This window comes from Hyaena hyaena, unplaced genomic scaffold (assembly GCF_003009895.1).
Source record: "Hyaena hyaena isolate Hyena2069 unplaced genomic scaffold, ASM300989v1 scaffold_286, whole genome shotgun sequence".
NCBI lineage: Eukaryota > Metazoa > Chordata > Mammalia > Carnivora > Hyaenidae > Hyaena > Hyaena hyaena.
In genome coordinates, this window is record NW_024080918.1 from 429,770 (window position 1) to 718,127 (window position 288,358).

Below are 288,358 nucleotides of genomic sequence, written 5' to 3' on the forward strand. Positions count from 1 at the left end.
GTCAGGTGGGCAGCACTGTTTTCCTGTAGCACGTAGAAGACACACATTTCCATGTCCTTTGTGGCCATATTTGTTAATCACTTTCCTGGGTCATTTAACCAGAAGGCGTCCTGACTTTTGGAATCTGTGGCAAAAGTTTCAGCTACCAGCTCTCAAACAGAGAAACCCACCTAGAGAAATCCTAGGTCATCCTCTAAAAATACCCCTTCGTGGGTTCTTGAGAGCAGGAAATAAAGCACAGATAGCAAGTTCACACTGACTTGTTGAAGTCACTATGGAGCGTTTACAAGGATCCCACAGATGACTAAAATTAGTTTATTCTGCACAGCATTATCCACTGCTGACTCAAGATGGTGACACAAGAAGTGTTAAGCTGTGAGCTCACCAGGAAGCTCATTCCCTAAAATTATTCCCTGGCTGGGAAAGACCCCTAGGTCACATCAGTGGTTGGAAGATGGGACATTAGTAGCAACTTGTTCTGCCATCACTCAGAAGCTGTGTTTTCCTGTTGTCTCCAGTTCTCTGCTTCGCGCAGATGTAGAAGCCTCCTGATCAGCCTGTTTCTCTCAGTGCTCAAGGGTATGGGGTGTGCGTGCGTGTGTGAATATCATTCTTTTAGTTGTGTAATACAATAATTAGAAAACATGGAGGCTAAGTGATCTGGGAAGGACCATCCAGCAACTCACCAACACTCAAAACTGAGTGTCCTATAATTTCGGTCCTATAATTTTCAAAGACTTTCAGACATACTGAATCTCTGCTGTTTCTCCTTTAAGGCAAAATGCAGGCCCTAAGAGTTGCCTTAATATAGATGGTCAACCGATTAGAAACATGTTCAGGTAGGTGTAGGCAGAAAATATGCAGACACATGTGCTGGTGGGGTGGCTTTTCTGTTGTGAGAAAAGGTTTTCTGTTTAAGGGCAAATTTCTTAGAATGAAGCTGCATCCACACTCTACTAAAAGTTACTGCCTTGGTTGATTCACTCAAGAAGTCAGTTCAATGAAAAAAAAAAGTCCTGCAAATCAACTCTTTGACTGAATTATTTGATCAATCTTATTTTAAAAAAATAGTAGCTCCAGCATTTCTATACCTGTCCATACCCTGTTATGTTCTCTCTTCATGGCTGGTTTTATATTCCTTTTCATACACATTTTTTATCACATTCATTTCAGGACCCAAATAGATATTCTTTAGTGTGTACCAGAGTCATTTTGGTTCTAAATCATTCTGTTTCTCTGAAGGTGCCCATTCGCTGCCACTGATAACGTTGCCCCATCTGTTTAATCCAATTTCTGGTTTATTAAATACTGGGATTATTTCTTTGGTGACAAAGCCCTCAAACTATGCATCACTGATTTTCTATTTTTGAAGCCCTGGAATTTTCCTTGTTGGGACATTGAGTGCTTCATTTCTAATTAGGCTTTCCTTCTTACTCATATTTGGCTTTGCTTTATCAATAAATTACACAACCAATAATTGGGAACAGGATTTCAGAGTGTGCTGCAAACATGAGTCCCAGTGATTTGTGGGAAAGAAGGAGCATTCAGGGAGAAATGGGCCTGGATTGCATTGTAGGCAACAAGGCTCTCATGCTTGAGAATGTGATGGGAAGTTGTTAATTTTTTAAGCAACAGCTAGACCCTTACTCAGGTTGGTAGTAGTTGTATTTTGTAGCCAGATGAAAGTTTTTAGTAGAAACTATTCCATTTTGTTGGCTATTTCCTTTAAAATAGCCTTTGTACAAGGAAACGTCTTTAGAAAAAGCCATTGGACCCATTCAGTTGTAAAACCAGGGTTAAGCATGACACTCTAGAGGTATTTTCAAAGAATCTGTTCTTTTTTTTTTTTTTTTTAGAGAGAGAAAAAGAGAGAGAGTCTCAATCAGCCTCCACATACATGCAACCCAACATGATCTTACGACCCGGAGATCATGACCTGAGCCAAAATCAAGAGTCAGACGCTTAACTGACTGAGCCACCCAGCCGCCCCCAAGATCCTGTTCTAACGCTTCCACCTCCACGAAGTTTTTCCTGATCTCCCCAGCTCAGAGCCATCTCTCTCCCAGCTCCCAGGCACTCAGAGATAATCCAGGTAAGACATTTAGCACAGAGCATGGTGTAAAGAAAGCATTCAGCAAGTTTTCATTATTACCGTCTCTACTTCTTTGTAGGATATGTCACCTTCTGCTAGAGGGTCCAAATCATCATTTTATCCTCAACGTGATTTTCACTTTCTGGATACTTGCTAAGCATGTGTTGAATGAATAACAGATTTTCAGACCTACTCAGGTATCTTTGTATGCCCAGGCCTGATATTCACTAGACACATTGCACTAAGTGTGGAGATAATGAACGTTCAATGAATGGTTATAAACAGAAACTTCCATTGTAACTTTTGAAAGGCAGCCAAGGTTCAGTCTTTGTGTTCACAGGGTTAACTTTTCTAATCTCCTTTTAGTGCCAAAGACATTAAACAACAGCAGCTTTACTTCTGGGCCCAGTCCAGAAGTCAGCTGGTTATGAGAGACATGCTGGTTATTTAAATAACTGGCTAACTGGCTTCATTGGCACTTCCTATGTATAGAGTACAATCATTATGGCTAATACTTACTGGACATTTGTTTTGTGCCAAGCTCTGTTCTGAATACCTTATATACAGTCACTTATTTCCTTCTGCAAATTGTTCTAAAGGTGAGGTCCTGGGGCACAGTGAGGTGAAATCCCTTGCCCCGGGGTCATGATCTTGTCAAATACGGAATTATAGCCAGAGAGCTGGGCCAGTTACAAAGTTATGGCTTGATGGCATATATCACCCTTTTTCATGCAAAATGCTAAAATAAAAGCAAATGCCAGAAACAGTCCAGCCAAGACACTGCTGCACAGAAATTTAATGTCTCTCTCAAATATATTTGAACTCTCAACTGTCTTCTTTCTGGTAGGTGTCCCAAGGAAAAAGGGAAGGAGGGCCACAGAAGCAGTGGCTTTTAGAGTCTCAGGCCCCATATCTTTGCAAGTGTTTGCTGTCCTCCATCCATAAGCACCGTCCTGCCTTATCTTCTCCCACATCCCCTTGTAATCTCATCTCTCCCAGCTCTTCCCTAGACTGTGAATTTTCCACTTCTCTACCCTCCTTCAACTTTCTGGTCCCTGTAAGTCATCTGAGATGCAACTTAGAAGGCACTTCTTCCTGGAAGCGCTCCCTAGCCATCCCAGGCAGGTATCAGAGCCACAACAACTCTCTGAGTACCCCCCTGTCGTGGCTTCCTGTTCTGTATTATAAAATTGTTTTAAAGTCTATTTTTGAGAGATAGGGAGACAGAGAGAGAGTGCATGCTAATGGGGGAGGGGCAGGGAGAGAAGAGCAGGCTTCAGGTTCTGAGCTATCAGCACAGAGCCTGATGTGGGGCTCACGAACCATGAGATCATGACCTAAGCCGAAGTCAGACACTTAACGGACTGAGCCACCCAGGCACCCCTTGTTGTATGTTATAATTGTTAGCTTAATGGCCTCTGCTACTAGACTGTGAGCTCCTCAAGGTTGGGGACCTGTCTTGTTCACTGGTGTCTTGAGAGCCTGGCACATACACGTTTGATGAATGAACAAATACATGAGTAAATGAAAGCGTTCCCTTGCATGTCCACTCCACTCTGAAGTGGTCCATAAAACAGCTACAGGGACCATGCATTTCCACATTCAGATGCCCATGATTAGCTGGAAGGACACAGCCAAGAATACCAAGTTAGAAATGTTATTTCCCTGGGGCTCCTGGGTGGCTTAGTCGGTTAAGCGTCTGACTTTCGCTTACGTCATGATCTCGCGGTTCGTGGGTTCGAGCCCCGCGTCGGGTTCTGTGCTTACTGCCAGCTCAGAGCCTGGAGCCTGTTTCAGTCTGTGACTCCCTCTCTCTCTGACCCTCCCCTGCTCACGCTGTCTCTCTCTCTCTCTCCTAGAAATAAATAAAACATTAAAAAAAAAAAAAGAAATGTTATTTCTCTGTCCATACATATCAGAGAAAAAATATCCCACTGCCATCCAACCTAAGGCCATAGGAGTAAGTGATCTTTCATGAGGGGGAGAAGAGATGCCTGAAAAATTTGTGGCTGGAAAAAAATGTTTCAAACAGCATTTTTATTAATCCCCACTGTGGGCTTATTGTGTAAATTATGTGCGATACAAATATGTGATAGAGAGATTCAGTGGTAATTACTTGTTCTCAAATGTTCGGTTAACCACGCCTCTTAATCCTACATACAGTAGTTTAAATTCTGCCCTTTAGGCAGGATTACCATTTGGAATTTCTTGTTTCTGTAGTTTAAATGTTTTTATCCCAATATTTGTACTTTTCCATTTAGAATAAATGCACCGAGTGTGTGGGGGGAAATATAAATAGCATGGAATTTTTATGATTCAACTCATCATCCTTATTGGTTTGCGGTTGATTTTTATGGATACTAATTTTTTTAAATTACTCATCTGTAATTAGTTACAGAGACAGAAAGAATTGCTAGACCACTCTACTTCTAATGAATCTAGTGTCCTTTCTTTGCCAATTATCAAGATCTTTAATTTTAATACAGGAAAAAAGATGTCTTTCATCCTTTGCTCTCAAAATGCAGACACTTTATGGGACAGTGTTATATAACATAATTAGGGAGAAGGGTTTTTCCCTGTTGCCATCTATAGCAGGAATGGGGGTGGGGGGAATGTTGATCTAGTTAACGGGGGAATCTGTACTCCATATCAATGGTAGTACTAATTTATTCATTCAATCGCCATTAATGTTCACTGTGTGCCTAGAATGTACTAGAAGCTGCTGTTTACTAAAATTAAAAAAACTAAGACATGGTCTCTGTCTTCAAGGAGCTTAATAAACCATTGCAATCAAACAAGACAGGTCTTATGTGGAAGTCTACACAAAGCATAGCAAGGCTTTAGGAGAAGAATGTGAGCCAGCTGGGAAGTAAAGACTGTGGATTCCCATCTGAGCTGAGACCTGCGCCTGCCAGACGTCAGAGCCAGTGCCTGAGCAATGGGGGAAGGTATTCTAGACACAGGGCTAAGACAAACGCCTCATTGGAGTCTTTGGGGCGTTATTATCAGTTATATGTGGCCTATGACCCACCTCACAACTCTGAGACATCAGCGTGAGGCAGCCCCACTTTGAGTCCAACTTTAAACATAGCCGGGATCTGTTCAGATTGTCAGAGAGAGAGAGAGAGTTCACTGTGGCCACAGTATGGTGGGGAGAGCAGCGGAAAGCCACCACAGTATTTGGGCAAACTGGGGTGAGGCCAGATCTGGAAAACCAGCAGTGGGATTCAGGGTGTGAGTGGTGATGAGGAGGCAGAGGTAGCAGGACGTGCGGATTAACCAGACGGGTCATGGACGCCTTCTGTATACATCGGACTGACTCAAATTTTCTGTTACAATCAGAGCCATCTACATCCCCCCTCCCGCAAAAAAAAAAAAAAAATTAAGTTCTGCCTTTCATTCAAATTAATTTGAAGGCAGAAAACTGAATTTAACCCCACACTACAATATTTTGATGGCATTAAACAGGTATTTTCAAAATAGATGGTCCCTTCGGGGGAAGGATCTTTGTCCATGTTAACCTATTAAGTAATTATATCTAATCCTAGAGAGAGAATTCCACGTCCACTACCACTTCCAACAAAGAAGGAAGGGAGGCTCACTTCTGGTCTCCATCAGCATTCCCTTTTTCTCTTTCAAAGCACTGCATAAGTACTGGCTTCCCATTTTACATTTTTACCAAGCCTCCACTGGAGTCAGCAAATATAGGGAAGAAGGTGATCAGCAGTCAATGTAAATCTGTGACCTCAAATCTGTTTTCCTGGTGGCCTAAGCCTTCTATTTCATTGCATATTGCCATTTTTTTTTTTTTTTTTTTGCATTTGTTCATGTAAATACTGGCATCCGTTTTCCTAGCTCTTCAGAATTTGGAGAAGGAACTTGTGCTCCAACCACCTTATTCTACCACTGTTCCCCACATTCTGCTGACAAGGGCCTATATGTGGCTCATCACATAGGCCATTTCCTTATTTGAATTGTTCCTTAATAGAAATTTATGAACATCTCCTCGTTCAGAATCTGTCTCAAAATTAAATTTCTCTCTGAAATGTAATCACTATTCTAATTACTTCTTTGTTTCCTGACAACATTTATGGACTGTATTAAATTTGCATACATGTTTCTGCTTAAGTCTTCTTAAACATTTCCATTCATATTTTGGGCATCTTCTTTTTTTTTCTTTATTAAGTTTTATTTATTTTGAGAGTGAGAGAGAGAGCACACTAGTGGGAGAGGGGCAGAGAGAGAAGGAAAGAATCCCAAGCAGACTCCACACTGTCTGGACAGAGCCCAGTGTGGGGCCTGAACTCATGAACTGAAAGATTATGACCTGAGGTGAGGTGGGATGCTTAACCTACTGAACCACCCTGGGCATTTTCAAACAATATCATCCTTAGCTTATTATGAGTGTTCAATAGGTGTTAACTGATGGACAGAAAGTAGAAATACATTGTCATCTGTCTGCCCTAATTCTATGTTTACCTGTAAAACCTTCCATTTTTTTCTTGAACCCAAAATACATGTACCATCAGGAAAGCATCCCCATTTCTGACTTCTCCATGAAGTTCTTTAAAAAGTTTTTTTAAACATTTTACATACACAGAGAAGTACAGAATATAAACAAACCAGAACTTTAAAAGACACATATCTTGGAGTGCCTGGCTGGCTCAGTCAGTGGAGTATGCAACTCTTGATCTTGAGGTCATGAGTTCAAGCCCCATGTTGGGCATAGAGATTACTTTAAAAAAAAAAAAAAAAAAAAAGAAGGCATATATCCTGTCATATACATCTCAGATATTTATTTTTAAGAGATAAAGTATTACAGATAAAGTGAGTATCCCTTTATAACCCTCTTTTGGTATCCATCCATCTTTCCCTTTGCAGGTACAAATAACAAGTATTTATCTTTTTTTTACTTTTTTCCTTTTAAAAAAATGGTTATACTTTACACACTTTTCTATAGCTGACTTTTCTCAAACATATCTTTCGAACATCTTTCTATGTCAGTAATATGGCTCCATTTCTTTTTTACTGGCTACATAGCAGCGGTGTAACTATAGCTAACATTTGCTGAGTGATTACTTTGTGTCAAGAGTCTGTCACATCTGTAGTTTACAAGAACCACCTGTGGAAGCAGCTCCATTTTGGAGATGAGGAAGCTGAGGCTTAGAGAGGGACGACAGGCAAAACAGTGGCCCCTAAAGATGTCTTCTATCTAAATCCCCAGAAACTGTAACGTATTACCTTACATGGCAAAATGGACTTTGCAGATGGGATTAAGGTTAAGACCTTGAGATGGGGAGATTGGTCTGAGGACTGTCTGGGCGGGCCCAGTTAATCTCTTGGCTCCCTAAAAGTGGAACCTTTCTTGGTTGAGTCAGAGTGAGATATGATGACAGTAGAAGCAGGGTCATAGAGATGACAGCAGCAGAGATTCCATGGTCTGTTGCTGTTTTTGAGATGTAGAGGTCTATGTGCAAGGACCAGCAAGACTGTAGGAGCTAAGGGCTGGCCTCCACTAACCGCAAGCAAGGAAACAGAGACCTCAGTCCTACAGCATGGGACTGAATTCTGCTAATACCTGAATGAGCAAGGAAAGGGATTCTCTCTGAGACTCTGTAAGAAGGACCCCAGCACTGTCAACACTCAGCTTTTAGCCCAGTGAGACCCATATAGGAATTCTAACCTGTCAAACTGTAAGATAATAAGTTTGTGTTGTTTTACACCTCTAAAACTGTGGTAACTTGTTATAGCAGCAATAGAAAATAAATATAAATGGCCACAACTAATAAGTTGTAGTGAAATGGGAACTCAGGTGATCTGACTCCAGGGTGTGTGTGTATATAGCTAAATCAGTATTTATTTATTTAACCAGCTCACATTAATGGGCATTTAGATTGCTTTCAATTTACAGTATTTCAGACAGCGAGATAGTAGATTTCCTCATATCTACGTAAGCTCTACTCCCAACGTGGGGCTTGAACTCATGACCCCAAGGTCAAGAGTTGCGTGCTCTACTGACTGAGCCAACCAGGCACCCAAAAGATTTTTTTTTTAAGTAAGCTCTAGGCTCAGTGTTGGGCTTGAACTCATATCCCTGAGATCAAGAGTCACATGCTCTGTTGAGCCAGCCAGGCACCCCAGTTTGCTCATATCTATATTTTCAAACACTTCAGTTAGAATTTCTATAGGAAATTTTCCTACAAGTGAAATTATTGGGTCAAAAGATAATCATATTAAATATTGTTATAAACCCTGACAAATTGCAGAATGTTCCCAGTTCAGCTCTTGGACAAGAACTGAAATCAGCAAGAAAAGAATGAACAAAAAATAGGAACGGATCTGGCTTATTGGTAACTATTTCAGCCAACCAAAGAACTGATGAAGTGACCACGTAACTGAAAGTGCCTTTCTCCTTCATTTTAAGCAGACAGCCTATAGACATCAATTCCAGAAGAGTCCCTCTGGCTCTTTCTTTTTCATGGGTACTGTGGATAAATTCATTTTGTGCTTTTATTCCTGGGTCTTGCTTTGGCCTTTGAGGCCAGTAAAGACTGACAAAAATAGACTTTGTAGTAAGTATCTTTTTTGCTAGTGATCTATTTTAAAATGCTCTATTAGCACTGGGTGTTCTATGGAAACCAACTTGACAATAAACTATTTAAGAAAGAAAAAAAGAAAATGCTCTATTACTTCAGTTGAGGCTAGAGTTTCCCTTGTGCACAATTAGATACTTGAAAACAGTAATAGCATTTCATTAATTTTGAATGATAAGCTTCCCAGCAGAGTCCTGGAACCCAGCTTTTGGATAAAATTACTGATTAAAGAAAATTAACATAGCAACTTGTTCAAGTGTGTGGGCTCTGTGATTAGCTGATATGTTATGGGAGCCACTGCAGCAGGGCCCCATCAGGATTTAATGGTCAGTCCCTGTGTGACTCTTCATGAGAACAAATCTCTTCACATTGTTTACATTAAAGGATCCTGGACTCTGAAAAACGAGAACTCTTTCTTGCTGGAGATAACTTTTACTTTCTTGGGCATCTCAATTCCATTCTTTTATCTGGAAAGTGGTCTCTGTCACTCTTGGCTGTACCAGTGCTTTTGTGGAGATTATAGGTGGGATCACACCCTTTCTTTTCCTTCCCATTCCCCCCCCCCTTTTCTTTTATCCCAGCACTTCCTTTTCTCTTAGAGATTTTGGTTTTCTCCTTACGCTGTGATTTTTTATCTTCAAAGTTGTAAAACAGTTTGGCTGCTAGATCCTGGGGCATTGTAATAAACATCTTCTTGGCTGTGAAATGGAAAGATGTCTAACTAATGATGTTCATTTATTTACTCATTTAGTTTTGATTCAGTTTTGCCTAGGAAACCAGAAAGGAAAACCCGAATTCTGATAAATGTTAGGGTATTATAATGAATAACACCTCTTATTTGTTCATCACTTTCCATACCATGGGCCTAACACTACTGATTTTTTTTTTTTTTTTGGTAAATATGTTAAAGTCCTCAGGACCATTCTGTGAGGTAGGTGCTATTATTACCCCCATTCCATTGTTAAGGAAATTAAGGCTTTAAGCAGTTAGACAACCTGCTGAAGGCTATCTAGTAGTGGATGATAAAGCTGAGATTCAAACACAGGTTTGTTTGACCAGTCTGGATTCTTAACCACTATACCAGAATGTTCTTTGGCATTTCAAGTCATTTGTAACCAATACTTCCAAGAATGTTTTAAAACAGAAAAAAACTAAACCATAGCTAAAGAGCTACTTACTTTGTGGTAAAGTAGAAAGAACACTGGGATGGGAGTCAAAAGACTGTGTCCTTAGTAGCTGCTCAAGTCCTCGGGGGCAAGTCATCAAGTCTTTCCCTAGCTCCTCCTTTGACCTTTGTTTTTCCCATCTATAAAAGTGCCAATCTTCTAGCATCTTAAAAAAAATTGACTTCCTCTTTAATTTTCCCTATTCTAAGATAGATGAAACCTACCTCTCCCATATCATTTGTGACAGTTAAGGCTGGTATCGGATGAGTCATTTGGAACCGGGCTACTTGTCCTGAAAAAGAAGGAAAAAGCAATGATTAAATGCCCTCCCCTCCACCTCAGCAGAGAGCAAAGCTAAGCATCATGACTCAAGTTCAAAGCCTAGAAAATCTTGGTGGAAACAGGGTGGATATATTCTGTCTCCAATTTTCTCTGTATATTCATCATTGACCAGAGAAATGTGGATGAATGTGTGGCTCATCATGTAATCATCATCTCAAACTTGCTCAAGCTGTTGTGGAGTAATAATGCTACCAAGCTGTCTTTGTCTAGTCAGAAATGAGAGATAGCCATAGAGAAGACTTGCTAACTTTCTCAAACATGTATCATTATCACATAGCTTTTTTTCTACCCTGTGTATTAAGGGCTGAGTTGTGTCCTCTTAAAATTCATATTTTGATGTCCTAATCCCCAGTACCCCAAAATGTGATTGCCTTGGGAAATAGGGCCTTTAAAGAGAAAATTAGGTAAAATGAGGTCCTATGGGCTCTACTGCAGTGTAACCAGTGTCCTTATAAGAAGAGATTAGGACAGTTCATAGCAGCACTCTCAACAATAGCTAAAACATGGAAAGAGCCTAAGTGTCTATCCACGGACGAATGGATCAAGAAGATGTGGTTTATCTATACCATGGAATACTACGTGGCAATGAGAAAGAATGAAATCTGGCCATGTGTAGCAACATGGATGGAACTTGAGGGTGTTATGCTGAGCGAAATAAGTCAGGCAGAGAAGGACAAATATCATATGTTTGCACGATAGGAGGATTAGGAGGAACTTAACTGAGGAACAAGGGGGAGAAGAAGGGAGGAAATGGTGGGGGAAAGGGAGAGAGGCAAACCATGAGAGACTCTTGAATGCTGACAAAAACTGAGGACTGATGGATGTGGGGGGATGGGGGATGGACATGGAGGAGGGCACTTGTGGGGATGAGCACTGAGTGTTATGTGGAAACTAATTTGACAATAAACTATTTGTAAAAAAAAAAAAAAAAAAAGAAGAGATTAGGACACACAGATAGAGACAAAGGAATGAAAGACCAGGTGAGGGCACAGGGAGAAAGTGGCCATCAGCAAGCCAAGGAGAAAGGACTCAGAAGAAAACAAACCTGTTAACACCTTGCTTTTGGACTACTAACCTCCAGACTGTGACACGATAACATTCTGTTGTGGAAGCCACCCAGTCTGGGGTATTTTGTTATGTTAGCCCTGGCAAACTTATACAGCATGTTTTAAATCCAGGGCTGTTTTTAGTGTTTCTCCTTTACTTCTCAGAATATCTTGACCTTAATGTTTTTCTTTCTTTCCTCCTTTGCTTGAGCTCAGTTTTCTTACCCTAATTAAGCCATACTTGGGTATCAGGCTTCATCCATGAACTGGGGTACAGAGATTTGGCAGATGTTAAAAATGTGTGAAGAATACTCAATGTTAGATTACTCTTGGCTGGTACTTTGAATATAGCTTACATTTCTACTCCTATGTAAAATCCTTGATGCTGACTCACCCGTGTGTGTCACTTCTTAAATAGATTATTTAATTTTACAACTAATATAATGAAACAATGAGCTATATATAGTTGAGTTCTCATCCCTCACCCATACACCAGGAATTTTTCTATTTCTTCTTACTTCCTTATTTTTTTAGTTTTTTAATGTTTTATTATTTATGAGAGAGAGAGAGACCACAGGGGAGCAGGGGAGGGTCAGAGAGAGAGGGAGACACAGAATCTGAAACAGACTCCAGGCTCTGAACTGGCTATCAGCACAGAGCCCAACACAGAGCTCAAACCCATGAACCGTGAGATCATGACCTGAGCCAAAGTCAGACGCTTAACCGAATGAGCCACCCAGGCGCCCCTATTTCTTCTTACTTCCTATCTCAGTAATATGGCAGCAACAGTGCCATCCATCCAGACTCAGATTCTCAATCGAAGAATTTAGGGAGTCTTTCTTGTCCTTTCTATTCCTTACCTCACATGTACAACTCCTTACCCACTTCTGTACATCCATCCATAGGAAAATACTTGTAATATTAAACTATAATATTAAATTTGAATGAAACATATCAATATGGATTCATGAATTTAAAATATATATGTGCATACTCACAACTGTCTATCCATCCTAGCTTTGTCTACTAGAAGCGTATAGAATCAATGATATCCCTTCAGCAATAAACACATCTAGATCCATATTTTCGTTTCTAGTCATCATTTGACCTACTGAAGAAAACTATGACCTTTGGAGAAATAGCTCATTCTAGTTGTTGAGCTGGGAAACTACAAGGTGAGCTTAGGATGTCTTGTGATGATAAAAACCAAGGAAGTGCTCAAGGATTTATGGGGTCACGTTAAAGGGATGTGAGAGCTAGTTTTAAAGGGCTTCCACTATACAGATTTGGACAATTTGAAGATAACTGTAACTGACTACAAAACATTGAAAATATAAAAGTCATGAATCTATAGTGATATCCAAAAAATAATAGAAGGAAAAAAAAAACATTTACATCATTAGAGGTAACAAATCCTTACTCTGAAATTGTTACCGTTCAAAGTAACAAATCCTTTTACTATACTGATAGTAAAAGGAAAAGAACTAAACATTTACTTTGTCTTTTTAGGTGGAATTGTGTATATCATCCTAGTTGATGAGGGAAAACTCATCTTTAGAAAAGAATACCAACGAAGGAGGGATTGTATTTGAAAGTCACTATTTTGCAACCCCCAATGAAATAATTGATTCAAGCAAGGATCATCAATGGTGAAAGAGTATTTCAGAACATATTCACACAGTGACAAAGTGTCATCACACAGGTGACTTGCAAGGAAGCAATCTGGTAAGTTACTAGGTTGACTACACCAATAATATGGGATAACCTTCAATCATATTCCTTCTGACATGATGCAGATGAAATTCACAAAGTCATTTATGAACTATTCTTGCCAAAAGTGTTAAACTCAATCTAATTAAGCCTTTAGACCTAACTTCAAATATATAGGAAATATAGGAAATCAAAGAACAACCAAATTACTCAGTAACTACAGAGGAATTCCTAAAGTGAGAGATTCTACATGACAACTTTTTTTAAAAAAAATAATTTATTGTCAACTTGGCTAACATACAGCATGTAAAGTGTGCTCTTGGTTTTTGGGGTAGATTCTCATGGTTCATCATTTACACACAACACCACAAGTGCCCTCCTCTATGCCCATCACCCATTTTCCCCTCTCTCCTATCCTACCCCATCAACCCTCAGTTTGTTCTCTGTATTTAAGAGTCTCTTATTGTTTCCCTCCCTCCCTCTCTGTAACTTTTTTTTCACCTTCCCTTTCCCGATGGTCTTCTATTAGGTTTCTCAAGGTCCACATATGAGTGAAAACATATGATATCTGTCTTTCTCTGACTGCCTTAATTCACTCAGCATAATACCTTCCAGTTGCATCCACGTTGCTGCAAATGGCCAGGTTTTATTCTTTCTCATTGCCAAGTCATATTCTGTTGTATAGATAAACCACATCTTCTTGGTCCAGTCATCTGTTGATGTACATTTAGGCTTTTTCCATAATTTGGCTATTGTTGAAAGTGCTGCTAGGAGACGCCTGGGTGGCTCAGTCAGTTAAGCGTCCGACTTCAGCTCAGGTCATGATCTCACGGTTCGTGGGTTCGAGCTCCATGTCGGGCTCTGTGCTGACAGCTGGCTCAGAGCCTGGAGCCTGTTTCAGATTCTGTATCTCCCTCTCTGTTGCTGCAAATGGCCAGGTTTTATTCTTTCTCATTGCCAAGTCATATTCTGTTGTATAGATAAACCACATCTTCTTGGTCCATTCATCTGTTGATGTACATTTAGGCTTTTTCCATAATTTGGCTATTGTTGAAAGTGCTGCTAGGAGACGCCTGGGTGGCTCAGTCAGTTAAGCGTCTGACTTCAGCTCAGGTCATGATCTCACGGTTCGTGGGTTCGAGCCCCATGTCGGGCTCTGTGCTGACAGCTGGCTCAGAGCCTGGAGCCTGTTTCAGATTCTGTATCTCCCTCTCTCTCTGACCCTCCCCTGCTCATGCTGTCCCTCTCTCTCTCTCAGAAATAAATAAAAACATTAAAAAAAAAAAAAAAAGAAAGTGATGCTATGAACAGTAGGGTACATGTGCCTCTATACATCAGCACTCCTGTATCCCTTAGGTAAATTCCTAGTAGCACTGTTGCTGGGTTGTAAGGTAGTTCTATTTTTATTTTTTAATTAATTTTTTTAATGTTTTATTTATTTTTGAGAGAGAGAGAGAGACAGCATGAGCAGGGGAGGGTCAGAGAGAGAGGGAGACACAGAATCCAAACACAGGCTCCACGCTCTGAGCTAGCTGTCAGCACAGAGCCCAACGGACTTGAACCCATGAACCGTCAGATTGTGACCTGAGCTGAAGCCAAATGCTTAACCGACTGAGCCACCCAGGTGTCCCTATTTTTAATTTTTAGAGAAACCTCCACACTGTGAAGCAGTGCACCAGTTTGCATTCCCACCAACAGTGCAAAGGGTTCCCATTTTTCCACATCCTCTCCAGCATCTGTGATTTCCTGATTTGTTCATTTTAGCCACTCTGACCTGCGTGAGGTGGTATCTCAGTGTGGCTTTGATTTATATTTCCCTGATGATGAGTGAAGCTGAGCATCATTTCATGTGTCTGTTAGCCATCTGGATGTCTTCTTTGGAGAAGTGTCTGTTCATGTCTTCTGGCCATTTCTTCAATGGACTATTTGTTTTTCAGATGTTGAGTTTGGGAAGTTCTTTATAGATTTTGGATACTATATTGGATACCTTTATCCAATATGTCATTTGCAAATATCTTTTCCCATTCTGTCAGTTGCCTTTTAGTTTTTTTGATTGTTTCCTTTGCAGTGCAGAAGCTTTTTATCTTGATGAGGTCCCAATAGTTCATTTTTGCTTTTAATTCCCTTGCCTTTGGAGATGTGTCAAGCAAGAAATTGCTGCGGCTGAGGTCAAAGAGGCTGCCTGCTTTTTCCTCCAGGGTTTTGATGGTTTCCTGTCTCACATTCAGGTCTATCATCCATTTTGAGTTTATTTTTGTGTAGGGTATAAGAAAGTCATCTAGTTTCATTCTTCTGCATGTTGCTGTCCAGTTCTCCCAGCACCGTTTGTTAAAGAGGCTTTTTTCCATCAGATACTCTTTCCTGCTTTGTCAAAGATTCGTTGGCCATACATTTGTGGGTCCAATTCTTGGTTCTCTATTCTGTTCCATTAGCCTATGTGTCTGTTTTTGTTTAACTGACTGAGCCACCCAGGTGCCCCAATGTGTCTGTTTTTGTGCCAATACCATACTGTCTTGATGATTACAGCTTTGTAGTAGAGGCTAAAGTATGGGACTATGATGCTTCCCAATTTGGTTTTCTTTTTCAATATTACTTTGGCTATTCAGGGTCGTTTGTGACTCCATACAAATTTTAGGATTGTTTGTTCTAGCTTTGAGAAGAATGCTAGTGCAATTTTTATTAAGATTGTATTGAATGTGTAGATTGCACTGGGTAGTATTGACATTTTAACAATATTTATTCTTCCAATTCATGGAATGTTTTTCCATTTCTTTGTGTCTTCTTCAATTCCTTTCATAAATATTCTATAGTTTTCAGCATACAGATCTTTTATATCTTTGGTTAGATTTATTCCTAGATATTTTATGGTTCTTGTTGCAATTGTAAATGGGATAATTTCTTGATTTCTCTTTCTGTTGCTTCATTATTGGTGTATAGAAAAGCAAGTGATTTCTGTACATTGATTTTGAACCCTGTGACTTTGCTGGATTCATGTATCAGCTCTCGCAGCCTTTTGGTGGGGTCTTTCGGGTTTTCCATGTAGAGTATCATGTGGTCTGCAGAAAGTGAAAGTTTGACTTCTTCTCTGCCAATTTTGATGCCGTTTATTTCATTTTGTTGTCTGATTGCTGATTCTGTGACTTCCAGCACTATGTTAAATAACAGTGGTGAGAGGGGACATCCCTGTCGTGTTCCTGATCTTAGGCAGAAAGCTCTGTTTCTCCCCATTGAAGATGATATTAGCTGTGGGCTTTTCATATATGGGTTTTATGATGTTTAGGTATGTTCTTCTATCCCGACTTTCTTGAGGGTTTTTATTAAGAAAGGATTCTGTATTTTGTCAAATGCTTTTTCCGCATCTATTGACAGGATCAGATGGTTCTTTTCCTTTCTTTTACTAATGTGATGTATTTGTGAATATTGAACCAGCTCTGCAGCCCAGGAATGAATCCCATTTGATCCTGGTGAATAATTCTTTTCATATTTGATTTGCTATTTTCTTGTTGAGAATTTTTGCATCCATGTTCTTCAAGAATATTGGCCTGTAGTTCTCCTTTTTAGTGGGGTCTCTGTCTGGTTTGGGAATCAAGGTAATGCTGGATTCATAGAATGAGTCCAGAAGTTTTCCTCACATTTCTATTTTTTGGAACAGTTTGAGAAGGATAGGTATTAACTCTGCTTTATATGTCTGGTAGAATTCCCCTGGGGAGCCATCTGGTCCAGGATTCTTTTTAGGAGATTTTTGATAACTGATTCAATTTTTTCACTAGTTATAGGTCTGTTCAGATTTTCTATTTCTTCTCATTTGGATTTTAGTAGCATGTGTGTGTCTAGGAATTTATTCATTTCTTCCAGGCTGTCCAGTTTTGTTGGCATATAATTTTTCATAGTATTCTCTAATAATTGTTTCTGTGGTATTGGTTGTGATCTCTCCTCTTTCACTTGTGATTTTATCTATTTGGGTTCCTTCTCTTTTCTTTTTGAGAAGTCTGGCTAGGGGTTTATCAATTTTGTTTATTTTTTCAAAAAACCAGCTCTTAGATTCATTGATTTGTTTTGTTTTGTTTGGATTCTTTATTGTTTATCTCTGCTCTGATCTTTATTATTTCTCTTCTTCTGCTGGCATTGGGGTTTCTTAGTTGTTCTGCTTCTAGTTTCTTTAGGTGTGCTGTCATATTTTGCATTTGGGATGTTTCTTGTTTCTTGAGATAGGCCTGGATTGCAGTGCATTTTCCTCTTAGGACTGCCTTCGTGCATCCCAAGGGGTTTGGACTGTTGTGTTTTCATTTTCATTTGTTTCCATATATTTTTAAATTTCTTCTTTAATTGCCTGGTTGACCCATTCATTCTTTAGTAGGATGTTCCTTAACCTCCATGCATTTGGAGGCTTTCCATACTTTTTCCTGTGGTTGATTTCAAGATTCATAGCATTGTGGTCTGAAAATGTGCATGGTGTGATCTCATTTCTTTTGTATTTATTGAGGGCTGTTTTGTGACCCAGCGTGTGGTCTATCTTGGAGAATGTTCTGTGTGTACTCGAGAAGAAGGTGTATTCTGCTGCTTTAGGATGAAAAGTTCTGAATATATCTGTCGAGTCCATCTGGTCCAATGTATCATTCAGGACCATTGTTTCTTTATTGATTTTCTGTCTAGACAATCTGTCCATTGCTGTAAGTGGAGTATTAAAGTCTTCTGCAATTACCATATTCTTACCAATAAGATTGCTTACGTTTGTGATTAATTGTTTTATATGTTTGGGTGCCCTTGAATTGGGTGCATAAACATTTGTAATTGTTAGCTCTTCTTGATGGATAGACCCCATAATTATTACATAATGCCCTTCTTAATCTCCTGTTACAGCCTTTAGTTTAAAATCTAGTTTGTCTGATATAAGTATGGATACACCACCTTTCTTTTGATGTCCAGTAGCATGATAGAAAGTTTTCCATCTACTCACTTTCAATCTGAAGGTGTCCTCAGGTTTAAAATAGGTCTCTCTTTTTTATCCATTCTGATGCCCTATGTAAGACAACTTTTTCGGATTCTTCCAAAAGTCATTATCATCAGGGGAGAAAGAGTAAGAACTATTCTAGATTAAAAGAAAATAAGAAGACATAACAACCAAATACAATACATGAACCTTGATTTACTCCTGGCTTGATAAAAACAGCTAAACATTTTGGAGATGATTGGAGAAAATTTCCATATGAGCTATATATTACATGACATGATATGTGATATTAAGAAACTAGTATTAATTTTATTAGATGTGATCATGAGATTGTGGCAACATGTAAGAAAATTCTCATTTTTAAACAATACGTATTTGAGTGACTAGGTGTGAAGTGTCATGATATCTACAACTTTCTTTCAAAATACACACACATATGTGTGTGTGTGTGCGTGTGTAAATAAAGCAAATATGGCAAAATGATAACAGTTGTTGAGTTGATATTGAATCTGGGTAGAGGTTGGTATTCATCGTACTATTCTTTCAGCTTTTCTAGATGTTTAAACATTTTTGTAAAAACATTTGGGAACATGTTTATGCCTCTGCTCCCTTGCCTCAATCTTCATCACCATTCTTCCTACTACAAGTCTTCATCATCTCTTTCCAGAACTATTGTGGTGGCCTCCTAAATATGCCATAATTCCGTCTAAATGCTCCAAGTTATCTGCCAAAGACAATTCTCCTAAAAATCAGCTCTCACTATTTTCCTACCTTGCTTCACTTGCTTCACCCTCCCCCATTACCCACATGGAAAAGTCTGAAACCACTTGGCAAGCAAGGCTCCAGACTTCTCCTACCACATTCTCTTTCAAGGCATTCTCCTGCAACCCCATAGCCTGTGCTCTGCCAGGGGTCACAACCACACATGCCCATGGGGAGGGCTGGAAATAAAACAGTAGTGGGTGTGGGGTCTGGGATGGGCTAGGGAGAAGGATCTCACTCTAAAGGGGGTAGATATTACTCAAGATCAGTTGAATGTGGGCCCAGTATTGCTAAATCTTTGCATTTCCAGTAAGTCAGAAATAAAGGTTTGTACACGAATTCATTTTAAACATGGACAAGTAATGTTTTAAAAAACATTCTGCAGACTGAAAAAATAAATATTGTGGGCTGCAGGGTGTGACTCGTGCATGACTGAATGCTCACTTTTTTTTGTATTGACCTGTGTGTTATTCTTTCCTCTCCTTTGTCCAGACTACTTTTTCTATCCTTTGTCATCAAAATCCTGTGTGTCTTCCAAAACCCAGCAAGCAAGGCCATTCACCTTCCCTCACTCTGCCAGGCAAGAGCCGCTGCTCCTTCTTTAGAGTGACTGACGTTTTGTACAAACCTCCATTCTAGGACTTGTAATGGAATTACATATTTGGTTGTCTGTCTTCTCCTACTGGGGTCTGAACCCTCATGATTAAAAGCCACATTTTACATATTGTCTCCCTAGTGCTGCTCATGGAATCCAATATATTTCAGCAACTGATGAGCAACTGTTGATTGAGTTGCCTGTTAAAAGTAACACTGTAGAAGAATTTAGGACATGGTTTCTACAGCATCCAGTTGGAAATGTACTTAAGAATGTCCATGAATCAAAAGGAAAATTATTATTATATTGCAAGTCAGGCTGCCTTCTGAGATCATTTGTCTATTGCAGGAAATCAGATGAACATTTAGTTTTTTAAAAAAAATTCTGAGAACAGGATTCTTTCTGACTTTTTAACCCAAGAGAATGATAATAAGGTTTTGTTTCAAGGATTGCCTTTCTAGGGCAACCTTGGCTAAGATCAGGACAAAGATGTAGGCAGCTTTGGTAACCTACAAATGATCCAAACCTGCTCGGATTCTTGTAAGAACTGAGTGGTGAAGTGTGTGCCAAATCAAGTCACCTCCTCTTCTCGGGACCTCAATATTTATCAGTGCCCTACATACCCTCTCCTTCTCATCTCTTTCAGGGTGTCCTTTCCTGCAATGCTTGCTTGCTTGCTTGCTTTTATTCAGCATTCCTTTCAAACTCCAGCTGAAAACTTAATTCTTCCAAGGAGTCTCTGATAAATGCCCCAGCCTTAATTGTTCCTTTGTATTATATTCTCCATTTATTCTTTATGTTGAATATGGCCTATTCCATTGTAGTATATATAATTAAAATAATTATAATATTAAGAATAAGATAGAGTCATTTGAAGGCCATTATTAAAAATAATAGCTTCCTAGACTTCTCCCTGGAGATTCTGATTTGGGGAACCTGGCATGGAGTGGGGGATAGGAACGAGTAATTTGTATTTTTAACAATGGCTACACCTAATTCTTAACCTCAGGTAACATTGGGAAACATTAGCCTCATCTTTGTAAGGTTGGATTTGGAGTCAGACTGTTTAGGATTTCAGGCTGAGCTCTTAGTCTTGTAGCTCTGTGCAGCGTTAGGCAAGTTACCATGTCCAACAGCCATGCATTTTTAATCCAGAAAATGGGAATGATAATCATTATTATAGTCCTGTTCTGGGGGAATCAAATGATTCATGCAGAACATTAGCACAGTGCCTGGAACTTTCTAGGAGCTCAGTAAATATTTGGCAATTATGGTTATATTTGCTTGTAATTTGCTTGGTTATGTAAATAGGATTCAAGGTTTGGATGATGGTTTCTTTGGCTCTTCTGTAGTGCTGTGGTGATTTAGGGTAGGGTGACCTAGATGTTTTTACCCTAGCCAAAGACTATCGTCAAGAGTCTGCTAACCTCTGCCCATTTTTATTGCCCCAACAAGGTATCACCCTTTGTTCTCTAATTTTACCTGTCATCTCCATTAAATTATAGAAAGGTCTTTGAGGCCATTGACCTTGTCATCTATTTTTATCACATAGTAGATCCAGTATCCTGCATGATGGGCTATCAATTATCTAATTGAGCTATCTAATTCAAAAGGAATTATCTAATAAAACACACATAAAAACACATTAAAAAAAGTATCTAATAGAACACACACTTATCTCATGGAATTATAGAACCATCTCTTCTTACATTACAACAGCTCCTGTGTGTTTTGGGGTCTTACACTCTTGCTCCTTTCCAATCAGTCCCTACACAAAGCCAAAGTGATCACAGAATGTTATTCCCTTTTGAAATTTCCCAGTACTTCTCACTGTATTTATTTTTTTATTTAAAAAAAATTCTTTTTTTCATGTTTTTATTTATTTTTGAGAGAGAGAGAGACAGTGTGAGCAGGGGAGGGTCAGAGAGAGAGGGAGATACAGAATCCAGAGACAGGCTCCAGGCTCTGAGCTGTCAGCACAGAGCCTGACACGGGGCTTGAACCCACAAACCGTGAGATCATGACCTGAGCCAAAGCTGGGCGCTCAACTGACTGAGCCACCCAGGTGCCCCCTTCGCACTGTATTTAGAATAAAATCCAAACTCCTTACTGTAGCTTTGAAAACACTACCTGACCTGGGCTGGGTTTTCTATCTGGCCTCATTTCTGATCACTCACTGCCTGGGTTATTACATCCCTATAAATTTGCTGTCCCCCTGCTTGGATTGTCTTTTTCCCTAGAACTTCATGTCAGTCAGCTGAGATGTCACTTTCTCGGACACCTTTCTTCACCTTCCCATCCAATATTTTTCCTCTCATTAGTTTCTATCCTATTATTCTGCTTTATTTTCTTCAGATCACTGACCACTATCTGATATAGTACTTACTAATAACTGCTATTATTTGTTTATTGTAGCCTCTGTGAGATCAGGCATCTTGTCTATCATATATTTAGCACTGGGGATAGAACCTGGTACATTTCACGTTCTCTATATTTGTCAAATCAATTTGTGAAACCTACAGATAGACTAAAGAACATCTATAGAGTTCAGTAGATCTCAACTTTTTAAAGCAGAGGACTCTTACCAAAGCATAATATTTGGTTTTAAATTATTAATCTGTGTATTTATTTAGTTCTTTCCTGACGAGCAATAGGATTCTCTACACATAGCAAGTTCTTAGCAAATACTTAGCAGTTTAATGCATCTTTGTTCAACAAGAGCTACCACCAGGGGGAAATCAATCCTCTGGCCAGTAGCTGTGGATGGTGAGAAAATCTGGCTGGAGGAGAAACAGACCCAACCTCAGGGGACAAAGGTAGGCAGGAGGCCCTGCGTGTTCTGGTAGCCCATTTCCTCCATGGCTTCCCCTCAACTCTGCAGAGAGAAGCAGTAGGAAGCAAGAGAGGTAGGGCCATCGTTTGGGACACCCAGAGGAGAAACAACAAGGGCTCTTTAATGCCAGCCTGGACTGCAGAGAGAAGCTGCCTGGCCTGGAGCAGCCCTGGGCCAGTGGCGGCAGCACTGAAGGAAAGATTGCAGCGGTGGTGGTAGCAATGGTGGTACCAAAAGGACAATATCTCAGAGAGGCACTGACCCGTGAAGCTGCTCCCGCCAGGATTAAGCCATAAAGGATTGAGAAGGAGGCAATGAATGCAAGTGGCAATGAGGAGGGCATTTGACCCCTCACCCATCTTTCCAGGTGACAGGAAGAGGTTAGGGTACTTGGCATTCTAATCGTTGAGCATGTGTGATCTCTGACAAAACTATTGGTTTTTCTGTTTGAGTTTTAGTTATCTTTCAGTATCATCTTCAGGGATTAAACATATCCAGAGATGACAGAAATGTTGGAGTTAACAAGCAAGGACTTTAAAATAGTTCTTATAAATATGTTTAAGGATTTAAAAGAAAATAAAGACTCAGTTGAATAGAGGAGCAGTCTCACTAGAGAAATGAAAACAATAAAAGATAACTAGAAATTCTAGAACTGAAAACTCTCTGAAATGAAAAAAAATATCCCTAGATGGGCTTAATAGTAAATTGCATTATACAGAAGGAAAAAAAAATGTGAACTTAAAAATGGCAATATAAACTATACAAACTGAAGCACATATAGAGAAAAAAGGCTAGAAATAAATGAACAGAGTCTCATGGACTTGTAGGGTAGTAGAAGATGGCCTGACATCTATGAAACTGGAGTCCCAGGAAGGAGAGGGGAGGGTTACTGGGATAAAATATATATATATATATATTTTTTTTTTTCAGTGAAAAGAGCTGGGAAAAAATCCAAATTTGATGAAAAATATTAACCTATGAGTTTTATAAACTCAATGAACTGTTAGGAGGATAGAAATAAAGAGAACCACTTCTAAGCACAACATAGTCAAATATCTAAAAGCAAGGACCAAAGAGAAACAATAACAGCCGAAGGGGGGAAAACTCATTCTGCACAAGATCTAGGGGAACAATAATCTGACTTTTCCACAAGCCAGAAGACAATGCAATAACATCTTTAAAGTGTTGAAAGGAAAAAAAAACCTGTTAACATGGAATTAGAAACATATTCCCTTCAAAAATGAAGGGAATAAAAAGATAGAGAGCAAGAGCAAGAAAGAAAACAGGAAGTAAAGGGAAAGAAAGAGGGAAGAAGAAAGAAAGAATGAAAAAGGAAAACATTGACAAATAAAAGCTGAGGGAATTTGTCAACTGTAGACATGTACTTTAAGAAATGTTAGTGTCTTCAGGGTGAAGGAGGCAATACCAGATGGAAACTCAGATCAACATGAAAAATGAAGAATGTTGAAAATGGTAAATATGTGAATCAATAGAAATTTCTTTTTTCCTTGTTATTGAATTAATGTCACTATTAATTATAGTGCTAAGTTCTTAGTGGACACTATAGTTGTCCGGGAATCGAAATCTGGGGCCTGGTTCATTTCTATGACCTTAAATAAATTGCTTAATAACTTACCTTGCTTGGATCATGGACCAAGTAGAATTCTAATACTCGATATTTTTCTCTTTTTGATATGCATTCCATAAATATTCCTATTATCACTGCCAAACACCTCCAAAGGGCTGTCTATCCATTACTTCTCAAATTTAGTGTGCATATGAATCACCTGGGAATCTTATGAAATTCAACTGCAATTAATAAACTCATTGCAGTATTGGTAAAAGGACAGAAAAATAGGTCAATGCTATGGAATAGAAATATATCTTTTTTCCCCTTTTACTTCTAACCTGTTATTCTTTATACTTATGCCTTATATTTAAAGCTTTTATCTTATAAACTGTACATCTCTATGTAAACGGAGTTTTTTACCTACATCTGTCTTATAAACTCATTTTTGTCTTTTTACATGGTTCTATAATCTCTGTCTTTTAACTAGAGTCGTTTGTCTAATTACATTTAATATCATTGTTGATGTTGAGCTTACATCTACCATCTTGCTATTTGTTTCCTTCCATCTATTTGTTTTGTCCCTCTGTTTTTATATTCCTTTGTTTCTCCTTTCCTTCCTCCTTTTGGATTTCCTGAGAATTTTTAAGTATTCTACTCTGTCTCCTCTATTGGCTTACAAGCTGTACGTCTTTGTTTTCTTTTTTGGTGGCCGATATAGGAATTGTCACATGTATCTTAACAGAGTCTACCATGATTTCACATGATATCACTACACACGTAGTATAACAAACTCACAAAAGTAGACATCTTGCTACCCAGCTTGTCCTTTGCACTATTGGTGTCATATGTCCTACTCCTTCATAAGTGAAAGCCCCACAGTTGTTACTGTTTTTGCTTTACGTAGTCAACCATCTTTTAAAGCAATTAAACGAAGTCAGTATTAGAGCAGTCCTGGGAAACTTTCTAAGCTTCTCTGCTTGCTGTGTTTTCCAAATGCAGGTTTTCCAAATGCAGCAAGCGCGTCAAGTCCTCTACCTGCTGGGTTCAGGTGAAGCAACCCTCAGTAAAGTCACCTCTGCTGTCCCAGGGTCTATTTCTCAGAATCTCTTCAAAATTCACACTAGGAAAAGAGGAGAGCAGGATGCTTAAAGAAGAGGATGAATACTGACCAGGAGATGGGGAGGATAAAACCCCATTAAGTCTGTATTTTAAAATCTCATTAATCTTCACTTTTTATGAAGTATAATTTGAAGAGATATAGTTCTTTTCAGAAAGCAAGTTGTGAGGCACTTGGAGGTTAGTTCACCCAAGGGGATGCTGAAAATCATACTTGAATTGTCAGTCATTCCAGAAAGCAAAATTCAAGTACTAAAGAGTGAGTCTGTAATAGAAGTCCCCGGGCAAAGAAAGATCGTTGCTTCCTCCCAAGGTCATCTGGTATGGGAGTAAGGGGGTTCGAAGAAAATGTGTCATTGATGGTTTAATAATATTTGACCTGAGAGATTTTTCTAATTTTAATTTTTTTTACATAGAAAACCCAGACTGTCTTAAACCTGCTAAGTGATATATGTGGGTTAAAACTGCATGGAACAACATTCCATACACTTTCTAATCACCTCAATGTTTGCAAGTACTGTGTATCTCCATTAAAATATATGTTTACGTTATACTTTAGATCTCCTTTGGTTACTCTCATGTTTTGTAAGAACAGAAAGCTTATCTAAGTCTTCTCTGTAATGGGAATAGAAACCGTGCTAATATCTGAATCATGCTGGGCATAAAAAAGAAAATTAGGGCCCTCTCCACACTCAGTACCCCTTCCTGGCATAGAATGACAGAATATTAATATAAAAAGGACTGCTTTTTTTTTTTTTTTTTTAAATATTCAGAGTGTTGCTAAGTGCCATGGTCCTTCATCTTTGGAAATCCTGTGGCTTTCAGGGTCACTGGCTATGTGTTATATTCCAGCAGAGAGCACAATTCATCAGCTGTGGATATTCTTTGTATTCTCAGTGTTGTTCATGGCTGTTTACTTAATGGGCTGTCTGACACCTTTCATTTTAAAAAAGCCCTCATGTTTGTGATTACCGTGTGTCAAGGTATCGGGTCTCTGGCTAGCCTTGCACAGTCCACTGGCCTGTGCTCATGGGAAAGTGGACATAGTTGTAAGTGTCATGATGCTTTTCTGTTAGGTTAAATAAAATGTAGAAACTGGTGGTATTCACAAAACTTCTGGTAAAAGAATTATCTTGGCATCAGGGAGCGCCCGGGTGGCTCAGTCAGTTAAGCAACCAACTCTTGGTTTCGGCTGAGGTCATGATCTCATGGTTTGTGGGATCAAGCCCCGTGTCGGGCTGACAGCATGGGACTGCCTTGGGATTCTCTCTCTCTTTCTCTCTTTGCTTCTCCATGCTCTCAAAATAAATAAAGATTAATTTTTTTTTGTTTTGAATTAATGAAAAAGGAAATATGTGCTATGAATAATGTCTGTAAGTAGCCTTGGTTTTTCTATAAGGAATGTCCTCCATGTTAGCACCTGCAGTATGATAGCCTGTGTCATATTAGTTTTGTAATATTAGTATTTGTACGGAATGACGGCAGGCAGACAAACTGGGTTTTATTCCTTACAGGTTATTATTGGCTGATGGTATTCCTGTGAAGGCGTACGGTATTAAGTGAAGCCATGTGAAATCACTGTTTATGTAGGCAATTTTATATGGCTCTAGGAAATAAGAAATAGTTTAATTGGTTTTCTCTATATCATTGTGATTCTGCCACAAATATTTTAAATTAATACATATATTTAAAACTGAAAAAACTGAAACTTGAAGGCAAGATTTGTTTCTTCTCGCTCTTGCTGTGTTTTTGCTCTTTGTCATTGCCTTCTTGCTCTCCAGAAAATGGAGATTCTCTTTACAGAAAATCTGACATTTGCCATTCTGTAGCCCCTTGAGAGGTAAATAAGTAAAAATACGAATATTACCTACTCAGCTGTGGGTTAAAGCCGTCTTTAGATCCTTCAAGCAATAATTTAAACTTCTAGCAGTTCCTTTATGCATTCTTTTTTCTATAGAGAAGACAATTTCATCACAGGAATATATGACAAGTGTTGAGATATCTTTCCACTCCCCCTACTCCCATATTTTCCATTTTCAGTTTCATCTGTACAAAAAAAGGAGTTCTGGTAGCCTCTGCTGAGACTTTTCAGTAGAAAATGCTCTGAAAAAAAGAAAAGAAAGAAGCAGCTATTTTGAAGACCAACTTTCTAAAATTATATGTAGGGAGGCTAAATTTTAGATGCCCTCCCTTATAGCTGAAAGTACACATATTTGGTTTAATCATATTAATCAAAATGTATTTGCATTCAGGCGCTCCTACATATCAGTGCTTCTAGATGGATTTAAATTATATTGACAGAAAACATCCATTTCCTCACGTTTTCAAATACCAAGCAGGTTTTAGAACCTTGGTCTACAGCATGGTTGTTTTTGGGAAAAAATGTAATTCAGCCAAGGCTGATCTTGTTTTTCCTTTATTCTTTAAGCCAGAAGCAATTACTTTTCATTTCGGGATTAAGCGGCTATAACATTGCCATTCGTCGCCGAGGCTCCTGGTTTCAGCATGTCTCCTTGGTCCCCAGCCAGTCCTGGGTGTTCAGGTAGCAGCTGTGGCTGGGAGTGCCTCTCCAGCCCGCATTCCTTGGCTATGAATTTTGCAGCCCTGTTTATCTGATGAAGACCTCCCCAGAGCAAGTTGCTCATGACACTGTGACACAGGCCTTAATGAATGATATGGAAAGATACGGAATATTTTTCCTCCAGGAATGCCAACCAGGCCTGAATGCCAACCAGGCCCTTCACTTTGGTTGATCACTGCAGAGGCCTGGTGCTGAGATCTGATGAGACCTGTTCCACATAAACCAAATTCTAACAGGATGCCTGCAAGTCCTCTCTACGAGGCTGTCACCCAAGTCTCTTCAGAGAATTTTCAGCAATTACATTTGCCCACTTCTCTGCACTAATTATTTACTTCAATTTGTACTTTTAGTCTGTAAATGTTAGCACCATCAGCAGTCAAAGACCTGTCTTCTTTCTGTTGGAACCACGACTTTACTTGGGATAGATTTGGGATGGCTTTAGAGCGTGACTTTCTCACTATTTCATGTGTCTTCATTTTGCCTTCCCAAACCAGACTGTAAATTCCCTGAGAGAGGAGACCCAGAACACTGGCAGTATCTTACATAGACAGATACACAGCAGACAACAACATGAACAACATTTGGACAAAAAGACTGTTGTTGGTGTTAGTAATTGAGAAAATTTGCCTTAACATGTTCAGAAGACTCTCCATCATCTGCTCTAACATATGCCTCTTCTTTCCCCTGCCTGCCCTCTGCTGGAACTGCTAATGAGCAATAAGAGGGCCAAAGCAGGACATCGTGTGGGAAACATGGGAAAACAGGGGCTTGTCTGACTGAACGGCAAGTTGAATTGCTGTGATTTGTGGGTTCACAACCCAGATCTTTGAAGCTCCTCGTTATTTGCCTTGGGTACCTAGCAGTCTCATTACAAGACCCTTATTGGTTCAGCTGGGCATGGGAATGTGATTCTACCTACCGGCAGGAGATGGACCAAATGACCTTGTATGTCTTCCACTCTTTGCTTGTTTCATCTCTCTCTCTTGCAATAATCCAATAGATGGCAGATAGCTGAGCCAGATAGTGCCCCGTCCCAAACATAAATGCCCTCCTGTTTACTGATCCATCAAAACCTTCACCACCTCCATATATAACAGGCTTTTACAAGGATCAGGCGGGACTGCCACTTGGGTAATGCAATGCAGAAGGTAAGTGTGAAACTCTAGACTGGTTTCCTCTTTCGAAGGGCTGCAGGATGTGACAGCTGCTGAGGCAGCCCATTTGCCCTTGGAGAGGAGAAGCAGGAGTGTCTGATCACTAGATGACCTCTCCCTCCTGCGGGCTCAGGGATGGTGTGAGCAAGTCCCGCTCTCCCTCCTGCCCTTAGATGGTGAGATGTTATGTCAGATGGCGAGATGTTATGAAAATAGGGAGGAAAATGTGTTTTTTTTGCTTTTGTTTTATTATTAAAAGAGGCACTCTCTGAAGAGGCAGAATCCATTAGCTGAATCCATTTTAGTATCTATGGTTAATTAATTTAAGCAGCTTTAATGCCCTTGTATTATGTAGCCTTTAAGAGCAATTCTGGTAAATGTCCATCCCATAGATACTAGCACTACTTTGTATGTATGATACTGTTTTTTTTGGAACGGTGAATCTGAATTATTATCCAGATATTAAATTTGCATACAACTCTGTCTAGACAGTGCAAACATGCTTCCTCATAGTTTGAGCATTGTTCAGTACATTTTGAAGTGGGGAAAACTGCTCAGATATGATACTCCAAGTTTTAAGTCAGTGAATGAGTCAGTCTGGTTGCTTCCCGAAACATAACTTTGAAAATCAGTTTTATCATACTAGGAACTGAATGATTGATTTCCACATTTCATTCTGTAAATTAAACACTAGACTTTGAATTACTAGAAGAAATGGCACAGTTAGCCAGTAAGGCTTTCTTATAAAATGACAGCATTTTAATTTAGTGTATGCATTAGCATTTACTCATGGGTAAGATTTCATCAATCAATTTCCCATTTAAAAAAGATGTCTTTGAAAACAACAGTAGAGAAATGCTGAGTTCCAAAAGCAGTGTCATGAAAGGCAGCAGGTCTAGCATTTTGGGCACGTGTTTAACTTAATTGTAGTCAATAATTATGCAGCTTCAAGCATAAACCCACATTTTAAAAATTTATTTTATTTTGAGAGGGAAAGAGGGAATCCCAAGGAGGCTCTGCTTTCTCAGCACAGAGCCCGATATGAGACTCTATCTTATGAGATCATGTCCTGAGCTGAAATCAAGAGTCAGACACTCAACCAACTGAGCCACCCAGGTGCCCCTAAACCTACATTTTTTTCTCCCCTCCCCCCCGACCCTAAACCTACATTTTTTTAAGTTTATTTATTTTGAGAGGGAGAAGGAGAGTACAAGCAGGGGAGGGGCAGTGAGGGAGGGAATCCCAAGCAGGCTTTGTGCTGGCAGCGTGGAGCCTGACACAGTGCTTGATCTCATAAACCGCAAGATCCTGAACTGAGCCCAAACCAAGAGTCAGAGGCTTACCTGACCGAGCCACTCAGGTGGCCCTAAACCCCCATTTTTTAAGCATCTACCTTATTAACTGACTTTCTTGGAATGTTAGAGTTTATAAAAGAAAATAGTTAAAGTTTATTAAGAGGTGTGTTGTATTTATTCAAAATTATAACAATGTGTGATATTATTTTAAAATATGTATTTTGCTACTTTGATGAGTTTTTTCTGTACTACTTTTGGTTTTTAAATTTGTTTACAGTAGCACATCAGTAGTTGGCTTCAGATGAAATGTATATTAGTACTATTTGCTAATTTTATAAATTAATTGTTTCCTTTTTGAAAATAAGCTGAAAGTTACTCCAAAATAGAAGCTTTAAGAATTCCTACCACCCATTAAATATTAATCTTAAATCATTTATTCATTTCATTCATTCAACCAAATGGTATTTAACACATAACAGGATTGACTTATCCATATGCAAGACAGGCATAGCACCTGGAGCCCATAGTACTTTTAGGGGCCTGTGCAAATGTTTTAACTTCTTTTAAAATCAGAAGGAAAAAAAAAAGAAATTTTAGGTCAAAGAAAATGTTTAAATATATAGGACTAATATATTCATCTTTTTACCAATATGGTCACAAAATACAATTTTTAATATTTTTTATAGTGGAAGAGGTCCATGCTGGCTAAAGTTCTGAGGACCCACAAAAGTACTAATGCAGCCTGTGCCAAATTCCACCTATACTACATGCTAGAGATAAAAAGATGAGTAAGACATAATTTCTATGCCCAAAGTACCCACAGTCTAAGGAAGAAAATGGACATTTAACAGACAGTTCATAATGTGGTTTCCTTGAATTTGTTTGAAATTTCCTTAAATTTGCTTGAGGAACACAGCCGTTTTACTACAAAGTGTCATTTAACATGTAGCCCTGGTGTTAACCTTCTATCAGTTAAACTTATACAAAAATGGGATTTGCGTACTTTAATGGTACATAGACACCATGACTATATGTTTTTTTTTTTAAATAGTTTATTGTCATGTTTGTTTCCATATAACTGGGACTATATGTTTGTTTGTTTTAAACACCAGTGATATTGCCATCCAGATCTGTAAGTGAAAGTGTTCATATTTTACAAGCAACTTCATTAATGGGGCCGTGAAGGAAATGACACGTCCTCCATATTGATGGTTCAATGAGGAGACTTAGAAATGTCTCCCTAGCTTAGCGAAGCTAACTTAACTTTTATCTTTTGGAGTTTTATTGAGGCTTCAGAAATGGAGCAGAAACTTGGCTACACTTTGTCTCTTCATAAAAATTTCTTATTTATATAAGATTCAGCTGTTATTTTTTCAATTACTCTTTCTAACGCCATAATTGGGGTAGTCAGAATGTCCTAAGCCTAAATCTTCCTTGCTAATGTTTGGGCCCAGTTCCACATTTTTTGTTGCCAACTGGAGAACAATTTTTGATCGCTTTTTATTTTTAGAGCAATTTTACCTGCATTATCTTATTACACACATGCAAATGCTTTTTGAATAAGTAGGGCATCATAGGACATTGAAAAGAGAACAGGCTCAGACAGACCTGGCTATGGATCAGAATTCTGTCACTCAAGCTATATGACCTTGGTCAGTTCACTTCACCTCATTGAATCCCAGCTTCCCCCTCTATAAAATGGGGATCGTTATGCATGTGTTACAAAGTTCCATTAGGAACTAGAATAATGTATGTTAAGCATTAGGCCAGTACTTGAAATATAGTAGATGCTATATAAATAGCTGCTATTTTTTTTTAATGTTTGTTTATTTTTGAGACAGAGACAGAGTGTGAACAAGAGAGGGGCAGAGAGAGAGAGAGGGAGACACAGAATCTGAAATGGCTCCAGGCTCTGATCTGTCTGCACAGAACCCGATGCAGGGCTTGAACCCACAAACCACGAGATCATGACCTGAGCTGAAGCTGGGTACTTAACCGACTGAGCCACCCAGGTGCCCCAAGTGGCTGCTATTATTATTTGTCATGTTTTGCAGATTAGGAAACTGAAACAGACAAATTAAATGGCCTTGGCCATTTTTGGAGGCCTAGGGCTACCAGTTATTATCAGAAAATTGCGACCTTACTTTTGATCAAGCCTCACTGAGAATGAGGTTGGAGATCACACAAACAAGTGCAGAAGCAAAAGGTATAGAAAAATCAGTAAAACTGAAGCAAGTAAATAATCAATATATATTTATTAAGCACCTTGTATGCATAAGGTATTCTGTGCATAAGTTGTGGTACTTTGGGTTGCAAATGGCAAAATCCAAACTTGCACACACAAAAAGGAGAATTTGTTGGCTGGTGTAACCCAAACACAGGATGTAGGGAACTGGTCCTAGAGATGTCTGGATTCAATGTCAGAAACACTTGGCATACACAATCATTTCTGATGAGTGTTTCTGGTTCTCTTTTCAGATCTCTTTCTCCATGCTAGGGAACATGGTTTCTAGTAACTGTGGTCACTAGAAGCTCGTCTACCAGCAAACAAAGAGGATTTCTTCCCCTTTGGCTCCAGCCTGGAAACAATCCCAAGAATGACTTGTATTCGATCAGTAGAGCTTGTATACTCATTCCCAAACCATACACTAAGCAGGAAGATGGGGCAATATGATTGGTCCAATCAAGAGTGCATGTCCACCCTTATCATTAGAAGGTGTTGGGTTTCCTTTCCCCTTCATGGAAGGAAGTTTATTGGAGCAAGCAAAGATAGTAACCTTTATCTTCTATGGGATGTAATAAAGAAATTAATATTTAATGGTAGAGTTGGCTTAAAGAGCCAAAAGACTAGAATCTCAGGATATCTGGCTAAGATAAGGGCCCAAGTGGACAGGTCATGCAGATATTTCAACCTAAAAGGGAAACTTAACAAATTTTTGCCTCCCAGTGTATTAGCTCAGAGAGTACAGACTTAAATTTATTTCTTATCATGCATGTCTTTTAATGGAGAAAGTTGCAGACACTTGGGTATTATCTTAGAAAAAGCAGAACTCTTAGGGGCGCCTGAGTGGCTCAGTCGTTTAAGCAACTGACTCTTAATTGATTTTGGCTCTTATTGATTTTGGCTCATGATCTCACAGTTTTGAGATGGAGGCCTGCTTTGGGCTCTGCAATAAGCATGGAGCCTGCTTGGGTCTCTCTCCCTCTCCCTCTTCCTCTCTCCCTCCCTCTTCCTCAAATAAATAAATAAATGTTAAAAAAAATAGGAAAGAAAAAGCAGAACTCTCTAAAGGGTGGCTGGAGGCTGGACCACAGACTGACATCCTGTTGTTTGAAAAAGTCCTGGGGGAACACATTATTCTAACAGCTTGCTTAATGCTGTTGCTTCCTGTGGAGGGGATTGGCGGTGGGAACTCAAAGCAGACTTGTAAATTGAGTTCCATAGTGGAAGAACTTCTCCAAAAATCTCAGCTGGGTTTATTTAAGACACTGAATTGTTTGCTCTTGGCTCCAGTACTTCAGTGTCCACTCACCCTTTCGTTCATGGAAGAAGGTGGTGTTATGTTAGGGATCTGAGGAGCTTGTGACTGGGGAGGAGACAGTGTTTTGACTTTTTATGCCAACATCAGTATTTCCCCACTTGTGTCACAATTCTCCTGTCATTTGGGCTCTCCATTCAGGGTTACCTTGACTTTCAAGTCTTTAGTCGTGAATCTTTCTTAAATATTTTTACCTCAAAGTGGTATCTTTAACAACTCACTGTTGCTTTTTCTATCTTAGAAGTCTCCCAACTCTTTTCCAGTACCGAAATCTTTACTCTTTCACTTCCCTGGGAAACTAACTCCATCCATTACACTGACTTCTATTTACATCTTCGATTATCCCTTTGCTGCATCTTTCTCCACGCATCTACCTACAGGACTGTCCCCTTGAGATTTCATCAGAAGAGATAATGAATGTGGAAGTACTCTATGACTGTAAAGTGTAATATAATTAGTGTAATTATCCTGTCTTTTCTCTTAACAGTCATCGCAAAAAATTATCAATGTAATGTATTTCCTGACTTTACTTTCTCACTACTCAACTCATTACTTAATGTCTTAAAATCTGATGTGTCCTAATGTATTCTGGGTGCGGGGTGTCCATATCTTTGTTGACCCTTCTTCCAGCATGTGGCCCATTTGACTTTGCCCTTCTCTTTCAGTGTCTGTAACTCACTGCTTTGGTTTACCTCTCTCTCTCTGAGTACTCTTCTCTCTCCTTTAATGCCCATCTTTTTCCTTCTAACTCTGAACGGGAGTGGTCGCCACCATTCTGTTCTTTCTCCTTCTGGCCCCGCCCTTCTCTTTTGTTCTCATAAATACTTGTTAAAACAAATAGCATATCTCTCTCTTCCCTTCAACCTGTTAAATGCCCACTGATAATTATAACCTGGATTATCTCACTAGCCCCCAAACATGAAGTATATAAAATAAATTCTTACCCCATCCTAAAAATCTTCCGCTCTCTCTCAGCCAACAGTGTTCCTTTTTAGTCACCTAGGTTTGAAACCTTGGTTCCCTCTTTGATTCCTTGTTCTCTTCTCTCTGAACCCAATTTAAGCTATATTTTAAGAACACATTGTTCTGTTCACCTGTCTTCTCTCTGTCTCTGCCTTCTGCCTTCTCTTTCTTCACGCGGGGATAGTTCAGGCTGCTGGAATAGCACACGGTCTTATTATTTTGCTTTTGGTAAGGTTGTCCAGAAGTATTTTGTGGCTCTACTTTTTTTCTCTTCCTCATTCTGGATTCTTTCCCTTTTCCTAACTGAATAACCATTTGAACTTTATTCATAAAGATCACTAAATCTTTTTCTACACAGATACCTTTCTTAAAACCTAAGTATATACTAACATATTTAGAATGGCCTGTATAACAGTTAAGTAACAGGTATAAGCTGACCATTGTTCATAAACACTGACATGAAAAAAATACACTTCATAGCTATGTGTTTTATTAGTATAATTTACATCTTCAATATAGCCAGTAACTTCATATTAGGGTATAGTTTCAACCATGTTTGATTTAGAAAGCTAAAGTTTTGAAGATCTAATAATGGGCTAATGTACATTAAACATACCGCTTAAGTTTTTATACATTTCTAGCAATCATCAGCATATAATTCCAATTTATGTGTAAACTCATCAGAAACATCACTTCAATCACTAGGGACTCATGTCCTCTTTATTTCTACATATCCTATTAAGAATGATTAAGAGCAGCTTTAGTTTTCTCAGTTGCAACCTTAACGATGTATGTGGTAACAATAGCATACTGTGTAGCTGTAAAAAAAAAAAAAAAATCGAGAAGCTACTTATGTGTTTATTTGGAAAGATTTCTGTTATAAACTGAATGTGTCCCCCTCCCCTCCCCATTGATATGTTGAAGACTTAACCCTGAAAGTCATGGTGTTTGGGGAGTAATTAGGGTTAGATGAAGTCATAAAGATGGGATCACGTGAGGGTGGGATCGCTGCCTTTATAACAGACACTGGAAGACATGCTGTCTCTCTCTGCCTAGTGAGGACACAGTGAGAAGGCGGCTGTCTGCAAGCCAGCAAGAGAGCTCTCACCAAGACCCAATCACACTGCCACCCTGACCTCAGATTTCCGGTCTCCAGAACTGTGAGAAAATAAACTTCTGTTATTTAAGGCACCTCATCTGAGGGGTTTTGTTATGGCCACCCAAGCGTAGTAATACAATCTTCAAGATTTATTTGTAGGTAGGGAAAAAAGGGTGCCAAAAGAGTGTACTTTTGGGGTGAAAGAACAGAAAAGAATCTATACTTGTCCTGGTTTGTATTTACATTCTAAAAGTCTTGGGAATAAATGAGAAACTAATAAAGTCAGTTACTTTTTCGGGGGGTATAGGAGCTTGACAGAGGATGGGGTGGAAAGGAGACGTTGCTCTATATCCTTCTATATTTGTTGATGCTTGAACTATGTGAATGTGCCACCACTTCAAAAAATTAAATAAGATTTACTTAAAAATAATAACAAAAAAATTTGGAAAAACAAATATATTGAAATGAGGAAAATAGTGATTATATTGGAAGAAAATCGCTGATTAGCAGAATAATTACGGCAGAAGTTGACATTTAAAGATGAAGGAATATGAGCAGTTGTATTAAATTGCTTTCTCAGGCAGTTATTTAAGAATTGCTGTGATGATGGAGACAGTTCCAACTGTCTACTGCCCTTTTCTGGGATCTGCATTGCTTGCTGATAGCAGCAGAGCTTGAAGTGCCCCAGGTAATGTGCATTTGACTGTCCACATGTCCGTCATGTCCACATCCATAATGTCCAAATGTTTACTCTCTGGGAGGAAAGCCTTCTTCAGCTTCCCTTAGTTGGTGGTCCTGTATTCAAGGACCCTCCTTAGAAAAGGACCAAGTGATTCATTTGAAAGAGGCCAGTGTGTCTTCTGTGGACAAAGATGTAACTTCTCTCACAACTTACCTTGGCCAATTAAATATCCAGTTCTAGGGACATTACATCATGCTACCCCAAAGTGTTGTCCTTACATGTAATGTAATTCTGGTCATTTCATTGCTTTTAACTTCCACCAAAGAATTCTTCTTCATTGGTCAACTGGCCTATCTCTTTATCCCCATTGACTCTGTTTTTTAAGTAAGCTCTGTGCCCAAAGTAAAGCTTGAACTCATGACCCTGAGATTAAGAGTCACATGCTCTACTGCCTGAGCCAGCCAGGCCCATTCCCCCTCCCCCTTTGACTCTTTTGAGCTGTTCTGTCATGACCCCAAAGTCCCTTTATTTCTGTCCCCACACCTTCATAAATGTCATTTCAATTGCCTGGACTACCCTTCTATTTGTTCCTGTTGATGAAGTTCCTCTAAATGGAGTTAACTGTTTTTCTTGACATCACCCTAAATTTTTGAACAGCAATAATATTCTCTATGTGCTTTTGACTTCTTGTCAGATTCAAGAAGTTAGAGAGCCATAGCATATTCATTTACATCCCCAATGCTGGCATCAAGTAGGTATGTGATCACTGAATGAATGAATAAATATACACTGTGACTGAAAAGTTAAAGACAAAAATATGATAGTAGCCTATAATAAAATCCTAACCAATGCTTAGGGAAAATGCCTTACAGGAGGATTCTAACTCTCTGCACTGCAATTGTGTTATTCGGGTTCTGATTGACTTTTAAGAGATGAATTCTGTCAGGACCATTTTTCCATGAACCTTTTGCAGGAGAGTGGGGGGCTTTCAATTTTGTGGATATTTTGTGTGTTTTTGAAAACTCTGCTGGACATCCCCCTACTAAGGCATCTCTTTGAGGATTTCCTCTGTTTAAGAACATTTTATTTCTAACATTTTAAAGTATAGATGACAGCTCTCAATCCAGTGGATTTTCATCCTTATCTCCAGAAAACCACATTTTGTATGTTTTGTGGCAAAGTAAGTTATGCATCTGTAGAAGTCACCCCGTGGAAGTGAGCCTTTAGATAGAAGGCTCAGCTCCACATTTGTTTGCCAGAGAGTAAGAGTGACAGAGAGGTAATCTCTGTCACTTTGTAGTAGGTGTCTTTCTCATGCAACTTTCTCAAAGGTGCTCTTTTAAAATATTGTGAAATTTGCAGAAAACAAATCATTAATATTTTCTAGCTGCAAGAATTCACTTGCTACATTTTGGAGCGTTTCAGCTGTGTCAATAGGCACCAGGGAGACAGATATTAGAATTAGGCCCATTATCTTTTGTTAAGTCAGTTTACCCTGAACAAAGTAAATTAAATGCTTGAACTCCAGCTATTCAGAGATAATTGTATAAACATGGCCTCATAATAATTTGTTTTCAAAGTTCATTGACTTTTAAGTGTCTTGCTGATGCTGCTAAAGTGTCATTATATATCTAATGTATTAGCATTTGTTTTCTATAGTATCTTGAGATATAATGCATAGCATGATGAGTGCAGTTAATAAAACTGTATTGTATACTGGAAATTTGCTAAGAGAGTAGATTTCAGGTGTTCTTGCCAAACACACACACAAGAGAAAATGTGTTTGGGGTGCCTGGGTGACTCAGTCGGTTGAGTGTCTGACTTCGGCTCAGGTCATGATCTCACTGTTTGTGAGTCTGAGCCCCGCATTAGGCTCTGTGCTGAAAGCTTGGAGCCTGGAGCCTGCTTTGGTTCTGTGTCTCCCTCTCTCTCTGCCCTTCCCCCACTTGCACCTTCTCTCTCTCTCTCAAAAATAAACATTAAAAAATTATTAAAAGAAAATGTGTTTGGAGATGAACATGCTAATCAGCTTGACTATAATAATTATTTCATTGTGTACATTTATAGCAAACATCATGTTGTACTCTTTAAATATATACAATCATTATTATTATTATTATTATTATTATTTTGGGAGAGGGAGAGAGAGAAAGAAAGTTTGAGCAGGACAGAAGAGCAGAGGAGGGGAGAGAGAGAATCTTAAGCAGGTTCCACTCTCCATTCAGAGCTCAACACAGGACTTGATCCCACAACGCTGGGATCATGACCTGAGCTGAAATCAAGAGACTGACACTCAGCCCACTCAGCCACCCACGCACCCCTATACAGTCATAATTTTTTAAAAAACAAGATTTGCAATATTGAATACAGAAAATAGGAGAATCCAGCTGTCCTCCATTTTCCAAAGATGTACAACTATTCCACTCAGTATATATTTTTTGTTTAGGATATTACAGTTATTTTTTCATAAAAATACATTACTTTGTTAACTTAAAAGACTCCAAAACATTTTTGGGGCACCTGGGTGGCTCAGTCGGTTAAGCATCCGACTTCGGCTCAGGTCATGATCTCATGGTTCTTGGGTTTGAGCCCCACATCGGGCTCTGTGCTGACAGCTAGCTCAGAGCCTGGAGTCTGTTTCAGATTCTGAGTCTCCCTCTCTCTCTGACTCTCCCCTGCTCACGCTGTTTCTCTGTCTCAGAAATAAATTAAAAAAAAAAAAAAAGAAAGAAAACATTAAATTTTTTTTTAAAAAAGAATCCAAAACATTTTCTATAGTAATGAGCACCATTGAAGTCTGAGTTCTATATAATTTGAGCACAATCCTTACACTTTTCTTAATATAAATAGCACATTTGTTCTTAGTGACATGTGGCTGAAGGCAAAACTTAAATCCAACAGAATTTGCTGGACCTTAGTTCTGATGCCGTTTCTTGCAACCTTTGGATATAAAAATGACAGGAGTCTTGGAATATTTCTCCCACTCCAGAATTTTAGTTATTTTGCAGTCACCAAATCTACAAAATCTCCAAATTTTCCCTCCTCCAGGAAAGAGAGTCTTAATTAAATAATTAATTAAGCCTTTTAAAAAACCAGCCATTCCCTGTGGGTTGCTTTTATAATTGCCTCTACACTCATCAACTAAAGGTCTACCTATGCAAACTGCCTTATTTGTTCTCAATATAACATTTTACCTCTTTAATTCATGCAGTTGTTTACTATATAGCTCATGTGTCTCTGTTTGTTGTCATCATCTCTTCAAAGCCATAGGTCCCAGAAGAACCAGGTATCCTTAATTTCTTTTCTATGAGGCCTAAACAGCATTATATGATATTAAACAGGTAATAATTATGTTTAATGTGTTGATGATGAAGACAGGAATCTATAGTAGGCTTATAAAATATGCATTGAACATGAAAACAGAAACTTATTGAAGCTCTAATGCTTTTAATAACACACAGTAGTCTATCAACTGTTCAGAGCAATTTAGTTTTTTGTGAAAACATTGATGAAAATTTTCAAAATAGCCAACTCCCAATGACTCATAGGGCTTGTGCCCCCTAAAGTTGCCTACCTGCCTTTGCCCTTCAGCCATGTTTCCATTTTTATGATTCCAACCAGAGGCAGAGAAGGCGTACAGGAGGTCAAAACAATGAATTCTCTAAATAGTGATGTTCTGGTAATAATGTTACTCAAAGAGGGGCACCTGGGTGACTCAGTCAGATAAGCATCCGACTTTGGTTCAGGTCATGATCTTACAGTTTATGAGTTTGAGCCCTATTTTAGGCTCTGTGCTGATAGCTCGAAGTCGAGCCTGCTTCAGATTCTGTGTTTCCCTCTCTCTCTGCCCCTCTGCCACTCAAGCTCTATCTCTCTTTCTCTCTCAAAAATAAACATTAATAAAATAATGTTACTCAAAGAGAAGGTGGTAATGATTGCTAAATCATTATTTGGAAGGATTATTATAGAATTTAGATCTTGATGGTTAACTGGCTTTAATAAATCAACATTCATTGAATGCATGGTTGGTAGAAACAGAGAAATTCCTTTTTCTGTCAGAGGTTCTGAATGGCAAGTATGACTGTGAAAGATCTTGTATCCACAGGAGAAAATCAAATGGTTCATCTTGACAAACGAGCTGAGCTTGGAGGAGCAAGCCTTAAAGACAAAACAGTATCCTAAAACAGAAGGTTTTAACCTTTGTTCTAGTCCTTTTTGTTAGCAAGAAAACTGTCAAGGTTGATTTCAAATGAATCATCATCCTCGGCATTTTTCCCCCCAAAACTGCTTAACTGTCATTTCATAGAAACCTCTACTTGTCCTCAGTGGTATGCAGTATTAGCTCAGATATTGCACACAATTCATTATATCACGAAGTTGAAAACAAAATTATATATAATATAATATGAAATAATATAATATGATTAATATAATACAATATGATTAATATAATATATTTCCCCTAAACTGGCTATGTATCAATAAACTCAGCAGTGTTAGAGTTAAGGTCTGAAACCACAGCCATTTTGTTACTTAGCTGCCATTGTTCTTCCAAGAGAGATTAGGAAATGTTTGGCTTAGAGACAACCTTTAAAAATTACTGAGAAATGCATTTTTGCCAGCTCTATTAATATTACTTCTACTTAGAACATCATACTTCTTCACATTTTTTAGATGTTTATAAAGTATGCTTATGATAACATTTCTTTCACCTTTAAAACAGCCTCAGACCTCTTAAGCACATGTGTCTTCAAGACCCAGAATTAGAGTATTTTCACTCCTGGCGTGCATGTATCTATGATCAGATACGATCATATGCTCTAATGATGAATCGAAATCAGTTTTATGCCTCCTACAATCAGAGCAAGTGCTGGGCCTAATGAACTCAGGGCAGTGAAGTAACCAACACCACTGTGCACAGGCTGTAGGGCTGACCCCGCACATCTCCCATTCAGGTCCACAATCTGCAATTCAGAAATCCAAATGGCTCTGGAAAGCAGGACTTTTTAGTTACAAATTTGGTGACCTAGACTGATGAGAAGCCTTAGAGTCCTTATTCTAATAATCCCATCTCACTAAACGGGAATATCAATATGTTAGATTATGGAGTGCTGGCCCAGGCCTATTAGGGGTGTTATGTAAATGCATATACTCACATTACCTTTCTAACCCCTCCCCCCAAAAAAAACAAAAAGTCTGAGTTTTGAAACACACCTGGCACCAAAGATTTGTATAAGGGATTGTGATCTGTACCTTTCCTTACAGCGCTAAAGACTGTAACACAAAATCCTTGTGGGCAGTAGCTGTTAAGCCTTCCCTCACCTGGATATATGAGCGGTTAGTTGTTCTCATAACATCTTATAAAAACTATAACACTTATAACATACTAATAGTTTGGTTTCAATTTAGTATTTTCTGGACTAGATCAACAACTCTTTCAGAGAGAAACTGCCTTTAAAAAATGTTTATTGTTTATTTTCTGATAATAACACAAGTGTGTGCTCCTTGATGAAAATTTTGGAAGTACATAAACATGTACAGAAAATAAAAATAACATATAATCCCACATATTAAGGACAACCAAAGTTCCTATCATATTTCATTAGGGTTTTTTTCCTATGCACATTTTAAAAAATAAAACTGGGATCATACTAAAGCATTTTCTTTTTTCCCCCAGTTTTATTGATATAACTAACATACAGCTCTGTGTGATTTAAGATATATGGCATAATGGCATATGTACAGATTGTGAAGTGATTGATTACCCACAATAAGTTTTGTTAATGTCCATAATGGATGGAAGCATTATTTTCAAAAGCTTTATTTCTAGTGGCTGCAAGGTATCCCATAGGTATAGAGAACCATGACTTACTTAACTACTGCCTTATTGGAGGGCTTCCTACTCATTCCCAGTTTTTTAAATGAATAGAGCAACTGTTCATTTCTTTTTTTAATTCTTTTTAACATTTATTTATTATTTCTGAGAGACAGAGTGTAAGCCGGGGAGAAGCAGACACACACACACACACACACACACACACACACACACACACACACAGAATCTGAAGCAGGCTCCAGGCTCTGAGCTGTCAGCACAGAGCCCAACGTGGGGCTCCAGCCCACGAGCTGTGAGATCCTGACCTGAGGTCAGTTGCCTAACTGACTGAGCTACCCAGATGCCCTTAGAGAAGCTGTTTCTTAAACAGATTATTAGGCACAGTACCTAGCACTCCATCACTCAGTAAAAAAAGTATTGAATTGATTAAAGCTATATTTATCTACTAAGATCCTAGCACAAATAGGCTTATTGGGTTTAAATAGACACTTAGGAGGAATCTGAAAGGATGAACGCCAGAGCAAATGTATCTTGATTATGAAGGGGGCAGTTTAAGCCTGACTGAGAGAGGCAGTGCAGGGATAGGAGTTACTAACAGTGTGTGGGGTGGGGAATGGGAGCTTTGAAGAACTTCTAAGATGAATTTTGACGATGTCACAGTTTGACCTACTGAGGAAAGTGTTGACCCATCTGCAATGGTTTCATTCTCCCATGCTTTCAACAAGTAGCTGTTTTATCACGTGTTTGTTTTCTAATTGCTTGCAGTCATTCCTTTGAGGGGAGACATGTACTCTTTGAATTTAATTGAATGTCTGCTTTAGAATAATGTGACAAGGAAAATATCTTCTTACATTCTAGTATGTGTTAAGATGGGTATAGTCATTTCTGGAAACTCCCAAATCAGATCTATGTGATGTCTTCCAGGAAATGTAATTAGGCCAGCCCAACAGGACTCTTCCCCAAGCAAAGTCAAGCAGATGGAAGCTGGAAGCACCATTTTCACTGTAACGTGATTGAGACAAGACCCAGCAAACTGAACTAGCAACGTTTAATTGTATGGTGGTGTTTTGATGATATTCACATGGGCCCCTCCAGAATGCCTGTTACCATACCATGTAGAACGAACACTGCCTGTTTTGATTTGGGGCCAAACTCACTCTACTTTCAGACTATGTGAAAATTGTCAAAATACTCAGTAAGCAATTAATGGTGCAAATACTGGGGCATCTGGGTTGTTTAGTTAGTTAAGCATCCAACTCTTGGTTTTGGCTTAGGTTATGATTTCACAGTTCATGAGTTTGAGCCCAGCATCAGGCTCCATGCTGACAGTGCAGAGCCTGCTTGGGATTCTCTGCCTCCCTCTGCCCATTCTCTGCTCACCCTCTCTGTCTCTCTCAAATAAATAAATAAACTTTTAAAAAAATGGTGCAAATACTAGGTATGGTAATACTAGTGTTCAGCAAATTTGTTTAATTAAGCATTTAATTTCCTTCCAATGTTTTTTATAAAAGAAAAACAAGAGGGAGGAAAAATAATCTCAGTTATTAACTACTTAAAGCTTTTCAGTTACTGCTGCTTGGGCTATATAGCAAACCATGAATCTTTGAAAAGCAAAATGCTGGGGTGCCTAGGTGGCTCCATTCGTTAAGCATCTAGCTCTTAGTTTTAGCTCATATAATGATCTTGAGGTTTGTGAGATCGAGCCCCACATAGGATTCTGTGCTGAGCCTGCTTGAGAGTGTCTCTCTCTTTCCTTCTCTCTCTGACCCTCCCCTCCTCGTGCTCTCAAGCTCATGCACTTTCTCACTCAAAGTAAATAAACTTGAAAAAAAGCAAAGCACAAATTAAAGTAAAAAAAAATTGTATTTAAACTTTCAAAACACAATGGAAATATAATTCCTTTTAAAGGGTGCTTTCACCATATTTCTTAGAATAAATATTATAAAATAATATAAAACTATATAGAATATAATATAGAGTGATATAAATCCTGAGGACTATTCCCCAAAATGTTAGCCCATTTGTCATCAGTTGACATTGATCAGTCTCTCCTGACAATGCCCAGCCTCTTCCCCTGATCTCCTTCTCCAGTCATTGACCATTTCTGATGAGGATCAGAATATTACAGTGAGGTAGTCAGTATTATAAGGCTCAAGAAACATTAAGTCAAAAGGAAGGATAGAACTGAAAGGATAATCCCTAACATTAATTAGGATGTCAGAAAGAGTTCTTGGCAAGAGTAAATTAGAGTTGAAAACTTTCTTTGCTTCTTACAGGTGCATAAAATATTATTCTGGTTTTTCTGTATAATGTGTTTGTCCCCTTCCCCCCTAAAATGATACAGCTATCACATGATGTATGCCCGCTGGGGGGGGGGGCAGGGAGGGTTTTCCAAGGTATTTTTCTTGCTTTTGTTTTTCATTCTGTATTTTTGAAAAAAAATCTTTCTTTAGAAGCCCAATTTTTTCTACTTCTAAGTTGGCAGATGACATAGTTAATTAATTTTTTCTCAGTTATAATAAGTACATTAAAAGTAATTTAAGAACTGAACAGAGAATTGAAGCCCACATGTTAGGATATAAAAGCATAAAATATCCTAGACTATCAAATTATTGATGATCTGTGCAGTACTTTATAGTGGCTCATATATTGATTTACTGGAATGTTTAAATAAATTCCTAGGAAAATTGAAAAATAGCTACATGTATGACCTGTATGAACACAAATTTTCATTTTTCTCTAGCTTTCACATAGAAATTGAAATATATACATATATAATGGAGATAGTAGTGTGAATCATGAATCACATTTAGAGTTAGATAATCTTGGCATGAGTTAGTCTTGATTTACATTTAAACTATACTTATATCTGTGATACCACCAGGATGTATTATATTTCCTGCAGATAATGTTTCCTTAGGGTGATTTTTCATGCTGATTTCTCTGAGTCTGGGTGACTTTCATGTAAGACATCATTAGGTTTGTAGGGAATGCTTTTCTAGTTGTAAAAGGCTATATAAAAGAAGCCAGAAGGTAGGTTGCAAATCACTGGCAAACTCCCTATTTTGGGGGAAACATATGTGGTGGAGCCCTTACCTTGTATGAGCCTCTCAGCTGGGTCCTGACATTCAGTTTCCTCACTTTTTTTTTTTTTTTTTTTTTTGTTTTTTCAGCCATTTCTTTTTATTTACAGTTTGTGTTCAATGCAAATCAATTCCATAACATGAGAAGTTACTATGAATCAAAGCATAAATACACAAACACAATATACAATCCAAAATAGATGTACAGCATTCAGGTATGAAACAAAATGGAATGTTCATTCACACACACAGTAGCTTGAGATCTGTTGGATACGATTGTTCTGGTGTGGGTTCCTAAAGATGGGAAAAAAGGACTTTGGTTATCAAGACTACTGTGGCCATATTAGATAGTGGAACATCTAAGCATCAGTGTGTGACCATGCGAACAAAAGACCTTCAAGTGTCTATTTTTAAAAAGCTTTCTGTGCATCGAGGCAGTTGTGAAAAGATTTACTTTCCAGACTCAAGCCCACTTTAGGCTTAGGACCAGGTTCTAACTATCTAAAAATATTGACTAACAGAAAGTGTTCCAAATGTGGCTATTCTGATTCAGAGTTTAAAAAAAAAGTATTTACAGAAAGAGTATAAAAGTTTTTTTCCAAATTTAATGTAAGCAAGTTTCCAATATTCCAACTTCCCAAATACTTGATTTACAGTTTTGGCTCCCGCACATATTTTGCCTTTTCAATGTCAAGATTTGTCAATTTTACCTTCAAAACAGATCGTTTTTTAAGCTGTAAAAAGCATTCAACATATGCAGAAATACAAAGCGTTCTTAAATTAGTTGAAGTCAATGTACTTCTACTCTTTGGAATCAGTTTAGCTAAATGAATCTGGCACTGTTGAACAGGGATAAGTGATAGTATACAAGCAAAATTTACTCATTATGCTTCAATCCGGGGTAGATTCCAATCCATCATTGCCCTGGCACATGTCAATTACTATATAAAAAAATCAAATGCAATGTCAAATCCAAAGCCTCAGAGGAAAGAGTTCAGTTCCCAAGAAACAGTGATAGCTTAACAATGTAAAACTTTATCTAGAGTACATAGGCATTAAATTAGTACTGCTGAAACAACGCATTGAGGATTTACAGTGACACCTGGAAGTTCCTTCTAATGTACATATAAATAGAATCATGGACTTAAAGATTTAATGAGCCAAATGAAAACGGAATCTGTTCACATCCCATCCTTTATATCTAGGTAAGATAAAATCTATGCTCATTTTCAAGGTGAAATTTTAGGTGTCCATACTTCTTAAGCCACATTTAAAGAAATCACCTCTTAACTACTCTTGGATGTTGTCTCTTCATCTTGTACATGAAACTCCAGTAGATTTAACAGACATTCATCATCTAGTCAAACCCTTCACATGTTCTTCAAACCAATCGAATTTGGGATCCTCAACATTTTCTGGGTCAATAAAATAAGGTGTGGAATCAGCAGATTCACTGAAGACCTGTTTTTTCCTCGTCACACCAGATGTCTAGACGCCATTTGGATTAGGTTTAGAAGATGGGGAAGTATAGATGTTTCTTGGCCTGAGTCTCTTAACAGTAGAGGTGTAGAAGGGAGAGCGAGATCGCGAAGAGACTGGCTGTTGACTGGAGAGCACCGCCATTTGGTGTGGTGGTGGCATTAGCTGGATTTGGGGCGGTCGAGGTATTCTGGGAGGGGTTACTCGAAAGCGTTACAACAGTTGTTTGATTTGAATAAATCTGCGTGGGTAGGAGCAGCGCCAGAAGCAGCAGCCCCAGTCCGAGCCTGGCCACCATCGCTCTGCCCATGTCCGCTGCGTCGGCGTCGGTGCGCGGCGCGTCTCACTGGATGCGGGGTGAGTGGAGAACCACTGGCTCGGGGCGGGCGCAGGCAAGGTGGGCAGTTTCCTCACTTTTAAAGTGAGTTAACACTTTAAAATATCAGCGACATTCCAGCTGTAGTACATGGATTTCTTTTCAATTCCCTCAAACACATTAAGCTCCCTCTCACTTTCTGCCTTTGCTAATACGATCCCTTAGTTTGGAATGTTCTTTCCAATCTTAGTTCATACTTACCCATCCTTCAAGTCTCAACTCAAAAGTCACCTCCTCAGAGGAATCTTTCTTGATCCCCCAGATATATGGGATTTCTGTCATTATATGTTCAGGGTACCCAGTCCTTTGCCTGTATAGCACTTAGTTTATAAGTATATGATTGATTAATAGTTATCGTCCCTGCTGGACAGTAGTGGTGCCCAGCACTAGTCAGTAAATAGTGGTAGGTGCATAAATAAATCTATATATATGGACCCTGATTTTAATTCAGAAAGTGAGCAAAACTTCAGGAAATTGAAGGCAAATTCTCTGAAAAGGTTACATAAAACTGGAATAACAGAACTTGGAGAATAAAAGTGTGACTAATTAATGATGGACACTCCTTCTATCAAGAGTTAGTGTCTGTTTCTTTTCTGTTTGATCTGGACAGGCCTTTGACAGTTTTGACTACTACAGGATGACAGAAATTATGCCATGCTAGTCTCATGTGTAGCCCTTAAATGGACTAGCAGCCTCCGTTTCTCACCTCTAGGAAGCCAATTATCAATTAAGAAGTGAGACTACTCTGAGACCACCATTCTGTGAGAAGACCAGGCCACCTGGAGAGTCCCAGAGGAAGAGACTCACAAGAGAGAGGCCAAACAAAACTGAGGCATTGGAGATGTGAGTGAGGAAGCCATCCTGGAAGTACATCCTCCAGCTTCAGCTGCCCCAACCAATTCCACATGGATCAGACATGAACCACCTAGACAAGCCCTTCCCAAGTTCTTGACTTCCAAATCATTGGCAAAATAAAATGATTGTTTTAAGCCACTAAGTTTCAGGATAGGTTGTTATGCAGCAAAAGATAACTGTAACAAAGAATAAGAAAAGTAAATCCATGATGATGAGGAACTGAGGAAAGATGATTCAGAGGAGAAAATATGTAAAGAGTAGAATAAGGACATGTGTAACAAGCACCTCAGAGGTAAGAGTTCAGGTAATGGAGATGGTGGGGCTCTCTCCATAAAAACCACTAGAAGTTTGCAAGCTACTGATTTATGCATAATGCAGGTCCCAATTTAAAGGACCTTCTGCTATAATTTTATAATGGTGCTGCCAAGTAAAAAGTATGGGGAAATAATCTGACACCATTTTTTACATGACTTTATAAGATTGTCACTGTACATCATCAAGCATATGGAATATAGACTAGTTTATTTGAAATGCAGTAAATTTTCACCCAGTATTCAATATAAGACGTTTCCCATTTGTCAGGGAAGTCGGGCAACGATTTTGTTGTAATGAGATTTGGCCCTAGAATGGGTATATAAAGCTTTGCCCAACCATGAATAGAATGAGGAAAATGAAAAGGAGTAACTTTCATTGAAAGCTAATTATTGTCAGGTTTTGCATATTTTCTTTTTCCTCTTCTCCTTCCCCTTCTTGTTCATCATCATTATCATTATCACAGAAGCTGATAATATTTGTTTATCAGTGCTTACTCTAACTATATGCTATAAAGCTTTATTTTCATGGATTGTCTCAGTCTTTTAACACCATAAGGTAGGTGTCCATATTCATTTTATAAATTAAAAACTCAAAGCTCTGTGTGTTAAGTTGGTTGATCAGGAATGTACAGAAGCCAGGATTTGAACAAAGAGCTATCTGAATACTGACTAAACCAGTGAGGAAGACAGGGATCGTATGTGTCATATTTGTTTGAGATAGTTTTTTTTTTTAATGTTTATTTATTTATTTTGAGAGAGGGTGGGAGCAGGGAAGGGTCAGAGAGGGAAAAGGAGAGAGAGAATCCCAAGCAGGTTCCATGCTTCCAGCGCAGAGCCCCGATGTGGGGGCTCAACCCCATGAACCATGGGAACATGACCTGAACTGAGATCAAGAGTCAGATGCTTAACTGACTGAGTGACCCAGGCGCCCCTAAGATAATTTTACTTAATCCTCCTAATACCCGTCTAAGATGAGTATTACCATTCCTGTTTTGCATACAAGAGTCTGAGGGTCAGAAAGTTTATTAAGCAAACTGTGCAAGATCACACAGCTGTAACAGAGCCAGATTCAAACTCAGACCAGGAACTCTACGACTGCATTTGGAGCAAAAGAATTATAGATTCTTAGAGCTGAAACAGGGCCTGGTATAATCCTCTTATTTTATAAGAACTGAAACCCATTTTTATGAAGGTGGGCTGATGAGAATACTGATAGGTGCATGCTCTCCATTGCTTTAATTAAGCCATTCTCTAAACACCTGAATTGAGGACTCAGCAATAAAGAGATGTGTCTGTCTGCCAAGAGTTTCTCAACTAGCAAGTGATACAGCATTGTGATGGGAGTGAAAATGGATATAGATGTACCTATATCCATCCAGCCTAGAGGGTTTGAGGAAGTCTTCTTACTGGGGGGTGATGCCTCCACTGAGTCTTAAAGGAGGAGTAGGAGCTACCTAAGCAGGGGTGGGATCAAACACATTCCAGGTGTTAGAACACCATGTACAGAGGCCCATGTAAGACAAAGGATAGGGAAGTGACAGGAATGAGGATGTGGAGGGGTGTCTTGCAGGCCATGAAAAAACATTTGGACTGAATTCTGAGAGTAGGAGTGGACACTGGAGGATTTAAGCAAGAGAGTGTCTTGGTCAGATTTGCAGTTTAGAAATACCACTCTGGATAGGACTGTTGGAGTAGTCTAGTAGACCAATAATTCTATTCTGGACTAGGTGGTGGCAGAGTAATTGGAGAGACATGGGTAGATTTTGAGCCATTTTAGGAAGACTGGTCTGTCAGAATATGATGATTGATTAACAATGGAAAGAAAGGAAAAAGTTAACCTAAGGATAATGTTCAGATTACTGGCTTGAGCAGCTCTCTGAGTGAATGAAAGGGGAGAAGGATCCTGGGAAGAACATGATGAATTCAGGGGTGGGCATGTTGACTTTGGACTTCCTGTGGGACAGCCAAACAGTGGTGTCTTCTAGGCAGTTCTCATGCTCAGTGGAGATCGCAGGACCAAAAATGAAGGTTTGGACATTGCTGGCATTGAGAAGATATTTGAGCCAGGGGCGTAGATTAGTTCTCCCACAGGAGGGAGCATGTGAAGTTGGAGGAAAATAGAGTGAGGCTAGACAACTCTGGGAAACACTAACACTTAAAAGCAGTAGAACAGAAAAAGAAGAAGGAGGAGAAGGGGGTGGAAGAGGAGAAGAGGAAGAGCAGCAGCAGCAGCAGCAGCCGCAGGGAGATTGCAGTACCACTGATGCAAAAGAGGAAGCAGGAAGGAGGACTCCTAGGACATGTGTGTTCTGATGCAATGCAAAAACAAGTGTGGATGGATACCGCAAGAGCAAATGTGACAATTCCCTGGAATCACAGCACTAGAAGTTCATTGTTCTTCATAAGGAAATGAAGCAACTTCATTTCATAAGGAAATGAAGGGGGTTATCAAAGCCCTGGAGTGTGTGTGTGTGTGTGTGTGTGTGCGTATAACAATTTCAGCTAGAGAAATGTTTTTCTTTCCTTGAACACTTAGATTGCCTAAAATTTGAAAAGGCTTTTCTTGCAATCTTTGTCTGCCCCCACAAACATACATTTAAGTATGAAATAACCATACAAAATAGTTCTGGAAAGACCATGTTGCAGAAGGCTCTGAGAAACTGAAAATAAAAGGAATTATACAAGTTCAAGGCCACAGTAACCTTTGCAAATCATCATAATACATCACAACTTGTTCAGACTCAATACATTTATGTAGTATTCTGTACTGTTTAGGATACTTCGATTATTTCATTAGCTCCTAATGTGGTTGTAATGAAGTAGATGATTCTGGCATCAATGGTTTATTGCACTGCTAAGAGAAAATAATAAGCAGCATAAGAGGAACAGAAACGGTTACAGAGGTTAAGAAAGGGGAAACGTTGCTTGTATGGGAGGAGGTAGGGAGAAGAAAAAGTAGAGCTTTGAAGAGCCAAGAGCACCTATTGGATCCTTACAGTGTTCTGGTTACTGAGGTAAGCACTTTATATGTTATCTCATTTTAAGGACTTGAGTATTCATCTTAGTGCCTGGCACGAGAGCCGAAGAGCTATTAATATTAGTGGTTATCATTAATTGAATACTTCCTGGTGCTGGTCCCACTAAGACCCTTTGTACGTGCTATCACATTTCAGCTTCAAAACAACCAAGAGATTAAGGTATTATAACTCCCACTTTACATATAACCCCCATTTACATATAAGTTTAAGTGAGTCACCCAAGAAAGCTCCCTAGTTAAAAAAAAAAATGGCATACTCAACTAAGAATTTTGAAGAGAATGTTTAATAAAGAAAATGTTTTTAGAGGTGTAGGCAGGTTAAGGACAACCAATAAGGGGTGTTGAGTTACCCAGGGACTAGCGAAAATGGGAAGTCATTACCACCTCCAGATGTAGATAATTTGAGGAACACCATTAAGCAGTTCAGCTGACCTGCAGCAAATTAGCTGCTTCTTTCTAGAACATGGGAGTTAGGAATTCTAACCTTGCTGCTTTCATTGACATCCTTACATTAAACACATGTGATAGTTGTTATGTTGGATGGTTATGTTATGCTGGATCGCTTCTGCAGCTACTCCGATCAACATTCGCAATGCCAGGAAAGAAACACTCTGAAAGGCTGGAGAAAGTGGATGGCCCCAAACACAGCCTCCTTATACACTGAATATTGCCGAATGCTCTTTCTGAAAATGCTGAATTGACCTTTTTTTTCTATATTGTTTTTAAAAAGTATTCAATGTTGTGTGCTTAAAAGTGGGTTTTGAAATGTGTGCTGTCTACTACTTCCATGTAAGTAGTTATCAGAACCCAGCCAGGAGCTGGAAACACTCAGAAGGGGCCACCAGACAGAAGCTATGATTATAGACATGTGTGGATGGTACAGGACCATGAAAAATTAGGAAGATAGTGGGAGGAATCAATATGTTGACCTCTCTCCTCTTTCTGTCCATTCTCCTCTAAGTGTCACCCATTGGCCAAAGCCAAAAATAATGGGATCCCAGGTGGTGCAGTCCATGAAGGTCAGTCCTCCAGGACTTAGAGCAAGATAGAACATGATGGAGCATGGGTCTAGGGCACACCAAGTTTACACAACTAGAATGCAGGAAGGCCAGGAGCCAAAGTCCGGTTGATCATGCCTTAGTCACTGCTTATATATCTTCCTCTATTATACATTGCAGGTGCTTGGTAAATATTTGTTTAGTGAATGGATTCCCATATGAAAGTTGAAGAAACTGAAGTTAGGAGGCTACATATCTTTTTTTTTTTTTTTTTTTTTTTAATTTCTGAGAGAGACAGAGACAGCGTGAGCAGGGGAGAGTCAGAATGAGAGGGAGGTACAGAATCTGAAACAGCCTCCAGGCTCTGAACTAGCTGTCAGCACAGAGCCCAATGCAGGGCTCAAACCCACGAACCGTGAGATCATGACATGGGCCGAAGTCGGATGCTTAACCGACTGAGCCACCCAGGTGCCCCAGGAGGCTACACATCTTGACTTGAAAAACCAGAGCCCTGACTACCCTGGAACCATCTCCTAGTCTATAACTTACTGCCTGCCTACTTGAGCAAACCTCATTTGCTCCCTGGATGTCAAGGAAACTGTAACAATGGGTGCCTTCCACAGTAAACCTTTTCACATCAAATTTAGTGATTGTTATGTGGAAATACTCGGGAATTATTCTCAAGATGCAGACTTATGGTACTTACTTGATCCAGTATTTCCAGCACTGGAATGGACAAGGACACCCTTGAGCCCACATTCTCTTTTAGAATTCCCAAACACCCATCCCTAATGAAAGTAAATCTTGACTCTTCTAAAAATAAAGAAAGGACTAAGTCAGGGATGTCTGTTTTAATCCTGAAATAATTGCTATCTAAGACGGACTTCAAATGTAGGTACCAGCAATATTATCAATGGGAAAGAAAAGTTGCCTTTGTCAGTGTCCACCCAGAGAATAGAAACAACTCTAGGTATTTCAAAGGAAGAAATTTAAACAGGGAATTGGTTATATAAATCTTAAAATGTGTAGAAGAGGAAAAAGAACAGTTCGACTATAATAAATCCTATATTCTCATTCACAATTACATCCCCAGTGCCTAGCAGTGTTCCTAGCATGTAGCAAGGGTTCAAAAAATATATACTGAATCTATGACTATACTTGTGGGTGAGACTTGGTCTGTCAACCTAGGAAAGCCATGGATTCTATTGGAAAGCATTAGGATACCTGTGTGACTCTGATAATTCAGTGAATGTTGGATATGTGGTTTTGCCTCTGGTAGGAAAACACATGCAAATCCTTCTGTTCACAACCTTTCAATGGACAATATTTATTAAACATCTACTAGGTGCCAGGTACTATTCTGGGCACTTTTCTAATCACCTTGCATTATTAATTTAACCTTCATTATTACCCTGTGATAATGGATTCATTGTCTCCCATTTTACAGATGAGAATGAAACTGACACAAAGAGGTGGGTTTTTTTTTTTAATGTTTATTTATTTATTTTGAGAGAAACAGAGAACGAGGGAGGGGAAGAGAGAGGGAGATAGATAGAAAATCCCATGTAGGGTCTATGCAGCCAGCACAGAGCTCGATGCAGGACTTGATCTCACAATTGAGATCATGACCTGAGTGGAAATCGAGAGTCAGACGCTTAACCTACCGAGACACCCAGGCGCCCCAGACAAAGAGGTTTTAAGTAACATATTTAAGCTCATACAGGAAAATAGCAAAGCCATGCTTACACCCACAAAGTTTGGCTCTGGAAGCTACACTCAATCTCCACACCATTTGGCTCTTCGTTGCTCGAATGAGGAAAGCTTAGCCTAACATTCTACTTTTATTTCCCATTTTTCCCATTGTGCTCTGAGGCAAAGGTGTTTCTGCAACCTGTTTCCTCTTCTTTCTGGGCCCACAGAAGATTATATTTCATAGTCTTTTCCTGTGATTATGGTACCTGTGTGACTGAGTTCCCACCAGAGGAATGTGAGTAGAGAGAGGTGATATGCATCACTTCCTGGCCTGGCCCATTAACCCTCTCACATATGATGCTATATGTTCTTTCCCTTTCCTTCAGCTTAAGGAAGGTAAGCATGGTGAGCTTGGATGCCATATTTTGAAGTGTTGGAGCCACAAAATGGAAGAAGGCTGGATCCCTGCATGTTTTGGGGAGAAGAGTCAGGAACCAACCAGGAACATCTGTGTTAGACTATAAGGGAACAATAGCTTCAATTTTGGATGTCTTGATTTCCCAGTGAGGTTGTAAGCTCTTCAAGGTCAAGGATCATGTTTTTATGCTTCTTGTATGTCTCTGAAGTATGTAACAGTGTTGTGCCTTGGGAATTTTCAATAAATATATGTGGGGGAGAATGAATTTATAGATGTATTAGGCTCAATAAAATCTGCTTTCCTAAAAACAGCCTTTCATTACTTCAAGCAGGAAGGCATGTAAACTATAATTTACTGGAGCTGGTGTTTTTATTCTTTTCACTGACATATACATTCTAACACTTTTTGACAACTGCTTAGAGAAGACAGAGGCACGCTTATCAAATTTCAGATGACACAAAACTAAAGGTAATAAATAATGCAGAAGATGACAGAATCAAAACTAGGCAAGTGGGAATGAAGCAGATAGCATTTAATAAGGATAACTACAAGATTAAAGTTTTAAAAACCAGCAGCCCAGGGGCACTTGGGTGGCTCAGTCGATTAAGTGACCGACTTTGGCTCAGGTCATGGTCTCACGGTTTGTGAGCCCGAGCCCCGTGCCGGGCTCTGTGCTGACAGCTCAGAGCCTGGAGCCTGCTTTGGATTCTGTCTCTCTCTCTGCCCCTCCCCAACTCACGCTCTGTCTCTCTCTCTCTCAAAAATAAACATTAAAAACAAACAAAAAAAAGCCAACAGCCCAATTTCAGTATGGAAAGACATGACTAACAGAAAAAAACTTTTAACTTTTAATTGGCTGCTGAGCTGATATGAACCCAGAATGGTATACAAGACCCCATGCAAAGTTAGGCTCAAGGCACCGAGTGGCAAAGTATTCAGGTTCTGACAGGGGACTGGCATGAATTAAGGTCACTAGATGGAGGCCAATTAGAAGTGGATGGAGCCTGAATGTTGGATCAAGGCAGGAACAAAGTCCCATATTTTAACCTGGGCAACCTCAGCACATGGCTTAGCTTTCAGCTATAGCTTCAGTGGGAGTCTCCTAAAGCCCCCATTAAGTGATTTCTGACACTAAGCTAGTACCGACAAGCAGCATGGAGCCCCTAAGAGTTTTGCCTCAGAAGTAGAACCAAGTAGGTCTTAAAGGTTTGTTAGTTTACTTTTGGCCACACTCTCCTGTGTCAGGGTCAGAGCAGCCCGCACTTAAGACCCTTCACTTTTGAAGCCGAGAAATGCCATATCATCTGGGCAAATTCAACTCAGCTTGGAGACAGGTGAGAGAAGACAGATCGTATCTTCTCCAGCCTCAGTTGGGACAATCATTCCAGGAACCTCTAATAGATCTGCTCCTAGACACCCACATTTCCTGAAAACTGAGATCAGAATTCTGGCGAGAAGGCTATGGCCTAGGCCTTAGCACTGGATCATTAAAAAAGTGAATGCAATCTTAGTGCTAATAGAAGCCTAGCATCTGGAACAAGGGTCCTGCTGTCATCTGTGCCAGTCACAACACACAGGGAAGAACTGTTTCTATTCCGGATACTATGATTTAAAGGGATACAGGCAAACTGGTATGTGTCACAAAGAAGATGACCTGAATGTTAGAAACCAAGTCACTAGTTACTTTTTGGTGGTTCAGGCTCAAGGCCTAGAAGGGGTCAAGATAGCGTGTGGAAGAGTGGTGTCAGGCAGCCTAGATATTAGAACTGTCTTCAAATAACGTGAATGCTGTCTTGTGAAAGAATACTAGCCTATTCAGTATGGCCAGAAGACAGAACAGGGACCAATGGGTTTTAGGCCCAAAATGAAGACTTTAAGCATTACAGCTCTTCAAAAGTAGAATACATTTTGTAAGTAAATGTTTTAAGATCCAGGGCACCTGGGTGGCTCAGTTGGTTGAATGCCTGACTTTAGCTCACAGCTCACAGCTGTGAGTTTGAGTGCCACGTGGTCGGGCTCTGTGCTGACAGCTCAAAGCCTGGAGCCTGCTTCAGATTCTGAAAGTCCGTCTCTCTGCCCCTCTCCCACTTGCGCTCTCTCCCTCAAATATAAACAAAAACATTTTTTTAATAAAATGTTTTGAGATCTGATGACTTTCATAGATGTTCTAGCTAGAATTCAGGACCATTGGGTGGGAAGTTAGAGGATTTCTAAGGTCTCATTCAAATCTATTGTTCTATGATCTAATCAATCTTTAAATGAGAAAGGTGCTACAGAATATTAGGAAACAAGATTATTACCTGAGATTATTTTGGAGTTATGCTCTCGTTTTTTGAAGTGGATCTTCCCCTCAAAAGAAACAGAACTGATGGATGTTTTAATCTCCAAAATTTCTTGTAAGAGGAGAAAAATACACATTAAGTGCCATTAAGAAGAGAAAGACACTCCCTAAAGTGTATGGAAAAAGAAACATTCAACAAATATCATGAGAAATTGCACGGAGTCTGTACAGGCGTTAAGGGGAAGGCCAGGGAGAAGCCTGGAAACCTTTTCCAGTGATGAGAAGTTGTGATGCTAAATAGTGTGACATTGCCAAAGTGAGCAGTTGTCTATAGTGAGGAAAGCATGCTGGGGCCAATCTCTGCCCCCCCTAGTCTGAGGGCCCTGGAGACAAACACGCCAGAATCACATTGTTTGTGACCACAGACTGTTCTTGCAATACTGTGAGTTTCTAGATGTCTATTTTTCTGTTTTTGGACCCTTCTTCTTTCTCACAGACGGGAAGAAACACATTCCTTTTATAAACTCGAGTCCCACCTGGGGTGAGGGAGTCATTGGCGGACGTGGGTGAGAAGAGAGGTTCTCACGCTAGGAACTGGGGGTGGTAGGTACCACGTGCTGGGCAACCTGGGACCAAGAGAGTAGGGGAGAGGGCAAAGTATTTAACCATAAAGGAATCATTCTGTCCTTTGCCTCTTGACCGCTAAGAAGCCTTCCGGTCACTCTGCCCAGAGCATTGCACGCTCTCCACGTGCGCCTTGGGGTTGATGTGAGCTGTGCACCTGCGGCTGAATACAGGTAACGTCAGGTCTGGGCCCACCCAGGTCACCCACGTGCTCACAGCTCTCTCGCTCCCCGCTCCCTCCGCGAGCCCACTCCTCGCGCGGCGCTCGCCGCTACAACTCCCACCTAGGCTGCCGCAAAGCCAGAGAGCGCCGGGGTGGGCGCGCGGGCTGCGCGCGGGCCGGCGCCGGGAGCTCTGGGCATGCTCAGTCGCGCGGGCAGGGCTCCGGGCGCGAGCGGGGCTCTTTCTGCACCACATTCATCTGCTGCCAAGGGGAGCCGCCGGGCGCTCGCAGGCTCTGCGCGCGCTGTCCGCGGGAGGACCCGGCCGCCGCGCCCCCACCGCCGCCCCGCAGCCTCCTGGAGCCATGGCAGCGCTCGGCCACCCCGCCGCCTTCGGCCGGGCCACCCATGCCGTGGTGCGGGCGCTGCCCGAGTCCCTCTGCCAGCACGCGCTGAGGCGCGCCAAGGGCGACGAGGTGGATTTCGCCCGCGCCGAGCGGCAGCATGAGCTCTACGTGGGCGTGCTGGGCAGTAAGCTGGGGCTGCAGGTGGTGAAGCTGCCGGCCGACGAGAGCCTCCCCGACTGCGTGTTCGTAGAAGACGTGGCCGTGGTGTGCGAGGAGACAGCCCTCATCACCCGACCCGGGGCGCCGAGCCGGAGGAAGGAGGTAAGTGCCCGCCCGGCGACGCGAGGGGCGCGGCCGGGGACGCGCACCGGGCCCTCCCCCGCCGCCCGCGCCCGCGCCCGGGTTGCAGGCGGAATCGCGGAATGGGCCCCCGGGCTAGTTTAAAACTTCTCATTTGGGGGAGAGGGTGTGTCAGAGAGAGAGAAAGAGAGAGAAGTTCATTGTTCACGCCTCCTGGCTGTGGGCACAGCTTGGGTGCCTCCTAGACGCCCCGACTGAGTGTGGTTGTGCGGACTCCGGCAGGTGGGTGGGGTGGGGAATCCACCTCACAGACGGTTTTATTTGTGAAGATTAAACAGTGGCAAAGACAATACAACTCGGAGCGTTTCCCAGGGAGCAGGGGCAGGGAGGGTGGCCGCTCCAGGAGGGCGGGCGGAGGCCGGGCGCGGCCGGGGATGGGGGTGGGGGAGGAGCGCCAGTTGGTGACACTGAAGCCCCCGGCCTTGCCTAGGGTTTTCCGAGCAGCGCGGGGCAGATGAACCCAGCGGGTGTCGGCGCCCACAGCCCTAGGGCGTCCCGAGTTACTTTTTAGTGGTGGCGAGTGAGTCCGGCAGGAAGGAGCGAATGTAAGGAGAACGGTCTGCTGGTGAACTGTGAATAATGTGTCCGTGAATAGGCTAGGTGTGAAAAGCTGCACTCAGTGTACGGTGTTGGGGGCGTGTGTCTGTATGTTTCATCAGAAATGATGGTTTCACAGATTCTATGATGTTTATTCTCTGTGTTTTTAAACTTCTAACAATTAGAGCTTTTTGTGTTCTTAAGGGAAAGTGACTCCTTTAAAATATTGCAGCTTGTGAAAATGGCTGTGATTGCTTTAAACCCGAGGTAGGTTGGTGGGGAGAGACAGAGTGAGAATGGATTTTAAAAAGCCATCTGGCCTGGGATTCCCCTTGCTGCTCAGCTAAAAGCCCAGGCTCAAGACTCTCCGTGGCTATTGGCATCGAGTGGCATTGCAAGGAGCTGGTGGTTTCTTTCATATCTGGACTGTTAGGGATTTTTACTCCTATTTTGTCCTTATTCAAGCCACACTGGAAATGCCTCATAGAGCTTATGGTTAAAATATGCTTATCCTAGGGGCGCCCGGGTGGCTCAGTCGGTTAAGCATCAGACTTTGGCTCAGGTCATGATCTCAAACCTCCTGAGTTCCAGCCCAGCATTGGACTCTGTGCTAACAGCTCAGAACCTGGAACCTGTTCCGAATTCTGTGTCTGCCTCTCTCTGTGCCCCTCCCTGGCTTGCACTCTGTCTCTCCCTCTCTCTCAAAAATAAGTAAACATTAAAACAATTTAAAAAAAAAATGCTTATTCTACACATGCCTCACTACTTCGTTGATAGAACCATACATGGGCTGAGAGAATAAGAATATTCCATTTAATTCTTACTGAGACAGTTTAGCCTTTTTTTCACCTTGCCTTAGTAGAAAACAAAGAGTAATGAGTCTTATTCTCTTTACCTTTTTATTTCCTTTGCCACACTTTTTTTTTTTTTTTTACAAATAGTTTATTGTCAAATTAGTTTCTACATAACACTCAGTGCTCATCCCCAAAGTGCCCTCCTCCATGCCCATCCCCCCTCCCCCCCACATCCATCAGTCCTCAGTTTTTGTCAGCATTCAAGAGTCTCTCATGGTTTGCCTCTCTCCCTTTCCCCCACCATTTCCACCCTTCTTCTCCCCCTTGTTCCTCCGTCAAGTTCCTCCTAATCCTCCTATACGTGCAAACATATGATATTTATCCTTCTCTGCCTGACTTATTTCGCTCAGCGTAACACCCTCAAGGTCCATCCATGTTGCTACACATGGCCAGATTTCATTGTTTCTCATTGCCATGTAGTATTCCATGGTATAGATAAACCAAATCTTCTTGATCCATTCATCTGTTGATGGACACTTAGGCTCTTTCCATGTTTTAGCTATTGTGGAGAGGGCTGCTATGAACATTGGGGTACATGTGCTCCTGTGCATCAGCATTTCTGTATCCCTTGGGTAAATTCCTAGCAGTGCTATTGCTGGGTCATAAGGGAGTTCTATTGTTAGTTTCCTGAGGAACCTCCACACTGTTTTCCAGAGGGCCTTTGCCACACTTTTGACTCTGTGGGGTGACCCACTCTATTTTAAACTGATAAGCATGTAACCCCATTTGTATACTTTCTAGTGTGTCCTAGGCCATGTGGCACAACTGTGGTTTGTGCTTAAAAGAGTAAAAGATTTCAGAAACCCTTTCAAAATGGTACTCATTTGATGAAGGTAGTCCAGTTTCCTGTCAACAGACTGTCACATATTTAATCATCCATTTCATTTTATTCCTATACTAAAACCTGAATTTTGACCTTCCCAATGCTAACGTGGGCAGTGATCCTTCCCCTCTGTCAGTTTTTGAGGCATACATTTTGAATTGACTTCAGTCTCTTTATCAGTCTGGTGGCCCTCTGCCAGAGGCCACATAGTGTCGTGGGTAGGAACATCACACTGCATCCAGTTCTGTGACCTTGTTGCCGGGGGCAGGGGGGGAGGGTCTCTTGCCTCATTTATCTCACCTGAAAAGTGGACATAATAATACCTGTTTTATAGAGTGGTTGTAATAAATTTATTAATCTATCTGAAATTTATAGGATAGGACAGTTTGTGAGCACTGGTTATTATTTACTTAATAAATGGAAGATTTGCTTCTTCTTGGGCAGTAAGAAGTCTACTATATAATGATGTGACATTCAGTGACATTTCCCCTTCCCACGGTGAAGGGGAGTCATCTTCACACGTTAGGATCCAGCCTAACCTGCTCTGTAGCACTTCCTCCCAGCTTGAATTGTGTTGTTTCCCCAAAACGCCTTTGCCATTGCACATGATCTGAATCAGCAGAGTAGCAGACCTTCCAGCCAGAGAGAGAAATATGGGCAGTCATGTTGGATGGGGTGCTTCTGGAAAGCAGGGCTATGAAAGGTAACTAACACTCTTTGAAATCTCTCACAATACCAGTTGACTGCCTTAGTTGAGTGAATAAGTGAATGAATGAAGTGCTAACTAGCTGATATTAACAAGCTGATAATAATTACTTTAAGGCCTTCTTTGGTCTGTTATATATATTTTTCATGACACTTGACTCTTAACTGAAATTCCACAAGAGCTAAAGCATTATTTTAAGATTATTGCCCCTGCTTTCCTTGCCTTCTTTCTCCTTATTCTCCATTTCATTCTTCACACCGTAGCTAAGCTGGTCTTTCTAAAACTCGAATCTGATCCTGTCCCTGCTGTGATGAAACTTCTTGAGGGACCTCTATTAAGCTTTATAAACCCATTGGATTGGAATCTTATTGCTTTTCCAGCTTCAGTTGCATCTCGGACCTTACCCCAGGTGCCTGCCAACCCATTGGCTCAAACCAGCTTCTTTCATTAAAGCTCACCATGCTATTGCTTTTCTAGGCATACATTTCTCCTTTTTCTGGGACATTCTTCCTCTTCCCTCTTCTCCATTTTACCTGGCTGTTCCTATTCATGCATCACTTCTCAGTTTACTGTTATCATTAATATTAGGAGCTACTCTCTCAGGCGCTTGCCATTTGCCAAACCTGTCAGCATCCAATGACACGGATCTCTCTGAATGCCCACATCAACTTTTAGGGCTTAGATCTTTATTCTTATTTTAAAGCTGATGGAACTGAGGGATTAAGTACATTGGCCAGGATTACAGAGTGGAACCAGTGAAATCTGGATTTGAACTCAGGTTTGTAGGACTCTAAAGCTCTAGTCACAACCAGTATGATACTAGACAACGAAGCCTAGGATTGGCTGTCCCTTTATGAGCACCTATAACTCTCTGCACTCCTTCCTATGGTATTTATCATACTTTATGATAATGGCCTGTTTTACCTTTCTGTATCCCTCTACTGTTATGAAAACTGTCAGGGCACAGATCACATCTACATTCTTCAACATTTTATAACCAGGACCTTGCACACAAGAGTCATGCAGCAAATATTTTTTTTTAACAAGTGTGTCCATGACTCTAGGTCAATCTTAGATTTCCCTTCTTATGATATATTTGATCTTTTGCAAGCATTCTCAATTAATAGAGTCTCAAAAGTTTCATTGTAAGTGCAGGTGATTTATAGCTATTTTACTCTTCCTCTCCTTTTCCCTGACTTTGTCTCTTATTATTTTGCTTGTTTTTATAAAAATCCTGAGAAATTCCTTCTTCATCAAAACATCATGTTATATTTAATGACTTTTCTTCCTTGGAAGAAGGGACTGAGAACTGAACTCAAGAAAATAATTCTTCTGTGAAAGCAGCGTTTGCCACAGTGGGGGCTCCCAAGATTGCTAAAAACACAGACACTATTTACAGGAAGCTTAAGTTTTAGTGAAGAAAACTATGTACAGAGTCAGCAAATAATGTTAAGTTTCTTATAACTCTGACTTCATTAAACATTTTAATGTTTAATACTTTAAAGACAAGTAAATTAGCTTTGAGAACCAGTCATATTTTATTTTTATTTTCTTTTATTTTTTGAGAGAGAGTATGTACATGCTCACGTGTAAATCAGGGAGGGGGAGGGGGAGAGGGAAAGAGAGAATCTTTTTCCATGCCCACCGTGGAGCCCAGCCAGCACAGGCCTCCATCTCATGACTGTGAGATCATGACCTGAGCTGAGATTAAGAATTGGACGTCTAACAAACTGAGCCATCCAGGCACCCAGAGGAACCAGTCATATTTTAAATGAATCCAGCATAATTTTTGAAGGAAAAAAAGGTCAACTTACAAATGTCAACATCCTATAAGCAAATACCTAAGAGCTAAAGTAAGACAAGTGACAGGGTGTGAGAATCGTATTTTTAAAAAATTAAAATTTTTGGATAAATTATACATTTCTGCAATACCAAATAGAAAAGGTTTAAGAGGATAGATGTGCAGTGAAGTTAAGTCTCCCTGCTCTTGTTCCTCCTGACTACCCAGTTCCCTTCCTTAGAGGCAACTTGTAATACCATTTTTAAAAATTTTTCCTTCTAGAACGTTTTTAGTACCTAATAAATGATTAACAGATAAAGGCTACTCAGGCAAAATTGTAAAGTATATCCTGTGCCTTTTTACCCCTCTTTCAGAGTTATTTCATCCTTTTCCAGATATCAAGGATTAATATGTGGAATATTTTGTCTAGGAGTAAAAACACACAAACCCATTCTCACAATGTGATAATGGCTTTAATTATCCTTTCCTGGACCATTTGCATTTTTAGGGACCTCTTTAGGAAGAAGGCAATGCATATAGCACAGTATAAATCCCAAAAGTGGAATTAGACAACAAGGTAGGGCAGAGAGGTATAAGGGGAAAGAGCGAGCAATACATATTTATATAGAAATTCTGCTTTTATTAGGCCACTTAACTATTTGGATCTACATATTTTGGCCCTGGGTTTATTCTTTGGTTAGACTAAAAGCATAACCTATTGATCCCAGAGGCAAAGTGGATATCAAGACCATGTCTAATGACTAGCTAACATGTGCCAAATTATGTATGTGTGTGTGAGTTGCAAAACATGGTATTATTATTAGCTTCATTCAAAAGAAGGAAACTGAGGCTCAGGTAACCAGAGTTAAGTAACTTGTCCAAAGACACACAACTAGTAAGTGACAGAACTGAGGTTTTCATGAAAACGTGAAGGTCACTTTTGTTTGAAGTGCTTGTAGCCAGTTGTGGTTAATCATAACAGAACATTTAAATCAATGCAAAATAACTACCTGAATCCCATTTTATATAGCTAACAATATGTAATCTCAGGTGGATATTAATGAAGTGAATGCTTTACTTCCCTCCTCTCATAAATGAGAGTAGATTATTTCCATTTTAGTTAAAAAATAATAATCTGATCATTTACATGAAACCCCAGAATTGCCTATGCACAATTTGTGCAGAATTGTATTGTTTACCAGCAGGCTGGACGACTGCTTTTTTTTAAATGCACACATTTCCTCAAACTTCTTTTTAATATCAGGTGAGAAAACTACCCTAAGCCATAATTAGAAATTACTCTGACTCTCCCTAAGATGGAAAGTGAATGTGCTGGAGGCTCTTTCAACGGGAGCAGATTAATAGTTCTTGATAAATTGTCACCTCCAACTGGTTAGAACAACTGCTCCTTTTCAGGATGTTTCTCTTTTGACTCTACTTGGCCTTGGCAATGAATGTTTGGAAACTGATATCTCTTGGAAACTGGAATACATCTCTTATATAATGCCGTCTATTCCCATGAAGTTGATCTTGAAAGCCTTGAAAATAAAGAACATAATGATAAGTAGGGAGTGACTTCTTTTAGATACTATTAGCTGAAAATGAGCTTTCTGCAGAGCTTCCTAGAATCATTAGAGAATCGTTATAAGACTAAGAAGGCAGAGGTGGATCCCTTATAATTCAGATATGCTGGAAAATTGCTTTTGCATGTATTTAAATTCTTGTTGAGCTCAGATTTCTTCAAAATTAGTTTTATTATAGTAATGGTAGGTATCTATCCATTACTATAAACCACAACACAGAAAAATGTACTTAAGACTTTTGAACAAATAGATTTACCTTCTAGTGCTTTTGCCTCATAAATAAATTATTCATGGCCTCTTATGAATCTCACTATAAATTTAGAGATGCATGTTTAAAAAATGAGTGCTGGTTATTATTTATTTTATAGGCATTTGCTATGAAACTCTGTAACCACTTCAGAAAACCTCATTTTCTAACTGGACATGTGGTAGAGTTCATTCTACTCAAGGAGTATCATAATGAGGGTAAAAATAACTGAAATCTTAATGAGAGGAAGAGAAGTTTCGTTCATTTCTTATGTGTTGTTCATCCCACATAGTCAATAAATATTTATTTACCATAAATAAATCTCTAGTGTTCCATCAAAATGTTCCCCTCACCTTTGAAGTTAGCTATTTTTCCTTTCCCTAAACTGATATTAGGTATTAAATCTGTTAGAATCCTCTGCCCATTTCATAAGCAGGCACTTTTCATCCAAATGGACAAGCAGGAGTAATCTCAAACAACAAATCCCATTTAAAAATGTGTGCATGTAATGCCATCCTAGTTCACTTCATCATTGTCAAACAATTTAATAATGTACGTTGTCTTCCTGAAGCTGAGTGCTGAAGGAGCAGTAACATCACATGGAAAGAATAAATAATCAGACTTTAGACTCCTCTTTCTAAATGTTTAGGTCATCCAAGCAAGTATGACCAGAGGAAGCAGCACAGCAGAGCAAAAAGATGAAAGTGTATGTTATTACAGGGTTGGTTTAAATCAATGTGGGCAAACTTGACTTAGTTTATGTTAGCAAATTAAAGAGAATACAACTTCTAAGCTGCCTTTGCAACTAGATGGGCTCATAGGGGTAAATTGTCATTTTAGTGAAAATGAATACATCACTATTTTGCTTTATTTGAATATGTGTAATTAAATAAACCTTTGCCTTAGTTTAAAATATTTATTTAATTTCTTTGTTCTTATTTTGTTTAAGAAGTATTAAAGTTTTCTAATTTGCTGATATGTCATATTGAAATGGGACATGGAGGGTGAGAGAAGGATAAGACGTGGAAAAATTGATGGGGGAGTATTGATAATTTACATTTGTGAGATGAGATTAGGTTTTGATGAATAAAAAATACTGGTTTTTATTCAGCCTGAGATATTATACTGTCCTACTTAATTAACCAAGGATATAAACTCATGCCTTGCTAATAATAATCCATTATGAGATGAAGCTGAATTATGAGCGGTATGATTGCATTAAAAATGACGGTGCTTTTGAAGGTAAAGGAATAATAGTTGCATGACACCTGTATGTTTGTGCATTCAACAACTGTCTCGTACATGCCATACCCAGTGGAAGGAAGATAGAGATGAACTAGATACCACTCTTGCCCTCACAGTTCACTAAGGATGCAGACTGGTGGCAGACACTTGCAGAACAAGGGGAGAGGTTTCATGACAGAGTTCTCTCTGGTGCTATGGAAATTCCAGGAGGTATGTCTGACCCACATCAGGACTTCTCAGAAGAGATTATTGAGCTAGAACTAACTGGAAAATTCGGAGAGGACAGCCTTCCAGAGATAGAGAGCACTATGAAATAGGATGAGGGTGATAATCCAGTAAAAATTAATTTCATTAATGTTGAAAAGGATGCAGGATTGAAAAAAGCACATCTATGCCCTCTCAGAACTTTGAGATTTTGGATCTGTAGTTCCAGGCTTACCAAGAAAACCATGCCTGTAACTGTATTTACTGTTTGGGGCCTAAAGGGGTTTGGTTCCCTAGCACAGCCTCTTCCTAATTGTCCACTTATTCTTGAGGTTGCTAGAATGCCATTTGGCAGAGGCAGTAATTTTTCCTCTTTGGCCCCAAATTTGTCACATTAGGATGTATCAGGCAACTAGGACACCCCATAGTATGTAGATATGTATACCATTATCCAGCCAAGAGATAAAACTATTTCCTCTTTGCTGTCAAAATGTGTTTTTATTTACAAATCTCTCCATCTTGGCAGAGTTGAATTTTGTACATGCTGTGAAAGGCAACATGGTAGGGAATATAACCCTACCCTTGGTGTTAGGGGATGCTGGTTTTGACTTTGTGCAGTGATATGAATATCTAATATTTTTTCCAGTTTGGAGATCTGTGCTTTCTTTCTGGATCCCCGGTCATGTTGAGATGGGACATGGAAGGTGAGAGAAGGATAAGAGATGTGGAAAAACTGATGGGGGAGTATTTATAGTTTACATTTGTGAGATATGATTAGGGTTTGATAAATAAAAAATACTGGTTTTTATTCAACCTGAGACATTATACTTGTGCTGCTTAATTAGCCAATCATATAACTCATGCCTTGCTAATGATAATCCATTATGAGATGAAGCTGAATTTACTGTTTCACAAGCTCAGGTTACTCAACCATTTATAGCATACTTGATAAGTAATTTTTTTGTATAGAAAGCTTTAGATAAAAGCAAGTAGAAGAGTATAATATCCTCAGACCCACATAATTTCTATCATCCCATGACCTTCATCAGTGTCTGCCAGTTGATGTGTCTGTGGTAAATGTGAATCAATGGCCTGAAGAAATGAAGAGCAAGTGGATATGAATTATGTTCTGGAATTTGTGTTTTTTGCTAGACATGCCCATGGCTGTTCTTTCTTATAAACTCTTCATACAATACTCTTGATTTCCATTCCCGGTGTTAAATTTTGAGTTTTGTTTTCTAAATTTTGACTTTTGTCTTCCAATACTGCATGTTATTTTTCTTAATAAAGAAAAAAATTAAAGATACCCATCTAAATGTAGCTTTTCTTCAGTTAGTTATGTAGAATTTAAGATTGTTAACAGTAAGGGATTAATGTAATTATCTTTAGAACTTGGAGATATGCTTGTATACGTAGACTGTCTTTGTCTGAAATCATTCAAAGAGCTGAAATTAATAATCTTGGTGCAGTTAAAGGATTATAATGGAATAAAAACACATTTATTCTCTTAATTGTTGTCAATTTTTTGAGTCCCAGGGAACCATAATTTTACAAAGAAAGAACTATAGTCTGGGTCATATTTTAGGCCACTTGTGATATAAGCATATTTTCCAATTCAAGAATTTTGGGTGGAGAAATTAAATCTTGTGCTTTATTTTGAGGTACTGAAACCATTTTGCTCTTGATTTTGGTATTCTTCTGACTTTTCTTATGCTATCTTAGTCCTCTATCAGGGACCCAGGTTTTCCAGCTCCCTTTTCTGCGCAAAATAGATTGTTGAGAGAGAGAAGACCCTAGTCACAAAGGGTGCTGATTTTTAGGTTATTCTCAAACTAAACTTCTCTAAAGCTTTCAGCCTCCCCTAGTCTCCAAGCTTCTCTAGGCCACCCCATGTGAGTAGTTTAACAATGAATAGAGCACAGCTTCAAGACAAGGCTCCTTGTACAGTGTGTGCATGTGTATTTTCAAGTGCTGCTCTCCACCAACCACAGAGGGGTCATAAAATCAATTCAGTGGGTCATGACCTGCCCTTTTATTTTTACTGTAACAGAATCAATAGAAAATGTCAGAGTGCACCCCAACATGGTAAGATAAATACCATGTCATGAAACTTTTTTCGATACATTTGTGTTTGTATGTATACTAATTACATATATAAAGTACAATCTTTGCTGTAGGTAATTGGCAAAAAAAAAAAAAAGTGTGAAATTCCACTCTATCTCCTTTCAACCAGATTGCACGTCTCAGCCTCCTCATAGAAATTCTGAAGGACCATGCCTGTGGTCCAGTTGGGATCTGGGTATCATGGCCCAAATCCCAAATGTTTATGTATATCAAGTCATGTTTGATTTCCATTTACGTAGGCTGGAAATGGAACCTTCTGGCTATTTGGGCCCCTGTCCATTCAGGGGAGGAAAAAAAAAGAGCTTAACTGAAGAACACGAGGAGGAGAAAGACTGTCAACTCCACTATTTGCTAGAAGCTGATTCTGCCTCTCCTTTGGTGACATTCTAAGCCAGTTAAGGGAAGGTTACATTGATTCAAACAGGCAAGCAGAGTTTCCGTTTGAACGGTCATCTCTTTCATGTTTTTCAGAGTGGATTCTGTGGTGGCAGCACAGACTTGAACCACGGAGCTCCTTGCATCAAGAGGTGTGCCTCCTGACACTTTTCTGTCAGTCCCCTGCATTGACCCCAGGAAGCCTTAGTGTTCAATGTCAGTATTTCCATTCCACTGGTGATAGAAACTCAGAACACTTTCTTTGTTGTTCAAAGAACCCCAGAATGTGTCAAAACATAGAATATCCTAAAACATAATTATAATGTTCACATCATTTTCAGACCACTGAGTAAAGGCCTAGAAGGGACCTTGAAAATCATTGTTTGACCATTTTTCTTTTATACTTGTGCAACACTAAATAGGTGTAAACCCAGCCTTTACAGAAGAATGTCCAAAAGAAATTTAATTTTCTTCCTCAAGTAACCCATTTCAGCAATATATGCTAGTGTTGGTGCTCATTAAGTATGAGTCATTTGAACTGCCATATAGGTTTGGGTTCATTCTGACAAAGTGTATTTGGTTAGTAACAAGTTAGTCTGTGATTACAGGGAAACAGAGCATCTGATTTTCAATGGTAAACCACCCCCCCCCCTTTTCACAGCTGAGCAGCCTAGTACTAAGAGGGGAGTGTACTCTCACACCTGCTCTTTTGTTCCCCTCAAAAGGAGTGCTTTGAAGATTTCAGTAAAGGAATAATAATAGAGGCAGACAGTGTGTGGCTGTGACTGGAGGAATTGTGTGTTTGTAGGGAAAGGGCTTGGAATTGTGCATCTTGGAGCTATATTTACTTGAGAAAAAATGGGTAGTGCAATTGTCATGTCTATGACAACATTTTTCTTTGTGAGCACTGAACTGGATTGAAGCCCCTGAGTGGTTTGCAAGAGAACTGAGGAAGAATATTGCTTTTAAACTGGTCCCCAGAGAGAAGCTTCTTGGTGAGGGAGAGAATGAATGGGAATTTAGGCTAACACACTTTTTTTGAAAGTAAATGACAAAAAACATACAGGATATAGCCCAGTGGCCTCAACGTGGCTGAGGGCTCAATTATGATTCGATCCACGCTCCCTGAAACACCCGCCTGCCCTGAGGTCAGCCTAATGACTGGAAATTCTGCAAATGTCCCTTGGACTCTTTTAAACACACAACATATGCACACACAGTTTATACACATTCAGTATCAAGTTTGGATAAAATCAGTTTTCCAACAATGCGTTCCTTGTGAATAATGCTTGGTAGTAATGCAGGTCATCAAAACCAATTAGAGAGATTCTTGACTTACATTATTTTGGTGGACCACTAACCAGAAGAAATATTTTATTAAATGAATTCTGCTTTTTCACTGGGCTCTTTCAGTCCATGATCACCTCTATATTATCCTTCCTTCTTGATGTCACCCCTTTTTAGAGCTGTCAATGGAGGAGAAAGAGTGTATGCAGTTCCTGGAACATCCCCCCCCCCCCACCTTACCCACCTCTTGTTAGGGAGTTTCTTTAACAACATGAATTTATCTTCGTATTCTAGGTCTGGATAGTGATTTTCAAGTTACAAGTTTCAACTCATAGGTGGATCATAAAGTCCACCTAGTGGATCATTCTACCTTTTGTTTGCTTTCTTGTAAATGAACTAGAACTAAAATATCAGAGCTTGTTCATTACTTATAACACAGCCAGGTATTTAAAATATATACATGTTCTCTAGTGTGTTGTGAATTGTGATATAAGATGTATTTCTTGCTGTGGGTCATTGCCATTGAAATCTGCTTATCTAGGAGACCAAGATAAAACTTTAAAAAGTACTAAAATTAACTTTTATTGATAGTCTTTACTGTTTGCAACAATAATAGAATTTTGACATGTGTCAGAGGCATTCACTTTCATTGAGCAAGTAGGCTGTTTGTCTCCTTTTATTATCTAGCAGGAAGGTAAAGCCACTTGTCTAAATGCAGCAAGATGCAGGAGATGGAAAGGAAGAGAAGAAAAGTAAACAGTGTAGGTGGTGGTTTTGAGTTCTTCTCAGTCAGTAGGCATTTTCAAATATTAAGGACTCCTTCACATAAATGCTATTAGAATATTTCCATACTCTTAGATATATCTTCATTTATAAATCAAATTATGATGATGTGTTATTATAAGCCAGGATGACAGGTGTTCAGAAAGCACAACTGTTATTAAAAGGTGTGCCTGAGTGGCTCAGTCAGTTAAGTGACAGACTCTGGATTTCAGCTCAGGTCATGATAACATTGTTTGTGACTTTGAGCACCCATGCCGGGCTCCTTGCTTAACAGTGTGGAGCCTGCTTGGGATTCTCTCTCTCCTCCTCTCTTTCTGCTCCTCCCCTGCTCACAATCTCTCTCTCTCTCTCAAGAATAAATAAACATTTTTTAAAAATAAATAAAAGGGCCACATTAGAACCCAGTGCAGTTTTATGTTTTGTTGACCCCAGCCTCACTTCCACTGATTCTACTTTCCCCTTCTCCCCACTGATCTGCCCACCTTTATCTTTAGTGTGCTCCACTCCCTAAATCCATCATCACTTGAGGTGCCAGATCATCTCAAGTGCCTCAGTCATTGTCATTCCCAGCATGCACACATCTCACACAAAGTCTGGTACCTAGAGACATGTACTTTTAAACTGCCTCAGGAGACAGACTGATTCCTGTGACATTCCTAGAGCTGTGTTTTCTCCTCCTTTCCTTTGCCTTCAAGGGTGGAAAAGGACAGCTATAAATTTAAATTATGGTTCCACTGCTTATTCGCTGTATAGCCTTGAGCAAATTGAGCTGCAGTTTCATTATCTGTAAAAATTTGAGGTGGTTTTGACCATCCGTAGCTTTGTTAGTATGCCTACATGCATTAACATGCTAAAGTGCCTAGCAGTACTGTGCACAGAGTAGCTCTTCTGTCAGTGTTTAGTCCCTCCTCTTCTGTTGTTATCTGCTTTTTATATTCCTAGAAAGCCATCAGTCATTTAACCCCCAAATGTGGAGACTGTGCTTTAACCCTGCTACTTCCCATGCTGAAACTAAAGATCTCATCCTTTTGGATTTAGCCTTGCTGCTTGTGACCTGCCTAGACATTAAGACTCTGCCTATTAATTGGGATTTGTGGCTCTTTTTGCATGCCCTATGCGGACTTCACCTGAAACATGCCAGAAGGTTGGGAAGCCCATTAGAACATCTGCTTGAGCCTCAGTGGGCAGCTGGGTCAAACCCTCAATACCTATGTGGCTGCTATACAGGCAGGTCTAATGAGGACACTCACTTTCTCTCCATTTCACTTTTGTAGGAGTAAGTCATCCTTAACTGAATCAAAAGATACTGCTCTTTCCATACAACTTCTTCATCCTCTGATCTTCTAAGTAAATGAATACTTAGAGAATCTCCTCCTTAAATTTACCATTTGATCTTGAGCTAGTCATTTATGGGTGTTTAGACAAATCCACATTTCTAGTATCTATACATTTAACATGTTTTCCATTTTTAAGAACTTTAAATTTTTTATTTTATTTAATTTTTTTATCATTACCATTTTAATTGAAGTATAGCTAACATATTATATTTTAGGTAATACAACTTGGTGACTCAACAATTCTATAGATTGCACAGTGAGAGTAGTCACCATACAACATTATAACAATATTTTTATTATTTTTATTTTAGAATAGTTGACACACAATGTTACTTTAGTTTCAGGTATACAACATAGTGAATCAACAAGTCTATATGTATGCAATGCTCACTACAAGTGTAGCTACCATTTGTCACCATACAGTGTGATTATCGACTATATTACCTATACTGTACCTTTTATCCCTGTGAATTATTCATTCCTTGAGTGGAAGCCTGTATCTTCTACTCCCTTTTACACATTTTGCCCTTCCTTCTACTCTCCTCCCCTCTGGCAAACATCAGTTGTTCACTGTACTTATGGGTCTTTTTCTGCTTTCGGGTTTTGTTTTTGTCGTTGTTGTTATTCATTTGTTTGGTTTTTTTTTTAGATTCCATGTATAAATGAAAGAATGTGGTATTTGTCTTTGTCTTACTTCATTTAGCATAATGCCCTCCAAGTCCATCTGTGTTCTCACAAATGGCAAGATCTTTTTATGGCAGAATAATATTCCATTATATATATATATATGTGAATATATATATATATACACATACATATATACATTATATACACATACACACACACACACATTTTCTTCATTCATCTGTTGGTGGTCACTTGGGTTGCTTTTATATCTTGGCTATTGGAAAGCTGCAGTAAACAGGAGTGTATAAATATTTTTGAATTAGCATTTTCATTTTCTTTGAGTAAATAGCCAGTAGTGGAATTACTAGATTATATAGTAGTTCTATTTTTAATTTTTAAAATATTTATTTATTTTTGAGAAAGAGAGAGAGAGAGACAAAGCATGAGCAAGGGAGGCACAGAGAGAGGGGGAGACACAGAATTCAAGGCAGGCTCCAGGCTTTGAGCTGTCAGCACAGAGCCTGCCACAGAGCTGGAACCCAAGAACCTTGAGGTCATGACCTGAGATGAAGTCAGATGCTGTTTAATGACTGAGCCGCTCAGGTGCTCCACTATTTTTAATTTTTTGAGGAATACAACTGTTTTCACAGTTGCTTCACCATTTTACATTCCTATCAACTGTGCAACAAGGGTTCCTTTTTCTCCACATCCCTGTCAATACTTGTTATTTCTTGTCTTTTTTAGTCTAGCCATTCTGATATCTTATTGTGGTTTTGATTTGCATTTCCCTGATGATTAGTGATGTTGAGCATCTTTTCATATATCAGTTGGTCATCTGTACGTCTTCTTTGGAAAACTAAGTCCTCTGCCCACTTTTTTGATCAGAGTATTTGTGTTTTGGTGTTGAGTTGTATGAGTGTATATTTTGGATATTAACCCCATATCAGATATGTAATTAGCAAATATCTTTTCCCACTCAGTAGGTTGCCTTTTTGTTGTTGATGGTTTTCTTTGCTTTGCAAAAGCTTTTTATTTTGATGTAGTCTCGATAGTTTGTTTTTGTTTTTGTTTCTTTTATCTCAGGAGACATAACTATAAAAATGTCTTTCAAGTCTGATATTAAAGAAATTACTCCTTACCTTTTCTTCTAGTTTTATGGTTGCAGGTCTCACATTTAGGTCTTTAATCCATTTTGTGTTTATTTTATGGTATAAGAAAGTGGTCCAGTTTTATTATTTTGCATGTAGCTATCCAGTTCTCTCAGCACTATTTGTTGAAGAGACTGTCTTTTCAGCATTGAATGTTCTTGCCTCTTTTGTCATAGATTAATTGACTGTATAATCATACGAATTATTATAATAGAATTCTGGGCTCTCTGTTCTATTCCTTTGATCTATGTGCTTATTTTTTTTAAGTTTATTTATTTTTGAGAGAGCATGAGCGGGGGAGACATGGAGGGGAAGGGGCGGAGGATCGGAAATGGGCTCTGTGCTGACAACAGATAGTGTGATGCAGGGCTTGAACTCGTGAACTATGAGATCGTGACCAGAGTGGAAGTCAGACACTCAGCCAACTAAGGCACCCAGGTGCCCCAGCTATGTGTCTGTTTTTGTGCCAGTACCATACTGTTTTGAATACAACAGCTTTATATTAGATCTTGAAATCTGGGATTGTGAAGCCTGCAGCTTTGTTCTTCTTTCTCAAGGTTGCCTTGGCTATTTTGTGTCTTTTGTGGTTCCATCAAATTCTAGGATTATTTATTCTAGTTCTGTGAAAAATGCCGTTAGTATTTTGAGAGGGATTTCATTGAATGAGTAGACTGCTTTGGGTAGCATGGACATTTTCACAGAATTAATTCTTCCAATCCATGAACACAGAATATCTTTCTATTTGATTGTGTCATCTGCAATGTCTTTCATTGGTGTTTTATAGTTTTCAGAAACACAGGTCTTTTACCTCCTTGCTTGAGTTTATTCCTAGGTGTTTTATTCTTTTTGGTACAATTGTAAATGGAATTGTTTTCGTAATTTCTCCTTCTGCTACTTTGTTATTGGTGTATAGAAATGCAATCAATTTCTGTGTATTAATTTTGTCTCCTTCAACTTTACTCCATTTTTTACTTCTGATAGTTTTTCTTGTGAAGTCTTCAGGGTTTGCTATGTATATTATCACGTATTCTACAAATAGTGACAGTTTAACTTCTTCCTTACCAATTTGGATGCCTTTAACTTCTTTTTCTTGTCTAATTGATGTGGCTAGGTTGAATAAAAGTAGTGAGAGTGGGCATCCTTTTCTTGTTCCTAATCTTAGAGGAAAAGCCCTATTTTTCACAATTGAGCATGATGTTAGCTGTGGGTTTTTCATATGTGGCCTTAATTATGTTGAAGTATGTTTTCTCTAAACCCACCACTTTTTTGAGAGTTTTTATCATGAATAGTTGTTGAATTTTGTCAGATGCTTTTTCAGCATGCATTGAGATGATCATGTGATGATTATCCTTTATTTTATTGATGTGGTGTGCTACACTGATTGATTTCCAAACATTGAACCATCCTTGCATCCCTGGAAAAAAACCAACTTGATCGTGGTGAATGATTTTTTTAATGAATTGTTGAGTGTTGTTTCTTAATATTTTGTTGAGGGTTTTTTTTTTTAATATTTTTATTTATTTCTAGGAGAGAGAGAGAGAGACAGCATGAGCAGGGGAGGGTCAGAGAGAGAGGGAGATATAGACTCCGAAATAGGCTTCGGGCTCTGAGCTGGCAGTCAGCACAGAGCCCGATGCAGGGCTCGAACCCACGAACCGTGAGACCATGACCTAAGCGAAAGTCAGACGCTTAACCGACTAAGCCACCCAGGCGCCCCTGTTCAGGGTTTTTACATATATTTTCTTCATGGATACCAGCCTGTAGATTTTTTTTGATTTTTGATTTTTTTTTGTAGCATCTTTGGTTTTGGTATCAGGGTAATATTGACCTTATAGAATGTATTTATAAACTTTCCTTCCTCTTCTGTTTTTTGGAATAGTTTGAAGAAAATTGGTATTAACTCTTCTTTAAATGTTTGATAAAATTCGCTTGTGAATCCATCTTATCCTAGACTTATGTTTGTTGGCAGTTTTTTTTTTTAATTACTGATTGATAGGTTCACATTTTCTATTTTTGATTCAGTTTTGGAAAATTGTTTCTAGAAATTTATGCATTTCTGCCAGCTTGTCTCATTTATTGGTATATTGTTTTTTGCAACAGTCTCGTATAATCCTTTGTATTTCTGTGGTGTCAATTGTTACTTCTGTCCTATTTCTGATTTTATTTGAGTCCTCTCTTTTTTTCTTTAAGAACTTTAAAAATTCTTCTTTCATTGCAAGGTGAAATTACACCTGGAAATGAGTCTTGGTTTCACTTCTCAGTTATATCCTCTTTGGCGATTCAAAAGTTTTAGTTTCCAGTAAAGTATGTTTCTTGTTCCTTCCCAAGGACGTTGAAGATCAATGTATACCGAATACTATGATGCCTTATACAAATGTGATTACACTGGTGACATTGTTATGGTAAATGATAGACTGTACATAATTATTATAATAACTTTATTACTTATGGACTAGAGATGACTAGCTTATTCTTGATGTCTCTGACTAGATCTGACCAGTGTCACTTGCATTGTGACCACTAAGCCCTGTCTCCCTTTGAGGAGGAGCCCTGACAGAGGCACTCTTAAAAAGCTTTAGTCAACTCTAAAGACCCAGTTCTACTACTTATTAGCAAGGTGAACTCCCGTAAATAAACTCTGGGTACCATTTTGTCGTTCCGTAAAAAAAAAAAGATAACATGCCTTTTATTCATTTAGTTGTTGTTGAGTTCCTGCTGTATGTAAAACTGATAAAATAAGCAAATATGATGCCCTTATCAGTGGAACCTAACTGGGGAGATAACCATAAAGTAAACAATCACAAATATATACATTTAAAAAAAACAGTAAATGCTGCAAAGGAAAAGGATGTTTTACTTCATAAAATTGTAAAAATAAGAGACCTTTGCTGGAAAAGGCCTGCGTATCAGTTTTTAGATACACCTCTTATTAAATAGTAGGTAGTAAATGTTGATTGATCAAATGATAAATAACTGGTCTAATATAATGTTACCAGAGATACTCCTGCAGGCAATAAAGCGGTAGATTGGCAACTGAGGAGAGGCTCTATGACTTCCTTAAGGTCAACTAATTACTAAGTAGTGAAACTGAGATGGACAGCCTGGTGTTTCTGACTCCAGGGCCCGAGCATTTGGCCACTATACCACAGTGAAGGCACAAGTAACCATGCCAACCACTAGAGGATTTGGGTGAGACCCTCCCTGTTTATACAAACACCAAAGTCACAGGCTTGATATCCCCAAAGGGCAGCTGTCCAATCCATCATTGAGGGCACTGAGAAAAATAAGAGACAAGGACTTCTTTTGCTAAAGACAAGGTCTCAGCTCAACAACTACCTATCCTTCTATCCCCCTCCCCTAATCCATGAGGCTAGCCCAGAAACCTTCCCCACCTAGAAGAATCACAGAGAAGCTGGCCAGCATCTCCAGCCATGCACTAGTTTGGGCTTGATATTTGTTGGCAGCGTTCCTCGCCAAATAATTAAGCAACCCATGGAGAACCTTGCTCTTAACTTCCAAACACAGAAGGGCATGCTGAGTAAGTCTGAATAGAAATCCTAAGATGGCCCCAGCTCAAGGAATGAAACTCCCCTGGCCCTTGGAGCAAAAATCAAGGGTTAATTCTATCCATACACCCACACCGACTCTTGCTCAGTCTTCCCCATGAGCCAAATCAAAGAAAAAATTATGTGAGTTATACGTGAAAGAAACAGATTATCACTGTTCTTGATATAGATGTTACTCTAACTCTGTGTGTGTCTCAGCTGACCCCAGGTCAACAATACAGACAATAATCTAAGCCATAACACAAGAAAGCTGCAAACCTGTCTAATTCCTGTGCACCTGAGTTTTAGTTGAAGGAGCAGGGATGCATATAGAAGCATGCCTGGATCTAATGTCTTAGTATATTAGAAGAAGGAGGGTAGGATGACATACCTGGCTTTAGGTTCCAGCATCCCTTACCCCATTAACTAAGACACTTAACTTCTGTGATGTCTTAGTTAAGCCATTGGCTCCTTAGCTTTCCTCTCTCTCCAGTCTTCCTCTTGGAAATAGCATAATCTATATTTAAGGAAATGAATACATTACCCACACTGTACAGCTCTGATTTTGTTCTTATGAATATTCCTTCTCCCCTCTATAGAGGACTTGAGTCCTGGCCTTGGACTCCATTCCTCTGGGGACTTGCCTCTGGACTGCTCTGACTTCTGGATCCCTCAATGTCCATCTCTCCATGACCACCACACATTTTGCCTAACTCTCAACCTCACCTCCCACTTGTTCCTGCCACCATGCTTTCTGGATATTTATTCTTTCCACCTGCTTAGATTTCTACCTACCAAATGTGTGTCTCTGTGTACCTGGAACTAGTTTTCAGGTTGATTGATAGGGCCCTTCCAGTGCCCTTCTCCTGGTTAATCCTTTCCCCCACAACAAACAAGAGCATAATAGCATTTATCATGTATTTATTGTGTATCAGCACTTTAAATCCATCCTTCTCATCGGCAGCCTTGGTCTTGTTCCTAGCTCTTAGAGCAAACTGGCTCTTAGCTGAGGAATTTAGAAGCCCCCTTAGTCAATAGGTCGATAGTCAGTAGTGAGTCAGTCTGTTGACTGACTGTTGGCCTTGTTCTGACATGACCCTGTTGACTGCTTTTGGCCTTGTTCTGACATGACCCTTGCTTAAGTTGTGCCCCCGTTCTGTTAACTGCATTTATATCTTGATACCCTTTGCTGATTTCCTGCCTGGATCCCCAGTGAAAAACTTCAAGACTGACCTATAGTCCTGTATGGGAGACTTCCTTAAGCTTACTGCCAAACCCTTTGGTGCCATGTTGTGCCAGCCTTCTCATATATCTGCCTGGTAAATGTCAGGCCAAACACCAGCCTGCCTTATGCTGGGGTAAACGCTTTTGCTGGAGTCTCTGATGCCACTACAGTTAGAACCATCCCTCATCACTGGTCTTGCCCTGGAGGACTATTCTGCTGGCTGGACCTCAGATGCAACACATGCTTTTATATTTTAAAGTATCTTTAGGTCCAACCTATTAGGATGTTTGGGGTAACATGAATTGACTAGGGCACACTCTTAGTTTCCCTTCTCCCTTCCCACCTCCTATGGTAATTAGCTATCAATTAAATGCTACTTTCTGACTCAATTTAATAAATCCATCTGTTCTTGAAATTCTCACTAAACTGACTTTAGTATGATTTAGTAAAATGGCATTTGCTGGTAGGAAAGTAATCTTACAGTGTTTAATTAAGCAGATTAAAATGTGATTATCTCAATTGTCAAAACTGTTTTCATAGACTTCCTGTGTTTTGTGTTGTTTTCTGTAGAAGAAAAATTATTCACATTATTGTAATTCCATACTGTGCAAAACTAGAACAAAGGAAGTGATGCAAATCCTTTAGCAGAAAGGTCATTTGAGTCACTGCAGTGTCCTGAACCATAGAGGGAACTTGGAGCCACTGTTGATGCACAGCACATTTCTTCAGATTATGACACCACTCATTTGTGTAGAGGTTTTTCATGTGAATATTGGCACTCAAGACATACGCTTATAAACAAAGGCAGGTGGTGTGAGGAGGAAGTGAATCCTTTGTAAAACTCTGAAATAAACCAGATCCTCTGAACATCTCACTCTTAATAATTCCTGACATTCTTTATCTTTTAGAACAGAGGGGATGGGAGAATTAGAAAGTAGGATTAGCAGTGCTAGAAACATGAATTCTGATTGATGATCCAGGATCACAAGTTCAGACTAATAGATCCTATGTTCTCACCAGAAAGGATGATGAAGATTCTGGCTCCCAATCATAATTGGTTGATATTTGCTGCTGAACACAGCATTACACAAGCTCTCCATGTCTTCCTTGGGTTAGAGAAAGTGATGAATTCAGGGGCACAGCTGGCTTGTTTCGATGATTGACTGTGAAGGAAGAGGGTAATTTTGCAAAAGAGAAATCTTTCCAAAGTTTCCATTGAGGATTAGCCTGTTGAAATTCAGAGAACAAAGGCCAGTGTAACTTTTGGTTAGCATTTTGCATAACTCAGATTGACTAAATCTACAATTCCTGGTAACTCAATTTGAATCTTTGGCAAGCTTTGGAACTAGATAGGGAGCTATCAGATCTACCTCCAGGCTAAGACTAGTAATCATATTACTGGCTCAACGATTTTGCATTCTAGTCAGATTATTTTAGGTTGTTAAAAAACAAACATGTCTGATGCATGATAAAGGAGGAAATTGTAAGAATATACTCAAACTGAAATCTCAAAATCATTTGAGCATGGAATCTCTCTTTTCCTCATGCTCTCTCGTCTCTTTGTGGATCTGCTTTATCCTATCATGTTTTCTAATAACTTTAGCTTCCTTGTGGTCCAGAATTTATGTTATATCCATATCAAGTTAGCTGCCATATCAGTGTAACTCAAAATCTAGTTTCTCAGTTTCCACCTCCCAAAGGGGGAATCTCATGGACCCATATTAAGTTTTTTTGAGCTGGGCAGCCAAGTAAGTAGTTGGCCAGCCTGTGAATAGACTAGTTTTGTGTCAGGTGCCCATTATTGGTTCATTCAGCTATGTTTTAAGGTCAAAGACCTTTTGAGGTTTGCTCAGAGCTGCAGAGTCTAATAGGACAGGGCAGATTCAGGCATATACATAGACAGGCAATGGTTGGTGTCTCACATATGACTAGCTACCTCCTGCTTTAAGTGACTCCGAACACTGAACTGTAGTGAAAGAAAAGGGCTCTGGGTGAGGAGACCCCAGTCTGGTCTTTTTCCTTTTGAATTTTTAAATTCAATGAAGATGACCTACTTTTTTTCTCCTGGTGAAAGGTGGCCTGTCCTATATCCCTTCTTTCCTGCCACCAGGTAAAAATTAAAACAAAATATAAAAAGCTATTGCTGCAAAGAGAGTGGCAACTGAGAAGGAAGAGAGCAAATGAGAAGGGAGAAGGAGAAAGAGAGTGGGGGGAGAACTGGCTAGAAATGAGATCTTCACTTTCCACCCAGAAACATAATACATCTCCAAGACACTAAGCCATAAACTAGATGATTAGGGCTTGTGTTGGGAGATTTGAAAGAAATGAAGAGGAAAGGAGATAGAGTTTAAATAAGGTGGGAAGACTATGAAGGAGACAGTTTTGGATATGGGGCCTTAGTAGCTGGGAATTCCACCTTGGTGTCTTTGAAGTGCTATTGCCAAAGGATAGGACAAAAGGGGAACTAAAAATGAAGATGAACCACTGAGCAGGGCTGGCTTTCATCTTTCCCTCTTTCTGAAAGCACTCCAGGAGGCAAGTTCAAGAGCAATCTCTGGGGCCTAGGGCTCAGCATGGGTGTCTCAATTTCTAACCAGCTCCAATTAGAGATGTACCAGACAACAAGTATGTGGATATTCCAGAAATCTTTACTGGGCTGTAATATTTTGGTTTGCCATTGTAACAGATGGTCAGAGTTGCAGATGACATTTAACTGTTGGGAAAGCTTTATTTGGCTTTAAAATGTAACCTGATCTTTTTGATTAGCATATCCCCTTTGGGAAGGAGAGAAGAACCTCTTTATCCTTTTGTTATCTTCACTTGCTTTTTAAAAAAAATTTTTTTTAATGTTTGTTTTTGAGAGACAGAGGGAGAGAGAGCATGAGCAGGGAAGGGGCAGAGAGAGGGAGACACAGAATCCCAAGCAGGCTCCAGTCTCTGAGCTGTCAGCGCAGAGCCCGACATGAGGCTCAAACCCACAAAACCTGAGCTGAGGTCAGACACTTAAGTGACTGAACCACTCAGGCACGCCTTCACTTGCTTCTAACATTAACAGTGTCTCCTAATTTGATGTCCTATGGTCTGGCCTGCAAAACCACATATATCAAGCTTCCTAAATATTTGGTCTTGAGTACAGTGCTTATATTGCACAAATCAGTAATCTTTTACCTTTCTTTCTTGATGACTAAAAAACAGTGTCTGCTGAACTCCCGAACTCATTCTACTAACCTAGCTCAGATGCCTTCTTCTTTGAAGCTTTCATAGTCTTAAAGTTACTGTGTCCCCTGTACTTTGGTCAGCACAGACACTATTACTTTAGTTACCTATTTGCATGATGTTCTCCCTCAGTAATCTATGAACTCCTTTCCTGTATCACCACTTCTCATTTTTTTCACTTCTGAGCTTCCAGCACTGAGCACAGTAAGTGATACACAGTAGGTGCTCAATAAATGTTCATTGAATTGAGGAGACTGTGGTCAGTACAGTTTACCATGCATAATCTTGGGACCCATTCTGTAGGGCCGTATAATAAATAGGTGCAACTTTGGTGTAGTTGGAAGAACAAAGGAGTTGGAATCAAGACACCTGTGTTCAAGCTCTCACCTTGTTCTTTATGGATATGTGGTTTTGGTCACAGTCTCCCTGAACTTTGTATGTAAAATACAGATAATAGTTCCTGCTCCTCAAGGCTTTTGTGAAGATGAAATTTTAAAAAATATGAAAAGTCTCTGTAATGTTAAAATGCTATATATAAACACTATATCATCAAAAACATCCTTCTGAGAATTCAGAAAATAATCCCCCTTAGATGTGTGATTCAAGACAGACCTTTCTTCTTCCCGCTGTGTAGCGAACATGTCATAGAGTTAAAACTTACACTGTTGTGAGAATAATAAATAACGAAGCATCTAGTATAGTGCCTAGCATATAGTAGTCACTCAGTGAATGATAACTGTCATTACTGTTTTTACTTCTACTATTATTAAGATAATGTAGCATTTCCTCAGCTGGCTGGCTCAGAGGAAAGCAGTTGGGTGATCCAAGAAGGGTAATGAATTTTCAGTCCTTGTATAGTTCTGTAACACTATTCCTGAACAAGCATCTGATTTCTTGTCTTCTTTCTTTAAACTTTAATCTTCACTTGTGTACTGTAGGATGACTTTGAGCTCAGAGAAGAAGAGCTCAAAAAATTCAGGTGAGCATAGCTATCCTCTTGAGCATGCACTTTAATTCTCTCATTATCTGTTTGTCAGATAGCAGAACCTTTACTGAGAATGGTGAGGCTATAAAAATGTCTGCATTTATCTACAAAGCCAATATTCTACTTTATTTGGAACTTGAGGTGGAGATGGAAGCCTTTCAAGTACTTGATGCCATTGAGCCTTGTTAATTTGTGAAAGGGTTTTGTACTTGCCCTCTTTTTTTTTTTAACCATTCTTAATTTTCCAATCCTGCTCTTTTGTTGGCTTCGAATGTGCTCACCAGAGTCCTGCCAGCTTTAGTTGGAAGGAATATATTTCCGAGCTTAGTTGGACATCAGTTTTTTTTGGGCCCTGCCCAGACTTTTGACAGAGAAGGTAGTGTTAAGGGGGTTGGTGGTGTCTAGACAGTAAAATCAGAAACTGTGTAATTTATGTTCTATTACAGACATCCACTTCCCGGATTGGAAAAAGGAAACTGGTTTTTATCTAAGGAAGTTACATTAAAAACCAAGGCCCCTGGGTATTTCTGACCTATGAAAAGTTGAAGCTTGAATAGTTTTATATAACATTCTTTAGCCCCTTGAAAGACAAGAGTTATTGAAAGTATTACTGTGTAGGGCCAGAGATGAGAAATAAATCTTCCAAGTTCCAGGAGATAGTTTGTAGAACTATATAGTGATCCTTTGCTGCTGCGTACCACTGGTTGAACCCCTGTAAGCTCACAATGCAATTTAGGTATTGCACATCAGTTTTAGAGGGATATGGGAAAGTTAGAGAAGAGAAGGCTAATAGCCAAAGAGGATGGAGTTGTTTGGAGCTGTAAGGAAGATTGCGGATCTGACTCAGGGATTTAAAAAAAAAAATCAAACTTCACTTTAAAGAAAAAGCATGGTGTTGATTAGGAAAAAGGATAATAGAAATTTTAAATGCCTCAAATCCACTATATTTTGTGTTTCTTTTTCGGTTACTTAATGCTCCTAAACATCAGGTACTCAATATTCAGTAATGTCAAGAGTGATGGGAAGGCAAAACTCTTAATAAGCGGGGAAAGATCTATGTGGAATTAAAGGATTTTAATGCCCATGATAGCTTTTGTTTTATTTAATCTGAATAATTATCCAGTTCTTTAATGAAAACTCCATTTTTTTTCAGAAAAATATAAACTCCTCTATGTAGCACTATGAAACATTATATCAAATTCTGCTTTCTGAACTATTTATAACACATGCATTTAAAATGCTGTAGTCTTATTAGTATTATGAATTAATCCTAGAATTTGCTTTTCTGTAATCCTTTAAGTTATTAATATTAAATGTTTTTAATTTAAGTAGTCTCTACATGCAGTGTGGGGCTCAAACTCATGACCCAAAGATGAAGAGTCACATGCCCATCTGACCAAGCTAGCCAGGTGCCCTTAAAATTTCTTAAAATAGGAAGATTAATTATTGAACTCCATTAACAAAGAAGTATCTCACCTTATCAGATTCTATATTATTCCACTAGATTTAAATTGCAGTTTAATCAATTTTGGTAAAAATCCAAATTGTACCAAATCTTAATAGTCATTCAGCAAGTGTTAGTTGAACTATATGTTGAATTATTTCTTTTTCAAGTTTTTTAAATGTTTATTTTTGAGAGAGACAGAACACAAGCAGGGGAGGGCACAGAGAGAGGGGGGACCCAGAATCTAAAGTAGGTTCCAGGCTCTGAGCTGTCCACACAGAGCCTGACGTAGGGCCCAAACTCAAAACCCACAATCATGACCTGAGCCAAAGTCAAACACTTATACCAACTGAGCCACCCAGGTGCCCCTGAATTACTTCTAAATTTTACATAGGAAGCACTTTTTAGTGTGTAGTAATTAGGTAATTAAAACTTGTTTTAAAGAGCAGATCATTTCAGAAATTATATATTAGTATTAGATATTAAAAATTAGGTATCAAAAAATACAGAAGAGTATCAAATGTATAATGTATTGATTGCTACATATTCATGATATGTATGATATGAAGAAATCTCTGTAGCAGCCAGAGATTGTGATAAAAGCCTTTTCCACAGCACTGTAGCCCTTTGGCAGGAAGACTTGAACGGGTCATAACTGCATCAGATACTTCAGAAGCTCAAGTCAGTTGTGCAACATGCCACTTCAGTCTGGGATGTTTAGATTGTTGGCTTCCCAGGGTGAGAGTCTACACCTTCTGTGGTTTCCATGGTTCTGGCACAGTGGTGAGAATATAGAGGACACAGTGGGAAATTCTCAATTAATTGGTATAGTTGTGTAGAATGTGTTGGTAACCAGCATATACCGGAACATTGTATTCCACCTCTGCTAATTATGGTCGAATGCAATTATTGGAAAACTGCATAAGTAATTATAACAGTGACTGTTTAATGGTAATAACAGTCACCATTAATTAAGCACTTGCTGTCAGCTCATTGAATTTTTCCAACAACTCTATGAATTTGATTTTATTTTCACAGTTTTCCAGATGGGCAAGTTGAAGTTAAGTAACTTGACTAAGATCACAAACTTAGTAAAAATTAGAATTATTTAGATTCAGATTTATCTCTCTTGAGTCCAAAACCTATCCTTTTCATTATCATCCCATTCTAGAACTTTTTATCATCTTTACCACTAGCTTCTCATAAGTTATAATGGCCTACTCTAGGGTGTTCAACAGAGCTCTCCAGATATCCATGTATCATACCTCATAGGAAAATCTTCCACCATCATCCTGATCCTTGTTCTGATTATTTCATGCTGCAAAACAAACTCTTCCAAAACTGAGTGGCTTAAAGCAATAACAAAATTTAATTTGCTCATGAATCTGCAGTTTGTGTAGGACTTAGAGGGGATAGCTTGTCACTGCTTTGCTTGGTGTCAGCTGGGGTGGCTCAAAAAGGAACAAATAATTATTTACAGTTCTGGCAGTTAGTACTGGAAAGACTCAATAGCTTTTGGCTGCCACAGCTGAGGCTCCACAGGCCTCTCTTCCAGGTCTATATGGATTTTCTGTGTCTAGTATGGTGGTATCAGATTTGCTGGGGTTTCTATAGGTCGGCTCAGGACACCTAAGAGACAGGGCCAGAGATAGAGAGAGAAAGAGAGAGAGAGAAAGCCAGATGGAAGCCATACTGCCTTTTTTAACCAAGTCTCAGAAATCATGCAATATCATGGTTTATTCATTAGAAGTAATGAATAAACTTCTTGTAAGTGGCTGTAAGTAAGGGAAGGAAAATTAGATTTACCTACTGTTAGAGGAGTATCAAAGAATTGATGAACTCGTTCATCATGGTACCCTGTGCCTTTCCTGAGTAGGTTTACTCCTGTCTCAACTCAAGGCAACAGTGATAGCCCTGGGCTCAAGTGTGCGAGAAGTGCAAGTTGTCAGCAGCATTCATTGCCTGACCTCTTTTAGAGCCCCTTTTCCCACAAGTAATAGCCCTGTAAGGCAGTAGAGCTTCTCTGCTCTCCCAAGCTCAGAACTTTCCAGCTCTCCCACTCCATACCCCGAATAATACTTATCCAGATGAACCATTCACCGAGGATAGTGAAGCCCAGAGAGGTGCTCGGCACCATTACTAACACAGCCAACAGAACTTGTACAGTGTCAGTACCCCACATGCCTGAGCCAGCTCTGACCAAGGTTCACAGCATGCCAGTATTGTCATAGCACATATTTACACATCACCAATCATGCATTATTACTTTCTCATCATTTGTATTAATGATCTTTCCCAAAGTGTTTCTGCCCAAACTTTCATTAGTCACATTATACCACACTTTTGTGTTTTCTGAAATACTGAATCAACATGAATGGCATTAATAGAAGACAGTAGCTCTTGTATAGCAAACACCTGTTTGATGGCATAGGAAAGAGTGGGTTCTTCCTAGGAAGCATGCAGTGGTTGTAGAGACAAAGCAGGATTTTTCTTTGGCTGTCTTAGTGATTTTTGTGTGCTAGAAAATAAAATATAGTATCTCAGTATTTTCATAAATCTTGCTGCATATTTTTCTCAAGTTTATGAAAATGCACTTATAAAAAATAAAATTTAAATACTAAAAGCTTCTTATACCTTTGAGAGATAATAGGGAATATTATTTTAAGTACTAGTAAAATAAATTATTGTAGTTTTGTCTGGGATGTCCTCTGCCTTATTTACAAAATATATTTTCATTGTGTTCTTGAAGCTAAAATAATCTGCAGGATTTATAGTGTGAAGACCAAGGATTCTGTACCTTGTTTCTAATCATCTTATCAACTGCATAGCAGTCTATGAAGGCACCAGCAAAGTACATTTTCTGATTTTAAAATATGGTACTTCATTTGGTGGATGCAGATATGGCCCCTAACTCCTTATTCTGAGTTTACTTCATTATACATGAGCAGTAGGGCCTTAGGCTGCTTAATCTTACTTCCATAAGTAGCTGTCTCCAGTCTTTGCTCTCCAGGAAGATACAGTAACCTGCACCAGGGATCCTGGTACTTACCGCATGCTAGGTTATAGGGCTAAATTCAGACACAGTTGACTCTGACAATCACTAGTGGTCATTTAGGGAGTGTTTACTGTGTGCCAGTGACTTGAGAGTTCTTATCTCGCTTAATCCTTGGAAACAGTTGTTAATATCTGCATTTTACAAGCATCAAAACCAAGACTTCAAGAGATTAAGTAATTTGCCCAAGACTGCACACTAAAACATGGTGAAAACTTGATTCTATACTGGGCTTTTTTTGTAAAGTTTATTTTATTTATTTTGAGAAAGAGAGAATGCAAGTGGGGAAGGGCAGCAAGAGAGAATCTCAAGGAGGCTCTGCACCACGAATGTGGAGCCCGATGTGGAGCTCAAACTCACAAACCATGGGATCATGACCTGAGCCAAAGTCAGACATTGAACTGACTGAGCCACGCAGGCGCCTCTAAACTTTTTTTTTTACTTCCCAGATCTTGCTTTTAGCCTAATTACAAGCATTGTTTGCCATTCTTTTACCCCCTCCCATTACCTTATTGAAATTCAGAAAAGTCTGAGTTGCCAGAGGATGCTTTTTCTTTCCAGTGGTATTGCTGTGATATGAAATCCGTTTCTCTCGTGCACTGGGAAGTACTGTGTGTAGTAAGAAGAGAATGCATATAGACATCTGAGAGCTTGCTGAGTTTCTGTTTGCATGTGGGTCAAATAAGCCTCGTAGGGCTCAGTGACATTGTATTGCCACATAATGTGTATCTTTATATAATTGAATTGAACTCACAGGAAGCATTGGAATTGATGGCCAGTTCTAAACTGAGACTGTGCAGCAAGGAGAAGGACCCAGGCTGCCTCCCATTTTCCTGTGTTTATTTGTCTATTTTATGAGCAAGCTTGTGGAAGGATTGTGTAGAACTCAATGAGATGATATACTATGAAATACGGGAAGATCAACCCTCATAAATGGAGTAACACTAAGCAAGAAATGCCTATAAAATTGGGAACCTAGAGGGTTAAGGGCACTGCTTCCATCTCACACAAAAGCTACTGAAGAAAGGAGCAAGGAGAGACTCCCAGATTGGTACCTATGTAGAAACAGTGACAATCAGAATTCAAAGCCTTGTCCACTGACTCTAAAATCATTGGTAGTGATGGGGTGCCTGGGTGACGCAGTTGGTTAAGCAAGTCTGACTTTGGCTCAGATCATGATCTCCCAGTCCATGCATTCAAGCCCTAAGTTGGGCTCTGTGTTGACAGCTCAGAGCCTGGAGCCTGCTTTGGATTCTGTGTCTCCCTTTCTCTTTGTTCCTCCCCTGCTCACGCTCTCTCTATCTATCAAAAATAAATAAAGATTAAAAAAATTTTAAATCAGTGGCAATGAGATGAATTTACTCCACAAAAGTTCACAGTAGTTGAGGTTCTGATGACAGTTCCCTTTTGACTTCAAATTGTGTTGTTATCCAGCCAACTCTTATGATAAAAGTTCTACTTACATGAGGTCAACATGCTAGACACTACACCATAGTCTACTGGGATTAGGGTAGGAAAAAAATAAACAGACAAATGTAGCCGTGATAAGAATTGTGACTGAGAGAAACACTGAGTACAGTGGAATGGAGTCCTCTGTCTAAAATAGGTCCAGGAAGACTTACCAGAAGTGGTGACATCTGAGACAAGATGAACATTTATTTGCTTTTAAGATAACTTTATTGCTTTTAGAAGTGTGTGTATGTGTTATGTATGTTTGTATGCATTAATCCCAGATAAGTGAAAAACTTAAAAATCTTATGTAGTGCTATGTTAAGTAAGAGTGTGTGGTAACAGTGAATATCTTTGCTTTGTTCCTGATCTAAGAAAGAAAAGCATTGTTTACCATTGCTTTAGCTGTATCTCACAGTGCTTGATATTTTGTATTTTCATTTTTGTTCATTTCAGTGAGGTATTCTAACTTTCTCCTGAGACGTCCTCTTTGACCTTTTGACTATTTAAAAGTGTGTCATTTGGTTTCCACAAGTCTGAATCTTTTACTCTTATCTTTGTTATTTATTTTTTGTTTGATTCCATTGTAGTCACAGAATACACTGCATATGTTCAGTTCTTTTAAATTTGATGAGGTTCATTTCATGGCCCAGGATATACTAGGTTAAACATATCTTAGTATATGTTCTATGGGCACTTGAAAAGAATGGATATTCTTCTGTAGTTAGATGTTCTATAAGTGTCGATTATATGCTGTTGGTTGATGGTGGTGTGTTCTTCTCTACCTCTGCTGTTTTATGTCTAATTGTTCTATTAGTTGTTGAGAGTGGGATGTTGAGTCTCCAACTCTAATTGTTGATTTGTCAATTTCCCTTTTCAATTCTGTATCAGTTTTTGCTTCATATACTTTGCCACTCTAGTTTGGTGCACAGGCACTTAGGATTGCTGTGTCTCCTGGATGAATTGACCCTTATAACATATTGTGATGTCTCTCTCTGTGTCTCTGGTAGTTTTCTCTACTTTAGAGTCTACTTTATCTGACATTAATACAGCTACTCCTGTTTCCTTTTAACACAGGTTTACAGGATATATCTTTTTTTTTCACTTTTATCTTGAACCTACCTATATCATTATGTTTGAAGTGAGTTTTTACCAGACAGCATATAGTTGTGTTACATTTTTTAATTTATTTATTTTTCAAATTTACATCCAAGTTAGTTAGCATATAGTGCAATAGTGATTTCAGGAGTAGATTCCTTAATGTCCCTCACCCATTTAGCCCATCCTCTCACAACCCCTCCAGCAACCTCTGTTTGTTCTCTATATTTAAAAGTCTCTTATGTTTTGTCCCCCTCCATATTTGTATATTCTTTTTGCTTCCCTGCTGTTATGTTCATCTGTTTTGTATCTTAAAGTCCTCATATGAGTGAAGTCATATGATACTTGTCTTTCTCTAATTTTGCTTAGCATAGTACCCTCTGGTTCTATCTACATAGTTGCAAATGGCAAGATTTCATTCTTTTTGATTGTCGAGTAATACTCCAGTGTGTGTGTGTGTGTGTGTGTGTGTGTGTGTATACACTACATCTTCTTTATCCATTCATTGATGGACATTTGGGCTCATTCCATACTTTGGCTATTGTTGATAGTACTGCTATAAACATTGGGGTGCATGTACCCCTTCAAAACAACATACCTATATCTCTTGGATAGATACCTAGCAGTGCAATTGCTGGGTTGTAGGGTAGGTCTATTTTTAATTTTTTGAGGAACCTCCGTACTGTTTTCCAGAGTGGTTGCATCAGTTTGCATTCCCACCAGCAGTGCAAAAGAGATCCTCTTTCTCCGCATCCTCGCCAACATCTGTCGTTGCCTGAGTTGTTAACGTTAAGCAATTCTGATGGGTGTGAGGTGGTATCTTATTGTGGTTTTGATTTCTATTTCCCTGATGATGAGTGGTGTTGAGCATTGTTTCATGTGTCGGTTGGCCATCTGGATGTCTTTGGAGAAGTGTCTATTCATGTCTTTTGCCCATTTCTTCACTGGAGTTTGATAAGTTCTTTGTAAATTTTAGATACTAACCCTTTCTCTGACAGGTCATTTGCAAATATCTTCTCCCATTCCGTTGGTTGCCTTTTGGTTTTGCTGATTGTTTCCTTCACTGCGCAGAAGCTTTTTATTTTGGTAAGGTCCCTATAGTTCATTTTGCTTTTGTTTCCTTTGCCTCCAGAGATGTGTTGAGTAAGAAGTTGCTGTGGCAGAGGTCAGAGAGGTTTTTGCCTGCTTTCTTCTCTAGGATTTTGATGGCTTCCTTTCTTAAATTTAGATCTTTCATCCATTTTGAGATCGTTTTTGTGTATGGCATAAGAAAGTGGTCCAGGTTCATTTTTCTGCATGTCGCTGTCCAATTTTCCCAGCACTGTTTGCTGAAGAGACTCTATTCCATTGGATATTCTCTCCTGCTTTGTCAAAGATGAGTTGGCCATATATCTGTGGGTCCATTTCTGGGTTCTATATTTTGTTCTATTGATCTGAGTGGGGTTTTTTGTGCCAGTACCATACTGTCTTGATGATTACAGCTTTGTAATACAGCTTGAAGTCTGGGATTGTGATGCCTTCAGCTTTGGTTTTCTTTTTCAAGATTGCTTTGGCTATTTGAGGGTCTTTTCTGGTTCCATGCAAATTTTAGAGTTGTTTGTTCTAGCTCTGTGAAGAATGCTTGTGTTATTTTGATAGGGATTGCTAGTTCTTCTTTCCAAAGGTTTCAAGATTCCTTTTATTATTTATTATCTTTTTACCTAGAGAATGTGGTTTAGCCATTTTTTAGGGTAGGCCTGCTGGTGACAAATAATCTTAGTTTTCATTCATTTGGAAATGTCTTGATTTTCCCTTTATTCCTGTAGGACATTTTCATGGATATGGGATTCTGGATTGACAATTATTTTTTTCATATTTGAAAAATGTGTCATTTCCTTCCAGCCTACATAGTTTCTGATTTAAAAAATCCACTGTCATTTGAACTGTTTTCCCTCTATAGATAAGTTGTTATTTCTCTGTAGCTGCTTCCAAGACTTTTTTCTCTTTACTTTTCAGAAGCTTGACAATGAAGTATCATTGTGTGGATTTTTTAAAAATTTATCTTGTTTGGAATTCATTCAGCTGCTTGAATCGTAGGTTTATGATTTTGCCACCTTTGGGAAGTTTTCAGCCATTATTTCTGAGTGCTTTTTCAGCCATACCTTCTTTCTTCTCTCCATCTGGAATTCTAATGACAAGAATATTATAACTTTTCTTATAGTCCCACAGGCTCATTTGGTTCTTCTTTGTATCTTCAGTTTCTTTGATGCAACTTTCTATTTTTTCACTTGTTTCCAGCATGTTTGTAATTGCTCATTGAAGTATTTGGTGATGATGTATTGGGATGATGGGTGATTTTGAATTAAAACCTGAACATTTTAGGTATTACATTATGAGACTCTGGATTTTATTAAACCTCCTATTTTAGCTGGCTTCCTCTGACATTCCTTTGGCAAGGGAAAGGTGAGTGCACTGCTTAATTACTGCTGGGTAGGAGGTTTTGTATTGGCTTATTTTGCTCAGCATAACCTTTTGAAATTCCTTCATGTTGTTGCCAGCATTAGGCTGTTCATTTTTATTTCTGAATAATATTCTATTATATGCATCATATGTCTCAGTACCTTTGAAACATTTTCACAATTTTTTTCTCATTTACCTTTTATACATTGTGTTTATTATTTTGAATCTGTACATCAATTTTGGGAGAAATGACATCTTAACAATATTGAATCATACAATGAAGACCCAAATGTATATTTAGGTCTTATTTAATGCCTCTCTACAATATGTTGTAGTTTTATAGTCTCCTTAACTGGTTGATTTTTGGGGGTTCTACTATAAATGGTATTGTTTTTTAAAAATTATTTTCCAGTTATTTATTGCCAGTGCAATAGTTCCCCCTTTATCTGTGGCTCTGCTTTGCGTGGTTTCAGTTACCCAATAGTCAGTCATGGTTCTGAAGCAGGTGATCTCATTTCTGACATATTATCAGAAAGTCAATAGTAACCTAACGCTATGTCATACTACCTGCATCATTTACGTCACTTCATCTCATCATATAGGTGTTTTATCATCTCACATCATCACAAGAAGAAGAGTAAATACAGCATCATATTTTGAGAGATAGAGGAGTATTTTGAGATTTTTGAGAGGCAGAGATCACATTCACGTAACTTTTATTATAGTATATTGCTATAATTGTTATTTATTACTGTCCCTTACTGTGCCTAATTTATAAATTAAACTTTATTATAGGTATGTGTCTATAGGGGGAAAAAACACAACATATATAGGGTTTGGTATATTCAAGGTTTCTGTCATCCACTAGGGATCTTGGAACATACCCTAGTGGATATGTGGGAGGCTACTATATATAAAAATACAGTTGATCAGTTGTGTCTGCTGTCTTGCATCCTGTATCTGCAGCCTTGCTAAATTCACTTATTCTAGTATTGTTTTTGTGGGCTTTCTACACACATGATCATGTCATCTGAAAAAATAAGTTTTACTTCTTCCTCTCTGAATAATATACTTTCTTTCTTCTTTCTTTCTTTCTTTCTTTCTTTCTTTCTTTCTTTCTTTCTTTTTTTGTTTTTATGAAAGAACATGGATGATTTTAATGATATTGTTATGAAATAATAGTATAAAATAGAGAAGAAATGTTTTTTTTAATTTGCAGTTTTTTTCCTCTAGCTTAAGAATTTGGTACAAGTTTTATATATGTTATTTGTTTGCCTAGTTGCCGAATTGATGATACCTGTGAATCTTTTTATAATTCCATGTATTAATTAGATTTCTCCATAACATTCTATTTATGTTCTGTGTGTATACTAGATGTATACTATTGCAGTTATCCTTGTTGTTTGGCATTAAGGACAGGAATCTCTATAAATGTAAACCAAATATTTAATGCACTTTCCAGAAATCATTGCAGGGAGGTAGATTTCATATGCAGAGGTCAGGAAAAAAGCCCTCTCTTCATCCATTCAGTCAAGCTCAAACCCACACTGTTCCTCTGTGAGCCCAGGTTCCCACCCAGGCCTTTGGTGTTTTACTTCCTAATTGCAACTTTTCTTGGTACCTCAGCCATTCCATGAAAATCCCGAAGTGGCACATACAGGAACTGAAAAACAAAAACAAAATTGAATACTGTATACACACACACACACACACATCCTGGCTCCAGACCAGTTTTGTTACAAAGATTTGTATCACAGTGTAAATATCAGTGTCCCAGGGTGGATCCCATAGTTTGGAGTCATCTTCTATGAACCAATAAGTTTAAGCCAAAACTGAATGGGGCATTATAAGGTATAGAGTATTGTTTGTTTTACTGGTTTTGGTTTGTAGGAATCAGTCCAGGTCTTGATCAGTTCAGGCCCCTGATTTGCTTTCACCACACTGTACCTTCTAGATGCTAAAATACGAGAATGAAAAGTTAAAAACCCTCTTGGTTTTATAGATGCCTTAAATACTGAACATTTGAATTAACTAATAGAAGGTGGAATAGGTAAACCAAATCATCATGTAAACTATAATTCATTTGTATTTGCTTCTGGAGTGTGTCATGTGATATTTTCCTGGGAAGATTCATATTCTTAATTATGTTTGGTTTACAATAATATTAAAATAACCACATTTCCTGACTACAATTCAATTGTGCCATTAAGGGATATGGTGTTCCTTTATCATTCGAGTCAGGGTTGAATTTACTGGAAGTAAGAACTGGCCATGAATAATCCATACAAAACTAAAATAGATTTGACTGTATCAAGAAGCCTCTTTTCCAACAGAATTTACATTATCTCTGTGTTCCAGTGTTTCTTAGAATCCTAGCTTTGGGAGGGATTTTGGGGTGTCTTCTCACTGGCTTAGCATAGGTTAGCTGAGGGTGGGCTTTATTTCATGTACTGTGTTAGCCTGTGGGGAAAGGGAAATGGGAGATGGAGGAGAGGTCATGCCCTCAAATAGATCCCTGTTTGGTGGTGCTCAGTCTGGCTATCTTGAGTCTTTGCTTGATCATCCTGAATAAAGCACTGTTTTCTTTGCTGTCCAGGCAAGTAGGAGTAAACAGGCAAGTTGGTGGCTGTTTGTATTGTCTGGGGTTACTTGTCTTGAGTGTGCTGCTACAGGAAGCTGGTAGGGAACAGACCATTCCCACTGCCTTCTCAGATATCCGTCCACTGATCCAGCAACAACCTTACCCTTCTTGAATAGTGTTTGCATCTGAGAAAACGTCTACATAGGCAATAATATCCCTCTCCTGAGCCTTGACTCTAAGAAGTCTGGAAAGGCAGATGGATAACTTAAAGGGTCTTGGGTGACACAAACTACTTGGTTCTTAATATGGGTAGACAAGGTAGTGGCAGTTAGCTAGAACTCAACTAGTTAACACCAGACTGCCAAGCAGTTTATAACCTTCCCTAACCAATAAGCCTGGGATATGGGTTGGTGCCAAGAATGTTGTAAGGGCTGGGCCTCAGTACCTTGGTTTACACTTCTTTCATTCGTGTTTGGATCTTGGTGTTGGGGGAGACATATGACAGCTGAAGGAAAGTCTTTCCTACCCCCTCCCTCATCTAGGGTTTTTGGGAGGGCAATTCATTAGGAAATACATACATGTTTATGAGGTGGGAAGAGTGCAAAAAGAGAAAAAAATATATATGCCCAAATATCAAGGACCCACCCCTGTTATGAACTTTTCTAACCCATAACTTTCTCACTTTCACTTCCATAACATCCTTAGAGAGAAACAAGGTATTCCACCGTGTTTACTTGTTTGTTTTCCAAGAGCAGTTGACAACAGACAGTCATGTAAACACACCCAGTTTAACGATCATGCAAGGAAATAGATGACTATTTCTGTCCGTCCCTTTGAGCTGGCCCTGCATGGACTGGCAGGACACAAGCATTTTGCACATGCCATTTCTATATAGAGGTCTTACAGCTGTAAAATTCTTTGAATCCAGGTTACCATATGAACCAATTGGAATAAAAACCCTAAACAAAGTTCCATAACTAGCTTGTTTGTTCTGAGAAGGCTCCTTGATGGCTAGAAGTCTGAAGCTTCATGTAAAAAAATTTCAAAAAATCATCAGATTTTCCAGTACGCCAGAAATATAGAATGCCCTCTTCCTCTAACTTGCTTTCCATTGTTGCTTCCCCCTAAAAAATCAAAACCAAAAACAAAACCAGAAACACAAGAATGGTAAGCTCTTTACACACTGCAGAACCAAGTAGGTTTAAATATGAATTGGAGACCTGTATTCTGTTTTATGTGTGAACACACGTGGCATGTACTTCTCTTTGATTAAATGTGAAATGGAAACTGGCACCCACACTAACTAGTTATGATCCTGAGAAATTTACTTAGCTTCTCTGAGCCTTTTTTGCCTCTGCTATAAGATAAGGAAATTGAACTAAGATCATCCATAAGATAATAGGAAGGTTTCAATATTTTATCCCAAATGGGTGTGCAGAGAAAATACAATGTTTTTTCAGCACCTTTAAGATATCAGGTAGTTTATTGATAGCCAATATTAAAATAGCAGAACTAGTTTGAGTAAACCAGTACCGAGTTACCAAGTAAGTGTTTAGTATTTTGTGTCTCAAGCATTTCTGAATAATTTGAATGAATGAATCTGTTTTTCCAATAGAGAAACTGAGGCTTGGGGTAATTGGGTAACTCGTCTTGACTAAGATCACTCAGCTTAAAAAGGTGGATGGAAGATTTTAATTTAGCTAATCCAGAATTCTTTTATATATATATATGTCTTATTTATTTCTGAGAGAGAGAGAGAGAGAGAGAGAGAGAAGAGAGAGAGACTGCGTGAGCAGGGTCAGAGAGAGAGAGATACAGAATCTGAAACAGGATCCAGGTTCTGAGCCAGCTGTCAGCACAGAGCCCGACATGGGGCTTGAACCCATGAACTGCGAGATCATGACCTGAGCCGAAGTCAGACACTGGTGACTGAGCCACCCAAGTGCCCCCAGAATTCTTTAAGACCACAAGCTATCCTTGTATTGAAACATCCCACCAACTGTACTAACTGTATGTGCTTTGGGGGGAAGTTTTAAACTTCAAAAATTTTAACTTTTCTTATCCTTGGATTTAGGTTCTTGCAAAGATACATTTACTTGATGTAAAATTCTAGATTTGATATATAACCCTTATGTATCGAGGCTGATCAGGCTTGGAAAACAGTTGTTTAACTGAGTACTTTGATACTTCTGCTTAAGAATGCATTCTCTAATTAAATGTGTGATGTTTTGTTTGTGTTGCCTGAAGCACTCATTACAAACTAGGAAAGTATAGTTCTGGTTTATCCATCATAGAAATATAAATGTCTGAGAGATGGTGTGACTAGCCATAGAAGCTTGAAGTGGGAGGTTGGTGGGGGGTGGGGGGATGGGCATGGTTGCAAATTCAGGTTAGTTAGAATAAAATACTTACGAAAAATTGAATTACTAGAAGGCTGCCAGCTTGCAAAGATGAACCTGTGAAAATCTAGAAAGGAAAATAAGACAAGAAGTGATGCAGTACCTTTGAAAAGTCCAAACGTAAAACATACAATCCCAATGTGAGATTTTGGCTTCACAGTGAAAGAATTGCAATGTGAAATGCAATGCTAAACTTAATTTAAAAATTATATTGTATGATTTCCATAATTGAAATGTTAAAAGCTTTTTAGCAGAGCATACATAAATGTTTAGTAAAAAATGTATACTCTTTCCTTAAAAATAGCATGTGAAAATAGACTGAATGACTGTGATCATTTTCATTATTGTTTGTGTATAACTAATGCAATTCTTACCTCTTTCTTGTGTAATTATACTTGCCTCTTGTTTTACTTTGATAAACTAGAAAGGAAAGCCAAAGATGGATCTATCTTTATTTTGCAATTTTTTCTAATTATAAAACTAATACATATTCATTGGAGAAAATTTGGGAAATATAGAAAAATTTAAATTTTTTAACATCAGAGTTTAGAAATTTCCTTTAGAGAGGTAGTATATATGCCTGTGTTCAGTCCTTTAGGAACTCAAAAAAAAATTGGTATTTTCTAACTATACACCCATGTGAACTAAAGAGGAGAGAGATAAGGATACTCATTTTTATATTTGAGAAAATGGAGATGCTGGTGAAAGAAAGAAAGAAAAACATGTGGATTTTTAAAAACTATGTTAGGGGCGCCTGGGTGGCTCAGTTGGTTAAGTGTCCGACTCTGGATTTCAGCTCAGGTCATGATCTCACAGATTGTGAGTTCGAGCCCCACATCAGGCTCTGCACTGACAGTGAGGAGCCTGCTTGAGATTCTGTCTCCCTCTTTTTCTGTCCCTCCTCCTCCTCTCTATCTCTCTCTCAAAACAAATACACATTTTTAAAAAAATAATGAGTTAAGTACAATATTTAACACATGTTCACTTTATATTGGTGAGTCATGATAAAAAATATAATAAAAATAAATTAAAAATTATGCTCACTAGACTATATCTGCATGCATAAAGAGCTTCTTTTCTGTACTTATATCTATATTATGTTGTTGACAAATATCACTTTAGTTCATATGTGTGGAGTAAAACATGGTTGTATCAGTTTGCATCATCTATACTATACCCTAATCTCATTAGTCTCATAGTCTCTTTTCCATCTTGAGTTCAGTGTGGTTATTAACCTTCAAAAACAAAATAAGGGGTGCCTGAGTGGCTTAGTCCATTGAGTGTCAGACTCTTGATTTCAGTTTAGGGCATGATCCTAGGATCGTGGGATTAAGCCCTGCTTTGGGCTCTTTGCTGAGTGTGGAGCCTGCTTGGGATTCTCCCTCTCTCTCTCTGTCTCTGTCTCTCTCTCTCTTCTCTCCTCTCTCTCCCCCTCTGCCCCTACCTCTTTAAATAAATAAATAAATAAATAAATAAATAATAAATAAATAGACATTTAAAAAAAACCAAAATGAAATAAAAGCATTGTACCAGCCCCAGTTAGCTTAATTGGTGAATTCTGTTCTATTCAACATTTAAAGAAAAAAATGACACCAATTCTCCATAATCGCTTCCAGAAAATAGAAGCAGAGGAAACACTTTATAACTCATTTTGTGAGGCCAGCATTATCTTAATACCAAAACCAGGTAAAGCCATTACAAGAAAGGAAATCTATAGACCAATATATTTCATAGGCATAGATATAAAAATTCTCAATAAAATATTAGCAAATTGAATCCAACAATGTAGAAAAAGAATTATACAGCATAATCAAGTGGCATTTATTTCAGGTATGCAAGGATGATTCAGTATTTGAAAATCACTCAGTATAGTGGGGCACCTGAGTGGCTCAGTTGGTTAAGTGTCCAAATTTGGCTCAGGTCATGATCTCACGGTTCAAGGGTTCGAACCCTGCATTGGGCTTTGTGCTGACAGCCCAGAGCCTAGAGTCTGCTTCGGATTCTGTCTCCCTCTCTGCCCCTCCCCAGCGCTTGCTCTCTCTCTCTCACTCTCTCTTGCTCGCTCTTTCTCAAAAATAAACAAACATTAAAAAAGAAAAAAGAAAATCACTCAATATAATCTATCACATGAAAACGTTGAAGAAAAAAAATCATATGATCATATCAATACATGGAGAAAAAGCATTTGACAAAATCCAACAGTCATTCATGATAAAAACTCTGAACAAAAACTAGGAATAGAGAGCAACTTCCTCAACTTAATAAAGAACATCTGCAAAACAAAACAAACAATGGTAACAGCCTACGTGTTTCCCCCCTAAGATCAGGAACAAGGCAAAGATGTTCTTTCTCACCACTGTTATTCATCATTACAAAAAGCCCTAGCTAGTGCAGTTAAGACAAGAAAAGGAAATAAAAGATATATAGATTGAGAATTAAGAATTAACAGTGTTTTTATTTGCAGATGATATAATTATAATTATCTACATAGGAAAATCCCAGGGAAACCAAAAAATAAAAACAAAGCTCCTAAACTAATAAAGTATAGCATACTTGGGCACAGTGTTAATGCACAAAAGTTAATTAATTGCCTGTATACCAGCAATGAACAATTTGAATTTGAAATTTAAAAAAATATTTACAATAGTAAAGAAAGAAAAGGAAGGAAGGAAGGAAAATAAACCTATATATAAATCTAACAAAATATCTATAGGATCTATATGTGGAAAACTACAAGATTCTGAAGAAAGAAGTGAAAGAAGACCTAAATGAGAGATTCCATGTCCATGGATTGGAAGATTCAATATTGTTAAGATATTAATTATTCTCTACTTTACCTAAATATTGATGCATTCCCAATCAAAATCCCAGCAAACTATTTTATAGATTACAAGAAACTGATTCTAAAGGATATATGGAAAAGCAAGAAACCTAGAATAATCAACACAATACTGAATAAGAAGAACAAAGTTGGAGGACTCACAATACTTGATCTCCAGACTTACTACAAAGCTGTAGTAATCAGTACAGCATTGTATGCATGACAGAATAGACAAATAGATCATAGAACCCAGTAAGAAGCCTAGAAATAGACCCGCACAGATATAGTCAACTGATCTTTGACAAAAGAGTAAATGTTACTTGTCTTAGTGGGTCACCATGACAAAATACCATAGATTTGGTGGCTTAAACAGCAGTCATCTATTTTCCCACAGTTCTGAAACTGTAAGTCAGGATGCAAGATTTGGTTCTGTTCTGGTGAACTGTGCTCACATAGCCTGTCTTTCCTCAGAGTGTGTGTGTAGAGAGAGAGAGAGAGTGCAGGGTCTCTGGTGTCTCTTCTTGTAAGGGCAGTAATCCCATCATGAGAATCTTCTCTCCCAATAATCTTGTTAAACCTACATAAGACCACCCCCCTCCAGATGCTACCACATTGGGAGTTAGAACTTCAATGTATGAATTTTAGGGAAATGTAATTCAGTACATAGCACTATTCAGTGGAGAAAGGATCATTTTTTCAGTAAACACGATGGGAACAGTTGGATGTTGACAAGCAAAAACTTAGACATAGACTTTACATTTTTCATAAATATTAACTCAAAATGTAAAACTATAAAACTTCTTGAAGAAAATATAGGAGCAAATGTAAGTGACCTCAGTTTGGCAACAAGTTTTTAAATACAGTACCACAACCATGATTCCTGAAAGAAAATGGGATAAATATACTTTCTTAAAATTAAAAAATTTTTGTGAAGGAAACTGTTAAGAGAATGAAAAATAAGCCACAGATGGGAGAAAATGCTTGCAAAACATGTCCGATAAAGCACTTGTGTCCAAAGTGTACAAAGAACTCTTAAAACTCAACAATAAGGAAATAGACAATCCAGCTAAAAAGTGGGCAAAAGGTCTGAAAAGACTCCTCACCGAAGAAGATATACAGATGGCAAATAAACATATGAAAAGATGCTTAATATAATTTGTTATTAGGAAATACAAATTGAAACGAGATACCACTACCCACCTATTAAAATGGCTAAAATCCAAAACACTGACAATTCTAATTACTGACAAGGATATAGAACAACATAAACATTTATTTATTGCTAATAGGAGTGTAAAATAGCAGAGCCATTTGGGCAGTTTCCTTCAAAGCTAAATGTAATTTTACCATATAATCCAGCAGTCATGGCCTAGGTATTTACCCAGCCGGCTTGAAAACTTATGTCCACACAAACACCTGCACGTAAACGTTTATAGCAGCTTTATTCATAATCACCCCAAAGAAGCCACCAAGATGTCCTCCTTATTGGGCCCTTTTTATGATATATTCATATAAAGTAATGTTAATCCTCAATATGAAGACATCAACTATCAAGCCATAAAAAGACTTGGATGAATCTTGAATACATACTGGTAAGTGAAAGAAGCTGGTCTGAAAGGGCTACATACTGTATTACTCCAATTATATGGCATTATGGAAAAGGTAAAGCCATGACAGTGAAAAGATATGGTTGTCAGGGATTTCAGGAGACAGCAGGAGGATTGAATACATGAATCACAGGAGGATTTTATAGGGCAGAGAAACCATTCTGTACGACACTGTAATTATGGGCACATATACTATGCATTTGTCAAAACCCAAAGAACATTGCAGCACAAAGTAAACCTGCATGTATGCAGACTTAAAAAATCATTTAGGAGATTGTGAGTCCCAGGATGGAAAACAGAGTATGATTTTTAAAAAATCTAACTATTACAAGGTATGAAACAACCTCACTGAAGGAGGTGGGAGAGAGAGCTGCTGACCTATATAATTTAGGAAATGTGTGGAATCTGTAAGATTATAAGCAAAAGAAACAGTACATAGGCACTGAACTATAGTGGACAAAATTGTTTCCCTTGGAAATGCAGGTTAACAATTCTGATATTTCTATACTGTAACTGAGCAATTAAGTAAATGGATGGCAGATGGTAGTAGCTGGGTTTCTCATTGGAGTGAGAGTTTATTGGTAAGCAAGAAAAGCTAGAATGATCTCTATGCTAATAGATCAGAGTTAGAGACATCAGTATGAATTCACGTTTAGCTTAATATAAATACAGATGGTTACATGTAGAAATATTTATAGATATGTGTATATACAAGAGCTAATATATGCAAATACAATTTTTGCTCCTTAGCTAAAAGGGCCTGGATATAATAACACCTCAGCAGTAAAACGCATACTTAGCACCCAGATCTTGGTTTCTTATACTGTTCTTCTATAAAAGGAACCAGGACTCTTTGGGGAACTACCTGATTTTAGCACTACATCAGGAAATATATAAGATGAACCTGGAGTATCTTATAGTGCCAGAAAGTAAGGAAGTACTTTTAAAAAGGCATACAATGGGGACACCTGGGTGGTTCAGTCTGTAAAGCATCCCACCTGAGCTCAGATTATGATCTACAGTTTGTGGGTTTGAGCCTGGGTCGGGCTTTCTGCGGTCAGTGAGAAACCCGCTTCAGATCCTCTGTCTCCTCTCTCTGCCCTTCCCCAGCGTGCGTGTGTGTGTGTGTGTGTGTGTGTGTGTGTGTGTGTGTGTTGTGCATGTGCACATAGTCTCTCAAAAATGAACACTAAAAAAAATACAATGATAGACTGTATCAAAGGGATATAGAAAGCAGTTGAAAGAGCTCCCAGTGGCTAAAGATGGGGCAGTTTGAGCAACAAAGTAAATAAAACACTATGGGATTATAACCCAAAGTATAAAATAAATATCGTTGAGTCTGTACTTATATAAATAAATGATTGAATAAATACTTGTGAGAGAAAAGACAAATCTCCCATGCAGAAGAATAAAAATTCCAAATAATTTATGCAGATACTCTGCCCTCAAAGAGATAGCACAAAACTCCCCATACCTTAAGTGTGACTGTACAAACTGACTGTCTTCCAAAGAAAGGGGAGAAGAAAGTAACTTTACAAGGGGGAGGCCTGACAAACACTGAGCCAATCGATCAAGGTCAACACCAACAGTGATAAGTCATGTTGATAGTATGTACACTTGATAAAATGTAGCACTTTGCCTCAGCAGTCTAGCTCCCTCAGACCCATAAACCTAGTCTAATCATGATAAAAACATCAGACAAATCCAAGTTGAGGGACATTCTACAAATACCTGACCAGCCCTCTTCAAAAACACCAAGGTCATCAAAAATAAGGAAAGTCTAAAATATTGTCATGGCCAAAAGGAGCCTAGGTAGACAGGGTGACTGAATACAGTGCAGTATCCTGGTTGGGATCCTAAAACAGAAAAATAGGGATTTTAATTATTAAAACTCTGCCAGTATTGGTTCATTAACAGTGTACCAATATATGGTAAGATGTTAATCATAAGGGGAACTGATTGCAGACATATATGGGAAATGTGTGTATTAGCTTCACAATTTTTACTGTAAACCTAAAGTTAAACTAAAAACAAAGTTTATGGTTTTTTTAATGTTTCCAAAACTTTCTTACTGCTGCTGCTGTTCTCAGGGTCACTATGTTGCACAACTCCAGGAAACACCATTCATATAAAATTCACTGTGAATGGTTTCCCCTGGTGTTGGGCTAGGCTGCAACTTTAATGGTTTTTTCCTAAGAAAATTGATCACGTTTGCCATGTGTCCACTTACGTCTTCCCAATGAAACTTTCCATCAGTTGATTATAGATTCTGCCTCACTGGTTTCCTCAGAAGGGGAAGGTTAGACTGAATCAGTGACCAACCTTTTTCACACGGAGGTAGGAAAGGCACTTTCCCTATTGTGTAAGCAGTCATCAACCCAACTACAGGTGAGAAGACAGGGAAGGCGTAGCCAACTTGGGGCGATCTGGTTGGCTTCCCCTATCCTGGCCTATGATCTATACTCCACACTTTGACCCACCTCTGACCTTGGCTATGGGGTAAGAAGCACAGCATGGCAAAAATGACAGTCCTGGTGCTTCAACTTCCTGAACCAGGAGTCAACCTAAATGGGCCAGGAAAGCTCAGGGAATGTAGGAATTGTGTCCAAAGTGCCCGCAGAAGCATTTTTGAATAGAGAAGAGCTTTTCCCACATCCCGAAGAAATGCTACATTTTCTAGCTTGCTTGGGTAAGAACCTGAAATATAAAAATTTTTGTTGACTACTCTGAAGACTCAGGCATTTAACTGAAATATGTAAATGAAATAGTAAATCCCTATGAAATGTGAGGCCTTCCCCTGTTACTTAGTACATAAGTTGTGTTCCACCAGATTTTACAGTATCAAGTTCCCTCATGCTAAACCAAACTTTCTTTTTCTTTCCTTTTCTTTCATTTTCTTTCCTTTAAATTATAAACCAAATTATGTCATGAAAACCATATAAAAAGAAATTTGTTTTTTTTTAAAGAATCCATAAATTTCTTATTTTACTGAGGTTTATTGATCCTATTAATGGGACAGAAGAAAAATTAACCTTTCATGTTTTTACTTTTTTACACAGTGAAAGGAGACCTTGAACTGTTAGGGCAAAAAGGCAAAATACTTTACATGGGCCAACATTTTTAACAGGGTAGGTCGTATTGCTGAGATAAGCCTCTTGCTAAATCAAATGTATGTTTTTGTGTTTGGTCTTGGATCTTATCTGCCTGCAGCAGCAGCAAGCTTAATAACAAATGAAGTTCAAAGAGGTGAAGCTGCTGTCTAAGCCTCTTACACCAGTGTTTTCAAAGAGTTCTGTAGATTTGGTCATTATGCTCATCCTAATCAAACTCTTTGAAAGCTTATCTTCTGCCACCATTTCCTACAGTCTTTCCGCAAAGCAACCATTATTTGCAATCATTAGTAGAATGGTATGTGGTACATAAATATACTTAATGGTTAAATGTCTAAGACATTGTTTAAGACTATCTTTTAAAGAATCTTTTTGACATGATTTTTTTTGAGTTTTAGTATTCAAATTGGAATCTTTTGCAATTATTTTGTGCACATCTCTGTCGATTTCCTGAATTTGCTCTTCAGTGCATGAGAGATACGGCTTTTATCGTACAAATAAGTTAAATAGATGTCATTTGGGTATATAGATGACAGAGACTGTTTTTTTCTCTCTGTGCCGGATAATTCTATTGATTAATGAAAGAGTTATGTATACAAAGGCTGATAAAGAGGAGCATCTTTGCAGCTGTAAGATCTCCCCAGAACAAGGTGGGATTCAGTCTAACCTTGGTTTTCCTCAAGGGACCCTATTGGCTTAAACTCTCAGAAAATATGATTGTACTCTTCAGTCAGCTAAACTGTGAAAGAGATCAGAAGCCCTATCCTGAGGAGATCCTGTCTACATTTGGAGTATCTGAGGTGGGAATGTTGGGAATCAGACTGGCATGACTTAAGGATGGGGACCAAAATTCCTAGAACGCAAGCGGATTGAGCCCACTTGCCTCTCTGTGAATGGGGCTCTTGACCACAGGCCTGGCTCCCCTGTCTTCTCCTCCCAGGCACCCAGCAGAGGACTGACCCATCCCTGCCAGAAGGCAGCTGTCCTTGGCTAGAGGCAGCTCTTGGCTGCACGCTGTGCTCCACACAGCCTTCCAGACCAGCCAGCTTGGCTACAGAGGTCTCAGATTTCATCTTCAAGTGCAGACAATTCATACACTAAAATCAGATTTTCTCACCTGGTAATTTGATCATTTCTCAGTTGGTAGATTTCATCCATAAAAATTGTCTTCTAGACAATAAAATAAAATCCAATGGTATCTAGCATGGAACACTACTACCCAGTGAAAGCTCCTGAGAGAACCTGCATTAAAAACAGGAGTTTAGGGGCACCAGGCTGGCTCTGTCAGTAGAGCATGCAACTCTTGATCTTGGGGTTATGAGTTTGAGCTCTATGTTGGGCATAGAGTTTACTTAAAAAAAAGAAAAAATTTGTGGCACCTGACGGCCCCATTGGCTAAGTGTCTGACTCTTGATTTCAGCTCAAGTCATGATCTCACGGGTTTGTGAGATTGAGCCCCACGTCAAGCTCTGTGCTAACAGTGTGGAGCCTGCTTGGGATTCTCTCTCCCTCTCCTTCTGCTCCCCCCCACCCTGTTGTCTCTCAAAATAAATAAATAAACATTAAAATAAAAAGAAATCAAAACTTAGAAGACCCCTACATATCCCTCCTCATCACAGTCCTCCCCACAGAGGTAACTATTCATCTGAATTTTATCTTAACTTAGTCCCTTGTTTTTCTTTGTAATTTAATCACCTGTGTATTTTTCTTCAAAACAATAGTGTTTGCTTTTGTCCTTTTTGAACTTTACACAAATAGAATCACAATTCTATATTTTGTGTGTGACTTTTTTTGCTTAACACTACTGTGTACTGTATTCTGATATGTCAGTATGTCAATCCTTTTTACTACTGATTTACATTTGAGTTATTTCTAGTTTCTTGGTATTATAATGAGCAATCATGCAGCTAGTAGTTTTAAACAAGCCACCTGGGCCACATGTGCAAAAGATTCTCTCAGGTAGATACCTAGCAGTAGAAGTGGATTGTACGGTATATATATTTTCACCTATAAGAAGTACTGCCAAAATGTTTCCCAAAGTCATCATTCCTATTTATGTTCCTCTGAGCAATGGATGAAAGTGCTTATTGCATTACATGTCCTCTAACATTTGATATTATTTTATTTTAATTTTTTCTAGTGCTAATGAGTATGAAATAGTATCCTATTGTGATTTTCATTTTTATTTCCCTCATCACCAGTGGAGTTGGATATCTTTTCATATGTTTATGGGCTGTTTGAGTATCTCTCATGTGCCAGACACTGTTAGGGTCTCCCACTTCTTTGAAATTTCTGTACCTATTGATTGCCCATATTTTCATTGGGTTTTCTTTTTACTTTTTTTTTTCTTTTTTTTAAATATTTTTATTTATTTCTAGGAGAGAGAGAGAGACAGCGTGAGCAGGGGAGGATCAGAGAGAGAGGGAGACACAGACTGAAACAGGCTCCACGCTCTGAGCTGGCAGTCAGCACAGAGCCCGACGTGGGGCTCGAACCCACAAACCACGAGATCATGACCCAAGCGAAAGTCGGCCGCTTAACCGACTAAGCCACCCAGGCGCCCTGGGTTTTCTTTTTTCAAAAGAATTCTTTATATGCTGTGGAAACATCCTTTGTTAGATACATGTTTTGCAAATATTGCTTCTAAGTTTATGGCTTGCCTTTTTAGTCTCTAGTACTTTTTGATGAACAGAAGCTCTTAACTTTAATACAGTCAGATCATTTTTCTTACATTGTTTTTAAAAGCTTTAGAGTTTTTTTTTGAAATTTAAGACCTTAATTCCATTTGAGATGTATTCTTATACATTATATGAGGAAGGAATCCAGTTTCTATTTTTTTCCCCATATGGAGAACTAACTCATTGTGACATTATTGAGTGGTCTCTCCTTTACCTACTAATCTACAATGTCCTCTTTGTTATGAGTCATGTCTTTATGTATATGTGTAGGTCTGTTTCTGAGTTCTCACTTCTATTTCATTGTTCTATTTGTCTTTCCCAGTTCCACTGTATCACTGTGTTCATTACTTAACATTAAAAAAAAAAAAGGATAATACAGTTGATCCTTTAACAACATAAGTTTAGACTGTGCATGTCCACTTATACGTGGATCATTTACATTATAGTACTGTAAATTTATTTTATTTTCCTTATGATTTTCTTAATAACATTTTCTGTTCTCTAGCTTACTGTATTGCAAGAATACAGTATACATATAATATACAAAATATGTGTTAATAAACTGTTTATATCATTGGTAAGGCTTCTGGTCAACAGTAAGCAATTAGTAGTTAAGTTATAGGGAAGTCACAGATTTTCAACTGTGCAGTGGGTCAGCACCCCTAACCCTCACATTGTTCAAACGTCCACTGTAATTATTTTGAAAGTTAAATGCACAGTACATGACACATATGAAGCACTCAATAGATGTCATCTGTTATTATTTTAGTAGCAAACATATTTTGGAGGAGAATACATTTTAATATGTTTTTTAAACAATATCTAAAAATCTGTAGAAAATTAGTGAATGTTCAGTAGAAATAACCACCTTTTTTTGCATTTAATCCAGGTTACCTGGCTTTTCAGAGACTTAAGAAATACACATGCTCTGGGCCACTTGTGTGTCTCAGTCAGTTAAGCATCCAACGCCTGATTTCGGCGCAGGTTATAATCTCACGGTTTGTGAGATTAAGTGCCATATCGGGCTCTGTGCTGACAGCAAGGAGCCTACTTGGGATTCTCTCCCTCTCTCTCTGTCCCTCCCCTGTGTGTGGGCACCCTTTTTCTCTCAAAATAAATAAACATTAAAAAAAAAATACATAATCAGTCATTGTCTTTGCCTTTTTCTAAAGCATGTAGGAAAAGGTGAAAGGTGAACTCTCTAGATTCTCTATCCTCTCTCGGAGTCTCTTAGGAAGTCTAAATGAAGGAGGGTTTACTTTAGTAGTTTGTTTCTTTTTCAGAATTGAGTTTTGGACGAGAAAATGATATGAAAGAATATAGAAGCGTATGCAGGAAAATCTTCCAGTGATAAATATCTAGAGCACCCAGTTTTCTACACCTTGCTTCTATTCCATACTTGGCTTGCTATAAACCACCTCAAAATCTTTATAAAATAAACCCATTTATTTGATGAAGAAGAGGGAAGTGCCCCATTTTAACTGTTACTGAAAGAAATGTTCTTTGCTCTGTTGGTCTTGGACTTCCACAAAATACTTGATTCCAGATGTTAAATTGTTTTTTCAGAAGCCTTGTTAAAGTGCCAGAGCATTAGATTTTTGAAGGCATTTCCAAACCCCAGCTGATTATCACAACACACAGGAATCCAAACTTTCAAAGCTCAGCTTTGGCTCTGAAGTATATCAGCAGCTGCAAAAAATATGTGCAAAGGCACAGGTTCACAGGACTGAGTTCCAGTGTCCTTATATGGTAAAATTATAAGTAAATTTCCTTTACTTCCTGATTATCAGAGATTCAGGTCAGTTTTAAAAGGCTCTAAATTTCCTTGATGCTTCAAAAAATAATTGTAGCTAGATAATGGTAATAGTCATGCAGCAAGGTGATAATGTCAATTCATTCTACTAGGTAATTTATATGGGTTTCGCAAAAATTCTTTAATTTTATTTTCCTACCAAAGCATTCACAGTGATGAACTTATTTTACATCTTACTCCAGCTATATATTTCAGAATACATTAACAAAGTCACCTTTCCTCCCATTGTTTTATACATACTCACTATTTGTGTTCTTCTTAAGAGGCTTGCTTCATCATTCCCTAGGGAACCAACCCAAGAATGAAGAGAAGGTCCTCTCCATTCATCTGATCTCCTTCCAGCTGATGGCAGAGAGATCATCAATTGAGGCTGGAACCTGAGGAAGGTGGGGAGGGGAGTTTAAGAGAAAACCTAAGGGAGATGTTTGAGCTACATCTCTTAATTGTGTTCCAACAGCAGATGATGATTTTTGTATTCAAATCATTTAACAAATAGCATTAGAGCATCAAGCACAGTAGAGTAGACTCCACACTGAATAAATTGTTATCATCGAATAGAGTAGAATTATAAAGACAATCTATAATAAATGAGTGACCATCATAGGCCCTAAAACAAAATGTTTTAAATTAATTTAAAAATATATGTATTCTATTTCCTACCACTGGCACTATGCCTGGAATTTGGTACTAGTAGGAATTAAAAAATAAGTCCAATGCCTTTCTCTCCCAAATTCCACAAGTACATTCTACATTGGCCTGATAATTTAGAAGGAAGTCCTGATGCTATCAGTGTGGAACATTCCTCCAGGCCTGGGTGGGGTAGAAGTTCTGCTTTCATCCTTTTCTAATTCCTTTTCCAGCTATTGATTGGCTTCTGCAGGCTAAGGGCAGAGGTGTCAGCTGATCTTTCTCTGATTTCTTAAGATTCCTCCCTTTCAGAGCAGAAGCCAGCAGGACCAGAGTACTTCTAAGGAATCCTCAGCAGCCATCTCCATGGGGAGCCTCAAAATGAGAGTGAAACACAGCATTTACCCTCAAATGGCTCAGCCGTTGTCATCATGGCAGCTATCAGGAGCTGCAGATGTCTCTTTCACAGTCTTTATATTTAGGGCCCAGTAGAATTAATCGTCTGGTGTCTTGGCATCTGGATATAGACGGATGTACACCGAGCAGCCATTTTGCTAAAGGCTAGGATCCTGAAATGAAAGACACAGTGATAGCACAATGTGATAATGAACACCACATCAATCCCCCATTCCCCTCCCCGATCAGGGTCCACATTTACTTTGTCAGGCAAGGGAGCATTTTCCTTCAGGTAGGTCCATTACCTTTCTAATTGCTTTTCCAGTGATGTGCAGTCTTTTCTTTGTCCTATTTGACCTCAATACTTGTAGTTTGTTTTTAAAATCTTAATTCTAAGCTACTTATTGCAATTGTGCCAAATGTTTAATTCATAATTCTTTGTTCCAGCTCCTCTCCTTTGTGAAGATTAACTGTTTTTAAAACCATACCAAAATAACAACAAAAACTCAAGCCTACCTTTCTTTAAGCAATAATTCTATTCTAAAAAACCCATGTGAAAATTTAATTCAGGTAATCCATAACAATTTATTGCTGTTTCTTAGACTCTTCCTCTCTGTTAACCTGCTATTGGTCTGTTTCTTGGATGATGGTGGCTGAATATTTTCACATGCACTGCAGTGGTTTTTGTGATGTTGTAATAACTTGTGGGCTAGACCAAGACTGGCTGGTCAGGGGCCTGGCCAGACACACCTAGTAGAGGACCTATGAAAAATATAGTTAAGATAGAGTTGGATCTCAAGACATCATTTCAGCCCCATAAGTGATATCTACAACAGCCTAACCCCACTTTGATGGTGACTGTACACTTATAATATCTCCTCACACATCAGAGTGTCTGCTCCTCGCTTTGGTCCACATTCCCAAAGGTTGTTATACCAGAAGCAAGGGGATATTTCTCATTGGTTTGCTTGCTTTGGTGTTCCATCAGAGAAGTAAAGACTTAATTATTTATGAGATAAAGTTAATTAGAATCGAGAATCAAAATATTATTGGAACTAAGCCATGCCTACACTGCAAAATTATCTTTTAAAATGAATTATCTTTTAAAATGACTTACGCATTCTAAACTAAATCATATTCAGCACCTAAACCTAAAAATATTCATATTAATCTCACTTTCCCTTTTTTCAAAAGGAGATAAATATTAATTTTAAGGAAATTTTTTCAGATCTATCTTTTTGTAATCTCTGCTGGTATATACATAAAGAGAATTGTTATGATTAAATAGGCATTGAACCTGCCTACTTAGCTTTTAGCACAACATTTCTAGTAGGGAATGAAGACTAATGAAGCAATGAGTTTTGACGGATAACTTGGGTTTTGGTAAAAACTTTAGCATAGGACCCTCAAAATTGGTTTTAACCAATAGCATTTGCAATACACAGAGTTGAAAGCTCATCTATGCATTTCAATAATGCTGTTACAGCATGAAATGCCATTATAGAAGTGAATGCAAACTGCTCTGGAAGCACAGAGCTAAATACCTGCTGTGGAGTTAAGTAGCCCTTCACAAAAGGAGCAGTGTTTGAGCTGGGTCTAGAATGATGAGTCGGAGTTCCAGATGGAGAAAGGTGAGGATATTTTAGGCAGTATGTGAAAAAGCATAGGGGTGTGACAGAAGATCTCTGCAGACCAGTAGGAAGTTTGATGTGACTAGAAATTTAAGTGACAGGAGACAAACTGGGAGGTCACACTATGAATGCCAACCTGAGATGGTTATGCTTCATCCAGTATTATAGTTTAATGGAAAATAATGAAGAAGGCATTTCATTAGGGCAATCATGTATCAGATCTTGCTGTTTGGGGTATTTCTATTTAGATTAGAAGTTCAAAACACTGGACTCAAGGAAACCACTTAGGGCTTATGCAGTAGTTGATGCCAGACATGTTGAGAGTCTGGACTCACAGTGACCATGGGAATGTAGAACAGGAGATGAGGTTGGAAGATATTTAGAGTTAGGTTATTAGCTCTGTGAGTGCAGGAATCGTGTGTGTTTTATTGGAGTTTGCCCCATAAAGTTCTCTATACCTGTTGTGTGATCCCCAAATTGACAAGGCCCCTTTCTTGCAAGATGCCCACTCATTGTTTCTGCTGCTGTCAGAGATATAGACTTGTCATCAGTGAATTAAGTAAAAAATTAAACTAAATATCCTCACTCATTTGCACTTTTTCATATACTTCTGTTTCATTCTGTTTGTCCACCTAGCCTATGCTGGAAGAACAGCTACATTTTTAGTGGATGTGTGTAATTAGCCCCATTCAGAAAGGAAGGTACATACTATGAAATACTTTTTAGCAATTTTTTAAATGAAGTAGATATACAAATATGGGAACATTTCTAAGTGTTTTTTTTAAAAAGTAATTTATAGAATAATGTGATAATACATTAAACAGAGAAACCACAATCAAAATTATAGATCTTGTTCTATATGTATTATATAATTATTCATATACCTAGATAACAGTATGAAAAAGAATACTCCAAATTGATAACAGTGGTTACCTCTGAGGGAAAGACCAGAAGTAGGAGGAAAGGTAGATTTTTCAGTTAATCTTTATTGTTTGAATATTTTCTCCCTTCCTCCAAAACAAATGCAAGAAAGAGAGGGAGAAAGAGACAAAGAAGAGGAGGAAGAGAAAGAGGATGATGGGGGCACCTGGGTGGCTTAGTTTGTTAAGTGCCCAACTCTTGATTTTGGCCCACATCATGATCTCAAGGTTCCTGAGATTGAGCCCTGCGTCAGACTCTGCCCAGCAGAGTAGAGCCTGCTTGGGATTCTCTCTCTGTCTCCCTCTCTCTGCCCCTATCCCATTCCTGGCTTTCTCTCTGTCTTTCTGTCAAAATATATAAATGCTTAAAAAAGGGGGTGTGTGGAGGAAGATAAAATGAAGTAGCCAAAAACAGAACCCTTTCAAAGCAGAAAACTCCTTGTTCCATACTTGTGTTTGTCAAGAGAAAAAAAAAAAAAAAACTGGGAAGTATGTCTTTTTCCAACATAAAGAGGAAAAAAAGAGTTTGACTTCATGAATTATTTTCATTATTGCTGAATCTGTGATTGGTGAAGTAGTGCAATGAATCTAATACCCAATTTTAAGCAGAAAAATCCATATTGTAAACTGGGACTTGCCTTTGCATAGCTATGAACTCAAGCAATTTAAATTCCATGTACATTGTCTTCTAACTCTAAAGCAGGAGAAATAATACTTATTCCTAAAATGGGTGTTGGAAGAGACAAATGACAAATGTAAGCAAAAGAATTTAACTCTTTTGAATTTCATGTAAGTCTAAAATAGAATGTTCTGGTATAATCTCTACCTAGATACATATATGGACAGACACTGGGTATCTGTTGCATACTGTTTACCAATTTTAAATGTACAATTTATTGTTTAAAATAATCTGGCATAATCCTTGGGTCAATATTACCAAAAACTAACAATCAGTTCTTTCAGTTTCAGATTTCAAAAAGCCTCCTTTCAGATTTAAATTGAATGGGCAATCATTATTTTTAGTGCTTAAAAACACAGTGGCATCCCCTTGGAAATCCCTAATTAGTAATAGCTATGGTCTAATTAGGTGAAAATGATAATCTAAGAAAGTCCATTGATTGTTATAAAAGCAAGATATTGTAATTCAAGCATATTTCCAGATGCCAGTGAATTGCTGGAAAGCTGCAAGTTTAACTTTCCGCTCTGATAGAGTTTTAAAAGAGGTCAGAGTACGTTTTACCATAGTGTCTAGCAATGTGAGTTTGTGCAGACCTTTTGGCAGACATTCCTGCACACTCAAGCTAAATCAATGAATCATCCATTGTTGGCCTGCCCCGCTCTCAGTTGCTAAGAGATTTTTCAAGCATACTGAGGCTTCATTCTACATGGTCTGTAAAAAGGACAAAATGTATTAAATTTGTAAATACCTCCTCTTTCCTAAATCAGTAATTAAAACTTTGCCCAGGACTTTAATATTTGGGGCAAAGAGAAAGTCAGTGTGTAGTTGGAGTTTCTACTGAGGAAAATACAGGAGAAAACTTCCTGTTAATAGCTCCTCAGAACTATGTGTGTGGAGGAAATGGAAATATTTAAAAAGTGGACACAGATACCAAAAACAAAAACTCAACTAGGAAGATCTAAACTCTTTTAATGAAAAATTGTGTGTGTGTGTGTTGTTATGTTTCAAATGAAGGAGGTTTTCTTCCAGTTTTATTAAATATACTTTAGTTTTCATCATTTCTCTGAATTATATAGAATTTACTTATAAATTAGCCTATAATTTTAAAACTTTGATATAGTAGTTTTTAAATGTAGAAATTAAAAAATACCATAAGAGTAAAACGTAGTTTTCTTTAACTTACTATTTATGAATGTATAATGTTTATTATGCTTTATATATATCCTACTGATATTTCAAGTTTTTAAAAATATATTAGTTGTTTTATTTATGATCTTTTTGGACTCAGTGATAATTTCACATTATTGAGAATCCCATAACTTATCATAGAGGGTAATGATTCATTTGAAAAGGTTATTTGGACTACAGATTTAAAAAGAGAAAGAGAGCAAACCAAATCTTAACTTAAAAACAAGGTATTTTTAAAGTTACTGGATTTGAGTATGTTCTTTAGTTTCCCAGGATAAAATGCTGTTCTATAAATCTCTCATAAAGATGAAGCTTTTGAGATAAGAATGTGGGCTTTGAAGTTGAACAGGCCTGAATTATGATCCTGGCTGTTCCATGTTCTAGATGGTGTAACTTTGGGCAAGTTACCTTCTTCGGACTTCCACTTCCACATCTGTAAAATAACCTAACAAAATTCACCACACTGGGTTGTTATAGGATTCAGGTGAGGAAACATCAGAGCCCTGTCTCATAGTGGGTACTCAGTTCTCAGCTCCTCTAGAACTGTTGGAGACTGCTATCAATATGCTCTTAAAAGCTCACAACCAAACCTTGTTTGTTTTAAGTTGGCAACATTACTATTTGTTTTACTTCTAATTTCAACAGAGATGTATTCAGATGAGTGGATGAGAACACTGATCTCATGTTGGGGAGCTTGGGATAAGAGCACATGAAAAGTCTTATGCCTTGGCCTTCTTTCTTGAAGAGAAACAAAACATTCGTGATTCATGGCTTCTTGTCTCCCCTCTCTCTATGAGGTCCTCTTTTTGTGGACCCCACCATCTTTCAAGACCTCTATTCCAACATGCCATCTCCAGTTTACTATTCATTGCTATAAAGCAGGACTTCAATGAGGGCACTTTCATTTTAGCCAAAGACTGAGTATTTCCCCAGCCAAATACAGAGGAAGCAATGAACTGCACCTTAGGACTACCAGCCGTGTTCTGTTGATCCAGAACATTAGTTTTTAAGACTTCAAAGCAAGCTTACAGAAAAATAAAGACTGACCCTATTTATATACTTAAGCTTCCTAACACCTGTGTTTGTTTAGAGGAAATAACTCAGCATCTGTACTAACAACTTATGACATATACCCTTTATAGAACTAAGTACATTATTTTTGCAGTAAATTTTTTAATGTGAGGGAAAAACAGTTTCTTTTTCTCAGGTATATGAGTGTTTCCCTCTGCAGTCTTAGATATAGTTTTAACGGTATTTCTTTTAGGTAATCTTTGTTATGCTTGATTGTAGATCAATTGGATACGAACCCATTTGGCCTATCATTGAATTAAACTGAAGAGAATTGCTAGCATCTCTGCTCTCAGAATAATATGAAGTGGCAGCTGTATAGGATTGATAGAGAATCTGGTAGACCCTGCATAAAAAGAGAAAGCCTAATGCAGCTTAACACTATCAGCAAAAGGACATATCTGTCCCTGCCAAGAAAGGATAAAACAGAGGTAAATGACAGAGTGAGGATGTAATGCTCAGGCTGTCCTAGGGCAAGTGGTAGAGCTGGTCATTCCGTGGCAAAAATGAAGCAAAACAAAACCCAAAGATTTAATGCATAAAGAAATTATGGTCCCCCAAAATAAAGAAAATCAGCATAGCTGACTTAAATTGCAGTGGTGGTGTTCAGTAAGCACTACAGGGAACATCTCTGTTGGAGTTTCACTTTACAAATAATTTTCATACAATTCAACTTGAGAGGGTGGTGGGGTGTTAAGGAGGGAGAAGGAGAATTTCCCTCACTTTCTAAATCATGGCTCAGTAGTGTGTTATAAAACACCAAGAACGGAAAAGCCATTACGTAGAATATAAAGAAATACTTGAGTCTACAATATCATTGAACTCTTGGATTCAGTTTCAGCAGACATGTTCTGTATTCCCACAAGAGTCTGGAAAATTAACTTCAATTTTTTTCTGTCTGGAGTTGCAGTTAGTGTTATTATTTGCTCCATGGCTCAATCCGGGTCAGACTGTTCTGCAGTAACACAGGTGGATGTTAAAACAGGGAATCTGTTGAAAAGATTGTGGAGGAACTGCTTCCCTAAAGCAGTTTTGGATGGCAGTTTGATGACAGTCAGCTATGGTAAGGACAAATGAAGCCTAGCAGTGCCTTCTAGAATGTGGTCTTGCAAGGTTTGTCACCTGCAATCTTTAGGCAGAAGTTTCATGTAAAATGGGTCTTTAGGACCAGGTGGCATCCTCTAAGAAGTGGATCCTAGAAGTAGAAGTTGTTGAATTTTCTTAATATTTGTGAATTGTAATGTTGCTCTGCATGTCTCTAATTAGCTTTATTTGTTAAATACAATATGCAGTTCTTAAAGGAAGATTCTATAAATCTTTTGTGTGGGATTTAAAATATTCTAGAAATTTACTGTTAAAAACTAGTTATAGAAACATTTCTTATCCTGTTAAAGGTAGCGGGAAGAATATAGTTATGATTTAAGGTATAGAAATTGTTTTGTATTACATAAAGTGTTTTATTGTCAGCAATTACATTGTTAAAATTTTGCCAAGGGTACATATATCCACTTGTAAGGGATCACACAAGGAAAACTATATTTTGTGTTCAGCCCATTAAATTATTTTTCTAGTAAACAACCTAACATAAAATAGACTGAAACATCCATTTATTTTAGCAACTATGTTAAATTACAGATTAATGGTCTGAAATAAAATTTGAACTGATTTAATATATAATTCAGCATTAGGAGAGAAAACAGATCTTTTTCCAACTGAGAATAGACATTTTTTTCTTTTGTGAATAACTTATTTTCCCCTTAATAAGTTTAGGACATGCTTGAACCAAAGCCAGCCTTAAGAATCCCTTTGTTCAGAAATGTTCAGTGTTATATTGACTAAGGAGAAACTTGGGGGTTGAAAAATAGATCAGTATTTCAATTTCTGACTTCAGACTATTTTTAAAGTGCTGAGAGTTCCAACTGAAAAATTGCAAATGCTCCAGGACACTGTGCCTGGAAATAAGATTCCTGAATAGTAGAGCTTGGGGATGTTTAGGCGGCCCTTACAGAAATGAGCCTTCAAGTACATTTTAAGTACAGTGTGTCTTGCACGTTTTGAATGGTTCTTCTCAGATTTTTCTTGGATATAATGATTTCATTTTGTTTTGCTTCTTTTATTTAATTCTATTTGGTAAACCCAGGAGTTTCCATGCCCAAGGGAAAGTTTTCCTCAAACTTGCTATCATTCCTCTCCAGATTAAACCCCAGCAAGCCCTAGGGAGGGTCCCAGCCCACTGCCAGCTTACAGATTCCCTTCTTATCACTTGGCACAGACACTCCTCTCTGGGCGCACACACTGCTGTCTTGAGAGAGCAGATATCTGTTGAGGTTAAACTAATATTTTTGGAGCAAAAACAAGAATCCTGAGATTTTTATTGGTTAATTGTGTTTTCTAGAAATGAAACTTTCAGTCAGCTGTATTTATCAGAAAATCCAGAAAAGCATTTGATATCTTGGTATTTGTAAGAAATTACAGATTTCAGAAGAAAATATCAAATTAATCTGAGTCTGAAACAGTGTGGGAAATTCATATATACTATCTTTTAAAAATATTTTGTTAATAAAAAATGTGGATGGCAGTTTCATTTGTTATTAGGTGAAAGATGGGATTGAGGAGGGAAAAAGTTCATACTTAGACCCTAGCTGGAAAAGAGAAAACAGGAGGTGATTTTTTTTTTTTAAACCACACTTTCGGGGCACATTATAAAAGAACTAGGTGCAGAACAGTTTATGAAAATGTTTTCTTTTGAATAAGGTAATAATAGTGTTTCTTTTTAAAAATGTATATGTAGTAATATCTGATTCTGTAGCTAAATGAAAGGAATTTTAAAATTGCTTAAAAGCTGCTTCTCTTAAAATTCAAAGTAAAATTATATTTCAGCCTCATTGCAACCTTTTTTCTTTAAGGTAGATATGAACCATGCCCTTCTTTAATACACTTTAAAACTGTCATTAGTATTTTGGATGTATTTAGTTGTTCTTTTCTGCCCCCTGGAAGGTGAATAAATACAAACAAAAAGAATGCAACAGTATTGGAAGATTTCACTTTTAATGAATTTCAAGTTTTCCCAGTAGTCTCCCTTCTCTCTTAGGAGCTCTAGGTTTGTGGAAAAAGGAACATTTCTGTCATTTTATTGTCAGATGGTGTCGACATGGTATATTATCATAGGTACTTTTGAATACCCAAAGGCAGTGTCTACACAGCATCAGAATTTCCTGATGAAAGAGTATCAAGTTAATGTTCTCAAAAGTATTCACTTTTCAGCCCATTTTTCTAGAGTTGTAGAGAGAGAAAGCTTTAGAAACCTCAGATGTTTGCTTGCTGTGTCTTTGAAGAATGTAATCACATTGTGGGTGTGGATGATGTCTCTGCTTACATTTTTATGTTTTCCATTTTTGCATCATCATGCTGCTGAAGGGATAGAAGACAGCTTAGTAGGACATATAAAATACAAGGTGGAATCAATCAAAATATGGGTAAAGGAAGAAAACAAGAATAATTGCCATCGGGAAGAGCCAGGAATGCAGTTAATGATACGCAGGATCTAGACACTGTTACCGATATGTTACAAATTTTACTTTAAGCTTTCTACTGCCAGCAGTAAGAGGTAGATGGGGTAGGTGCTTCATTCTGAGGACACAAAGATACAGGCAAATCAGCTAATGAGAAGTGATCACATTCTTACTGCAAAGCTCAGAATTTCCTCTTGGGGCCCCACGTGGCCAGTGTGTGATGATGTAAATAGCATCATCTTTCACATTTTACAGTAGGTGCAACTCACTGAATTCAGTATGACAGTAGGTAAACTCTCTTAATTCGAGTGTACATTTTAGTATTTCTGGAAGAGAAATGTGTTCTTCATCCAGTCCTCCCTGATTGTTTTTAATAAATTGTGCCAATGAGCATATGATTTTATTGTGAAAAAGTAGCAAAGATACAGCAAAACAAAACCAAGATTTTCCTGAGCAAAAATTTTTGGGTTTACTCAGCCATATGGACCAAAAAACAAGAACAAAAAACAAAAGTAAGCCTTTACAACTTCACAGTTCTGTTCCATTAACAGGGCTGACATAATAAATGCCCTCTCAAAAAAATGTGAGGTCCTATATCTGCACCCCTTATGACCAAAATAAAATCTCAACAAAACATGTATTAAACATGTCTTGAAGTTGGGTGATACTGTTTCCTTGCACAGTCTTCAAGATGAACTATTTGAAAACGGCACCCCCAGGCAACTAACGGATTTAATTTCTCCTAAATTGTTACTTATAAGACATATAAACACTAGAATAACTTTGGTTTTAGCATATTTTAGTTACAAATATTTGAGTCCTTTTCTTTCTTTTTTCTGTTTTGGTAATAATAGGCTATAAGCTGTCTTATCAGGCCATTCCTAGTTAGAGATAAACCAAATCTGGAAGCTTGGCTTTCTGCTCTCTATAGCACAAGAACAAATATCTGTTTCATCCAAAATACAGTATAGCATCCTCTCTTTCCTAAGTAAAAAGTTGCATGTAGAGTATGAACTGCAGGCACTCCTTATTTCTTTTCCTCGTGTTTCCTTAAAGGAGCCCATTGCTCAGAACCATTCTGGCCCTCCTATCCTTGGCAGCAAGTTGCTAATCTTGTTGGTCAGCCACATTTTTTAGTGGATTTGCAGGTCACTTTACTCAAAGTAGGAAGCAGATTGTTCCTTTCTCTCTTTGCTCAGCAGAGCACGCCCTTGTGCTTCCTCTTTGCTTGTGAAGTGTCTTGGGACAGGTTGGTGTGGTAAAGAATGATGCCTTGGGTTTTCAAATGACACTGGCCCAGCCCACAGAGCAGGTTGTGCTCAGTTCTGACTGAGGGCAGGAGACCTTGCCAGTTCTCCAGTTAGATCTTACCTGGGGACCCCACATAAAGCTAATATCTGATCTCTGTTTTTCCTTTGTCTCTTCCTAATTAGCCATAGGGTGGAGAAGAGGATAGGGTAGTAATTGGTACCCCTAATCACTGTGAATAAGGCAAAGGACACTGAGGCAGGATTAGGTTTGACCAGATGTAGAAATCTATGTGACAGTATATTCTTTTCTGTCCTTTGACTTCAGATGTAAAGTTAGCCAGAGTTTCTTTTTTCTATCCTAAGTAATAAAGGTATTTCTGGGTTTTCGTTGTTGTTGTTGTTGGAAGTTAAAAGGTCTAGAAGTGTCAAGTTCGGGGCATCTGGGTGGTTCAGTTGGTTAAGCGTCTGACTTCAACTCAGGTCATGATCTCACGGTTGGTGGGTTCGAGCCCCGCGTCCGGCTCTGTGCTGACAGCTCAGAGCCTGGAGCCTGTTTCAGATTCTGTATCTCCCTCTCGCTCTGACCCTCCCCTGCTCACGCTGTCTCTCTCTCTCTCTCTCTTTCTCTCTCTCTCAGAAATAAATAAAACATTTAAAAAATTTTGGAAGTATCAAGTTCAGTTACACATTCTTTTGTCATTATTGCTGAACTATATTAGCATAACTGTAATAGAAATTTTAGGTATTTTAATCTTGGTGATCCTGCTACCTGAAATATCCTCCTTAAGCCCTCCCTGCCTAATAAGTGCCTGATTCCAGTGTCCATGGACTCAGTTACTCTCCTAGCCCACCCTTGAGAAGCTAACGTGACTACTGACTGATTAAACTGCCATCAGGTAAGGCCTTGCAGTCCAAACAGGAGTTTCCCAGGGCAATGTGATCTGAAGAAGAGAATGACACATTTTCCAACTTGATAAAAATTCTTGTAAAGTGTTTTTTAAAATGAGATAGTCCACCTAAAAGCAGATTAGTAAGGAACACCCATCACTGAAATTATATTCAATACCTATTTACTATTTATTTTCTTCTAAGATGTTCCTGGTTGTCTTCACCAGGCCTAAATTGAATGTTTGTTTGTTTGTTTTCCCAAGCCATTCTGAATTTGTTTTTGCTTCAGGTTAGAAAAGCTCCCTGGGTATAGCTGTGGTTCAGGGTTTTCGGCTGCTTTGCTCTGTGCCGATGGTTTTGACTCCTTCAGCAAAGGTACTCTGGCCTACCATGACTCTCTTATACAGGAGCTCAAATAGATACTGCAGGGGAGGAGAATCACAGCAGTTATGAATTGTGTTTCTGGGTCTCTGTAAATTTTAATATAATGGTTAAATTTTCTCAATCATTTTGCTACAAGTTCATCATCTCCTAACACACTGCTGCGTAGTTTCAGATGGCCTTCTTAATTAGCTTCCAGGCTCCATTGGAGTTAATAGCTGTATCAAAGCATAGCATTTAACCAAAAAATTTTAAGTTATTTTATTTATTGTAAGAAAGAGAGAGCACAAGCAGAGGAGGGGCAGAGGGAAAGAGAGACAGAAACCCAATCAGGCTCTGCACCATCCGTGCCAAGCCCAGGGCAGGTCTCCAACTCATGAACCATGAGATCATGACCTAAGCTGAGATCAAGAGTCGGCCACCTAGCCAACTGAGCCACACAGGTGCCCCCAGAGCATAGTATTTTTAAAAACATTTAAATAAATCCCAAAGGAGTTTTAAAACACTTAACAGTCTGCTCCCTTTCATGCTATTGTCACCAAAATCATCAAGAATCATTATACTTATTCTTAGAGAAGTATTTTCTAGACCATCCATTTATTTGTTAAAGGGGAGGATGTTGGTCCTCACTGTTTCAATGAGAAAATCAATCACTTGAGTTAGGAGAAATTACAGAATGTTGTCACAGAGGTTGTCAGGCAAGTGAAGTTATAACGTTTTAGTGTCCAGGCTTGAGCCTTTTATGTCTAGCCATGAAAACCTCCAGGAATTTCTCTTTTGCTGTGAACAGTTAGAAAACTGAACCAATGATGTGAAACACTGGTTTTCAGACAACGTACAAGAAGAAGCTGTAGGACTGTAATCCCTGAGGGGATGGAAACAAATGAAGTGAGATCTACAGTTGCCCCAGCTCACTGTCTGGTGTCAGTTTTCTGGCCACATAGGAGAGAGGATGAACAGGTCAGAGCCCGAGAGTCTTGCTGAGTTCAGAGGACAAAGATCTGAGTATGGGGAGATCCTGATGGTAGCATTTGCTGGACAAAGTACTGGAAGTGAGGGAGCTTCATGAAGAGAGCATTCTAGCCATTTGCAGAATTGCTCCTTCAGTCTTGGACTGCAAATTTATTTGTGTCTTCATACCAGAGAGCAACTACTTAAGACTGGAGAGAGAACCACTAGAAAATAGGCCAAAAAATTCTGAGCTTACAGTAGATAAGAATAGTTCGTATTCATACCAGCCAGAATGGAAAGATCTCAAAACATGTATATGATTGAGAGAGACAGACAAAGGAGAGAGTTAATAGTGCAAAGAAATCTTATGGTCAGATTTGGAATATATGACCAGAGAAGTCAACATGCACAATGTAACCAGTGACCAGTGACCAGTAGGAGTATGACTGTTTCAGCTATGGTAGTGCCAACAACCAAGAATCTAGGACCATGGTGAGATGATTGTATATCCTAGAATATTCCAGCACAAGATTCTCTATAAATGCTCAGTGTGAATGTTGCCTAGAAAGAAAGAGGTGGCAGGGTATCTGAGTAGCCCAGTCAGTTAAGCGTCCAACTCTTGATCTTGGCTCAGGTCATGATTTCATAATTTGTGAGTTTGAGCCCTGCATCGGGCTCTGTGCTGCCAGTGCAGAGCCTGCTTGGGATTCTCTCTCCCTCCTTCTCTCTCTGCCCCTCCCATGCTCTTATTAACTCTCTCTCAAATAAATAAATTAAAAAAATTTTTAAAAATAGAAAGAAAGAGGTAGAGAAGAAAAGGAAAGATCTAAATTTAACTTAGTTTAAATTTTAAATGATTGAGAAGTTACTGGATTTGACTACATTTATCTTAATCGCTTCCTTCTCTAGAAAATGTGTTCAATTATAGGAAAATAAAATCATTTGTGTATAACAATTTGTAATTTTTTAAATTGTCTACTGCATATTACTTAATGTCATGGGACCTGATTTATCATCTTTGAAATAGGGAAAATAATATCAATTTCACAAAACTGAATAAGATTTCAAGGGGTATTTTATGGGGGGGGGGGATCCTTTATACATTTAGAAGAAATTTTCCAATGTGAATGTTAGGTAAGCTTAGGTTTTCTTCGGTTATTTTGTTTTTTTATGTGAGCTCTACACCCAGCATGGAGCCCAGATTCATGACCCCAAGATCAAGAAAGAGTCTTATGTTCCATGAGCCAGCCAGGTGCCCCGAAGCTTAGATTTTTAAACCAATGTGATTTCCATTGTTTCGGGAGGCTTGCTCTGGATACCGTGTATATGATAACTTGAAGAAAGGAAGGCCATTAGGAGGAAACCAGTTAGGAGGCTTTGATCAGACAACAGGGAATGAGGCCATATTTAGGAAATTGCCATGTGTTGGATTCAAGAGCCTTTCCAATGGCACAAATGTGGTGAGGGGTAAGGAATAAGGGAGGAGTCGGAGATGACCCTAAGGTTCCAGGTTTGATGACTAAGAGGACATGGATGATATTAATTGACTTGGAAAGTAAGACTGTCAGCAAGTTTGGGAGAAAGATGAGTTTAAAGCACGTTGAACATAGAGTACAAAGATGCCCTCCAACAAAGAAAAGTCAACAGTATTATAATGGTTAAGAGCGAGGGTGTGGTGTGGTTCATTGCCCTCGTTTCCTTTTGTGGAGAATGATGGTGAAAATAATGCACACTTCATAGATTTGTTAGAAAGCTCGAACATAAAGGCATCCAGGAGGAACACTTAGAAAGGCACCATCTTTGAATGTAGCTACTTCAGCCACTGCTGGTGGGAGAATGGTAGGTACAACGGGCATGAAGAAAGAGCACTTCCCACTGCTCTGGGTGACAGGAGATACAGCTCTGGACACTTAACTAGCTTGTGGCTTTGAACAAGGGATTCAGCCAGACCTCAGTTAATTCATCTGTGAAAATAAGGGATTAGGTAATTTTCTACAAGGCCTCTTAGAGCTCTTACCATTGTGTGATTTTGTTGAGGCTGAAAGTAAAATTTGTCACAGATAAGCTATAATGGAAATAATTTATTCACAGATAATGGAGCAGTCAATGGTGTTCATCACAGTTTTGAGTACCTGTGTGTACCTAAGTCATATTTTTGCATTTAGAGCACATTAGAAACTTAGACATGGTAAAGGCAAAAAGCTTTTTGAAATTTGCCTCTGGAGATTTTTTTTTTTTAATTTAGAATTTCAGCTGTGCATTATTCTAGTGGCTTTTCTATTTATGCGTCACTGTAAACTTTCTGCAGGGTTTCTGGTAAATGTGTGGAGCCTTCTCCTGTTATGCTTGGCTTAGTGATGTCACAAAATGGCTGTCTGGACACTTACTTCATCCACAAGAATAGGGTATTTCATTTGCCAGGATTTTCACTTGTTAAAAAGAGTCTCAGTCTCCATAGACAGATTAATTTGCCGTTTTTAGATAAGCCTTCTAGAGCAGAATGCAATCCCCTTCCCATTAGGTTACTAGAAATTTTTATTAATAGAAACATGCTAAGCACATAAACAAAGTTAAGATTTACATGTGGCATATACAGGGGAAAGTTTATGAAGGAGGAGCTATCAGGAGAAGATACCAAAGGACTCCATCTTACTAGCTTATTACCCCCCCCATCATTTGCCTTTTAATAGGGAAGATTTTCTTCACCCTAATTATCTTCTTTTATCCCTTTCTGGTTTTCAAAATTTGATACCCACCCATATGTATTGAACAAAATCATTTTTCACTTATGTCCTTTGTGAATTGTGATATGCAGATTATGGTTGAAATAATAGGATGAAGTCCATTTAAGTCACCTGTAAAAATCACCCTAAATTACTTTATTATCTCCTATTCATGCTGAAAACTTTCTTCATATGAATACTAAATACTAAATACACATGTTTAGTATTCACTTTAGATATATTTTCAAAATGTTCAGCTATTAGAATGAGAAATCAAATTCAAAAACTGTGTCACAGTTTATACTACATATTTTCCAATTTTTCATGTGAGTAGGCTTCAAATATTAATGAAGAAGAGAGGTTGTCAACTTCTTTGGGAAGCCAAATCTTCAATTCTCAGATTACTCTGAAGTCTTTTTTTTTTTTTTAATGTTTTATTTAGTTCTGAGAGACAGCATGAGCAAGGGAAGGTCAGAAAGAGAGGAAGATACAGAATCTGAAGCAGGCTCTAGGCTCTGAGCTAGCTGCCAGCACAGAGCCCGACAAGGAGCTCGAACCCACAAACCATGAGATCATACCTGAGCCAGTCGGACGCCCAACCGACTGAGCCACCCAGATGTTCCTCAGAGTACTCTAAAGTCTTATTGTACATGGGTGTGTATGTATCCTGTATGTATGTTGGCGAGGAAGGAGTTATGTTTTGCTTTGGGAAAGAAACATTTAGGGAAAATCTGGCAGACATTGTAAATAGCTTTGATTTAAAATTTTTTCTTATTGGTTGAAAAACAGTTGAAAAATACCTGGGCCACTAACTGTGCATTGTATGAAAACTTGTAAAAATGTGTTCCCCTGGACAATGTCACAGAGGGCTGTGGTCCCCACTCTTGTCTTCCAATGCCAATCCACATGTAATATGTAATCTTTGGTTTTGTCAGATGGCAGATGCTTCCTCCTTTCATGCATTAAAAAGTGAAATTCCAGCTAATATGAAAACTTTATAAATTAAATCTGGTAATTTGTACTTGAGTCTAAAAAGAAGATTTAAATTTATATGTATATATGGTTATACATTAATTATTTTCAAGCTGTTTAAGTAGAAACTATTTTATATTAGTAGTCTTAACATTGACTTTTTGTCTTAAAAATTTTTTACTGAGTCAGGAATCTCATTATAGTGTAAACATGGGCGTTGAGTCCTAAGTCCTACTTTTGCCCCTGTGACTGAGAGAAGTTATTTACCCCTAATGGGACTTGATTCCCTGATCTGTATGACTGCTAAGATCTCTTCTGATTTTAGTATTCCATGATTCTGTAAGCTTATCATGTGCTAGTTAATTTTCATTTAATTCTCCAGATCAGAAATTTATCACATGTCTATCTGCATTTAGCTTTGACATCTATTAGGTAATCAATAAATATTTGTTAAAGTAATGGTGTGTGTGTTTTGCTGTTTCTAATGGGTTGTGAAATTACTGTAATTTCACAGCTTTTTATATTTAGTGGTTACTCATCTTTATTTTTGTTGAATGATATTATTGCTGCTTTAACATGTACTTCCTGTCTACCATAACTTTGTGCTTGAGGTCAAGTTGTTTTTTATGTGTTTCAGAGAGGAATCTGGAGAAAAAATTCTTTTACTACACCTAATCTTAGTCACCCTAAAAAGATAGATACAAATACTATCATAATCATAAAATAATCCAGAAAGTAAATTTTACTTTTATTCAGCTTGACTTTATTAGTGAAGGGGAAAAAAAAAAAACAACACTAAAAACACCATTCTGATACTGGCCAGTTGCCCTATGGAAAGAAATTGGAGATACCTATCTTTCTTCTAAGGTTCTTAGATGGATATACTGAATAGAAAAAAAAATATTATAGGAAACAAATTATTTCCTGTTTAATATAAGAGTTTTAAAATTAAAACATTTGTTCCCTTAACTTTGATTTTTTTCCATCATATTTTCAATCAATCTTTAAATAAGGGATAAACTATTTAACTCAGTCATCAGATAGTATACATAGTGTATTAGTTCTTTTAAAATGCCTAATTCTATAGGTTATATATTCAGCTTCGTATATTTTCAATATTTAACACTAACATTAAGTGGCTTTATATCCCATTTGCAATGGAGAGAAAGTTAATTAGTTATGCTAGTAAAAAGCAAACTTTAAAGCATTTAATACATTTTATATTATTATTTGTTCTGAGAGACTAACTCCAGATTTATAGGGTTCAATTTTGAACCTCAGAATAAGTAAAGAGAAGGGAAGCCAAAACTTCCCTGGTGTTGAGGAAAAACCCTTGCTTTCTAACTTCCTATGAATGGCAGTATTGTTCCCCACAGTACAGGGAAACCGGGACCTTGCCATTCCATACTAAGGCTTGTTTTTATTTTTAAGGAATGTCGGAAAATTGTGGAAATGAATGTTTTTTCTTTTTCTTCTTTCCTTAATACCTCATGGATCCTGACCTTTTCCTTTAAACTGGTTTAGTATGTGTTTCCTTTAAAGTTGGTCACTGACCCAAAAATAAGTTTTTCTTTTTCCATGATCTTCTCTAAAGAATTCTGTTAATAGCACACTAAACTGGATTACAAACTTACTGAATAAGTGCTTTGAATTCTGGGCAACCTTGAAATAAAGGGCACAGAAAGAGTAATACTGCATAAAACAAAATTGAGCAAGTTGGTATAAAGGAAAGGAATGCAACTGTATGGTTGATGTGATCAACATCTTCTAGTAGGTTTATTAGCAATTTAATAGAATATGGTTATTCAAGCACAATAATAGCCTCAGTTGAAATGTCTGCTCTGCTCTTTTTCCCATACACTTTGGAATGAGTCGAATGTGACAGTTGAGCTTTCAACAAGCTTCATGAATTTTAAATCCTTTTGAGTCATAAAATGGGTTACATGGCATGTAAGCAGTATGGACAAGGAGCTGGCAGCCTCACTGGGTATTATGGGATATCAGGTGTCTTCAACATACTGAGGACCTGGATTCACTAGGTGCATTCAGAGGTCTGCTCCGCATATCCACAAAGAACAGAGTACCTCTTTCTGTCCAACATTTAATAATTAATTATTTTGCAATTGTAAGGTTACTTTCCTGGAGGTTGGTTCAAGACTTAAACTTCATGTCATCACAGAAGAAAATCTTTACTACTATCTCAGAACAAATTATTTGGGGGCAGCTAAATATTTCTGGTTTTTTTCTTTCTCCTATCTGATTCATGCATATTTAAAGAAGAAAACGTCTGTGAATTGTGACTTAGATTTGTATCCTTAAATTGTAATACATATCCTAATTGGTCCTGAAGTATTTCTTTAAATATTTAAATGTCTTATAAAGCTGTTCTCAAATTCTGTTACCACTGTAAAAATCTGATTCTTTGCTTAGGGATAAAATTATTGAAATATTCTGAAATTCAATACAAGGAGCTTTACTAATTGTATCTGGAACTACCTTACAACAAACGTCTGTTTTCAGAAGATAAGTTTTCAGGAAGTCCATTTTAAAGCACTCTCAATTTGAAGTGTGAGTTCATTTTTAAACCACCTTGTAACAGTGCTACATATTTTATTTAAATGTGGCTTGTGGATTCTTATAGTGTAATTTTATAATAGCATGAGGAAAAAAGTAATTTCCTTAATAATTTCCAAAAGGAAATTTTAGAAGTTTATGTGACAGACTGTTAGTAGTGGTATCTATACATGGTGTTGGGATTACATGAATTTTTAATGATTTTATTTTTACTGATCTGTAATTTCTAATTTTTCTGCATAGAATGTGTGGGGTAGGATGTGCAACCTTTTTTATCTTGAGTCTAGGGAGAGTGGGTTTTACAAAGACATCTCAGAGCTGATAGATATCCCCTGCAGTTGGCAAATGCCCTAGGCACTCGCTGGTCTGGAGATCTGAAGAGCAAGAAACTCAGTGACTAATGGCTTAGATACAGAGCCAAGAGAGTGCTGCTGTTTTGGGCACAGATATACTGCCAGAGTTTGTGGAAGGGTTTGCATGGACTAGAAATGTAGGAGCTAAGGCTAGGCTGGGGCTATTTCAAGTCCAGTCCAAGGGTATAAACTCACAGAAGCAGGTATCCCCACAGAGCCTGAATGGAGTGAACCACCAGTGAACTAGGGGCTGGTAACTCAAGTGAAAAAGACTCCTAAAAAGTGCCTACAAGTGGTTTGCTCTTCCTTACCCAGAGTCATGTTAGTATTTGAATGTTTAGAATAGGAGAAAGCATGCATTGACAAGCCATGTCCTCGATGCACAGAGCTGCCTTGGGGTCTGCCTCGGGAGTGATTACTACAGTTGTAGGTAGTAGAGAAAGTTTTAAATGTTCAGGTATTCCTCAACTTTTTCCACCAGTGACAACAGTCATTATCCACTGACCTGGCAGGGCTTTAATCATTTGTGCACATTTCCTTTTAGCCTTTGCTAACAATCATACTTATATAAAGAAAAAAATGTTGCAGTCTAGTTTTTTGCATAGTCTTTTAACTGCTAAATTTATCCATGTTCTTATTCTTAGATTCTCCCTGAGTATTTACAAGGATATGCTTCAGTTCATTGCATAAATTCTAAATGACATTAATAACTAAAGAGACAGTGTGTGAAACTGGACTCTGAAGAGCTGAAAGAGTTAATCTACTTTTCAGAGTTCCTGAGGTACTATCTGAGAGAAGCTGAAGCAACAAGAAAATCTGGCTAACTACATAATGTCAACAAGAAATACTTACGGATTATATTTGCATAATACTAAAATGCATTTAGCTTCATGTTTTGCATAAACATTACTGTGTTCACTTGGTATTTATTTCAAGATTTGAGTGTCAACTTATGTGATACTAAATTTAGTTCAGATACATTCGAAAACTTTACAAACTATACCCACTATTAGAGTTGTTTTTGCCAGCAGATTGTGTGCTTTGTTAGACTATAAGCTTTGTACATTTTATAATAAGCACATTCCTGTTGTGAAATGGAATGCGTCTGATCCATAATAAATCTAGTTGAGAGACAATGGAACTTAGCCAGCTCAGCCCTGGTTCAAGGAAAAAGACAATAAATAGGGGTAATGACATTTATGAGAATCTAATTTCATCATGCACTGCCTCATAAGAAGAGAATCTAGATGGCATTAAGGTTATTGTACTTTGAGAATTATTCAAAACCAGATACACAGTGCCTTCCATGTTATAGAAGGGACTAGTAACTATTCTTCAGATAAATGTTTTATTTAAAAGCTAGTTAATACTCAGTGATAAATTGGAAACAAAAATAAATGTTTTCTTAAAGAGAAAACTGTAAGGATATGAATGTTACCATATTTTTCTGAAACAATTTGGGAAAGGCAAAACTCTCCAGCTAGACAATAATTAGTTTTCCTTGGTAAAACGTTGACTGGAATGTTTCTATTAGGAAAATATTATCAAACTGTCCCAGTCTCAGTCCAGCCAAGGATACCCAGATTTGATAACAGAGAAGAAAAACTACTCACTATTTTTGTTACCACTATGTTAGAATTTGGACAGCTGTCAAAAACAAGAACAGTTTCTTGAAACTAGCCATTTTGTACAACGGTGGTTGGAAATAAGCCTTTACTTAATATTCATAAGCATACGAATATTCAGCTGGTGGTTTTTGACTAACACATTTTAAATAAACTCTAGGAGAAGCAAATGTTTGAACATATGACAAAGGGTGAATATTTACAAAATCACTTGCCATGCTGCCGCCAGGAATCAGAAGGCAACTTCCCAGAATGAGCATCTACATCCTCTACTAATACTGACTGGAGCTTGTCACAGCCATTGCTAAGTAAGGCTTCAGTCACAACACATAAAAAAGTCTCGGACTAGGAAGGAAAAAACAAAAGCAGAATTCCCCCCAAAAATCATCCCAGCATTCCAAAAGCCATCCTGAATACTGTGTTCAAATACTGGGCAATGTGGTACAGTTAAAAAAAAAAAAACACGCCAGCTTTGTACCAGTCATGAAGGAAATTAGTTTCAATTGGTAAAAAATTAGTAAGTACAATACTTTTAAAAGATATTAAGCCTTATTCATTTTTAGCACATACAACAGTCATTTAGAATATACTAATGAAGTGTTTCTAAATTGGGATCTTTAGCAAACCCACTTGAATAATTGAATAGGAATGTTTTAATTAGCACAGCAAGCATCTGTTTAGTTCTATGGTTGCTTTGGTGTGAATTATTTTGGACTAATTGATCTAAAATGTGTTTGAAAGTTGTTCTTCCTATAGCCTTGCTAACTCTATTTGCTTAATGAACTTTGCCCTGTCTCTTGTTCAAAGTGATCACAATTCTAAAATTCATGGTTTCTGAAAGAATGAAATCTTATACCACTGCTATGTTTTATAGCTTCCACAAAACTGAATCTAACAAGAAAATGTACTGGTATTTGACAACAAGTATAGTACTTGAAGCCTTAACATACCTATTACATCTAGAAAGTTCATTACAATCCACATGTGTTCCAGACCCTTTATCCTGGTAGTATCTGTGCAGTCGTAATGTATGTGCATTAAATAGTCTTTCCCTGCCAAAGCGGGATTATTCCTTCCTTTGCTACAAACATCTACCATATTGTGCAATAGCAATGGCTCGAAAATATCTCCTGGAGTCTGTTTCTTGGAATACAGTTGTTAAGAGGAATTGTCAAGGCCAGATTTCTCACATCCCTTCCTGTAGAACATAGTTTGAGATACTTCTAATTTCCTTTGGTTTAAATACTGTTTTTATCTCTTACTTCCAGTTCTGACTACACCCCCGAAGTCTAGATTAATAGAGTCAAATGTGTTGATCTCTCTATATCTAGAATATCTAGAAGATATTTCAGATTCAACTTGGCCAAAACAGAGCTCTTAAATTTTCTCCCCAGATTTGTTCCTTTCCTCTGACTTTACTGTATCAGAAATTAGTACCATCATCCACCCAATTGCTCAAGACAGAAATCTAAGTAATTGTTGATTTTGTTTTTTGTTTTGTTTGTTTGTTTGTTTGCTTCACTCCCACATCTAATCTACCAACAAGTCCTGTTACCTCTCCTTCAAAACACATCTTGCCCCGACGTTGATGGCTACTGACTGATCAGGGTAGTGGTTGCGGAACGTTGGAGTGGCTGTGGTAGTTTCTTAAAATAAGACAGAAATGAAGTTTGCAGCATTGATTGACTCTTCCTTTCACCAACAATTTCTCTGAGCATGTGATGCTGTTTGATAGCATTTTACCCACAGTAGAATTTCTTTAAAAATCGGAGTCAATTCTCTCAAACCCTGCGGCTGCCTTATCAACTAAGTATATGTAATATTCTAAATCCTCAGTTGTCATTTCAACAGTCTTCATGGCATCTTCACCAGGAGTAGATTCTATCTCAAGAAACCACTTTCTTTGCCCATCCTTAACAAGCAATTCCTCATCCTTCAGGTTTTGTCATGAGATTGCAGCTATTCAGTCACATCTTCTGGCTCCACTTCTAATTCTAGTTCTCTCACTGTTTCCACCATATCCACCACCATTACTGAAATCTTGAGCCCCTCAAAGTTATCAATGAGAGTTGAAACCAGCATCTTCCAAATTCCTGTTAATGTTGATATTTTTACCCTTTTTCCATGAATCACAAATGCTCTTAATGTCATTTACAGTAGTTAATCCTTTCCAGAAGGTTTTCAATATATTCTGCCCAGAACCATCAGAAGAATCACTATCTTTGGCAGCTATAGCCTTACAAAATGCATTTTTTAAATAATAAGACTTGAAAGTCAAAGTTACTCGTGGATCCATGAGCTGCAGAATGGATGTTGTGTTTAGCAGGCATGAAAACCATATTAATCTCATTGTCCGCCTCCATCAGAAATCCTGGGTGACCAGGTGCATTGTAAATAAGCAATCATTTTTTAAAAGAATCTTTTTTCTGAGCAATAGGTCTTAGTAGTGGGTTTTAAATATTCAGTAAATCATGTTTTAAATAGATGTGCCATCATCCAGCCTTTATTGTTCCATTTATAGAGCATGGGCAGAATATATTTAGCATAATTCTCAGGCACCCTAGGATCTTGACAATGGTACATGAACACTGGCTTCACCTTCAAATCATCAGCTGCATTGGCCCCTAACTAGATAGTCAGTCTGTCCTTTGATGCCAGGTATTGCCTTCTCCTCTCTAAGAAAGTCCTAGATGGCATCTTCTTCCAGTAGTAGGCTACTTCATCTACACTGAAAATCTGTTGTTGAGCGTAGTCACCTTCATTAATTGTCTTAGCTGGATCTTCTGGATAACTTACTGCAGCTTCTACATCAGCACTTGCTGCTTCATCTTGCACTTTTATGTTATGGAAAAGCCTCCTTTCCATAAACCCCACACCTGCTAGTTCAGACTTTTCTCCTACAGCTTTCTCTCCTCTCCCAGCCTTCATAGAATTGAAGAGAATTGGGATCTTGCTCTGGATTAGGCTTTGGCTTAAGAGAATGTTGTGGCTGGTTTGATCTTCCACCCAGACCACTGAAACTGTCCATATCAGCAATAAGGCTGTTTTGCTTTCCTTTCACTTGTGTTCACTGGAGTAGCACTTTTAATTTCCTTCAAGAACTTTTTCTTTGCATTCACAACTTGGCTAACTGGGTGGTACAAGACACCTAGCTTTCTGCCTATCTTGACTTTAGACATGCCTTCCTCACTAAGTTTAATCATTTCTAGCTTTCGATTTAACGTGAGGTGTGTGACTCTGCCTTTCATTTGAACACTTAGAGACCTTTCTAGGGTTATTAATTGGTCTAACTTCAATATCATTGTGTCTCAGGGAATAGGGAGGCATGAGGAGAAGAAGAGAAATGGAGAAATAGCTGGTCAGTGGATAGTCAGAACACACAGAATGTTTATTGATTAAGTTTACCATCTTATATGATGCTTTCATGACTCCCCAAAGCAATTTCAGTAGTGACATCAAAGATCACGGATCATAGATCACAATAACAAATATAATAATAATGAAAAATGTTGATGTGAGAATTAGAGAAATGTGACACAGAGACACAAAATGCACAAACATTCATGGTAAAATGGCACTGATAGACTTGCTCAGTGCAGGGTTGCCACAAGCATTCGATTTATTAAAAAAAAAAAATGGAATAAATATGAAGTGCAATAAACTACCGTAAAACGAAGTATGCCTGTGTATCACATCCCCTGAGTTAACTCCCTCCATAGTACCTACTACTACCTAATATTTTTTCCTATTTATTATTTATGGTCTATCTTCATATCCCCACCAGAATATAGACAAGCATCTTCTCTCTTTACTGATGTGTTTCTAGGGCCTAGAATAGTGACAGCTGTGTGAAAAATGTTGTATACATATTTACCAAATGACTGGATAAATGAATGAAATTATTAGAGAAGGTAAAGAGAAGACTGTCAGTTCAGTCAGTGATTATTGTGACAAATAGACCAAGGATGGCTTTCTCACTTGGAGGTCTTTAGAAATAAGATGAATCTGCTTACCCTTGAAATGTTGTTACAGCTGTCTAGAAGAGGTCACCTCACCTTGCGACTATGCCTTGGCTAGGCAAAGTGGATTTTTTTTAAAACACAACTCAATCTTTTTTTTTTTTAATGTTTATTTATTTATGGGAGAGAAGGAGCATGAGTGGGGGAGGAGCAGAGAGAGAGGGAGATACAGAATCCTAAATAGGCTCCAGACTCCGAGCTGTCAGCACAGAGCCTGACGCGGGGCTCAAACTCAGAACTGCAAGATCATGACCTGAGCCAAAGTTGGTGCTCAACTAACTGAGCCACCCAGGTACCCCTAAAGTGGATATTTTTAAGGGAAGCATAAGTTCATTATAACATCTCTAGAAATTACGTGTCACTTGCAGACTTTTTCACCTATTCATTCACTAAATATATGGAGAGTCTATTGTGACCCAGATCTTTTGTTAATAGAGTGCCCTGGGAAATTTGGGAGCACACAGAAGGCATATCTAGCCCAGCCAGGGCCTGCAGTTGGGGTGGACCCAACTGGAAGGCTTCTAAGGCAGCTTAATGCCTTCAAGGTATTAATTGTGTTCTGGGCATAGAAAATGTTTGTCATACTTTACCCCTGTTTGCCTTTATAAATGGCAGCTTGCAACTTCTCTGGGTTTACAGAAAAGTATGGGCCCTTCAAGCTCTATGTCTGGTACTTATTTTGAATGGTGTGTGCAGCAAATTTTTATGGTTCTTGACTTTTGGGAAAATTCCTTTAAAATTTTAGAATCTTGTCAGTTCCCTAGTTTTTAACATATTAGACTTTGCAAACCTTTTGGCAGCTGACACTTATTTTTCTTTGGTATTTGGTGATAAATCATAGTTCTGTTTGTTCTCTGCAGATAGAATGTCAGTGGGTCTTAGACACTCAGTACATTATTGTCAACAAGGAAATGGGCCACTTGAATTAGTACATTATATGTCAGGAGAGTGACAAGACCAGCAGAGCGTCTGCCTTGTTTTTCATTTTAAAAGTTAAATGTTGCTTCCAGGCTGCTTCTGGGAAACTGTCATAACTGTCATGCTTCATCTTTATGGAGGGACCTCTGTTGTGTGTGTGTTTGTGTGTGTTTGGGTTCTGAGGGTTTTTTTTTTTTCTTTTAACAGAGTTGACACACGTTATATTAATTTCAGATGTACAACTTTGTGATTTGGCAAGTTCATACATTATGCCATGTTCCCCATAAGTATAACTACCATCTGACCCATTACATCCCTGTTACAGTGTCACTGACTGTTTGTTATACTCTGCTTTTTATTCCCGTGACACACTCATTCTATAACTGGAGGTCTGTATCTCTCTCTTCCTTTCACCCATTTTGCTTCATCCTGCCACCTCTCTCCCCTCTGGCAACTATCAATTTGTTCTCCATATTTATAATTCTGATTCTGCTTTTTGTTTATTCATTTTTTTAGATCTTGTGTATGAGTGGAATCATGATATTTGTCTTTTTCAGTCTGACCTTTTTCATGTAGCATAATTCTCTCTAGGTCTATCCATCCTGTTCCAAATGGCACAGTCTCATCCTTTTTGATGGCATGTAATGTTCTGTTTTGTGTTTGTGCCCGCACACATGCATACCACATTTTCCTTATCCATTCGTTGGATACTTAGGTGGCTTCCGTATCTTGGCTATTATAAATAATGCTGCAATAAATGTAGAGGTGCTTATATCTTTTTGAGTTAGTGTTTTGATTTCCCTAGGTAGATACCCAATAATGAAATTGTTGGATCATATGGTTTTCTATTTTTAATTTTTCAGGGAACCTCTATACTGTTTTCCACAGTGGCTTTACCATTTTACATTTCCACCAATAGTGTACAGGGTTCCTTTTTCTCCACATCCTCACCAACACTTGTTTCTTGTCTTCTTGATTTTAGCTTTCTAACAGGTGTAAGGTGATATCTCATTGTGGTTTGACTTGTATATCACTGATAATTAATGATGTGGAACATCTTTCTAGGTGTCTGTTGGCCATCTGTATGTCTTCCTTAGAAAAATACCTATTCAGGTCCTCTGCCCATTTTTTATTTTTTTTAATTTAAGTTTTTATTTAAATTCCAGTTAGTTAACATACAGTGTAATATTAGTTTCAAATGTATTACATCATGATTCAGCACTTTCATACATCCTCTGGTGCTCCTCACAAGTGCACTCCTTAATCCCCATCACCTATTGAACCCAACTCCCCTCTGGTAACCATCAGTTTGTTCTCTATAGTTAAGAGTCTTTTTCTTGGTTTGCTTCTCCCTCTTTCTCTCTCTCACTCTTTTCCTTTGTTCATTTGTTTCTTAAAATCCACATATGATTGAAATCATATGGTTTTTGTCTTTCTCTGACTGACTGACTTTGCTTAGCATAATATTCTCTAGCTCCATCCACGTTGCTACAAATGGCAAGATTTCATTTTTTATGGCTGAGTAATATTCCAGTGTGTGTGTGTGTGTGTGTGTGTGTGTGTGTGTGTGTGTGTACATACCACATCTTTTTTTTTTTTCAAATATTCAGGAACTTTATCAGAGATCACATTAGCCCTGTTGTGTAAATAGATGATATTCATGAATAGTGTTATTAATTGTTTTTACAGTGATTGCTCTTGAACTCTTGCATTTTAATATTTTTTAACATGTTCTTTTTTTTTTCATAGTTTATTGTCAAGTTGGTTTCCATATAACACCCAGTGCTCATCCCAACAAGTGCCCTCCTCCATGCCCTTCACCCCCCTTAGTATCTTAGTGTCACCAATGGCATTTGATCAATGTTTTTATCAGCTACAATAGCAGTTATTATCAATTAAAATAATACCTTTCATACTGTATAATTTGTTGAATGGCAAGTCAGGTATATTTCTAGAGAAAAAAAACCCTCCATTTGACAGCTATTTATACATCAGAACTTAATGAGTTTTAGTACTGTGGCCTATGAACTCTTTGGATACTGCTTGTCAGTTTTGTTTTATAAGTAAATGAATTGTTTTTAGCTGCAACTAACAGAAACTCCATTCAAATTGGTTAAGGAAATGAAGAATCTCATATACCAAGAATTCCTGTACTCCAGAGTTGGTTGATTCATCCCCTCAATAATGTCATCAAGGACCCAGTTCTTTCCATCTTTCTGTCCTGCATCCTCGATAATGGTTGTGTCCTCAGACCAGCACCACTTCCACGTACCATATCTAGACAGTGTCCAAAGGAAGAAACGAGATTATGTTCTTTCTTTACCTTCAGGAAACTCTCAGCAGACTTCCTCCCAGAGGCCCAAATTAGGTCATGTGCACCAGTCCCCAGCAAGAGGGATGGAATTGCCATGACTGATGCAGACTAGGAGGTTACCTGAAGGGATATGGTATTGTTAATATGAGATAATCCATGTTAAATCAGTTAGATTTAGCACTTAGCACTTAGAAAGAGCTTAATAAATTTTATATATTATTAATGATGATAAGTCTGTGGCATTAATATTGTAAAAGAGGGCCCTCTAGAGTTATAAGTGGTTGAGAGGTAGATTCCTCAGCTCTTGGGGTTACTGATTCTGTGTTGAGGAAATGGAGAGAGGTGGGTATACCTGGAAAGCCCATCTACAGTGCAGGGTTGTAGTTTAAGGCTCAGATCCTTAGAGAGGGCATAGACAAGGTCCCTACTCATAGGAAGAGATTGGGATAAGTTACTGCCACAGGACTCCAGGGAAAAAGACCAAAGTCACACCTGGGTATATAGTCTAACATGGGACAGAGTATAAAGAATGACTTAATGCTGAGTCTCAGGGGATTGGCCTGGAGTGTGTTAGATCCTCCTTTTTTAGATGACAGTTGATCCTGGAAACTGGTAGGGATGAACCCAGAGTTGAAGTTTCCTATCCTCCAAATGAATATAAGAAAGTATGCAGAGGTTAGCAGCTAAGCAGGCCCTGATATCTTTTTTCTCATAAGAAAGGCATTATTGACACTGTACATAGTGTAATTATTATCACTGTTGGTAAGTAATTAGCAGCACTTTGGGTTACTGAAAAAACAAACAAAAACCACGAAGTATCATAAGTTAGTGTTGACACTCACACACTTTGCTTTTTAGATACAGTTTTTCCCCCTACAGCAGAATCCGTCTGTTGGCCTCTGAGGGTTTACATCCTTCTCATATTTTTTCATCTACTTTTGGGTTTGCCATGTCTTCCCCCCGCCCCATCCATAGACTCAGCTTCTTGCTTCTGATTGAATTTGGTTTAAATCCAGAATACATTATTCATGAATAACCATCTGGAATGTTTTCAGTAAACTCTCTTGGAGGGAAATAAAATTATAGTTAAAGTTACATTTATGAGTGCCAAAAACTGTTTTGAGACTACAACTCTTTGAAATCTAGAGCTAGAAATGGCTTCATTTTTAAGCTATAACCCCTCCTCTTATAAGTATAGGAACCAAGATGCTAAATATCCTGGTTAATTTTTAGAACTTGTCACTAGAGATAAGCCAATAAGTTTAGAAGTCCAAGAAATCAACGGTAAAAATACAATGGGTATTAATAGTCTTTGGGAAATGTTTTAAGAGATCTTATTCATGTAACAGTTATTATTATCAAAGCTCAAAAAAAGGAAAATGAACTAGGTAGTTATAAAACTTTCACACATGTTGACCATCGTGAATATCATGAGTTCCCAGAATAATCACAGGATTAATGACATTCACTTGACTCTTTCTGATAACTTCTGAAGATTTTAATGCAGTAAATAATTTCCAGTTCTATTGACCATTTTCTTAGTATAATAAGGCCTTAATTAATTTTTCATATATTAAGGTAAGCTGTTTGTGATCTGAGAATCATCCAGAAACCTGTTTTATTTCTACGGGAGAATTCCACATGACCCACCAGCAGGAATAGATAACCGTTATAAACATTTTTATTTCTTAGCTTAAATGTTACCTCCTCAAAGTGACCTTTCTTGACCACTGAATTATGTACCCTTCTTATTTCTCAAAGCACACTATTGTTTTTCTCCATAACCCTTATCATAATATAGAAACTATATGTTGATTTGGGTGAATCTTTAATGTCTGTTACCCTAAGGGCACTATATAGCAAGGGTCATGTCTATTTTTTGATGACCACTGATTACTGTCTGTTGTGGTATCGAGCTCAGAACAGATACTCAATATTTACTGAATGAACGAAACTGAGAATAAGATTGGGGTGTCTCAGGCACAGTTTTGTTCTGCATTACTACTTAGGTATATACTTCTGTCGCTTTCATTTCTATGAGCATGTATTAGATTTGTAACTTTAAAAAAACAGTATTGCAACTTGCTTTCTACATTTTAAAATCTAACTGTACAGCCTTTTAGTAAATATTGGATTAAGGAAGTCGGTGGATCTGGAACTTCAAACTCAGTTAAAACATTTTTCTTTTCTTGGGAATTTCTTAGGAACATCTTAAGAACTTTTGCGCCATATTCTAAATAAACAACTTAGAAATAAGCTCAACATTTTGCTTCTGACCAAAGTCCTTTATAGATAAATTTTTAAAATAAACTATGTTTAAATTGGGAACTTTCTGTATTAATTTTCCATTGCTGTGTAACAGCTTGCAATAAACATAACACTTAAAAGAACACCCACTGGGGTGCCTGGGTGGCTCAATTGGTTAATCATCTGACTCTAGATTTCAGCTCAGGTCATGATCTCACAGTTTGTGAGTTTGAGCCCCACATCAGGATCTGTGCTGATGGCATGAACCTGCTTGAGATTCTCTCTCTCTCTCTCTCTCTCTCTCTCTCTCTCTCTCTCTCTCTCTCTCTCTCCCCCCCCTCTCTCTCTCTCCCCCCATCCCTCCCTCACTCTCACTCTCTCGAAATAAATAAACATTAAAAAAATTAAATAAAAATTAAAGAACACCCATTTATTATCTCCCATATTTTGCAGATTGGAAGTCTGGGCATGGCATACCCGGTTGTTGGCTGGGCTGTGTTCTCACCTGGAGCTTAGATCTTCTTCCAAGCTCATTCAGGTTGTAGTTAGAATTCATTTCCTGTGGCTGTAGGATTAAGGTCCCTGTTTTTTTTTTTTTTCTGGCTGTTGACTAGGAGTTGCTCTTAGTTCTTAGAGGTGGCTCTGCAGACATCCCTCCATAGGCAGTTCCCAACATGGCTGTTTGCTTTTTTTTCTAGACTAGTAGGACAACATCTCTCTGACTTCTTCCATCTCTGACCTTTAAAACCTTTTCAGGACTCACCAGATTAGATCAGGCTCACCCAAGATGAACTCAAGCCAACTGATTAGAGACTCAGCTACATCTGCAAAATATCTTTACCTGTGCTATAAAATGTGCCTAATCATAGGAGTGATATCTCATCACATTTATAGGTTCTTTTAACACCCAAAGGGAGAGATTTGCACATGATATATACATCAGGCAGTGGCTGTCTTGGGTATTGTAGAATTCTTCCTCCATACTTCCCAATGTGGTAGATTATCAGAATCTTTCCCAGTTGGTTTGAAATGTGTATATATGTATATAGTGACTTGGTTTGGAGTGTGTCTCCATGTCTGTGTGCTTTTGTAATCTCATTGTAATTAAAATGCATTTGTTGACTGTCTAAAGATTTCTCCACAAATAACTTCTTGCAATTAGATCTAGAAATTGGAAGGACGAAGTAGTGGTTCCCAGAATTTATTAGTTTATATATATGCTTTGGAAAACAAAATTTAGGATCTTTAGAAACCAAATATAACTTTACATTACTGCAATTTGTAGCCTCTCCAACCTACCCCCATTCCTCTAGAATGTCTGAGTTCACATTTTTGTTCATACAAATAAAGTGAACATAATCTGGTTTTTTAATGTTTATTTATTTATTTCGAGAGAGAGAAAGAGAAAGAGACCAGGAGAGTGAGGAGAGTGAGGGAGACAGAGAATCCCAAGCAGGCTCCACAATGTGGAGCTCAAACCCATGAGCTGTGAGATCATGACCTGAGCCAAAACCAGGAGTTGGACGCTTAACCAACTGGGCCGCCCAGAGGCCCTGAACGTAATCTGTTCGTAAGAGTATTATAGATGCTCACAATCTTTTCTAATATTTATTTTCATCTGAATGCATAGTATATATATAAATTATCTTGTTAGTGACAAGTTTTGTAGGAAAGAAGAACACAAACTGCACAGTAAAGTTCTCTAGGTTCAAATCTCAGCTCTGCTGCTCTAAGACCTTGGGCAAGTTCACAGCCATGTTTCTGCTTCCTCATCTCTAAAACAGAAATAATTCTTGTACTGGTTTTATTGGATTATGAGGGTTAGATTATTAAATATGAGTTCTTAAGAGTGTGTCTGGCACATAGAAAGACTATATAAATGTTTGCTTTTATCATTGCTAAATAAATTCCTCCTAAGAGTTTTGTCCTAAAATTATAGCAGAGGATTCCAATGTGTTTTTATTTAGGAATTTTTAAGACTCGGTCATTTAGTTTGTTAAGCCTCTCTTTGATTTTTTTTTTTTTTTTTTTTAGTAGTTCTGGTTTGTTTTAGTAATTTAATTAGCGCATGTGGGAAAGTTAAGGAGTAAACCACTGAACAAACCTCAGGCATCCAAAAAGTTGAAGGGTGGTAATTAATAGGCAGGCTGTCATTGGTGAACATTCCTTATATGGTTTATACATTCTATTCATAATATTTAGCATTTTAATTATACTGCAACTTGGCATCCTAAGACACTAGTATACAGAAATGTCACCCATCTCTGAAATGAAGAGATCATAGAATCTGGAGTCATCTTGGATAGGATCTTGTAATACCAAGTGAATGTACAAAATTGGAAAACAGAAGGCATGAGCTTCATTTCTGATGTGGGCTGTGCTCTGTGAGGAGACTTTGGGAAAATCATAATCACACAGTGCAGTGAATACGAACATGAACAGATGCATGGCCTCATAAGGCTTGACTCAACAAATCAGTCAACTTCCTTCAGCCTCAGTTTACTCATATGTAAAATGAGTAGTAAAATGCCTACCCTTACTGCCTTTTCAAGTTATTGTGAGCATCACAACAAATACTTCATTTTATTATCAGTATATGTTCATAAGGTATATCTGCCCTACTGGCTTGTAGCTTCCCAGGAATAGGGACTGTGGTTTGGTGTTTAAATATATGTAGCCTGGTTTACAAAAAAAAAAAAAGTTGGCATTTACTAAATGTTTGCTGAACTGAAAGGTTGATTAACTGAGAAGAGATGTATGAAAGCATGATAGAGACATTAACTATTGTTATAAAATCAGCCAAATGTACACTAGTCCAAGTGGCCACAGGATCAAAGATGTGCTGATTGACAAGGAACATTAAAGTGACACAAATGAATGAAATGTACCCTTTTGAGTGTGACCAGGGACAACACAGTGTAACTTCGATATAGCAACAGTTTCAGGCCAGCTGTGCCTTGGCATGATAGAGGCATCACATCAGCTTCTTGAGTGGCTTCCTCAGCATTATCTAGGACTAGCAACAAAGCTATGCTGCTGTTCTTTGGCTCTTAAGAGCTAGACAAGAGTGTGAATAGGATGACAGTGTAATTTTAAAGCTCTGATAATATGATGAGTACTTGGAACGTTGAAATGAGCACTGAAAACCTAGTGGTGATAGTGTTGATAGCACAGCTCTTAGCACAGGGCAGATCTGTGGGGAACAGAGACATGTTGGCCACAGACAAGCCAATGCCCGTGTCCTCATTTGTAGTCATAACATCTGCCACCCCACTGAGCAGAGCAGCGAAAGGAAACCAGCTTGGCAAACAGATTGATATAGACCCTTAATGGGACTGCAGCACAAAACTGTTCCTCAGGCCTTGTGAGCACATTCGCCACATGCAAACAGAAGATATGAAACATTCAAAACGGTCATTTGTTGAAAATAGGCAACAAAGGCATCTTTGGATAGGGCCAACTGGAAAATAAAGAATAAAGAATATTGAACTAATGACAGTGCTTTTGCAAGCTACTGTGAATATTAGTTCCCAATAAAAATGTGTAAGGTTTTATATTTGTTTTAGTATTTTGTGTTTGGGGGAAATTTTGCAAGAAGAAAAAAAGTTGGGACCAAATGGTATATTTTTATCTTTTATTTCTTTTTGAAAGATAGCCAGAATCCAAGCCAAGCACTAGTTATTTTATGGCAAAACAATAACATCAGCAGCTACTTGTTTTGACCATAATATGCCAGGCACTATATATTAGCTTATTTGTTATGTAATTCCTGTTAGAGAGAAAGCACTATACAATTTGCATATTAGAAAACCGAGGCTCAGGAAGTATAATTCATCCAAGTCACATAACTAATAAGTGGTCGAGCCTGAGTTAAAATCCCTAGTTCTTTGCATTCACTGTGAAAACCCAAAAGGAGTGAAATGAGAAGACAGGATGATTATGTAAACATGAAGGACACATGAGGAAACAGAAATGAGGGCCATGCAAGAAGGTAAGAAGAGTAGAACAGAAAGTGTAAGAAAAGGGACCAGGCATTGAGAAAGAGTGGGAGTTCTTTAGATTGAGTCCTTTAGAGTGGTCATGTCTTCAGGAACTATAATCACTTTGTATCATCTTGGCTGATGCCCCTTTGAGTCCTGTGGGACAGCTTACCAGACAGACCCACTTCCCACGTTATCTAGTACCTCCGGGGGGGGGGGTGCGTTTTAAAACAGAGATTAGACAAAAAATCTACCATAGAGCCTGACAGCTTCCAGGAGCTGGAAGGAAATCAAACTGGAATGATTTAAAATTTAAATATGTCTTCAGTGTATGTGCTGTAACTTTATTGGCTTTGCAGAAAAGACTGTCATTTTAATGCACTAGAAACCAGATGGAATCTGTCACAAGGATGAAACATAAGAAATCTGTCCAAATGTAAGAAAAAAAAACAGCAGCTTTCTTTTGTGGGTCAGTTTCATAGGACAAGTATTTGTCACTGGGTCCACATAAGCTGATATTCACCAAAATAATAAAAGTCCGGAGTGCGTGGGTGGCTCAGGTTAAGCGTCTGACTTCAGCTCAGGCCATGATCTCGCAGTTCGTGGGTTTGGACCCCGCATGGGACTCTGTGCTGACAGCTAGCTCAGAGCCCGGAGCCTGCTTTCAGATTCTGTATCTCCCTCTCTCTCTGATCCTCCCTTGCTCATGCTGTCTCTCTCTCTCTCAGAAATGAATAAAAATATTTAAAAAAATTTTTTAAATAATAAAAGTTCTATCTAATGTTTATTCAGCAATTACAAAGTGCCAAGTGCTTTACATGTATTTAATCATCAGGAGGAGCCTAGGATATTGGTACTATTATGACCAATGACCCATTTTAAAGATGAGAAAACTGAGGCTCAAAAGTTAAACAAGCTGTCACTGACTAATAAGTAGCCAAGCTGGGATTTGAATCCCAGGCCCTTGGTCATAACACTACACTATGGAGTGCCAGTGATTTGTGTCACCCCATGATGACATTAGTACTCCAGGACCAAAAAAGAGAGAGAGAGAAGGAAAGGGAGGTAGAGAGGGCAGGAAGATCAAAAGGAAAAGATAATGACTTCAAAACTAGTACCAGCTTTGAGGAAGACATGTGGGTTGGATGGTTGGAAGCAGCAGAAGTGGTCTAAACCCATTGTGGTCAGAAAAGGAATCTGTAGGGGCGCCTGGGTGGCTCAGTTGGTTAAGCGTCTGACTTCAGCTCAGGTCATGATCTCACGGTTTGTGGGTTCAAGCCCCGCATCGGGCTCTGTGCTGACAGCTCAGAGCCTGGAGCCTGTTTCAGATTCTGTGTCTCCCTCTCAGTCTGCCCCTCCCCTGCTCATGCTCTCTCTCTCTCTGACCCTCCCCTGCTCATGCTGCTTCTGTCTCTCTCAGAAATAAATAAAACATTAAAAAGAAAAGAAAAGGAATCTAGCAAAGGGGAGGAGGAGCAGAGATGGGGCAAGAAGAAATGGGAGTACAAAGTAAAGGAATGAAACGAAGTGCATGCAGAGTGAAAAGGGGAGGAAGAAAGATCTTGTAAATCTTTGGAGTATGAAAATAATGTAGTTAAGTTTTAAATTAATTAAGGTTGTTTCTCTGATTTACCCTTTTATTTCCAATTTCATGGGATAAAATGACCTATTCAACTCAACCTTTAGAATTAATACTGTTTGTCTGACGGTTTTTCTGCACCCTGAGTAATGCTAAGTTCCACCCTGCAAGGTTAGTGTCTCAGTAAAAGGTGGGTGTGCTGTTTAGTTTGGGGTTTTTATCCCCTTGAAAGTTAATTAAGTCAACATTAACCATGGCTGTGTAACCACAGAATGGGCAGTTTCTTTGAAGGCTCATGGTTTGGATCTTTTCCTGTAAAAATTCCCGCTTCTATAGCTATATTTAGTGTGCTAACTACCTGAATAACTGGCTTGCTCTGGGTCCCTGTGTCACGGCAATACTGGGCCTTGTTTGCCTCCGAGTTTGCTTGGTAGAAACACTGTGCCAAGAGTTTGCAGTTCTCAGTGGACAGCCTCTCTCGTTTCTTCTCCAGAAGTTTCCCTGGAGTTAGCATTGTCAATTTGATGCCATATAGTTCTATGATTCTCAGAACTATTTACTTTGATATTTAATTAGTTTTTAAACCTGTTCATACCCTTAACTCTGAAAGTAATATGGGGTCATCAATGTTTGTATCCTGATGACTTTGTGTATATAGATGTGACTGAATAAGGAGGAAAAAAAGAAAAAGGTCTGGCCTTGCACAAAAGCCAGTTTTTTCATGCTGGTGCAGCTGTTTTAACTTTTAAGAAACCACAAGCATTTTATCCTCTAAAACTTTAATTTGAAAGACACGGGATTTTAAAGAAATACAGTGTTTCTGAAACTAGTATATATTAGCCTCCCTACTTCTGTTCTTTTTAAATTCTTAAGAATTGAATAAAGTTCCTGAGGTGGTATTACATATACAAAATACATGTTATTGCTGTGTTCCTAGTAATCTTTGAAATGTTAGGTTATAGTAGAAGCAATAGCATGAGACAGAAGATAACAATAGCTGCATTCTCATGATCTCTCTCCAAGCTCAGTGAATTTTCCATAGACCCAGAGGCAGATGCCAGAAGGAAACAGTTGTGTGTTTTCTTGGATTCGCTGTAGCCCAGCAAGCCCTGGTAATTGTTATTCCGCATTTTTTACACTACAGCAATGAGTCCCCTTCCTGTTAAATAGAAAAACCTATTCTCCTGTTAAATGAGAACACTAGATGTGTTTATTACAACATTAAGACCATTTTGTCCATGGAAATAATTTTTTATTGTTCTGAGTCACTCTGGTTTGTGGAATTTTTACATGAGTTCCAGCACAAGGATGAGATGATATATTTATTTTAATTTGTATCCTCTTTTTTTCTTGACTGCATGAACGTCATGCTTGTTGTCAGAGTATTGCCATATTTTTATTACTTAAGAAGGTACTCTGCTGTAGTTGTGTCTCCTAAACTCTTCACTGACAATTCACTCTGTGTCCTGGGCATGCTGTATTTTGGCAGAACTACCTGCTTCTCTCCATGTCATGGGATCTCTTGTTTTTCTGTTAGCCCCATTCATGTTTTCTCGATGTATATCTTTACCATCTCAAAAGTTGTACATATCTTCAGAAATACTTAAATTGTTTTGTTAAGGGGTACCTGGGGTGGCTCAGTTGGTTAAGCATCTGACTCTTGATTTCAGCTCAAGCCATCATCTCACCGTTCATGGATTCGAGACCCAGGTCAGGCTCTGTGCCAACAGCAGGGAGCCTGTTTGGGATTCTGTGTCTCCCTCTCTCTCTGCCCCTCCCCAGTTCATGCTCTCTCTCTGTCTCTCTCAAAATGAATAAATAAACATTTTTTAAAAATTGTTGAGCAGCTGGAAGGACTTGTATTAAACTGAACTTCAAAGGGCATTTGTTATACCTTAATTTTTTTTTCTTGCATTAAAATAAACCTCACTAAGAAGTATTCCCTAACTCAGCCCAGAATATCTCTGTGCTTTAAACTATACCCCGGAATCATAGAAAGCCCCTGAAATTCATTTTCAAGTATTCTTTTATTTGATTGCAATTATTATATTTGTTAATCACCTCTAGGGACCTAGGTTAAATTTAACTAGCAGTTCAGATTTACAGAGTAGCCTTAGATGTTCTGACATTTTAGAAAATATTTGAATGGAAAATAATGACTATCTTGTAGGCTGAGATTTCAAGTTACTGGTTATTGTCATTGATATTTCTTCCCTATATTACTCTGTGTGTATGCAATTCTGACTGACTGACTGACTGACTGACTTAAGGTTTAAAATTAAATCTTGTACTTTCTGGCAAGAATTGGAGGATTGGGTGTTCTGCCCTCTACCTTTTGTGACTCATATGTCCTAACTAGTCAGCCTCCAACAGAAAAAGGCCATATTACTGACTTGAGCATAGACTAGACAAACTAGACAATTTCTGATAGATAATTTCTTCTCTTACAAATGGTCGTGGATGGTCCAAATTATACTACCTATATTCATATATTCACCAGGCTTTATCTGTGTGCATGTGTGCACATGGGAGCATGATTCAGTGCTCAGAAGTTTTAGGTGATTGGTTTTCTTGTCAGAAAATGGTAGGATATTAATCTGAATCACTTTATTTTCAACAGGTTGACATGATGAAAGAAGCGTTAGAAAAACTTCAGCTCAATCTAGTAGAGATGAAAGATGAAAACGCAACCTTAGATGGTGGAGATGTCTTATTCACAGGTATCCTCGTCCTTACTTCCTCCTCTCAAAAACTATTTCTGATACCTGGCTTGTATTCACTTGTTTAACTCTAGGTTTTTTTAATTACCAAAGTAAAAATGCAAAATGCGGGGAAGCTGGAAAATATAGGAAAGCACAAAAGAGAAGCAAACAAAAATGACCTTTCATTCAAAGATAATCATTTCAATACTTGGGTGTATGTCCTTTTAGGACCTTTATAGGCATTAGTATTTCCTTATTTTTTACAAAAATGTTATCAGGGTGTACCTATCACTTTGTAGTTTGCATCTACTACATTCTACGGGGTAAGTTTCTGGGCTCATTGTTTTGCATTGTGATATCGTATGTGGTTTGTATTTAAAAGATTCTTTTTTTTTTTTAATGTTTTTATTCATTTCTAGGAGAGAGAGAGAGAGAGACAGCGTGAGCAGGGGAGGGTCAGAGAGAGAGGGAGTCACAGACTGAAACAGGCTCCAGGCTCTGAGCTGGCAGTCAGCACAGATCCCGACGCGGGGCTCGAACCCACGAACCGCGAAATCATGACCTAAGCGAAAGTCGGACGCTTAACCGACTAAGCCACCCAGGCGCCCCTAAAAGATTCTTAATTCAAGATGTGTCATTTACAAATAATTTTCTTCCTATACAGCAAGATAAATTTAAGTAATTTTCAATGTAAATTGATTTGGCTTCAGTGCCAGATGAATAATAGCAGAACTCATCCAAGTATAAACAGCTAATACTATTATTGATCTAACTAGAATCAGATTTTATAGTGGGCATAATATTGCTGCTAAAGAAACAGTAATTGTAGCATTTAATCTTTCCAACTCTTTTATGATCGTATGCTTATTTTGCAAAAGTCATGTGCAAAAATCTGGATCCCCAGGTTAAGTCTAGTTATACTGATAATTTGTAATTTATAGTGAGAGTTTACTTTCCCCTGAACATCAGAGAATGAATACCTGTTTCACAGATGGAGCCCTCCCATCAAGGACTGGTTCCCAGGGATTTGGGAAGGTAGCCCAGGTGCCTTACTAAAAGCATGAAGTTTCTCAGAAGTCTAAGGTTTTAGCTGATGTGAATTTTATATTGAATCCCTTGTATATAGGCAAAATATAGCCATCTTCATTTTAATACAAAAATAATATTTTGTGTTACTTACATTTTGATATAATTAATATTCTTGGAGAAGAAGAGGTTTTTATCCTCTTTGCTCAGTGTCACATACCTGTAGGTGGGGCCACTGTGTTGCTGACCTCCAGGAGGCGCCTTTCTTATCACAGGCTTAGGAATAGAACCCCCTGGAGTTGTGTCCTGCACAACCTGTGCTACCACTGCCATAGGCAATGGCCCTGCCTGTGGGGCGTGGTATGCACACCTACTGACCCATAAGAATACCGAACCAGGGGTCAAGGGGGCCTACGCCACATTCTCAGCTCTGGCCATGCCCAAGCAGACTCAGACATTCTTTCGAATCTGCCTAGTAAGTTTCCCTTAGAATATTCTTTGTGTCTCCCATTGATGGCACTTCATTCTTTTTGGCAGCACAGAACAACAGCCTGTTTCTCTTAGAAAATAGGCTTTTGTGAAAAGCTAGATGTGTAAATCCCACTTCTTACAATAAAACCCTTCTTTACCGGAACATAGCTGTATAATAAATACCTTGTAAGCAGGTACTGATAATATTTGAAACGTGGTTTAAAGCAAGCTGTGTTCACAGCCATTTAGTTATCTTACCAGCTGAGCTGAACAGATTCCCTGAAATTTTCTCCGTGTATCAGCACAGCGTATTCCCAGAACCTCTTCCTCTGCTCACAGGTCTTTCCATGGCATTTCAACCTTCATGTTTGTGCCCCAGCTTCTAATTAAATACTTAAGCATCGAGCTTGCCTTTGTCACCATCTAAAAGCATTTTTTTGGTAATATTCAATCCTTAATATCTTGAAAGTTATTTTACTCAAAACTGAGATCCTGTTGGGATATTAGATCTCTGTCTGCTTGGCATCTCTGATGCCACCTGACGTCTGGTCCTGCCTTCTGTTTCCTACTGCTCAATTTTTTTTTCCTTTTTTAAAATTGTGCCAAAATATATATAACATGAATTTGGCATTTCAACCATTTTTTTAAAGTTTATTTATTTTGAGAGCATGAGCAGGGGAGGAACAGAGAGACAAGGAGGAGGAGGAGGAGGAGGAGAGGGAGAAAGAATCCCAAACGGGCTCCACACTGCCAGCTCCCCACCTCATGAACCATGAGATCATGACCTGAGCTGAAAGCAAGAATAGGGCACTTAACTAACTGACTGCAGCACTCAGGTGCTCCTTCCATCACCACTCTTTGGATTCAGCAGAGTCAGGTAACCCTTTCCACATTTTCTGGGTCCTCTTTCTTCTGTAACTCAGAGCTTCAGGGTACCTGGGGGACACTTGATTTGTGTTCAGGTCATGATCCCAGGGTTGTGGGATCAAGCCCTGTGTCAGTCTCCATGCTGGCATGGAGCCTGCTAGGCATTCCCTTTCTCTCTCTCTCTCTGTCTCTCTTCCCTCCCTCCTCTCAGCCTGAGGTAACCACTGCCCTGCATTTTGTATGGATCACTGCCTTGTCTTTCTTTGAGTTTTACCTCAATATACGTATTCCTAAATTATATGCTATTTAGTTTTGCTTGTTTTATAGGTTTATGTGATTAGAGTCCTACTATAGAAACTATTCTGTGATTTGTCTCTTTTTGATCCAACTTGGTGTATGTAGCTAGTGTTTCATCTTCACTGCTATATGGTATTCCATGGAAAAACCACACCGCAATGAATTTATTCATTTTACTTATGATGTCTATTTGAGTGTTTTCCAGTTTTTGTCTCTTTTCTTCAATGCTGCTGTATACATTCTTGTGTGTGTCTCCCAGGAATGTGTATAAGAGTTTCTCTAAAGTAAACAATTAGAAATGGAGTTTCAGGTGATAAACTTTTTACTCCAGGGAAATGTATATCATTTTCTTCTTGAATCTGTTGATGTGATTAATTACACTAATTGATTTTCTGGTATTTGGTCAGTCTTGCATCCCTGGGGTGAAATCAAACTCCATTGTGATATATTCTCTTTTTCTACAGTGTTGGATTTCATTTGTTAATTTTTTTTTCAAGACTTTTGTTTCTGTGACCTGTAAGTTTTCTTGCTTGCTGTCCTTGTCTGGCTTTGGTAAAAGAGTTCTCTTAACCTCATAACATGTATTGGGAATATTTCCTGTTTCCATTCCCTAGAATCAGTACTATTTGAATGTCTCATTCCTTGAACTTTGATAGAATTTACCTGTAAATAGGCCCTGTCCTTTCTCTGTGGGGAGTTTTTAAACTGATTTAGTTCCTTTAATGATTGCATGACTATTGAGGGTTTTCTGAGTCAGTTTTCAAGAGTTCTGTTGTCTCATAATTTATTTTTATCTAAGTTTTCAAAATATTGGGTATAAACTTATTCATATCTTCCTAATATCCATCTTAAGCTTCATAGCACTATAGCTATGTCCCTTTTTCATTCATAATGTTTATTTGTGCCTTCTTTCTTTTCTTTTGTGTCTGGGGTCTGTTGATTGCATTAATCTTTTCAAAGAACCGATTTTGGGTTTTGTATATTTCTCTTGTATATTTCTTTTCCTCTTCCTGTTTCTTTAATTCTTTCCTTCAAATTTCCTTATTTTTATTTTGTTCTTTGTTTCTTCTATTTCAAACTGGAACTTTGTCTCTTTAATTTTGAAACTTTTCTCATCATAATGCAAGCAGTTGAAGCTATGTAACTTTCAAGTACTGCTTTAGCTGAAGCCTCCCTGATTTGATATATTTGTTATTAAATTTTAAATGTTTTCTGATGGCCATTATGATTTATTATTCGACCCATTCATATTCTTTAAAAAAACATATCAGTCATTATTGCAAGTTGCTGGGACACCTAACTCATCACCCTGATAGTTAATAAGAGAAAGAAAGATTCAGGCATGCAGCTATATTTCCTTTATGAATTCTGTTTTCAGTAGACCAAGTACTTGGTTAAGAAAGTTTTTCTTTGGGGCACCTGGGTGGCTTAGTCGGTTAAGCCTCCGACTTTCGCTTAGGTCATGATCTCACGGTTCGTGGGTTCGAGCCCCGCGTCGGGATCTGTGCTGACTGCCAGCTCAGAGCCTGGAGCCTGTTTCGGTCTGTGACTTCCTCTCTCTCTGACCCTCCCCTGCTCACGCTGTCTCTCTCTCTCTCTCCTAGAAATAAATAAAACATTAAAAAAAAAAAGAAAGTTTTTCTTTTTAGAATTCTAGCCAGTAAATGTAGATTGCTAATAAAATAATGATCTGGGTGATGATCATCACAGGATGTTAAAACCTTTATATGAAAGCTTGATGGGGGACTTTATAATGGAGGAATCAGGCTGACATTTATTATAGGCAAAGAATTTTTCATGGGCCTTTCCAGATATCACTGGAACACACAGATCATTCTAGTGTCACTAAAACGTGGCAGTCAGTCATGTGCCTCATGATGTGGTGCAAGAGTGCAGCCCCACCTCAGAAGTAGTCCTGTCCAAAAAAAATCTTTTGAACAATAATCTAATTAAGCATCTACATGAAACTCTCAGTTTAATGAAAATACAAAGAATAAAGGAACAATTTCATGTTAGATGATACACAGGGAAGCAACCAGTCAAATCCAGTTTGTAGGATCATCAGCAGGATAAATGACCTGGCTTCTTCTATAAAAGAATGAAGTGAGAGGGTGAGTTGATACAGAAAAAAGACGACATAAGAAACATAACAACAACAATTTTTTTTTAATATTTCAGTTCTAGAAGTTCAGCTATTTTCATCAAAAAGGCTATTTAAGGGATATAGTCAACCATACTGCTAGAAACAGAAGTCAAACTTACTTTTTAAAGAAACAGGAAGTTTGCTTTTCTTTGTACTTTGCTCCTTTAGTCTTTTAAAATAGAAATTGTATGGAAGCCCCATTATAAATTTGTTTAAATTTGCTTAATCCATTAAATGTTTTTCCTGAAAATTGTGTGTAAATCTAATTTATAAATCTGTTTTTATCTTAAAATAATTAAGAAATTTGGCTTTTTAAATTTCAGCTGACTTTTTTAATAAAGTGAGTAATAATACTTTTTCAAATAAAAGATCTTTCCCTTAGTTTTTATTTGTATGTAATGAGTTTTCTCAAGGGACAACACAAACATACCATTACAAAAAGAAACCCAAAAAAATGTGTCAGTGTGCCACCAAGGAATCCTCCATCTGCCAACAGAATAAGCCATTAACTTATCATAACATCATTTGACCTACATCATTTACCTATTTTATAAGAGCATCATGAGGATTAAAGTTGTAACATTATGAAGTCTATCAAGCAATTATTTCTACGTGCTTTTCTCTTCTTTATCCTAATGTTCTGGATCAAAATGTATACTGATTTCAATTTGAATATTTTTTCACATATCATATAGAATTCTTTTTCAAAGTATTAAGGGAGATTTAAAAACCCCACAATTATATATTGCCTAATGCTACCTGCTATAATTATTTGCTTGCCTCTGAGTAGGAGACTGTTTGCATTTAGGGTTTTGTCTTATGAGAAGAAAATTTATGGAATTTCAGAAAAGCCAAATAAGTAGAAAGTTCCATTCTTCTAAACTTTAGTGCTTTTTAGATAGGCATTTCGATTTGAAACAAAAGGTAAGGGTTTTAAGGACATTTCTTAGAAGTCAGACCTGAAGACCAGTCAGCCCTAAGCTCGCTTTACTGTTTCTTCACCCTTTACATCATCATTATACGAAAAGGAATCTGACTTCATCACAAATGCCTAGAATTATTAACTTAGTGGGGGGAGGGGGAAGGAAGCATTACTAACTTGCCATTGCTATTAATTTTTTATTACACATTAATGTGTTTAATTCTATTATTTCCTAAGTAAAAATTTTATTCTTTTATTGTGGTAAAATATACATAACATAAAATTTGCCATTTAGCTATTTTTAAACAGACAGTTCAGAGACATTAAGTACATTCACATTGTTTTACAACTATCACCACCATCCATCTCCAGCACTTTTTCACCTTCCCAGACTGGAACTTCATACCCATTAAACACTGACTTCCTAGTTCCTTCTCCCCTCAGCCTCTGGCAGCCACTGTTCTACTTTCCACGTCTGTAAATTTGAAAAAGTTTTTCTAAGGACAATATGGGTTTGCAAGCATAATTTGTTCCAGAAACATGCTTGTATATCAGAGGGAATTTCAAAAACCATTGGCTCCATTATGATGAAGTGGCATTCAGCGTCTCGTACTACTCATATTGCAAGACATCACTCATTTATCAACTTTAAGTTTATTAGAAATGCTTGCTCATCTTGCAGAGCACTCACAGAACAAGTTTCTTGCAATCCAGGGCTTTCCTGTAGTTTGAAATCAGATTTGTGTAAAGAGAGCAGGGGATCAGAGTACAAGCAGAGCTGCCTTCCGTTATAGTAAAGAACTGTGTGGTGCTTTAAGGTCATTATTTACAGATAAAGAAATAGTGTGCCGTCACTGGTGCCACATAACTCACTGTGTTCCATGACATTTATTATAGGCAGAGAATTTTTTGTGGGCCTTTCCAAAAGGACAAATCAACGAGGTGCTGAAATCTTGGCTGATACTTTTAAGGTAGGTAAAGGATAATTTATGCCCAGCATACAGTAATTATTTAATAACTATTCATAGACACATTGAATCAATATGTCATGAATAATGGTATCTATATGCCACCAGCTTTGCAAAATAATTCCTAATTGTACGTTTGCTAGAAGTTTTAAGAGCTATCAGATTCAAATTTCTCAGTAAATAGGCTGCATTGGGCTACAGCAGCCACGAAAGACAGTTATCATGGACTTCTGTTTTCTCCCAGTGTATAATCATGCAACCACCTGGCAGATTACCTGGCACGGTAAATGACTTTTAAAAAAAAGTACGGGGACCCAGCTGACTCTAACGTGAAGTATGTAGATTTTTCAGATTGAAATCAAAGATCACTTGTACTTGGGTACTTACTATGTGCTGGAAACTGTGCTAGATATTGCACATACATCCTCTCACGGACCCTTTACTCTATTGATTATTAATAGATTGGCTCACCAGACGACTAAGAAGGGATATAAACCCCAAAAAGCTCTTCTCACCTTGAGGATTTGAGATTCTAGTTTGCACAGGATTTTCAGACATATCCTTCCAGAGTAGCCCACTCCATGGGTCAACCAGCAAAGCTAGCTGTTGACAGAGTCACACATGAGTGAAGGCTCTGCACTTTCTTCTTAAAAGTAGTCTTTATTTAACTGGCTATACCAAAACCTACAGGTCCCAGTTCTTCTTCCAGATATTCAGGGTCCCTGGCATCCTCTTTAGAAATAGGCATATTTGTGGGAGGTTTACATTGGTTGTAGAATTATTCTGCAATGCCAAACTGCTTGTTTCTGTTATATGCATAGGACTATGCGGTCTCCACAGTCCCGGTGGCTGATGCTTTGCACTTGAAGAGTTTCTGCAGCATGGCTGGGCCTAACCTAATCGCAATTGGATCCAGCGAGCCTGCGCAGAAGGCCCTAAAGGTAGAAACAAAACTATGCTCCTTCTAAGTGCAGCAGGTAGTGCCTGCCACATGGTTTTTCTAATTCTACTGGGTGGGCAGCGAGCAGGAGTGGGGGGAATAGACTAGGCTGTTACTTAAGCTTTCTCAGATCTACACTGTCATGACCTCACATTCGTTGAGAACCAGGAACACCTAAGTGTTGGAAGAACTCTTCACTGGTGAAGCATTCTTACTCACCCACCAGGTTTCCTAGAAAGGTCATGATTCAGAATAAGAAATACCAAAACTCATCACAGTTATTGCCTCCTGGAAAAAAGGAAAGCATGCCGCCAGTAGTGCTTTTCTTAGATAAGGTAGTTGGTACACAAGAGGTTGTTCTATTATTCTTATCCTTTTGTATGTCTGAAATATTTGATAGTAATCTTTTGGCAAGGCATGATTCAGAAGTGCATAAAAACCTTAACTTCTTGGGGCACCTGAGTGGCTTAGTCGGTTAAGCGTCCGACTTTCGCTTAGGTCATGATCTCGCGGTTCGTGGGTTCGAGCCCCGCGTCGGGCTCTGTGCTGACTGCCAGCTCAGAGCCTGGAGCCTGTTTCAGAGTCTGTATCTCCCTCTCTCTCTGACCCTCCCCTGTTCACGCTGTCTCTCTCTATCCTAGAAATAAATAAAAATATTTAAAAAAAAAACCTTAACTTCTTTGTTTGTATTTAGAATACTTAAATTTTAGTACAGGAATTTGTTTTATTTCACAGGTAAGAATAGGAGAGCACAGAAAAATTATGATTTGCGTAAATCACACAGCTAGGTCAAGAGTGGAAGTCATTTATAATGAAAAAAACCTTCCATTGCTACAGCGCTTTATAGTCCAAAGACCCATTCCTTCTCTGTAACTAACAGCCCTGTGAGATCATCTGGACACTCTTTCAGGGCAAAGACCATGTCTGTCTTGCTCACTCTTGTTCTCCTTCATGCTTGGCCCATGGTAGGTTCTTAATAAATGTCAGGTGAATGGATGAATAAATAAGTGAGAGAGGCGATAGTATCTCCATTTTGCCAATGAGAACTAGATCAAATAACTCACACCAGGCCACGAGGCTGGCACTAAATGGTGGGCTGGAATTGCCACCCCTTCCTCATGATTTACTGAAGGACTAAAGATAGAAACTCCTCTCAGAGGCAAAGAGAGGAAGCCTGTGCCCCAAGGTGCACAATTAACTTTTTTGCCCTTTTAGGTCTTTACTTGTCTACCTCAGTGCTAGACTTGGTGCAGTTTGTCTCAGAAGAAATCATTGCCTGCCATTTACTGAGTTTTCCCCCTGCATTTTCTGCAGCTTCTTCAGCCAGCTCTGCTGGCCTTTCCATCTTCCTTTCCTCATACCATATCTTTGATTGTATTTCTAAGACTTTTAACAATTATTTCTGAACAGCCTGCCTCAGAATTTGAATTTGGTGGCTTTTTCTGTGCTCCCTCTAGAGAATGTCTTTTGTTCTGCTTCATCTGGAAGGCTATGTCAACTTCACACATATAAAAAGAGTGGTGTCTTGAAAGAAAGTATTTGATGGATGATATCACTCAAAGGATCTGGAAGATTATTTTTCTCCTCAGGGTCTAAATGTGGTGTTTATCCATGGCAGCTGGGTTGGCCAGCACTTATCTAAAATTGAGTATAAGGGAGGGAGAGGGCTAAAACTGGCCTATACTGTATTCTTGTGTTAATTAGCAGAAGAAACCTCTTATGGGTAGACAAATTTCAAAAAGTAGCCCCAACTGCCATTCTGGATAGACTAGATCCCTAACTCAAGTAGCTTGCTCCCTAACTCAGATAGGTCCATAACTCAAATAGTCTGGAAGAGCTAACATCTGACAAATTAAGAAATAATACAATTATGGTTAACTAACAAAACATTATATGAAGTAATCCTGACTGCTATTCACAGGACAGGATGGAGCTCCTTTAGGCCTAGATATTGGGAGAGAATTTCACAGACAAAAAATTGGGCTAAATGTGGGTCTTTTTTTTTTTTTTTTTTTACAAATAGTTTATTGTCAAATTAGTTTCCACATAACACTCAGTGCTCATCCCCACAAGTGTCCTCCTCCATGCCCATCCCGCCCCCCCCCCCACATCCATCAGTCCTCAGTTTTCGTCAGCATTCAAGAGTCTCTCATGCTTTGCCTCTCCCCCTTGTTCCTCCCCATTTCATTTCCACCCTTCTTCTCCCCCTTGGTCCTCTGTTAAGTTCCTCCTAATCCTCCTATACGTGCAAACATATGATATTTGTCCTTCTCTGCCTGACTTATTTCGCTCAGCATAATACCCTCAAGGTCCATCCATGTTGCTACACATGGCCAGATTTCATTCTTTCTCATTGCCATGTAGTATTCCATGGTATAGATAAACCACATCTTCTTGATCCATTCATCTGTTGATGGACACTTAGGCTCTTTCCATGTTTTAGCTATTGTGGAGAGTGCTGCTATGAACATTGGGGTACACGTGCTCCTATGCCTCAGCATTTCTGTATCCCTTGGGTAAATTCCTAGCAGTGCTATTGCTGGGTCATAGGGGAGTTCTATTGTTAGTTTCCTGAGGAACCTCTGCACTGTTTTCCAGAGGGGCTGCACCAGTTTACATTCCCACCAACAGTGTAGGAGGGTGCCCGTTTCTCCACATCCTCGCCAGCATCTAGAGTTCTCTGATTTGCTCATTTTAGCCACTCTGACTGGGGTGAGGTGGTATCTCAGTGTGGTTTTGATTTGTATTTCCCTGATGAGGAGGGATGCTGAGCATCGTTTCATGTGTCTGTTGGCCATCTGGATGTCCTCTTTGGAGAAGTGTCTGTTCATGTCTTCTGCCCATTTCTTCACTGGGTTGTTTGTTTTTCGGGCGTGTAGTTTGGTGAGTTCCTTATAGATTCTGGATATTAACCCTTTATCTGATATGTCATTTGCAACTATCTATTCCCATTCCGTTGGTTGCCTATTAATTTTCTGGGTTGTTTCCTTGGCTGTGCAGAAGTAAATGTGGGTCTTAAAGGATTTGGCAGGGCAAGATTCAGTGAAACAGTATTCCAGGTGGGGACACAGTATAAGCAAAGACTGAGCCAGATACGTACAAACTAGTCCAACCAGTGAAGAGTTTTCCTGTGAGCTCCTGAAGATACAGCTGGATGGAGCAGATGGAGTCTGAAGAGGTAGGGACTTAAAAGTGAGGAGGAAGAAGATGAGTTTATCTCCAATGAAGCATGACTTCTGAACATGGGCTTCTGAACAGAAGGGCTTGTATTGCTTTAGAGATGTTGAACCATTATTCCTTTTGGGGAAAAAATGAAGGGGGAAGGCCCTGCAATCCGAAAAGAGGACCACTGATAACCTGGAAAAAGAAAGCCAACCCCCAAGTCCCATTGTATGCCTTAGTAACTTATTGCCTTTTCTCTGTTCATCTTTCCCTTCCCATTGTCATGTCAAGACCTCTAAGGTCACATCTTTTAAGGGCATCCTGTGTGGACTTTATAGGCCTCCTTCCTGTAGAGTTTGAGTTAGTGTTAATAATGATGTTCACTCTATACTTGAAACCTTCTGTGTCAGAAGCTATAAATAATCCTCACTAGAAAGGTATTCACTCTTTGGAGATCATATTTTCCATCAGCAAATGTGCTTCCTAAACCATGTGTCTGTAGAGTTGGCAATTGCCTACCTGCCATGTTTATAGCATCAAAAAGATTCTCTTATTTGTAGTAAAGCAGACAAACAAACCAAGAATAGTGAGATCTCCATTCAGGCATGTTCTCAGGTTGGAAGTAGGTGGGTTAGTGAAATTCAAATTTAGTGAACCAAACTGTTTATTTATTTGAGAACAGTTTTGGCTTCTGTATTAGAAAAGTCAATAAAATTGGTATTGCTCTAAGTCCTACTAGTAATTTGGAGATATTAATACTGATATAGATAGGCAGAAAAACAAATGGATAGAAACAGATCATTTGCACATAGTGAACGCTTATTATTTTTTCCATTTCACAGGTGAAGATATGGAGATTTGATGAAATAAAACATTTTGAATACAATCTCATGGCTCTGGAATCAGATTTCCTGGGCCTTAATTTTCCTCTCCCCAGTTGCCCACCCTACTCCATACAATGTTCTTTTTTAATTGGAAAATTTTTCCCAATTATTTTGCCATAAAAGTGTTCTGGCTGGGCTTCCTCTTTCTCCTTCTGTCTCTCCATCTACCAACTACTTTTTCCCATTGTTTGGCTGTGATGTCCAGGATCTGACCCATCAGGAAAGATGTGCATTTGGCCCCAGATGTCTGTTTTTCCCTTGCAAATCTTGATGTTTCTGTAGAGAAGCCTGTGGCCATTTGGGCATCTCTTTGAAGGGCATAGCACTTAAACAGAGGTGAATCGTGCCTTCCTGTACCACACACTGAGAGCTTGAATACTTCCCACATCTGTCACTGCTTGCTGAATACTTGCCTCCTTCAGAGCCAGAAAACTATTTCTTATATATTCATGCAAAGCTGAGAGCCCAAGGGTTTCTGGTTAGTCTTATTACATTTGAAACACTTTGTAATGGGTTGCAATCGATTCTTGGTTAATGAAGTGGGATCTTATGGAGATAGTCATCATATCTGTCTAGGCTGTAGTAGATTTAACAGTGAGTGCATTGTATATTTAAATGAAATCATCAATCTAGGAAGACTTTAGCAACTCTCTGCTAAAAAGCCAGAACACATTTAATACAGGGCACATTTAATACATATTTAACACAGAGTATATTTAATGAAGGGAAGGAAAAAAGGACATATTATTACTGCATTTTCCTGTGAAAATGGTACTGGAAGTTAGGTTGATTTGAACAAATACTTAAAGACATTTGACATCAAGTTTTACACTTGAAATACAAAGTTCATCTTTAGAGCAATCTGTCCATTCTGTAGTTTTTTTCCCCACACTTTCCATCATTCTGCTCATGCCTCTGGGCAATTATACCTTCATCCTGCCCTTCTCACCAAAAAATACATATTCTATTATTTCATTCGTTTAAAGTTAAAAGACAAAACTTTAAGGGGTAAAGGAGTTGTTATCCAGGGGACTATTTTCTATGTTTAATTTTTAAAGTTACAAAATTATGTGTATAATGTATTATTGGATGTGGGCTGAAATTAATTTACATAAAATAATTTTCCAAAAGCTGGGTCTAACGTTAAACCCTTGCTTTACCTGCTACATGAGTCCTATCTTCCTGCAGACTAGCTTGTTTTTTATTTTATTGATGAAGAAAAACAAACTTTTACCCCTTGAGCACATCTCCCCATTTTCCCTCTACCCCAAGCCCTTATACACGTTAAATATATACAAGTTTTGTCAATTATACCTCAATAAAGTTGGGAAGGCAAAGACATGACAAGTAGATTTGTGCTGCATCTCATCCATTTTTTTTTCTAGATCCGTTCCAAAATTGACTTCCTTTCCAGGAACCTGGATTAATTCTATGTTCTCTGCCATAAGAGGACAGACTAATTCCTGCTCTCTGGAAGGACTCACAGTATTGATTTTTAACTCCATCTCGTTGGTGGCATTCAGTCCTCCAGGCAGTTAAGGGGGAAAAAAGAAAGAAAGGAAAGACAAAGGGAAGGAGGCAGAGAAGGAGGGAGGGTGACATTTAGCTGAAACTTTCCCAAAACTAATGAGATGAGGAAGCTCAAAGCTGGAGGCCCCGTGGTACTGACAGGTTGGGGGCCTGTGCCATCTGCTGGCCAGGCAGCAAGAGAGGCATTCTCACCTTCCTATCCCCTGGGGGAAACCATCTAGTTTCTCCTTTTGGCATCTGCAATTTTGTTTATTGGTCTTTTTTTAATTAAAATTCTGTTCTTTTGTATCATAATGATTTATTATTTTTAAATGCTTTCGATAGAAGTACTAAAAGGATGTGGTGAGAAAAGAATTATGAGATCACCACTCTTTTTTGTCTTTGTCATGTAAACGGAGCTGAAATATAGTAAATGGAATTCCAGTAGACTTGTAATTTTAAATTAAGATGCTCATAATGTGTCTTGATGGAAATGTCTTTTGGTTTCTTATCTACTTCCTGAAATAACTAACTGCATTTGTAAGATTTCTTGAATGAGGACATGGGCTGCTTCACAGTGAACTTAAATTGCACAGCACGAAGCATGTTTTTTCTTTTAAATGACTAACTATATAACAGAGGTCACTCAGACAGTATTTCCTCTCATTTTGACTCAGCATCAGCATTGATTTTATGTCCAAAAATGTCCATGTTATTTTATAGATGGTCACATAAAGAATGAAGATGGAAAAGCCCTTAATATGTCTGGATTTTGTATGTTTTTTTATTGCCAGGAATTTCCTTTGATGACAACTGGAACAACAAATAGCAAAAACCAAAAGACAGAATGAGACCTAACTAGTATCAACAGGGTGATTGAAATGGAAAAATAAAGACTTTGCATTTCTAGTTGTTGTTGTCACAGGGAGTTATGGTGTGTAGCCACAAGATTTCCCACTTTGGGTCTCTGCTGTGAAATACATGCTGACAGTCCCATTGTAGGTTTAATTTAGTCTTATTATTTGGTTGTCTGTTCTAGTTGTAGTCACCAGATCCACAAAACAATGATTAAAAAAAAAAAAATCTACCATGCCTGAATTAAGAAATTAACAGAAAACCAAATAGGCTCTGAGTTTGTAACAACTGTTTATGCTTTTTTCCTGGCAGCAGTTGCCTTTCTGACGATATTCCCAGAGCTGTATGCCAACAAGGCTGGGGTGGCCAAAATAAAATACTTTGGCACGATTGGGCCGTAAATAATCTGAAGCTGTGAGACCAAAACAGCCATGCTGCTCTTCAGCACTAGTTCCAAGGCAGGAAGAACGCAACATTGGCCAAGTAGGAGAAAGGGAATAATAATAAGGTTTTATTCTCTTGAGGTTTCAAGAAAATTTCATAGGAAGAAATTACATTTAAAGTACTATTTATTCTGTCCATTATATAATGGAACATCAAAAAATACTCAACAGACTTGATGGGATGTTGTAGGGGGAATTCAAGCATCTGTTGGGTGGCCGAACAAATGTCCTTTGAATGGGCCTTTGAATCCAAGACTCTTGCTTACAAAAGAAAAGAACTAAGTGACTTTAAATGAGAGGTTTTTAAGGAGAGGTATGGTTTAACACCACCTGTGGAACTTTCTTTTTTTTTTTATTTTTTTAAATGTTTTATTTATTTTTGAGAGAGAGAGATAGACAGCATGAGCTGGGGAGGGTCAGAGAGAGGAGACACAGAATCTGAAGACAGGCTCCAGGCTCTAAGCTAGCTGTCAGCACAGAGCCCAACGCGGGGCTCGAACCCACGAACCGTGAGATCATGACCTGAACGGAAGTCAGACATTCAACTGACTGAGCCACCCAGGTGCCCAAGAACTTTCTGAAGACACACTGCCCTGGATCTATCCCAGAAAACTCTAACATCCTGGGTCTGGGTTCAAGCCTGGGAATCTGCATTTCTTTTTTAATTTTTTTTTTAATGTTTATTTATTTTTGAGAAACAGAGAGAAAGAGTGTGAGCAGAGAGGAGCAGAGAGAGAGGGAGACACAGAATCGGAACCAGGCTCCAGGCTCTGAGCTGTCAGCACAGAGACCGACACAGGGCTCAAACTCACAAACTGCGGGATCATGACCTGAGCCAAAGTCAGCTGCTCAACTGACTAGCCACCCAGGTGCCTCTGGGCATTTGCGTTTTTGAAAAAGCTCCACAGGTGATTCTGGAGCACAGATGAAGTTGAGAGCCACTGCCCTCAAAGATTTCTGCAGCTTCCAAAAGCACCTAATTTAATATCCATAGTAACACACACCTGAAGAATCCAGCCACTCTGCATTATAGGTACAAAAGTATGCATTCCACATAGCAATAAAAGTAGAGAAAGTGTCATGATTAAAGCCATCAAAAGCTAGAAATGTCTTACCTTCTTGCTGCCTAGAGTTCAACATTGTAGAACTTAAAATAATAACACCTAACTGGGTAATAGTTTGAATGCCAATATTTAATCCATTTGGTATGCTGAAATTCCTTATTAAAATATTCTGAGTGACCAAAAAATCACTGTCATCATTCTCTGAGGACAGGATATTTGCATTTGACTCATGTTTCCATACCCCCTCCCCCAACACACACACACACACACACACACACACACACACACACACACACACAGAAAAATCTAACAGGAGCTGATCTCAAGGTGTGAAGATTTGTGCCTGAGAGACAAGAAGGTTAAACTTTACACCATTATTGATATTACAGAAGAACTTACCTTTAAAAATAATAGTATGTTGGGGCGCCTTGGTGGCTCGGTTGAGCATCCAACTTCAGCTCAGGTCATAATCTCATGGTTTGTGAGTTCAAGCCCCACACTAGGGTCTGTCAGCCTGGAGCCTGCTTTGGATCCTCTGTCGCCCCCTCTCTCTGCCCCAACCCCACTGACACTCTCTCCCTCTCAAAGACTAAATAAGCATTAAAATAAATAAATAAATAATCATATGTTGATTCTTGTAAAGACACATAGTTGTCCAAAGGACCAAAATGGCTACAAGAGAACTTAGCAGATAACTTAGAATCTCAATCCATGGGTTTTCTTTCTGGCTCTGCCACCATCCCCATGGGTGACCCCTGTCTCCTGTCCTCAGTCTCACTCTAAGCAAAGTTGGATCAGCCTCACTAGAGAATGAGAGGTTCATTCCTTTCCATTGGAAATTTCAGGATGGGCAGTTAAGGTGAAGGACTGTCTTGAACATGTGGATGCACAAACATCTGGCAAAAAGTAGCAACCACTTAATTTTAAAGCACCGAAAGCAGGGATAGTTCCAAAATGGGTTGACTATAGACTGTGATCACCGTGACATTGTTCTTTTGATGGCTATGGGTGATTGAAGACTTGTGCTTAGCTGAATATCTTCATGCCTGTTTGAGGACAGAAAACCGCAGAAAACTCCAACCCATTTCCATGTTTCTTTGAGGAGGCATCAATGGCATGCAGCTGTCAAATTGGATATCTAACAACAACATCATTTTCTAATTTATACTTAAAAATCTAACAGAAAAAGAAGGTGAAGCTCCCAAAAGCCTTTGTTACCATCCCTTTTGCAGAAAGACTTTTTAAAAGGCAATTGAAGGGGCACCTGGGTGTCTTAGTCAGTTAAGCGTCCGACTTTCGCTTAGGTCATGATCTCGAGGTTCATGGGTTCGGGCCCTGCGTTGGGCTCTGTGCTGACTGCCAGCTCAGAGCCTGGAGCCTGTTTCAGACTGTGACTCCCTCTCTCTCTGACCCTCCCCTGCTCACGCTGTCTCTCTTTCTCTCTCTCCTAGAAATAAATAAAACATTAAAAAATAAATAAATAAAAATAAAAGGCAATTGAAAAAATGAAACGGACGATTGCAAAGAGTCACAGCTGAGCTTGAAGCTTGAGCTTCCTATTACTCTTTATTGAGCAGCAACTATATGAAAGATACTGCCTCTAGCACAGGGGACACTGAGATGAGTGAGAAACAGTCTCTGCCCTCAAGACCCCTCCAGCTTAATTGAAGAAACAGGATAGGACATGAAGATATACATACTGTCACAGTATAACATAAGATAAATCACAATAGGCACAGAGTCCTCACAGATAGGATAGGATTATGAGGAGGGAGTGATCACAGAAGGCGGGAGTCAAAGTCTGAGAAGACCAGAATGAACAGCAAGCCTGTCATAGGAAGGAGTGATTATTACAAATAGGACAACTCGGGAAGTATCTATTTTACAATCCATAGACAATGGCTGGAGCAAGGACTGGGTGCAGGGAAAGAAAGTTAAGTTTCCAGACATAAGTTGGGGCTGGTCCAGAGGTCAAAGAATGCGGGATTTCTTAACCGCAGGCTGTGAGGAGGCACTCAGAGTTTTTAAGCAGAGGTGTAAAAGCTGAAGCTGGTGTTTCAGAAAAATCCATCTGGCAGTATGCCTGTAACGATTCAACAGGAATAAAGATTAGGAGTAATAAAATTAGTTCAGTGCCATCACACAGTCCAGAAATAAAGAAGAGGAGGGTCTGGACGAGGAAGTAGCCATGAAAATAGAAAGGGCCGTGCAGAAGCTGAGTTCCATTTAGAAAAGTGATAGAACACTGTGACTGAGGGATGTGAGGGGCATGGGAGAAAAAAGGAGCAGATCAGCACTTTGACAGATATTTATAGAATCCTTTTCTGTACCAGGCATTGTACTAGGTCCTAGGAGACAATGATGAACAAAATGACTTCAGAAATGACTCCCAGATGGGGTGACTTTGGTGGAATTTTGGGAAAAGAGTTCCAATCCTCCCTGTCACCATGAACTCAGTCCTCCCCATCCACACAGAAATAAACCATAGAAAATCAGTGGGCAGAAGTATGTTGCTGGATTTCACTGACCTAGATTCACATTTTGGGAACTGAGCTATACTCGGACATATTCAACTGACAGGGGCTAGGGTAGACATCCGACATCTAAGCTTGTAAGACACTAACGGGGTTGGCTTCCATTTCACTTTCCATTGGCGGCAGTCCATGGCTCATCCAAATTTGGAGTCTCTGCCCTTTACTTCTTTCCATTTATTTATGTTTTTTATCTTTATCTAGTCATTCTCAAGTCACACCAAAAAAATCACTTTAGTATTTGCATGCCCTCCATCTCCAGCAGTGTCCTATCATTTTTTTGGGTGAAGTGAGTTGGCAAAAGATTGCCTCCCTCCTCTGGAAAAAAAAAAAAACAGGATGACTTCTGTGTCATAGCTGAAATTGTGCATCACAGCATGGCCTATGTGATACTCTCAGCCATGCCAATACCAGTACCCTTAATGTTGAAGGGATTAGGAAATGTATCAGTTGAGCTAGTTGGGAGGATGGTTGAGTTTTGGGTTACTGTTTCTCTGTGGAAATCACATGTATTACATGCCTTAGATGTTAATAAGTATCCTATTGCTTGGCTGAAGGTTAACAAAGCATATGGTAAACTATAGACCCTAAATTAGAAGTGACATTTTAACCATGAATTCTTCTCCAGCCTCTAAGGAAACCATCTATACTACCTCATATGATACTAGAATTTGGACCATCCCTAGAAATAATGACATGCAAGAGAAACAAATTAAATTTGCACCACTTTCCTGTAAAACCATTCCACTAGTGTTACCCTGCTATTAATAATCACTTACTATACCTCTCCTTATTTTTATCTTTCAGAATGTCATATTAGTCCAGCAGTCTTTAAGAATATTTCTAGATCTGGGGCATGGTGGGGGCTTAATCAGATGGGCATCTGGCTCTTGATTATGGCTCAGGTCATGATCTCAAGGACATGGGGTCCAGCCCCACACTGGGCTCTGTGCTGGGCATGGAGCCTGCTTGGGATTCTCTCTCTTGTTCTCCCTCTGCTTCTCCTCAACACGCGTGTTCAGGCACATGCTTGCACTCACTCTCTCGCTCTCTCTCTCTGGGGAAAAAAAAGAATATTTCTAAATTTACTTTTCATTTATGGTCACTGGATGCTGCAATTGAGGCCCACTATTACTCAAACACTATCTGTCTACAGATGTTAAAAAAGGAAGCTTTGGAAATATGTTACAACAGCCATTCCCTTTTAATCTCTTTCTGAAGTGGAATTAAGTTTAAAGCTGTGGCCACAAATCCAGAGGTGACTCATCATACAATTTCAACAACAACAAAAAAAAAGCCAATTAGATGCTAAATGAAAGGTATTGAATCTATTGCTTTTTGTGCATGTTTTCTATTCACTCATTTATTTTCAATCCACACTCTGACAAGTGATAAGAGCTTCATATAGCTCAACGTGTAGTTGTAATATCGGTAGCAGTAATAATACCTTTTAGGTATAAGAATCATGTTAATTTAATTTGAGAAGTCTAAGCTGCTGGGTTTTAAACTTTAGTAGACCCAAGGATCACCCAAGGTGCACATTTGACATGCATGTCACATTCCTGAGGTTCATCAGGAGAAATTCTGATTCAGCAAGACAGGGATGGAGCCCAGTAACCAGTGCATGATTTGGGTGCAGGTAATCCATAGATCACACTGTGAGAAACACCGGCTCTGTCTGGAATTCACAGAGTGAATAGAAAATGCCACCTGCTATCATTCAAAATAATACCATATTGAGTAGAAATAACTGCACTTCAGAGAAATAGCTCTCATGGGAAAGAAAACAATGTAGAATTCCACTAGATGACTGAAATACAAATACTTACAAAGAGCTCACTTTTCTCTAAAATCATGTGTCTTGTTAGGGGGGAAATGCTTACAGAGTAAAAGATACATACCATATGTTACATCTGGTGCCTTTCTCTCTGTTGATAACACTTGCCTATTAAAAACAATGTATCTGAAGTGAGTTATTGCTCTAATTCTCATTAGGCATAAAGGCCATCAGACTTGAATAAAAAAGACTACCTTTCTTCTGAGCGCTACAGTCCTCTGGCTTAAAAATAAACATGATACTAAATTCTTTAAGTAGGAATAGTGGAAGAAGGAAGGAAACCCAGATCTCTTTTTGGATAAGAAGTTTGTCTGGTCCCATCCTTCAGCTTGTTAAAGAGAATTTGAGAAGGGCTTCCGGAGAGCAACCAGAGCTAATTGAAGTCAGAGATTCCATAACCAGCGTCGATTGCACAGAAGGATATGGCACAGGTGTTGATGGGCAGCTCTTCTTTGCTCTTCACTAAAGGCTGAGCTCTGAGTAAGTGTGTCTTATAGAAAATTGCATCTGGAGATCTTAGAGGAGTATTTTAAGAGTTACTGAAATGCTGAAATGCACTGCTAAAAGATTATTCATTCATTCAACATTCAACAAATGTGTACTAAGCATCTACCACATGCCAAGCACTGCTGCAAAGCACTGCACAAAGGGCCAGTGGTATAACTGTGCCTCCCTGGAAGCTTTTCAGTAATCATCTGTCTTTCTGGGATGACTTGGATACTTTGACTTAATTCAATTTGAACAGTATGTCAGTCACCTAAGAGATCAAAATATATATAATGGAGATATGTGTGTATGTATATATATATATATATATATATATATATATATATATATATTCCTTTCTGAATCAATAAATGACTGCCAGCTAATTGCCTTTTCCAGCTTATTATTCCACCTTTCCTTTTTAAATGAACACATTGCCACTTGGAATAAAGTCCATATTTCTCAGCTTCCTATGTACTAGGTATAACAATGAAATGAAGTATTGCCCATGAGACCAAAGTAGAAGTGCTGGCTATGAAATCCAGGACCTGGACTGAAAGGGAGGAGTTGTACCCTTTTCCTCTTCCTGAATTTTACTGCTTGAGAAAAGGATGTGATGGTTGGAGCATGAACAGCTATTTTATACCATGGGGACAAGGGCTATCTCCTAGGTATGGCAGAGCAAAAAGCTAGAAGGACCTTGGACTCCTGATGACTGTCAAGTGACTACACTACGCTATGCCCTCAAAACTCACATCAGAGAGAAATAAACTCTTTAAAGTCACTTTGGAGAACAAGTAGTTTGTATTATAGCCAAATTTAGTCCTAATTGATAAAGGCTGATTATCTTCATTAGGCATTAAGAGAAAATTTTAAGCTGTCGAAACAATGGAGATTTATTGGTCCATGTAGCTCTAAAGTAATGCAGACTTTACAGTAGGTTTGACTGATCTGCTCAATGATACCATCAAAGAACCAGCTTCTTTTGTCTTTCTTCTTCACCTTACCAGATGTACTTCCTCATAAAGCTGGCTCCTTCCTATTCAGGGCAGCCCAGTGACTGCCAGCAGCTTTCTGACTGCATGCTTGTTCACCTGTATTCAGGAAGGGGAGACATTAATCTTCTTGGAAAAGTAAGGACGCTTCATTCAGATCTTGTCCATTCGTATTAGTCTAAATTGGGCATCTACCCATCCCTGAACCACAAAGTGTAACCAAGGGATGAATTCCACTGGAGCTACGATTCCCTGATTGCACAGGCATGCTGAGGCACTGCAGCAAACTCATGGGGGCCCTGTGGCCTATTTTAAATTCTCAGAAATAGCACAGATATCCCTGTCAGACATCACTCACAATTCTACTGTTAGATTGCTTGGACCTACAACTTAATAAACAAAAGTGTTAGGGTCTAGGGGGGCTGTATTTTGTTTATTTTGGTTGTGATTTGGTTTTGTTGGCCTCGAGGCACCATGAAAATATTAACTGAGACACCATGGGTTCTGTGAACCAAGAAAGGAATCCTTGGCCTAGAGTCCGGAGTAGAATTAATTTGCCCCTATTATGTGGGCTACACTGGGCAATGTGGACATACAAATGAAAAGTGGGGTAGTTTGTAAGAAAGAAGAGAACAGATGTGGGAGAAGCAACCTGTGTTCACTAGACCCTCAGAAGAGCTAAATCCTGAATTGCTCTTAGGGAGGAATTGTCTTTGTTTAGGAAAATACAAGAAGTCCTTTGGGGTGAAAAGTGTGATCCTTGAAGGCTTGGGATCAGCAGACAATACAGTAAAAGAGAAAGCAAAAAGTGTTCCTTGTTAGAAGCACTAGAAATGAGGAGACAGCGAGAGAGAATTAAAAAGGGAGTGAGGAGTGGCCTGAGCCACAAGGCAGGGTTGGCAAGTCTTTGAAGAACACCTGAGTTCACTGTTCTGTTTTAAATGTTCTTATTACTGCAGTACTCCAACCTGCCAAACTTGAGAAAAATCTATTACCCTATACAGATAAGGTGTTTTGAGGCAATCAAAGAAAGCCTGAGGTCCCTGTTTATGTTGACATGGTTTAAAAGAAGGACAGCACCTATGAAATAACTGTACCTCTGAATGGATCTAATTCACTGGAAGCTAGGGCCAGAGATAACATGAGAATATAAGCTGCATCCTTTCCCCTATACCGTTTGCCCCTAAGATTGATAGAGATTATGGAGAGGTCACAGAATAGTGGTTCTCAATCCTGCCTCCATAGTTGAGTCACCTGGGAGAAGTGTTTAAATAGAAATACTGATGTTTTGTCTCACTCCAGACCAAGTAAATAAAAACTTTCTATGGTTGGGGTCCAGAAATCTGTACTTTTTAAAAAGCTCCCCAGATGATTTTAGCGTGTAGCCATGGTTGAGAACCACTGGCCTAGAATATTACACAAACCAAGGAATAGAGGTACAAGACATTCTTACCTAGATCTTGAAGAGAAAAAACACCCCTTAAAGTAGAGTGGGAGGAGGAGACTGGGGAGGAGTTGATGTTGTTCCTTCTTATCCCACTTAAATTCTCTCCACCAAACTAAGACCGGGAAAAAGCCTGGACTAAGTCAAGAGAGCTAAAATCTAGTCCTCACTTTGTAGTTCACTAACTTTGCGTGCTTTTAGGTCAGTTTTTCATCTCTCAATTTCTGCAAGAGGCACCTGGGTGGCTCAGTCAGTTGAACATCTGACTTCAGCTCACATCATGATCTCCCAGTTCAGAAGTTTGAGCCACACATCTGGCTTGCTGCTGTTTGCTCACAGCCTGCTTCAGATCTTCTGTCCCCCTCTCTATATCCCTTCCCTACTTGCATGCACGCTCTCTCTCTCTGTCTCTCTCTCTTTCTGTCTCTCTCTTTCTCAAAAATAAACATTAAAAGAGAGAGAGAAAGAAATGGGCTTGATAATTTCCAAATTCGTGCGTAGTTCTCAAACTTAGGATTCTCAGTAGTCTATAAAATGACATCACTTCCCCAGCTGCTCACATTACTTTATCAACATTCACTGTCCAGCACTACCAAAGGCCATATCCAGAAGGAAATCAAGGTTTCTACCCTACCCCATTTCAAAACATAAAATTTGAAACACAGAAATCCAGGTAACTGTCCACACCAGAGTAGGCAAGATGAAGCTGTCTGTTTTCTTCATTAGCCATGGTTTGGTTGTAGTCATTTACGGGGTATTTTAGTTTCTGGGAAAAGATATATGGGGACAACAGCTGTTTTCTTAAACACTAATCTCTTTCTCTTCAGGGCTCTTGTTAATTCAGAGGAAGAATAGAAGAGTAAATAGTATACTTATTTGGAAATTTGATTTCTTTCTTTTTCTGGGTATTTTTCTTCCTCTTTCCCATAACTATCTGCTCTTTTCCTAAAATATAAATAAACGTGATGACTTTCTCCTAAAAACAGTGGTTTTCAACCAGAGGCAACATTTCCCCCCAGGGGACATTTGGTAATATCTGGAGATATTTTTGTCACAGCATGGGGTGGGTGGGAGAGTGGATGCTAGTGGCATGTAGTATAGAAGGTAGAGACCACGAATGCTTGTAACCATCCTGGAGTGCACAGGACAGCTCCCCTAAACAAAGAGTTATCCAGCCCAAAATGTCAAGAGTGCTGAGGTTAAGAAACCCAGTCCTAAAATGTGAATGAAATTTGCCAACCCTGTTTCACAGAAATTTTAATTTCTGTGTACATTGTAGTTAAGGTGCTTATCCCTGATAAGGGACAACAGTGAGTCCTGAACATCAAGTAGCCCATGCTAGCAAGAATGCTTTTCAGGAGCCTGGAATGAAATAGCTATATACAGCCCAAACATTTATTAGATTTTTGTATAACATACTATTTTCAGGTATTGGAACTACTTAGTATACATGGGCAAAAACATAATAAATGTGAGATGATCACAGAAATTGAGTAACAAGGCCACATGTAATTGCCTTCGTGGGTACAAAGCCTGTAGAGATTTTCCTTTTATGTTTATTTATTTTGAGAGAGAGAGAGAGAAAGAGTGCACATGTGGACTCCCATGAGCAGGGCAGGCACAGAGAGAGGGAAGGAGGGAATCCCAGGCAGGCTCTATACTATCAGCACAGAGCCTGATGAGGGGCTTGAACTCATTAACTGTGAGATCATAACCTGAGCCAAAATCAAGAATTGGATGCCTGAGCCACCCAGGTGTCCACCTCTAGAGATTTTCATGGGGTTAGGTGGCCAAGTTCAACTCAGGTCATGATCTCATTGCTCAGCTTCTGAGTTCGAGCCCCATGTTGGACTCCGTGCTGACAGCTCAGACCCTGGAGGTTGCTTCAGATTCTGTGTCTCCCTCTCTCTCTTCCCTTTCCCTGCTTGTGCTCTGTTTTCTCTATCAACAATAAATAAACATTAAAAAATTTTTAATTAATTAAAAAGATCTGAAGAACCCATGTCAAATTTTAATAGTAGCTACCATATAGGGAAAAGGAGAAGAGTAAGATGTGGCAGAGAGGGGAGAAAGAAGACTTCAATCTTTTTTTTAATTACCTTTATTGAAATATAATTTCCATACAATAACACTTAATTTCCATACAAGTCACACTTTACAATTCAATGAGTTTTAACAAAGGTATATCCAATAGAATTTTAACTTTTCATAGTTGATTCTTTTACAAAAAGCTTGTGTTTTATGACTTTCTTTATAATTAAGTTTTTTTTTTAGGTTTTTCTCTATAATTAGGTTAAAGACATGTTTTTAGAAGAACTGTCTGAAATTATATACTCCTGCCTCACCTCACTTTGTAAAAGCAGCTTACAGAGATGCATGAAGGATAACATAATAACTGGAAATAAAAGATTTAAAGGGAAAACAATTATTTAAATTGGTAACCAAGTTTAAGAATGCAGACCATGGATTCCCATTCATTCTTGACACATAGGACAATCAGACTTTAGGCTTCCAGTTATTGTGAAAAGGGAAAGCCTTTTCATGTTCTCGCATGTGTGAGAGCTTCTGTGAATTTAGACTCCTATTTAGCAAACCCAGTTTGCTACCCTTCCAAGATTTCATGAGTTTTATAAACCCATTGAAGGTTAATCCCTAATTATTGTTTGCCTTGAGGAAGCAAAAGTTATATGAACTCAGTTTTAAAGCTAAAGTTACCCATGTCATTAACAAAGAGGCTATAGGGCTACTTAAAGTAACTTTCTACAAAAGCCATCTTATAGGAACATCTTGGAACCAAGTCTTCTAAAACTGTGAAGCCCCCTGTGTAGGGCAGTGGATTGCTGGGACCAGATCCTACCGGCTTATGAGAGCCAGTCGTTAAATTTTCAGGAATTTTGTCAGCTGGTTGTTAAACACAGCCATTATTAAAAATTAAATTATGTAGGGGTGCCTGGGTGGCTCAGTTGGTTGAGCATCCTGCTCTTGATTTTGGTTCAGGTTGTGATCTCATGGTTTGTGGGTTCGAGCCCCATATTGGGCACTGTGCTGACAGTGAGGAGCCTACTTGGGATTCTGTTCCCCTCTCTCTCTGTCCCTTCCCTGCTTTCGCTCTGTCTCTCTCAAAATAAATAAATAAACTTAAAAAATGAAATTATATTAACTTAAAACTAAATAAATGATACTAAAAGCAAGGATGATAAATATTTAAAGCTTATCACTTCCTAATTCCATTACTACATTTTAGCATTCATTAGCTGTGGTCTTAAAGGTTATTTACATATGTTGTGTATGTACATGATGGTAATATTCAATAATGGTATGCCATTGCACATCTCTTCCCAACTAGGTATTCAAGAATGTTATGTTGGTAACTAGAAATTGGCCAAAGTGGGAATGTGTGCATCACAAAAATCAACTTGATTTAGCATTTTATTGATTGTCCAGACATAAGAAACTGATAGAAGAAATTTTAATCCCACAGATTAAACTTGAAAGTGTGTCATGAGTATAGCCATTACACTGAGAGATTATTTTTCCAGTGTTCAAAAACTATTATGCAATTTAGCAAATAAGTCACCCACATAAATAAACCCACATAATCAACAAAGTTCCAATGTGTGTTTTCATTGTTTCACTTGTCTCATTAGAGTAAACAAAAGTATCAACCAATAGCCATATTGGAAGTACACTGTTTTGTCAATTGCAACAATATGTTGGCCTCAGATACACGAGCTCTGCAAAAATCAACAGATGCATTCTGTTGTGAGAATAAATGTCAATACAAAATGTACAGTCAGGAGTATTAACTGTTTTATTATTATTTATAAATTGTGTGCTACCCATCCTTTAATGTCAGTAAAATTTATAGTAAATGTATGTGGGTATATTATGCATATATTTTCTCCTACATTTACCAGCACTCTACTTCCTGTAACTAAAAATCTCAGAGTACCAAACATACATTAAGGATTTTTTTTTTTAACCACTTAGTCTAAGAGTATACATTCAGGTAGAGTGATATAACTGGAGGCCTGATTGATGATTTTCTTCATCTTGTTCCAGAAGGGTGTGGGTGGGGGAAGAGCTCTCTTTCATGAGGAGAGATTCTTCTCTAACCCCTAGGCAACCCTTTCACAAATGGCCAAGCTGACTGGGCAGAAGATTTTGAATGACTCAAAGCAAAGCAATCACAATTATTGCAAAAGAAAATTTAAATGCATGCCCTGCTGATGAGATAACCAAGGAATATTTACTCACATAGAAAATATGCATTAATCCACCAGTGCTAGGTCAGGGTGAACAGAGCTGGTTCTGGGCATCATTGCAAAGTGTGTGTGTTTGGCCATTTCTCATCTCTCACTTTGGAGCCTGCTCCTCTGCTGTTCTATAAGCAATAATGCCTCTTTACCTACTGTCTTTTCCATTCCCAATGGCTCTACTCTTCTTTCATCTACCTAAAGACCATAACAGCTAGCTTGAAGAAAACCAATCCATGTAGTTCAGTAGCAAACTCAGATGGCTTCAGGAGCCAGACCTTCTCCATCTAAAGTGCATTTAAATGCAAACTTTAACAAAATTTATGCATGTTAAGTAAGTTATATCTACAGGAAAACTTAGCCCAAAGACTGCCAGTTAGTGAGCTCAGAGTCTAGTCTCTCTCTCTCTCTCTCTCCTCTTCTCTGTCTCTCTCTATTTATTTATTTATTTATTTATTTATTTTGGGGCATCTGGGTAGCTCAGTTGCTTAAACATCCGACGTCAGCTCAGGTCATGATCTCACAGTTTTTGGGTTCAAGCCCCGTGTCAGGCTGTGTGCTGACAGCTCAGAGCTTGAAACCTGCTTCTGACTCTGTGTCTCCCTCTCTCTCTGCCCCTCCTCTACTCACACTGTGTCTGTCTCTCTCTCTCTCAACAAATAAACATTACAAATTTTTTTAATTTAAAAATACATTTTCATTTATTTTGAGAGAATGGGAGTGTGTATGCGCATGCACAAGCAGGGGAGGGGCAGAGAGAGGGAGAGACTCCCAACCTGGCTCCACTCTGAGCACCCAACTTAGAGTTTAATCTCATGACCATGAGATCATGACCTGAACCAAAATCAAGAGTCAGATACTTAACCAACTGAGCTACCCAGATGCCCCTCAGAGTCTGGTCTTTCAAGGGATATTGGAGAGGTGGTAGTTTGACAGGAAAAAGGTGGGAATTTGGAGGTTGAGGTACCTGGACTTGAATCCTGGATTTACTATCTTAACATGTGACCTTGGACAAATTATTAAATTTCTTTGAACCTTGGTTTTCTCGTGTATAAAAATGAATTGTTGTGAGAAACAAATGAGTAATAGATGAACAACCAATAAACAGAAGATAGCTGAAGAAATGTGCCAGTTGTTTCATACTATCAAATGACACAGAGACCCTGAAAGATCACCAAACCTCCAATACCCAAGGGAGTTAATTTTTGAAGGTGAGGTTGCTGTGTAGGGATCTGGGGAAGCATAGCCAGGGCATGACGTCAGTAGCCAAATAGGCAACAAGATATATCTTGCGTACAACATACAAGAACTAGACTGTGGGAGATCTGCTTCTGCCACAGAGCTAGTCTTAGAGAATGCATGGCCAGGGGTAAGAAAGGAGCTAGGAATCCAGATTTTGCCTTTTGGAAGGTGCTTTGGTCTGAATTTCTTTCCTCTGTACCCCTGAAATTACAACGTGAGGACTGTGACTCACCCAGAGGCTCTCCCCTATTCCTCCTGCTTATACTCTGTTCCCCAGCCCTCCACAGAGCTGAGAGTGGTCCTCTCAGAGTATAGGAGTTTTCCCCAGCCTTCCACAGAAATTACTGTTTTTGAGGATCTCTTCAAGAAATCGTTCATACAATTTATGGTTGTAGTTTGAATAACAGGAGTCTTTCATCCCCATATTCAAGTGGGCCTTATGATCTGAACAAAAGGAGCAACTCCAGATAGTAGAGAGAATTTGTGGAGAAAATGGCAGCTAGCTTCAAAAGGAATATTTGGCATTGAAAATTGGCCCAGATTTAACCTAAAAGAACCATGTCACTTCAATTATAGGATCTGTATAGCCCATCAATTAAGAGAGGTTGTTTAAAAGACAACCTCTCTCAGGTTCTGTTCATTTTGAGCTGATCCTCTATAAGACTGTAAAAAATGAAAACATAATAGTTCTAGAATGTTAGCCATAGTTACATCGACTCAGCCTTAAAAGGACTGCCTGGACTTACTGCCTGGTATATTGTCAGCTCTCAATACACTCTTGATGGATATATAAATAAACGAATGATACTAGATATCCAGTAGCAACAAATAGTGTGCTTGAAAATCATATATCACACATCTCAATAGAATCTATAATCTATCCCTTTTAATATTGGCTGTTTTGATATATTGAGATGGCTACATATGTATATTTCATAAAAGATCAATCATGAGTGAGAAACCATGCTCTGAATATTTCCTAAACATCTCTAAATACCTTCTGTACACCTTTGCTTCAGTATTTGACCAATAAGTCCTAAACTGTTCTGTGAAACAATATAGCCCAAGAATTTTTTTAAAAATAATTGATGCAAGACAAAGAAACGATGAGTAACAAGTGGGAGAATATAGCTGCCTTCCAGACCTTTGAATGAGAAAATTCCCAGAAATGTTGGAAACTGCCGGAAATGCCTGGTTGTTAATGCAACTGGCCATGCAAATTCTCTTGGGCTGAAAGCCAGACCTTTCCCACTCTGTTTTGTGACAGCCCTACTCTGGGGAGCAAGGCCGATTCCTCCAAACCCGCAGCTGTGTAACAGACCCTAATGATGCAGCCAAGATGGTCCTCAGAACCGTTTACACTCTGCCATGTGCCTTCTTCAGTAAGGGGGTGCCGGTAATAGAAGTGAGGTTGACTTTCTTTTTACGCTGGCATCGCCTTCATGTGCTTGTCCTGCTTTAAATTAGAGATTGTCATCTCCTAAAGGCAAGGCCTTCAACTAAATTATCTTTGGGTGTCTTTCTCTTTGCCACTTCTCACTACCATCACGCCTAGCCCAAAGGGGGCCTCCCTAAAGAACTGTTGGATTGAACCAAACACCAATTGTGTCCAATCCCAATGATACTTACTATGTTTTACATACACAAAGTGGAATAATTCTTTTGGGAAGTGGCAAAAGTCAGAAACGGCATGTAGAGCAGGGAGACTTGACTTCTCAGGTCTTCTAAGCCATGTAGGATTCATGCATGTTATCCAGAGTCTGGGGCCTCTCAGGAATTTAGATTGTCTGTAGAGGGTTTCAGTGCTTTCCCCTTTCTGTTCTGGCCTGGGCCACAGTGAGAAGCAGGAAGTACATCCCCTGGGGTTAAAGAACACTTTACACAGAGTTCTGGAGCAATACACCACCTCCACCCTTTTTTAGGAAAAATGTTGGCACACAGAACTAAGCAGCCAACAGCCACATTCTCAAGATATTTGAGATGATGCTCATCTTCTAACAAAGGCTTCTGTGCACCCACAAAGAGGAAGCAAAATCTCCTCCCCTCGCTGTGACTGCATCTTTGTCCTTGGGAGCCTGAGTTCTCTGACGTGATGCCCTGCCAGACAGTCCACATGAGCACATCCTCACAGTGCCAGTTCCAGCGACAGAGGAAAGATGTTAGAGATAACGATCTTCTGAATCTTTTTCTGTGTGTTCCCCTCCAAATGGTGAGCTGAGCACCTGCCTTGTGTGTATGTATTTCCTGAACTCAGCTATAAATAAATGGCAAGCCTTCTTATTCAGACAATAGTAACATATATGAGAAAGGAAAACAATCACTCTCACAGGAAAAGAGAATCCTGTTATTTGTTCCCAGAACGCAGAAACTCTTTGTGTTTAGAATAAGCACCTTTAGCTTCTTCAAGAAAAAAGCAGTGTATTTTTTGTTTATTACTTATGGTTACCACTTCCTAAATCCTTTTCATTTAGAAAGACTATGCCTGACATTGCTTTTGTGTTTTCTCCTTTCCACAGTTAAACAGAACCACTCACTGCTCCAAATGGGACCTGTTCTATTATTAAAAGTCCTTTCTTCTGGCACATTTTTTAGCCCATCTTAAAATGATAACCATGAGACCTTGATAAATTGATTAAAAAACTGCTTTTAAGGTGGCTTTGTTAAGACATTTATTTTAAGAGTAACTCTCAGTAGAATTTAATGGTGAATTATTTTAGCTAGTCCCAGTATTAAATTATTTCCCCCCACCAAGGGTGTTATAATTCCTTTCCTGACAGTAATGAAAAAAAAATGAAACTATCCTCAAACAATGCTATGTTGAGTACTGGCTCCAATGTCAGTAATTTTGAGAATACTCCCACCAGAAGCTATAAATTATAAATATAAGGTCCAGAAAAGAAAGAAACACTAAAGAGTGAGAAGCAGTGATTACAGTTTCAAATAAACGTCATTACCTGAAGAACAAACACATAGGCACTAAGAGGACAGGATTGTTCGCTCAAGGAAGTGAGAGTGAGGGATGGGAAGGGGGTGGAAAGAGACAGAGCCCAAGTAAATCACACCAGAAAAGGAAATCTACAGTCTCCATTACTCAAAAGAAACTGGGCACTTTCCGAAGTAGGCACAACCTTGGAGATTTTAATTTGTTACTTCACTGGTAAACAAGAAGTCAGCACTGATAACGATCCCTGATAACACTTCCTCTGGAATGTACAACATTCCATGTTTCTACTTTATTGTCACCCACCGGACATGCATGAGTCAGACTGCGAGGTGGGGAAATTGGCTGGACTGCTCATGCGACCATTGAAGGTATAGTCAGGCCTATTGGTGTGATCTTGCCATGCTTCTTTCTCTTTCATCTCATCTCAGGAGTGATAGGTGATTTGTTTACCTTTGAATAAAGAATGCAGTAAATTATCTGTAGACCAGGAATTAAACTGGAAAACCAGCTGGCAATTATCTAGTGCTTATGAATGGTGGGAACAACTAGCCTGAATGTGATGGACTAAAATATGCTGCCCACAAGTCTCCCAGTTGCTTAGAAAATCGGGTCAGTGGAAATATTCAGTTTTCTGGATTTTGTTTTCTTTGTGTCTAAGCTTAACCAGGTAACAATGGTTATACATACCATGTTTTTTAAGGATCTTTGGGAAGTCCTTGAATTACTGAAGTCCCACTTAGTAAACCTCTGGCCCAGGGAACTGTCTCCCGGTGGTCTGGAAGAAATCCTAAACTTCTCCGATAAATTCGATCTAATCCACATAAAGGATGACAGTCAGTTTTAACTGTAAATGAGCAGACTAGTCATCTTGGCACACCTTCAACAACACACAATAAGTAGAGATTCAGACATAGTGCAATCCTTTTACCTGCACCCAGAAATAAACATGCTGGCCAGACTAACCAAGACAAATTGCTGAAAAGTTTCATAAATCCCAGCTTTTGTCTTGCATTTAGAGATAACTCCACTTATATCTTGAAGAAATCAATCTGCTTATTGAGCTTCTGGACTATTTTACTAAATCATAGGTCACAAACTGACAGAGACACGTATGTGTTTAGTTTGATATACATAAAGTTTTTTCTTTTCATTCTTTGTTTTAATGCTTTGAGGTGCTGCAAACTGTGTAGTTTGCCCCAGATCCATCATTTCCTATTATCTTACATCCAAAATCATTTGGGTTAGGACCACAGAGTATAGTGTTCTATTGTACAGCATAAGGAAAAAGACAAACATTGTCCTCACTGGTTTAGCCCCATTCACGTTAACTCATAAATTGTATTTCTTTTTCTGGGCGTAGACCATACCTCGTTTTTATACAGGCGGTTGTTCACATATACAGTTGTGAACATCTCAGTATAGTCTTGAGGTTTACTTTATCCTTTGAAAGGAGTGAAAAAATGAATCAATTAGTTGCAAGCATATTTTGATCACCTGCTAGATGCCAAATGACTTGCAAGAAACAAAGAGGAAATGGTGCTCACTTATGACACATATAATATGTACTAGGAACTTGTGCTAAGCACTTCACAGACATAATCTGTTTTGCTTTGTCTTTTAAAATACTCTTCAGAGTTACTCTATAGGAAATAGGTATGACGTTGTCATCCCATTTTAGATTTGAAGAAAATGAGCCTTGGAGAGCTTAAGTGACTTGCTCAAGGTCACACAGTTAGTGTATAGCAGAGCATGGATTCAGACCTGCCAGACTAGAAACTTGACCGTACTTGGCTGGTCATGCTGCCATGAAATACTATCAGCTTATTAAGGTATTATTACTGTGTCTTATTATATACATTTTATAGTACTTTCACAGTAAGTGTTTGAAAGGCTATTATTATCCCCGTTTTATAGTGAGGAAACCAAGAACTCAAAAAACAAACAAAAAGCTTAAATTTACATAACTAATAAAGGCTAGAGCTGAGACTCAAACCCAGGTCTCACTCCAGAGTTAATGGTTTAGTGTGCCCCCTCCCACACAATGGAAGTTACTATTAATGTGTTTTGAAAGCAGCCAAAAAGAAAGTCTGCGTAAGATGTATTTAAATAGCAGTTCATAATAGAAGAGAGCTATTTGGATATGGATTGGTTTTCTTTTATTTATTTTTTTAAAAATGTTTTATTTATTTCTGAGAGAGAGAGAGAGTGCGTGTGAGCAGGGAAGGGTCAGAGAGAGAGGGAGATACAGAATCCGAAGACAGGCTCCAGGCTCTGAGCTGGCTGTCAGCACAGAGCCCGACGCGGGGATTGAACCCACAAACCGTGAGATCGTGACCTGAGCGCCCCGGATTGGTTTTCTTTTAAATAAGACTCTCCATATTATTTCTGGACATATCCACTTTATAAAGAGGGCTACACTGAATATGTTTTTAATTTGCTTAGAGTAGTTACTCTTTAGGAGTGTCTTTGACTTCTTATTTTTATAGATTTTTTAAAATTTTTATTTAATTTTTGAGACAAGAAGCATGAGCAGGAGAAGAGCAGAGAGAAAAAGAGACAGAGAATCCAAAGCAGGCTCCATGCTGTCAGTGCAGAGCCCAACATGGAGCTCGAACCCACAAACTGCAAGATCACAACCATAGCTGAACTCTGACGCTCAACCGATGGAGCTACCCAGGCACCCCAGGAGTGTCTTTAACCTCTTAAATGTCAATATATCCAAGTAGATCTAAGGTTTCTCAATCACAGCTCTAAAGAAGAACCAATCCAGCAGGTGATACCCTGTCTAGGTCTGTCCCTTTAGGGAACAATTTAAATTAAAAAGTGCAAGAGAGGGGCACCTGGGTGGCTTAGTCGGTTGGGTGTCTAACTTTCGCTTAGGTCATGATCTCGCGGTTCGTGGGTTCGAGCCCCGTGTCGGGCTCTGTGCTGACTGCCAGCTCAGAGCCTGGAGCCTGTTTCAGAGTCTGTGACTCCCTCTCTCTCTGACCCTCCCCTGCTCACGCTGTCTCTCTCTCTCTCCTAGAAATAAATAAAACATTTAAAAAAATAAATAAATAAATAAAAAGTGCAAGAGAGATGTCCAGTCAGGTCCTATAACTATATCAAACTTCTGTGTCAGAATAGGATTATGTATGAAAGGAGAGTTAATGGTACCACAAGACAATAAATAATAAGTACCATATGAGTACAAAAAAGTAGATGTTATAGCAGTTTATAGGAAAGCAAGATCTGCTGCAGCTCTAGAGGTCAGGAAAGAGAGCAAAGTTAAGATGATTAAGAAAGAAGGTTTCAAGTTATACAGATTTGGTTTTAAATCTACCTGTATGACTTTGAGCAAATTATTTGACTTCTCTCTCAGTCCTGTTTGTTCATCTATAAAATGGGAATTTTGAGATTAGATAATAAATTTTAAATGTTTTCCGTGGTGCCCTGCTTCTTCTTATTGTAATATAATTGTTGGCCAGTCTCCTCCATTAGGCTGTAACCTCTTCAAACACTAGATCTGTGTCCTGCTCGTCTTTGTCTCTCAGCCTTTGATACAGTGCCTGAGCTCATCCCATTGGTGATGTTTCCTTCTGTGCGAAGGATATTCCATTATCAGATTCCTCCTGCTCTCTCCCAGCTCTTGACATATTCTACACTAGGAGAAGTGAACAGTTTACTTGATTTGTGGGTCAGTAGGAACTTACTATATGCTACCCTTCACATTCTCTTTGGAATGTATTTTCTTCAGGGAACATGCTGTCTTTTGCACTCTTCCGTATTGTGACTCTTGCTCTCCAATGTTGCCATGACTGACTGGTCAAGGCTTCCTAATTCTGAGGCCTAGTAATATGAAGCACATTTTCATACAAATATTGAAGGATAAAGGGAGACCTGGCTGGAAAGGTAGATTTGAACTAGACTGTGGAAAAGATTTTTTTTAATTTTTTAAATGTTTATTTCTTTTTGAGAGAGAGAGAGAGAGAGAGAGACAGAGTGCAAGAAAAGGAATAGCAGAGAGAGAGGGAGACACAGAATCCAAAACAGGCTCCAGGCTCCAAGCTGTCAACATGGAGCCCAATGTGGGGCTCAAACTCATGAACTGTGAGATCATGACCTGAGCTCAAGTTGGACGCTTAACCAACTGAGCCACCCATGTGCCCCAAGATCTTGTTATACCTTTATGGCAGGACATTTCAGAAAATTCCTTAAAAATGTATGGATATTGATAAAGAATGGAAAAAGTCTACATGACTAAGTCCAAAATATATTTGGGTTTTTGTGGGGCTGGGGTTTTTTTTGTTTGTTTTTGTTTTGTTTTTGGTAGGGGATTGGATATTTTTATAGTGAAGGTGTGGTTGTTTTTTGGGTTTTTGTTTTCATTTTTTTGAGGAGATAAGGTTGAGGTATCAAATTTTTAAGTTTTGTGCAGAGTTCATTTTTGTGATTTTTAAAAACTTTTATAATAAGGCATTAATAAACTCATCATTTGATGAATAGACCTGTTATATCAGGGTTGTTGTTGTTGTTGTTTTTTTTTACCAAGTGTGGTCTAGGGACCATCTGCCTCAGAATTATCTGGAGAGATTTAGAATGCAGATTTTCCATGCCTCGCTTCAAATCTGCCAGACCAGAATCCCTGGGGGTGAGGCCTAGGAACAGAAGGTTAACATTTTCAAGTGATGTAATGCTTACTGTATTAAGGACATCACCTGCCAACAGACAGGTCAATTCAATTTAAATGTATCTACCAGAGGAAGTGTGTGTGTGTGTGTGTGTGTGTGTGTGTGTGTGTGTGTGTTTATTGCTAAATCAGATTATTGACCAGAATGATAACCACTAGGGACCCTTTTTCCTATAGACCAGGACAGCCCTGCTTACTCAGCCAAGAATATCATCAGAACCCCAGCTGGGCCTTTTGTGTATGTGTCCATTTCATGGCTTACTGATAGATCTCATGAACAAAAACAAAAAAATTATAGACAGTCTTAAAAGCTTTTGAAAATTACAGACACACTCACACTTTCAAAAAAAAACCAAAAACACAAGACCAAGAACGCTTGCAACTCTTCCAAAGAATCATAGCTTCATCAAGTTTTCCCCTTGGGATTCTCAATGACTAGAAAAACTAGGCAGGAACTTCATAGGAACATTCTTAGGCATCCGTTGCAAGCGTATCCCCACACACTGCCTTCCTTCTGTTTGAAAGTATGGGGAAATGCACTGCTTAACCTGCTTTGTTTCTCTTTATAGATCATGCAGCAGATGAGTGACCACCGCTATGACAAACTCACTGTGCCCGATGACATGGCTGCGAACTGTATATACCTAAATATCCCCAACAAAGGCCACGTCTTGCTACACCGAACCCCAGAAGAGTATCCAGAAAGTGCAAAGGTAAAAAACCCTCCTTCCTGGCCACTGCAGCTGAGTAGGCCTCTGTGACAGTCTTCCTGCCTGGGTTTTTTTTTCATGATGGAGTGACAAATAATAGGCATTTCCTTTTCCTCTGTACACATCAAATCGTTATGCAAGCAGAAAGGATAATATAGGATACAAGGAAAGTTTGATTTAACTCATGCTTCTCATTTATGCCACTGGTCACTAAATCATGCACAGTAATTGAGGTGATCATGTCTGGTATTCAGAACTTTTCAAATAAGTACTTAGATCTCCCAAGTCTGTGCTCCAGCTCTGATTACATGTACCTCCCCACACTTAGATACTCTTTAAGCATAGAGACCTACAATTAGATGGTCAACTCTACCATTATTTTCGGACAAATGTGAGCTGCCCTTCCTCAGGACGTCGTTGGCTTCTTATGGCAGAGAAGTATGAATGACCCAAAGAGGTGGGTGCTCATGGTCAAGGCTGCAAAAAGAAGGGCTTTTGGCTACACACCTTAGGTAGCAAAGGATCAGAAAGAGCAGAAAGAAAATATACTTGCAATCAAGCACCTGTCCCTCTAAGAGCCTCTGCATTTGTGTGCCAACAAGGGAATTGTCACCAGATATGGAATTCTTTCCTGGTCTTAGAAGATGTTCTGTGTCTCTCGGGGCATTCTGCCAGTCTCATCTGCATACTTTAGCACTTCAGTTTACTCCTACCACGGAGACACGATGCTGCTCATCCATAGACCCTCCATATGTCCATATCTGCTTTATGTGTTTCAGCATCTTCAGCTCTGCCCAGAGGAATAAGATATTCATACTGAACTTTACACAAGAGCCTTTGATAACCACTTATCTTTTTTTACATGTATCTTAAAATTTAACATCTTTAAAACTTTTAGAAAATGTTTTGGCTATCCTTTAAATATGTGATATTGTATAATTACTAGGCTTATCTTAATTAGTCACCTTCTTGGCAGATTAAAAGAGTGAGGAGATACATAGATGATTTCTCTGTTCCTTGGCTGAAAGTGTGACCCTGGGGAAAATATAGGACCCCAGACCTCAGACTGGGGCTTAACCAGTCCTCAGATGAATAGTGCATCTCATATTTTATTGTGCATCAGATTTGTTAAAAATGCACGTTCCTAGATCCCTATCCTAGAATCTGCAATGCCAACAAGTACCTAGGTCACAGAACTCACTTGGAGGAACACAGCTCTGGATGGTTCATGCTTCTCCAGCCACAGTGATCATCTGACAACCAGGTGATGATTAACTGCTTCTAGATTCAGTCCTGTGTCTATTGACAGTAGCGACAATAGCATCCATGTTCACTGAGGCTTCCCCTGCTCCAGGCCCTGGGCCAGGCACGCTGCATGCATTATCTTACTTCCTTACTGTGGCTCTGTGAGGGTGCTCTTGCTACTCTGATTTTACAGAGTAAAATCTTACCCGAGATTAAGAGGGGACATGACATTTTGGTTGAAATCATACTGTAGGTGGTGAGTTGACAGAACTGGGTTTGGAGCCCAGCTCTGGCTCCAGCACTCTTAATTAACCACTGTACTGAATTTTAAAGGACAAAGTGCTTCCTGGAGAAGCAAGGTAGATTGCTTTTAGACTGTGTTTTCAAGGGATTTTGTTATTGTTTTTTCTTGAACATGCGTTGTTTTATCATCAGAGAAAAATCTGTGGACTGTTTGAAGTTTTGACACATGCTTTCTATTAGTGTCAAATGATGCTATATAATTCACACCTGTAATTTGAAAGCAGTTTGACCTGAAATACTTCACTTAAATTCTATTTTGTCAGGTTTTTCCAGTGGTGTTGGAAAGGAAAGAAACGTTAAAGTACAGCTAAGAGGGTTTTAAAGTGTGGAGAGGGAGAGCACTATTCAGACTGAAAACACTGCCACTGGCTTTCACGTATCACTCAATCTCCCAGTGACAACAGCAGAGCGAAGGCATGTCTAGGAACAACCACATTTTTGACACATCTTTGACTTTGAGGTTAAAGCATAGCTCTGGTGGTTAACCAGTGCTGCTCGCTCCATCAGTATGGCTGTGGGCACATGTGTGGTCTAGATTGCATGCACATCTTGGGGTTAGGTGGCTGAGAAGCTAAACTCGCAAGCCAAATTAATGCTCTGCACCAGGCCAGGAGGTGGGGGGTGGGGGGAAAAGACAGAGGCAGAAGCATAATCCTTCTTCTTTACCTTTCCTTGATTCCTGCTGCAGGTTTATGAGAAGCTGAAGGACCATATGCTGATCCCCGTGAGCCACTCTGAACTGGAAAAGGTGGACGGGCTGCTCACATGCTGCTCGGTTTTAATTAACAAGAAGGTAGACTCCTGAGTTGAAGTCCCTCCCTTGTAGCTGGCAGCACTACACTCACGAGGCCGATAACTGTACCACTCCTGTCGTGTTCATTGACAATCTGCTGTGCCACTGTGCTACTAACTCTGGTTTACAGAAATCTGGTTCCAAGTTTGCTTCATTCTGCACCCTCCCCTCCCTCCCTGTGCAGTGGTACCTAAGCTGTGGGTTTTGCTAAATGAATTAAGCAATCTAGAAAATAATAGAGCTAATGAATTATTGAACTGTGATTAATAATAGTAAAGAAACACTCATTTTAGTGTTTGTATTACCGGTGTGAAATATATATATGCTGTTTAGTTGCCAATATATGCTAAAGAGTGTCTTCTTGATCAATCAGATAGGCTGGGTTGTTTTGTTTAGTTTTGTGTTTTTTCTCCGTATCATTAATCATCTTTGGTTCCTGTAAAATTCCCTGGTCCCTGGACCCTCCCCCTTTCCTTCTTTTCTTTCATCTGAACTCTGGAAATTTTATTTCCAGTTATTTTCTCTTGCCTTTCCCACTTCTATTATCTTGGGTAAAATCCATGGTGTTGTCTTCTGGATACCTTCCTGCAGGCCCCTATCTCCCTTCCTCCCCTGCCCCCCGCAGTCTGCCACATCCATCTCCTCTGATGGGTGGCTACATATTTGGCCACCACCTCCATTCTCCCCAGGAAAGGCAGACAGGTCCCTCAGCAGAATTGTGACCCAAATCAGAGTGGCTGTTTGGGGAAACGTTAACTACACAGAGGCATATCCTGATGGGGTTTACCCCAGATAACTAGATTCCAGGAGAAGTAAGGCACCACACCTAGGAAGGTAAATTCAGCTCCAGAAGGTTGCTAAGGGATCATAGGTCAAGAAGCTTGGAAACACCGTATGGGTACAATGGCTTAGAAGTTATTTAAGTCACATTCTGTGAATTTTTGCTTCATCACTAGCCATTTGCAGACCCTTGGGAAATAGTCTTATTTACTCTGTCAGCTCATTTCTGTTCCCACCTCCTCTCCTCATTGTGACTCACCCTATTTCCAGCCCTCTATCCCCTGCAGTTATCCTGGTCTAGTGAAGCTATTTCTTTCAAAAGGGACATTGCATCTAAAAGTGATTATTGATGGTGTAGTGAGAGCCAGATGGAGCATGTACAGGAAGTGATCCCCCTGGTCCTTGAAACCGCAGACAATGGACAATTCTACTTTGAAATACCTATGATTATGTACTGTGGAATTCAATTAACACTTCTTTCCTCTCTAACTTTTAAATTACACAACCTAAAAATGCCAGTCTCTTACAAAGAACAATGCCGCAGTGAAGGGAGAGATCATTGTCCTTTACCTAAATCTGAAAGAATCAGGCTCTTAGCAGGCCAAGGAAATGGTACTTTCCAAGGAATGGTGACTGATCCAGGCATGTTATCAAACTTCCTAGTCATCTCCACCTTTCCTGTATTGCCTGTGGCTTGTTGTTCAAGATTAACAATCAGGGAGATTAAGAAATACGACTCCCAAGTCTTGCTCTGCTCACCTTTGTATTTCTAACCAATCATTTCTTAGGTTTAGTGACCAAATGGAAGTGATAAGCCTCTGAGAAAACCAAGACATCTTTAACTAGTGTCTTTTTCATTTATTTGATGATCTTATGCCAGAATTTGAAGAATTCCTTTCCCTCCTTTTTGCTTAACTTTAAATTCATTTAACATGCAGATATCTTAAGTATAGAATCCCGTGAATGAACCATAGCTTGATTACTGTCATATTTGGAATTTTCCCATCATGGGTGAATAGTATGTTTTTACCAGAGAGAAAATGAATATTTCCCACATGCTCAAGTTAATAAGGAAAAATTGTCCTCCACAATTATGGTTGCCCTTTTGGGTTAAGTCTGGCCCTGAGCTGGCAAAATGAGAACTTCTCCCTGGAAGAGTTCAACATCTCAGAAACAATCTTGGGAAAATTAACCCAGTCAGCCATGTTAGACCTACTAGTAAAGCTAAGCAGCATATAATTTTTAATGTCTTCACTTCTGTCATCCCCAACTGAAGAACTGTATTGTAGTCAATTACGGGTGGATAGATTTTTCTCTGAACCTGTTCTACAGAAGGCTGTTTTCCACCTTTCCTTTGCTGCTTTCCCTCTTTGCTCCTCTGTCTCAAGAAGTCACCTAGAATCTGTGTGCCTCTTCTACAGAATCTTATTCTTTGCTATATCACTGACAGGCTGTCTTCTTTGGACTTCCTATGTGATATGATGGTGTGAAAACCCCAAATGTCTGCAGCATAGTAGTATTATTTTTTGATGTTCTTGTAAGCATAATGTTCTTTTTTCAGAGGAAAGATAACCTGTTGCATACATTCCCCTTTGGTCCATTGTGATTTATAAGGATAAATAAACTAACAGCTGCTCTTTGACATTGTGAAGACATTAGGAATTGTATTAAAGTAAAGAAAAGTAGAGTCAGAATTACTTGGTCAGTAAGATTCAATCTAATAGGGGCAATATAGAGAAAGTATATTATTTAGCATTATTTCTTCAACTCTAATGAATTGCTATAGAAATCAGCAGGCAGACCTCTAATGTGTATTGATTGCTCTTTAAGCTACTGTGAACAGATTCCTAAGGCTATCTCTTCATCTCTAAGGGGGAAATAGTCTATAGATGAATAACGTGACTTATATAGAGTTGCATGTTAGTCTTTGTAATTATTTAATCTTTAACATTCTATAGAACTCAGACATGATTTCAACATGGTGTTAGATTTGTGCATTTTGTTTTGCTGAACATTACATTCTAGCCAATGTATGGTTATCCACTCTGTGTGCCAAAACCAGTAATGCCTTTCACGGCTCTTTAGTCCAGAGAAGTTCCGCACTGATTTTAGTCTCTTGTCCTGATCCTACAAGTATACCAATCACGATGGAATAAAGTGTGAATTGTACTGTGACCAACAGCGTGTGACTCTTTTTTGCAACAAAAACCGCTGTAGTAAATGAAGTCACCATTGCTTTGCTGTCAGAGAAGGGAAGTTTTCTCTGTTGTCCCATAATCAGAAATACTGTACCTGTAAATCCACTGCCATCAAAAAAAAAAAAAAAAAAAAGCTTGGGTTGAAATGATATTTGAAGTGATACTTCATACTTCAGGCACTAAAAAGTGTGCATGATCCCCATGGGAGGTCAGGAGATCTTGATCTCACATGTGTCCTCCTTAAAGCTCCCATTGTTCCCTTTCACTCCTAACTGTGGTCAGCACATTATATGGTTCAGTCATGGGCACCATGGAACAGTTTTTTCCTGCATTCATTCAAGAGTTTGGTTTTGGTTTGTTTTATAGGAAGCGTCTTTTAGGAAATTAGCAGATTTTTTAATGAGTCTCTTTTATTTCCAACAATTTTTTTCGAGCCGAAGGCAGCTTTATTGTTTTCCTTTCCTTATTGTAAAAATAACTGCTCACTGTAAAAAATAAAATTCAAATAACACAAAAGAAAATACAAAAAAAAGTAAAGAAAAAAATACCCAAAATTTCATCACCTAGAGATGCCCTTCTTAACATTTTGAAGAATATGCACACATCTATAAAGAGATACAGATATAAATGTGGAATAATTTTACATAATCATGCTGTTCAATAGCCTGCCTCCTTGACTTAACAATAGATTGCAGGCATCTCCCCATGTCAATAAATAGAGATCTACATCATCAATTTTAACAGCCCTGAATATTCTATGATACGGTTGTCAAAGCAGTTCTTTCTAATTTATATGGAGTGTTATATCACAGATGTTCAGTATGCCCATGTTGCTAGTAGCCTGGGGTCTTCAAGCTGTCAGAAATGTGCTGCTTATGAGGTTTCACACACACCCAGAGTCAGTTCAGTCTGATGTCTTTTCATGGTAACTGAATGGTACGTGCAAATGCTTACTAGAAGCACAGAGTAGTATTAATATTCCTTGGAGATGTCATTGTACTCATACCTTCTCAGCTGATGTTACATTGATTAGTTCTCCCTTATTTAGGCCAGCATTGAAATGGGCACAGAAGCTAAAAAATGCCAAGTACCACCCCTGCACATCTTCCCTGGGCCCTGTAGGCAATGGAACCCGCCACCTACGTGCCAGAGTATTTACTCCTCACAGAAGAGAAAGGAGACCCTTTTTAAAGAAAGAGCCGGCAGGTCTTCCCTGACTGATCTTCCTCCCTGCCTTCCAGAAGAATGGCGGAAGGTAAGAATGGGAAAAATCCCTTCTCGTGACAAGCCACAGATTCTGGAAATGGGACTTTTTGCTGAATGAATAATGCTGGCCAACAATTGTTTTAGACAAGTGAGCACGTATTTAACAAGTGCCCACACTGCCAGGCTCTGGGGTGCAGCTCCTGTCTTTCCAGAGCTGGCAGTCTGGGAGGGGCAAGGGAGGAAGACCACACAAGCTCACAAATGATTATAACACAAAAGAAGGTAAGGTGAGAACTAAAAAGAACAGCACCATGGTGGTTCCCAAGTAGGGGAGACCTGATGGAGGAACTAGAATTTGATCTGGGCTTGGAAGGACAGCTCTGGCTTAGTAGGCAAGACGGGAGAGCAGGTATTTGAGGCTGAGGAAACAGCATGAGCAAAGGCATGGAGGTGGGAGAGCATAGTGTACACTTCAGAAGTGCCTCTCCTGGGGGCACCTGGGTAGTCCTCTTGGGTTAAGCATCTGACTCCTGATTTTGGCTCAGGTCATGATCTCAGGGTCATGATCTCAGGGTCATGAGATGGAGCCCCATATCAGCAGTGGAGCCTGTTTGGGATTCTCTCTCTCTCTCTCTCTCTCTCTCTCTCTCTCTCTCCCTCCCTCCCTCCTTCCCCGCCCCCCTCTCAAAATAATAAACATAAAACAAGAAGTACCAGGGCACCTGGGTGGCTCAGTTGGTTAAGTGTTCAACGTCAGCTCAGGTCATGATCTCATGGTTTGTGGTTTCAAGCCCTGCGTCGGGCTCTGTGCTGACAGCTAGCTCAGAGCCTGGAGCCTGTTTCAGATTCTGTGTCTCCCTCTCTCTCTGCCCCTCCCCCATCATGCTTTGTCTCTCTCTGTCTCAAAAATAAAAAACTATAAAATTTTTTTTTAAAAAGTACCTATCATGTACCAGTTAACTGTGCTAGACCCTGGGGCACAATGGTGACAGGACATGCTCTCTTGGCATTCACTCCACAGAGGAAGACAGACACTAAACAAGCTATGGAAGCTGTGATGAAGATCATAGCAGGAGAATGGGGTGTGCAGAGCAGATGGTAGGAGTAACAAGTAGATTTGTTGGACTGAAACCTGGGGAAATATATGAACACAGTGAGACCATGCAGGTTGGGATGTCAGGAGTCTTGCCTGATAAAAGGGGATATTAGGACTGAAACGGCAGTCTGGGAGGATCTCCTGAAGACTTTGGGGTCAGGGAGTGGCATTGCTAGATATGGCAGCACCATATAGGATGATGGGGACTGAGACTGGCGTTTTGCTGAGTTTAATCTCCCCTGGTTTAATTTGTCACTTAAATATCGCTTCTCACCACCAAAATGGAGCCTGAAAGCTGGGCAATTATCTCTCTATGTATATTTTCTCTCTTGAAAAACAGATTAATAACACCTTTCCCTCCCAACTCCAAAGGGACGTTTTCAACACAAATGAGATAAAAGGGACTGAAGAGTTCTTTGGAAGAAAGGTATAATGTAAATATCATTATCATCATCATTATCCTCATTAACTCCTATCACAGCAAATCTGGATCCCATCAAAATGTCATCTTCTATTTGAAACATCAATCACCACTCCAGAAATAACTCAAGATTTTCATCATTGATGTCTCTAAGCAAGCCTGACAGCTTCCGTGGCGAATTCACAGGGTTCCTTGGTAGCTGTTCTGAAGACATACTTGAATGAGGGAACTGTTGGCAAATCAGAATGTTCCCCATCCCCCTCCCCCCTCCAAACACTCATTTCTAACTCAGCGAAAGCTGGCCACTTATAGCACAAGATAACTGGGGTTATCAGCCTTTTAGGAGAGTGTGTAAGAGCCAAATATGTTACTGTCACTATAAATAAGTAAAAGATTCAAACCTGTATGCCAGCTAACCTCTTGGTAAAATATAGCTTGGGCTGGCTTGTGACATGAATGCCTAAAAGTAATGATGGGTCTCTAGGTCTTAGGAAGCCCCCTCTAGTTATAAATAGAAAGTTTAGTCATCTAGCTATGAATACAAAGAAAGAGTTTGAGTGAGTTAACAGACCTAAGAAAGTAGCTTGCTTTTTCCTATGCTTAAGCTTTAAAAATAATTTTTTTAAGTTCTCACTCATGGACAAAGAAACATATTGATTAGCTAGGACTTTGGGATAGAACTCAGAGGACAACAGCTCAAAGTTAAATCATGAAACCATGTGCTCTGTGTTGAAATTTTCCACTATCTCTCAAGGGTACAAAGACTCTACATATTTCACATTGATGCAGGAAACGTTCAGGAACCAAACCACTTCTGATTCTAAACACCAGCCAAGCTATGTAGAAATGTTACCTCTTCTACCTCTGGAAAGAACTTGTGGAATAAACACACTCATGGATCCAACAGAGACTTCAAATTCCAGGGCAGGACATGAACAAAATCATCTGTTTTGTTTACATGGGATCCATGTGAGCATATGAGGTCCCCTAGAGTTAATGCTAGGATGGCAACATGGGGCTTGCTTCCTTTCTAGGCTTGATAATAATTGGAGGAGACCAAAGGAACACTGTTATCATGGAAGGTCAGGAACAAGAAGTTTATCTGATAAGAAATAGAATTCACCCCTCCTTAGATCAGATAAACAGATGTGAATGATGGTCTGTGTCAAAGGATGTTCGGGGTACAAACAAGGGCTGGTGATAACCAGAAACCAGCTGTCAGCAGCACCCTCAAGTCCAGCAGAACAAGGGCAGATATCATGCTACGACATCTGAAACAGAGAAGGGCCCACAGCTCCAGTCACAGGTCAGGTTCCAGAGCAGGGAATCCAACTTCAGCCTCCCTCTATTTCCACTCTCTGATCAGCCAGTGCCTCCACTGACTGAACAAAATGGCAAGATGGCCAGTGGGGGAGCCCAGGCAATGCCTTCTTCAGAGGTGAGCCTCCTGGGCCATAGAGCTGTCATAGAGAAGGGCAGAGAAAGGATCTAAAGAGGGTAGAGGATCATCAGCACAATGCCATGCTATGAAAATGAGCTCTTACTCCTTCAGAAAGGGCCATCACCAAATCTGTCTCTCAAGGTTGGCATTTAAGTCCTATTTCTTGGCAAATTCCAGTTCAGGCACATGCCAGTTCCATGGTCTGGTTCTCCCTCTCTCAATATCAGAAAATGATTGGAGCAGAATCAACAGTAGGACAGGAGTCTGCATAGCCTGAGGGTAAGAGAACATCACATTCCAGACCCATGAGTCCTGGACCTCTTTAGTAAGCACTATGCTAATTCTAAAATTAGAGCAGTCCCTTGGGCACCTGGTGTTCAAAAACAGCTAGGTGCCTTTTTACAGCATGCTCATAACCTGCTGGTGACATGAACTTGTTTAGGATTCCAAAGAATCTATTTTCTCTCTTTCCCCTTCTGTTCGTACACACAGCCAATCCTGCTAGGCACAGGCTGTGATTGGTCATGGGGATATTATTCAGTCTAAACTAATAGCAGTTCCCCATTCCTGGAGGTATCCAAGCAGACACTAAAGGGCCACATCCAAGAGTAGTTGTAGACAGATTACTCTAGCCGATAAAATCTGATATAGATAACATCTAACATCTTTTACCACCCTGCAATTCTGTAATTAGGTTTGGTGCTGTTCTGATCCTGAGTGACTTTCCTTCTCACTCTGGGCCCCGCCCCCCAGTCTCTCAAACATATGAACATTGTTCTCATCTGTTAAATAACAATAATAAAAGTTCCACTTCTGGCATGATTGCATGAGGAGAGCTGTGGACTGACTCTCCAACAACACTGATAAACACTTTTTTTTGATGGGTCATTTTTTCCAGGTTTATTCAGGTATAAGTGACAAAAGTGTAATGTATTTAAGTTGTACAGCATGGTAATTTGACACATGTATCCATAATGAAATGATTCCCACAGTCAAGTTAACATCCATTACCTTTACACAGATATTTTTTAGTGAAATACTCAAGGCCAACTCCTTTAGAAAATATCAACTATACAATACAGTATTATTAATTACAGTCTCCAATCTGATCACTAGATTTTTTTTTGAAGAATAGTTGACACTTTTTTTAAAGAAATATTTAAAGCCTCTGGAAATGGTTGTAAGTGCATGCATCAAGGGAAGAAACAGTGAAGAAAATCTGCTAAACTTGGTAAGATCACTGAGAATCTATAGTATTTGCACCCTTCTTCCTCCCTTCCCAGCTCAGTGAGAGAGACCTCTACTCCAGACCTCATGAGCGCTAAGAACACAGAGCCCTTTCTCCCCACAGGTGAGAGGAGAGACCTCTCCATTTCTCACCTGCCCCAACTCACCTGTTGCTGAGATCAAATTCTGGGCAAGTGTGGCTGCAAAGTGGGGCTCTCCTTTTCCTCCCAACCTCAATTGTATGGGACAGAGGCTCTATGTTGAGCACTACACCAGGAAGAATATGAGGCCTTGAACACCCTTCTCCCAGCTAATGGGATGGGGGTTCAGGCCAGAAGAGGCAAGCCATAAAGACCTGAGGCTACAGTCTGCCCTCCACCAAACACACCAACTAAAGCAAAGACCTCAGTTAGAACCGGAGCTCACCATTTCCCCTACCCCCAGCTAGAACCAAGCATCAGAGATTTTGCCCCAGGGGAGAAAGCAGGCTACAGAACAAAGAGGTCCAAATTCCTCATCAAAGAACTGACTTCATTTGCAACAGAGTATAAAAAAGTTCAAGTCTAAAGGTGCTCTCAGCAGATAGCCTCTCCTCTGCCACCCTGCCTGCTGCTCCCTTGAGGTGTATTCAATAAACATCTGTCTCCTTTAAAAACTAATAAAAAATAAAGACACTCCCAAAAACAGTGGAGGTTGTAATGAAAAGCAATTGGGATGAGATTGGTAGATTCCTTGGAGATTTAGGGTAAACTTTAGGCAGCTAGCTTGGAACGGAAGAAGTAAAACTACCCCTGTTCACATATAACTTGATCTTGTTTATATAAAAGCAAAAGGAGTCCACTAAAAAATAGTTAGACCTAATAAAGAGTGTGGCAAGGTTTAAGGATACAAGACCAATATCAAAAATCAATTGCATTTCTATATACTTGCAATGAACCATCTGAAAGTGAAATGACAAAAAAATAATTCCACTTACAATAATGTCAGAAAGAATAAAATACTTAGGAACAAATTTAATAGAAGCACAAAACTTACACTCTGAAAATGATAAAATGTTGTTGAAAGAAGTCAAAGAAGAGCTAAGTAAATGGAAAAATCTCTCATGTTCATTGATTAGAAGACTTCATAGTGTTAAAAAGGCGATACTTCCCAATTGATTTATAGATTCAGTGCAAAACCTGCTAGAATCCCAGCTGATTCCTTTGTGGAAATTGACAAGCTAATTCTAAAATTCATAGGATTTACAAGGAGTCCCCTGTAGTCAAACAGTAGTGGAAAAGAAAAGCAAAGTTGGAGGATTCACACTTCCCGATTACAAACTTCAAGAGCAACAGTAATTAAAACAGTGTGGTACTGGTATAAGGACAGACATAGAGATCAACAGAATAGAACTAAGAGTCCAGAAATAAATCCGTGTTTTTATAATCAATTAATTTTTATCAAGGGTGTGAAAACTATTTAATAGGGGAAAGGATAGTGTTTTCAACAAATGCCATTGGGACATCTGGATACCTACATCAAAAGAATGAGGTTGGACTCTTCCCTCACACCATATACAAAAATTAACTCAAAATGGGCCAAATGTCTAAATATAAGTGGAAAAATATAAAACTCTTAGAAGAAAACATAGGAGCAAACCTTCATGACCTTGAATTTGGCAATGGCCAAATACCTTAGATATGACACTAAAAGCCCAAGCAGCAAAAGAAAAAAGATAAATAGCACTTCCTCAAAATTGAAAACTTTGTGCTTCAAAGGACACAATCAAGAAAGTTAAAAGATAACTCACCAAATGGGAAAAATATTTGCAAATCAATATTTGCAATATATATGTGATAACTGAATAATTTTAAAAAGACAACCCAATTTTAACACGGGGAAAGGATTTAAAGAGGCATTTCTCCAGAGAAGATACACAAATGACCAACAAACACATGAAACATCATTAGTCATTAGGGATGTGCAAATCAACATAACAAGGAGATAACACTTCCTACCAGGAGCGCCTAGGTGGCTCAGTTGGTTAAGTATCCAACTTTTGTTTGATCTCAGCTCAGGACTTGATCTCAGGGGTGTGAGTTCAAGCCTCATACTGGGCTTCAAGCTAAGCATGAAGCCTACTTAAAAAAAAAAATGAGGAGAATCAGAAAGTCAACTAATAAAACATTGGCAAGAATGTGGAGAATCAGAACCTTTATACACTGCTGATGGGAATGTAAAACACAGCCACTTTGGAAAACAGTCTGGTGTTTCCTTAACACTTAAACATTCAGTTCCAAAATGACCCAGCAGCTCCCTTCCTAGGTGTATACCCAAGAGAAATGAATGCACATGTACACACAAATAATGTGTACCTGAATGCTTGTAGCAACATTATTCAAAATAACCAAAGAGTATAAACAACCCAAATGTATACCAAATGATGAGCAGTTAAACAAAATGTGTTGGCTCCACACAATGGAGTATTATTATTCAGCCATTAAAAAGAATGGAGTATCAATACATGCTACGACATCAATGAACCTTGAAAACACTAAGGGAAAAGAAGCAACTCACCAAAGGCCACATATTGTATGGTTCCACTTATATGAAATTCTAGCATAGGCAAATCTGTAGAGACAGACAGTAGCTTACTGCTTGCTTAGGGCTAAGAGTGGAGGAGGGGAGAGAATAGAGGGAGTAACAGCTTGGGAATAGAGTGTTTGTTTTTGACAAAATAGAAATGATCTAAAATCGATTGTGGGGATGGCTGCATATAACTATGAATATGCTTAAAACCCCTGAATTCACTTAAGTGGGTGAATTGTTTGGTATATGAATTATATCTCAATAACACTCTTTTTTTAAAGAACAGTAATAATACTCTTCATATCTCAAAGGGTACATCAAATGAGAGAATTTATGTAAAAGTACTTGGGCCCCTATGCAGTGCTATACAGATGTAGCCTATTATATTCTTGAATGGGATCAATCAGCTTTTCACCAGCACCTGTCAGTACAAAACTCATAAGCCGCCATTCCTAAAACTACCTTAGCCCCCAATTAGATTTCCTTTTCTTTAGTAGTTAAAATTCATGGACAAATTCATTCATTTCACCCTTGAAATAGCTCCGCATAATAATTGCTCTGGAATGCTTCTTACCATCACAGCCTTTTTAAAAGAGGAAATAACATTTCTTTTACATGTTTTCCTAAAATTCAGCTCAAGTATGCATAATTACCACACATCCCAAGTTCCTCGTGGCTTCAACCATGAAGTCCACATAGTGTATATAATAATTTGCTAACTGGTAATCATTCCTTTCCTCTCAAGTTCCCAAACCCCTCATTATATTTTGGCCATCACTCTGCTGTTCTGAGCTGTGGTGAACAGCAGTCTGAATAAAGCAAAATGAGATGAGATATTTGCTCAAAGTGGTGAGGTTGAGAATAATATTGAAAGAATCTGGTTCTTGGCCAGGTGAGCCTATGAATGCAACATCACTGCACCATTTTTAGACAGGAGAAGGAGTGAAATGAAGTTACCCTTTCTGGAAGCATTTTCTTTGCTTGGCTGATCTGGCCAACCCTGTGGTCTAAATAACCCTAGCTTCCTCATCCAATTAAACAGCCTTGGGCCCCAGTCACATTTCATTTGGCAGGCAAGCAACTGATGCCTTCTTGATCTTTTTTAAATTTTGCAAGTAGTATTTAATGATAAGAGCTTTTATTAAAAAGCTCTATGTGCCTAGCATGGTGCCGGGAAGCAACCTGTGTCTCCTCACAAGTTGCCCTATGAAGCAGATGACAAAACTGAGGCCCAGAGAGACTTAGTCATGGGACAGAGTCACACTGCTAGTGAATGTGGCCCCAGGGCTCAAACTGTGATTCTGTCTGAACCAGTGCCCGGCCCGAATAACATTTCAGATTTGTTACAGATCAAGGCATTTCCAGAAGGTATGAAATTTTCCTCTGCTTTTCCATATTAATCTAGATCTGGGAGTATGAATTGCCCCTCTCTCCTAGAGACATCCCTGGGCTGAGCCTTAAAAACAAAGGAACCCTGGACATCTTTGGTTGCAGACAGCAGTTTTTGTAGAAAAAGTGTGGAGTAACAGCACCCTCAGGTGGTCATTTGCATTTTCTCATGTGGCCTTGAGGAGACCTGGGAAGAAGGCTGCTGCCACTGACCTGGTGGCCTTCGTGGTACACATGACCCCCCAAGGACCTGACTGTGGGCCTGACCTGGACAGAGTCCATGGCCGGGGCCCTCCCACCTTGATTGAATCCAGAAATGTAAAGTTCCAGCAGAGGTGTTTAAGATCCACGCAGACCTATATGAAGTCTGAAGGCTTCGTGGTCAGAAAACTGCCCCCCCCACCCACCCAGTTCTTGGCCCATACCTGCATTTCTTCCCAGGAAGAACCAGCTCCAGATAAAGCTTTGTTCCCTTGCTGGGGAAAAATAATCACCAACCCTGGGGTAGAGGTAAGAGTTTAAGTCTTTCATGAAACGATTAAACACTTAAAATGTTTTTTAAATGTTTATTTATTATTGAGAGACAGAGCATGAGCATGTTAGGGGCAGAGAGAGGAGGAGACACAGAATACAAAGCAGGCTCCAGGTTCTGAGCTGTCAGCACAGAGCCTGACACGGGGCCCAAACTCACAAACTGCGAGATCATGACCTGAGCCGAAGTCAGATGTTTAACTGGCTGAGCCACCCAGGCACCCCTTAAACACTTTAATTCTTAGTAATTATTCACATCGTCCTGTGAAATATGTAGATCAGGCCCTTCCCTGATAACAAGTTTTTAAGGAAAAGAGAAGAACCTAAAGATAATGAGAGCCAGGAATTGGTGGGGAAGGCAAGAAATAGAAAAAGAAAGGGAAGTGGGGGGGGAGGAGGGGGAGGGGAAGGGCCCAAGAAGAGAGGAGAGAGGTATCGCCCAGATGCCTCTGCAGTCGGCCCAGTCCTCATTGCCCCAGGCTTCAGAAGCACAGTGAACCCTCAAAGGCAGTGTGTTCAATACACAAGACATTTCAATGGCTTCCCCACTGGGCTCCCATCATTGTTTCGTGTGTAGTCTGGGCTCTCCAGAGAAACAGAATGAATAGGCCAGAGAGATAGCTAGATTTACTCTAACGTATTAGCTTGCGCGATTCTGCGGCCTGAGAATTCACATCCACAGCCAGTAAGCTGGACACTCAGGAGACCCAAAGGTATAGTTCCAGTCCAAGGCTGAGGGCTGAGAACCAAGACAGTCAATGATGTAAGTTCCAGTCTGAGTCCAAGTCTGAAGGTAGGAAAAGATTGGTGTCTTAGATCAAAGACAAGCAGAAAGAGAATTCTGTCTTATTCAGCATTTAAAAAAATTTTTTTTAACATTTATTTATTTTTGAGACAGAGAGAGTGCAAATGGGGGAGAGGCAGACAGGGATATACAGAATCTGAAGTGAGCTCCAGGCTCTTTGCAGTCAGCACAGACCCTGACACGGGGCTTGAACTCGCGAGCTGTGATATCATGACCAGAGCCGAAGTTGGAAGCTTAACTGAACCACTCAGGCACCCCTCTTACTCAGCTTATTATTCAATTCAGGACCTCAGTGTACTGAGCCCCACCCATATGGAGAAGGGCAATCTGCTTAACTCAGTCTACAGATTCTAATGTTAACCTCACCTGGAAACATCCTCACGGACACACTCCAAAGTAATATTCAACCAATTTTGGGCATCCCATGGCTCAGTCAAATTGACACATAAAATTAACCATCCCATTTGGCAACAGCCCCTGTCGGCATGCCACTTTTTGGTTGTTTGTGCCCAGGCTGCTCTCACCTTACTTAGATAGCAGAGGCTAAGGGCAGAAACAGCCTTTCCTAGCATCATACCCCCAGTGTCTGACACAGTAAGTGCTCAAGATGTTTGAAATGTGTAAAAACAGACAAATGAGCAAACTCACAGATTTGGGGCCAATGTGAAGAATATATAGTACTTGTCTCATCAGACACTGGTACCCTCTATAGAGGACAGCAAGCTCTGAATTAGGGGCTGTGCACGTCCTCACATTCCCAGTGCTTACTGTGGTGTTTGACACATGGCAGGCGCTTCATAAATATTTGGTGAGCCAGGGGTCATCAAGTGATTCCCTTCTTAGAGAAGGCGCAGGCTTTGCTTTTCACTTGGAGCTGATGGAAACCACTCTCCCTCCTTGTCTAAGTCTGAGAGCAGGCTTTTACAAATTGGTATCTTTTACATTCTCTTCAGATTTCAGAAATCTTTGTAAAATCCCAGCCTTGCCTGCTGTCACCACGGCTACCCAGAAACTGTTGAAGTCCCACAAGCCCCTTAGGGGAAAGCCAGGAAGACTGTGCAATTAGTGCTATCCGTGAGCACCCAGCGACGGCACCATGAGCCCTTCCAGGGGAGAATGAAAAGCCTGATTCAGTGGAGTCTGGCATAGCCCGTGAGCCTGCTGAGCTCCAGGAGAATTGTCCTAATGCTGTGAGACAGGTGTCTAGAACAATTGAGAAAAGGGTGAAGAGACTCAGTCCAAGCTTATCTTACTTGCTGGAAGTCTCTGCTCTTCAGGGCATGCAAGAAAGAGAAATCTACCTTTTGGGTTTCTGTGTCTTAGTTTTGCTTGTTGAAAACAGTGATGGTGGACCCAGAGAATCACAAAAGTATGGGAGCTCATCAACCCGCAATAGCTCAGGCAGGAGGCTGGGCTCAAGGAAAACCAAATGTCCAGTGAGTGACAACTTCTGGACGCTCACCAAAGTGCTACAGGGTAGTCATGAAGATGTGAGCTCTGGAATCAGAACTGCCCTCTAATCAAGAATCTATTATCTGCTGGCTGACTTGGCCCATTACAGTGGTAATACCAAAAGGTAGCTTAGAGGAGCCTTAGCCACCCCTGAGCTCCATCAGACCTCAAGCTATCCAAACAAAGGCAGTAGGCATCATTGTAATGAATAGTTGAAATATTCTTGATCTTATGTGACTAAGCCATATAAGAAAATGTAGCGGGGTGGGGGGGGGGTTGCTATCCATGAGCCGAGTTAATACAGTGTGCCTTTGACACAAACACAGCTTCAGCATCCCAGACCAGGTCACCACCCTAAGCCAAATTCTGGAGCCAAGGCCAGCAAAGCATTTGCTTTCAGTTTCCTCCTCTTTTAATGCAATACACATTGATAGCTATTGAGTACTTTCTGTTTTCCAGGCTGAGCTAGATGTTTTTATGTGAACTTTCCTGTTTAATCCTTACAACCACAGCACAAAGTCAGGCCTTTCCTCTCAGTGCCTCAGTTTGTCAGGTTGAAAGATAGAGATATAAGGCCTACCTCTTGGGGGTGGAGTAAAAGATAAAAAGTTACTTGCTCATCTCAGTTCATGTACCTCATAAAATACCCCATTCCCGTATTACTGTAATTTTATTCTGGCTTCTGAGCTAACTGGTCATCTCCCAACAATGATGTCAAGAGTCAAAGTTTATTCCCCATTCTCCATATCAGGGTGGTGGCTGCCTTTGGGGTCCCAATCTGGATGGTACTCCTTTCTCAGTGGCTTCTTCTCAGGAATACTTCGGTCTTGATTAACTTTCTTTTCAGACAGACTCTTCTTCACTGAATTGCAAACTTAATCAATTATTGGCAAAAATTCATATAATATTGTCCCTGGTATCTCAAGGTAAATCATCACACTCCATAACTCTGTAGCTTTCTCTCTACCTATTCCGTCCCTGTCTTCAGCAAGTACTCTCCTTTCCTTTTGCTAACCCCTTTTATTAATCTTTTTTTATTTTATTTTATTTTATTTTATTTTATTTTATTTTATTTTATTTTATTTGAAAGAGACAGAGAAAGTGTGAGTGGGGGAGGGGCTGAGCAAAAGAGAGAAAGAGAATATCAAGCAGCCTCTGCTCCGCTAGCGCAGAGCCCAATGCGGGGCTCAAACTCCTCAAACTGTGAGATCATGCTCGAGGTGAAACTAAGAGTCAGACGCTTAACCAACTGAGCCACCCAGATGCCCTTCCTATCATTAATATTAATGTTTGCCCAGTTCCTCCTGGAGATTTCACATGTTATCTGATGCCAGAGTTGGATTGGAGAAGTCAGTTAGCCTTCCAAAGGCTCAAATGCTTCTTTTAGAAAATGACATTACACCTACCATGTAGGTCAGTAAGGGAATTTTTAAAGATATTATGCATATTCCTATCTGTGCATTTTTAATATATCGGAGGTGCTCAATAAATGGAACTTTTCTTCCACCCTTATCAGGCCTGCCCCAGAAAACCCCAAAAGGACATGTGTGGAAAAAATCTAGCTCTGGTGTGCCAGCTCAGATTTGAGAGGGCCCAGAGCCAGTACAGCAAGACTTTCAAGGCCAAGGATCTGAGCCCTGGCAGAGTATGGCCTCACTTGGTAGTATAAGTGATTGTTGGAACCTGATGGCATTAAAGACATAAAAGACAATCATCTCCCATTTCTAGATCTTTCTACCTGGAAGATATCTCTGAGACCACCAAATATGACTGTGCAGGACATAGCCAAGCACATGGGGGTCCCGGGCATCTCCACACAACCCCCCACCCCTCCTGGTCTAACTCCCCTCCTGCCTCCATCTCTCCAGCTCCTTTATCCTTTCCATTCTTCTTCCTCTTGTCATCCTTTCCTGTAAATAGAGATCGTATTAATACCCTGAGGTTAAGTACATCAAGGTAGATGTGTCCAAAATTGCCTTGTTAACTATAAAGCACTATACAGAATTTATGTTTCCTTGTTTTATTTTTCAGTACAGGAACTAGCCTGTATGTGTCACATACCGTCAGTGGAAGGGCTGGTTTTAGTTGCAGGTGGGGGGTTGTTTGTTTAGTTTTAGGGTCCTTAGCTTTTTTGTTTTCTTGTTTTGGGGTTCTGGTTTCTGTGCACATTCCAATTCCTAAGAGAATTGTTGGTAATTAAAAAACCTAGCTGGCTTTCCAGTGTGGCTGAGATAGAGACATGATTCTCTGGAGAAATAATTCACACTGTGCAGCTTGCTACATAGACTTGCTCAGGCGAGAAGTGGCTCAACTATAAACTCGCACCTGGGACTCAGCATGTCTATCCTTGTGACTTTTGATTTGGGGATTGGATCAGAAACCACAATATGTTTCCTTTGTCCTAACATGTAAGACTTTTCCCTCCAGATGGGCAGGTGCATGGACTTCTAACTGAATGGTAAATGCAGCGGCTCTAGAGGACCCTTTGAGGTGGCCCATGATGAGGGAGCATGAGGCAGGCTGAAAGGTAAAGCACAAGCTAGCACCCCCACCCCCGAGGTGGGATCTGTGTGATAATCCTTGGACACTCCTGGCTACCCAAGAACAAAGGGAAGGGGTTTAAGTGCTTGCAATGGTGATGTGGGAAACTAAGGCAAATGAAAAATTAACTTCCCTTACTGCCTACAGCCCACTGACAAGTCCTTGAAACCGGCAGAGTGACCTCCCTCTAGGAACTCAGCTGCCTCCATGATGACACTTTGCTGGGGGCAAAGGAGAACCTTAGCTTAACCTTATCCCAACCTCAAGGATCCTGTAAGTCAACTTCCTTTATCTTAACTGCCCCAAGATACATGCTGGCAATCATACTCCAAGCTCATGGCCCCATGATATACATCTAAAGGGTCTCATAACCGAGATTTTATTAAATGGTAATAGCTGGTATTTTCCTAGCAACAGCTAGCCCCTCCAGGTCCTAGAAACCTTGCTTCCAAAATTCCTTAGAGACTTACTCTATCACTGACCCCCTCCCAACCTGAGGGTATATAATGAGTGACCCGTCATGACCCTGGTGCAGCTCTTCCTGCCCATGGGTGCTTTAATAAAATCACCTTTTTGCACCAGAGATATCTTCAAGAATTCTTTCTTGGTTGTCAGCTCCGGACCACCCCACTATCACCCCAAAACTTCATCACCCCACAGGACCCTGTTGGGAGCTCAGGAACAATCAATGCTTTGCTTCCCAGCCTGAGTTCAGAACCTATTGAGAAATAATACAAAAGACCAAGTAGTTGGAGACCAAAACATCTCATTTGTTACTGATATAGCTTAGGTTGGAAGATGTGACTTGTATCTATTGGCAAATGGAACCTCAGCTCCAGGCTGGACCCCTTCAGGGCAGTGCTGGACCAGAGCGAGCCTCCCCCTGTAGGGTGGGGGGCAGAGCCTGTGGGGAGGAGCCGAGCAGAGCATGTGCTCACAGCAGAGAGGCGTACTCCCTAGAGGAAAACGTCAGGCACTGAGCCAAGCTCCCAGTTTTCTTCCCCAATTCACCAAGTAGGAGGAACCCTGCCATAGACTAATCCTAGCCAAGGACTGTTCTTGTCCGTCAAAGTCTTCTTGAGGCAAATGCTGGTAGAATGACAATTTCCTTCAAGAGGTCACCTTGATCTATTCTATTCTGTTCTATTCTGACATGTTAATTAACACACCTTCATTCAATGCTCTTTCTGGTTTACCACAAACCCCCATTGTGCTCTGGCATTCACACCTCCCTCCACTGCAGTCACTTCTTCCGTTGACCTAACACCCAACACCCACGCACCACCAGCTGTAGTCTGAAGGCACGCATGACATAGTGGCTTGAGTTAGCATTTCCTCTTAAACCTTTAAAATGATACAACCTGTCTCTCTTTTGTCCTTACATAGGCAGGTTCTGTCAGCGGTTTCCATATTTTGGGACTCCAATGTCATTAGTCAATGTCATTTGGACTCCATGAACCCACAACAACAATAAATGGAAAACCTAATCATTGTGGGTTTTCGCCTAAGTTTGTTCCATTTAAATGAGTCATACCATTAAGTAAATACACAGTTTCCTTTAAACCCATAATCAGTTACACATGTACCAAAGAGTTCACTCTGACCCTATGTTGTGTGAAGGGTTTTTTCCTTGTTCTGTAAAACTTTCGTTCTTGGATTACACGTGTCCAGGGACGCCTGCCAACTCCTTTGCCCTCTGTCCCTCTCTGAGCATTGTATTTGTATAGTTTCATGTCAGCATCCTGGTCCTGCAAATAAAAGCCACCTTTCCTGTTTTTCAGCAAGCTGAATCGATTCCAATTTTCTGCTAGGCTTCCCCATTAGTGTCGATGTGGGTGCTTTGCTGGATTGTTCCAACAAGCTTCCCACTCTGTTTCAAAGGCATCTAAGGTAAAGACCAATACACTGGAAAGGAACTGAACTTTCTGAGTTCCAGAGGCTGGGTCTTCCCCTGTGGGGCCCCAGCAGCTGGGCAGGGTCTAAGGGAACCTGGCAGGCAGCTGCACTCTCCCATATGCTCCCATTGTCTTCCCACAACACATTATAGTTCCTTCTGCTATGTACACACCATCTGTATTTTCATGACTTGCTCCACTTTCTCCTTACCTACTCAGCAAATCTGCCAAAGCAAAACTCTGTCGCATTCTTTGGATCTGTTCCAGCTAGCTCCTGACTCCTAGGGGGAGCTCAGTACTATCTGAGGAAACGGGAAAGGATAAGAAAGAAGTGAGGAGCTCAGGAGGAGACCCATGCATATGTAGTACCCTCTCCAGAAAGCTGTCCCCACACATTTTCTCATGGCCAGCTCCTTCCTTTCTGTCACTCCCATGTCCATCTCACCCCTCAGAGTGTCTGCATCCTTCCTAAAGGAGCCACCAAATAGGCACACATGGACACATACACAGAGTCACCTTCTATATTCCTTCCCTGACTTATGTACTTCTGGCTCCTCACTACCTGAAATTATTTTAGCGGTTCGTTAAGTTCTTGTCTGTCTGCCTTCTCTATAACGTCAGCTCCAGGAGGTACCTTAGCTACAGTATCTTAAATAGTGCCTGGCATGTGGTAAGTGCCTGAAGAGTTCCAATCAAATGAATAAATGGAGAGAGAGAGGGAGGGAGTGTCTTCTCTCCCCCTTTGCCCAATTCAATCAACTTTTAATTTTTTTTTAATGTTCTATTTATTCCTAGGAGAGAGAGAGAGAGAGAGACAGCATGAGCAGGGGAGGGTCAGAGAGAGGGAGTCACAGACTGAAACAGGCTCCAGGCTCTGAGCTGGCAGTCAGCACAGAGCCCGACGCAGGGCTCGAACCCACGAACCGCGAGATCATGACCTAAGCGAAAGTCGGACGCTTAACCGACTAAGCCACCCAGGCGCCCCTCAATCAACTTTTAAATATAGACCAGTGGGAACCTCCAACGGCGAAAAAGGAAACTGTTCTGCCCTTTGCTGATCTTCCCACTGGCCTTCAGTGTAGACTACGGGGTCCAGAAAACAACTTTGGTGGGAGAACGGGTGAGGGAAGTGAGGAACGTCTCAACCATTTATCCTTCAACCTCCATTTATTCTTCAAAGAAGAATGCGGTAAGGAATGCCGCGTCCAGAGATGCGGGGCTGTTCTGGAGACGGTTCCAGCCACGCGCTGCCCGTGTGCAAAAGAAATCGGGGAACACGGTTTGCACAGACAGCCACGGGCCTCTCCGGCACGGCACCCACGAACAGGTGGCACACGGCGGGCCTCCGAAAGGCCGGGGGCCAGAGGCCGCCGCGTCGCTCCGTGCATCTGCTTCCTTCTCTCACTGCGGACCTATGCACAGGTGCTCGGAGTCCCACAGACCCATTTCCCGATGCGCGGAGGAGAATGTGACAGGACCAGCCCGAGGCCAGTGTCCACACCCCCGCTCATCAGCTGTGGGGCAGGCTCACGTCGTATGGGCGTGGCAGCTGGAAGTGTTCAGAGACTGCGGTCTGGTGGCTGCGGAACACCCCAAAGGATGCTACTAACTTTTTAAAAAATATTTTTAACATTTATTCTTTTTTTTTTTTTTTTTTTTGAGAGGCAGAGTGTGAGTGGGGGAGGGACGGAGAGAGAGAGAGGGAGACACAGAACCTGAAGCAGGCTCCTGGCTCCCAGCTGTCAGCACAGAGCCAGGCATAGGGCTCCAGCTCACCCACCATGAGATTGTGACCTGAGAAAAGGCCGAGGCTTAACTGACTGAGTCACCACCCAGGCATCCCTCATCTTTACCTTAATCAACAGGTGGTGTGCTCCAGACTGATAACATCTGAGATACAGTTTATTGTCCTTCTTTTCAAATGTCCAGATATTTTCCATTTGTTTTCTGTCATTAACCCACAATCACTTAGCACTGGGAGCATAAAATATAAAGGGTTACCCTATGAAGTATGCGCTGGGTCACTAGGGCATTAAGCACTTGTTTCCAGTGTTCGTGGATCTAAAACAGCAATCCTGAGTCAACGACAGAGAAATGTTTACCGACCTAACATGGCCTAAAGAAGCCACAGTGACAGAAATCCTGTGGGCAACTTTCCACCTTCCTCTTTCACTGATTCTGGGGCCTGAGAAAACAATTCCTGGAATGTACCCACTGAGTCCAACCACCTCAACAAAGCAAGATAGTGTGTCCTGAACGCGTCCAAAACACACTTTTCCATGGGCAATTATCAGGCCAGCTCACACAGCCTTATGCCTCCTCTTTCACTATTTCTGACTCATTCAAATGGGTTTCTGGCTATTTAGCCCAGGTGTGTGTGATACAAGATGACACTAAGTGAAATTAGATCTTGGGTTTTTTGAGTGGTTGATATTTTTTAATGTGTAGGGGTTTTGTTTGTTTTTGAGACAGAGAGAGTGCAAGCAGGGGAGGGGCAGAAAGAGAGAGAGAGAGAGAGAGAGAGAGAATCCAGAGCAGGCTCCATGCTGGCAGCTCAGAGCCCAACTCAGGGCTCGATCCCATGAACCGTGAGATCATGACCTGAACCAAAATCAAAGAGTCAGACACTTAACAGACTGAGACACCCAGGCACCCCACTTGGTATTTTTCAATTGATTGACCTTTGCGCACAGTGTTCCTTTCTTGTGGAAAGTCTTTTCAATAGACTGGGGTCATGGGGAGGGTAAAATGAGTCGGCTTCAAGGAGAGAAGTTGCTGTGCACGTTAATGTAAGACTTGTCGTAACTGTGGACAGAGACATATCTCCAAAGATAAAGATTCCTGTGGAGAAATATTCCTGCCCTAAGAAGTGTAATGCCATTATTGTGTCCGCCACTGTCCTGGCTTGTGGAGAGGTTTGGGGCCAGTTCTGTCTGGTTCCATGGTACTGTGCCCCCAGGTACTGTTCCGTGAAGACCCTCTAGGTGATCAAGACTTCAATCCTGGAACTTTTAAGTGTCCTGGGCCACTGGACATGGGGCTTCCCACATAGTCTGAGGGAACAGCTGAAGGAAATCCTGGGGCACAGGTGGCTGCTTTCAGGTCTAGCTAATCATCACTGTGACTGAAGCCAATGAGCATTCCTCACCACAGGCAAACAGGGCTTCTAATCTGGGTGCCCGGGACAGGTGGAGGTCTCCAGGGGTGGAGCTGATGAGCTGGGGGCCATGTTCCAGTGAAGCACAGCTATCTCTCTGTCCTTGAGATCCTTCCTCTCCCCCAGACCCCAGCCTGTGGAATCTTTAGTCTCAAGACAGAGCTCTATTTGAAATTATGCAGCTATGCATCCGGCTCTTTCTGTCTTACACCTGTACCAGGGACTTTTGAACTTAAACATTATTAATTCACCTCCTTTATTCTCTTCCTCAAGAGTAACATCTTTCCCCTAAAGCACTGGATGACTCATATCTAGTTTTCTGGGCTGGGAGAAAGATCTTCAGGGTATAAGAGAAGAAAACCAGAGAGAGCAGAGTTCAAAGGATTGTGAGGGTTGAGGGGTGTGTGAGAACACAGAAATAATTCCTTAAAATGTCATCCCATTCTGTAGGGGGTAGGCATCGTGCCCGTACCATAACGCTTGTTACTATGGAGTTTTGTGTTCTTGTTCACACGGTTTCCTGCAGGGCCACAGGACAGACAAGTGGACCTTGCCCTGAGGAGAAAACAGGGAAAGTGGCTGGATTTGGCTGGGGGCAGCACAACGGAGGTTGAACCGCCGCTGTCCAGCTGCAGAGTTGACTAAGGGGCCAGATCTTAGGAAATGTACTGATATGAGGCTTCACCTCCTTGTGCTTTTAGAAGACCCGAATGCCAGGCCTCACCTCCAGCAATGAAGGTATGTTTCTCCCCCTGAAGGGGTGTCTATTCAATTATTTCTTGGATAAGCTGACCTAGAGCTGAGTGAAGGGGACAAAAATAAGCAAATACCTTCTCCTTTCCCTGGGTTGAGTCAGGCCCTAGATTCTGAGGATGAACCCAAGTGAAATCCTCCTGCTTGGGGAGGTGGGGTTTGTTGGTTAGGATGGCCTTTGCTATGGGAGGTAGAAATGAGAAAGTGTACGCCCAAACACCCCAAGGGGAGTACCCAACCAGTGGTGGTTTGGACCACCAATTTCTTCAGTACTCAGGACAATTCTGAGGCATGTTCTACACCAGCACTGTCCAACAGAAATGTAATGTAAATCACATGTGTAATTTTGCATTTCCTTGTAAAATGTACACTTCCATTTAAACCACATTTTTTTTAAAAAAAGTAAACTGAGAGGCACCTGGGTGGCTCAGTCGTTTAAGTGTCTGACTCTTCATTTCAGCTCAGATCATGATCTCAACGGTTCGTTAAGTGGTCCAACTCTTGATTTCAGCTCAGATCATGATCTCACGGTTCGAGGGATGGAGCCCTGAGTTGGGCTCTGCACTGACAGCGCAGAGCCTGCATGGGATTCTCTCTCTCTCTCTCTCTCTCTCTCTCTCTCTCTCTCTCTCTGTCTCTCTCTCTCCTTCTCTCTGCCCCTCCCCTGCTCATGCTCTGTCTCTCTCTCTCAAGATAAATGAACATGAAATAAAATGTTTAAAAGGGAAAATGAGGCAGGTGAAATTAGTTTTAATGATATATTTTGTTTAACCTGTATATCTAAAATACTGTCATGGCAATATATAATCAATATAAAATTATCAATGAGATATTTTACATTTTATTGTATGTTAAAAATCCAATGTGTAGTTTACGTCTAGAGCACATCTCAGTTCTGATTAGGCATATTTTAAATGCTCAGCAGCCACATGTGGCTAGTGATTATCGTATTGGCCAGACCAGATCTATCTTGTCTCTCAAAGGTTCCCAATGTGACTGAGCCCCAGCTGCCTACAGTGGTAACCTTTTTATCGGTGCACCGTATTTAGACTTCCTTCCCTTCCCTGAATGACTTCTCCAGTCTTTTACCAATGCTGCCTGAGTTCATCTTCCAAATGAACTACTTGCACTCATATCCGCGTCTCTGAGTCAGCTTCTGGGAACCACAACCTGAGACATAATGGATCTAAGCCTATCAGCTCTAAAGATAGCCACATCCCATGTTAGTTATTAAGTTGTTCTCAATTTTTAACTTTCCTTCTGTTATTTTTACATGCAGTTAACACTTGCTAAAAGTTATAGCAAGGTGTATTCTGTGCTGTGACAACCTGGGGGAAGGGTCTGTCTGTCCCTGAGCCTGAAGAGCAAAAGACAGAACAGTGTCCCCTCCCCTGAGACTAAAGTGGTGGTAGCAGTCACAGTACCCATGGCGATAGCTATGCCCAGCAGAGGGGCAATTTTACGAGGGTCGCCAGCAGCAATGTAGCCAAATGACAAGGAGGCTGGCACAGAAGAACACAAGGGACTCATTTGCTTTCACACAAGAAGGTGCTGGGGACTCTCAGAAGAGCCAGAGGACAGTTTCTAACCACCAAACCAAGGGGAGGGTGTACCAGCTACCGCAATTTTATATTGAAAAGGAAATTTAAATTTTTGCAGGCATGGGTGGTAAAGCCTGGACACCTGAGTGGCTTGTTAATTAAGTCTCAATTTGCTGGCTCAATCAGGATGACTTCAGAGAATCCTCCATCCATGCCTCTGAAAGTAACTAAGAAAAACAACAGCAGGTTGAGATGCAGGTTGACTCCAGTACTATTTATAAATTCTGCTAGAAGAGCTGCTTCCTTCTAGAAGAGGTGCATTCTTCTAGGAGTCAGAGCATGACTTATAATGATGTCAAACAACACTGAGCACATAAAACAGCCCTATCAGGGTTTGAAGCAAAGATGAGAGAGCAATTGTATGTCAGCAAGCACTAAAGTATCCCTAGAAGAAACCTGACCCCAAAACGTCCACATATATTAACAAAACCTACTGTTTTGTATTTACCTAATGAAAACAGAAAATTTCTTCCCGCTCATTTGTCCTCTGTCTCCGATTCTCTTAGGCAGAATGGAACTAGCTGTTTTTCCAGGCATATTTCCAGGCATATTTTTTTCTCACGCCATCATCTTCACCAAATACAGGCCAATATATTTTAACTTTTGTGAGCCAGACATGAGAAATGAACAAAATATCTTAGAGAAGACTAGTCTAAACTTGCGGCATTATATTCTTATGTCCTAAAACCATGTGCTTTCACTATCTTTTCCCCCCCAAAAAAAGAGTTCAGAATGACAATGGCAACACTTTTGTGGTTTCCACAATATACTCTGTTCAAATTACTCTCTCTAAGGTCACGAACGAGCTCCTTTTTGAATACCTAACCAGGGATTCTCATCCTACTTGAATTTTTTCTGCAGCATTCAACATATTGAACAACCGTTTCTTTGTTTATTCCATTTCAACAGATATTTACTTATCACTTACTATAAACTGAGCAGTTATAAGCACCTGAAATACATCAGAAAGTAAGACAAAGACCTGTGCCCGTCTGGAACTCACAATGGGGAGACATCATTAAACCGTAAGTCTCAGTAGCTGATAGCTTTTAGAAGTTGGACACCAAAATACCCTTTCTTTTTTTTTTTTTAATTTTTTAATGTTTTATTTATTTCTGAGAGAGAGAGAGACAGACAGAGAGACAGACAGACAGACAGTGTGAGCAGGGGAGGGTCAGAGAGAGAGGGAGACATAGAATCTGAAACAGGCTCTAGGCTGTGAGCTGGCAGTCAGCACAGAGCCCGACACGGGGCCTGAACCCACGAACCATGAGATCATGACCTGAGCTGAAGTCGGATGCTTAATCGACTGAGCCACCCAGGCACCCCCCAAAATACCCTTTCTGAACAAGCAAGGAGAGGTCATAGGCTGCAGGCTGGAGAATATGAGTAAGAGGCTGAAGAGGACAGAACGCTGTGGGGCGATGTATGATTTTCACCTAAAGTATCCCCAAACAGTCAGTAAATTCCTAAGCATCACAAGATGCCAAGTGTAATTGGATTTCGTATGGAAAACAGAGCCAGGGTATTGCTTACATCTGGGCCTGGAGGTTCTGCTGGTTCTCTCCAACCCACACCCTCTCTCCCACCTCCTGGCACCACTTTACGAGTTTGGGGCCTCAAGCTTCAAGCTGCTCTCCCTCCCAAGCCCTAGCCTTGGCCTCCATGTTGCCACCTGAGGGATCGCTCCCTAAAATACAGATCCTTTCACTGCCTTTCTCCTGAATCAGGCCTTCTGAAATGGATCATATGCTTACCAAAGATCCTTTGGTAAAATATACACCGAGGGACACAGGTTCATTTGTTAATAGAATCATGCTTGCAAAAAGCACAATGGAATAATTCTCCCAAAGCAGGAGTAAAATGCTCTTTCCATTTTCACTGCTCTAGGAACTACCTGTGGTTGAAATGAACAGCAATGATTCTGAGAAACTGTGGATGATTGACAGAGCTAAGCTAATCTTGACAGCAACCCAGATAATCACAAGTGGTTGTTTGGGGGGGTTTATAGCTAGCTACCAAGCAGTTTAAAGCATGTGAAGCTAGTTCATTGCCCAGACACTGAGGAGCTGCAGGTTAATCCTCACATCTAGCAGCTTCATGTGACTGAGAGCCAAGTAGGTGAGCAATGCCCAATCAGAAACAGAGGGTCAAGTTTTGCTTCTGATCTGAAGGTGGGGCCAGAGGGTGTGGGTGCCGCCCAGAGAAAACCAGCACCTAGAGAGACAGCCTGCGGGCTGAGTTTCCCAACATAGTTGTGGGAGAAACAGTATTGTGGCTGAGGGGCATCAAGGTCATCATCAAGAGGAAGGTGCTGACAAGTATCAGATATGAAGGATGACTTAATGATGACAGTAAGTCTCAAGAATAACAAAAGCAGGGGCGCCTGGGTGGCTTAGTCTGTTAAGCGTCCAACTTTCGCTTAGGTCATGATCTCGCAGTTCGTGGGTTCGAGCCCTGCGTCGGGCTCTGTGCTAACTGCCAGCTCAGAGCCTGGAGCCTGTTTCAGAGTCTGTGACTCCCTCTCTCTCTGACCCTCCCCTGCTCATGCTGTCTCTCTCTCTCTCTCCTAGAAATAAAAATAAAAAATTTTTAAAAAATTAAAAATAAAGAATAACAAAAGCAATAATTGCTAATATTTACTGCCCACTTGGTGTACGGAAGAAACTAAGCACTTGGGGTCCCTGGGTGGCTCAGTCGGTCTAGTGTCAGACTCTTGATATTGGCTCAGGTCATGATCTCATAGTCCATGTGTTCAAGCCCCATATTAGGCTCTGCACTGGCAGTGTGGAGCCTGTTAGGGATTCTCTCTCTCTGCCGTTCTCTCTCTCTCTCAAAATAAATAAATAAAACATACACAAAAAAAGTAACTAAGCACTTTATATGCATTCAATCTATGAGATAAGATGTTGCTATTTCTTATCCCTTATATGTTAGTATTTTCCAACATTCCATCTCTATTCCTCTTCTCTTTACGTATTTACACTTTTGTCCTGGGTGGATGAGAAACCTTGGGCCTATAGCAGTTAGGAAACCTGCCTGAAGTTGAGCAGTAAGTGGTACAGGGATGACTCAAGGCCTCGTGAAGTAAGGCTGAAAATCAGACAGTGAGGTGTGAGTCAGAGACCACAAGATGGAGTGGAGAACGGAGCACAGGCAAGGGATGGGTTGAGGCAAGTAGGTTAGAGCTAAAGTCAGGAGGTTACAGGACACGAAATTCTCCTTGAGCCGCATCCTTATGTGCCATAGAAGTCACAATGGCTGCTGAGAGGAACTATGCAGGACTGGATGGGGATAATGGAAAAAGTGTGCTGACGAAGAGAAGAGTGATTGTTTTATTTTTGCTTTCATTTATTCTGTGGTGGTAAGAACAGTTAACATGGCATCTACCCTCCTAACAAAATATTCAGTGTACGAGACAGTATTGTTAACTATAGGCACAGGGTTGTAGAGCAGATCTCTAGAACATAATCAAATTGCATAACTGAAAGTTCATATGATTGAATAGCTGTTAGCCAGTTGTTCATCATGTATTTATTAAACACCTACTATCTTAGTCCACTCAGGCCGCTATAGCAAATTACTATTGACTGGGTGGCTTCTAAACCATAGACATTTATTTCTCACAGTTGTAGGTGTATGACTGAGATCAGGCTGCCAACACGGTCCAGTTCTGGTAAACTGGCTTAGCACTGGTAGCACTGTCAAAAAGTCAGACTGCTAACTTCTGTTATATCTTCACTTGGCAGAAAGAGCAAGGGAGATCTCTGTGGGGTCCCTTTTACAAGGGCACTAATCTCACTCTCAGGGTCTCCACCCTCATGACCCAATCACTGCCTGCAGGCCCCACCTCCTAACACTCATATTGAGGGCTAGGATGTCAACCCATGACTTTTGGGAATACACATTCGTTTCATAACACCTGCTATATACCAGGCACTGTTGTAGAAGCAGCATTGAAAAAGTAGATAAAATGCTGGCCTTACTGGAGCTACACTTTACCTGAATATCAACAGATTAAATATCAATCAATAAAAATAGATCTGATGTAGTATGCTATCACAGCCAGTTCTTTCCAAAGAAAAACCCCACTGGAACTGGATTTTAAAACTTAGGGGAGAGTGGCTCAGTCAGTTAAGTGACCAACTTCAGTTCACATCATGATCTCACGGTTGATGAGTTTGAGCCCTGCGTTGGGCTCCATGCTGAAAGCATAGAGCTTTTTTCGGATCCTCTGTCTCCCTCTCTCTCTTTCTCTGCACCTCCCCCACTTGTTCTGTCTTTCTCTCTCAAAAATAAACATTTTTTAAAAAATAAGGAGTTCCTGGATGGCTCAGTCAGTTAAACATCCGACTTCAGCTCAGGTCATGATCTCACAGTTCATGGGTTCGAGCCCCGCGTCGGGCTCTGTGCTGACAGCCAGCTCAGAGCCTGGAGCCTGTTTCAGATTCTGTATCTCCCTCTCTCTCTGACCCTCCCCTGTTCACACTGTCTCTCTTTCTCTTAGAAATAAATAAAACATTAAGAAAAATTTTTAAATAAAATAAAAATTAGGGGAAAGATAAAGAAAAAAATAACTGCCTATCCTGCAAGCCAACCCCCTACCTCTGTTTAGAAACGATTCTCAAGGTTCAAGTGGTTCTGGCAGTAATGAACATGGTCTCCCTGAGGCTTAGGGCTGGTAGCGCTGTCAAAATCACTTCAGCAAACCACTGTGCCTTCCAGTTTGTGAATTCCCTCATGGAAAAAGTTATCTGGGGTATGCTTGAATGCCTTGCTGGAAAGAAAACTTAGTACTTCTCAACTCAATCCAATCCAGAGAAGTTCAGTTTGGATCTGAATCACGATGCTCTGTGAAGCCCTGGGTATTGTTCCACTCTGGGAACTCAGAAGCTAGGCCTTCAATAATCCTTCCCAAGTTATGCCTGCAATGGAGCCCTACCTGGAGTTTGCAGATACCACCTTTTTTCTCCTTCTGCGACTTGTATTCAAGCCCCCTCACTGTTACCCATGGATCTTCACACCTCATGCATCTTCAGCAGGATCAGGCATTCACATTTACAAGATTCCTTCCATATAACTCAAGGTGACATTTGACAGAACCATGAACGTCTGAACTCATGTGAAGCTATTTTGTTACCGTCTCTTCATTCACCAGAGGAGAGTCCATTTCCAAAAACTCACTATAGGCTAAGAAGACTTCTTACTACAATCCTGAGCCTCTGCTTCTGTTCAATAATGTTGATACCACCTTCTCCATCAGTTAACCTCCCTAGGCCTTGAGCAGTGGGCGCATTCCTTAGCCTCCTCACCTTGGCAGGATGCCCTTGTAAGGTAGCAAGAGTTCAGGATCTATCAAAAGCTGGAGGGCTCTTTTTCTGCCAGTCTTGGGATACTCTCTTTCACATTAAGCAGTTGGGACAATCCCATCATAAGTTTCCTAGCTTTTCTTTTTCCTACCTCAGGCACAGAGAACAGACCTGAATGCATTATATCTTTGCCCTTGCCCCAGGGAATGTTCTAGTATCCTAGCTCCTCTGAATCACTGCGTCCTAAAGCAGTTAGCTCAGTCTACAGCGAGCAGTTAAGAACACAGGCCTCGTAATCAGACATGTTGAGTTGGAATCCTGATTCTGCTACTTGGTAGAGGAGTGCCTTGGGCAAATAATATTTTCTAAGCCTCAAATTTCTCATCTGTAAAGTGAGAGTAATAAAGCCTCCCTAGAAGGATTGTTATAGGTATTAAATTGCAGCAGCAGATGTAAGTGCTTGGTTCAGAGTGGGTGCGAAATAAATCGGTAGTGATTATTTCTTCCCAGGCATTTGTTTTTAAATTGTCTTAATGTTTTATTTATTTCTGAAAGAGAGAGACAGCATGAGCAGGGGAGGGTCAGAGAGAGGAAGATACAGGATCTGAAACAGGCTCTAGGCTCTGAACTGTCAGCACAGAGCCCGACGTGGGGCTCGAACCCACGAACCGTGAGATCATGACCTGAGCCGAAGTTGGATGCTTAACCGAATGAGCCACCCAGGCGCCCCTCTTCCCAGGTATTTGTATGCCTGAGAGATCTAACCCCTCCCTGAAGATCTCTGCTGGTGTAAAGGATATTGCCTCTCCTCCACTTTATTTAAGGTATTTTGTCCCATAAACATGTAAGCCTCTAATACCAAATTCCTGTTTTTACTCCCAAAACAAATCCCCTCCTGACAAGGCAGAGGGACTGAGCCCTTCCCTCAGGTGCCCTCATCAACCCCAACAATGTCCTGGTCTCAGAGTGTACTTAAGAATGTCCTCCTATTTGTTTAGGCCCATGCTCACCACTTGCCTGCTCCTGGTCTTTCCTTCCTAAACTGGGAGCCACTTCTGGGACAGACGACTTGGAAAGTTCACAACATTCCTGAGCTAAATTGTCTGAATTCCACTACACATTGTCTTGCCATTAAAATCCAGGAGTGTCTGGCTCAGAACTGGCCACTTTTTTCCTCCAACTATTTAGAGGAAATTTGTAATTCACAATCACTTGGAATAGACTTCATTGCGCAACCCGGCACCTGGTATCTGGCAGGAAATTTTGGAATCGATCATTAAATAGCAGCTAAAGTGCCACTTATTAAAGTCCTCTGGTCCAGTTTAAATATACCTCTTTCATGTTGTCCTGTCAGTCAAAAGTGGCTTCCTCTTCCCTCCCTCTGCATCCCTGTGTTAGCTATCTTTAATGAATGCTCCTTAATTGTTCTCAGGTCATATAGCTGATAACTGACAAATTTAAAATCCAATTGTGCTAATTTGGAAGGTATCTTCCCAAAATCTATGTCCATTGGATCCTTGGAACGTGGCCTAATTTGAAAATAATGTCTCTACAGATGCATTAGAGTTAAGATAAGGTCATACTAGATTAGAGTGGGCCTAAACCCAGCAATTAGTGTTATTGTATTATATAAGAAGAAGGAAATTTGGATGGTGCCTGAGTGGCTCAGCTTAAGTGTCTGACTTTGGCTCAGGTCATGATCTCACAGTTTGTGAGTTCGAGCCCCACATCAGCTCTCTGCTGTCAATGCAGAGCCTATTTTGGATCCTCTGTCACCCTCCCTCTGTGCCTCTCTCCCATGTGCATGCACTTTCTCTCTCTCTCTCTCTCTCTCCCTACCTCCCTCTCAAAAAATAAATAAACATGAAGAAGAAGAAGAAGAAGGAGGAGGAGGAGGAGGAGAAGGAGGAGGAGGAGGAGGAGGAAATTTGGAAACAAAGGTACAGTAGGAAAACAGAGAAGGCCATGTAAACACAAAGGCAGAGGGTAGAGCCATTTGCCAAAGCCAAGGATTGCTGGCAACCACCAGAGGCTCAGAAGACGGGAGGAAACAGTCTTCCCTAGAGTCTTCAGAGGAAACATGGCCCTGCCAAGTTTGAACTTTTAGATTCCAGACCTGTGAGAGATGAAATTTCTGTTGTTTGGGTGGGTGGGTCATTCGGTTAAGCGGTTAAGCGTTTGACTTCAGCTCAGGTCATGATCTCACCATTTGTGAGTTCAAGGCCTGCATCTGGTGAGTTTGAGCCCCGCTTCAAGCGAGCACTACCCCTGCTTCAGGTGAGCTCGAGCCCCACTTTGGGCTCTGTGCTGACGGTGTGGAGACTGCATGGGATTTTCATTCTCCTTCTCCTTCTCTCTCTGCCCTTTGCTCACTTGTGCTCTCTCTCAGAAATAAATAAATAAACAAATAAATAAATAAATAAATAAATAAAGTTTAAAAAATGAATAAAAATAAATTTCTGTGGTTTTAAGTTGCCCAGTGTATGGTAACCCATTACAGCAGGCCTTAGAACACTAACACACCAGCCTAAGTCTGTCGGTTATAACTCTTCATATTTAGCCACTATGATATGCTGTCCTGTGTCTGTAGCACTTAAACTGTATCCTTTGTGGTACATGTCTCAGATGCCTTGCATTTCACAGTAGGAGACAGATGGTACACCCAGAATTCGAGGTGGGGATGGAGCAGGGTAGGGAAGAGGTAAAATGATTGCAAGGTAAAGAATGGGCAGCGCTATTTCTTGAAAAGGGGCCCGAACTTCATTACAGTCTGACCCTGCGGTTTAGCAGAAAAGGGGAAATGCTTCTGACTATGAAGGAAGTATCGTGCACTAGAAAGAAAGCAAGACTGGAAACTGCAAGCCTATCATGAACCCTCTCTATGATCAGGCACATGACATTCAGATGTGGCTGCTCTAACATGGACTATTCAACTTGGCAACATTGAGATGTGACCTCAAAAACAAAATATGAACCTTTCAGCTTTAAAAAATTCCTAAGCTCCTCACTCAATCTCTGACCCTCTGTCCGAAACTCCTGCTTCTGACACACAGCAGACACTTAACTTTTCTAGAAAAAACTGCATATGGAGGATGGTAGGAGGTTGGAGGTGTCAGAAAGGAAATAATGGTCAACAGCAAGCAAAAAGATGTATAGCAAGGGTCATGAAGGAAGGCTCAAGAATCAGCGATGTCACTAACATTTGGTAATCAGTGGCCGTAACAGAAGCAAATATGGCAAAATATCAGTATTTGTCAAATCTTGGTAGTGAACAGAGGTGTTTGCAGTATTTTTCTTTAAATAGTTTGGTGTGTTTTAAATATTTTCTTTTTAAAAAGAAAAACAATAAAAGAGCAACCACCTCCTAATGGCTGGAAAAATGGATGTGTCAAAGTAGCATCATTCAAATCCCTTTACTTTGATGGGTGCTGAATCCCCTCCGTCGCCAGCAGAGCTTGTATAGTTGTGGCAAAACGGGTCAGTCCCACACACGACTGGACCAATACATTAAATAGAAGCTGTGGAAATATATATGAAAAGACATTTCCTTGGCTTCTGTGCTCCTGCTTCTGAGAATTTATGCAAGGGAAAAGACCATTTAAAAGAAAAAAGGATAAGGTACCTGGGTTGCTCAGTCAGTTGAGCATCTTTTGATTTCATCTCAGGTCATGATCTCAGGGTCATGGGATCTAGCCCCATATCTGGCTCCATGCTGAGTGTGGAGCCTGCTTGAGATTTTCTCTCTCTCTCTCTCTCTCCTGCTGTCTCTATCCCCTGCTCATGCTAAAAAAAACTTTTTTTTTTTTAAATTTAAAAAATAAGAAAAAAGAGGGGCGCCCGGGTGGTTCAGTTGGTTTGGTGTCCGACTTTGGCTCAAGTCATGATCTCGCGGTTCGTGGGCTCAAGCCCCGCATCGGGTTCTGTGCTGGCAGCTCAGAGCCTGGAGTCTGTTTCAGGTTCTGTGTCTCCCTCTCTCTCTGCCCCTCCCAAGCTCATGCTTTGTCTCTCTCTGTCTCAAAAATAAATGAAAACTATTAAAAAAAATTTAATAAAAAAAGAATCAATAGATGAAATATTGGGGGACAAAATTGTTAATAACAATGAGAAACTAGAAATAAGGTAACGCTGGGGGAGTGCTCACCACTCTGCTCTGATCATACCACCTTTATCTTCCCCTAGATCACTGTGGTAGCTTCTAGCTGTCTCTGCTTCCACCCTTACACCTACAGTGTACTCTCAGCAGCCAGAGTAATCCTTTTAAAAGGAAATGAAATCACATCTCCACTTCTCTTCCAAAGGTTCCCAACACCCTCACTGCTACTAACGCTGGCCCGAGCCACCACCTCCTGGGGCCTGGATTTCAGGGACAGTGTCCTAACTGATCTCCCCTTTTCCAGCTTCCTTCCCTTGAAGGCAACAGTGAAAGTGTCCTTTTTCAAATCATAAATCGGATCGTGTCACTCCTCTGCTCAGAACCCTGCAGTGGCTTCCCGTTTGACTCAGAATACACCCATATGACTCAGAGTAAAGTCAGAGTACATGTTCAGAGTAGCACACAAGGACCTCATCTCCTGCCCTGCCCCACTGAATCCTTTTCATTGGCTGTTCCCTCTACTCATAATGTTCTTTCTCCATATGTCCACGTGACTCGTTCCTTCACTTCCTTCAAGTGGTAACTCAAATCTCCCCTTCTCAGTGAGATCTTCACTAACCACCCTATTTTAAATGTCACTACTCCAGCACTGAGTGCTGAGTAATGTATAGAATTGTTGAACCCATTATATTGTACACCTGAAACTAATATAACACTGTATGTTAATTTTACTTGAATAAAAGAAAATGTTTACAATGTTCCATTCCAGATGCCATCATCTGACTTTCCTGTTTTGTATTTTCTCTTAGAATTTATCATCTTCTAACATAATAAGATAACTTTACACATCATTTTTCAAGTGTCTATCTGGCCTGCTCCCACACACATGTATGCTAGAGTTTAAACTACGGGAAGAAATAATTTTTATCTATTTGTTCATAGCTGTTTCCCCAGCACCTAGAACAGTATGTGGCATATAGTTGACATTCAATAAATATTTGTGAAATGAAAGCACAAAATGTTAAGTAAATTGGGTTATACCAAGATGTGGAAAGATTAAGCAATCAGATAAAACTGTACCCGTGCTGTGTATCATATAGAAAAAGTCATATGATGTAACCTAAATGTTAAAAGCTTATGATGCAATATTGTGTGACCAAAACTACACTGGTATGGGTTTGGCAACATTGTTCTTTTCTGGTTCTTCTGTTTCCCTTCCCTTAAATGTTTAGAGTTCTCAAAAGGTGCCTGACTGGCTGGCTCAGTGGGTGGAGAAGGGAACTCCTCATCTTGGTTTATGGATTTCAGCCTCATGCTGGGTGTAGAGTTTACTTAAAAAAAAAAAAAAAAAAAAAAAATGTTGGAGCTCCCAAGTTTGTCTTTGGTCCTCTTGTCATTTCTATCTACTCTCGCTGCTTAAAATACTATCCAATTTATTTAGCATGTTGTCCAGACCACCGTCTTGGGCCCAGGCTCTGTTTTCAGCTTCTTACCCACATTATTCATTACTCAAGTTGTTTTGTATACACCTCTATTGGTAGTTAGATACCATTCTGGGAATAGTTATCAGTCTTTCCCATAAAAGTAAGAGAACTCTTCCAGGATAAGGTAAGATAAACAGAACGTATTAGTAAAGAGTGAATAAATGAGTAATACAAGATGGTAATAAATTGAGTTTCATACTATGTGCCAACTACCTCTAAGAACTTTATAGTATCATTTAATTCTCACAGCAGCCCTGTGAGAGGTGTAAGGTAGACATGTTTTTATTACACAGATAAATAAGGAAAAGGATTATAAAAAACAATAACCAAAAAGTATGCAGACGTTAAATTAAGTATTAAAGTCTGTGTGTCAGTGGGATCAGGGGTGGTTTTTCTCTTTCAAAAAAACTCTTTAATATTGTAGTTAAGCTGCGTCTGTGTGTGTTGCGTATGCAACGCGAATCCGTACGCGACCAAATAACTATATTTGAGGGCAAACACAGCCGCCGGAAGTTGTAGGCGGGGTCTGGGAAAAGGGGAGGAACCCAGACGTACCGACAGGCCGAGCCCGCCCCCACCAGTGAGCAGCCTGCCAGGGCGGGGGCGGGCGGCGGGAGGAGCAACGGGCCCCACCCACGGAAACGAGTCCTTAAGGAGAGGCGACCCGACCTCTCCTTGCAAATAGCATGCGGGGGCTGTGGGCGGAGCCACTCCTGAAAGGATCCAGAGGCAGGCACCGATTGGCTGACGCAGAGATGGGGCGGGCTCTAAGGCTAATCCAGCCTCGCGGAGGGGAGGGGCCTACGCCTGAGTTTCCTGGAGAGGAAGGAACCCGACGCTGAGGCCGCTTTGGAACGCAAAAGTCTACGGCGCCCTGGGCCCTAGAGGCGGAGCCGGAAGCTCCACCGTTTCGCCTCTGAGCCCCTCTGTTTTCGAAGGGGCAGCTCTTTTTCTCTGGACCGGGTCTTCCTCCCCTCCTCCCCCTTCACGCGGAGGCCGAAGCCCCCAGCCTGGCCTGGCGGTGCTGCGGGAGCTCCGGGACCCGGAAGAAGCACTAACTCCCGCCTCCGCCATGGAGCCCACCGCGCTGTCCCTCACCGAGGAGGACTTGACAGAAGTGAAAAAGGACGTGAGTAGCCTAACCTCTGCCCAGGCGCCGCCAAGGGCCGTTGGTTGAGGGTGGGTGGGGGCAGGCTACGGCCGGGCGGGCGAGGAAAGCGGAAACCCTGAGTGGGAGTCCCGAGTCGGAAGAGAGCCTGCGGGTCGGAGAAGCGGAAGGTCCAGACACCACAGGACGGCGGGGAGTATGTAGAGCCCTACATCCGAGAGCCTTGGTGGAAGTGATCCCCGTGATCTGTTAATCTTACGTTTTAAATCGCTAAAAGCAGGACTTGGGTTCCTGAAGCCTTGTCCAGGGGAGCGTTTCTACGCAGTCAGCTGCTTGCCCACTCTTCGCTCTTCCTCTGGGGGTGGGTGGGTGTGTGTGTGTGTGTGTGGGTGTGTGTGTGTGGGTGTGTGTGTGTGTGTGTGTGTTTAACCCCCACTGCACTTTGGACCAGCGTTGTTGGGAACCGATTGCCCAGGTTCATCCCTGACTCAGACTCCTTAGGCTGCTGGCTCAACCTGGAGCAAAGCTGGGCCAGTTAAAGGACCCCAAAGCAAAAATGTGAAACTCATTTATAATGGGGGTTGGGGGAAGCTCAACAGCTGAAAGCACAACCTGGAATTCCCCTAGTAAGCAAACGCCCACATATTTAAATTGAGGGGCGGGCGGGGGGTAGCCGAAAATTAATCTACAGGTAAATGCTGAAAATACTCAGTACCTAAATTGGGCTCTTTTGCTTGGTTGCTGCAGAACTGCACAGATCTTAATACTTATTTGAAAAGAATGCCTTTACTAAGGCATTTCTTGTTTCTCTTTTGCTTTTAATTACTTGTTTTGCCATACGAGACCTATAGGAGTACCACTAAAATACTTTATATAAATTCAAATTAAAAACAGGGAAAAAAAAAAAAGCCTCAACAACGGAAACTCAACAGAAAATGAGTTCTGGTTTAACACTGCAGTACTTATACAGAATAATCTCTGTGAACTGGACAAGACAGCAGCTTTTTGAATGTACATCTACTTTAAATTCTTCCCCTTCCCTTCAAAGGTTTATTACACTGTATTCGTATTTACAATTGGTATGACTCATCAGCAGAAGGAAACGGTATGACTGGGATTTGTGCCTTAGTTTCCTCATTCAGATATTTATGGAGCACTTACTATATGGATAAAGTACTATTCTTGGGCCTGGAAAGATAGGAAAAAAGGACAGTCAGACCCCTACATACTATTTGAGATAAGTCTGGCACCTTGGTAACTACTGTACAATACATGAATGTTGCTTTATAGAAGATTTGTGCCAGTAAAAACATGAATGTCAAGAGCTAAGCCTGCGGTGTTCCAGATTCTTTGTCACACAATTTGCAACGTTCCCATTTAATCTTTACAGCGGCCTCTGAGGGAAATAACTGCCGTTCCCATTTTACAGCTAATTAAAAAAAGGTGGTGAGAGGTTACAAATGGGTATAAATATAAAACCTGTACACAATCACAGATATGAAGAGTGCCTTCCAGGTCTTCATTTTTCCTATCAGTTCATTGATACTATCCATCTCCATGATTTCAATTTACAGCTGTATCAGAAATTCATAACCTTGAGGAATCCTGAATGGGTTTCAGGAAGTCTATTTTAAAAGTACGTGCATATTTTTTCCTTAGAAATTTTCTTCATGCTATTTTCAAAATGGCTGATGACTTCAGAAGGTCTTAAAATTATCATACACAGGGATGCCTGGGTGGCTCAGTTTGTTAAATGTCTGACTTCGGCTCAGGTCATTATTTCACAGTTCGTGAGTTCGAGCCACATGTCGGGCTCTGTGCTGACAGCGTGGAGCCTGCAGCCTGCTTGGGATTCTGTATCTCCCTCTCTGCCCCTTCCCTGCTTGCTCTCTCTCTCTCAATAATAAATAAACATTAAAAAATTAAACTTATCATATACATATTTGGACTTCCTTCTCTGCTCTAGGTGCTTATTTCCAAATATCTACTGGAAATCGACTACTTTATTCTGCACACTCAAAAACTGAACTTTTTATCATCCCTTCCCCAAAGCTGCTTGCTGTCCCTGCTTATTCTGTCTTGCTGTATAGTATACCACCACCCATCCTCCTGGAAAGTCCCACTCTTCCACTGTGCTCCTTCCCTCCCCACCTGCCATTCCCATCTAGTTGTTTACCTCATCTTTTTGGTTGAATTTAGTTCAGTTTCAGAAATATGGATTACATGCTGCTGTGAAGCATGTATGATTTTAACAATTTAAAAGTTAAAAACTGGGGCGCCTGGGTGGCTCAGTCCGTTAAGCATCCGACTTCGGCTCAGGTCATGATCTCGCAGTTCGTGGGTTCGATCCTCACATGGGGTTCCGTGCTGGCAGCTCAGAGCCTGGAGCCTGCTTCGAATTCTGTGTCTCCCTCTCTCTCTGTCCCTCCCCTACTTTCTCTCTCTCTCTCTCTCTCTCTCTCTCAGAAATAAATAAAACAGTAAAAAAAAAATTTTTTTTAAGTTAAAAACTAAGATACAGTCCCAGTTTGAAAAGCTTGATTTCTTGCAAGGAGGGAGACACATAAAATGATAATTTCAAACTGGATAAATACATTTTACATTCGTCTAAAACACTATTGGACACTCTAATAAGTGCAAGATACCCAAAGTTGAAGAAAACATACGTGGGTCTTGCCTACTTCAAACATACGGGCTGTTGGGGTTGAAAACTAATAAATACATGATTTCAAATTAAGCTAAGTTCTGTGAAGGAGACAGGCAGGTGTTGAGACAATAGCAGGAGGAATCTACTTGAGATAGGATGGTCAGGGAAGGTTACATTAAATTGGCTGCTGAAGAATATGACAGAACTGGGGGAAGAATGTTTTAGGCGAATAGAATTTGCAAAAGACCTAAAATAAGCAAGATCTTGATGACTTGGGGAAATTGGAAGAAGGCAGAGGGTTCCCTGAGGTGAAGTTAGGAAGGTGGGCTAGAGCCAGATCGTGAAGGGTCTTAGAGATGGTAATAAAGTGTTAGGACTTTTTCCCTAAGTATAGTAGGGACCTATTGAAGAATTATATTTTTAATCTCTCTGCCTATTGTATGGACTGAGGAGAGCAGAAGTGAGAAGAGGAAACCAGTGAGGAGATACTTGGAATTTATATAGTTGAGAGCTGATGGTGTTTTGGATCAGGGTGAACGCAGTGGAAATGGATGGAATGGAATTCCAGATGGATTTTTGAAATAAAAATGATAGGACTTGGTGATGGATTTCGTTGAGAAAGAGTGGAATTAGATTGATAAGTGAAAATGTCAAATCAGCTATTAGACCTATAAGTCTGAAGGTAAAAAAGGAGATCTGAGCTAGAAATAGAAATGTGGGATTGAGTGAGTTCAACTAGGGAGAGCTAGAAGGGAAAAGGGAGATCATAGGGGAGTGAAAGATGACAGCCACAGAGATGGGAATGAGGCCAGGAGAGTGTGGTGCTCATCTAAAACAAGAGAGTGTTTTAAGAAGGGAGTGGTCAACTGTGTCCATGCTACTGAGAAGTAAGATAAAGACTGGCAAGTATCAGATTTGACAGTGAGGAGGTTACTATGGCTGAGAAGAGTAGTGAGACAGAGTGGACATGAATTGTGGAGTCCTGATGCATGGAAAAGTGAAATATATGCACAGGGTGCTACAAGAACAGAGGAGAGGGGATGCCTAACTACAGAGTTTAAGCAAAGCTTCCTGAAGGAGATGACCACTGTGCTGAATCTTAAGTGATAAGTAAGGATTTAGGGTATGAGAGGAGAAAACAAAACAAAGGTAACAACACAGTGAACCCTAAAGTGACAGATAGCAATTTTAGGTAGAACAGATACCGATAGAGGTGGTGATAGATTAAGCTGGAGAGGTAGGCAGGATCCATGGCAGAAGTGTCCTGTCGGCAATTATCAGGCAGCTATTATTTATTGAGTACTTACTGTGTGTCAGGAACTGTGTCAAGCCTTCGTATTCATGTAGTCCTAGAAGTCTTCCAAAGGAATTGTTTATCACTATTTTTTTCAGTAAAGAACCCGAAGCTTAGGTTAAATAACTTACCCCAGCTCTTAACAGGAGTATATGGCCGATTTAAGATCGGAACTGATGTTGGCCTGATCCAGAGCCAAACTCTTGACCTCTCTGCTATTCTGCCATAGTTGAGGAACTTCATCTTTTACATTGGTGGAACACACGGTTTTAAATTTCAACAAAATTCACTGACAATATTTCAATATTAGTAAAATTCATATGATACTTTTTTTTTCTTGAAAAACTGGAAGATCCTATAAACGTGTGAAGGAGACATTTGAGTGGGAGGAAAGAACTAGGAAGTATACAGCTAGGTGTCTGTTCCTAATAGTCAACGCAGCATATGATAAAGACCTGAACTAAGGCAATGCTGGTAATAGAGATGAAGAGAAGGGGCAGATTTGATAAAAAATAAGGGGTAAATTGGCAGGACTTGGTGGGTGGGTGATCAGATGTGGCAGGTGAACAAAAAGCAGGAGGTCAAGAATGAGTGTAAGTTTATCCCATGATTAGATGGATGGGGGTACTCCCAAATGAGTTAAGAATATCAAAGGAGGGGCACCTGGGTGGTTCACTTGGTTAAACATTGAGCTCTTGATCTCAGCTCAGGTCTTAATCTCAGGTTGTGAGTTTAAGTCCCGCTTTGGAGTCCACGCTGAGGGTGGAGCCTACTTAAAAAAAAAAGTATCAGAGGAAAGGGACAGACAAAGATAATTTAGTTTTGGACATGTTGAATTTGAAGTACCTTTGGGATGTCTAAGTGGAGAGTGTCTTGATCACATGTACAAATTTGTGAACCATCAGCATCTAAATGGTAATGACAACACATGGAGTTTTTCAAGTTCAGCTTTTTTTTTAAATTTATTGTTTTAAGTTTGTTTATTTTGAGAGAGAGAGTGCATGCATACCTGTGGGGGAGGAGTGGAGAGAGAGGGAGAGAATCCCTAGCAGACTGTTTTGACAGCACAACTCTGGTAGTGCAGCTTTATCTTATGAACTATGAGATCAGACCTGATCCAAAATCAAGAGTCAGTCATTTAACCAACTAAGCCATCCAGGTGCCCCTCAAGGAGTTCAGCTTTTAAATCTATTGTCTCCAGTGCTCGCTTCAGCAGCACATATTGCCTCCATCCCCACAGCCTAAATTCATACACTCAGCATATTACAGCAGTCTTCTTATGGGTCTCCCCATTTTTGCTCCCCCCAGTCCTCTGCAAAACTTTTTTTATTGCTTCTTATTTATAAACCTTTGATGACTCTTTTGGCTACCGGGAAACGTCATGTTCCTCAATATGTTACAACAATTCTTCCATAATCCAACCTGTTTTCCTCTCTAGCTTCATTTCTCACCACCCATTCACATGCACCCTGCATCCCAGCTACACTAGACTTGTTAGTATTTCCCTCTGTGCACCTCATGCTACAAGTATAGCCTCTGTAAACTTTCTAGGTCCTGGAGGTACAGTTAATTGCTTACTCTGTGCTTCCTCAGTACTTGTGGCTTTTTTCTGGGTCATATCACATTGTTTTAGAAATACTGGCTTGAGTTTATTGTGTGTTCTCCAACTAGACCATGTGCCCTTGGCATACAGGATCCATGGCTTGTTCATCTTTGTACGCTCAGCACATGGCATATTAGGCATTCAGATATATATGGAATGTTTGTTGTATGAATAAATAAATGAATGTTGGAATTCAGTGGCCCGAGAACTGTAGGAATCTTTCACCTAACCTACTTTCCTGCCACCGTGTACTAGATATTTCTAAGATCTTTCATTCCTTTTAGCTCATCATGATACCTGTGGGTCCATTTAGTCATCACTGTCTTTATCACTAACGTTTATTGACTACTTACTATTTACCAGGCACCTTTCTAAGTATTTTACTTAAATTAATTTATTTCTCATAATACTCGGGTAAGGAAACTGAGACACTGAGGAGTTAACTTATCCAAGATCACATATCTAGTAAATGAAGGAGCTAGAATTCAGTCACTGGAATGAAATTATTAATGCTATTTTTTGGGACCCACACATCAGTTTTCTGCTAATTAAATTCCCTGAGGCACCTCTCAGATCTAGGTCTGTTTTCTGTGATTTCCTTTTCTTCATTCCTTTAATTCCTTCCAACATTCACTGTTTCTTTAGCGCTTGCCCTCCACCCCACCCCTCGTACTTGCCTTTTACCAAATACTCATTGAGTTAGTCTTTCCATTTGAATCCAAAGACAGACACATTATGGGTCCTTTTAGTGCAGAGTTTTTATTATTATTGGTATCGTCATTGTTTTACTCTAGGAAAAGGGAAAATTAACAAACGTGAGAAAGTTATAAATTAGGAGACCTCACTAAGTTACCCTGACTAATCCCAGAGTCCTTGTTAAATGGTAACTAAAATGTATGGAAGCCTCTGCTCTCATCTGTACCCTTGAAGGTGGAGACGCTCAGCAGGCCTCCCTATTTCCAAGGACCCAGGCCCTCTAGATCCGACTGAACCCCTCACAATAGCCTGGTCTTGGTATGTAGGTGTGGAGATGAGATTAAAGCAAGATAGAAACTGTGAGCATTGTTTAGTCTAGGACCTACTTCTGTCTACTTGACGCTTTGTCTTAATAACACGGATTTTAGTAGGCCTGAGCTTCTTCAGTACGTTTTCTCCCACCAATTAAGATTCTAATAATAGTCACCTAATAATCAGTCACGTATGTGATTTCCTCGGGTATTTAAAAAACAACAACTGCAACACTGAAACCCAGTTTATGTCTTCTAGGCTTTAGAAAATTTGCGTGTATACCTGTGTGAGAAAATCATAGCTGAGAGACATTTTGATCATCTACGCGCAAAAAAAATACTCAGTAGAGAAGACACTGAAGAAATTTCTTGCCGAACATCAAGTAGGAAAAGGGCTGGGAAATTACTAGACTACTTACAAGAAAACCCCAAAGGACTAGATACGCTGGTTGAATCTATTCGGCGAGAAAAAACACAGAACTTCCTGATTCAGAAGATTACAGATGAAGTGCTGAAACTTAGAAATATAAAACTAGAACATCTGAAAGGTAAACTGTTTTAGGTGGCCAAGAATGCATTTTAATGTGACAATGCTTTTATTTTTAACATTTATTTTTAAATTTTTATTTATTTTTAATTTACTTTTGAGAGAGAATGTGAATGAACAAGGGGCAGAGAGAGAGGAAAAGAGAAAGAGGCAGGGAGAGAGAGCCCAGAGCAGGGCTCAAGCTCACCCAATGTGGGGCTCGAACTCACAAACCATGAGATCATGACCTGAGCCAAAGTCAGATGCTTAACCAACTGAGCCACCCAGGCGCCCCTGACAGTGCTTTTAAAAGTAAAATACACGGGTTCCAGGCTGGCTCAGTCAGTGGAGCATGTGACTCTTAATTTCAGGGTCATGAGTTTAAGCCCCACATGGGTGTGGAGCTTATTTAAAATTTAAAAAAAATTTTTTTTTGAAAAATACAAAACAAAAAACCCCAGAAATGATCATTTTGTTAGTATTCAAAAAGTTTCAGCTTCAGAATTACATTTGATTTACATCGTTTTTACCTTATGCCATGTCATTTCATTGGAAAAGTGGACGACTGTCACTCAGTGCTCTGTATTTATATTTATTTAACAATACCATTTACACAAAACTTAACTGTAATGAAGACCCGGGATATGCAGGAACTTGTTTCGAAAGTCAGCAGAATGTCAGGTCAACCTATTCAAACGTAACCCGTGAAAATGCACATCACACACAAAGAACAATATATAGATGAAGTATTTTTAATAAGCCCAGCTCTGATAGTTCTTGTTCCACCAGCTGGTCACAGAGTGAAGTGGTTGGCACATGTTTATAAGAATCATGGTATAGAAGTTCTCCGTAATTTTAAACACTAGAGTCACTGTCTGGCAAGATGAGAGGGGCATGGGAACTGAGGTTGATTAACGGCATAGCAGATTTCACCTCCTGCATTTCGCCCTCACCCTGGAGCACGCCCTCACCAGTTGGAATACTACATAGAATTGCCTGGACTGTTTAAATCCTCCTCTCCCCATAAGCCCCATCTCTCTGACTTTCTCCAGAGCACTTAAGATAAACGTGCATGTGATGTAGCTCTACTCCAGCTGTTCTAGGCACTGGGGATACAGAAATGAATAATTTAGGACTCAGCCCTTAAGAAACTCAGTCTGTAAGTCCATACTGAGACACACTAGAAGTCTTCCCTCCTGAGCCACATTTAAGAAAATCATTCAGGGGCGCCTGGGTGGCTCAGGCAGTTGAGCGTCTGACTTCGGCTCAGGTCATGATCTCAGAGTTTGTGAGTTCGAGCCCTGCATTGGGCTAGCTGCTGTCAGCTCAGAGCCTGCTTTGGATCCTGTCCCTCTCTCTCCGCCCCTCCTTTACTCACACACACTCTCTCTCTCACTCTCAAAAATAAAGAAACATTTTAAAAAATCATTTATGCAGCATGGAAGAGAAATGCTGAATGTATTGTGAAGCTGAAAAGCTATGGGAAAAAATGACATATAAATGTACTTAAAATATAAGACTTTGCAGATTTTACATAAAATTTGTCAACTCAGGAGGTTTTGTGCCTATAGGCAGTTAGGTTAAATAATTGCTAAGCCAAACAGATAAAATTTGTTTGTGTTCATTCTTTTCACCCTGAGACTAATTGTTAGCTATACTCATTGGATGTGGTAAAATTCTTTGATCAGAAGATCCACTGTCATTTAAGTAAACTCTGGTTGTAAACCAGAACATTATTTAATGTGAAGAGACCTGGATTCTAGTTCTCACTTTCTCATGAAGTGGTTCTAGAATGTTGGGCATGACCTAACTGTTTGGGGTCACAATTTTCTCATCCTTAATAGTGAGAAGCTATCCCAAGGGACCACTAAAATCCCTTCCATTTCTAACACCCTATGATCAGGAATCCGTAATTGGTATTAATTAACTCATAGAATTTTAGCATATGCCCCATTTACAGTTTGTTTTTATTACATTTTGTGCCAAAATGTTAAAGAACATTAGTTGTGAAAGCTGTTTCTTACCTTATGAAAAATTTTAGGTGCTACATAATTTTTCCTGGGTCATTCAGTGGTTAAGTATAGAAGTATGCAAATTAAATGTGAATTATAGCATGTCATTTAGCTTCCTTGAGATTACTTCCTTATCTAGGAAATAAAAAGTAATGGTATACTTTTTGGTTGTTGGGATAAGCAAATGAAATGTGAAACCGATTATGACAATTTATAAACTGCCATTTAAATTTCTGGTTGTGTGGTAACTAGCTTGTAATCTTCCAAAACTCACAAGATGAGTATGGGCTGGGATGTTTGTTTGTTTGTTTGTTTTTTAGTGACTTTTTCATTTACATCTGAATAATTTTATCATAGGACTGAAATGTAGCAGCTGTGAGCCTTTTCCAGATGGAGCCACAAACAACTTCTCTAGATCAAATTCACATGAGAGTAATTTCTCTGAAAAACTGAGAGCATCCACTGTCATATACCATCCAGAAGGAGAATCCAGCACGGCCCCCTTTTTCTCTACGGAGTCCTCCCTGAATTTGCCTGTTCTAGAAGTCGGTAGAACTGACAACCCCACCTTCTCTTCGACTACACTTCCCAGACCTGGGGACCCCGGGGCCCCCCCTTTGCCGCCAGAGCTGCAGTTAGAAGAAGGAGGAACTTGTGGAAACTCCAGTGAAATGTTTCTTCCCTTACGATCACGTGCCCTTTCGCGTCAGTGACAGAGATTACAGCCTTTAATTTTTTTTTTAATAATGGCAAAAAATATTTGAAAAGATATGAATCTTTTTATAGAATTGCTAAAATGACTTAACATTTGATATGTGTCTTTTAAAAGGCAATGGAAGCATACTTTGTAAATAGACTCTTAGAATAAAAGAAGCCTCCTCTTAGATAGCTAAAGAAAATCATGTTAATCATGTACTTTTCTGTGTTTTCTGTTCTTTTCCATTTTTGAGGTATTTTGCGTATGTTCTCATTTTTTATGTTTTAAGACTAACTTTAATAGGGAACATTTTTCTATTTGAGAATAGGGTATCAGGCTGGGAATAAGTTTCAGTGCAGTTGTGCTAGAAATTTTGAGGTCTAATAGACCTTTCTAATTCTTCAGCAGTAGATTTTCAGGTTAAACTATTTCTGTATGGAATAAACCCAGTCACTGACACAAAATCTGCCAGTGCACTGCAAAGAATCTCTTTCCCACTCAGTTGGTCTTAGGGACACTTAGAGAGTCCCCTTCTAATGTGGGGGAACATCAGAGAGAGGTGTTGTGGTTGGAGCCACCTGAGATCTCAATTTGCCAAAACACATTTCTTATTCACCTTACTATTAGTACCTTACTAGGATTTTCTTACTATTCCAATTCCTACAGAAAAATCTTGACAAAAGCCTGCTGTTGCATGTAATTTGATGAGATTGGAAAAAAATTTTTTTCTGTGCTTTTCATTCGCTTTTAATGAGGACCACTGTAGTACAAGTTGAAATAACTAGGACAGTGTGTGTGTGTGTGTGTGTGTGAGAGAGAGTGTGTGAGAGACAGTTCTGTCTTAAATACTATTTGGAACAAGTGGACCATTAGCCTGATCTGTCTTTTTGTTACATGACAAAGTTTGTCTAATTTTACACCTTTATAAATTTTATGCTGTCATTATTTTTTATTTAAATTATAATTCTACCTATTTCCTGATTATATGTCTCATATATTTCCATTACTTTGAAAAAGCAGAGCTGGAATGTGCTATTAACAATAAATGTTTTTAAATTGTCGTGCTGTTGTTTTGGAAGTTTCAAGTATTTCAATAGGAAATACATACCTAAAATACTTTTTTATATGTGCCAGTTTTCATAGAAACATTATTTCATGTTATGAGATCAAGTTGCATTTTGAGATAGACCAATGAATTTATCAATCATGAAGACGACTGGCATATTGGCTTTAAAATATTTTTCAAGTCTGCATGATTTTTGTAGTGTAAAATTGTCTAAGGATTATAGGGAAACCTGTCTCATCTTCAGCAAGGCATAAGAAAATAGCATTACATTTGAAAAAAAAGTCTTTAAAAAGCAGAAGCAGGCTTTTCATTTCATTAATTAAAATAAAAATTTGACATGCGGTTACTTTTAAAATTTAAAGAGAATTTATTCAGATCAAAAATAATTCTGTATCACCTCCATTTATAGTTTATAACCCTGAGTTTTCTTTCAGACTGTTAACTATACAGACAATAAAATTAATGTTTTATTAATGTTAACTCAGTCTTTTAGGCTTTCTGAATCCTGTGAAGTCAATTTTTTTTTCCTTTAGACACTGAAAACCACCTATTGCCAAAAATGTATAACTTAGCATGACAGATTGACAGGTTGATGGATGCAGCAATGAGAAAATTACTTTTTACAGATACCATATTATTACTTCAAACAAAGACAACAATTCTGAGCTCGCTTTTTTTTTTTTAATTAGTAGACTTTATTTTTTAGAGTGGTTTCAGGTTTATAGAAAAATTGAGCAGAAAGCACAGAATTCCCAATACCCCCTCTTCCTCTGTTTTCCATTTTCACATCTTGCATTAGTGTGGTATATACATTAGAATTGATGAACTAGTCTTAAAACATTATCAACTCAATAGTTTACACTAGGATTTACTCTACGCTGTACAGTTCTATAGGCTCTGACAAATGCATGAAGTCATGTATCTGCCAGGATAATATCAGACAGGATAGTTTCACTGCCCTGGAAATTTCCTGTGTTCCACTTACTTGTCTTTTCCTCTTCCTTCCACCTTCCAACCCTGGCAACTACTGATTCTTTTATTGTCTCTTTAGTTTTATTTTTCACAGAATGTCACGTAGTGGGAATCATATAGTATGTAGCCTAAGTTTTCCCCATGTCTTTTCATGGTGAGCACACTTTTCCTGAGGTAATTCCGCATCTTTGGTCAATATGTTGCCCTTACGCAAGGTCAAACTCTGGCAAATTAGGAACAGGCCAGGATAATGGCAATTTGTTTGTTTGTTTTTAAGTTGTTTTTGGTTCTGTTTGGGAGTTTTCAGGCTCACTTTGATAAAGTTTTTTATTTTAAGTATTTTATCAATCTTTTGTGCTTCATGATTTTGGCCTCCTGTTTTAGAGATCTTTGCTTATCTTAATGTCATGATGATAGTCTGTGTTTTTTTCTGGAAACTTAGTTGTTTTAGTGTCACAATTGGCTATGTAATTCATTAAAAAGTGATTTCTGTGTATAGTATAAAGTAGAAGTCAAATCTTACAGGTACTCTGTTTTTCCCTATGCAGTATAAAAAGAGAACCGAAAGTTCCTGGCTCTGGCCTTACCTTATATCAGTGGATAAACATACCTGCTTTTGACTTTGAGGAAAGCAAACCAAGAAGCAAATCAGTCTGTGGTTGTTCAGTGTAATCTCATGAAGACTATCTGAATGGAGGGCTAAACTCCGGATAAAGTAAATGACCCAAAATCACACCGCTATTTAAGATTAAAATCCAGGGCTGTTTGGCTCCACAGTCCATGGTCTTCCCACAACTCCATGCTCTTAGTGAAAGGCAAAAGATAAAAAGCATTTCAAGAAGGAGGCCTGTCTTGTTAAAAGGTCAGGTAAGAAGCTGTCACACAAAGACTGTTGGCAGCTCTGATAATAGGGACTCATGTTACTCAAACTGAGTACCCCAACCCCAGAGGCCCTCCACAGTGAGCCAGTTTTAAAAGCCACAGGATTAGTGTGATAATCTTAGTGTCAGTTTTACTCCATAATAAGTAATTTTAAATATTTTTATATATTGAAATAAAAGCTATATTAGGGACTAGTATGTAAAATTTGCATACATTTTCAAGATATTATACTGTGTGTCCCCCAAATTTTATGCTCATGGGGCTCAGTGACACACTGTATCAGGTTTACGTACAGAGGGGCTGGAGACTCAGGTCAACCACATGAGCAATCAACTATGTCTATGTAGCCTTAATCCCAGTTAAATCTCTGGACACTAAGGCTTGGGTGAGCCTCCTAATTGGCAACACTCTGTGCATCCTGTCACATATCTTTGGTGCAAGAAGTTAATACTGTCTACACCCCAATGGGGTGAGGACATTGGAAGCTCTGTGTGTGGAAGTCTCCTGGACTCTACCCAATGTACCTCTTTCCTTGGCTGATTTTAATTTGTATCCATTTGCTGCAATAAATCACAACCAAGACCAAAACAGCTTTCTATGAGTTTTGTGAGTCCTTGCAAAAATTTGCAATTGCTATCAGAAGTGAGGATGCATCAGGGGCGCCTGGGTGGCTTAGTCGGTTGAGCGTCCGACTTTCGCTTCGGTCATGATCTCACGGTTCGTGGGTTCAAGCCCCGCGTCGGGCTCTTTGCTGACTGCCAGCTCGGAGCCTGGAGCCTGTTTCAGTCTGTGACTCCCTCTCTGACCCTCCCCTGCTCACGCTGTCTCTCTCTCTCTCTCTCCTAGAAATAAATAAAAAAACATAAAAAAAAAATTTAAAAAAAGTGAGGATGCATCAGGGAAATATAAATCAAAACCACACTGAGATACCACCTTACACTGGTCACAGTGACTCAAATTAACAACTCAGAAAACATGTTGGTGGGGATGTGCAGAAAGAGGAACCCTCTTGCACTGTTGGTGGGAATGCAAACTGGTACAGCCACTCTGGAAAACAGTGTGAAGGTTTCTCAAAAAATGCAAAATAGAACTACCCTACAACCCAGCAATAGCACTACTAGGAATTTATCCAAAGGATACAGGAGTGCTGATTCGTAGGGGCACATGTACCCTGATGTTTATAGCAGCACTACCAACAATAGCCAAACTGTAGAAAGAGCCTAAATGTCCATCAAGCGATGAATGGATAAAGATGTGGTTTGTATATATACGATGGAATACTACTCAGTGATGAAAAAGAATGAAATCTTGCCACTTGCAACGACATGGATGGAACTGGAGGATATTGTGCTAATATAAGTCCATCAGAGAAAGATAGCATATGTTTTCACTCATATGTGGAATTTGAGAAACTTAAGACCATGGGGGAAGGGAAAGAAAAATAAGTTACAGAGTGGGAGGCAAACCATAAGAAATTCTTAAATACAGAGAACAAACTGAGGGTTGATGGGGATTTGGGGAGCAGGGAAAATGGGTGATGGGCACTGGATGTTGAATAAGTGATGAATCACAGGAATCTACTCCCGAAGCTAAGACTACACTGTATACACTATATGTTAGCTAACTTGACAATTTTTTTTTAAAGTGAGGATGCTTTTGGGTACCCCCAAACTTTGCACTTTGGGGCCATCATCTTCCTCTGTCAACAGAGGTACTTGGATGGAAAATTTTGAGAAAACACTTATCCAAAACTACACTCTCGTAAATTATTATAATCCACATTATTTACTGATCATCTATTCAGTGAAAGGCACTAAGCTGGGCTTCAGGAATATAAAATTAACAAAACATAGTCCAGCTCCTCCCCTGGGAAGGAGGAGTGAACAAGACAGACATAGCTCTGCCCCCTGGAGCCTACCCCCAGCAGCAACAGCAAGTTATGAATGCGTATATCATCTAAATGAGCAGACAACCTTCCCTGGGCACTGTAAACGTTTACAGCCAACTTCATTTTCATTTAAGTATCTTCCTTCTTAGATCACCAGGAGAAGTAAAAGATTTCTGGTTTCCATGGTGACAAGGTTATATCATTTACTAAGAGAGGGAACACAGGCAGAAACAAGTCATATAGAAAGACAAGTTACTGATCTAGTAATCGAGTGTTTGAGGCCTCAGCAGGAAGCTTCACGTGGAAAGTTTAAGATCCAGGTGGAGATCTGGTCCAGAGCTTGGAGGGAAAGATTGAAGCTAGAGACCCAGATTTGGGAGTCACAATCATAAGGTAGCTAATGCCATGGAAAGAGATAGGCTGACTTACAACTTTGTAATGCCCTCTACAAAATATTGTACTGTCAAAAGATGGTATAATATGTTGGGAAACACCAGCGCTTTAGGACCATACAGGACAAAACAAGAATGGAAGGAAGCGGACAATGAGAAGCCAGAGACTTTTTCTTTTGTTTTGTTTTGTTTTGTTTTGTTTTGTTTTGTTTTTTACAAATAGTTTATTGTCAAATTAGTTTCCACATAACACCCAGTGCTCATCCCTACAAGTGCCCTCCTCCATGCCCATCCCACCTCCCACCCACATCCATCAGTCCTCAGTTTTTGTCAGCATTCAAGAGTCTCTCATGGTTTGCCTCTCTCCCTTTCCCCCACCATTTCCCCACTTCTTCTCCCCCTTGTTCCTCCGTCAAGTTCCTCCTAATCCTCCTATACGTGCAAACATATGATATTTGTCCTTCTCTGCCTGACTTATTTCGCTCAGCATAACACCCTCAAGGTCCATCCATGTTGCTACACGTGGCCAGATTTCATTCTTTCTCATTGCCGTGTAGTATTCCATGGTATAGATAAACCACATCTTCTTGATCCATTCATCTGTTGATGGACACTTAGGCTCTTTCCATGTTTTAGCTATTGTGGAGAGTGCTGCTATGAGCATTGGGGTACATGTGCTCCTGTGCATCAGCATTTCTGTATCCCTTGGGTAAATTCCTAGCAGTGCTATTGCTGGGTCATAGGGGAGTTCTATTGTTAGTTTCCTGAGGAACCTCCATACTGTTTTCCAGAGGGGCTGCACCAGTTTACATTCCCACCAACAGTGTAGGAGGGTGCCCGTTTCTCCACATCCTCGCCAGCATCTAGAGTTCTCTGATGTGCTCATTTTAGCCACTCTGACTGGTGTGAGGTGGTATCTCAGTGTGGTTTTGATTTGTATTTCCTTGATGAGGAGGGATGCTGAGCATCGTTTCATGTCTCTGTTGGCCATCTGGATGTCCTCTTTGGAGAGGTGTCTGTTCATGTCTTCTGTCCATTTCTTCACTGGGTTGTTTGTTTTTCGGGCGTGTAGTTTGGTGAGTTCCTTATAGATTCTGGATATTAACCCTTTATCTGATATGTCATTTGCAACTATCTTTTCCCATTCCGTTGGTTGCCTATTAATTTTCTGGGTTGTTTCCTTGGCTGTGCAGAAGCTTTTAATCTTGATGAGGTGCCAATCATTTATTTTTGCTCTTGATTCCCTTGGAGAAGCTAGAGACTTTGAGACCCGTTGACGGTGGATGCAGTTAATCCAAGAGGAATTTCATTAGAGAGTTGTTCAGAGTCCACTGGAAATGAGGTCAGTAAAGAATTTTGTTTGTGACATGATAAGTCCACGACCCATACAAGTGTTCCAGGATGACTGAGGGAAGCAAGCATACTGAGAGTAATTTTTAAAGAGATGCAGTGCAATCAGAAGAAATCCGGGTGTCTCTGAGCAATGGCTAAGGTGAAGTGGCAGTGAAAAAACAAATTCTTATCTCTTGTCTGCCTTTAAAAAAACTTCTTATTGAATGCTGAAAGCTTTGCTGGGACCACTGATTCAGTACCTGCCTCTTCTCAGTATTCTTCAGAATGGTGCATAAGCAGCCCTTGCTAGGCAACGTGCGCGCCCCGCCTCCAGCCTAAATCCCCGGCCGAGAGGCAGGAACTCAGGGAGGCCGTTAGGGGGCGCAGGCCCCAAACGCCTCTGTGAGACTTGGGGCGGAGCCAACCGTGGGGCGGGCTCTGGAGCAGCTTCCGGCTTCCGGCAGAGCCTACCGTCGTCGCGCGCAGCCGTCATGGCGGCCGAGGAGAAGGACCCGCTGAGCTATTTCGCGGCTTATGGGAGCAGCAGCTCAGGCTCCTCGGGCGAGGAGGATAATAGCGAGCCGGAGGAAACAAGTCGCAGGGCCCCCGATCCTGCGAAGTCGGCGGGAGGCTGTGGGAACAAGGAGGAGAAGCGGCTGCCGGGACCCGACGAACTGTTCCGGAGCGTGACTCGCCCGGCCTTTCTCTACAATCCGCTCAACAAACAGATAGACTGGGAGAGGCACGTCGTTAAGGCTCCTGAGGAGGTGAGGTTCCCGACCCGATTTCCCGGTCGTAGTCCCGGCCACCGCCCCCCCTTCCTCCTGAGCCCTCTCCTGGGGACCGGCAGTCTGTTCCCCCACACGCAGTCACCTTCCTGCGGGTTGCCGCACCGCCCCCTCCCACCTCCAGCCCTGGGGAGCCCGGGCCCCCTTCCCCAGTCTGGTGGGTGTCTGACAGACCCGCAGCCCCCGCCCCCTTGTGAGGAGACCCAACCTCCGCGCTCGGTGCCCCGACCCCGCGCTGCGAGGACTAACGGTGGTGACTCCCCCGCCCCCCCCGCTGCAGCTTCTCCCCGAGACCCCTCCCCTTTGACGCCGAAGTGCCTGCGGTGCTGCTTCCAAGACAGTGTCTGCTGCAGCCTCCTGAAGGGGTCAGCCTTGGCGTAGTATCTCTGAGACTGGATTCTTCTTTGGTAATTAAAAGTTATTAGCTTTATTCATATAGGGAACCCTTTGGCTTTTCACTTAACAGTATTGTGATTTTGATGGAAAAAAAAATGTGTCTTTAAACCTTAAAAAAAAAAAAATCAGCCTGAACAATAAGCGAACGGCAGGGAGGTGTATGTGCCCACACGGATTGTAGGAACCTCGGTTCGTCACGGTGCGTCTTAATGTGTTTGCTTAACAGCCTCCAAAGGAATTCAAAATATGGAAGTCAAACTATGTACCACCTCCCGAGACCTACACTACTGAGAAGAAGCCTCCCCCTCCAGAGCTGGATATGGCAATAAAATGGTCTAACATATATGAGGACAATGGTGACGATGCCCCACAGAATGCTAAGAAAGCTAGACTCCTGCCGGAAGGGGAGGAGACCGTGGAATCAGGTAAGGCGAGTCAGACCCTCTGATAATACCTTTTCGGCCCTTTGATGAATTTTAAAAGGAGGAGACATTTAAGGAGTGAAATTTAAATCTAGCGCTTTACCAAATTAATTATGATTATTTTTTGCTGTATTTTTGAGAAAGATCGTATATGTTAGGCTTGGAAGTGAGGTCTCTGAAAGCTCAACTTACTGTGTTTTAGAAAAAGATTGTGTTATTCAGGCTTTGAAGCAAAATCTCTGCTCTCCCAACAGATAGTATGTGTGATTTATGGTGCTTTGTTACTACAGAGCCACTTCTTTCAAGGACTCTTTCTTGTGACTGCAGCTTTGAAGCTCTGACGGCTTCATTTCATAATAAAGCAATTGCGGTTTAAAGCCAGAATTAGTGTGATAAAGTGAATTTAATTGAGTATCACTATGTGGTAATAGGAAGGTAATGACTTCGTTGACTTGTTTATGATATCGTAATTTCATCTCTTACTTAGAGTGTAACTAACCACAGTAATGTCTGCTTTTACCCAAACCACCCCCCAAATTCCATCCTTCACACTGCAGCTAGTGATCACTTTCTAAAAGTCCTGTCTGATTATGTAACTCACCTGCTTAAAACCCTTCACCAATAGCATAGAGTCACAGCCTTCTGATAGCCCTGCCTTTCTCTCCACCTTTATTTCAAATGGTGCTTTTTTTTTTTTATCACTTTAAGATCCTAAAATTGAAAACTAAATAGACTGTGCTATCTTACGGTTCCATGCCTTTCAGTATATGTTGCACATTAGTCTGGAATGTTCTTCCTTCCCTCTTTGGCTGGTAAACTCATTCATCCTTCAAAATCCAGTTCAAAGAAAAAAAAAGTCAACACCCCTCCCTCAAATTATTTGTTCCTCTGTACCTTATATGTGCTAATGCTGTTGATTGCACTTATCATTCTTTATGAGATTATTTGTTCATAAATCTGTCTCCTTTATGAAAAGGAGTTCCTTTACAGTTTGTAGTACATTTTAAATCCTCTGTGGCAGGGCCGCCTGGGTGGCTCAGTCAGTTGAGCATCCGACTTCAGCTCAGGTCATGATCTTATGGGTCTGTGAGTTGGAGCCCCACCTCGGGCTCTGTGCTGACATCTCAGAGTCTGGAGCCTGCTTCGGATTCTGTGTCTCCCTCTCTCTCTCTGCTCCTCCCCCACTGGTGCTCTGTCTCTCTCAAAAATAAACATTAAAAAAATTTTTTTAAATAAATACTCAGTGGATAATTATTGAATTATGCTGAATAATATTAAGTTATACTAAATTTTTATGAAAGAACATGCCAGTTAAATTTCTGGTGGTTTCATGAATCAAGATCTACTCAGCTCCTTTTACAACCAGCTAGAGTGTTTTGTTTTAAGAAAAAGGATAACTAACTGGTATTTCTTCCATTTTGATTCTTTTTGACTTTTCCATTTCTTTTACTGATGTTACAATGTGGATTAGAAGTCACTTGGGGTGCCAGGGTGGCTCAGTTGGTTAAAAGCATCCGACTTCAGCTCAGGTCATGATCTCACGGTTCGTGGGTTCAAGCCCCCCGCCACCCCCCCCCCCGAACCTACCCCCCCATCGGGCTCTGTGCTGACAGCCAGTTCAGAGCCTGGAGCCTGTTTCAGATTCGGTATCTCCCTCTGTCTCTGACCCTCCCCTGCTCATGCTGTCGTTCTCTCTCTGTCTCTCTGTCTCAGAAATAAATAAAACATTAAAAAAAAAAGAAGTCACTAACGAAGGCATATCTTCAGTAAATGGCATCCTTTTAGAGATGCAAAAATGAAGTTGGCATTTTAAAAACCCCATATTATAGTATGGTATTTTATGTAATAACACTTTTGCATAAATTCTGTTTAATCGTTACAACACCTTGTGAAACCACATAGGGAAATGTGGAAAGAGAGCTTCATGTGACTTGTCCACTTTCACAAAATTAGAAAATGTCAAGCTGTAAATTGGTACTTTAATACAATTTTTAGAATTTATTGTCCTTAGCAGGCTAGTACAGAAGTGGTATATCATTCATTATTACTATTTTATAGACAAGGAAACAGTCTCAGATTAAAGAATTGTCCTAAGCAAATTCACCCAGCTAAGAAGAGGCAGAATAAGAAAAATTCAGGGCTTTAAATGGAAATGATGCCTCATTAATTTGGGGTTTAGTCTCAGTGTTTTACAAGCTGTAGTGCTTGTAACTATTTCATAGGAAGAAAGCCCACTAGAGTTGATATTCAAGCAAGGCACCATAGGTCTTTGTTCCTGTATGGAAAAAGTGAGGGTTATATAGCAGGACAAACCGAAAGAATTCTCTTTTTTTCCAGCTTATTGAGTTCAGATAGGTATGGGAATATTGTAATTCCCATGGATAATATCTGTTCTTTTATTATGTGATGGTCCTCCGTCAGCAAGTGTATATGTATATAGTATCAACAAAAGAACGCAGTGCTCAGACAGTTGAATCCTGGATCATAAAGTTAAAAGATAATCCTGTGACCTCCTGGCACAGAGCCTGACGAGGGGCTTCATCTCACAAACAATGAGATCATGAACTGAGCTGAGACACTTAACTGAGCTACCTAGGTGCTCAGATCCTGAAATCTGTAGTTTGAACTCTAATGTTGGTTTACCATTTCAGAATCCCATACTGTGTTCACAGATCACTACAAAATTAATCATTTTTTACCTGTATTTTTTTAACTTACAGAATATTTTGTTTAAGAAATTCCATTCTCTTAAATTCTCTGATTTTTAGATTATTGTTTTTACGTTTTCTTCTCATTTTTTTAAATGTTTATGTTTGAAAGCGAGAGAGCAGGGGAAGGGTAGAGAGAGAATCCCAAGCAGGCTCTGTGCTGTCAGTGCAGAGCCCAACATGGTGCTGGATCGCACTAACTGAAGTCAGAACCTGAGTGGGGATCACAGAGTTGGTCACTTAACCAACTGGCACCCAGGTGCCCCTTCCTTCTCATTTTTTGCCCTTGGCCTGTTTTTGCCAGTTAACTTTGTCCATACTTTTAAAAAAAATTTTTTAATGTTTATTTTTTTAAAAAATTTAAAATGCTTATTTATTATTGGCAGGGAGAGACAGAGTGTGAGAAGGGGAGGGGCAGAGAGAGAGGGAAACACAGAATCCAAAGCAGGCTATAGGCACAGAGCCCACCGTGGGGCTCAAACCCATGACCCATGAGATCATGACCTGAGCTGAAGTTGGACGCCAACTGACTGAGCCACCCAGGTGCCCCAGTTATTTTGAAAGAAAGAGAGAGTGACCGTGTGAGCGGGGAGAGGCAAAGAGAGAGGGAGACACAGAATCTGAAACAGGCTCCAGGCTCCCAGGTGTCAGTCAGCACAGACCCCAATGCAAGGCTTAAACCCAGGAACCATGAGATAGGACCTTAGACAAAGTCAGACGCTTAACCAAGTAAGCCACCCAGGCACTCCTTTTTCTTTTTTTCTTTTTTTTCTTTTTTTAAGATCTGGAAAGATTCAGAACTCACCAAGTCTTGCTACCTACTTGTGCTTCTTGTTTGGTGATTGGGAAATGCAGATCACCAAGGCTTAGATAGTAATTTGTAGCTTTATTGACATGTACTTAATGGCGAAATCCTAGCTAAAGTACTAATGCTTTTCCTGTTTTGTTTTTTAAAGAATATAGAAAGTTCGTATTAATAAAGTAAACTTATTTACCTGAGGTGGCATGAATTCCATATTTCTTACTAGTACGTCATCTGTGGGTATTTGGCACAGAGTAGAAACTCGCTAATCTTGATAAATCAACATTTTAGGATGGTTTTGTTTGGTTTGTTTTTCCTGTTCTGGTTTTTAAGGCAATGCCTTCTTATGTCACTAGGTGGCATTAGCTCTTCAAATTACTGATAGGAAATTATTTTTGAACCTCAGTAGTTTGTTTTTGTTAATTCAGTAAATTTACTTATATTTGACAGATTAAAAGAAGTGTCTCAGGATCTTTTTTTAAATAATATGTCAACAGTAGATTTTATAGCAGAGTTAGAAAGTAATTTCAGTTTTTATACATTGAAAATAATCTCAAGCAATGATGATGATTAAACTCCAATTTAAAAAAACCCAAAGGCGTATTTGAGCTGCGTGTCACATCAGTTGGTTTGTACATTATTTTTGTGTATGTGTGATAAACTAATGATTAAAACTCTGGTTTGTGAATTCCTAGGATGATTCATTGAATTTTATTTTGTCTTACTGCGTATATAAATCCATAAGTGCTTTATGAAATAAAGGATAACATTGCCATACTGGGCTTGAAGATGAATGAACATGAATCACCTGCTATTGTTTCTAACTATTCTCCATATCAACAAAGGAGATATTCTGAGTATGGTGCAGTTAGGAGAAGGGAACTGAAGGCTTAAGGTTGTAAATTTATTTCCTCCCAAAGGAGTTTATGGTGTGATATCATCGTCCCCAATTTTTTATTTTTAAAATATTATTTGTTTATTTATTATTCTATTAAGTAAGCTCCACTCCCAACATGGTACTTGAACTCATGAACCCGAGATCAAGAGTTATATGCTGTACTGAATGAGCCAGTCTGGTGCCCTAGCTACCCCAGTTTTTTAATAGGAAGGCCCCTTTCAACATCAAAATATTTTATAGACCACCATATGATAGTTGTTGAACTTTGGGTATCTATTGTTATGAAAGGAAAGTCAAAAATGCAGTGGATTCAGTAATGTGCTTAAAATACATTTATATTTTAAAATTAATTCCTTCTACATTTCATTCTATCTGGATATAGTTCTTAAAGCCACACATTTGTTCAGAGAGAATGTTTCAGTGAAACATCTACCTGTGAGTGCTTTTTAAATTTCAAAATAATACGGGTGGAGGTTGTAAACAGAGAGGGGAGTTGTTCTGTGGGCAGAGAAAGCAGATTGGAAGGGAAAGAACAGTTGATAACCACTTAATAGTGTCATGGTTGGATCGATACTCTTGCTAAAAAGAGTACAACGTATTCCATTTTGAATCTACTCCAAAGTATAGAGTATTTAAGTATACACAAGATACAAGTTGTAGAATATATTTAGGAATAACTTTTTTTCAGATCTGATTTTCTCATTTTAAACTATCTTAATACAGCACTAAAAGTTCACTTTGTGAGTTTTGTATAACACTACAATTAAAAAATTTCTTATTTCTACCTGCACTTTAAAATCATAGTTCTAAAAGTTAATTTTTGGTTTTTATTAGGAAACTGAAAGAAACATAAGTTGAAGATCATGATTTTGGTCTAAAGTCAGTGAAATTTTAATACTTTTTTAAAAATTACTGATTGAAACTTTTCCTTTCCTGTTTAAAGATGATGAAAAAGATGAGCATACTTCTAAAAAGCGCAAAGTAGAACCAGGAGAATCTACAAAGAAGAAAAAGTAGAAAATGACAAATCTCAAGAATTTCTGGACTGTGAAACTTGTTGAAATGGTTTTTTTGGGCAGATTAAGTTGATATTTTAAATTATTATGAGACAACATCTCCATGAAAATATATGTTAATTAATAATAAGTATTGCTGTGGGAACTTTCCACTGTAGAATTCATTTTTTTTATTTAAAACTTTATTTAAAACTCAAGTGGTGATTTGTGATTGTGAAATTGACAACACTTGGAAGCATTCTTGCTATCACAGAATTGGTGACATACTTCGAAAGTTTTGTCACATGTCGACATGCCAATGTTCTATGAACCTTTTATAAAGGAGTATATTTTTAAAGTAAATATATTGTACTGTGAACTTGTAGGGTGCTTTTCAACAGTGTTTGTACAGTGTAAATAGATCATGGAAATAAAATTACTTATTCAATATTGCTATTAATTACATAACATTAACATTTGAATATTTGTCTGTGACAAGTACCCTCTTTGCCATGTGGTGTTTTAATAGTGTTGCCATCTCGGGAGTGCCTCTTGTGTTCCAGGTGCTTTGTGGTGCTTTTTCTCTGCTCTTCAAATAGCCTGGGAAGGCAGGGATTAGTGGCTTCATTTTATAATAAAGAGAGATTAATTTATTCAAGGTTCCACAGTGAGTGACCAAGGATTTTGTGATTTAACTCAGGATACTTGAACTCCAAAACCATCAAATTAAGCCACCTACCCACCACTCAAAATTTAGTTCTCTTGTAAAGGAATTGCCTTGTAGGGTACTCTCTGGTAAGTAGGGAGATCTTCTTCCCTGATTGTATTACCGCACCTTACCACGTAAGCCTTATATGATGGGTTTTCGTTAATTTCCCTGTTAAATAGTTTGCTGAAGATAAGGATTCTCTATAAAGAATTGCCTGATGTGGCAAATAAAACTACAGGACACACAGTTAAATTTGAATTTTATAGTAACAAATAATGTTTTTACATGTGTAATATTTGGGACAACTTACACTAAAACTTTATCTGAAACTCAAATTTAATTGAATATCTTGTGTATTATCTGGCAACACAACTTCTATTGTATGGTCTCTACATGGTTCCTATTTTAATGCTTTGCATATAGTCATAAACAAAATCAGCAGGGGGTGGTCAGGAAATGAATAATCTTTGATTTTACTTCTACAGTCCAAAATGCAGTGTGCTTATTTGTAGCATTTTAAACTATAAAAAGGAGAGGTTATCAATCATTACATGATTCTTACTGCCTTTAAGAGCCAAGACTTAATTACAGGATACTGCACATGTAGTGTATGAGAAAAAGACATCAGTCTTTGAGTTTAAAAAATATCCCAAGTCCAGTTGTTTTTCTCGATACTGGAAACCAGTATTTGAAAAACTGTAAAATTCATTTAGTTAGAACATGGATCAAGTAGATTAAAATCTGTAAAAGTCATTATAAATGATGCTAGCCATGGTGTTTTGTGGAATGAGGAAAGACCGTATCAGTATGATGTCTTCAGTAGATCTCAGACTTAACAAAAACTAACTGTATAGCTGCTTATTCTCTAGGTTTATAGCTATATGATTCCCCAAATTGAAGTAATTCGTAAAGCAAGAGGTTTTTTGTTTAAAGCTTTTCCATATGGACAATTTGGAGGGCTGTGGTATTATATTAAGGAATGACATCAAGTGAGAAAGCATGACTCCAGTGTGACACCAAACCAAACAAATAGGATTACAAATTTGAGGCTGTGATTCCCAAATCTGGGGAAGTTTGTAGTCTGGATACGTGTATTAGTGAAGCAGATATCTCAAGAAGCTACTGAAATATTACAAGATTAAAAAACTAGCATGAAGGCACACCTCGTACAAAAACAAAACCAGCAAGCCACTGTCTGGAAATCTAACCTCTTTTTATCACCCATTGGTTCAGCTCCCAGCTTATATTGATTAGTTTATGACGACAAACTAGATCACTAGATCAGTCCCTAGTGGTGCTTTGAGACCCCCTTCTAGGTAACAGAGTGAGGGTGGCAGGGAGGAATAAATACCACATTTTTGGAAAAGGGATTGATACCTTAGGACAAGTAGTGGCTATACTTGTGAGATCATGAAGTACCTGCTGGGAGATGTCTACCTATGTGAGTACAGGTCAAGGTAGTTTTAATTTAGGAAGAAGGCTAAATATTTTGGAGCAGTCCGAATCTGCCATTTGGGTTTCATTGGGTTTCTTTTCAGTATATAGCCAAAAACGGGAAAGGGGTCTCCAATCTGTTTCTCTTTTAGAGAATCAAGTCACTTAATATTCCTGACTGTTTCCTCATCTATAAGGAAATTAAGCCACATCAGGGATAAATGGCAAGTGTGAATAGCATTATGGAATTTTGTGGAAAACATTCTAACTGGAATTGAACATTATTGAGAAAAATTGACACTGCCTAAACTTATTTTAGGCAAATACTACCTAAACTTATTTGCAAACTTGCAACTTCTTAGTTTAAACGCTTAATGCTGTGTAGTGCTTTTGAGTTCACAAAACTTCATCACATAGCATTTTATTTTCCAAGAGCCTAATGAGGTAGATTTTATCATTTCCAAATTAGGGAAACTAAAGAAACAGACCCAGCCAGCTAAAGCAATCTACCCACGAATATGCTTAGTTAGCTTCAGAATCTGCAATCCCATTCTACGTAAGATTTATGGAGTACCTGTTGGTGCAAAGCGTTGTGTTAGGAACAAAGGATCCATCTTTATCTAAGCAAAGTCACGTTGGTAGCCATTAGGAAAAGGGACATGCAGGGACTGAGTCCGACCAGTTGCAGTAATTCAGTAGAGTGGTAAGGATCTGCTTAAACTAAGGTGTCAGGAGAAGAGACAGGGATATGAGGAACTAATAGCTGCTCGGTTGGATATAAAGGCAGCCAACTATACATATATTTAATTAAAATATTAATGGGCTAATGCAGGTTTGAACATGACCTACATATAAAACATGTTGCCATACCACACAAAGCCCTACTAGAGATATTTTTAAAACAATTATTTTTACAGGTATCTGAACTCAGCAACTTTGAATAAGTCAAATTTTTGACTACTTAAAACCATAGCTGGACTTTAAAATGTATCATTGGTGGTATTTTTGATGTTAGTGTTCTTGTGTCCATATTCACTGTTATTTCACTACTCCCTTATCACTTAGTACAGAAGTTCCAGACATTCTTAGGAAAAAAATGTCAAATTCCCAGCAAGTGTTTTGGACTTTTCATTAAATTCTAAAGCGTTCTCTTTTTTCCTTTACATAGTTTTCCCGATTTGAAGCATGGCATTGCATTGTAATGCAAAAAAAAAAAAAAAAAAAAAAGCCAAGAAGCATTTATTTGTATGTATAGTCCACAGAAGAGGGACTCTGCCTGTTCATTGACTAGAACAATGCCTGACACATAGAAGGCACTCGATATAACTCCTAATTGGTGATGGTGAACTGAATGTTTCCCCTCTGGTTTAGGGGTGCTCCTCCAGAGGCTTGTGTTTCCAGTTATATGGGCCAATAAATCTTAACAATTTAAACCAGTTTGAGTTCAGTTTTGTCATTTTCCATCCAAACTATCGTAATGTGAAACTCTTTTTCCTCCCTTGGTTTCTTATAAGGTCCCATGTTATTCTGGTTCTCTATTCTCCCTGGCTCCTTCACTTCCAATTGCCCTCGAATGCCAGTGTGGCCTATGTTGTTGCCTTCTCATTCTCTACACTGGTTCTTGACGATTTCAGCCAAGTTCACGGCTACCATAATCAGTGACACGATGATGGTTCCCTACACTATATGGTATGTCAGAATGTTCTTATAAAACCCTAGGTTTCTGTATCCAATTGTACTTCTCGGCTTGAGTCTCAGAGGCCGCTCACATTACGTATGTCCAAAACCAAACACATTGTGTCAAAACCCATACCACCACCTCCTATATTTTGTTTCTGATTAATAGAGTCCCCATCAACCCAAAAATCTGCCCTCTGCCTTACATGGGTTTAGTTACTAAATCCTAAGGGTTCTCTCCCCTCATTCTCACAAACTTACTAAGCCCCCTCTAATGAGTCATTTATTTGCAGCTATGCTAGTTGCAAAGTTCTGTGTGTTCAGTTGCACCATTTGCTTAGCCTGGCCTTTCTCATTCTACTTAGTGAACTCCCTCTTATACTCCAAGATAAGAATCCAGGTACGTATTCCCTCTCCTGTGCACCTTGTTCTTTATCTCTGCTTCTGCACCTGTCCATTGCTCTTCCCTATGCTCAGCACCAAATAGCCGATATTAGCTGAGTACTTAATGAAACCAGCAACAAAAGGGTTAATGGGACTACTCACAGCTGCAGACTAATAAGTGCAGCTGCAACTTTTTACCCAGACTTTCTTCATACCCCTTCAAATCTTTCTGACACTCCTCCTTCAAGAGGTGGATTGGAGGCTTGCCCTCCAGTCTCCTGTTTGGCTGTCTGTCAAATAAGCCCCCTCCTTGCTGCAAACTCAGTGTCTCAGCGATTGTCTTTGCTGTGAATTGGGCGGATGAACTTGGATTTGATTGCATTACTATGTGCCAGGCATTGTTCTTGGGGCTTTACATGTATTAACTCATTTAATTTGATGAGGTAGGTGCTATTACTAGCTCTACATACCCCCGGGGAGAAAACTGAGGTACAGAGAGGTTAAGTGGTTTGCTCCAGGTGGTGGAGCTGGGACAACAGGGTGTCTGGCTCCAGACCGAGCACACTCCTTTGGCCACACTGGAGGGCAGGAAGGAGCGCCTGAATGAACCCATAGCTTGATTTATTAATTTGTATTTGTTTCATTCAAAGGATGACTTACCCCTAGAAGGCACTCAGAATACAAATTTTGGAGAATTAATGAATCCCAAACCAGTTCACTAACCAGAGGCATAGCATTTGCTTAACGCTATGGAAAGTCAATAAGTAAGTGTTTTAGGAAGATTAATGCCTATTTCAATGACTTAATACCTTATTTATCACATATTTGGAGTATTTTAATTGAAAGCCTTAAAGCAATACAGCTGAGGAGATATCCTTTCCCCTCCAAAAATATTTTTTAGCTTTTCAGCTCTTTTTCAGGCTACATTCTTTTAAGCAAAGTGAAATAGTTTTAAGTCATAAGTTCTGCCTCATATATTTTTTCTAACCTTTCAAACGATGGCTTGAGTTTAGAATCATAGCACCAAGGCGTGGGAAGGCCTCCAGAGGCCCTCTGGTACAGCCTTGCCGGAATATAGGACTGTCTTCTCTGTGATCCTTGTCTCTCATTTCTAGGTTCACAGATGAGCCCACCAAATGACAGGTTTACAGGCTGGATTTGAAAAGCCACTTCCTGTGTGTCTGTAATATTTTGGTTCTCAGGGTCTGGAACTCTTGTTTCTTTCCCTGTGTTTACCATTTTCTGAAAAAGAAAAAAACAGCAATTGGTGCATATTATTGAAGTAAAAGTACAGCTCTGTTCCCGGCATAATTACCTGTCTTTGTTCCTACGTGGGCCCAAAATTCCAGCAACCTTCCCTAGCACGCTGGGGAGTCTGCATTAACATTTTAAATTTAGAAGTCCTGACAGAAACTGCAATGGAATAACAAAACAATCACTTCCAGCTAAGGAGGGGACTTGCCTGCAAGCAGAGTTATAAGCAAGCCAACTCAGAATTAACTCTGCTGAGCCTCATATGCTAGGAGGAACTCAAGATCCTTTTGCTACATTTTGCTAGCTTTCAGTTTGGACACACACACACACACACACACACACACACACACACGCACGATGTCCAGACACACACACACACACACACACACACACACACACACGATGTCCAGAGAACCTTCCTCTCCTCTTTTTACCAATCACACACACACACACACACACACACACACACACACACACACGCACGCACGATGTCCAGAGAACCTTCCTCTCCTCTTTTTACCAATCTCTGCCTCAGGCCTTCCCCTCCAACCCTCTCCTCAAGGGCAAAAAGTGGCCTACAAGCCTTAGTAGTAAAATTTCTTTCATAACATCTGACGTCCACATGTCCAGTATATGAGGCATAAACTCTTCATTTTTTTTCTTTTAATTTAGACTTAATTACTTGCACTCCAAATCCTGCCTGTCCCTGCATCCCCCCATACCAAACTAATTAGAACAATGATCTGAGCCATCTGTGGCTACAGATCTGTTAAAGCCTGTTATTGAGGTTAACAGATGAGAGGGTTAATTTCTCTAGATGGCTCCACAGTTGGTGAAGAAAGATAACAAGGCTTTATATTAGTAGAGGGCTTTTGAGCTTTCAAACTGTTTTTTCTCAACACCAAGCTGCCACCCAGGAGAAGAGCTTACTCTGGGGTTCCAGCCTGTCTGGAGGTAAGTGACTTAACTCAGAACTGAAGCACCTGGAATTCACAACTACTTGTGAAAGAGGGCCTCTCCCCACCCCACTGCTTCAACTGTGTAGAAAAGGTTTTGATGCCTTTTTAAAAAGAAATAGCCAGGTAGTAGCCTCTGCTGCCAGCTTGGAGCTGTTGACTTAAACCTTAAACACTAAGCGGCTTTTTCTAGATGATTAGACCAGGCAGGGCTCTGTATATTTTTAACTTAAATTCACCCAGTCACTTTGGCTAATTATAAATTACCCAGGTTTTTCTATTCTTTTTCCACATTTGTTTCCCCTGTAACAGTAGCAAGGCTATCCTATGTCAGTCTTACTGGGTAGCTAAACTGGGTTCTTAATGTAATCTTTCTGCCCTAGAGGGTTTTTTTAGATCACATAGACTAGTGTTGAATTTTCTTTTTTTTTTTTAAAGCCTGAGAGAGTTCGTTGAAAAAGGATTAAATTTTCTTAGCATTACCATGATTTCAATTAATTTTTCCAACAGAGACTTGTGAAAATGTGATAAAAAGTGATGGGGAACAGGTTTTTCAATTGCCTCATCTAAGTGCCAAAGGTCAGAAACAAAATCCTTACTCCCAGAAGCACAGAAAACAAAAGCTTACATGTTTTCTTTACTACAAATATATTTTGTCTTTTTCAAGGACAGGATCAATGGTTACACCAAAAATACAATAACAGTTGATTATATTCAAGTCACATTGTTCCAATCAATTCTCATAACATTGTTTATAATAGTAATGTTCATTCAAAAACATTTCTTTTTAAAAATTTTATTATTTTTTTAATGTTTATTTATTACTGAGACAGAGCACGATGGGGGGGAGCGGGGAAGAGGAGAGTAGAGTGAGAGAGGGAGACATAGAATCTGAAGGAGGCTCCAGGCTCTTATCTGTCAGCACAGAGCCTGATGTTGAACTCATTAACCATCAAATCATGACCTCAGCTGACGTCTGATGCCTAACTGACTGAGCTGCCCAGGTGCCTCTGTTCATTCAAAAACATTTCTGATTATGAAAATGATACATGCTCATTGTGGAAGCTCTGGGAAAGAAATACAATGAAATAAGAAAATAGAAATCACTTTTAGCAGAGACGTTCACTGGTAACATTTTGGTACAGAATATTAGAAAGCTTTTTTCTATGCATATACGCACATATTCTAAATAACGTAGATATTCCATATTTTACTTCACATTAAGCACTATCAATTCCGTTAAGAATTCCTCGAAAACATTTTTATTTTCACTTACCTAGTGGACATTAAAATTATTTCCCTATTTTTCACCACTATAAACACTAGGATGACTATCTTATAGTTAAGTATTTGGTTGTAGAATTTGATTATAGAACTGCTTTTGTAAGAGTCATATGGAAAGTTGATCTAGTTTCCTTGACTTAATGCTCTCAACTTCTTGAGACCACATTTCAACAAATATTTCACAAGTTTTTGTACATCTCCTCGAGCTCCTACACGTTAAGTCCCTTGCCAAAAGCCAGCTCTTTTTCCTAATATGTCCTCTTTTTAGCAGCTCTGAAACACCACGTTCCTTTTTAGACTGCTCCAAAAAGCTACTCAGATTCCGAAAAGCTACTCACCAGGCTCAAACTGAGAACCTGGTTGTTTTGCCTTCAGCAAAAGGAATTTGTGGCCACCCTGAACTAAAGGCAGATTTAGAGCTGGAAAGAGGACTGAGCAGGAGGAAAAAATCATAGAGCCCACTGGGCTTTCCCCCCGCCCCACCTCCACATCACTGACGCTGTAATTGCAATGAACAGAGACGGACCTTAGGTGGAGCCAAAGGGTCCTGGAGAAACGCCCTCCGCGATCAGGCAGGCCTTCCGTGCCTCTCGGTCCCCGCAGCAGCTGGCTGGGAGGCGGCCAGAGCCGGCCAACCCAGAAGGGCAGAGTGCCAGGGAGCACCGCCTCTCGAAGAAAGGGAAGAAAAAAATGCCTCCTTATCATGGTTTGTGGAATTGGGGAAATTCCACAGCCAGAGCCCCCAGTAAAGCTTTACCAGAGGCTTACAAAGCAGGCTCCCAAGAGAGGAGCTCCCTGGGAGAGGTGACATTATCCTCACTCTCATCTGGTCACTTAATCACACTTCTATTGTTACCTCACTGCTGGGCATATCTTTTCCTCCTAACTGGATTTGGAGCTGCTGGAGAGTCCTCAGGGCCTTACATTTCTGGTGGAACAAGCGCCCAGCCCCAGCCCAAAGCAATAAAGTTAGAAGTTGTTTAATACCTAATTGCACACATGAACCAATACTTAGCATCTTAGAGCAGATGCGTTTTCAGGTCTTTTCCTGCCTATTTTTAATACATTTTTTAAAATGTTTATCTATTTTTTTTAATTTTTTTTTAAATGTTTTATTTATTTCTAGGAGAGAGAGAGAGAGACAGCATGAGCAGGGGAGAGTCAGAGAGAGGGAGACACAGAATCTGAAACAGGCTCCAGGCTCTGAGCTAGCTGCCAGCAGAGAGCCCGACGCGGGACTCGAATCCACGAACCGCGAGATCATGACCTAAGCGAAAGTCGGACGCTTAACCGACTAAGCCACCCAGGAGCCCCAATGTTTATCTATTTTTGAGAAAAAGAGAGCAAGCGGGTAGGTGCAGAGACGAAGCAGCAGACAGCAGAGAGCTGTGCTGACAGCAGAGAGCCCGATGCAGGGCTCGAACTCCCATACCATGAGATCATAACCTGAGCCAAAGTCGGATGTTCAACCAACTCAGCCACCAAGGCACCCCTTCCTGCCTATTTTTGATGGGGGGCTGAGCAAACTAACCTGGTCCTGAAAAGAGGACCAGGAAAGAACAGTTCACCAAGGCCTTTATTTCCCTGGGCTGGTCCTGAGAAAGAGAACCAAGCCCGATTCTGATTCCTGTACCTCAGTTAATCCAAAGACTGATAACCTTCAATTAACTGAGGATCCTCTCCCACTTACTCAATTTTAAGGGAAAGAAATAAGAAAACAATAGAGATTTTTATTTCCTAAAAAATAAGTAAAACCATTTTCTCGGTGTTGGCCAGGGACTAGGTATGAATCCAACCCAGTCTGCTAAACCTTCCCCATCAATGTCTCCGGAAATATGTTCCAAGAAAACTGCTTGCAGATGCACTAGGAAAAGGTTTCCATAGACAAAGTCTAGGATTCTTCCCTTCTAGGTATCCACAATGAGCATGAGAGTTACAAAGGTTCTTAGGAGTTATTCAGTGAAGAAGCCTCTGCCTTCTCTACCCCAGAGTCTCAAACTTACCAGAGCACAGAATTCTTTGGAAGAGCAGCTGGTAACACTTTATGGAATGAACTTGGAGACATGCTGCTCTCCACCGGGTAGAATGACAGTACTCATTTGGGTTTACTGTTGGGGGTGGAGGGGGTGTGATCATTGATTATTCAAGAAGTAAATTATTTTTCAAACTAATTGTAGAATCAGATTTTTTAAAAATGTTTTTTGTTTATTTCTGAGAGAGAGACAGACACCATGAGCAGGGGAGGGTCAGAGAGAAGGAGATACAGAATCCAAAACAGGCTCCAGGCTCTGAGCTGGCTGTCAGCACAGAGCCCAACGCGGGGCTCGAACCCACAAACCGTGAGATCACGACTTGAGCTGAAGTCAGACGCTCAACCGACTGAGCCACCCAGGTGCCCCAGAATCAGATATTTTTAAGAGAAATGCAGGTTAACGCTACTAAGAGATACTATTTCTCACTAAGTAGATTAGAAAAATTATACTTGACAATACACCCTGGTAAGGATATGAGGACACAGCATGCTCATACAATGCATGTAGGTGTGCAAAGTGATCTAAACCTTATGGTGAGCAATTTGGAAAAAGCTACAGAAATGACGAAGATAGTCTACGGCCATACCACCCTGAACGAGCCCAATCTCGTCTGATCTCGGAAGCTAAGCAGGGTCGGGCATGGTTAGTACTTGGATGGGAGAAATGATGAAGATATTTACCTGCTGACCCAGCATTCTCACTTCTGGGAATTTATCCTTTAGGTATGCCTATATATATATATATATATATGCAGTATGATATATGTACAAGGTTATTTGTTGAAACATTACTTATAATAGCAAAATATGGGAATGAATTCAAATGGCATGGGGGACTGGTTAAATAACTATGGCTTATCTACACAATGGAATAGTATTCAGTAGCAAAAATAAGTTTGCTGGACAGATATGGAAAGAGAGCCAGCATATACTATAAAATGCAGGAGGTAAATTTATTTTATATAAAAAAGATTTAAAAAGAACATATATAATATATATTTATGTATAAAAATATATATAATAGTATATAATATATAATGACCCTATGCATATATATATACACACACATATATATATGTATATATAATGCTACTGTTTACTTTTTGTGTAAGAAAGGGGATGATAAGAAAATATCTTCACCAAACAATGGAATGTTATTCAGCACTAAAAATAAAATGAATGAGCTATCAAGACATCAAGATATGGAAAAAATTCAAGTGCATAAATGAAGGAAGTCAATCTGAAAAGGCTATATATACTGTATGATTCCAGTTGTTTGACATTTCTGGCAAAGGCAAAGCTCTGGAAACAGTAAAAAGACCAGTGGTTGCCAGAAGTTGGAGTGAATGGGAGGGATGAATAAGTGGAACACAGGGAACTTTTCGGGCAGTGCAAATACTCTGTATCCTATGATGTTGGATACATGCCATTACACATTTGCCCAAACCCATAATGTATGACACCAAGAGTGACCTGGGATGTAAACTATGGACTCTGGGGGATTATGTTGTGTCGATGTAGCTTCATCAGTTGTAATAAATGTACTACTCTGGTGGGGGACATCGATAAATGGGAGGGTTATGGGTGTAGGGGGGCAGGGGGCATATGGGAAGAATCCGTGCCTTTCCGAAATTTTATTGTGAACTTGAACCTACTTTTTAAAAAGTCCTCTAAAAATATATGGAATCATATTTGCTTGTGTTTGAGGTAGTACCGTAATGACACAGAAGAAACCAATATAAGTAGTGCCCTGTAGAGGACAGGGGACATTTAGTATAAGTAGTGACAATGTTGAACTTTATCGAAGCCCTGTGCTCCAGAAAACCGTGAAGGCTAAGAAATCCCCCAACCCTTTTGTGTCCTGGGAAATAGCAAAGGACCCTCCTCCTGTCTGAAATAAGACCCATTTCATCCTCCTCCCATGAGACTCCTGTGGCTAATTCCCTTGTTAACATGCTCTTCCCTTCTCTTTGAGACATCCCTCTTTACTGAAAACCCTCCCTATTCTAAGAGCCAGAATGAACTTATCTCCTTAATTATACAGTGCCTCTTCACAATGAGCATGGGGACAGAGGTCAAAGACGTCTTGGGGTAAACCTTTTTATGTCATTTTGATGCTCAAACCATGCGACTGCATTGCCCACTTGAAAAAAAAAATTAATTTAAAATACAAAACAGGCAAAAGATACTTTTGATAAACTAGCACTGTTAAAGAATACCTCAGTCTACGGCACCTGGGTGGTGGAGTCCATTAAGCTTCCGACTTTGGCTCAGGTCATGATCTTATGGCTTGTAAATTCAAGCCCCACATCGGGCTCTGTGCTGACAGCTCAGGCCGGCTTCAGATTCCGTGTTTCCCTCTCTATGCTCCTCCCCTGTTTGTGCTCTCTCTGTGTCTCAAAAACAAATATTTCGAAATGTAAACCAAAAACAAACAAACAAACAAAACCCCTCGGTCTGGCATCCCCGTTCACTAATTCCGGGATAGAAGTATGTCCTGCTCTTCAGCCTTCAGCCAATGAGGTTCCAGCTCGCTGACACTTTGCAGGCTTTTCTTTCCTTATAAGTACACTTGTAACGAAAGAACATGGAGAGAAAGGAAAAAGAGGAAAAAGGCAGGAAGTCACTCTGCCCTCTCCTGCATAGGTTTTGAACCTGTGGTTGATAAAATTCCTTAGTTTGAACTCACAGTCTTTCCTCCTACCACAGAAACAACAAAAAGAGTGATTTTCTCTTTTTTTCCTCCACATATTCCTGTCCTTTAGGTCTTCCTTCTCCTTCCCCCTTCAGTTCTCATTAATGTTTTAGGAGCCTGAGCTACATGTCCCTCATGCGTGGTCACTTCCCCCAGCTGCTGGCTGCAACTTGGATGTGGTGGCCTCACTTTGGTGACAAGTTATGGGACAGGGCACTGCAATTCCCTGGAAGGAACCTAGATCACTGGGTGACCAGAAGCAGCAAAGCCTCCCCAGAGACCTGGACTGTTCATCGAAAACTGTTACATGAGAGGAAAAAGAAGCATCTTTTATAAACCATGATATGGCTTAACTGTATTCAAAGGGACGCAGTTTCTTTTCAAGGGAATTGAAAGGGTTCCATTAGATAATCTCTACGAAGCCTCCCAGTGCTAATTTGTGTGAATCAAAGCCGAATTTTGCCCCCTTAAAGGGTCAGAAAGGCTTTGAACTGAGCTGTGTTTATAGAGCCTATCATCATGCACAGCTGAGATGCGTTTGCTACTCTATCGCCTAATGGATAAGACCCGAACTTTGTGTTCACCCCTCAGAAATCCAGTTCCCGGCCTTGCTTTTTACCACCTATGGCCTTGGGCAAATTGCCGAGGCAGTTCGAATCTCACTTCCTTATCTATAAAATTCAGATAACATTAGGAACGGTTTCACTATGTGAGATAATCCAGGAGACGTTCTTGGCTAATTATAAACATTCAATAAATTGTAGTTGTTTTTTATCATTGTTGTTATCATGACCTTTGTTAAGAAAATACACCTCAACTATCATAATTTTGCACGGGCAAATCTTATCCAAATTCTGATTATCTGCTTTCTGTCATCATTTTAAAGAAATAATGGACAAAAAAGCATGGCCACAGATTGCAATCACTGTGAAGAGAGAGGTGAATGGCTGTGGTAGGGGCATCTACTGTTTGCCTAATGTGTGGTTCTCCCCTGTTTCCTGGGAGTATGGGAGCCTAGACTTCCCAGCCGTTTTTGAAGTTAGGCAAGACATCATGACTAGTTCTCATCAAGGGGCAGTGAGTCAAAGTGGTGCATATAACATCTGGTGCAAGGTCTTTCAGAGCATATGGAATTCCCATATTCCCTCATCTCTTTCCTTTTTTTTTTTTTTTTTTAAATTTTTAATGTTTTTTTTTATTTATTTCTAGGAGAGAGAGAGAGACAGCATGAGCAGGGGAGGGTCAGAGAGAGAGGGAGTCACAGACTGAAACAGGCTCCAGACTCTGAGCTGGCAGTCAGCACAGAGCCCGACGCGGGGCTAGAACCCACGAACCGCGAGATCATGACCTAAGCGAAAGTCGGACGCTTAACCGACTAAGCCACCCAGGCGCCCCCCCCTCATCTCTTTCCTAAAGCCACTGGTAGCATCATACAATGATGACGCCCTCATCGACCTGGGCCCTTGAATGACTATATGGAGCAGGTCTACTTCTCACCCTCAACCTCTGACTAACTCACATGGGACATGTGGAGTAAGACATAAACTTTGTTGTGCTGACATTGAATATGCTATCACCGTACCTATTTTTTCTAACATAGTAAGTAATGACCAAGTTGCCATAATATCCAGCATACTTAAGCTTTGAAAGGTTAAAGTGCCCACCATTTGCCAATGGTGATGGCCCTTGCTCGAAATTTCCATGATTAAAATACCTAAAGCGATTTAAAACATAGAAAATATTATTTCATTAATGAAAGTATGACGATAGAGTTTCCAGGAGTGATTAATATAGAAAATCTGTGTTTAGAGCCCATAGTAGTAGAGAGAAAAGCTATTATTATTTTTTTACTGAGTGTATTGAGATGACGTTTTAAATGCATATTAATTCCTGGTGGTTAAGAATACCCTGACTCTGGAGGTCCTAGCTGGCTCTGTCGGTTAAACCTCAGACTCTTGATTTCTGCTCAGGTCATGATCTCACAGTTTGTGAGATCGAGCCCTGCATTGGGTTCTGCACTGAGAGCACAGAGCCTACTTGGGATTCTCTCTTTCTCTCTCTCTCCTTGCCCTTCTACATGTGCTTTCTCTCTCTCTCAAAATAAATACACAAACTTTTTTTTAAAAGGTATACCCTAACTCTAACTGACTCTAAAGTCAGACTGCCTAGATACAAATCTTGACTTCACTTCTTATTTTGAGCTAGTTACTTAATTTCTCTGGCCCTCAGTTTCCTCGTTTATAAAATGGTTTAATGCTCCTTACTTATACAGCTCTTAGAATGTACATGGCATATAGTGTCTTATATAAGTGTTGGCTATTATTATACTGATGACTTTTCTTTCTTTCTTTTTTTTTTTCTTTTGAGAGAGAGGGCACAAGTGAGGGAGGGGCAGAGAGAGAATCCCAGTAGGGGCAGAGAGAGAGAGAAGCAGGGCTTACTTGAAGCGGGACTTGAGCTCACCTGATGCGGAGCTCAAGCTCACAAACTGTGAGATCATGGACCTGGGTCAAAGTCCAGTGCTTAACCAACTGAGCCACCCAGGCACTCTCTGATGATTATTTCTAATGTTTGTAACGATTTCTGAAATTAGGAATTATGCCATGGGGCGCTTGGGTGCCGCAGTCGGTGGAGCATCCGACTCTTGGTTTCAGCTCAAGTCATGATCTTGCAGTTTTGTGAGTTTGAGCCCCATGTAGGGCTCTGTGCCAGCAGTGTGGAGCCTGCTTGGGATTCTCAGAGTCCCTCTCTCTCTGCACCTCCCCCACTTGCTCTATCTCTGTCTCTCTTAGGATAAATAAATAAACTTTAAAAAAAAAAAAGAAAGAAATCATGCCATATTTTCCTGCCATAAGAATAGGCTAAGTCATTGACACAGACAAGAGAACCCGGAAATAGATTCAGGGCAGGACGGCTCTCCACTCGGTCTGCATGCTGTCCCAGCAGCAGTGATTTACAGACAGTCTCTGTTCTGGTTGATCTGTGTCCATGCTGTTTCTGCTGTTTATATTTTAAATATATCCCTGGTCCCAGGACGTGGAAATTTAGTACATGCAAAATGTGGTGCTTTGATTCACCGGTTAAGATGATTTATGTCACAGGTATGCCTGGGTGGCTCAGTCAATTAAGCGTCCGACTTCGGCCCAGGTCATAATCCTGCGGTTGGTGGGTTCCAGCCGCACATGGGGCTATGTGCTGACAGTTCAGAGCCTGGAGCCTGCTTCAGATTCTGTCTCCCTCCATCTCTCTGCCGCTCCCCCACTCACACTCTGTCTCTCTGTCTCTCAAAAATAAATAAACATTAAAAAAAAAAAAAAGAATCAGAGGTTTAACCGAATGAGCTACCCAGGCATCCCTGTTCATATATTGTTTTTAGAATTTTCAAAATGTATTCTTTATATAATCAGAAAAAAATAAAACTATGTTATTGCAGGAAAAATAAACAAATGAAGATCCTTAACAAACTCTTGGGTAAATAGATATTAATTTAGGGAGGGACTTGAAATGCTGTCATAGACTTAGGTAATATTGAATAATTCATAATTTATTTAAATTTGATTTAAAACAATAAGAATATTTAAGTACATTTTAAAGATTTTTTTTTCCAGCTTTCTACCTTAAACAATCAAATGTAGGAAAAACCTCAGTTCACTTAAACGGAGATTTTGTTATTGAGAGAGAAACTTTTTGCTGTAATTCAAAAGAATAGTATTTGGCCCCCATCCTTATATCCTGATGTTTATCTCATATATTTGGAGACCTGCTATTTAGGTGTTCTATTCCCCTGCCCTTCTTTAAATTTGATTGTGGTACTCTATGATAATCAAATTACTACAACAAACTTTTGATAGACCACTTTGTTGTGACGTCAACACAAAGCATTTGTAGTATTTTCAGTTATTGTCTTGTGAGTCTATTCTGATGTGTGTGTAACTTCTTTTAAACAAGTAAAAAGCTGTTCAGAAAAGAAAAGTTAAATCATAGGCTGAAAGGAACTCTACCCCTTACACACAAAAAAGAGGTGTGTATAAGAGGGAGAGGACAGTTAGCAGTGAAAGCGCGGTCAGAACAAACCCGTGAGTGATCAGACACAGGGAGATAGGACACTGTTTCAAGTAGCTTAACTAGACACTTGTACCACATTTTCCTCTTTTCTGGCTCCCTAGGGTTTCTCCAGCCCGCTTACTATTGTCTACCCACTCAGTCTTTTCTTTCTTTGAAACATCTTCATGGTTTTCTTGAGTATTATGTTCTAGCAACGTTTCTTTCACGAGGAGAGGCTTATTAGTATCTGGTTTTAACAAATGTATTCTCTCTTCACTGACCACTTTTTTTTTTAATGTTTATTTATTTTGAGAGAGAGGGAGGAAGAGAGAGAGAGCAGGCACATGCACGCTTAATTGAGCAGAAGAGTGGCAGAGAGAGAGGGAGAGAGCGAATCCCGAGCAAGCTCCTAGTTGTCTATGCAGAACCGGAAATGGGGCTCCATCTCACCAACCATGATATCATGACCTGAGCCAATATCAAGAGTCAGCCGACTCAGCCGAATGAGCCACCCAGGTGCCCTGACCACGGTTTTGAAAACCAAGAGATTTTCAATGCTCTTTAATCCTTGGGAGGAACATATTAATATGGAACCCTAGGTCAGGTCAGTGCTAGAAAGCTCCCTTCCTAGTCTGGCCAGAAGCCTCACTTTCCTATGGGTGGTGTGTAGGGCACTCCCTTGCTCCCTGACCTAGACCCACTGTGCCTTTCTAGAGGCAAGAAAACTTACACTAAAGTTAAAAAACAAAAAACAAAAAACAGGGAGGGGAGGGATCTGCAATACCTATCCAGTAGGGAAGTTGTGAAACTTAAACCATGCTTTTACAGCACTTTCCAACCCATTGCTGAAAGAGCTGCAGAAATCCAATGTTAGTCTTGACTCTCTGGCTATTGTGACTCATTTGCTTCAGTGATGCAACAGACAAACAATGATGAAGATAAGTTGGAGATTTGCATATGCCTTAAAGAAGCCAAGGATTGTCATCTATGTCTCCTTAACAAAAATCGTATTCAAGAGCTCTCTGTAATGACGGGGTATCAACGCTCTCTCCAATCTGGGAGTCTGTTTTGATGTTTTGGAACATACCGGCTGCTCTCTGCAGTTTCCTTATTGACGAGGGCCATCAGGCTTTCCAAGAGGGTCTTATCTACAAGCTGCGGCAGTGGCCCAGGGAGCTGCCGAACTGGTTCAGTGGGATCGCACAGCTGCCTGGGAGCGGGAAGCTAGGCTGGGTGAACTCCCTGCTTTCTCCTTTCAGGGCCTGCAGGCTTTGACCTGTAAATAGGTGTCTACACAGGGTCTAATCTATCATGCAAATACGTCTTAGCAGAAGTGGTAATGCCCCTTGTTACCTGGCTTAGCACCAATCCCAACACATATATTTAGAGAACTGCTTGCATAAATTGCTGTACTTGAAGCTATGCCTGGTATTTCTATAAAACCCTCTTAAGAGATGGGATAATGATTCAAGTTTTATTTATAGCAGCCAATGGGAACAAGTCCCTTCCTATGACTCCAGCTATCAAGAGCAGCCCTAAAATGACAAACCAACACTGTGCACTTGATGGATGTCCCTGAGGGTGAGCTCAAGTATTCAGTTCTTGGGGACTGTGTTTTTACTCATATGAGATGATTTTTACCATCTCTACCCACCATGATGTGATCTTAATGTTTCCACTAAAAAACAAATTTAAAATTTTAGGGTTCAGAGAGGTTGTGGGTTTTTTTGTTTGTTTTGTTTTGTTTTCATATTTTTATTTATTTCTAGGAGAGAGAGAGAGACAGCGTGAGCAGGGGTGGGTCAGAGAGAAAGGGAGTCACAGACTGAAACAGGCTCCAGGCTCTGAACTGGCAGTCAGCACAGAGCCTGATGCGGGGCTCGAACCCACGAACCGAACCGCGAGATCATGACCTAAGCGAAAGTCGGACGCTTAACCGACTAAGCCACCCAGGCACCCCTCAGAGAGGTTGTTTTTAATTTCTGAGAAAAACTCTCGAAAATTGGAATGATCATTGATATTCATGATTGGAAAGTAAATTCCTAGCTAAGATTTGTTCTTTTATCCCTAAAATGGAGACAGGTTGAGTAAAAAATGGAAAGTGCTATGAATATGTAAATTATTATTATGAAAGCCATTGATAGGTTACTCGGGAGGAGACTAATTAGAAGAGAAATTAGGACTTTCATTCAACAAATATTGTAAATATTTTTAATATTTCCAGCGGGTTAGCACTTTCTAACAACAAAAGCCCTTATCAGAACAGCATTCTTCCTTTGAAGTGCAGAGTGACGACTGGGTCATTCTGTTTTGTCATGCCAAGTCTCAGCTAACTACCATGCACGATACAGACTATTAAAATATTATCTTCCTGAATGTGCATTTGATTGATTATTTCTATTAATGTTAATATTCTACAAAGCAAAACAAAAGTTATACTTACAAGTTATTTTATTATTTTTTAAAATGTTTGTTTATTTTTTGAGGGACAGAACGTGAGTGGGGGAGGGGCAGAGAGAGAGGGAGACAAAATCCCAAACAGGTCCCAGGCTCTGAGCTGTCGGCACAGAGTCTGACACAGGGCTTGAACTCACAAACTGAGAGATCATGACCTGAGCCAAAGCAGGACACTTAACTGACTGAGCCACCCAGGTGCCCCTACTAGTTATTTTAAAAACATTTAGCATTTAATATGCATAGCAAGATACCCTCTTCTTAAGAGATAAATATCTTAATAGAACTGGCTCCATTGTAGTGGAAAATAGGTAATTATCCAATGTTAAACAATGACTTATTTACCCTTCTTTTTTAAAAAAGACAGTCTTTTAGAAGATGGTATTTAGGGGTTCTTATACATGTTGGAAGAACTTTATATTTGATCTCATCATTAGCTTTGTGATGGAGGGAGGTAGCAAATACTATCAGCTTTTCAGATTTAAGATAACTTGCTACAATTTTATTTTGTATTTATTAATTTTATTTAGTAATCTCTATGCCCAATATGGAGCTGAACTCATGACCCCAAGATCATGTAGATGTTCTATGGACTGAGCCAGCCAGGGGCCTCAAAAAGTTAAAAATAAAAATTTCCAGGGCACGTGGGTGGCTCAGTTGGTTAAGTGTCTGACTTTGGCTCAGGTCATGATCTCACGGTTTGTGTGTTCAAGCCCCACATCGGGCTCTGTGCTGACAGCTAGCTCAGAGCCTGGAGCCTGTTAAAGATTCTGTGTCTCCTTCTCTCTCTGCCCTCCCCCGTTCTCACTCTGTCTCTCTCTGTCTCTCAATAATAAATAAATGTAAAAAATTTTTTTCATATCAAATGAACAACTTTGAAATAGTTTATTTTGTAACAATCTGAACCAATAGATGTTCTATTTATTTATTGTACTACAAATTACTACAAGGTTTATAAGTGAGACCATGTTATTGACACTATATATTTCTTAGACTATTGTCCCAGTTTTAGAAGTCCTTTTTTTCTCAGAGTCACAGTCTGTTTTATGTTTCTGTGTGGAGACCACTGCCTTTTGCCTCACTCCTTTTCCATTTTTCCTTTCATTCATTCATGCATTTATCCAGCAACTATTGACCACGCACCGTGCTCTGACAGAAAGAAGTATTTGAGAGGCACGTGGGTGGCTCATTCAGTTAAGTGTCTGACTCTCGATTTTGGCTCAGGTCATGATCTCACGGTTCCTGAGATGGAGCCCTGTGCTAACAGCACAGAGCCTGCTTGGGATTCTCTTTCTCCCTCTCTCTCTGTCCCTCCCTGCTCACTGTGCATGCATGTGCACTCTCTCTCCTCTCTCAAAATAAATGAATAAACTTAAAAGAAAAAAAAGAAGTATTTGAGCTGACACTTGAAGAATAATTTGAGTTCTATCTAAGCTTGTTCCCTGCTCCCATGGATCTTACATTGTAGTCAGGGGGATAGGAAGTAGATAAGTAAAGTGTATCAATAAAAGCGACAATTGCAGTTTGCGATGCTTATTATGACCAGAGACTCCTTTGTGGCAGTGATATTTGAGCTGAGACCTGAAGGCTGAGCATAAGCCAGCCACGCACTCTGTGCAAAGAGGATCCTCGTGCAAAGTCTGATGGGGAAGTGTTTTGCAGGTATGAGAAACAGAAAGGTGACCAGCACGGGTGGAGGGTGAGTGGGAGAGCAGTGTGAGGCCCTGCGGAAACGCAGGGCCAGGTCACATCATTCAGGCCCTTGGAGGCTGAAGAAAGAAGTTTGGAAGGTATTCTATGAGCAATAAGACCTTGAAAAGCTTAAGCAGGGGAGGATCAGGTGTGCGTGGACAGGAGAAGTGTTGTATTCAGGGTCATCGGAGAGTCACATGCAAAGATACAGAGATATGAAAAAGTGTGACAAGATTGTGAAAATTGGGTAAAAAGAGTCACATTTAGAATTTTGTATGGAGATGAATATGACTAAAGCAGTTTTCTGCACCAAAATGTCGTCATTAGCCAAAAATGAAAAGCCTCTTACGTCCAAAGCCATGGAACATTGCACTATGCCAGTGAAAACAAACCAGTATTTTTAAAATCGATTTATCACCCTCAGACGACATATGAAGTGAACCAAGAGAGCAACTTCCATCCATTGCTTATCTTTCAAAAGACAGAACAGCATCATTCTCTTCCTTTTCACAGGCCATCAGCAACCATTAGTGATCCTTCTACATTTTACAGGTTCAGAAATGTCTGCTTCTCTAAAGTTTGCGGGAGATAATTTATGGTGCAAGTGTCCATTTCTATGCTTCAAAGTTGCATAGCCAAGATGGAATTTTATATTTCTAGGATGCTTAAGTGTTCTGAGTGAAATGCATTACACTTTTCCAAAAACGTTTCATTTCATTATGTGTGCAATTTCAGCCTTTGTACTTGCTGTTATTCATCTTGCTGACAGTGATGAACACCTGGTCCCCATCTTCCCAAAGGGAGATTTCTAGTATGTTCTTCATTGATTGCCTTTTTAGTTATAGCTCATCTTCCTAATTCCTCTTTGCCTTTCTGTCTTGGCCTGTAACTGACTCATCCACTTCTTTTCTCAGGTCGTTTAGCATACCAACCTCCCTGTGTTTCTCCAAGAGCCATTTTGGAATGTTTACACAGAGAATTAGTTTACAGTTTAGCTCATTCTTTTGTCAACGTAATGCTATGGAATGAAATCTTTGCTTCCCTTCAGCCTTGACAGGTCTTGGCAGTAACTGCTACTTACTTCACTGTGACTTCCACTTGGGGGGAAAGCACTCGGTGAGAAGCACTCACTTCTCTTTTAATACTTAACTTTCCCAGCTCTGTGCCTTTCCTCACACGGTTCCACTAGCAGGGATATCTTCCTACTCATTTCTATGAGCCAACATTTGCTTCCTGCTCCCTTCCCCAAGCCTTTCAGAATGCTTTACTCAAAGGTCTTTGTTTAACTTCTCACTGGGCATTTTTCCCAAGACCATGCAATGGCCTGTTCCAATTTCCTGAAGACAACAGCCAGAAGCCAAGAAATCATTTGCTAAATAGTTAAGCAGTGATTAGAGTGGGGAGAACATGATCGAAGGGGTCTAACACAGTCAATCTGCCACCAAGTTGTCAGACAGTTCCCCCACTAGACAGCTGTCATACTGAGGACTCAGTGTAGACTAGCTTGATGGAACTTTAGACTCCCAGCAGTTGGTAACCAGGTCAGCCCTGCTGAGGGGGAAACATCCACTTCATTCTACCAGATCATCTCACTGAAGGAAAGAAGGAAGAGCAACAAAATCAGTCTACACCCAGGTAAATATAACAGACTATTCTTTTCCTCTTAAGTTTTTCAAAATATATCTTATGGTTGAAAGTAAACATTACATTTTCTGGTAGAATTTCAATGGGGATGTAAGAGATAAGATAATTATAAAGAGAGAAAGAGGTCCTAGGTATTGGTAGATTTCTACATTCTACTTGAAATGGTAAAATATTGATTTTAAGTGGACCATGCAAAGGTAAGCATCCATATGATAGCTCTAGAGAAAGCACTGCCAACAAAAAAAGGTATATGAACAGACAGAGTTAAAATCACCATACATAAGTTCAAATGGAATACTAGGGGTGCCTGGGTGGCTCAGTTGGTTAAATATCCAACTTTGGCTCAGGGCATGACTCATGGTTCGTGAGTTGGAGCCCCATGTCAGGCTCTGTGGTTACAGCTCAGAGCCTGGAGCCTGCTTCAGATTCTGTGTCCTCCTTTCTGTATGTTCCCCACCACCCGCTCGCACTCTGTGTCTCTCTCATTCAAAAATAAAGATTTTTTAAAAAAATTTTAATGGAATACTAAAACGTGCTCAGAAACCTGAAAGAAGGAAGAAAATGGAAAACAGAGTAAGAGAGAATACACAGAAAAGAAGTAATAAGGAGCACATGGGTGGCTCAGCCGATTGGGCATCGAACTCTTGGTTTTGGCTCAGGTTATGATCTCACAGTTCATGGGTTTATTGCGCCTGCATCAGGCTCCACGTTGGCAGTGCAGAGCCTACTTGGGATTCTCTCTGTCTCTCCCTTTCTCTCTCTCTGCCCCTCGCCTACTCACGCTCTCTCTCCCTCTCAAAATAAATAACTAAAAAGCTTAAAAAAATAAAAAGAACAAAAGTAGTAAAATGATAGACCTAAATCCAAACATGTAAGTCATTTTCTTAGATGTAAATAGAATGAACAATCTACATTTCCTTCTGGTATTATTTTTCTTCTGCCTGAAGAATTTTCTTTAAAAATTATTTTAGAGCTGGTATACTGGCAATGAATTCTCTTAGTTTGCCTTCATCTGAAAATGTTTTTATTTTACCTTTATTCTCAAAGGATACCTAAGTGGGTATACGATTCTGAGTTGACAGTCTTTCAACACTTGAAAAATGTTGTGCTACTTCCTTCTGATCTCCATGGCTCTGATGAAACACCTGCAGTCATTTGAATCATTGTTTGACTAAACGTAGTGAATCATTTTAATCTGGCTGCTTTTAAGGATTTCTTTCTTTGTAGTTTTCAGTAAGCTGATTGTGATGTCTGGACACAGATTTCTTTGGCTTTATCCTGTTTGGAGTTAGCTAAATTTCTTAAATATCCATATTTTATCAAATTTGGGAAGTTTTCAGTCATTACATCTTCAAATCTTTTTTCAGTGCTATGCTCTCCTCCTCCTTCAGAGACCCTGGTGACATGACTGGTAGACCTTTTGTTATTAACCCACAGATCCCTGAAGCTCTGTTAATTTTTCTAAAAATATTTTTTCTCCGTCGTTCAGACTGGAAATTTTCTATTGACATATCTTCATATCCATTGATTCTTTTTCTGTCATCTCTATTCTTTTGATTCCACCCAGTGATATTTTTCATTTGATCACTTTCTTTTTCTATTCCAAGATTTCCATTTGATTTCTTTGCTTTCCATTTGATTTCTTTCCATTTTTCCAATTGTTTTAAGAGTGCTTGCAGTTGTTTGTTGAAGCATTTGTATAATAGCTGTTTTAAAGCTTTCGTCAGATAGGGGCGCCTGGGTGGCTTAGTCGGTTAAGCGTCCGACTTTCGCTTAGGTCATGATCTCGCGGTTCTTCGTGGGTTCGGGCCCCGCGTCGGGCTCTGTGCTGACTGCCAGCTCGGAGCCTGGAGCCTGTTTCAGTCTGTGACTCCCTCTCTCTCTGACCCTCCCCTGCTCACACTGTCTCTCTCTCTCTCCTAGAAATAAAAAAAAAAAAAAAAAAACATTAAAAAAAAAAATAAAGCTTTCGTCAGATAATCCCAACATCTGTGTCACCTATTCATTGTCTTTTCCCCTGCAAATTGAGATTTTCCTGGTTCCTTGTATTCTGAGTCATTTTGGATTATATCCTGGACCTACTGAATTATGTCAAACTCTAGGTCTAAATGGTTATTTAAACCCAATAAACAATATTGATTTTTTTGCTTTTTTTTTTTTTAACATACAATTGTTCTGGCTTGGTTAAGGCTGCAGGGTTCAACCCACCTTATGTGGGCTGTGGTGCAAATATCAGCTCAGCTCTTCCAGCTTTTGCAGCCAAGTTCAGATCTGTCCCATAGTCACTTTGGGATCTGGGTGGTGGTGTGTCCATTAATTCAGTCCTCAAAGTCTTTAGTATGCTAATTAAGATCAAATCCACACATGCATAGCCCAGTGGTGAGCCCCGGCATACACAAAAATTCTGTCTTTGTCTGCTCTGGCTGCTATAACAAGAATACTATAGACTGATAGACTGGGTGGCTTATACAACAAACATTTATTTTTACAGTTTATTTATCACAGTTCTGGAGTCTGAGAAGTCCAGGATCAAGGCACCAACAGATCTGGTGTCTCATAAGGAATCACTTCCTGGTTCACAGACAGTCATCTTCTCACCGTGTGTCCTCATGTGGAAGGGGTGAGGGAGCTCTCTGGGGTCTCTTTTATAAGGGATCTATTATAAAAGATCGCATAGATGCATGACCTAGTCACTACTCAAAGGCCCCACCTCCTTTTGGGGGTTACATTTCAACATGTGAATTTTGGGGAGACACAAGCATCCGGTCTATGGCACAATCTCTCAGGCCCCTCTTATTTCCTGGGTGCTGCCTGTTTTGGTCCGTGAGCCACCAAGCTGAGGCTTTAGTTATCTCACTCTACTGCATGCTTCTATTGCACTACTATCTCACTACTACTGCACACTACTGTGCTTGCATCCAGGGCCGACCATCAAAAAAATGGAGAGAGAAAAAGGCAATGAAAGTTTGTCCCATCCTCTTTGAGGCCACAGCTCCACCATTCAGAGAGAAAGGTCTCCCTCCTTTAGGCCTCTACATCACCACCACAGGAATGCTTGGAAGGCAGAGGGCAAGAGAACAGAGAGAAGACAAAACCCCAGGGATTTCTGTGCCTTCTCTGAGCATTAGAAGTTCCCTTTCACCTCCAGCAGAGATTGGAAGGCCTCTCCTGAAACTCCCCCTTTGGGGCCCCAGTGCCATTTCCAAGTGTGAAGCTGGATTGCATTCAGGTCAAGGAATACTAGGAAAATAAAAATAAAAGGTAAACTCACCACCAGTTTGCTAGTCCTTTGTCCTCTGGTCTTCCCAATCTGGCTACTATTTACTTTTCAGAGTCCTTAAATAGGTACCATATGGATTCTGTCCATGTTTTATAATTAAGAGATAGAGTGAACATTTCATGCACAGCCCTAGTTTGACTTTTTGCTCAGTGGATATTTTATGGTACTTGTCATGACCGCACTCTAAGGGGAATTATCTAGACTCGTGGGAGTGTATCCACTTTTCATTAATACATTTTATCTGAGAAATGACTCTCTTGTTTCTCCCTGTCTCTAATATGTGGACCAAATATAACTGTGACTCATCTATTAAATATGCATTTATTTAATTTACTCCTGGGGTAAACAGAGACATAAAACTTCTTATACCTCCAGGCAGTCTTGACATAGGCATTGAACTTTGCTAAGGAGCTTTGTTCCCTTTTTATTTGAACAATCTTTGGGTATGTAATTATGAGGTTGCTGACTGGTGTGCATAGTTTGAAAAAAAAAGTTTTCAGATAAGTAAAATTCTCTTTCATTTAAAGGAAGACATTTTTTTTCTCCCAATGTAATTTTACAGAGATCCTGGTAGGAATGACATTCCCTATTGGGTTATTTAAAATTCTTGTTGCAAAATAAGTTTTTATTTTTTCCTTCTTCAGACATGTTGGATCAAATACACTAGCAAGTACCATGTCAATGTTTATAATAAAACACCACACTCTAAGATAATTGTTGTGTATTACCAGAATATTATTTTAATACTTCTAATGAGGTTGTTGAAATATTGAAAAACATGGTTTCCAGCAGCAACTATCCTTCGTGTTGAAGTGTGGGGGCGGGGGTGTGTTTGGGGTAGGGATGTGGTTATGTGAGGTTTTTGTCAGCTCTCTTTGCTTTTCTATATTTTCTAAGTTATTTATGCTTTTGAAATCTTCTTTAATGTTTACTTATTTATTTTGAAAGAGAGTGAGCAGGGCAGAAAGAGAGGGAGAGAGAGAGAATCCCAAGCAGGCTCCGTACTGTCAGCTCAGAGCCAGACACAGGGTTCAGTCTTATCAATGGTGAGATCATGAACTAAACCTAAGTCAATAGTGGGGTGCTTAACCAACTGAGCCACCCAGGTGCCTTGATTTTTTTTTTTTAAGTGGCTCCATGCCTAGCACAGAGCCCAATGTGGGGCTTAAACTCACAACCCTGAGATCAAGACCCGAGGTGAGATCAAGAGTCAAATACTTAACTGACTGAGCCATCCAGGCACCCCTAAGTTATTTATGATCTTAAAGAAAGAATCACTTTCATTAGATTAAAAATGCCTTTAAAAGTAAAAGGATTTGGGCACCTGGGTGGCTCAATCAGTTGAGCGACCGGCTTTAGCTTAGGTCATGATCTCAAGGTTCATGAGTTTGAGACCCACATTGGGCTCACTGCTGTCAGCACAGAGGCTGCTTCAGATTCCCTATCCCCCTACTCCCTGCCAGTCCGTTGGCGGGTTCTCTCTCTCTCTCTCAAAAATAAAAATAAAACTTAAAAAAATTGTTTTTAATGTTTTTCATTTTTGAGAAACAGAGAGAGAGAGAGACAGAACACAATTGAGGAAAGGGCAGAGAGAGAGGGAGACACAGAATCCCAAAGTGGCTTCAAGCCCTGAGCTGTTAGCACAGAGCCCAATGGGGTGGGGGGGGAGCTTGAACCCACGAAGTGCAAGATCATGACCTAAGCCAAAGTCAGATGCTCAACAGACTGAGTCACCCAGGTGCCCCCTCCTCCAAAAATAAGACTTAAAAAAAATGATGGAATTTGTATTCAAAGTTTGGAAAATTGGGCTTAGATACTTGTAAGGCCTTAATAACCATGATTCAGTGGCTTCTCCCTTCTGGTTCTCAGCTACTCATCTGAATGTGGTTATAACCATCTCTGTTCTACCTTCTCCCAAAGGCTTTTGGTGAGAATCACACTAGGAGATAAAGTAAAAGCACCTCACCATTCATAAAACTCATGAGATTCATGCTGATACTGAGATCATAATAATGAAAAATAAGGCAAGAAAAGAACATTTCATTATCACCATAGACATTGGCCCATTGGGTCATGAGGTTAACAACAGATTATTCAAAATTACAGTATGGAACTTCCCTTTTTTTAAGTTTTCTTTTTTCTTTTTTTTTTTTTAGAGGCAGGGGTAGGGGAGAAGGGCAGAGGGGAGAGAATCTTAAGCAGGCTCCATGCTCAGCATGGACACCTTCGCAGGGCTTGATCTCACAACCCTGGGATCACTATCTGAGCTGAAATCAAGATTAGGACACTGAAAGGACTGAGTCACCCAGGCACCTCTGAAGCTTTCTTCTGGAAACAATGTGTAGTATTTCCTGAAGGTGAGAAGTCAAAAACAGGCAACTAGTATATGTATTTGGGTGACCCACCCAGAGTTAGTCTCTATAGTACTTTGTTTTTTAATATGAATCTCACTTCCCTAGCCAAAGGGTTAAAAGAAGGAATAGGAGACAAAGATGAGGAAGTGGTTCTTTGCCATTCTTTATTCCTTGAGCTGAGAAAGCAGTTGTTTCCTTTTAATAGGCAGGCAGGGTTCTCTGGTTATACCTGGATTGATCCACTCATTGAGAGGACCTGTCAGATCCCGGAGGGCTCTAAGTTTGGGCACTGCTGTAGATGTATGACTTTAAGTTGTCTTTGCATGAAATTCTTCTTTAGTTTCGTTTTTTTTTCTCAGAGTAATTACTAAGGTTTTATAGTACTGGTCTCCCACTGGTCATCACAGTATTGATAATGACTCTGTAAACTCTTAATTCAGGAGCCACTTATATTTGTTGAATACATAGAATTGAGGGCTCTATTGAAAAACTAGGAGGTAGTACGTGAAAGCATTTCTAACGGTGATTGCCCAGTGTAACAGCTTTCAAGCTGTTCTTATTTGCATGTCTAGGTGCACCCAGGAAAACTGTCACCATGATTCATCTTAAATGAATCAATAGAAAATGATGATTTGGGGGCACCTGGGTGGCTCAGTCAGTTAAGAGTCCAACTCTTGGTTTTGGCTTGGGTCACGATCTTGAGGTTCATCAGACTGAGCTGCATGTCAGGCTCCATGATGATAGTGTAGGAACCTGCTTGGGTCTCTCTCTCTCTCCTTCTTTTTCTGCTCCTCCCCTGCTCATGCTCTTTCTCAGAAAAAAAATAAAATAAAAATATTTTTTAAAAGGATGATTTTATTTACTGTGGTGATAAGATAGGAAAATTGTATTCTTTATCTCGGCTCAGGTCATGTTCTCAAGGTTATGGGATCAAGGGCCCCCTGAGCATGGAGCCAGCTTGGGATTCTCTCTGCGCCCCTGCCCATCTCCTCCTGGAGCTCTCTCTCTCTCTCTCTCAGAAACAACAACAACAACAAAAACACACAAAAACATTCCAATTCCATTCCACCTTCAGGATCTAATCACCTCCAAATACCATCCAAATATGCTGGGCATTAAGATTTAACATATGAATTGCGGGGCACATAAGTACCCAGTCCAAGCACACAATCCTCTGCAAGCCAACAAGAGAGCCCTACGAGCAACTGACTGCACTGGCACCCTGACCTAAGACGTGCAGCCTCCAGAATTTTAAGAAAGTTAATTTTTATTGGTTAAGTCACTAGTCTATTGTATTTTGTCACAGCAGCCCAAGCAGATAAAGGCAAGTAGGTTCTTCTAGAATTTAAAAAAAAAATTTTTTTTTTATGTTTTATTTATTTCTGAGAGATGTATAGAGAGAGAGCACAAGCAGGGGAGGGTCAGAGAGAGAGGGAGACACAGACTCTGAAGCAGGCTCCAGGCTCTGAGCTGGCTGTCAGCACAGAGCCCAATGCAGGGCTTGAACCCACAAACCGTGAGATCATGACCTGAACTGAAGTCAGCTGCCTAACCGACTGAGCCACCCAGGCGCCCCTAGAATAAAAAAAATTTTAAAGTAACATGTTTTCAAAGGGTTAGAGATATGTAAATTAAGGCAGTAAAATATTTAGCCTGATGTATTTTTATGAGAAAATCCTCCAGTAAAAGAATACAAAAGGCTAAATATGTGTTTACTTACTTATCTCTTTTGGTGTAATTATGGTTTTCTTGGTAGTTTCTTGCTTATAAGTAATGCTCTTTCGTTTTGTTTACATGAAAGAACTATGAGTTTCCAGTAGGAGATGAAGGGAAGTTTTATGTATTTTATGTATAAAGGAATCTTTATGTATTTATTTTGGGAGAGAGAAAGTACACAAACAGGAAAGTGGGGGGGGGGAGCACAAGCAGGGGAGACGCAGAGAGAGAGAAGAGAGAGAATCCCTATAGGCTCCACACTGTCAGCCCAGGGCCCAACCTTAGTCTCACATCTGGCTCAATCTCAGGAACCAAACTGTGAGACCATGACCTGAGCTGAAATCAAGTGTTGGACACTTAACTGACTGAGCCACCCAGGGGCCCTGAAAGAAAGTTATTTCTAAATGGTGAAAATGTTTTGTTTTTGTTTTCTTGGTTGTAGTGAGAGGTTGAGGTTGTTTATTTAATTTTGCAAGTCTAGATTTGAACCCATTTATTAAGTGATTTAAAAAAGTAAACTTTAAGCACGAAGCCACTTGTATTTATTTATTGAATATGCAGAATTGAAAGTTCTATTGAAAAACTAGGATTTGGTATAGAAAACATTCCTGACAGTGAATAGCCAAGGAAACACATTTCAAGCTGTTTTTATTTGCATCTACAATCTTCTCTTAAAGGTTCCCTTAAATTTCTTTCTTTCTTTCTTTCTTTCAGTTTATTTATTTTGAGAGAGGGAGTGAGAGAGCATCAGCAGGGAAGGGGCAGAGAGAATCTCAAGGATCTTCATGCTCTCAGCAGGCAGCCTGAAGCAAGATTCAGTCCCATGAAGCAGGAGACCATGACATGTGCTGAAATCAAGAGTGGACGTTAAGTGACTGAGTCACCCTGCTCTCCAAAACATTTTCTTTTTCATTGACATTTCCCTTGATTATTAGCTGAGAGAAATATATACAAGGGCAGGAAAGGGGTGCCTGGGTGGCTCAGTTGGTTAAGCGTCTGACTTCGGCTCAGGTCATGATCTCATGGTTCGTGGGTTCGAGCCCCGCATCGGGCTCTGTGCTGACAGCTAGCTCAGAGCCTGGAGGCTGCTTCAGATTCTGTATCTCCCTCTCTCCGACCCTCCCCTGCTCTCCTCTCTCTCTCTCTCAGAAATAAATAGAACATTAAAAAAAAGAAAAAAAAAAGAATTACAGTTCTTAGACCTAGATTTCAATATTCTCTTGCTATCCCTCCAATGGAAATCATCTGGCTACCCTCAAAGTTGTGTTGTTTTAAATGGTTGCCAAGGTCTATTTTAAAAGTTGAATTCCTATTAAAATAAAATTTTAAAAACTCCATACATTGCAATTGGTTGATAGGTTGAAGAAACCAAATCTTCTGGCCTATCGTTTCTCATAGTCTGGATTTTATCATTTCTCCCCCATGGTGTTATTTCACATGCTCCTCTGTTCTCTGAATTTCCTGAAAATTGGTAGTCAGATCCTGAGGCTGATCAAACCCAGTTCATTTTTGGTAAGAATACCTCGTAGGTGGTGGTGTGGCCATATAATTAATGTCAGGCCAACACTCTCTCTTTGTGATGTGAGTAGCCATTGGTGATTTTTGTCTAGCTCCATAATTAGAGCCAGTATTTCATCAGAATGAAAAATGTTGATATTGCATCAATTCTTTTTATTAGATGAACAGCTTTGAAAAAAAGCTACTTCCCTTCATCAACTATGAGTCACTCTGAAATACAAGTCATTTAGGAGGGACAGGCTATACCACCATTGCACCTCTAAAAGAAGCTTATCTGAGAGCTCCTATGGTTTTAGGATGTATATACTTTGCCTTTAATGTAAGTAATTATGGTTTGTCCTACTTTTAAAATTATACAGGATGCAGTTGCACATTGTGGCTTAATATTTGTAGTTATATGGGAACATATTACAGGATTTAGTTCTAACACCTTGAAGAGGACTGCACAGAAAAGCACTGAAATCAACAAGCAGCTTTCCATTGTTCAGATGCATTTCACAAAAGCTCATAAAATATTAAACTCTTCTGAAAGGTGACCAGCTAAATAATTTATGAAAGCAAAGTTTCAAGTCCATGCAAGTACTATTACAGCAAATGTATATTGTTTTTCTTTACAGGGAAACATCCCAGGGCTGTAGGCTATAGCGGCTTTGGAAGCAGATAGTAGGGTTTGAACTTCCCTTCACCTCAAGGTATGGTGATCTTGAAGAAGTTACTCTACATATGCTAAATATATAATAAGAGAATCTGAAATAGTGAACATCCTAAAACATTATACTTTTCCAAAACTTTAGAAAATACATATGTATTTGGCAAAAGCCTCCTTTTTATTCCTCTGGTTACAGGTAGGGGACAAGGTAAGGGACATGACCAACTGCCAAATATAGTTAATTACAAAAAAAAATTAACAGTAAAAAATGCTGTGTTGTGAACATGCCATTTCTTATTCCCAGGGCAGTGGCAGTGGGGTCAGTGTTAGGCTAAAACACTTTTTTAACTCAATATTGAAGGAACTGCATGGCAAACCAGGCAGGTCTACACTATGGGATCCCTAACGGCAGTTTAGACCGAGAAAATTGGGCAAATGCCAGAGTTAAATCTGTCTTTGGTTCCACAGAGTATAATGAAGACTGAACAGCAGTGAGACAGAAATATACTCTAAGTTGCTTAGAAAATAACCTAGACATTTCCCTTGTATTACTGTTAAACTTAGTCCTCCGTCTCAACCTGCCCTGCTTCCCACCCCCTTTCCCAGACTGAGTCAGTACTACCCCATCCTTAGTTTGGCTTCCTGCCTTCCTGGAGCCTGATTATCCCATAGTTGTTTCATCTTTTGTGACTGTGCCGACATAGTTGTTAATTCACGGGGCATCAAAATGATTTCCAAGTCAGTGAGAAACAAGTACAAACACTAGAAAATGTATTCTCACCTCTTAATTTTCATAGGAATCTGTTGATTAGAAAAAATTGAGATAACCAAGAGAATAGGGTAAAACTGTTAAAACTCAAATAGGATTTTATAAAGTGTAACTTATGTTCATATCTTGTCACTGTCTTTATACTGTGTGTAACATAAATCCCGGGGGTAATGCCTTCATAGAATAACACTTTTGTAAACTTTTTATTGAAGTGTAAAACACGTACAGTAAAGTAGGATTTGCATTTGTAAGGTCATTAGTGTCATATAGCCATGAGTGCCTTATTAATGTCTGTTGTGACCCTTTAAAACACCTCTTAAAATTGTTAATTTATGCGATAGACCATTCTCAGCTTCAAAGTGGCATTAAGTTCAGTTGTGCTATGCAGCATCACACTTAGTTCTGAGTAATGTGTAGAACAATGTGTAGTATTTGATATTGGTCAATGTATTTATAACTGCTGAACTCAACAAGTTGACAAGTTGAATTAAAGATGAAGTTCAACCTAGACCTTCAAGGTTATATTTTTGTATTCAATTTTACACATACATGCAATTTACAGCACTCTTAACAACTCTGTTCACTTACAAAGAATAAAAAGATTTTGCAGCCAAGAGTTGGAATGGAAACAATTTCTGAAATAGAGATCAAATTGTGTTTATAGACACCATTATTGGCAGATTTACTATCAGTCATTTCCTGTGGGAATATTTCACTGGGACATAATTTTATGCCTTGATTATTCATTAAACGGCCTTTACTCCATGGAATAAAAATACTGTAGAACTATAAATAGTAAAGCATGCAAATTACAGTTTAACATTTCACAGTATTTTACTAGAAGAGGGTTAAGATTATTTAGCAAATGATTTCTTATTCATCACTAAAATAATTTTATTTATTTATTTTTTAAATATATTTTTTTAATGTTTTATTTATTTCTCGGAGAGAGAGAGAGACAGCGTGAGCAGGGGAGGGTCAGAGAGAGAGGGAGTCACAGACTCTGAAACAGGCTCCAGGCTCTAAGCTGGCAGTCAGCACGGAGCCCGACGCGGGGCTCGAACCCACGAACCGCGAGATCATGACCTAAGCGAAAGTCGGACGCTTAACTGACTAAGCCACCCAGGCGCCCCCATCACTAAAATAATTTTAAACAACAGTAACACAATATGGACTAGTGGAGAGAGGCAACAGACTGGAAAGGGAAGCTGTTTGTTTCTTCTAGACTAAAATGGACATTAATTTAAAAATATTTATCACATACATATATAAGATGCTATACTTAGACTCTGTGGAGAATACCAAAGTCCATTATAGTCTCTGCCCTGAAGGAGTTTATGAATTTTCTTGTACCAAAGATAAGGCATGCTTTGTACAAAACAAAACCCAGTAAATATACTACGAGTGGATATGACTAAAGTACTCTTGGAGTTGGGAAAGATGAGAGACCATGGCTGTCTGGAATATCAGAGACAACTTGAGAGAAAGCAGTTGAGTGGAGTCTTAAAGGACAGATAAGGTTTCTGCAAATTGAGATGCAAGTGAAATTATTCCAGGAGGCAGAGACTACTATACTAAAGAAGGTGGTATATACATCAAAGCACATTTAGAGACTGGAGGCTTTGGCCGGGAAAGAAAAAGTTACATAAACATAGTTGGAAACAGATCAAATTAGAACAATTTCTTCCTCTCCTCCCCCCACCCCATTTTTTTTTTTTAAGTAATCTCTATGCCCAATGTGGGGCGTGGGGCTCCAACCCACCACCCTGAGAGTCCCCTGCTCTGTGGACTGAGACAGCCAGGTGCCCCAGGACTAAATGCTATTATTTAGTTATGCAAGCATTCATTTATTCAACAAATAGTTCTTGAGTTCTTACTATGTGCAGATACTGTGCTGGGAGTTAGGAGTACATTCTTGAGCTGCTCAGACAAAGGCCCTTGCTAACATGTAAACATTAACAAATGTAACTGAAATCCGAGGTGAGGGCAGCACTGATTCTTGCCAATCAGGGATAGGTCCATTCACCCGTGGCAGCTCACGGTACTTTGCAACTGTTACACACACGGGATTTAAGGTTTTTGAGAGAGAATTGGTATTTTCAAAGAACACTGTTTCCCAATTTCAACCCCATCGTTTCTCAACTAAGTTTTAATTAAAATGTAGTGTTAGCGGCGTGAAGGGAGGGCAACTATTTTTGATGCTGCATTTTACAGGTTTTGGTTGATAACCAGAATTCTGTGTTAGCGTGTATTCATAAAAATAAGAAAAACAGACTTAAGAGACACACGAGGGTGATGTTTTGGACAAAAGGATTCTTCCTAACTGAAAAGGAATCGCTGCAAATTTCCTTTAAATAGCTAGCTCCCGGGGCCATTAAAATGATTTGGAACGTTTCTAGAACACATCACACTAAGGGAGATACACCTGTACTCACACTGGGGCCGTCAAACCGATCTTTGTTTTCTCTCAAGCTACGACTTGCTAGAATAGACATGCCTCGTGCACTGGTGGCAATAGGGAGGCTGGCGTAGGCGACGGGGGTGGCAGCTAGGAGGGCACTTTCTCTTTCTCCCAAACTTTGCAGGCTTCCAGCCCCGATTCCCCTTCCTGCTCGTTTTTTCTGCCTCAACTCTCACTGTACCCCCTGCCGCCACCCTCATCTTCCCCCCCTCCCCGCCCCCCAGCACCCTCCGGTCCCCATGCGCGCTCCGTGCGCTTCCCTTTGCCTCCCCGCGTCCGCTTTAGCTCACTCTCGCCGGCCTCCCCGCGCGGCCCTCCGCCTCGCCGCACGCCGCGCGCCCACCCCGGGAACGCCGCTCAGCAGCCCGCAGCCGGCGCGTCCCGTCGCGGCCGGAGGCTCCGGGGCATGCGCTCTGCGGCGCCGCCGCCCTCCCCCACCCCTTCCCGCGGCAGAGTTATGCCAAGTATGTGAGGAGCCCGCGAGGGCCAGCGCCGGTCATGGGGAGCCGCCGCCGCCGCCGCCGCCGCCTCTGCGAGCGCAGATTTTTCCCCTACGGGGCGCCGTCCTCCTCCCGCAGCGAGGGCGAGCCCGGCTGTTGAGGCGGAGGGGATGGCGGACCCTCTGAGGAGGACGCTGTCCAGGCTCCGGGGGAGGCGGGGTCCCCGCGCCGCCGGGGGGCTCGGGCTGCGGGCGGCGGCCGCAGCTACCGTGGCGGCCTCCGCGGTAGCCGAGGGCGACGCCGGCGGTGCCCCGGACGCCTCCCCGTGCGAGCACGCCGGCGGAGCCCGGCCGAGCCTGGAGCAGCCCCCGCCGTCGCCTCGGGCGTGGGGTCCCGAGGCTCGCGTCCCGGGAGGGCGCCCGGAGCAGTGGGGAGCGCTGGGGCCTCGGCCGCGCGGCGGGAAGGAGGCCGTCTCCTCGCGCGGCGGGCTCACTCGCGCCTCGTCGCACGCCCCGCGGGGCTCCGAAGGCAGCGGAGAGGAGGACGACGCCGACTACTACGAGAACCTGCCCAGCGGCTCCCAGTCAGCGCCCGCGCCTGAGGGGGCGGAGGCGGAGCGGTGGCCCCCGCCTCCCCCGGCGGCGGGCTCCTCCCCGGGGGCGGAGGGCGGCCGCCTGGAGACAGGCAGGCTGCAGACCCAGTTGCGAGAGGCCTATTATCTGCTGATCCGGGCCATGCACGACCTGCCCCCTGACTCGGGCGCGCGGCGGGGCGACAGGGGTTGGGCGGATCGCGGCTGCCCTGTGGGAGCCCGGGCTCTGGGCCAGCCGCCTTCCCCCTGCGGCGCTGCGGACCGCCGAGCCTGCCCCCGAGCCTGGCAGCGGGGAGGCGGTGGCCGCCCTTGGCAGCAGGTGTCCCCGCCCCGGTCTCCTCCGAGGGAGTCGGGGGGAGGCCGCCCGCGGACTCCTCGGATGCGGCCGTCCTGCAGCAGAAGCCTCGAGAGCCTCCGGGTGGGTGCCAAGCCTCCTCGTTTCCAGCGGTGGCCGAGCGACAGCTGGATCAGGTGCGGCGCGCGCGGGGACCTGGACGAGCCCCCGCCACGTGGAGGCGGGATGGACGGCTGGAGCGGAGGCAGCGCCTCGGCCGCGGCTCCCTCCGGCCGCTTGACTCCCTGCGCCGAGGACCCCGGCCGCTCGTCGGGGAGCCCCTTCAGGGACCGTGCGGGGTCGGCGATGGTACGCGGCGGCAAGGGAGACGGCCAGGAGGGGCTCCCCTTCCTCAGGCCTCCTGCGGTGACAGTCAAGAAGCTGCAGAAGTGGATGTACAAAGGACGTCTGCTCTCCCTGGGAATGAAGGGTCGCTCCCGGGGGACACCCCCCAAAATCCCGGGAGCGCAGGCGAACTCTCCAAATCTGGGCGCTTTGAAAATGCGTGAAAACCAAGTCCTTTCCGTGCCTCCAGACCAAAGAATTACGCTAACAGGTAGGATACTTTGCAATCAGAGTGCTAACACCTTGAACCTTAATGTTTACCATCTGGGCTTCTGTCTCAAGAGACGAGACTAAGGTCTGTTTTTGCAGACAGGTACGTGCCGGTGCCAAAGTAAGTGACACGTAAGTGGCAGCAGAATGCACCAGATTACTTAGTATAATGCATTCGCTCGTTTTGCCTTTTTTTTTTTTTCTTTTTTAAAAGACAGCGGCAAGAGGAACTGGGGGTTTTTGTTTTTTCTTCTCTAAACCGCTGTGCCTGCTTCTAAGTACTACACTGAGTAAAGGTTAAGTTCACCACACGCTTTTTGTATAGAGTTGGGCGGTGCTGCCTTCATTTTTACTCTTTGTGGCTCTAGGCAAATCCGTAGACTCTGTGGAGTTTGTGAATTTGAATTTGATTCAAGGGAGACTTTATGGGCTTCATAAATTGTCATTTTACTCATTACACGTTTTCCCCCCATCTCTCTCCCAGGTGCGGGTGCACACAACACACACAAACACACACACACACTCACACACAAACCCAAAAACAAACCAAAACACACACACACACACACACACACACACACACACCCAAAAACAAACCAAACTACCAACGAAAATTTCTTTCTAGTTACTAGGATTTCACATCATCTCTCCACCTTTCCTTCGTTCTTCCTCCCACACGCAAAAAGCAAAAACAAAAACAACAAAGTGAGTAATCTTTTTATTGTGGAAAAATAAGGGCACCAGTATTTTTTTTTCTTTTTTGTTTTTTCTTTTTCTTTTTCTATTTTTTTAATTTTATTTATTTATTTATTTATTTATTTTACAGATAGTTTATTGTCAAGTTGGTTTCCATATAACACCCGGTGCTCATCCAGGGCACCAGTATTTTAGTCAAGAGAAAGATGCCTGGTACTTCTAAGAAAGTGCAGACATTTAAAGTCATTTGTGAACTTAAGTCTATTTGTTAATTATGTTGTCAGTAGTAAAAATTCATTTCTGAAAGAAGTACAGTACTTTCAAACAGAGTCCAAAACAACATGATCCTTTCAACTACAATCTTAAATATAAGAGTTTTAGTGAACATAAATATAAGAGTTTTAGTGTATGTCATTAATTTGAAAAATATTAAGTGATGATATGTAAAAAGTATTCACAGCACTTGGCATTTTCTCTGGTAAGAATTACAAATCCTCCAGGACTGGGTTTATACATACTAACTTTGTTTAACCAATATATACAAGCAAGCTGTGGGGAGAAACAAAGTTCACAAAACTTGTAATCACATAGTGAGGACAAATGAAATGATTCGTTTAATGCATATACATACTTGAAAAGGTTTTTTTTTAGTCCATAAATCTCTAATCCACATCTGTAAGATTTTTTCCTCCACTTTGTTCCATTTCTTAAAAAATATTTTTAATGTTTATTCATTTTGGAGAGAGAGAGAGAGAGCACTAGCGGGGGAGAAGCAGAGAGGGAGACACAGAATCTGAAACAGGCTCCAGGCTCTGGGCTATCAGCACAGAGCCCGACGCGGGGCTGAAACCCATGAACTGTGAGACCATGACCTGAGCCAAAGCTGGATGCTTAACCAACTGAGCCACACAGGTGCCCCAAATTTATTCCATTTCTTTTAAATAAAGGATAACAGAATGTACACTTTTTTTTTTTTTTTTGGTAAAGGGAGGTATGCTTGATGCTAAATTCATATTTTAAAAATATGTGTTTGCAGGAGTAAAGTATTTGCAATCTTTATATTTTATTGCTACTATATCTTTACTTTCCATGATCTTGGTTTAGTTAACTCTTTGTAAGATCATTAAATTTCAGCCATAACAAAAATCTGCATAAAATTTTAGTCAATTTTTTTTACCCTTTTGTTGCAAAGGTTAAACATTTACTATTGGATGGCTTTAAGACCCTCAGTTATGGTGTAAATAAACATTCAAGGATTAAAAAAAAATAAATGTAATAATGCTTAATAATGAATTTGTTGATTCTTTGAGAAACTAATTAAATTGAAGTCACTGTAAAATAAAATGAAACAGAATTACTAGGTGATAGTATTTTAGATATTTTACAAGAAATCTAAGCAAATGGTTGAATTTCTGATTTAAATAACTTTCTCAGATGTTATATCCTTTCAAATCATCTTTTTTTTTAATGTTTATTTATTTTTGAGACAGAGAGCATGAGCTGGGGAGGGGCAGAAAGAGAGGGAGATACAGAATGTGAAACAGGCTCCAGGCTCTGAGCTGTCAGCACAGAGCCCAATGTGGGGCCCGAACCCATGGACCGCGAGATCATGACCTGAGCTGAAGTTGGACGCTTAACAACTGAGCCACCCAGGTGCCCCTCAAATCATCTTTTAAGAAAGATTAAAAATAACTTGTGTAATGTTTACATACCTAGTATAGATTTGGAGTGTTAATCTTGATTTTTTTTTTTTAAGTCTTTTTCATGAAGGTTAGTTGAACTTATCAAAACCATTCTGGATACTTTATGTTTTTCTCATAATCCCACTGCGTATCCCTCTCTTCCCCCATGACATCTGTCATTTAAAAACAACAAAAGAACCAGGGGTCAAGTAGTTTACCCAAGGTGATTCAAACTAATATTATTTGGTTTGTATATATTAGTGTAGGGATTCACACTATTATATGGATTCAGACTCAGGCCTCAATGACTCTGAAACCCCCATTTATAGAAGGTTAAACACATGCTAAAGTTCTTTAGGAGCCTGATCTATTTAATTATATTAAGTTGCTTGGATTGAGAAGATGAATGGAACTTCAACAAGGTTTAGAGGGTAGGTAACTACCTCAGAGTTGCAGAGAAGATGGGGAAGTTCTCATCCTTTTTTTTTTTTTAACGTTCATTTATTTATTTTGAGAGAGAGAGAGTGCTCTCGAGCTGAGAAGGGGCAGAGAGAGGGAGAGAGAGAATCCCAAGCAGGCTTTTCGCCTTCAGGGCAGAACCCCACAATGGGTGGAGATGGGAATTGGGGCTCAACCTCAGGAAGGATGAGAGCACCACCTGAAATGAAATCAAGAGTCCCAGGCTTCACCCTGAGAGCCACCCAAATGGCCTATTAAGATAACTTTTATTTTTATTTTTTTAATGTTTTTTATTTTTTTCTGAGAGAGGGAGAGAGGGAGACAGCATGAGCAGAGCAGAGTCAGAGAGAGAAGGAGACACAGAATCCAAAGTAGGTTCCAGGCTCTGAGCTAGCTATCAGCAGAAAGCCCGACGTGGGGCTTGAACCCACAAACCGTGAGATCATGACCTGGGCTGAAGTCAGACACTTAACCGACTGAGCCACCCAGGCGCCCCAAGATAATTTTTAAATCAATATATCTATTTTAGGAGCACCTGGGTGTCAGTTAAGTGTCTGACTCTGGATTTTGGCTTAGGTCATGATCTCCCTGTTCATGGATTGAGTCCTGCCTTGGGCTCTTTGCAGGTAGTGAAGAA

The 288,358-nt window shown here is 39.8% G+C and overlaps 5 protein-coding genes and 1 long non-coding RNA gene across 9 annotated transcripts in view; 5 read left to right on the forward strand and 1 right to left on the reverse strand.

Annotated features, from left to right (window-relative positions):
- LOC120241655 overlaps positions 1-25,327 on the forward strand; it is an 80,504-nt gene extending 55,177 nt beyond the window's left edge. For both annotated transcript variants that reach the window (XR_005530915.1, XR_005530916.1), the window contains 3 exons: positions 1,857-2,092; positions 12,749-12,964; positions 24,660-25,327. This is a non-coding gene — a long non-coding RNA (uncharacterized LOC120241655). The remainder of the gene's footprint in view (positions 1-1,856; positions 2,093-12,748; positions 12,965-24,659) is intronic.
- A 20,990-nt stretch (positions 25,328-46,317) lies between these two features.
- On the reverse strand, positions 46,318-46,868 carry LOC120241654 (signal transducer CD24-like). The gene has a single exon (XM_039246935.1). It carries the CDS (start codon positions 46,795-46,797, stop codon positions 46,561-46,563), a length of 237 nt encoding a protein of 78 aa, XP_039102866.1. The 5' UTR covers positions 46,798-46,868; the 3' UTR covers positions 46,318-46,560.
- A 10,654-nt stretch (positions 46,869-57,522) lies between these two features.
- On the forward strand, positions 57,523-190,530 carry DDAH1 (dimethylarginine dimethylaminohydrolase 1). Its single transcript, XM_039246943.1, has 6 exons — positions 57,523-57,911; positions 148,488-148,587; positions 155,193-155,266; positions 156,085-156,204; positions 185,094-185,237; positions 187,471-190,530. Exons 1-6 carry the CDS (start codon positions 57,609-57,611, stop codon positions 187,585-187,587), a joined length of 858 nt encoding a protein of 285 aa, XP_039102874.1. The 5' UTR covers positions 57,523-57,608; the 3' UTR covers positions 187,588-190,530.
- Positions 190,531-224,319: 33,789 nt separating this feature from the next.
- BCL10 (BCL10 immune signaling adaptor) lies at positions 224,320-236,226 on the forward strand. Of its 2 annotated transcripts, none has more exons than XM_039246932.1 (3): positions 224,320-224,651; positions 231,441-231,729; positions 234,077-236,226. In XM_039246932.1, exons 1-3 carry the CDS (start codon positions 224,595-224,597, stop codon positions 234,430-234,432), a joined length of 702 nt encoding a protein of 233 aa, XP_039102863.1. In that variant the 5' UTR covers positions 224,320-224,594; the 3' UTR covers positions 234,433-236,226. The 2 variants fall into 2 exon arrangements, with proteins under 2 accessions (XP_039102863.1, XP_039102864.1); XM_039246933.1 differs by lacking the exon at positions 224,320-224,651 and adding an exon at positions 226,209-226,266.
- A 5,172-nt stretch (positions 236,227-241,398) lies between these two features.
- Positions 241,399-251,536, forward strand: CUNH1orf52 (chromosome unknown C1orf52 homolog). The gene is made up of 3 exons (XM_039246917.1): positions 241,399-241,715; positions 242,359-242,557; positions 247,906-251,536. The coding sequence occupies exons 1-3, from the start codon at positions 241,440-241,442 to the stop codon at positions 247,977-247,979; spliced, it is 549 nt and encodes a 182-aa protein (XP_039102848.1). The 5' UTR covers positions 241,399-241,439; the 3' UTR covers positions 247,980-251,536.
- A 32,556-nt stretch (positions 251,537-284,092) lies between these two features.
- SYDE2 (synapse defective Rho GTPase homolog 2) overlaps positions 284,093-288,358 on the forward strand; it is a 53,590-nt gene continuing 49,324 nt past the window's right edge. The window contains exon 1 of one of the 2 annotated variants that reach the window (XM_039246941.1): positions 284,093-284,885. In XM_039246941.1, the coding sequence (XP_039102872.1) occupies positions 284,138-284,885 (748 nt within the window). In that variant the 5' untranslated portion in view covers positions 284,093-284,137. The remainder of the gene's footprint in view (positions 284,886-288,358) is intronic. The other variant, XM_039246942.1, reaches the window with a different exon arrangement.

What these genes read in the sequence shown, in the direction of transcription:
- LOC120241654 (XM_039246935.1), bottom strand. Translation starts at nt 46,797, where the DNA reads ATGGGCAGAGCGATGGTGGCCAGGCTCGGACTGGGGCTGCTGCTTCTG.
- DDAH1 (XM_039246943.1), top strand. Translation starts at nt 57,609, where the DNA reads ATGGCAGCGCTCGGCCACCCCGCCGCCTTCGGCCGGGCCACCCATGCC. An exon ending in TCTTGGCTGATACTTTTAAG is followed by an intron (nt 155,267 to 156,084) that starts GTAGGTAAAGGA and finishes TTATATGCATAG; the next exon opens with GACTATGCGGTCTCCACAGT. An exon ending in AGTATCCAGAAAGTGCAAAG is followed by an intron (nt 185,238 to 187,470) that starts GTAAAAAACCCT and finishes TTCCTGCTGCAG; the next exon opens with GTTTATGAGAAGCTGAAGGA.
- BCL10 (XM_039246932.1), top strand. Translation starts at nt 224,595, where the DNA reads ATGGAGCCCACCGCGCTGTCCCTCACCGAGGAGGACTTGACAGAAGTG. An exon ending in TGACAGAAGTGAAAAAGGAC is followed by an intron (nt 224,652 to 231,440) that starts GTGAGTAGCCTA and finishes TATGTCTTCTAG; the next exon opens with GCTTTAGAAAATTTGCGTGT. An exon ending in AAAACTAGAACATCTGAAAG is followed by an intron (nt 231,730 to 234,076) that starts GTAAACTGTTTT and finishes ATTTTATCATAG; the next exon opens with GACTGAAATGTAGCAGCTGT.
- CUNH1orf52 (XM_039246917.1), top strand. Translation starts at nt 241,440, where the DNA reads ATGGCGGCCGAGGAGAAGGACCCGCTGAGCTATTTCGCGGCTTATGGG. An exon ending in TCGTTAAGGCTCCTGAGGAG is followed by an intron (nt 241,716 to 242,358) that starts GTGAGGTTCCCG and finishes TTTGCTTAACAG; the next exon opens with CCTCCAAAGGAATTCAAAAT. An exon ending in GGAGGAGACCGTGGAATCAG is followed by an intron (nt 242,558 to 247,905) that starts GTAAGGCGAGTC and finishes TCCTGTTTAAAG; the next exon opens with ATGATGAAAAAGATGAGCAT.